At 41.5% G+C, this 214,801-nt stretch overlaps 4 protein-coding genes across 4 annotated transcripts in view; 3 read left to right on the top strand and 1 right to left on the bottom strand.

Moving 5' to 3' along the window:
- The window catches only part of sgpl1 (sphingosine-1-phosphate lyase 1), an 82,298-nt gene extending 64,135 nt beyond the window's left edge, over positions 1–18,163 (top strand). The window contains exons 9-14 of the mRNA XM_034184655.1: positions 1,930–2,028; positions 2,117–2,263; positions 7,008–7,246; positions 7,540–7,686; positions 7,774–7,894; positions 15,739–18,163. Of these exons, the coding sequence (XP_034040546.1) occupies positions 1,930–2,028; positions 2,117–2,263; positions 7,008–7,246; positions 7,540–7,686; positions 7,774–7,894; positions 15,739–15,882 (897 nt within the window). The 3' untranslated portion in view covers positions 15,883–18,163. The remainder of the gene's footprint in view (positions 1–1,929; positions 2,029–2,116; positions 2,264–7,007; positions 7,247–7,539; positions 7,687–7,773; positions 7,895–15,738) is intronic.
- Positions 18,164–21,066: 2,903 nt separating this feature from the next.
- pcbd1 (pterin-4 alpha-carbinolamine dehydratase/dimerization cofactor of hepatocyte nuclear factor 1 alpha) lies at positions 21,067–27,774 on the bottom strand. The gene is made up of 4 exons (XM_034184656.1): positions 27,619–27,774; positions 26,219–26,350; positions 26,055–26,135; positions 21,067–21,192 (listed from the first exon to the last, which is right to left on the bottom strand). Exons 1-4 carry the CDS (start codon positions 27,619–27,621, stop codon positions 21,100–21,102), a joined length of 309 nt encoding a protein of 102 aa, XP_034040547.1. The 5' UTR covers positions 27,622–27,774; the 3' UTR covers positions 21,067–21,099.
- Positions 27,775–50,183: 22,409 nt separating this feature from the next.
- si:dkey-192p21.6 (uncharacterized protein LOC565246 homolog) lies at positions 50,184–148,119 on the top strand. The gene is made up of 18 exons (XM_034185532.1): positions 50,184–50,333; positions 57,479–57,600; positions 63,099–63,205; positions 65,551–65,620; positions 65,694–65,760; positions 70,920–70,926; positions 76,725–76,800; positions 85,221–85,297; positions 100,111–100,141; positions 100,233–100,393; positions 116,834–116,946; positions 124,624–124,745; positions 131,902–132,025; positions 132,131–132,217; positions 133,019–133,096; positions 145,475–145,545; positions 146,555–146,667; positions 147,917–148,119. Exons 1-18 carry the CDS (start codon positions 50,253–50,255, stop codon positions 148,096–148,098), a joined length of 1,689 nt encoding a protein of 562 aa, XP_034041423.1. The 5' UTR covers positions 50,184–50,252; the 3' UTR covers positions 148,099–148,119.
- Positions 148,120–150,317: 2,198 nt separating this feature from the next.
- LOC117523432 (heparan-alpha-glucosaminide N-acetyltransferase-like) lies at positions 150,318–173,952 on the top strand. Its single transcript, XM_034184965.1, is given in 7 exon segments — positions 150,318–150,558; positions 157,692–157,815; positions 157,923–158,024; positions 158,811–158,888; positions 171,251–171,321; positions 172,334–172,446; positions 173,705–173,952. Coding segments are annotated over 7 exon segments (843 nt in total). The 5' UTR covers positions 150,318–150,385; the 3' UTR covers positions 173,887–173,952.
- Positions 173,953–214,801: the final 40,849 nt, after the last annotated feature.

Below are 214,801 nucleotides of genomic sequence, written 5' to 3'. Positions count from 1 at the left end.
TATATGTGTATATATATACGAGGTCTATTAGAAAAGTATCCGACCTTATTATTTTTTTCAAAAAACCATATGGATTTGAATCACGTGTGATTACATCAGACATGCTTGAACCCTTGTGGGCATGCAAGAGTTTTTTCACGCCTGTCGGTTACGTCATTCGCCTGTGGGCAGTCTTTGAGTGAGGAGTCGTCCACCCGCTCGTCGATTTTTTTCATTGTTTAGGAATGGCTCAGAGACTGTTGCTTTGTTTGATAAAATTTTTTTCAAAACTGTAAAGCACAACTGAGTGGACACCATTCAATAAATTCAGCTGGTTTTCGGTAAAAATTTTAACGGCTGATGAGAGATTTTGGTCTGGTAGTGTCGCTTTAAGGACGGTCCACGGCGCCTGACGGCGATCTGCGCTTCGAGGCGGCAGCGTCTCGCCGTTTCAAGTTGAAAACTTCCACATTTCAGGCTCTGTTGACGCAGTAAGTCGTCAGAGAACAGAGAACTTTCAGAAGAAGTCGGCATGAGGAGTTTATTCGGACATTCCATTGTTAACGGTCATTTTGTAATGAAAGAACGTGCGGGCAGAGTCGCATGTCGGGCTGGACCCGACCGCGGGGGGTCGCGGCAGGAAAAACACCTCCGTTGGAAATCTTAACGGGCAAGTTGGAACATGCCCAAGCTGTTAAACAATTTCTCAGTTACTCACTTGTTGAAAGCCATTAAAAGCCGCCTGAATTCTACAAATGGTTTTCAACACGGAGGTGTTTTTCCTATCGCGGCGCACACAGATTTGCCGAGTCGTCACGGAAACGACTCGGCGAATTTGCGCGTACGTCTTTCATTAAAAAAATGTCCTTAAACAGTGGAATGTCCAGCATAAATTCCTCATGCCGGCCTCTTCTGAATCTTCTCTGTTCTCTCACGATGTCCTGGGTGAATTAAGCCTTAAATTAGGATGTTTTCAGCTCGAAACAGGCCGACGACAGCGCCTGGAAGCGCTGCAGGACGTCCCGCTCCGTGGGAAGTCCTTACACCGACAGAAACACCCCATAATCTCTCATCAGCCGTTAAACTTTTCACAGAAAACCAGCTTAATTTCTCGAATAGTGTCCACTCGGATATTCCTCACAGGTCCAGAAAAAATTTTGATAAAGCAACGCGCGCCGTCTCGAGCAGCGTGTGAAACAAAGGAATTCAGCCGAGAGGGCGGGACCACATCTCACTCAAGGCCTGCCCACAGGGAAATGACGTCACCGACACGCGTGAAAAAACTCACGCATGCGCACGAGGGTTCAAGCATGATTGGTGTAATCGCATGTCATTCAAATCCATATAGTTAAAAAAAAAATAAAAGGGTCAGTTTATTATCTAAGAGACCTCGTATATATGTATATGTGTATGTATATGTGTATGTATATGTGTATGTGTATGTGTATGTATATGTATATATGTGTATATATATATATATATATATGTATATATATGTTTTGCACTCACATTATGTTTTTTTTTCCCCAGGTGATTTAAAATAGCCTTATTTCATGAAAGTGGAATGGAAACACTTTTGTTTGCTTTTATAGGCCACATTATGTACATAAAGCATCACAACATTCTAAAATGCAATTCAATGATGTTATGGGAATACTGGATTAAAAAACAAAGCAAACCCAAAATAGAGAAATAACCAAAATGGCGATGTTTCGCAAGACTATTGGGATTAAAGTTCTCTCGAGAGCCTTGCTTGAATGACGGTTATTGTGAGACAACAAAGCCCAGCAGTCCATTTCCAACAGTTAACGGAAACACTGTCTTTTCTTTATTGTGCTTTGTTGACATTTAGAAAATATCGCTCAACTTTTCCACAAATCTGTAATGGAAACCCGGCTAATGTCAGTGGTGTCCCTGTCTGCTTACAGTTTGTTCTTTCATTTTACCAAGGCTATGAGGAGAGCCATTGGCAGGAGCACAGCCATGCTTGTGTGCTCAGCACCTCAGTTTCCTCATGGCATCATAGATCCCATTGAAGAAGTGGCCAAGGTCAGAAGTCAATCGTCTCCATCAATTCTGAAATCAGTACAAACATTAGTCTTATACTTCACAATTGATTTATTTATCCCTCCTCCAGTTGGCTGTACGTTACAACCTCCCACTGCATGTTGATGCCTGTCTTGGAGGATTTCTAATCGTCTTCATGGCAAAGGCTGGTTACCCACTTGCTCCATTCGACTTCAGGGTAAAAGGTGTTACCAGCATTTCTGCAGACACCCATAAGGTAAGGAGTGACTGTTTATTCACTTGAAGCCTTTGCCTATTTTGGGCTGGTATCAACCTGCTCTACAGATTAGTATGGATAAGAAGATCTGGGGTTGATTCCCACTCATGCTACCTGTCTGAGTATTTGGACAAGACATCCTACACTCTCTCAGCTGAAAATAGGTACCGGCCTTTGGTGGGGAAGTAATCTTTGTCAGATTGACATTTTGTCTAGGGGGAATCCTAGACTGCCATCTGATTAACATGATAGAGCCAATGGGCATCAGGGCCTCGACTTATTTCAAACTAATATGGAAATTTATAAAATCTTGTTTGAAACCTCTCCAATTTTAGCCTCGTCTCCACACTAATTGGCCATTTTTCACAACCAAAATTGCCATTTTTCAAAGGCCCCAGCAGCTTCTCTGTGTGTTGACACAGAAGACAGGTTTTGCACAGTGTTGTGGTGGCATTAGCAAGAATTTTGCTCTATAAACAAAAAATCGTGAAAGTGCAGAGCAATGACTATGGCCATTTATTTTATTTTTTAGCTCTGTTAGCTTTTCGTCTACTTTGATAATTTGTTTGGAGTTAAATACAGGCAGCAGTCTTATTCGGTACTTTAACATTTTCCATAATCTCCCTTCCGGTGCTTCAAAGCCATGTAAACAATGGCTAGCGACGATGTGGATGGCGCAGATTCAGCGAGTTCACAAGAGGTTTTAAGATGACACGTTCTCTCAAGTTGAGAGGGTTATCTTAGGAGGTGTAGGTGTTGTTGTCCATACTTCACGAGATATGTTTACATTCTGCCCTAAACCGGACCTCTGTTGAAACTGACCTCTCTCATGAGTCATGGACCGTGAGACAGCATGAGATTCACAACTGCAAAACAGCGAATTGAAAATACAACACCAGCAGATGTCAGTGAGATAAATGGTCATGTTCAGAATCACATTATAAACAAAATCTAAACTATTGAACAGTTCTGTGGGTGAAGTAGTTATTTATTATGAATGTAATTCCCCGTGCTGTACCCGTCTTCACATTGATCGTCAGCTAAGAAGTACACAGAGCAACCATGCGGAAAAACACACCACAAACGTCCTGGCCAAATATGAGATGAAATACACAATATAATGGGAAAGTAAAATTGGAATTAAAGACTGGATGTAACATGTGGGTGGGGATGATACCAAAACATTTTGTCAGCACTACATAATGAAAACTTTCAACAATATTTGAAAACATTTTGAAACCTTTTACAAAGCCTGTGTTCTTGAACATTGTTCTGGAGTCTGTATCAAACAGAAGACATCACTTGGCGTGCTAAATGTGGCCTAATTGTGTCACCAAGTCTTCGAAACAAATCTATTGATATGTTCCAGTTTATTTCCACCCTCTGGTGTTGAAACATAATAAAACAAGTGAATGTACTGGGGTCGCAATGATGCCTTGTGCTGGATACTTACTTTATTTGTTATATTTCTTCTCGTTCTTCTCATTTGCAATTATTATAAAATTCAGCTGTCCATCAGTTCATGAGGACCAGAAAGAGAGCTTGCATTGCATCCATATTAAACTGTCTGCATTGAGTTCCTGTTAGTTGGGAATTGATTTTAAGAATTATTATTTTTAATTGGTTTATAATATCCCTGTGACAGACCGGCATCCTGTCCAGGGTGTACACTGTCTCATGCCCTATGACTGCTGGGATAGGCTCCAACCCCCCCAAACCCTTAAATGGAGTAACCGGGTATAGAAAATGGTTGGAGGGTTTATAATACTCTTAAAGAGCTTTTTCCTATCTGCTTGTTGGTTTCCTCCAAACATGACGCCTGGCATTCTTACCAAAGAGTTCAGTCTTTGTCTCATCATACCAGAGAAGTGGTCTGAGAGTCCTTCAGGTGCCTTCTGGCAAACTCCAGGCGGGCTTCCACATGCCAGAGTGGCTTCAGTCTGGCCACTCCACCATAAAGGCATGATTGGTGGATTTCCGCAGAGATGCTTGTCCTTGTGGAAGGTTCTCCTTTCTCCACAGAGGAATGCTGGCGCTCTAACAGAGTGACCATCGGGTTCTTGGTCACGTCCCTGATTGCTTAGTTTAGATGGGCGGCCAGCTCTAGGAAGAGTCCTGGTGAATTGGAACGTCTTCCATTTATGGATGATTTATGGAGGCCACTGTGCTCATTGGGACCTTCAAAGCAGCAGAAATGTTTCTGTACCTTTTCCCAGATTTGTGCCTTGAGACAATCCTGTCTCGGAGGTCTACAGACAATTCTTTTGACTTTGGCTAGGGGAGGTGATGGTAATCCCCTTGTTGCTCCCGGTGTGTAGTGGGCACCTTGTATGGCAGCACCCTCACATCGGGGTGAATGTGAGGCATTATTTGTAAAGCGCTTAGAGCGTCTGATGCAGATGGAAAAATGCTATATAAATGCAGTTCATTTACCATTTCACTTTATGCTTGGTTTGTGCTCTGACATGCTCTGTCAACTGTGGGACCTTATATGTAGACAGGTGTGTGTCTTTCCAAATCATGTCCAATCAACGGAATTCACCCCAGGTGGACTCCAGTTAAGCTGTAGAAACATCTCAAGGATGATCAGTTGAAACAGGATGCACCTGAGCTCAATTTTTGGCTTCATGGCAAAAGCTGTGAATACAAATGTACATGTGATTTCTTAGTTTATTTTTTATTTTTAATAAATTTGCAAAAATCTAAAAATAAAAAAATAAAATTTTTTCACATTTTCATTGTGGGCTATTGAGTCTAGAAGTTTGAGGGGAAAAAGAATTTCATCTAATTTGAAATAAGGCTGCAACATAACAAAATGTATAAAAAGTGAAGTGCTGTGAATACTTTTCGGGATGCACTGTATGTCTGTAAAGCTCTTCAGTCTAAAACGTTTCAGTGTTTTTTAGCTTGATGCTATGTATTGAATTTCAAAATGTTTAAATATGCGCTCAAACGCCGTTAAGGGTTACTAACAAATATGAGCCTGAGAATACCTGGAGGGACTCTGAGTAGAGCTGCTCCTTCTTCACATGGGCAGGAAGCAGCTGATGTGGTTCAAGAGTGTGGTGATGATGTCCCCTGATCATCTCCCTGGAGATATGTTCAGGCACATCCATTTGGGAGGAGACCTTAAGGAAAACCCAGGATGCACCGGAGGGATTATGTCTCCCAGCTGGCTTGGAAACGCCTTGGGATCCCCCAGGAAGAGTTAGAGGACTTGGCCGAGGATGGGGACATGTAGGATGAGCTGCTTTGTTTGCTGCCGCTGTGATCCGAACCTGGATAAGTGGCAGAAAATGAATCAATACAACAAACAGGGATAAATAGAAACGTGAACTCAAAGGTTTGTTGCAAAAATTAGAATTTGCAAAAATTGAGTAAGTAGAAGCAACATTTTTCAGATACTCTTAATCCATGTGACAACTCATAATGTACCATTTATAATTTATATTATTCTAACTTTAATGCATTAAATACCTATGTCACTCAGCCAACACTGAGCTTTTCTGAGGTTATGGTGACATCAACTTGTACAGCAGTTATGCACGTGACATCGTCAAACCCCGAAGCCAGCAGTATACTGGCATGCTGGATGGTAAACTAAGCAACATCAGCTGTGTTCGCTCTGTGCGTGGTCAGGTCTCATAAGGTGGACAATGGAACAGTCCACTTTGTCAGATCATGAACATTTTTAGACTCGAACAGAAAAAACATCATTAATCAAACAGCTTTAGACTCAAACAGAAAAAAAAAGTCATGAATCAAACAGTTTTAGACTGTTTTTAGCCTGTTGGAGCTTCGTGACGCTGTTTAATTAACAATCACTAAAGCAAAATCAATATTTTGTGAATGAACGCTGGTATCGCCGACCTAACAGTCCCTCCCCCCCCCCCAAAAAAGTGAGTCTGCCCTGCCTTCATTCCGTATGCGTGAAAGTACACATGGGGTCAAGAACTTCCTGGACTTGCTCTGTCTTATGGACATGGTTAATAAAGCACACATGTTTTATTAACCATTAGGGGAGGTGATGGTCTAGTGTTTAAAGCGTTGGGCTTGAGACCAGAGGATCCTCTGTTCAAATCCCAGCCTGACTGGAAAATCACTAAGGGCCCTTGGGCAAGGTTCTTAATCCCCTAGTTGCTCCCGGTGTGTAGTGAGTGCCTTGTATGGCAGGACCCTCACCTCAGGGTGAATGTGAGGCATTATTTACATATACACAAACACACTTCAGCAGTTATCCAGCTTCATCATGAAATTGTATGGAGAAAGATTTTCTTAAGAATAATTGAAAGTTCAGCTACAGGTTGCCAGAAGGCCTAGATTTGATCTTTTGTTGTATGAAAATCCTTCTCTGCTCAACTCCACTGTGAAGATTTTGTGAGTGATGAAGTAAAATGCAAAACTTGCACTGTGTACCACTTTTGCAGGCACAGAAGCCTATAACATCTTCAGGCTTGTCTTGTCATTTTGGTGGCTTTACGCTTTACTTGTCGCCTTCTTGCACTCAGTTTTGGGGAATTGCCACAGATTTACAGGACCATACAGTTTGTATTACTTAATAACTGAGGTAAATGAAGTCTAAGAGTGTCATTGTCTTGGAAATATTCATGTATCCATCCCCTGACTTGTCAGAAGAAGACTGGATGCAAAAGTGATGGTTTACATGTTGTTCTCAGAGACTGCATCAGAGATGTTTTGATCCTTTATTCTAATTTTGCTTTTCTTATGTCACATTCCTTCACAGTATGGCTATGCCCCCAAAGGTTCCTCAGTGATCCTGTACAGTGATAAGAAGTACCGTCACTACCAATACTTTGTTGCTCCAGATTGGCAGGGGGGAATTTATGCCTCTCCGTCCATCGCGGGCTCCAGGCCGGGTGGTATCATCGCTGCCTGCTGGGCTACAATGATGCACATGGGAGAAAATGGATACATCGATGCCACCAGGAAGGTCATCAGTACAGCACGCAAAATCAAAGAGGAGTAAGAAAATCAACTTCTTGTGGCCATAAATGATAATGCAGTATTTTTAGTGCACAGGTGCTTTGAAATAAAAGCCACAGGACCAGCCAAACAAGATTTTTTTTTTTTCCTATTCTTTTAAGAGGGGAAAAACATTAATTGCGGTCCAGAAAATGTGGTAGCTGCTGTGCTAATTGCTAAGCTTACATCAGCATTGTCCAGTGCTCTTGAACTTTGAGTTCACTAGTCTATATTATCTTATCGTCATGAACAGTTGAAATATTTCTTTCTCTCTCTCACTCTGTTCTGAGCAGAATCAGCAAGATAAAAGGTGTGTTTGTTTTTGGGGAACCAGAAGTGTCAGTGGTGGCCATAGGTTCAGATGTCTTTGACATTTTCCGTCTGTCTAATGCACTGACATCAAAGGGCTGGAATCTCAACACACTTCAGTTCCCTTCCAGGTAGGTTTAAAAAAAAAAAAGAGCCAAATTTAAATTTCTATCATGTATTTTCCTTGTGTAACAGCTACAGGTTTTTCTTTTTCACAGCATCCATATTTGTTGCACAGTTTTGCACACTCAGCCTGGAGTTGCTGATCAGTTTGTTCATGATGTTAGAGAGCAGGTTGCCTTCATTATGAAGAACCCCAAAGAGAAAACGACAGGAATGGTGAGAAAGCTTTCCTAATATACAGAACTGTTACACTAACTTGTCTATAGATTGATGTCACAACTTTATTCACCTTCAGTCCTGAAAATCTAAGTCAAATAATCTCAAACACAAACATTATTTGAAACCACATTCTACACAGTTGGTGCAGGTGGGTGGTGCTACACCACATACATGTTTGCTTACTTTAGCAGTACTACTTCCAACAAGATGTTGCTACGGTCAAACTCCTTGTAATGAGGATATTAGGCCCTGTTTAAAAAACAAAAAACAACAACAAAAAAGACATTAGTTTATCATCCTTGACATCAGATAAAAGTTATGAGGGCAGAATTTTTATTGTTATTTTTGTTTTGTCTGATACAACAAGGGAAAAGAATTTTCTTCAAAAGAAAATGTGACCTTTCAGCTACAGTTTGCCAGAAGACACACGGAATAGAATGTGTCAGCACAGAGCTCCAACTCACTGAGGAAAAACTCACCTGTTGTACTTAGCATCCAAGCTACCTCCATTGGGCAAAATATCACATGCATACTGGCTGTAAATATCGGGTCATGGTCGCCTCAGGGGGAATGCTCACCCCGTACCATGACTTCAGCTTCTTGGCTTTATTGGCAGTTGTTCTCGTGTGTGAGGTTGCCAACAATTGGCAAATTCCGGGCCCAACTCTGTAATCTTCATCCATCTTCGGCTAAAGCATATTTGCCACCTAGCAGACGTGCCGGTTCTTGCACCAGCTGTATCGCAGTCAATGAAATTCACCAAATTAAACAACAAATAAAAGGCGTGGATGATAAACCTTTTTATTTATTTTTTTTAATGAGGCCTTAGCGGGTTGTTTTGAACAGACTGACACATTTGATGGAAATGACTACAGCTCTGAAATACTGGATTTGTGCATTGCCAGTAATTAATTGTAAAAGCTATAGGGCCTTTCAAATTTCACAAAACTGAGAAAATGTAGTTTCTAGTAAAATCCAAGCATTATAATGTAGGTTTATTCTTGTAACATATTGCAAAATTACAGCTCATTTTAATGAAGTGGACATATTTATCTGTGGGAAATTCCATAGTGAATATTGTCTTTTCCTTCATCGTCATTATGCAGACTATCTACAGGTAGAAGTGCGTGCATGCATGAGGTTTTGAGATTACTGGTGACCCATCTTATTTTAACATCTATAAAATTTCTTGAATATCACTTCCAAGTCTATCAAATGTTGGTCATAGCGTCTGATTCCTTGAATTTCTCTCTCATGGGTTGAAATTCTAAATTATTTGCAGATAGTATGAATTTTGATCATATTAGCAATATCATATTATTAATCCCTTATCTAAATGCTAAGGAATAAAATTATAGTGGTGCCAAAGAAAATTCTTTTATGACTTAAATCTTAAAATATAATACAATGCTAAAACACCCTCGGTCATATGAGCATTGTGTTCTTTATCATTTGCTGCTGTTTCATTAATTATCATATTGATCATATTGGCTTACGTACAATTTGTACATCTTCAATAAAGCCCCTCTATCAATCAGTTAATCAAAAATACTTATGTTTTAAGAGTGGAAGATTTACAAATCAGTGAATATTTGCAGATCACCCTCTGTGCATTTGCAGGTATTGAGACAAATTTAACTCTATACGTTAGTTAGTAGACGTTAGCATGCACGCTAACATCAGCAAAATGTCTTGTAAATGACTTGAGGTGTTATCAGGTTACACAAACAGTGTTTTCAGTTTTAGATGTGTTTATTTCTTGCAAGCTTTTATGACAAAGATGTTATATTTACAAACAAATGAAACCGTTTTGTAGCTAGCTACCAGCCTGTGATGTCACCATGCTAAATTCAGCTAAATGTCTTGTAAATAAGTTCAAAGGTGTTATTAGGTTCCAAAAACAGCATTTTCAGTTTTATAAGTGTTTATTTCTCCCTAGCTTTTACATAATATATGAGAAGCATTTATATAAACACACAAAACGAAGTGATTTTGGAAAGACCAGCCACTGACGTCATGGTGCGTCTTTACTCTGATTGGCTGTCATACCCGCCACTCTGGCAGTAATAGGACTGGACTTATGCAGAGCACGGACAGACGGACGGATGGATGCAAAGCTTTGGCAATACCCAATGGCCATATTTGATGGCCTCGGGTAAAAACCCAGTGGCATTATACCCTTTGACTTTCATTTTATGCTGAGGTAATTTTTCTATCTTGATAAAATGGATGAAAATCATTTTTCCCCTCAAACATCTACACATAATACCCCATAATGACAATGTGTTAAAAAGTGTTTTTTTTTTGTTGTTGTTTTTTTTTTTTTTTTTGCAAATTAAAAAAAAATTGCATGCACATAAGTATTTACAGTCTTTGCCATGAAGCTTAAAATTGAGCTCAGGTACATCCTGTTTCCACTGATCATCCTTGCAATTTTTCCACAGCTTAATTAGTCTACCTGGGGTAAATTTATCTGATTGGACATAATTTGGAAGGGCACACACTAGGCATGTGAATCTCATTACTGACAACAATTTGATACTCATCTCGATACAATGCATATAACGATACTGATGATGTGATGCGATACGATTCACCCCTGTTCCCGATTTGATGCGATTTGATATTTATTTGATGCCGAATCAATTCCTCACAATGTGATTTGGTGCGATACGATGCGATTCAACATGATGCAAAGAAATTATACCAAAAATTTAAATGGAAAATAAGAAGCTGCAATTCAGTATGGTACTATAGTGTTCGAGGCAGAGAATTTATTTTACTACTTATAAGCAGCAAATTTACCACATTCAACATTAAAGAACAGGAATCAGTTTCCTCATATTTGGAAACTGTTTGATCACACTGTCAGGACTTAAACAGTACAGTAAACAGGAAGACGACATCACTCAATGAGTGACTTAAAGTGAGTCACTCATTGACGGAGCCTTGGCAAAAGTAATTTGAGATACTTTTCTCTCTAGTTTTTGCTGAGTTAGGGGGTGCAGCGGCAGCCATGGCATTCTTTCCAAATGACCTGCATCTTGTCAAGTTTTTTTTTTTTTTTTTAATGCAAAATAATTCCAAATGCCTGTTTAAATGTTTTAAGTGCATCAAAAATCTCCTAAAACTGCTTGTGCCATTGTCGCAGGCCTCCATTTTGAAATAGATTTGTTGGGGTAGAAATATGCTTTGCTTTCAGGCTTCCGTCCGTGGTGCATTCAATGTGCATCGGAAAAAAATTGATGCAAGCACGCAGCGACCGATCACCGCGATTTCATCATTCAATTGAATCAGTGCACTGAATGAATCGATACACTCGCATCGCGCATGTTTGTATCTAGATACTGATTTGTATCAATTAATCTCCACATCCCTAGCAAAGACCTGTCATCTGTAAATGGAAGAAGTTCAGATCCACTAGGACTCTTCCTAGAGCTGGCTGCCCATCTAAACTGAGCAATCGTGGAAGAAGGGCCTTAATCAGGGAGGTGATCAAGAACCCAATGGTCACTCTGTCAGAGCTCCAGCATTCTTCTGTGGAGAGAGGAGAACTTTCCAGTCAACCATCTATGCAGCAATCCACCAATCTGTCCTGTATTTGTTGCTTTAATGTTTCCCATAATCCCTCTGCGCTTCCCAGAATACACTGCAGTGCCAGCACAGTTCCAGCATTTCAAAGCCGTGTAAACAGTGGCTAGCGAGGGTGCGGATGGTGTCATTCAGCAAGTTGACAAGCAATTATGATGATAAGTTGAGAGGATTCTCTAGAAGAGCACCGGTGATGAACGTTTGCTGTGCCCTGATGTTGTCTTGTTGTCCATACTTAACAAAGAGTGTTTACATTGTACCCTAAACCGGAAACAGTAAATGGTTGGCGCAGCACTGAACATTTCAATCTGTGTATTTTTTGTTGCTGTGCTTTTTAAATTTAGGCTACAACAGATAGAAGGCTTGTGTGGCAGCTGACCTGTAGTACAACCCCTGGCAAAAATTATGGAATCACCGGCCTCGGAGGATGTTCATTCAGTTGTTTAATTTTGTAGAAAAAAAGCAGATCACAGACATGACACAAAACTAAAGTCATTTCAAATGGCAACTTTCTGGCTTTAAGAAACACTATAAGAAATCAAGAAAAAAAGATTGTGGCAGTCAGTAACGGTTACTTTTTTAGACCAAGCAGAGGAAAAAATATGGAATCACTCAGTTCTGAGGAAAAAATTATGGAATCACCCTGTAAATTTTCATCCCCAAAACTAACACCTGCATCATATCAGATCTGCTCGTTAGTCTGCATCTAAAAAGGAGTGATCACACCTTGGAGAGCTGTTGCACCAAGTGGACTGACATGAATCATGGCTCCAACACAAGAGATGTCAATTGAAACAAAGGAGAGGATTATCAAACTCTTAAAAGAGGGTAAATCATCACGCAATGTTGCAAAAGATGTTGGTTGTTCACAGTCAGCTGTGTCTAAACTCTGGACCAAATACAAACAACATGGGAAGGTTGTTAAAGGCAAACATACGGGTAGACCAAGGAAGACATCAAAGCGTCAAGACAGAAAACTTAAAACAATATGTCTCAAAAATCGAAAAATGCACAACAAAACAAATGAGGAACGAATGGGAGGAAACTGGAGTCAACGTCTGTGACCGAACTGTAAGAAACCGCCTAAAGGAAATGGGATTTACATACAGAAAAGCGAAACAAAAGCCATCATTAACACCTAAACAGAAAAAAAAACAAGGTTACAATGGGCTAAGGAAAAGCAATCGTGGACTGTGGATGACTGGATGAAAGTCATATTCAGAGATGAATCTCGAATCTGCATTGGGCAAGGTGATGATGCTGGAACTTTTGTTTGGTGCCGTTCCAATGAGATTTATAAAGATGACTGCCTGAAGAGAACATGGAAATTTCCACAGTCATTGATGATATGGGGCTGCATGTCAGGTAAAGGCACTGGGGAGATGGCTGTCATTACATCATCAATAAATGCACAAGTTTACGTTGATATTTTGGACAATTGAAAGGATGTTTTCGGGATGATTAAATCATTTTTCAAGATGATAATGCATCTTGCCATAGAGCAAAAACTGTGAAAACATTCCTTGCAAAAAGACACATAGGGTCAATGTCAATGAGCAGATCTGATTTGATGCAGGTGTTAGTTTGGGGGATGAAAATTTACAGGGTGATTTCATAATTTATTCCTCAGAATTGAGTGATTCCATATTTTTTTCCTCTGCTTGGTCTAAAAAAGTAACCGTTACTGACTGTCACAATCTTTTTTTCTTCATTTCTTATAGTGTTTCTTAAAGCCAGAAAGTTGCCATTTGAAATTACTTTAGTTTTGTGTCATGTCTGTGATCTGCTTTTTTTCTACAAAATTAAACAACTGAATGAACATCATCGGAGGCCAGTGATTCCATAATTTTTGCCAGGGGTTGTACATGTTTTTGTTTTAGAGTGTGGTTCAGCTCCAGGGGTAAAGGGCCACTGACACTTACACGACTTTGATGCACGCACTTGCACGCCCTGTGTTGTACAGGAGAGTAAACTCATCTTTAACGGGTGCAGACTGAACGTGAAAGGGGCGTCGGCACATGCAATTGCGCAAACAGAATTTTGAAATGTTCAGAAAATCTTTCACACGTAAATGTCGTGCAGCGTGGCATGATCAGCTCATCAACACTACGTGCAGTTCGTCAAGTTGAGTAAAGAAGTGAACAGAGTGAGTGGTTGCATCAGCGCACCGCATCAGAACGCAGCTCGTCTGAACGATTATAATGAGATGTTAAATCTATCGTAAACATACTTTTACAGCTGCACACAAGAAGGAAAGAACATGCAACTGTTTTGCCAAGCTATGACGATATAAACATAACAAATAATTACCTTTTTAGACGGCTCCAAAGGCTTTTTCCAGCTCGTTCGCCGCACGGATGGCTCCGGCTGGAGCGGTCCTCTGTGATTCAGGAAGCGATTAGAGTCACTTTCAGCAGCCAAGTTGCAGAGAAAATGAGTAATCCTCTATGAAGTAATTATTTTATATACGCAGTGTCCAGTGCTCAGCACATGGCAGTAGGTCGAACAAAGCACGGCATCTAGCTGGGGACACAGCAGGTGGGATCGTCACCATGACGTGCATGCATCAAGTGTCAGTGCACCTTAATACTCTGTACTTCATCTCATTCCTGGTTTTGTGAATGGTAGAGCTGTCGCACTGCCAATCTGATGATTTATTTCCCCCCAATAAGCCTTGTCTGCCTGTGCCACATAGCGAGGAGAGAGCTGGTTTTAATGCAGTTTTGCTTTAAGTTCTCTAACAGTTCATAGCTTATGTGCTGCTGTAGTTTAAAATGGTTTTTAAAATATAGCATTTTTCCCTGTCATTTTAAAAATGGTCTGTGTGAGTGAGATGCCACGGAACACAGAGCAGGTTGATGAGTTCACAGCTTTAACAGTGACCGTGATCTATCAAGTCATAAAAGTGCTAAATGAGGTGCAGATTGTTACTGCATAATATGTAGAGATCTTCAGGAAGCTGCAAAGTCTGAGATCTTTGCATATGTTTAAAATAAATACCTTTTTGAATACAAAATACATCGCAGAAGTATTTGTATCAGCCTCTGGATCTGCAAATACTTTATTGGACGACTCTCATTGGACTTGTGCCAGAGAAAAATATACATGATCAGGAGATTCACAGTGATTAATACAGAAGATATATTCTTAATAATAATAATATATATATAATAATATATAATAATAATAATATATTCTTAATAATATTCTTCAATGATTTCAAGTTACTGTTTGTTGTGTTTATTAGCAGAAATGGAATGTAGCATAAACAACTGTGTTCATTAGCGTATAATTCCCTACAACAATGAACTGTTGATCTTTGTAAAGTTTGATTGATCCATTCTTATTTGCATGAGAGGGTTCAGGTCTTCCTAATGGAGTCCACCATATTGCAGCACTATATTAATACAGTAGCCCAAAAGGGACTTAATGTCTCAGCCTTTCACATTTTGGAGTGTGGCTGACGACTGAAGGACAAAGCTTGGCAGCATCTCGTGTCTCTGCTTCTCCTACGGAGATTGATGGGTGACACAGTAATTCATGGGGACCACAGAGGTCTGACTCGCTGTGCCAGAATGTTGTAGCCACAATTTTCATTGTTAAACACAAATTATTAAACTGATGTTAAATGGTGAATGTTAGCTGTACAATCTGTTGGAGGATCTGTTAAAAAAAAAAGTATTCCTCTGAATGCTTCTCAGAACTCAGTTTAAGTAAATACAGTTTGTTAATGTCAATCAGTGACCCTCCTCTCGTTGTACAAGGTGGCATGATTTTGGAAGTAGTTTGGTGTCTGGCATACTACACACATGGAATAGGGAGGGGGAGAGCAGTCTTCAGTTAGTTGCAGTCTGCAACCTTACCACTAGATGGTGCTAGATCTTAGACTGTAGCTTGAAATGCTGAAATGTATTTTTTTAAAACATTTATATTATACTTTTCATATGGTTTCATACATAGTATAGAGCTAAAATTCTTAAATGTGTCAGTGTTTGTATTGGTTTAAAATGTGTTGTTCGGGCAGGCTACCCTGCTTGTTTTGCATCTTTATATTTCCTCCACGATGGCTGCTGTGTGATCATACAACAGACTGATAACCATGTAGAGTCTGCCTGAATTAAGTAAATGTGTCTGAACTCACTTGTGGTTGTTCCCGACTGACAGAATGTTGTCTTCTGAACTCAGTTTAAAATATCAGTCCTTCATCGCTTTCTGCGTTTATAGTCACACGTTTCCTCTTCTTTGTTCAGGGAGCGATCTACGGCATGGCACAGTCTATCCCGGACAGGTCCATGGTGACTGAGGTCTCCCAGGGATTCTTGGACTGTCTCTACAGCACTGAGGTGTCCAAGTCGAACACTAATCACATGAACGGTAACGGAAAAGCCCACTGAAAGTGGAGTAGGCTGGCCCGGCCTGCTTACACCTTCCCAGCAGGGAGTCCCGCTCGCCTCCTCCCAGAACCGTGTTAATTACTCAGTGGTTGCCTTATCTTGCTTATTTAGTCTATCACAAAAACATCTGCAAAGATCTCTGAAGCACAAGCCTCCATTTTAACTGGAGGGGAAGCCGGTGGGGTGGGAGTGGGCAGAATTTCATAAATTTGTTTAAAGGTGTCCAAGAATTGACTGCTTTAGTTTCTACATGTGTTTTTAATGTAAGTGTGGCTTTATTTGTAGACTTCATTTCAATTTCAGCTCTGGTCTAAAGCTTTTTATTTTTTGTCAGAATTACTGCTTATTGCATAGCAAAAACCACACTTTAATCATTATTTTAATTCTTGCCATGAGCATTTCAGTGTGCCACAGTCAGTGTTTCACTGTGAGAGAATTTGACACACAGACCACTGATAGCTTGTTAGATTTGCTGTACTGCCCACTAGCTGCAAAGCTGAGGTACTGTCCAGGATTGTTGGACGTATGCTTAACTCAGGGCTCTCCAACCCCTTCCAGGGCCATCATTTATCAAACTGCATAATAAAGGTTTGAAATGCTGCTGTATGAACAAAACTTAGTATGGCTGTAAGTGCAAAAAATAAACATCTGTATTTATCAAACGGGTGCATACCGGTCGTATGCACATCGAGTATCAACTGTTGATAAATCCCACATGTAAACCAGTGTAGTCATGCGTGTTCGTAACCATTTGTATTAAGAAACACTTTCAATGAAGAACAGTTTGTTGCTTGTGTTCCTCACCGAAATAACAGCTAAGCATGAATGAAATCAACTTTTAATGGAGATTGAGATTCTTGTATGTGGACACAAAATATATAAATAAATGCACCACTAGTTGGCGATCGTGTGTCCACCAGTATAGTTTCCATGTTTCTTAATTTTGACAGCAAAGTCACTTATAGACATAATTTTAACAAGATTCAAGAAGTTCTAACAAGCGCACCACAACAACTAGCATAACACCTTCCACATTACAGAATATGTAGACAAGTATTTATCGTTACACTTGTCCTGTGACATCATTGTGCAGGTGTCTTAAGATATTGTCTCTCCTAATGAAATCTGAACAGTTAAAATAACATGGGGCACATTATTAATATAAAATTGCGGGAGGGAAACTGTTTGATTCATGCCTTGTAGTAACAGGTGGCGTAGAGGTGCTTCTTGATGATAAAGGTCTTTGATTATTTTTTTATATAAATGATGGTGTCAAAAGCTGTTAACGCAAGTGTCTTTTTGTATTTTTTGACATCCGTGAGGCTACACATCTGTTTCTAGCTCAAAATAACTGTTAACTCTGCACTTATTAATTCTAGGAATTAAAGAACAGATGTGGGCGAGTGATGGTAGAAATGCTTTCTGGCTGCAGTTATCCTGTTCTAGCACTAGATGCGGTGCATAGGTATGGTTTGAGCTGCATATATTTACACACATTTCAAAATACAAGTTGATCAATTCAGTGCTTTACATAAATGTTCATACATGCGGTTTGTGCATGCGAGCAGTTGATAAATGAGGGCCCTGGAGAGCACCTGCTCTGCATGTTTTTATGTGTACTTGCTCTACTCATAGGTTTATTTGTTTTTAAACTGGTGTCTCAGCTCTTGATTGGGTGAACACACCTGACTGAGTTCATTAGTTATGTGTGGAGCAGGGAAAGTTGGAAAACGAGCAGAGCAGGTGCTCCCTGGCTTATCTTAATCATGCAGCACTTCTCTGAGCAATAGCATCTTCATGCAAAAGCACTCTGGTGTTGTCAGCAACTGATCAGGTTAATCTGTAAACCACTTGAAACTAAATCATGTTGTAAAAGTCTTTGGTAAGCACTCTGAAATGGCCCATCTCAACAGTGTGGAATTGACTTGGATCTGATAGGAATCACATTTTTACAATTGTGCTCAAATTGCACGTTCTATATGGAATGAGCTGCGGAAAGAATATATTTTTAAGTGTCTGCTAGAAAACAAACTGCATGTTTATATTCATATGAAAAAGGACTGTCAAACTGTAGTTAGCCATTTGTCTTGTGGCTGGCAGGCAGAAACTGAATATTTCGTGTCCTCTTGTTTTCCTAACTTTTCTCCTAATTCAGACTACCTCAGTGTTTTGTGCAATGCAGTTGACCTTCATTCAACCACTGTAAATGATTGACACCCCAGTTCATCTGTTTTTTAATTATTACTTTAACAAAAATAAAGCTGAGGTGATTAAACTCTAATCAGTTGTTGTGAAATGGAGCAGAACAGTTTCACTGTGACTGAGGTTTTTCCACACACTGACAGATTTGATGGTTTTCTGATCAATCAATCAATCAATCAACTTTTTTTTTTATATAGCGCCAAATCACAACAAACAGTTGCCCCAAGGCGCTTTATATTGTAAGGCAAGGCCATACAATAATTATGAAAAACCCCAACGGTCAAAACGACCCCCTGTGAGCAAGCACTTGGCTACAGTGGGAAGGAAAAACTCCCTTTTAACAGGAAGAAACCTCCAGCAGAACCAGGCTCAGGGAGGGGCAGTCTTCTGCTGAGACTGGTTGGGGCTGAGGGAAAGAACCAGGAAAAAGACATGCTGTGGAAGGGGGCAGAGATCGATCACTAATGATTAAATGCGGAGTGATGCATACAGAGCAAAAAGAGAAAGAAACAGTGCATCATGGGAACCCCCCCACAGTCTACGTCTAAAGCAGCATAACCAAGGGATAGTCCAGGGTCACCTGATCCAGCCCTAACTATAAGCCTTAGCGAAAAGGAAAGTTTTAAGCCTAATCTTAAAAGTAGAGAGGGTATCTGTCTCCCTGATCTGAATTGGGAGCTGGTTCCACAGGAGAGGAGCCTGAAAGCTGAAGGCTCTGCCTCCCATTCTACTCTTACAAACCCTAGGAACTACAAGTAAGCCTGCAGTCTGAGAGCGAAGCGCTCTAATGGGGTAATATGGTACTACGAGGTCCCTAAGATAAGATGGGACCTGATTATTCAAAACCTTATAAGTAAGAAGAAGAATTTTAAATTCTATTCTAGAATTAACAGGAAGCCAATGAAGAGAGGCCAACACGGGTGAGATATGCTCTCTCCTGCTAGTCCCCGTCAGTACTCTAGCTGCAGCATTTTGAATTAACTGAAGGCTTTTTAGGGAACTTTTAGGACAACCTGATAATGAATTACAATAGTCCAGCCTAGAGGAAATAAATGCATGAATTAGTTTTTCAGCATCACTCTGAGACAAGACCTTTCTGATTTTAGAGATATTGCGTAAATGCAAAAAGGCAGTCCATATTTGTTTAATATGCGCTTTGAATGACATATCCTGATCAAAAATGACTCCAAGATTTCTCACAGTATTACTAGAGGTCAGGGAAATGCCATCCAGAGTAAAGATCTGGTTAGAGACCATGCTTCTAAGATTTGTGGGGCCAAGTACAATAACTTCAGTTTTATCTGAGTTTAAAAGCAGGAAATTAGAGGTCATCCATGTCTTTATGTCTGTAAGACAATCCTGCAGTTTAGCTAATTGGTGTGTGTCCTCTGGTTTCATGGATAGATAAAGCTGGGTATCATCTGCGTAACAATGAAAATTTAAGCAATACCGTCTAATAATACTGCCTAAGGGAAGCATGTATAAAGTGAATAAAACTGGTCCTAGCACAGAACCTTGTGGAACTCCATAATTAACTACCAACACGGAGGTGGTTTTGTGCCGCGCCATGAACGGCACGGTGGCGCATCCGTCCACTTTTCTTTCCATGAAAAAAACTCCTGTAACAGTGGAATGTGCCGAAAAAGTACTGATGTCCACGTCTCCTGCCATTTTTGTGTAAGTCAGACGACGTCCCGGATCAACAAAGCCTTCACGTTGGAAATGATCTGGTTGTTTCAGCGGGGTTTGAGCCCGTCGATCGGCGCTCAGAGTGCGGCGTGCTCTCAGCAGCTGTGGGTGGTCTTTAAACCGGCTGGAGCACTCCTTAATCTGTGTAATCCACATAAAATTGTCCCTGAAACCATTTGAATTTTCCGAACGGTGTCCACCTGGAGGTCTCTCACAGTTTCTGGAAAAAATTGATGCAGCAAAGCTCCAAATCGTTCAGACATTTATTCGCAATAAAAATCCTACGAGAGGGGTGGACCAGTGCTCACACAAAGCCTGCTCACAGGTGAATGACGCAACCGTCATGCGTGAAAAAACTCACGCATGCGCACAAAGGTTCAAGCTTGGCTGATGCAATCACACGTGATTCAAATCCATATGTTTTTTGAAAAAAATAAAAAGGTCCAATACTTTTCTAACAGACCTCGTATAAGTGACTTTTTATTCTAAGGTATGCTATTAATATTTTACCATGATTTTCTAAATATTCTCCAAGCTTTAGCTGTGGTTTTTGAAATGCTGTAACAGTCTTTTCAGTCTTCATAAATTTCATGTAGTTTAATTGTTCTGAGTTAATGCATAATTTGGTTTACAATTAAAAGGAAAATCATTCCAGGTCCTACTTCCACGTCATTCTGTTATTTCAACATTATCATTGACAGGTCAAATAAAAGGTTGAATGTAGGATCATTTAAATATCCACTCATTTTGAGATTTGTTCTTCCAGGAGATGCTGAAAAAGTATCATTAGATAAAAATTTAATTCTGTGGCCCCACAGGGCCCTAGACCCCGGCTCCTGGGGAGCTGTGCCCCCCCCCCAGACCCCCTGCAAATTTTCCTTAGATTTCACAATTTTCATTTCACAGCCCTGGGTTTGAGCCAAACAAATAATCACAAAATACATACCTAGGCTTTGCACACATGGTTAGAACAACAGACACACAAGTGAACATTTCCCAGGCAAGATACACAGCACACGTGACAACAGATGTGACGTACATTACGCAACATTTTGATCATTATTACTGCAGCGGTTAATGAGGAATTATTGGCGGGCTCCACAAATGTAAACAGTATTTTACCATTTTCTTTGTATACTGAGTTCACATATTCTCCAAGTGTACACTGAAACCAGCACATTGAATCACACATTCACCAAAAAGAATCCCCCCCCCCCCCCCCCCCCGACGCCCCCATCCTCAGATTAGTCGTTGGAATAAATGTTGACCAGCGGAGGCTTCCAGCACTTTGGGTTTTGCTGTTTTAAATAAAGGATAATGCACCGCTCACATCAGCGACGCCTGGTCGATGAATGTGGCCAGAGTGATGTCACGCTGCGACAGCCCTCCACACTCATGCGTGCTGAGAGTGATCTGGACCTGGATTAAGACAAGAAAGCGAAGCAACCAGCGAAGAGACACAAAAACTAAAAAGGCAGTACTGTATGTATAAAGTTTTTTACATTTTATGTTGTGCACGTGATTAAATGTAATAATTTAAATAAAGTTATGGTAATTACATCATAGTTAAACTTTAACCTGATTAGATTATTTAAAATCTAAAGGTGTGTGGTCAGCTGTGTTTCTTTGGGATTTGTGAGGTTTACCTTCTGGACCCTCTGTCATATTTTGGACATAACTCTCAAAGTTCTGGATGGTTTTGATCCCCCCCTCCTCTGGGTAAGTGATTTTATTTCGGGATGGGCCTGAGCCAGCGGTGCTATGGCTTTGATCAAGGACAGATTTTAGTTAAATTTGTTGGGTTTGTCTACCTTTGACCAAGGCAGGGCTGACTCTGTTTTGAGCCACATGTGGATTCAGTAGTGTGCTTGCCACTTAACAAGAAGGTCCTTGGTTCAAGGCCACCTGTGCCACATTCTGCTTCTACAGCTGAGTATGCATCAGGAAAGGCAGCACAACACTTGGGCTGAATCAACATGTGGATCCATCATTCCACAACCAAGTAAAAATGTGAGAAGACAAAAGCAAACCACTGACTTATTTGTGAAACAGCACCCCATATAAGGAAGGAAGACACAGCAGAATTGTGCGCTCTGACTGTCCTCTACACTGGGAGACCATCAGTCATCGTAATCTACAAACATCTGTCTGCTTTTAGTGAAAGCTGTCCTGATAAACATTTATGCACCAGACAGGCCGTCCTAAATCAGCCAGGTCTGGAGCAGCGGATTACTACATCAGATTCTAGAACAGGTGTGTCATTTGGAAAACAGAAAATAAGTGAATCTTGAGAGGACTAAGCAAAGTGACTGAGGTGAGAAAAACTTCTTAATTTTTCTATCTTGAAATTGCAACATCTGGTGCATTTACATACACAAAATTCATTGAAATGTAAACTTGGAATACGGTCAATTTTTGCCATATTAACAAATGAATCCCAACATATGACCAAGACAAACTAAACTTAAAATTGCCTTTTAGGTTCTACAAAATTCTTTCTTTTCCAACACGTCCTGCTTATGTGTTGCGAAATGCTGGTGAAACTCCATTGAACCTTTGAGAGAAGCGAGTCACAGTTTTGACATTGAAATGGGAGATGTTGTAATCTCATCATATTGAACACGGTGACTTTTTCACCCCTTTGACCAACTTTCACTTTTATTAGTAACAATGTTGCATCGTGGCTAGATGTCCTATGAAGAACTCATGACTCCGTTGGATGAGCGAATTCACACTTCAAATACTGAGCGGATGTCAGCCTGCAAGACCTGCTCAAGTTTGATGTACAGTAGTGTTCAGAATAATAGTAGTGCTATGTGACTAAAAAGATTAATCCAGGTTTGGAGTATACTGTATTTCTTATTGTTACATGGGAAACGAGGTACCGGTAGATTCAGTGGATTCTCACAAATCCAACAAGACCAAGCATTCATGATATGCACACTCTTAAGGCTATGAAATTGGGCTGTTAGTTAAAAAAAAAAAAAAAAAAAAAAAGTAGAAAAGGGGGTGTTCACAATAATATTAGTGTGGCATTCAGTCAGTGAGTTTGTCAATTTTGTGAAACAAACAGGTGTGAATCAGGTGTCCCCTATTTAAGGATGAAGCCAGCACCTGTTGAACATGCTTTTCTCTTTGAAAGCCTGAGGAAAATAGGACGTTCAAGACTGTTCAGAAGAACAGCGTAGTTTGATTAAAAAGTTGATTGGAGAGGGGAAAACTTATACGCAGGTGCACAAAAATTATAGGCTGTTCATCTACAGTGATCTCCAATGCTTTAAAATGGACCAAAAAAAAACAGAGATACATGGAAGAAAAGGGAAAATAACCATCAGAATGGCAAAGGCTCACCCATTGATCAGCTCCAGGATGATCAAAGACAGTCTGGAGTTACCTATAAGTGCTGTGACAGTTAGAAGACGCCTGTGTGAAACTAATTTATTTGCAAGAAACCCCCGCAAAGTCCCTCTGTTAAATAAAAGACATGTGCAGAAGAGGTTACAATTTCCCAAAGAACACATCAACTGGCCTAAAGAGAAATGGAGGAATATTTTGTGGACTGATGAGAGTAAAACTGTTCTTTTTGGGGTCCAAGGGCCGCAGACAGTTTGTGAGACGACCCCAAACTCTGAATTCAAGCCACAGTTCACAGTGAAGACAGTGAAGCATGGTGGTGCAAGCATGATATGGGCATGTTTCTCCTACTGTGGTGTTGGGCCTATATATCGCATATCAGGTATCATGGATCAGTTTGGATATGTCAGAATATTTGAAGAGGTCATGTTGCCTTATGCTGAAGAGGACATGCCCTTGACATGGGTGTTTCAACAAGACAATGACCCTAAGCACACTAGTAAACGAGCAAAATCTTGGTTCCAAACCAACAAAATTAATGCCTCGCAGATGTGAAGAAATCATGAAAAACTGTGGTTATACAACTAAATACTAGTTTAGTGATTCACAGGATTGCTAAAAAAGCAGTTTGAACATAATAGTTTTGAGTTTGTAGCGTTAACAGCAGATGCTACTATTATTGTGAACACCCCCTTTTCTACTTTTTTTTTTTTTTTTTACTAATAGTCCAATTTCATAGCCTTAGGAGTGTGCATATCATGAATGCTTGGTCTTGTTGGATTTGTGAGAATCTACTGAATCTACTGGTACCTTGTTTCCCATGTAACAATAGGAAATATACTCAAAACCTGGATTAATCTTTTTAGTCACATAGCACTACTTTTATTCTGAACAATACTGTACAACTCCAGATTGGATATTTATTTAAAGCACAAATATTATAATTTGATTACAGGACACAGAATGGTCAAGATGCTATTACAAGCTTTTGTTGTGTTACATTAGCTTACACAGCTAACTGAATAACACATCAACATGAACTGCATCTCAATCATCTCCAGACAGATGTGGATCACAATGCTTCTTTTGATTTGGTTTGAAATGCATGATGGCACATTTGCAAATCGATTACTGCTCCTCATCCGCTTGACTGTTTTTGTGCCAACCATCAATGCTGTACTCAAGAAGTACTATAATTCCTACACTTAACCAGGCATGTTATTAGATAGTAGGTACACCTGGTCAACTGCTGGTTAACACAAATAACTAATCACCCAATCACATGGCAGCAACTCAATGCATTTAGGCATCGGGACATGGTGAAGACGACTTGCTGAAGTTCAAGATGAGCATCAGGATGTGGAACAAAGGGGATTTAAGTGTCTTTGAACGTGGCATGGTTATTTGTGTCAGATGAGCTGGTCTGAGTATTTCAGAAACTGCTAATCAACTGGGATTTTCACACACAACCATATCTAGAGTTAACAGAGAATGGTCCAAAAAAGAGAAGATATCCAGTGAGTGGCAGTTGTGTGGACATAAATGCCTTGTTGATGTCAGAGGAGAATGGACAGACTGGTTGAGGCGACTGTGTGATGGTGTCACGTCAAAATGGACCAACATTTATGAGGAATGTTTCCAGCACTTTGTTGAATCTATGCCACAAAGAATTAAGGTAGTTCTGAAGGCAAAAGAGGGTCCAACCCGGTACTAGCAAGGTGTACCTAATAAAGTGGCAGGTGAGTGTATATAGGTCCTGAGGCCCAATGGTGCTGGTGCTTATCTCCAGATTCCGTATTGTCAAGCAGATGAGTGTACGACTCTCCCAGGACAGGAGGCCAGTCACTTTCCCAGCTAAGGCCAGTACCCAGTTACAGCTGGGTGGACTGAAAATGTAGATTAAGTCCAGGGACCCAGACAGGTAGTGTGAACAGGATTCAAATCCAGGTCTACATAGTGGCAGGTCAGTTCCTTATCCACTCATCCACCTGCTCTGTGCCCAAGGGCTGATGCTTAGGTCAAAGGAACTGAGCCATTTACGTAATTCATTTTTTATACTATCTCAGCAGTCATTGTGCATGAGGCGGGCTGCATCGCAGGCCTGAGACGTAGACAAATGCATCCACACCTACAGTTAATTTAAAATTTCCAGTTCACCTAACCCTTGTGTGTTTGGAAGTGGGAGGAAACTGGAGCACCCTGAGAGAGAACAAACAAACGCCACATAGATGGAACCAGATCAGAACTGAACCCTGGACGTTCTCCCTGTGAGGGAACAATTTACTAAGCCAATCTGCTGCCCTCTTTTAAATCATTTTGTTCCATATTTCTGAGGATTCAACCAATTTTGAGCGTCACGAAAGCAGTTAAAAGTAGTTCGATAATGGACTCATGTTACTATGGGTGGTGTGTTTGAATCCCTTACAGGGCTAAAATTAGCCATACACATTCTGAACAAAGCATTTGTATGTTTGTATGATATCGTCTGTGGTCACCATGAAGTCTGACAAATGTCATTTTCATTTCAAGTTTAGCTTCTCAGGCATTGGTGGTACATGATCACCACCATTTTGAAGGTAAGACACTGACGTTTTGTCAACTAAATTAAGATTAGCCTTTTTTGTACCAGGCTAAAAACTTTAGTTGGCTAATGCAAAACGTTAGCTGACTGTGCTTTGTGCAACGACTAATGTCAAAAGATTAGTCGACTAAGTGAGTTTAGTTGACTAAACAAGATTTGACCGGTTTATGTAACCGGGCCCTGGAGTCTAAAGGACATGAATGTGCTCCGATGGCATAAACATCAGCAGCACTGCCCGCACGCTGTCATGCCCCACCAGCATAAATAGTGTGAGCATCCCATGTTGATAGTATAAATATCATGGTGTTTTGAGCCGCGAGCTCTCTGTGGTGTGCTGCATTCGTACCTTGTTATAGACATTAAACCACTCAGGGTGATGGTCCATCTTCTCTGCTTGCAGAGCCACTCTGGACATAAACCCAAACGCCTGGGAGGCAATGAGATAAGTCGTTAGCATCGGTGCAAACTATGCCTGTGTATGATGTCATTATAAATGTGATGATCAGCAACCTGATTGAAGTCTTTAAAAACAAACTCTTTGTAAATGGCGTCTCTTCCCACAGCTTCCATCCACTGAGCGTTGCGTAGCAGGGGGAGCAGGTGATTCCGCTCATCCTCGCTCAGAGTCTGGATCTTAGAGGCCTGCAAGGGCGGTGGGGGGCAAGCATCAAAAACACACACTGTGATTGATTTCCCATGTGGAAATAATGAGAGGCAGAATTCCTGTTTTAAACTGGCTGGCTGGTTCAACGGCATGTGGAGTAGGGAGGGCTCCCCCTCCTCCACATACTCAGTTATTTTACAAAACATGTCACAAACAAATAGAAATTCTGATTAGTCATATTGCCCCCCTGCCCCAATACACGCACGCACACAATCAACAATGTAATACAAAACTACACACTTTTACAAATGGCCAAAATAAATGTATAAAGTCTCAAAAGAAATTTGCAAATTCCCTAAACAAATTTACACACAGCCAAAAGAAATTTGCAAGTTCCCTAAATAAATTTACACACAGCCGAAATAAATTTACAGTGTCTCGAAACAAATTTGCAAACAGCCAAAACAAATTTACAAAGTCCCGAAACAAATTTACACACAGCTGAAACTAATTTGCAATGTCCCGAAACTAATTTACAAACAGCCCAAACAAATTTACAAATGACAGATTCTGATGGGGAAGCACGGTGGTTTGGTGGTTAGCACTGCTGCCTCACAATGAGAAAGTCATGGGTTTCATTCCCACCTGTGGCCTTTCTGTGTGGAGTTTGCGTGTTCTCCCCATGTTTGTGTGGGTTTCCTCTGGGTTCTCCAGCTTCCTCTCACATCCAAAGACATGCAGGTTAGGTGGATTGGAAACTTTAAATTGTCTGTAGGTGTGTGGATGTGTTAGTTTGTCTATATGTGGCCCTGTGACAGACTGGCGTCCTGTCCAGTGTGCACCCCACCTCATTCCCTATGACTGCTGGGATAGGCTCCAGCTCCCCGTGACCCTTAATTTTACTAAGCGGTTGAAGATGAGTGAGTGAGATTCTGACGGAAGGGGAATGCATTTGGTACATTCCCTTTCCGTCAGAAAATGACATTTGTAAATTTGATTTGGCTGTTTGTAACAGTGTTTGTGCACTTCTCAGCCACCGAACAAAACAGCCAAAAAAAAAAAAAGAGATATCACTGCCACAGCCTGAAGCAGCAGTGAGATCAACAGGTGTCATAGCAACGCTGTCGTCTGTCCTATCAGTGTCGCTTGAGCACATGGACAATAAGCAAAGAGAAACAACAGTCACATCCTGTTCAATGTTTCATTCTGATCCAAACAAGCATACAGATTCAGTATGCGTGATAGTGTGCGGCAGCTATGCGTGATAGTGTGCGGCAGCAGCTGCTGTGTGTGTGTGTGGACTCACCATGCTTACACTGCAGAGAGGAAGTCTAGTTTTGAATGTACAGTCCTCTGATCCTCTCAGTCCACTCAGCACATGAGCAGCAGCAGGTCCTGTTGAGCTGTCTGTGCAGAAGCCTGAACAGAAATCCTCAGCCGTGAGCAGCTGTTGCACAACCGACTGCTGGCAGGGATTTGGTCACTGCAGGATTGTTGCTTCTGTCTTTGTATTTTCTGTTCAGCCATTAAATACATCACATTACAGCTTTGATCTGGGACAAGAAAATACACTTTGACCTTCGCCTTCAAAAATGTCAAATTTGTATTTTTTGGCCGTACCTGGAGGTTTTGTTTATGCCGCTGTTTGTTTTTGTTTGTGAACAGCCTGTAACCCACAATTTTTCATATATTGATTTGACATTTTTACAGAGCATTCATATCCTGATCAGCAAGAATTGATAAAAAATTTTCAAGCTCAAAGGTCAAAGTCAGGAAAAATCCCTAGCTTTAAGGCCCCTTCACACACAGTGCAAAGTTTGGTTGAATACGCCGAAACAGATCGAATTAGCGCACCATAGAAACTTTACCACTGCACCACAGTCACTGTCTCATAACAGGAGTGTGAAATGGTTCAAATCAACAAGCAGATAAACGTTAAAAAAAAAAAAAAGAAAGAAAAAAAATAAATAAATAGAATATAAAATAAAGAGCTGTGATAACTGACCAAATGGCATTTGTTACGGCATATTTCTGCTAATACGTGACTGAAAGTGGCGTATTTGTCGTACTGTTGGCCTGTCATATGGTCCTGCGGTGCACCGCTCACTGTTCTGTCAAGACAGACATGACGTTCAGATCACCTGCTGCTTGTCCACATGAACTGGCAGTACGGTCCAACTGGAACAGCCTGTTGCCGAAGCAATATATGTTTTTATGTTTTTCGATGTGAGGACAGCAAGCACACACACGCACGTGTCCGTCAAAACACGGTACATGTTCTGTAGCTCTGATATCCAGGACCCCAGTTGTCAACAGCTGCCATGCCCCCGTCCATTCAGTGCACAGACCAAAATGCCACTCTGTGATCAGATGAGCAGCACCTCGCCTGCGGGGGCAGGCGAACAACACATATGCATGTGTTGGGGGGAGCTGGGGGTAGCGCGCGACACACGTACACATGTTGTGGGGGGAGCCAACACTCTGGCACATCACGTGCACTCAGCAACTCCACAGTCATGGGGCACTTAGATATATTTCACATCCAGCTTGACAGTGATCATCTGCTGACTGTTGTCATGTTAATAGTGTGAATGGCCACGCATTTTCTTAGTGCCAAGTGAGCGGTGTTAGATGTTCGTATGTGTCACCTGGAATTTGGCCGACACCTGGCCCGAGAGGGTTCGATGGGCTCGCACAGCGCACACTCTCTTTCAGCCGCTGGTGTGCACAAATAGTTGTAGCACCAAGGTGTACAAGCCATTGGAGGCAGCTACGAAATTACACGTTTTGCACACGATTCCTGCTTCATGCGCACTATGTGTGAATGGGCCCTTAACATTGAATGAATTTTCAAAAATTCATAAGTGTCAAAAAAACCAAATTTCTGTTTTATTTGAGAGCCTTATGGTATCTTTTATCGAGTGACAAAGTTCTGATCTGGATCTGATCCAGATTACTGCTTTGTAACCATATAAATTTAACATTGCAAACCCCATTTAATGTATATTTTACATTATAGCTTAATCGGACGTGTCCCAGTCACTCTCATATTTAAAAGTGAGGTGCAGACTGGCACTCACTATCACCTGACAAAGTTTGAGCCGGTGTCGCAGACCGAAAAATTGGTCCTTCACTGCACGTGTCATTTTGGAGTGTCGCAATTCACCAATTATCACCTCGTTTTTTCTTAAAACTGCACTCCAGTCATCATCTAGCTCAGCGACAGATATCTAAAGCTGTAGTACAACAATCATTTCCACATAAATTCAGCATTATTTCATCATAAAAGACGGGGGAGCAATCACAGCGCCACAACAGCACGTCTGAGTCTGACTCTCTCTGTCTGACTGTCTTCACCCAAAGCGATCAAATGGATTAATGTGATTATTAACCATCAGATGACAAAGTAAAACCTCTTAAATCATTGTAAAGTCAGTTTTAAGCAGAAATGAGGCAGTAATTGGTGAGTCGCTACTGACGCTCCAAAATGACATAGGAGCAGCACTTGCGGCACTCTGATCGCTTCCTCCGTCTTTTATTATGAAATAATGCTGAATTTATGTGGGAATTATTGCTGTAGAAAAGCTTCAGATCTCTGTCGATGGGATAGGTGATTGGTTTTAACAACCAATGTTCTGTGAAAATTATCTGAAAGAGAATTCAGATTTATGTGTCGGCGTCACTGACCTGCTTCCAGAGTATGAGATGTCCTCGACAGGGTGGAAATAGAGAGCACAGACAGTAGAGACTTAAGCCCCGTTTACACACGGACGGTAAGAGCTCCCAGAAGCGTCTCGGAAGAGTTTTTGGCCGTCTTAAGGATCACACGCCGTTGTTAATGCCGGCACTAGGGGGCGTGGCTTCCGGCTTTACCGGGAATCATCAAAAAAAAGTATTCAACATGTCGAATAATTCCGGGAGCGCTCCCGGAGACCTCCCGTGACGACCTGTGATGGCAATCAAAGTGGACATTCTTCATCATTTTTCTCACCAGTTGTAGGAAGTAATAATGAAAAATAAGAAAATCAATAAATTAAACGTGTGTGTGTGTGTGTGTGTGTGTGTGTGTGTGTGTGTGTGTGTGTGTGTGTGTGTGTGTGTGTGTGTGTGTGTGTGTGTGTGTGTGTGTGTGTGTGTGTGTGTGTGTGTGTGTGAGTGAGTGAGTGAGAGAGACAATCTGCTTTGGCCATATGAACACAAACAAAATATAAAATAAAAAAGAGCAATAAGATATTACCAACCATTTGAGTTGTATCCAGCTTTAAATTGATTTAAAACTAGCTAACATAATCTATAATTGAATTTAATTTAATCTAATTTAGTCTAATTTGGTTAGTACACTTAACTGTCAGTTTAGAATATTTTAGAGGCACACAATCACTTTGTACAGTATGTATTTTCTCCAGCTATTAGTTCATTTTGGAGTTTCCTGATGAAACCATCCCGAATTACAGCCTTGCTGTCTCTTATTAACCTATTTTACATACTTTCTTGGTCCCGTGTGCTTTAAACACAATCCATGTGTGTCTGTGTAAGAAACCAGACGTATGACGGTGCACATACACAAACCAAACACATCAGAAGCTCTATAAGAAAACATTAAAGTCTGGCTGGAGAAGGCCAAGGGGACGTGGACGGCCCCTTGGCCTTCTCCAGCTACTGGGGTCCTCGACATTCAAGTATCTGTGTGCTGGATCATGTCGAGAGAAATGTGCCACTTGGCAAAAATGTCAGAGCTGACGCTCCCTCACAATGCAGCTGAAACTCATCCTAGTCTCTCTCAGTAACCACTCGTTTGATACAAAGTCATTCCAGCGGTACCCAAGAATCCCCCAAAGATACTTAGTACAGAAGACATCCAGTCGTCACTTTAGGTCGCTGGTTAGCATCCAGGTCTCACAACCACATAACAAGATGGGTAGCACCAGGACCTTGAAGACTTGGGCCCTCATTTACCTGCAAAAATTATCTTTGAAAGTTAAGATCAAGTGTTAAGAAAAGAAAGAAGACATCAGATTCCAAGACGGATGAAACTAACGTCACACTTGGAAAAATAATGTTGGTGCGAACTGAAGACTGACCCGATGGAAGCATGATCACATCATCAAATCTGAGCATTTATTTGATTAATTATTTGTGGTTTTGAACGAGGTCATGAATACGGATTAAGATGTGCTCTGATTAAGTGTAATGTTTATAGGCTTAACTGAGCAGGTACAAATGTTTATCCAGTTGATTACATGGTGAATGAATTGAACCACCTCAAAAATGATATTGCTCCTGAAACAGCTCTTCCAGTGCACCCACAGCCATAAATGTGTTGCTTTGTAATTTTATACGTTTATTCACTAATGCATCTGACATGTTTTCAGTTGTACATAAACATAGAATATACTGCAGTTCATTTCTCTTTCTTTTTATTGTTTATCAAATCAAATTGTAGGTCATGAATCACAACTATATATTTCAATTTGATCAACTTTCCTTACCCTCTTCCACTCCAAGTTTACATTACTCACATATCACCACCAGGTGGCAGGCACGTTGTGTTTTCATGACATAGGTAGATTAAGTTTATTTATCACATATTACAACAAAAATCTGCCTTATACTCATAAACCAGCCCTCATGAGATACAAGAAAAAAAATAGTGCTGATAAATACACTTTTCCTATCAGTTTTACTGCCCTGGAAACTGCGGTAATAAAATAAGGGCGATAAAAAAAAGACATTGAAAATACCAGGCTTTATCGCCTGCTTTTCATCCAGTCAGGAGCCCCAATTTCTCGGCCCCACCAATGACACCCCCCATTTTGTGTTACCCTGGTGACAAGTGCAGGATCCTGATACAGGATCCAGATCATTTCATTCAACCAAGATGTCTGATTAAGATGAGAGTTTTAGCTTCCCTAGCAGGAAGAATTCTACAACTTGAGTCTCACACTGAAGTTGTGCGACACAAGAAGATAGTAAAGAGGGCACTCATGACTTAATAGAGAGACATAAGAACATTCCAAAGTTGATATATTTACATGATTTACCTGCGTTATATGTTCTACATGATTCATGTGTATGATTATTGTTCTTTATTTTTGTTGTAATATGTGATAAATATCTTATTACATGTCTGTTTATGTATCATGCCCCTCGTATCTGTATGAACCCGAGTCCGACGGACGAGGCATGTGATAAGGTATACGTATATACTGGTGTACAGGACTAATGACATGGTTTCAGAATGAAATCTTAGCAGATATCGATATATTTCCAGGAGAAAATACTGAATTTCACACATAATTAATATACGTATATAAGTGATTGGGTTGCTGGAACAAATGGATTAAACCAGGTCATGCTTGGAAAGGGTTAAAAGCAATTAAAACCAATTTATGTCCAACAATACAGAAAAGGAGCACATTTTTTTTTTAGAAGATTCCTCATTGTTTTCTTGATAAATTAACAAGTTGTCATGTTTCTCTACGTAGTTGTTTGATGGATGTTTGATGGTTACGCTGTCCCGTTGTGGTGGTTTTGAATTACTGTAGTTTTTTTTTTTTTTGTTTGTTTGTTTTTTTACTAAGCCCTTTCAGTGTGCATGGAAAAGCCTCAATAATACACTACACAGTTGGTTGTCTGAGTCTTAGAGCAGAACCAACAGTAAGTATGAATAAACGTGGTTATTCTAGTTGTATGCCACTGTGATCCTCAATGTAGTGTTTGAGATGTGTATTTTAAGTTAGACAAATCATGCTAACTATGCTAATGCCAATTGCAAAGCTAACCATGAGCATGAGGCTAGTTAAGCTGCTGGTTATGCTGCATTTACACATAGGCAGGACGTGTTACGAATGTCATATTTGCATCATTCTTGGCACATTCCTGACATTCTTAAGGTGACTTAACACATCTGGTTTCTTAATAGTGCGTGTTGGTGCATGATATTTTTGATTTTTGTGGAGCATGTTTCTGGCTGTCAAAAAATCTTACATGAATGTCACGCACCACCCTCATTTTGCCTCATGTCATGGAGGTCGCAACTGAGCGTGTTGATCCGTCTTGATTAGTGATCCTTAATAAAGTGAGACAGCGTTCTTCTCTGATGTGTGCATAATTAAACCCTGCTGCACTGCATTCAGTTTTATTGCTGCAGTATGCTGAAGAAGGCCAGTGATGCCAAGTCAGCTAAAAGTCTTGTTCCAATGCTCATCAGCATGCTGCTGCAGGTGTTCCACCTGCTGCTGCTGCTATGCCCAATGTTTGGGAAAATGAGCGAGACGAGAGCCGCATGAAGCCACACATCTGGCTCTCTCAGTCTCCTCCTCATAGCACAGAGCCCAACTAAGCATGCAGTCACAAAATTCTTCTGCTGTGGATTTTGAGGAGCAAACTGGAGCGATCTGAATTGTTCAGCAACTGACAGGATGAATATAGGTGTGTGTATGGATGCAATTCACCTCATTCACAACTTGACAGAATGCAACGATGCGCTGTTATGTACGATAGCGCGGAAAAACGCGGAGCATTATTCTTGACTGTGCGTAATGGTTCCTGATAATTCTCCAGCAACACGTGCCATTAACTGTAAAGCATGGTAACAGGTTCCAGCAGTTCTTGAGGAAACCTGATGGCTCTGCCCCGGATCATCACATTCATGATCAGCGGCCAAGAATGTATACTTTGTGGCATTTGTGACTTGTCGTCGTTATGTGTAAATGCAGGATAAAGCTGATAAGGCTCATTTAGTTCATTGCTGACCTTTTTTTGTGTTCTATACTTCTTAAGAGCATTCATAATGGTGTGATAATGGTGTGTTTACTGGAATGAATGAGTGTTTAACGTAGTTCATGCATCTCTAAAGATATAATATAGATATCTACAAAGATATTTGAGAAGATTCAATAAAGCGACCAGTCAAATCTACTGGGTCTCTCATTTTGTTGAGAATAGTAAAATGTTGCCCACTCAGCGGGAAAAGGCAACTGAACGACTGTGAACAACACGCAGTTACGTTGCAATATGAGAAACAATGACAAGAAGAACGTCAGTCTCAACCAGAGATGAGGTCACGCGTCTCAACTTCTCACTGGTCCTCCCGAACCTCATCCTGGACATCAGTCAGCGCCACTGCCACAAGGGCAAGAGCTAAAGCTGAAGCAGCAAAAATCATTGCAGAAAAGGAAGCCACCATGATGAAAGAAAAGGCTTCAATAGAGGCAAGTCTTCACGTGTTAAAACAAGAAAAAAAAGCTACTGCAGCATCAAAAGAGGCAGCAATATTTGAAGAAGCTGTGGCAACGCTGAAACATATGGAAAGAGATTCCCTTGTGGAGTTACAGGATTTAGCTCTTGATGATCCAATAAAATGTACCAAAAACTACATAGAAACTCAGCAATTTGACACACATGCTCAACAAGAGCTTCAAGACTCTGTGCCTCCACCACCAATGGTGCATCAGGAAATTCGACCCCTCAGGAAGGCACAAGATTCTCTGCGTGAGTCCATCAAGAAGCAAAATCAAGGCAGAACTATTAATAGTGAATGCTATGAGCCTTCCCCTGCCCCAAAAGCATTTTTGCCACAGCAGAAATATTCACCTGACTCTCAAAAGAAATACACAGCAGCTACTCCTCTAGTCTCTCATCCAGCCCAGTATAAAAAAACCTCACCTTCAACACCTCAAACCCGTGACTTAGCACAGTATCAGATGAGAAGAGAGATGGTGAGCTCTGGGCTCCTTGCCTTTGATGACTGCCCTGAAAATTACTGGGTGTGGAAAGCGTCTTTCCTAGCAGCTACAAGAGAGTTAAACCTATCTTATCAGGAAGAGCTCAACCTCCTGGACAAATGGCTTGGACCTGAATCTTCAGCTCAAGCCAAGCAGATAAGATCAGTGCATATAAATAATCCCAGTGCAGGTGTGCTTATGGTGTGGGAGCGCTTGGAGGAAACATATGGAAGCCCAGAGGTGATCGAAAATGCTGTAATGAAAAAATTAGATACTTTCCCAGCTATTTCTAACAAGGACACACACAATTCAGGGAGTTGGCTGACTTGTTAAGAGTTGGAAGCTGCAAAGGCTGAGGGATTCCTGCCGGGACTCATGTATTTAGATACGGCAAGAGGTGTGAATCCAATAGTCGAAGAACTTCCTTTTTCTCTGAGAGAACGCTGGATCACACAGGGATCCACATATAAAGAGAACTATCGTGTTCCCTTCCCGCCATTCAGGTTTTTTGTTGACTTTGTATGTACGCAGGCTAAGACCCGCAATGACTCCAGTTTTGCCTTTAATGTCTCCTTTTCCCCCAGTCAATGCAAAGTTGAAAAGGCACCAAAATACTTCACAAAATCAGCTGTGACAGTTAAGAAAACTGATGTCACTGCCACCGTTAGGCCTCGCTCTCACTGCCACTGAGTCTGCGGGCTCGGTAAGTGCCACAGCGGGCCACTCACACCGACCCCCTGTCTGCTGTGTGGAGCTGCGGCCAACTCCGGCACCGTCCCCCTGTCTGCTGTGCGGAGCAGACCTCACAACTCGCTGTACCCCTAGCACCTTGACCTTGGCTGGGTCATCGTTGGAGAGTTATGCTTAGGTGGTGCTCACAAGACAGAGGAAGTCAACGCCTACAAGACACATATCCTGTAAAATGGGTGCTCCTCTTTCCTTAAGCCATGCACCAACAAAAGCCAAAGGTTCATCCCCGCGCAATCTTCAAACACCATCTCACACTGAGGAAATCTTTCAGGAGTCATGTAAAGATGGTCTGGCTGAGTGTTTCAGAGAACACCTGAAGATGACAAACCAGCCATGTCAGTGGATGACAACAATTTTCTGAGAATAATGGAAAAGGAAATGTACAGTGAGGAAAATAAGTATTTGAACACTCTGCGATTTTGCAAGTTCTCCTACTTAGAAATCATGGAGGGGTCTGAAATTTTCATCTTAGGTGCATGTCCACTGTGAGAGACATAATCTAAAAAAAAAAAAAAAAAAAAAAAAAATCCGGAAATCACAATGTATGATTTTTTAAATAATTTATTTGTATGTTACTGCTGCAAATAAGTATTTGACCCCCTACCAACCAGCAAGAATTCTGGCTCACACAGACCTGTTAATCTTTCTTTAAGAAGCCCTCTTATTCTGCACTCTTTACCTGTATTAATTGCACCTGTTTGAACTTGTTACCTGTATAAAAGACACCTGTTCACACACTCAAGCAATCACACTCCAACCTATCCACCATAGCCAAGACCAAAAAGCTGTCTAAGGACACCAGGGACAAAACTGTAGGCCTGCACAAGGCTGGGATGGACTACAGGACAACAGGCAAGCTGCTTGGTAGAAGACAACTGTTATGATTATTTATTAGAAAGTGGAAGAAACACAAGATGACTGTCAAGCTCCCTCGGTCTGGGATTCCATGCAAGATCTCACTTTGTGGGGTAAGGATGATTCTGAGAAAGCTCAGAACTACACGGGAGGACCTGGTCAATGACCTGAAGGGAGCTGGGACCACAGTCACAAAGATTACATTAGTAACACATGATGCTGTCATGGATTAAAATCCTGCAGGGCAGCAAGGTCCCCCTGCTCAAGCCAGCACATGTCCAGGCCCGTTTGAAGTTCACCAGTGACCATCTGGATGATCCAGAGGAGGCATGGGAAAAGGTCATGTGGTCAGATGAAATCAGAATAGAGCTTTTTGGAATCAACTCCACTTACCATGTTTAGAGGATGAGAACAACCCCAATAAAACCATCCCAACCGTGAAGCATGGGGGTGGAAACATCATACTCTGGGGGTGCACGAAGGGTGGACCAGGGACATTATGACAATTTGATGAAGGAGCTTGAGCTGGAGGATACTGCAGCATTCAAGAACTTTATGAGAATTGAGCCTGCAATGTTCCACGAGATTCTGCAGAGGATCACACCTAGGATAGAGAAGCAAGACACCTTCTGGAGGAAAGCACTGGAACCTGGAGTCAAATTGGCTGGCACCATCCGCTTCCTGGCAACAGGCGACTCGTACAAGTCCTTGATGTATAACTTTTGAGTGCACACCTCCACCATCTGCAAATTCATCCAGTCAGTCTGTGAGGCCATCATAGCTGAGTATAGCAGTGAACTGGTGTCTTGTCCTAAAACTCCAGAGGCGTGGTTGCAGGTCGCTCAGGGGTTTGAATCCAAGTGGAATCTACCTCACTACATAGGAGCTATTGATCGAAAACACATTGCCATGAAGTGCCCTAAGAATGCCGGCTCCCTCTTCTACAACTTCAAGGGGTTCCACTCCATAGTCCCGATGGCACTGGTCGATGCTGACTACAAGTTCCCGCCCCTGGACGTTGGTGCTTCAGGATCCGGGTCAGATGGTGGTATCTTCGAGGGTACAGACCTGAAACGGTGCATGGAAAATGGATCCATTGGCCTTCCGCCTCCTTCTCTGCTGCCTGGTGGTGACAGACCTGTGGGTTACTACATTGTGGGTGATGAAGCATTTCCACTGAGGACATGGCTAATGAAGCCTGTGCCTAGCAGAAACCTCACCATTGAAGACAGGATCTACAACTACAGGATGTCCAGGGCCCGGCGGGTGGTCGAGAATGCCTTCGGCTTGCTGACTAGCCGGTAAGTTCACATATAGAGAAGCTAAATGCAATGTACACATGGTTGGGGCCAGAAGATAATTTGTAATTCTGTGTTTTCAGATTCCGATGTCTCCTAACCACACTGCCACAAGAGCCCGATAAGCTGGAGTCCATCGTGCTTGCCTGTTGTATTCTTCACAACTTCATGCGCACATGGTATCCTGCCCTGCAGAATGACATGCTGGACAGGGAGGATCCAGAGACCCACAATGTAGTCAGCGGGCCTTGGCGAGAATCCACAGCAGCACTGTTGTCCCTACAGTTTGGATGGGCAGTCACAACGCTTCACATTGGGCAAGACAACTTAGAGCGTACCTCGTACAGTACTACAACACTGTAGGCAGCGTCCCATGGCAACAGGACAAGATTTAAATATGTACAGGACTGCATATCTAAAGTATTGCTGATTAAATTCCAGCATGCCAGTAAGAATTGTATATATATGTCTGCATGCCAATGCAACTGTACGTTCTTCTAGTTGAATTTAATAAAGTTGTCCAGTCCAGATGTTGTAGTCGCAATACACATCTTTATAATTACATGTCCTTTTAAAGTAGGCGCACAACAAACGCAAATATTGCCCCAGCAAGTGTATCTTTTTTCTTGTGAATGTTGTTTAGTTATTGCAGTTTAGTTTACATGTTATCTGGTGATGTTAATAATGTCTAAATAAAGTATGTAAATACAGACAGTTCAATGTACTTTTCATACAGCTGTGTGTGTGTGCGTGTGTGCGTGAGAGAGAGTTGTGTGTGCGTGTGTGTGTGAGATGGGGATAACACTTTTCGCAGTATTTCACTGGGCATGACAACGTTTCAGAATGTTTTTCCTTCTACTTTTCCACTTGGGATGACACTTATTCCGCAAACAATTTTGTCACATTCTTTTACCTTTACCATGTCCTTTGAAAGTGGGCGCACAAGAAAAGCAAGTAATGCCCCAGCAAGTGTTTTTTTCCTTTACAATGTGATGTAATTTTTCCAGTTTAGTTTACACGTTATATGGTGATGTTAATAATGTTTAAATAAAGTATATAAATACAGTATGTTCAATGTACCTAACATACAGTTGTGTGTGTGTGTGTGTGTGTGTGTGTGTGTGTGTGTGTGTGTGTGTGTGTGTGTGTGTGTGTGTGTGTGTGTGAGTGTGAGTGTGTGAGAGAGATTGGGATGACACTTTTCGCAGTATTTCACTGGGCATGACACCATTTCAGAATGTTTTTCCCTCTACTTTTTCACTTGGGATGACACTTTTTCACCAACAATTTTTGTGACAATCTCTTACCATTGATTACTACATATACTTTAATAAGTTTTCAAAAGTATTTTAATAAACAATCAAGAAACAAGCAATTACAAATAACATTACAAATAGCCCATAACCCCCCCCCCCCCAAAAAAAAACAGCAATCACAATTTACAAAAAATAACAATGAATATTTGACAAAAGTGTAAAAATGTCACTGTGAAATGGAACTCAGATTCAGCCCCTTGCCAATATCCCCCAACATGTTTTCCACTCCGGAGGTGGAAAACTCGGGAATGTCTATGCTGTCATTCGCCGCGCTGGTGGATGGACCCGACTGGTTTGATGTGCCGGGCTGGGGCTGGGACGGTGTGGGCCAGTGCGTGGACGCCACATTGTGGAGGGTATGGTACTGGGAGTGGTGCTGCTGGCCGTGGATGGGTGGTGGTCCGGCGTTCCAATAGCCCTTGGAAGGGCTGGAGTACCTATATGTTGGGTCCCCTTGACTCGTGGGTACGGGTGTGGTGCAGTGAGTAGGGGGTGGGGTGCCATGGGTGACGTCGGTGGTGCTGGCTGTGGAAGCTGCTGCATCGCCTGCCACCTGCGGAACTTGTGCAGCTCAGCATTCACCACCGCCTCCAAAGTCAGGAACTGTATGTCGTCCATCGTTAACGACTGCTCGTACCAGGACTTGAAGACGGTCCACCTCATCCGCGACCTTTGGTCCACTGGGTTCTGCAGTCCAACTCTGTCATGGGCAGCCTCCAGGGACTCCATTCTGCCCATCATGTGGTCAGACAGCTGTAATAACACAAGGAGAAAGTAATATTAGTATAATATAGAGATTTGGATGTGTTTGTGAGAGACAGAGAGAGAGGGAGTGTTGGTGTTTGTTTTTGTGTGTGTGTGTGTGTGTGTGTGTGTGTGAGTGAGAGATGTGTGTGTGTCCACAAATGGAAAGTGGAAAATGCATTATCTAACTGAAAACGCAACAAGTGGAAACCCAGGTGGCAAGTGGAGGAAGGAAATGAAGGAATGTTTGATACTTACTTTGCCCAGTAGCTCCTCGGCGTCCAACACCATCTTCCTTGACTTGTGGGGCCCTCCCTTGCTGGTCCTCTTTGGGGTGGACGCATCCAACACCTCATCGTCTTGGAAGACCTGCAATGGTGCAGACTCGTCATCACTGGAGATGGGCGAAGGTGGGGCGGTGCCCTTCGTGGAGGTCGAGCCAGCAGCGGAGGGTAAATCCTGCAACAGAAGACCAATTGGCATGTAAAAGCTGCAACAACATAGTAATAACATGGCAGATGTACAAGGCAAATTTGTCACAAATATTTACCCCAACCTTCCTCCCTTGGCGCTTGATCTGCTTCCCACAGCAGCTGAAGTTCCTCACGATCCATCCTTCTCCGTGACAGCTTTCGGTTGTGCGCCGGAGGGAGGGGGCTTGGACAGCTTCCCAAATGCTGTCCTCATGGACTCAAGCCAGGTCTTCAGCTGCTGGGCCGTGCAGGTGGTGGCGAGGGTCCCGGCGAGGTCTCCCAGCACGCAACCTTTCTGCTGGGTGTCCCTGTTGAAATCAGAAAATGCATTATTGAAAAGTGAAAGTGCAGTGGAGAGACATGATAGTAACAATATATGAAAAATATGCTGAAATGTAATCAGACACTCACTTGTAGTCTTTGTGGGCTTTGTCCCAGAACACGGGATGGCTGTTGAAGAAGTCTGCAACCAACTGTTCGTCCTCCTTCATCAGCTGCAGTTTCTCCTTCTTGGCCCGGACGTGGACTTCCTCCCCAGCAGGCTGCTCGGTGGATTCACCTGGCTCTGGAGCAGGAGCAGCTGGAGCAGCAAGAATACAGGTCTCTGCAGGGGGAGGGAGATCATCCACAGCCTCTTTGTCCCTTTCCACCTCCTCAACACATTGCTCCACTGCTTCTGAAACAAACCTCTTGGTTCCCTTCTTCAACTCCTTGCCGCTGGAAACCTTCTTTGGAGCCATTGTAGAAAAAAATCAGTTGGGGCCTCGTTCGCTGCAAAATTATCTGCCAAAAAAAACTGGAGCGTCGTTTTTTTTTCTCTGCCGTAATATCTGTAGCGTCGAAAAACTGGGGCCTCATTCTTTCCTCTGAAAAAATATATCTGAGCGTTGTTTGTCGATGAAAAAATACCTGGAGCGTCGTTCTTCTTCCGTCTTCTTCAGGTCGAGAGGCCTGCAAGCAGTGCGCTTCCGTTTATATACTGACCGCCGCCTGGCGAACCAGGGGGTGGCGTTTATAACGGTGTAATGTCTGCTAGGCCGCCGTTTGGTCTGGTTGTGTCGCCGGCTAAAACTCAGTTGTGTACGCCGATGTGGGCTCAATCGCCGTTTTATACGCCATTGGTTAGGGATACACCGCCGGCCGCCGATAACGGTGGTTGAAACTGTGGCACTACAGGAAGGGGCGGGATGAATCTGCGATTAAAAAGTATCATACACTGTTGTTCGCGTTGACTTCGTCGTCAGGCCACTTCTCCGTGAGCGCTCCTGGAATTATTCGACATGTTGAATAATTTTTTCGACGAATCCCGATGAAGCTGGAACCAAACCACGCCCCCGTGCGCCGGCGTTAACTACGGCGTTTGATCCCTAAAACGGCCCGGAGGGGGCAAAATCTCTGCCGGGATGCTTCCGGGAGAGTTTACCATCTATGTGTAAACGGGGCTTAACAGAGAACAGGCCTCCCAAAGATTCGCCTCTCTCCAGTGCTCATTCAGGAAAAGACCTGAGATGAGACAGCACTTCTTCGTTGTCATGCAAAAGTTCATTGTCAAGCACCAGGCAGAGCAAGCTCCTCAACTAGAGCCAGACCAAGAGTGCTGGTATTTGCTGACCTTTGGGGCATACCACCCCTATAAACCTGGAAAAATACAAGTGGTTTTTGATTTCAATGCTGAATACAAAGGAAGGTTATTGTTTAGAGTTGGAAGTCAGATACACAGGGGAGATTTGGTAGACCAAGAGAAACATCCACTCATCCTACCAGCTAGCTACAGTATCATGTGACCACTCTCCTTGTACAACATTATCATAATAAAGTAGCTCACCAAGGTGGTCACTTCACAGAAGGTGCATTGCGCACTGCTGGTGTCTGGATACTAGGAGGGAGGAGGCTAATATTTCGCATCATATTCAAATGTGTACTCTGTAAGACGTTGAGAGGCAAAAGAGAAGTTCAAAAGATGTCTGATCTGCCGGGAGCAGGGACGTACATGGACCTTTAATGCTCCCCATTCCTCACACATGGGAGGAGATTGGGAGTGGCTCATAAGAGTAGCGAAATGCATCCTGGATGGACTGCTAGTGAAGGATGGTGCAACCAGACTGTCTCATGAATTCCTATCAACCTTGATGGCTGAGGTTATGGCCATCATGAATGCTCACCCACTGTTTCCAGTCTCGTATGATGCAGAGATACCTGAAATACTCTCACCTGCCACTCTACTCGCCCAGAAGGCGGCTGTTAGTCCTGCAACCCTGAGAGACTTCGAATTAGACCACCTATGCAAGGTATAATGGCACCAGGTCCAAAATATGGCAAACTCCATCTGGAAAAGGTGGAGGTTGGAGTACCTGGCAACACTTCAAACATGGAGGAAGTGGACTTTGGAGAAACCTGACGTCTAGGAAGCTGACATTGTTTTTATAAAGAACGTTCAAGTGAAACGTAATGGGTGGCCTCTTAGACGGATAGTTAAAGCTATTGTCAGCTCGTAAGGTCATCGTGAAGACTCTTAGCCAAGGTGTAATGAAGGAATATCTTAGACCTATTAATGATGTTGTCTATGTCACAGAAGAAGCCCTTTCAGTATGCATGGAAAAGCCACAATGATACACCACAGCGTTGGCTGTCTGAGTCTTAGGGTGGAACCAACAGTAAATACGAATAAACGTTGTTATTCTAGTGGTTTGCCACTGTGATCCTCAATATAGTGTTTGAGACGTGTATTTTAAGTTGGAAAAATTGTGCTAACTATGCTAATGCTAATAGCGAAGCTAACCGCTAGCATGAGGCTAGTTAAGCTGCTGGTTAAGCTATAAGGCTCATTTAGTTCATTGCTGACCTTTATTATACATCTGACTGAAATCCATTGTTCTGATTGGCTGATTCGCATGTATTAATTGCAATACTTTTCACAATAAATCATCCAAAGTTAACAATAGCCACATTACTGACTGATTCTGCACCATTTCTGGCAACATTATGAGTGATTACGGACCAATTTTGTCATAATGGGGCAACAATGTTTCGTGCATGTGCAGGGGTGATGCGTTGACATGGCGGAGAGCAGAAGGTTTGCATCCGTGGATACTGATGGGACAAACGCTCTTCTATCCAAGAAAGACAGTGAGAGTACCGTGAAAAGTATCAAGAAAAGTTCCACACTGTTCAAGGAGTTTTTAGCGAAGAACGACAGGAAAGATTTGCATGGTGTTTCACTCGACAAGTTCGAGAAGCTTCCCACTGCCACACTCGACCATGAACTGGGACAGTTCTACACATCAGTGGGCTCCAAGTCTGGCCAGAGGCTGAAACACAGTACCATGAACTCACTACGGTACGGGATGTCCAGGTACAATAACCAAAAATAAAAAGAATAAAAAATGACTTAGCACATTTTTAACACAATTGTAAAGATAAATTTATTAACTAACAAATAGTGACCGGTTTATCGGGCTTCGGTTGTGGGCAACAATGATCCCGAGGGGTGATATTCCATTATGCTGCCCTCCAAACCAGTCACTATTTATATACTATACTTCTTAAGTGCATTCATAATGGTGTGATAATGGTGTGTTTACTGGAATGAATGAGTGTTTAACATAGTTCATGCATCTGTAAAGTAACGTTGTATATTTCATTTGTGTTGCAGTTTTACAAAGATATTTGAGAAAATTCAGTAAAGCGACCAGTCAAATCTACTGGGTCTCTGATTTTGTTCATTGTCTGTCAGCCAGGACAGAATAACCATCATGTGTTGCTCTTTCATGCACGTATGAGGTCCACCTACATGTAACAGAAGACTCAACACAAGGCAAATATTTGCTGTGAAATGAAATGCTCCTTATTTTATTGTCTCTGATATATGCACCTTTATTTGATAGTCTTTGTTGCATTCACACAAGCTGCAAGCTTCACTAATAAAGTGTCTGCACAACAGGAAAGCAGCTCTGCTCTTCAGCTGCCTGGGTCAGGTCAAAGGTTAATGAGTGGCTCCTGCAGGATGACTTTGGTGAACTCGTGTCACAATGAGCATTCAAGGAAATGAAGTGGTTAATGAAATGAAAAGAGGTGATCAGCATCAAACAGCATGAGTAAATGAGAATGGCTCCTTCAGTGCTGAGAGGACAGAATGACACCGGAGAGGAAATGATGCCTGGAAATGCACCTCAGCAGTCAGTCAGTGGAAAATGCTCAACTTTATAATACGTTTGTTATTAGAATCTCTCAGTAACTGTTTTTAACATTAGTGATAATGATAACAGACATCTTTGGGTATGTATTATTTGTTTGTTTGATCTTACAACAGTTTAGATAATTATTCTGTCCAGAACTGATAACAAAACCAGAAACATTATTATCACAGGTTTATGTCTTCTGTGTTTAGTATAAAATAAAGATTAAAATTCACCTGCATGAAAAAAAAAATCATTATTTGTAATTAAATTAACAATAGTCAATCAATCATACAGGACATTTTGTTAAATGACACAATGTTACACTATATTTTATACATGCATTTTGTGACCAAAACTGCAAAGCGGGGTATTGTAATGAGTCCTGCACGTGTGTGTGTTTATGAACAACATAACTAAAGGAAAAAGAAAAAGTGGGAATATTACTTGGGTAGATGTATCAAGATGATTCACTTTTGGGTCAGGCAAAAGCCAACAAAAACATGGTGTGAAAACATACTTTCTGTTTTTTTTTTTATCTCTGCAACCTATAAGGCTGATAATGAGAGATGATCTAAAGTTTGTTTTCATCTACAAAATATTTATGCTTAGTTGGTATATGTGGTGTCATAATCTTGTCACATGATGTCATAAAAGCTCATGCATAAGCTCAACGTTATGATGTTCCATGTTGATAAGTAAGTCTGGTTTGAGAGTGAGAGAATAAGTATAGGAAGTTGTGTTACCTTTCGTCAAAGAGTAGGAGGATTCTAAGAAGCAAATTATCACCATTTATCATCAAAACATTGTACGTTGTCCTAGGATATCTTACCCCCCACCCTGGACACCCCCCCTCCAATATCTTGCCAAAACAAAGTTTTGCAAGATACGTTTGTCAGTATCTTTTTTTTTTTTTTTTTTTTTTTGTCTGTAATCATTGCATTTTTCACCTTTAACTCACTGTACGGCACACAGTTTACATCACAGACTCTTGCAACGTCACATATAGCAGGACTAGTAAGGTACCTTTCAGTACAAAAAAGGATCAAGGTCACAGGAAGGTTAAACACCAAATTCAACTAAACAACTTTCCTAGTCACATATAGGAGCCCTAGTAAAGTACCTTTCAGTACACAAAAGGATCAAGGTCAAAGGTCAAGGTCACAGGTAGGTCAAACACTAAATTCAAATAAACAACCTGTTCCAGAAAGAGCCATGAGGGTGCAGGTTTTCTTTGCAGCCACTGACTCCACCAGGTGATTTCACTGATTAACTGATTCCATCTGCTCAAAGTGATATTAATCAGTAAAATCACCTGGTGGAGTCAGTGGCTGCAAAGAAAACCTGCACCCTCATGGCTCTTTCTGGAACAGGTTGCCTACCCCTGGTATATAAAGTGACATCTTGATCCAGAATCTGGGTATGAATCACCTCCAAAATTTTATGACGTCTTCCATGGCCTAATACAGTAGTGTTCAGAATAATAGTAGTGCTATGTGACTAAAAAGATTAATCCAGGTTTTGAGTATATTTCTTATTGTTACATGGGAAACAAGGTACCAGTAGATTCAGTAGATTCTCACAAATCCAACAAGACCAAGCATTCATGATATGCACACTGTTAAAGCTATGAAGTTGGGCTATTAGTAAAAAAAAAAGTAGAAAAGGGGGTGTTCACAATAATATTAGTGTGGCATTCAGTCAGTGAGTTCATCGATTTTGTGAAACAAACAGGTGTGAATCAGGTGTCCCCTATGTAAGGATGAAGCCAGCACCTGTTGAACATGCTTTTCTCTTTGAAAGCCTGAGGAAAATGGTACGTTCAGAAGACACTGTTCAGAAGAACAGTGTAGTTTGATTAAACTGTTGATTGGAGAGGAGAAAACTTATGGCAGGTGCAAAAAATTATAGGCTGTTCATTTACAATGATCTGCAATGCTTTAAAATGGACAAAAAACCCAGACACATGGAAGAAAACAGAAAACAACCATCAAAATGGATAGAAGAATAACCAGAATGGCAAAGGCATTGATCAGCTCCAGGATGATCAAAGACAGTCTGGAGTTACCTGTAAGTGCTGTGACAGTTAGAAGATGCCTGTGTGAAGCTAATTTATTTGCAAGAATCCCCCGCAAAGTCCCTCTGTTCAATAAAAGACATGTGCAGAAGAGGTTACAATTTGCCAAAGAACACATCAGCTGGCCTAAAGAGAAATGGAGGAATATTTTGTGGACTGATGAGAGTAAAATTGTTCTTTTTGGGTCCAAGGGCTGCAGACAGTTTGTGAGATGACCCCCAAACTCTGAATTCAAGTCACAGTTCACAGTGAAGACAGTGAAGCATGGTGGTGCAAGCATCATGATATGGGCGTGTTTCTCCTACTATGGTGTTGGGCCTATATATCGCATACCAGGAATCATGGATCAGTATGTCAAAATACTTGAAGAGGTCATGTTACCTTATGCTGAAGAGGACATGCCCTTGAAATGGGTGTTTCAACAAGACAATGACCCCAAGCACACTAGTAAACAAGCAAAATCTTGGTTCCAAACCAACAAAATTAATGCCTCGCAGATGTGAAGAAATCATGAAAAACTGTGGTTATACAACTAAATACTAGTTTAGTGATTCACAGGATTGCTAAAAAAGCAGTTTGAACATAATAGTTTTGAGTTTGTAGCATCAACAGCAGATGCTACTATTATTGTGAACACCCCCTTTTCTTGTAGTTTTCTTGTAGCAGTTTTAATGTAATCCTGCTAAAGACAGACAGACAAATAAATAAATGGTGATGATTTTATTATGTCCTTGGTGTTGTGTGGGCCGCCAGAAGAGGAGGTACTGCTGGCCCACCACCAGAGGGCGCCCTGCCTGAAGTGCGGGCTTCAGGCACGAGAGGGCGCTGCCACCACGGACACAGCCGGGGGTGACAGCTGTCACCCATCTACACTTCATCATTCCACTCCATAAAAACCGGACGTCATGTCCACCTCGTTGCCGAGATATCATCTACCTGTGAAGGTAATATCCTCAGCCAGAATCAAATTGTGTCTTAGTCTGAATTCATTTTGCAGTTGTTTTCCTGTGGAGTGCCTTATCAGTGAGGTTGGCATAATCAGCGACGGCTTTGCTTCACACCCCAGCCAGATAATTGTTTAAGACAGGAGCTGCACGAGTGTGTGTGAGAGATGGAGGTGGATTCTCCACCTTTGTTGTTACTGGGTGTGCACGCACCCACATCTTATTGTTTTTGCTCCTCGCCAGCAGTACCAGATCCGACATTCGGAGACGGTGGCCACCTGGGGACTCGGGACTTGGCGGCTCCAGTATTCTCCAGGTTTGGTGGCGGAGGAAATCGTGTGGTTCCGGTTCTTCTCAGGACAGACGTCTTCTATCCTCGAGCCTGCCCACACGTCACCTTTGTGGATTGACTGTTTTCACAAATTCTGTAATCCTCTGTGTTTTTTGTTGTGCTCTTTCACAACAGTAAAGTGTTCATATTCGACTCTTTCATTGTCCGTTCATTTACGCCCCCTGTTGTGGGTCCGTGTCACTACACTTTCCCAACACTTAGTGGATGTAAAAACTGTAAAAGACTCAATTTTGTATGATTAGTAAATGATCTTTGGCACATTTGACCATTCTGGGCAATTTTGGAACCCACTAAGTTCCAGGTTTGGTGGATATTGGATTGACAATCATAATTTTGAGGTTTGGGGTCAAACATCATACGCAGCTTCTAGTACGATATTCAAAGTTATTTAATAACAACAAGAACAACAAATAAAAAATACAAAGATAAAATTTCTAAATGGCATGGTTTTGATGAAGTGACAGTAAATCATCACTTTTATTGCCAGTTTTCTAGAGATGATGTGTTGGACTTCATTATTCAATAATCTGTACATGCAAAAGTAGTTCATTTGCATTTATTTCGGAACACATTTTGCATTCTAAATTTAAAGTTCAGAGGTGCCAGCGATGCGGACTAATACTGCAATTAAATGACTGCACTGAACTTAAAAAAAGAGAAAATGATGTAAATGTAATGAACTTTTGGATACATTCATCATGAACAGCAACATTTCTAGTGATGACAAAATTAGCATGAAATGATGAGAACAGTTTGTGTGAAGTTCTAATTGATTAATTTATTAATTTGTATTACAAACCAGCAGGGAGGACTGAGCACCAGGCCTGCCTGCTGCCCTTTGACCACATTTTATGTAGTAGAGTTTGATAACGGTGAGCAGTGGAAGTGTTGCTGTTTTCACACTGTGACATGGAGCTGAGACGACTGCTGCAGACGAGTCTGGCTGTGCTGGTTCTTCTCACCAACTACTGCAGGGGACGCATCAGATCCAGTGAGTCGGGGCCGGTGATGGTGGATGTGGGTGAAGTCCAGACTGAACCAGGTGAGGACTTGGTCATGCTTCAGTCGGAGCAACATGGAGCATTTCAGCTCAAATGCACATTTTGTACCTTTTATAAAGTTTATAGTCAGGGTGGATCTAGCTACAGGTGGGGTGGTTGCGTGTGCTGAAGTCACTCCTCTTCTGGGTACGTCAGGGGGGCATCTCTTCCAGAAAATTTTAAAACTCTGCAGCCTTTTTCCTGCATCCTAAAGCCTGGTTCACACGGCAGGATAATTAGGCCGATATCGGACCCGATCTTCCCCTTCCGACAATCTTAAGGACGCCCCGACAATCGTGATGACGTCAAAGATAATCTTATCAGATATTCCTGCCGTGTGTGGTGTGTTCAGAGCGCTCTGATCTGCTCGGAAGGGCGTCAGGAGCGCTCCAATCGCAAATCGGGGATATTCAACATGTTGGATTTTTTTGGCCCGATATCGCAACGTGTATTGTGTCCTCCGACCACAAACGAGCTCACAGCCTGCTGAATGTGACATGCAGCCAATCAGAAAGCGAGGTGACGGACGTACGGAGTGGAAAATAAAATCAAAACAGCTGTTCTGACTTACCAGAAAGTCTGGTGGTCGCGCTGTCTCCACTCCTTTAAAGAACACCTTTTCTTTTTCTTTTTGTGTCGTTTTTCCCTCTGTCCACAAAGTACCTCCATTTGTTTACTCTGAAGTCACGTTTAATCTCAAGAGATTTTGTGAGATTTCCTGTCTGAACTGTAAATGTTCGTGTGTGAAATCTGTTCGTGTGTGGTGTTGTTGTCCTTACCGTGTGGCTGAACACCACACACTGTACAACCAAACCTGTTAGAGCTATGATTTTTTTTTATCTTCACGTGTGTGGTCTCTCAGGTTTTGGAAACCTAAAGATAATTTTAAAATCCTGTCGTGTGAACCAGGCTTAAGGCAACCGGGGAAACTTTCAAATTCTGCATGCAGCAGCATTCATCAATCAGCCCCATATTTGATCACACCTTTGGTCAGTGTGTGGGGGTGGGGAAACGGGGGTTGCAACCCCCTCAAACCCCCCTATAGATTCGTCACTGTTAATGTTGGTTTTCTCTGTTGATGAGTGGTGATGAGTCAGTGTTATGGTCTCCATAGTGATGAGATAGCTCTTATTTTATCTACCAGCTGTAAATCAGTGCTGTGCTGCACACATACAGGTCTGACACTGAAGATGGACGAGGCTTTGTTAACGTTCCACAACCAGCTGACACAATCACTGGAGGTTTTCTACACATCGGATTACTGCTACAAGGTCATTAACACCACATTCTCACTCTGCTGCTTTGTGATCTATATTTTCATGAATTCATTCATTTAAAGCTGCTCATAGTGAAAGTCTGAAATGTAACAGTCAGCAGCGACAAGTGGAGCAAATCTGTCTTCAGGGAACACATGGTAAACGACATCTTACACCCTCCCACCAACAGAGGGCAGTCACGCTTCTCACTTTCATCCCCATCACTTCTTTGTTACTTCATGAAGCTAAAGAAAGAGATTAATGCCCTGCCTGATGCAACTCCACGTTACATGGAGAACGTGCAGAGATTAATTTAATTTAACCTTTATTTAACCAGGTTAGTTCCTTTGAGATCTAGACCTCTTTTGCAAGGGAGATCTGATTGGGCTTTATCTATACAGTTTTCAATTCACCTCACCTGCATGTCTTTAAATGTAGAAGGAAACCGGAGCAAACACACAACATGCAAACTCCACACAGAAAGGCCACATGTGGGAAATGAACCCAGGACCTTCTTGCTGTGAGCCAACAGTGCTAACCATTAAGCCCCCGTGCTGACTTGAACCGGGAACCTTCTGCTCTATGTAGAAACAAACACCCTAACTTGGTAATTTCAATTTCAATTTAATTTCAATTATATAGCCCCAAATCACAACAGAGTTGCCTCAAGGTTCTTCTCACAAGTAAGGTCTAACCTTACTAACCCCCAGAGCAACAGTGGTAAGGAAAAACTCCCTCTGAGGGAGAAACCTCAAGCAGACCAGACTCAAAGGGGTGACCCTCTGCTTGGGCCATGCTACAGACATAAATTACAGAACAATTCACAGAAACAATTCACAAAACGAATATACAGGAAATGCTGTTGGTGCACAGGACAGGAGGGTCTCCAGCACAAATACAATTCCCATCTCTGGATGGAGGTGCATCTTAAATAGAGAGAAAAAAAACAATCAGGCATCAGAAAGACAAGAAATACAGTATAATTTGTCAGCATTAAACAACAAGAAATAAAAAACAAGAAATACTAAGGTGCTCGCCGGCCACTAGCCCTAAGCTTCACTAAAAGACCCAGAATTTAGGTAAAGTTGAGGCTGCGGCACACTCCGTTTCCTAATAAAATGAATTAAAAAAGTAAAAAGCATAAAACAAATCTATACCAGTATGCTAGCCATATGAAAGGGAAAATAAGTGCGTCTTAAGTCTGGACTTGAAAATCTCCACAGAATCTGACTGTTTTATTGACACAGGGAGATCATTCCACAGAACAGGGGCACGATAAGAGAAAGCTCTGTGACCCGCAGACTTCTTATTCACCCTAGGGACACAAAGTAGTCCTGCACCCTGACAACGCAAAGCCCGGGCCGGTACGTAGGGTTTAATTAGGTCAGCTAAGTAGGAGGGTGCCAGTCCATGAATAATTTTATAGACAAGTACCAGAACCTTAAAATCTGATCTCACTGGGACAGGAAGCCAGTGAAGAGATGCCAAAATGGGTGTAATGATGTCAAACTTTCTGCTTCGTGTCAAAAGTTGGCTGCAGCATTTTGAACCAATTGGAGACCCCTAATGCTGGACTGCGGTAAACCAGAAAATAGAACATTGCAGTAGTCCAATCTAGAAGAGATAAACACATGGATCAGGTTCTCACCATCAGCCATAGACAGGATGGGACGAATCTTCGCTGTATTTCGCAGGTGGAAAAAAGCAGTCTTTGTAAATTTCTAATGTGGAGGTCAAAGAACAACGAAGGATCAAAAATTACCCCAAGGTTCCTCACTTTGTCAGTGTGATGTATGACACACAAGCCAACGTTAAGCGTTAGCTGGTCAAATTGATGCCGATGTCTCACTGGACCAAGAACCATCATTTCAGTCTTATCAGAGTTTAAAAGTAGGAAGTTTCTACACATCCAACTTCTCACTGATGCAAGGCAATCTTCTAAGGATTTTATGTGAACGAGATTACCAGCAGTTATCGGCATGTGTAACTGAGTATCATCAGCATAGCAGTGAAAGGTAATCCCAAAATGCCGCAATATGTGCCCAAGGGGTGCTATATAAAGGGAGAAAAGCAGGGGGCCTAACACGGACCCCTGTGGAACCCCAAATTTCATGTCACTAAGGTTAGAGGTAGCGTTACTGTACAAAACACAGTGAGAACGACTGGTCAAGTATGACAGTCTGTGAACCAAGAATGAAATGGGGAACCAAGAAACATTCCACCTGCTGTCGGGAGGGATGCATGTTTGGACAGGCATGCACGATACACCGGTGACAGCGTGCACGAACTTAGCTGCTCACAGTGTGAGCAGCTAAGTTCCTCCACATCGCAGCGCTGGTGTGGAGGAAAAAAAAAACCACACACCATAAAAAACACTACAATTTATTGAATCCCTATATTGAGCTGACAATACAAGTATGAACCGTCTGTTCCTCTGTAGATGACTCATGGTCACAGACGTATAGTCATGAAATGACATGAATGAAGCAGTGCTCTCTCATTATGTCTTATGTCCAGCCGGGTATATAAATAATTACTGCAATCACTGGACACTGAGTAGATATTGATGTATAATTTGTGAAAATCACTGGGTTGATATAAATAATAAATAAAAGAACCCTGTGGTTAAATAACTCCGGTTAAATAAAAAATAAATGGCACTCGTGGGATTCAAACCTGCAATTTACAAAAGCTCTGATTAATAGATGGAAACTTTACCACTGCACTACAATTGCTGTCTTATAATGGGAGCATAAAAAGCCTAAAAGATGATGTATAGAAGAGGAGGTTTGGGTCGTCTTTAATTACGGTGAAAAAAAACACCATAATAATTGACCAAACGGCATTTGTTATGGCATTTTTTTGCTGATACGTGACTGAAAGTGACATATTTGTCGCATTATTGGCACACACACGTGTTGTGGGGGGAGCCGACACTCTGGCACATCACATGTGTACTTGGCAACGCCACATTCGTGGGAGCACTTAAACAAATTTCACAGCCAGCTTGAAAGTGATTGCCTGCTCACTATTTTCACGCTGACAGCGTGAATGGCCACACATTTCCTAAGTGCTCTGCGACTAGTATTAGATGTTCGTGTGTCACCTGGAATCTGACCCACACTCTCAGTCTTTCTGCCGCTTGTGTGCGTGAATAGCTGTAGCGACAGGTGTACGAGGTGTTGGAGGCAGCTCCGATTTTTCATGACTGGCATGCAATTCCTCCTTTGTGCACTAGGTGACTTTAGTAGTGTTATGTGTGAAGGGGTCCTAAAGTAACTAAAGTTACTTTTTCAAGGAGTAATCAGTAATCAGTAATTGGATTACGTTTTCAGAGTAACTGTGGCAACACTGAATATACGTATATATGATGTTATATAATGATATATAATGGTGTTTTTGGGCTATGTTTTTCTTGTTCTTGCCATTTGAACAAAGTACTACACTATTAAATTACCTCTAGATTAGATACAGTTGTATGTGCCCATGTTGTGTATACCTACACAACATGGGCACCGAATGTGAAAATAACAACTGTACCTGTACCAATGACGTGCTGTGTGGTGTGTAGAAGATCAAATCAAATCAAATCAATTTTATTTATATAGCGCCAAATCACAACAAACAGTTGCCCCAAGGCACCTTATATTGTAAGGCAAGGCCATACAATAATTACGGAAAAACCCCAACGGTCAAAACGACCCCCTGTGAGCAAGCACTTGGCAACAGTGGGAAGGAAAAACTCCCTTTTAACAGGAAGAAACCTCCAGCAGAACCAGGCTCAGGGAGGGGCAGTCTTCTGCTGGAACTGGTTGGGGCTGAGGGAGAGAACCAGGAAAAAGACATGCTGTGCAGGGGAGCAGAGATCAGTCACTAATGATTAAATGCAGAGTGGTGCATACAGAGCAAAAAGAGAAAGAAACACTCAGTGCATCATGGGAACCCCCCAGTAGTCTAAGTCTATAGCAGCATAACTAAGGGATGGTTCAGGGTCACCTGATCCAGCCCTAACTATAAGCTTTAGCAAAAAGGAATGTTTTAAGCCTAATCTTAAAAGTAGAGAGGGTGTCTGTCTCCCTGATCTGAATTGGGAGCTGGTTCCACAGGAGAGGAGCCTGAAAGCTGAAGGCTCTGCCTCCCATTCTACTCTTACAAACCCTAGGAACTACAAGTAAGCCTGCAGTCTGAGAGCGAAGCGCGCTATTGGGGTGATATGGTACTATGAGGTCCCTAAGATAAGATGGGACCTGATTATTCAAAATCTTATAAGTAAGAAGAAGAATTTTAAATTCTATTCTAGAATTAATGATTAAAGATTGAAGAATTAAAGATATGTCTTTGGGATGGTTATGAATAATTTTTTCTCTAATAGTTAAAATTTTATTAGCAAAGAAAGTCATGAAGTCATTACTAGTTAAAGTTAAAGGAATACTTGGCTCAGTAGAGCTCTGACTCTGTCAGCCTGGCTACAGTGCTGAAAAGAAACCTGGGGTTGTTCTTATTTTCTTCAATTAGTGATGAAGAAAATGATGTCCTAGCTTTATGGAGGGCTTTTTTTTATAGAGCAACAGACTCTTTTTCCAGGCTAAGTGAAGATCTTCTAAATTAGTGAGACGCCATTTCCTCTCCAACTTACGGGTTATCTGCTTTAAGCTGCGAGTTTGTGAGTTATACCACGGAGTCAGGCACTTCTGATTTAAAGCTCTCTTTTTCAGAGGAGCTACAGCATCCAAAGTTGTCTTCAATGAGGATGTAAACTACTGACGAGATACTCTATCTCACTTACAGAGTTTAGGTAGCTACTCTGCACTGTGTTGGTATATGGCATTAGAGAACATAAAGAAGGAATCATATCCTTAAACCTAGTTACAGCTCTTTCTGAAAGACTTCTAGTGTAATGAAACTTATTCCCCACTACTGGGTAGTCCATCAGAGTAAATGTAAATGTTATTAAGAAATGATCAGACAGAAGGGAGTTTTCAGGGAATACTGTTAAGTCTTCAATTTCCATACCATAAGTCAGAACAAGATCTAAGATATGATTAAAGTGGTGGGTGGACTCATTTACATTTTGAGCAAAGCCAATTGAGTCTAATAATAGATTAAATGCAGTGCTGAGGCTGTCATTCTCAGCATCTATGTGGATGTTAAAATCGCCCACTATAATTATCTTATCTGAGCTAAGCACTAAGTCAGACAAAAGGTCTGAAAATTCACAGAGAAACTCACAGTAACGATGAGGTGGACGATAGATAATAACAAATAAAACTGTTTTTTGGGACTTCCAATTTGGATGGACAAGACTAAGAGTCAAGCTTTCAAATGAATTAAAGCTCTGTCTGGGTTTTTGATTAATTAATAAGCTGGAATGGAAGATTGCTGCTAATCCTCCGCCTCGGCCCATGCTACGAGCATTCTGGCAGTTAGTGTGACTCGGGGGTGTTGACTCATTTAAACTAACATATTCATCCTGCTTTAACCAGGTTTCTGTAAGGCAGAATAAATCAATATGTTGATCAATTATTATATCATTTACTAACAGGGACTTAGAAGAGAGAGACCTAATGTTTAATAGACCACATTTAACTGTTTTAGTCTGTGGTGCAGTTGAAGGTGCTATATTATTTTTTCTTTTTGAATTTTTATGCTTAAATAGATTTTTGCTGGTTATTGGTGGTCTGGGAGCAGGCACCGTCTCTACGGGGATGGGGTAATGAGGGGATGGCAGGGGAAGAGAAGCTGCAGAGAGGTGTGTAACACTACAACTCTGCCTCCTGGTCCCAACCCTGGATAGTCACGGTTTGGAGGATTTAAGAAAATTGGCCAGATTTCTAGAAATGAGAGCTGCTCCATCCAAAGTGGGATGGATGCCGTCTCTCCTAACAAGACCAGGTTTTCCCCAGAAGCTTTGCCAATTATCTATGAAGCCCACCTCATTTTTTGGACACCACTCAGACAGCCAGCAATTCAAGGAGAACATGCGGCTAAACATGTCACTCCCGGTCCGATTGGGGAGGGGTCCAGAGAAAACTACAGAGTCCGACATTGTTTTTGCAAAGTTACACACCGATTCAATGTTAATTTTAGTTTAGTTTAATTTTAGAACCTCCAATTGGCGTAACTGGGTGTCATTACTGCCGACGTGAATTACAATCTTACCAAATTTACGCATAGCCTTAGCCAGCAGTTTCAAATTTCCTTCAATGTCGCCTGCTCTGGCCCCCGGAAGACAATTGACTATGGTTGCTGGTGTCGCTAACTTCACATTTCTCAAAACAGAGTCGCCAGTAACCAGAGTTTGATCCGTGGTGGGTGTGTCGCCGAGTGGGGAAAAATGGTTAGAAATGTGAACGGGTTGGCGGTGTACACGGGGCTTCTGTTTAGGGCTACGCTTCCTCCTCACAGTCACCCAGTCGGCCTGCTTTCCCGGCTGCTCGGGATCTGCTGGAAGGGAACTAACGGCGGCTAAGCTACCTTGGTCCGCACCGACTACAGGGGCCTGGCTAGCTGTAGAATTTTCTCCAATTTGCCCAGCCTGGCCTCCAAAGCTACGAATAAGCTACACTTATTACAAGTACCATTACTGCTAAAGGAGGCCCAGGAATAACTAAACATTTCACACCCAGAGCAGAAAAGTGCAGGAGAGACAGGAGAAGCCGCCATGCTAAATCGGGTAAGAGCTAGTAGCTGCGCTAAGCTAGCGGATTCCTAAAAACACACAAAGTGAATAATGTGTAAATAATTTAGAGGTGATTCAGCAGAGGGAGTGCTTTAGTTAAGGCACGTGAAGATTACACTGTGAAACAAATCGTTATCTAGTTAACTAGATCAATCTAACTGCGCAGATTAAACAGCTAACAGATACAGCAAAACACCGCTGTGCTCCGGAACAGGAAGTGATACAATACCGCAGTGAGAGCCAACCACCAGTAGAGGCAAGCCCTCTGGTAGAGGCCAAGATAGGGCCCTCTGTCTGTAAATTGTGACCATCTCCATAATGTGAGATTTTACCATAAAACATCTCAGATGTCTTGATGCAGTGTACACAAGAAAAGAAAAGAAAATAAATAAATGTAAGGAATAAGGAATCACTTTCCTTGACTAGAATTTTGAGGCTTTGGCTGTAAGGTGGAATAAAGTTTGTGTTTTTCCCTCCTCAGTGTGTGGAACAGCATCTGGTCAGTGTGAAAGCCAACAACCACAACGCAACTGTGGTCATATCCACTAAATTTACACTGACTCTGCGCGTGGACTCAGAAATGGGGAATGTAAGCCTCTGCAGGTAAACAATTTATTATCGAAACAGCTGTTTATTTCTCTTACAGGAAGGTGAAGCAGCTGCTTCGTATTTCTTAACTGTCTGACATGATGTGGAGGGGTGGCATCAGCAGTCAGCCCCGTTATTTACAGGCCGGGGGAGGGACCCTGACCTGCTTCCTGAGCAATGCCTTTTCTTAAACTTCCTTGCCGGGTATTGATCAGCGGCCTTTTTGGGGTTAATAAGACCTGACATGCTAATATTGATTAAAGAGGCCGATTAAAGGTTCGTCTCCTGCGGAAGCGTCACAAGTGATGTTGAGCAGAGGTGACAGTCAGTCAGAACGGACACAAAATTAGACAAGAGCTTTACGTTTAGGAGTCACCTGTAAACATGGGGACATGGGTTTGCTTCCAGCGTGCCTATAGGTTTTTTCTTGCCTCTTAAAATCAATGCTGAGGTCTCTAAGCAGGCCGTGCCCCTATTGATTTCCTCTTCTCCTTTGAAAAAAACCTTCTCTGACTGATAGCTACTACATAATCCCAGCAGTGGATCAATGCGAGGGCGTGATGCTCGTTTTTGGGCCTTTGTAAATGGAGACAATGAGGACGGCTCTGGGATGCACATCAGGGTTATGATCACCAGGTGGTGCTGCTGAGCTTCACAGGTGCAGGGGGTTGACCCTGCAGACTTGAACCTTTCTCAGTGGGGTCAGGAGGAAAATTGCAGCAGCAGCAGATTGCAAACAGTTATTTAGAAATATCACTTCAGAGATGAAAACAGCACCAGCGTAGGAGATGTTTTCACCTCTGCCTGTTGTTTTGTTGGCAGATTACTAAGAAAAGGTTTAGAGCAGAAAACACAAAACATAATCGGACTCAGAAAATTCAGCGTCTGTCACTGCGTTTTGCACTCTGCAGCAAAGACCAAACCCTCTGACCCTCTGAGGCTCAAATGAAGGGAAATAAAAGGAAAACAATCACAGTAGGACATCCAATTTCCAAGCAGCTTGGTGAAAAGATTGGAGCTGTCGCGGAATAGATTACCTTACATTCTGGAGAGCGTCTCGACAAACTGGAGGACACAAGACTTTTTAAAGGGGTTATATTGTCCAAAATCTGACTTTTTTTTTTTTTTTTTTTAGTCTGCCTTTTACAGTTAAATGTAGTTGGGGTTTCATTTTAAAGTGTCATGATCCTGCTCTTGATGGGCTTCCTGTCATGAGTTTTGCATTGATCCCTGCTTCTTGTTCTGTACATCTGTATTTGTATTCTCGCCATGTTCATGTTATCATTGGTTTTGTTTTCTGTTCATCATTCATTTATTGTGTAGTTTTGTCTTAGTTGCTGTTTTGCCATATTGTTTTAATTTATTGTTACCTTAGTCATTTCAGTCTTAGTTTGGTTCTGTTTATCTCATTTCTTGTGTTATGCTTTAGTCTGGCTTTTTCTGTGAAGTATAATTTTTGTCTCTGGTTTTGTTTTCAGTTCATCACTTATTTTTCTGTTCAGTCATTTTGGTATTATCTGTTATTCAGTAGTAGCAGCCTATAGGTTGTTTTGACATTTTGTTCTTGTTAGTTTTTATACTTTAGCCATGGTCAGTTCCGTTCTAGTTTAGTCTTAGTCTTTTATTTTCTGGCTGTCCGTTCACCTTAACATTTATTATTTTTTTCGGTATTTTCTTTCCATTAGCATGTTATGTTGTTCAGCTGGTTTTTCTCTCTCTGTTTTCTTTTGTCTTTGTCTCACTGCACTTGTCTGTGTATTTTGTCCTTTCTGTTTTTTTCTTCATCAGGATAATCTTTTGGTTTTTGCTGTTCAGTCTTTTTGCACTTAGTCACGCCCACCTGAACTTTCCTGTTTCTACTGTTTGCCACGCCCCCTTCCTGATTCTTCCAACACACCCGTTCTCACTTTCCTCATTTCCACCCTGGTTATTTAAGCCCTCTGTTTTCACTCGAGCCTCGCCAGTTCGTTGATTTTCACAGTCCTCATACCAGCCTTTTTTCATAGTTCTGCCTTGTCTTGCCGTGTACCAACCCACCTCTGTTTTGTGACCTTGTCTTGCTTCTGCCACTTACTTTGTCTGCCTGTGTAAAAGATCTAAGCCTGCCTTTGTCTGCCGACTACCTGTACCTCTGCATCATTCACTGTCTTACTGTGTACCGAATCCCAGTTTGTTTTGACCGATAAAGCCTTTCAATTTCAACTCTACTGTCTGTAAGGTTTTTGTATTTGGGTCCCACTACCTTCTGTGCCACGTCACCTCAAAACCATGTCATAAACATCCTCCTGGTTTCACAATTGCATGAGTGCATATAGAAATTAATTGGTCATGAATACAATTTTGGCCTAAAACAACTCGTTTTAGACTTTTGTGATGTATGTCACAAAAGCTCATATTTGGACAGCTGGATGTTTGAGACACACCTACTGAGTCAGAGTGCTTTTCTGAGATGCAAGAACATGATCTGTGGATGGGAGACTAATGAAGGACTCTGCACCTAAATATGCAAGATGAACGCAGGTAGCCAAAGATGTGTACAAGCATCACGCCCATTCCTCCTATGTAGAAGAGAAGTTCACAGTTTACAAGTCCAATCATATTAACCCGTAGTAACCAATCAAGCCTCTGAGTGCCCTCCTCAGTTTTCATAATTGCTTTGTTTAGAAGAGATCCCGTTAAAAAAATTGTTCAAGAAAGAATGAATGAAAGTCAACAAGTAATACTGGAAGTTACAAAAATCAAATTATGTGTGTTTTGTCAAAGTAGAAATGAAATAGCATCTACCATCTACTTTGTAATTATTGGAATGTTAGTGGTGCAGCACAGCCCAGTCTCACATTTTTTATTTCATGATACTGTCACAGAATGCATTACATTTTCGTGACGTGGTTACCCATTGCTGACAAATTTGAACCCTAACCATTACCATACCATTGTCAGTTAACACAGTTCGTCGCTACATCTACAAGTGCAAGTTAAAACCTTACCATGCAAAGCAAAAGCCATACATCAACATCCTGAAATGCCACTGCCTTCTCTGGGCCTGTGCTCATTTGTAATGTACAGATGCACAGTGGAAAAGTGTGCTGTGGTCTGATGAGTCCACATTTCAAACTGTTTTTGGAAATCATGGACATCGTGTCCTCCGGACAAAAAAGGAAGAAGACCATCCAGATTGTTACCAGCGTTAAGTTCAAAAGCCAGCATCTGTGATGGTATGGGGGTGTGTTAGTGCAACACATGCTGGAGCAACACACGATGCCATCCAAGCAACGTCTTTTTCAGGGACATCCCTGCTTATTTCAGCAAGACAATGCCAAGTCACATTCTGCACGTGTTACAACAGTGTGGCTTCGTAGCAAAAGAGTGTGGGTACTAGACTGGCCTGCCTGCAGTCCAGACCTGTCGCCCATTGAAAATGTGTGGCGCATTATGAAGCACAAAATACAACAACGGAGACCTCGGACTGTTGAACAACTGAAGTCGTACATCAAGTAAGAATGGGAAAGAATTACACCTACAAAGCTTCAACAATTAGTGTCCCCAGTTCCCAAATGCTTATTGAGTGTTGTTAGAAGGAACGGTGATGTAACACAGTGGTAAACATACCACTGTCCCAGCTTTTTTGAAACGTGTTGCAGGCATCCATTTCAAAATGAGCAAATATTTGCACAAAAACAATGTGCAAATGTATGGAGGTCAAGGGTCAATGAGCTTACCAAACCAATTTTGTGTTCCAGTAAATGGCGCTAAATGTATTAAAATCAATAAAATGACAAGGGTGCCCAAACTTTTGCATACAACTGTGTTTTCATGCGGATGAGTTATCCGCTTTATAAGCCAGCCTGGAGAGGAGGCATGCCTGTGTAAGCCGTTTCATCCCGTTTTCACACTTTTTCTGGATCGTGGGCGATCGTAATAGAATACCTGTGGAATAGTTCAGCTTGGTATGATATCATTTTTTAAATTATATATCAAACAATACTAATGCAATAACACGACAGATGACAGATATATGCCCGAGTTAGACGAGGGCGAATATCGGTCATTGCGGGTGACTGGCCATGAATGTTGGGCCTCTTAAAATGCATACCACACGACAACAGCATGTTATTTGCATTATTATCACTTTACTTAAATACACAACACGTAACGCGTACATAAAAAGTTCGCTCACTTTAACTTTTATCGTGTCGGCTGGCGCGCACTGCTCTCCGAATTCGGCAGTGCATCCTCATCAAGGTGGCTGCTTAATTGGCTGCTGTTCATTGTCGTACTATCCATGAGAAAATCATCCGGAATATCCATATTGGGACCAACACACACTTCTTGCCTTTTTATCTTTTCCTCTGCGGACAGTTCTTGGGCTGCGCTCGCTATGACGTCATTTGTTTACACACAGCGGGCGGGTATAGTCAAGTAGCGTCGAAGTAAATCTACGATACCAGCCTAGCAACGCCTCAGTAAAGTGATAATAATGTCCAATATTTGCTGCTTTTACCATAAAATGCAAAAGTGTTTCACATATCCGCTCCCTAGCCCGACAACCAGCCTGGCTATGAATTGGGCCAGATACTGGCCTCCATTTTGGAGTGAGATTTTCCACTCCTAAATGACCAATAGGAGAGCAGCGTTTGCGCCACATCATCGTGAGGCAGATGCATGGGCTGACATCAGCGTCTTGGCCGCCAACCAATCATAGGCTAGGAGAGAGAGGCCAGTATCTGGCCCAATTCAGGGCCGGCTGTCGAGCTAATCCACTGCCCTCAAATGGCCATCAGTGTCTGTATAGTACAATCCGATCTCAGGCCAGTTCCTGATGGCATCACAAAAAGTGAATTAATCTACTGGTTTGTGATATCCTCTTGAAATGCACTACATTTTCCTGACAGTGTCATGAATTAATTTTGTGACTGTTTCACGAAATGTGGGGTGACACTGGGGGGCGGGGGTGGATCATGTGGTGGTTATGGTTAGGGGAAGGGGTAGGGTTAGAAATCCAAAAAAAAAAACAACTAAAAAATACATGCATCACAAAAATGTGACTCATTTCTTGATGAGATCACAAAAAAGTGTGAGACTGGGCTGTATAGTGAGTGTTGAATTGTCTATTTGTAAAGTTGTCACGGCTATCACTCAGATGACCCCCAAACACAACATGACTGTAATGATGGTAAAAGGGAAGGCAAAATTTGAGGCTATAGAGTGAAAGCACATTTCCTCAGATGTCCTCAAGGTTACTTTCTGTGCTCACTTCAGTGTGAAATGCCGGACTGCGTTGGCAGTTTGGGATGAGAATACAAAGAACTATGGCCAGGAAATAAAAAAAAAAGTGAGATTGGGGATTTTACAAATTAACTGTTTAATTCGTAGTGTATTGCTACAAATGGGTGGAGACAGGAAATTGTACACCACTTAAAAAAATTGCAAAATAGCGTGTTTTTTTGCATTCTCTCCAGGTTTGTGCACATTTATTTCTCATGTTTTTAAAGGCCCTGTGTCTTTGGGTGCAGGTGGAGTCAGGCGTACGGTGAAAGTGGACACTACTCTGTTTGGATCTGGATGTTGGAGGCCCACTGCAGTCACACTGTGGACAAACATCCAAACAATGCACACCTGCGTAAGTGCACAGCTCTGATGTGTGCCGCTAAAATTCGGCAGTCATTACCGAATGAGAGTCAAAGTGACTGGTGCGGTGAGAGACGGTGATAGTAAAGAAACCCGTGTCCGCGCTCGGGCTGCACCTTTGATCCGCTCTCCGCTTAATCGAGTCAGCAAAGATGAGAACCACTGAGAAGTAATTCTTATGCATCTCCTGGGACATGATGCGTATTGATCAGATAAGACATGCTTTCGTGAAAAGGGATGAAACGAAAGCTTTTCTGTTTGTTTTGAAGGCCTGGCTCCATGAGTGGAGGATTGTGGGTAATACATTAGGGAGTGTGGAAGGATTAGGGTGTAATGGGATTTTGAAAGCGTCTCTCTCCATAATGTACACTCTACTTAACAATATTGCAGATTATATTGTAGATCAGACTTTTAAGGCCAAGTAGCCATTATGTGAGCAGATATACGGTCAGTGTGACTGCACCCCTCACACTATGATGAGCTTCCATTAGCTTTGCAGACCGGTGATTATACAAACTCCCCACAGGACTCGCTCAGCTGAAGTAATGGTCTGGTCAGCAGCTCAGCGCAGGTTGGAGCTGCCCTGCTGGGGAACTTCAAAGTTTACTTCAGCATCTCAGATTGATTGTCCGCAGCGCTTCATGAGGTCATTCTTGGAAGGATGCATCTACGTGCACAGCCAGGCTTTAATCATTTTAGTAGTGTATTCTGCATCGCACCACAAACCGCAAGTCACCTGCTGAGCTCTTAATTGTTTCACAGAAATCCACGGCATCGACTGTCATTAAGTGTCCGTTGGACTTCAGCAAACAAATTGATGGCTTGAACTTAATCTCATTGTTTTGAAAAGCTTCCATTCATTTTTGGTTTATTGTGATGGTAACTAATAGAGAGAGGGGCGGTTTCACTCCCTGCGCGGAGAACTTGATGGCGTTTTTTAGAACGCTGTGTGTCCACATGAGGCAAGTTCCTCAGATCTGAGGTTCCTGTAAAGGCTGCACACCTTTTGATGATGGGTTTTCTTTCCTCTGCAGTCAGAAAAAACCTCCTTTTGGATTGGTTATCATTGATATTGAGCTGAAGTCACAGCTTCCAATGTTGGTGCTTGCACAAAAACTGGGTGGGCTGAAACGAAAGGCGTTTGGCTCTACATTGTTCAATGCATCTTAATGTAACTACCAGGAATAGTGCAGCAGATAACTGAAACAATCCTTCACATGGAGATGCAAGCACCAAATTCATCACAAATACACCTTAGACTCTTGAACAAACTGACACCACTTGAATTTTCAACAGGTGGCCAGGTAGGGGTCAATTGAGGAATTACACAGGGGTCAAAATTAAAAGATGCGCCATTCATTTTGAAAACTTTACCACATTATTTGTCTCATCATAAAGATTCCAAAAGGTATAGTTTTGACTATCTATGACTAAATGTTATGTATTTATGGGTTAAAAACATAAAGAATGGTGATAAAGGTCAATTTTAGTTTATACAGAGGTCAAAAGTTAAAGTTGCTCCAATTTTAGTAAAAAATGGTGCAAATTGTTGGTTGAGCTACTCGGATTAATAAATAGAATAGTTTTGACTGTGCTGAATTCTTGGTCTCTAAAGTAAAGGTCATATAATGATGCCCATTGGGTTCTATGGCATGTGACATGCTACCCCGTAACATGATAACTAAGCATGACACATGGTGCAAGCTAGTCCTTTTTAAAACCCTATTAACCAATAATTTGCACCACTTTTCACTAAAATTGGAGCAACTTTAACTTTTGACCCCTGTAGAAACTGAAATTGACCTTTGTCACCATTCTTGCTGTTTTTACCCCATAACTCCACAGCATTCAGTCACAGATTGTCCAAACTATACCTTTTTGGACTCTTTATAATCAGGCAAATAATGTGGTATAGTTTTCAATAAGACTGGAGCATTTTTAAATTTTGACCCTTTTGTAATTCTTCAGTTGACCCCTACCTGGCTGCCTATTGAAAATTCAAGTGGCTAGTTGATTTTTTTCAAAAGAGGAATGTCTAAGGAGTATTTTTGCCAAATTCAGTGCTTGTATCACCATTGCAGGATTCCTCTGTAAATATTCTGTTTTCTGCTGTACTACAAATAAAAGATGAGACTCTGTCTTCTTATTGTCATCTTTCAATGTCTTTGTGTATTGCAGTAACACATGTGTTGGCCTCCTTGTTCCATTACTTTTGGTGAAGAGTGTAGATCCAAATTGATGGTTCACTCAGGCTCATTCCTCTGTTAGGCTTTTATGTTTCTTTCCTGCTACCGATGGTCTTCTATAAGCACGACCCTTTTCTCTGTTTTTATCCAGCTATTCTGGTTGCCTCTCTGGTCCTCACTGTAATTGCTCTGTTATCTGGTGTGACACCCTATATTTACAGGTAAGTGTGTTTTTACATATTCTTCACTCATTACTCTTCATGACCTGAGAGACCATACTTGTCCCTTGTGCAGGTGGCGTTGTACATCAAAATGTATTAATGCTGTTTGCTGCCAAGACTCAAAGTACTCTGTGGATAATGTAAGTATTATGCTCCTACTCTTGGGATGGAACAAACATGATTAATTACACTGAACAAAAATGTAAATGCAACACTTGTTTTTGCTCCCATTTTTCATGAGCTGAACTCAAAGATCTAAAACATTTCTATATACATAAAAGACCTATTTCTTTCAAATATTGTTCACAAACCAGTCTAAATCTGTGATAGTGAGCACTTCTCCTTTGCCGAGATAATCCATCCCACCTCATAGGTGTGGCATATCAAGATGCTAATTAGACAGCATGATTATTGCACAGGTGTGCCTTAGGCTGGCCACAATAAAAGGCCACTCTGATATGTGCAGTTTTATCACACAGCGCAATGCCACAGATGTCGCAAGTTTTGAGGGAGCGTGCAGTTGGCAGGCTGACAGCAGGAATGTCCACCAGAGCTGTTGCCTGTGAATTGAATGTTCATTTCTCTACCATAAGCCGTCTCCAAAGGCGTTTCAGAGAATTTGGCAGTACATCCAACTGGCCTCAAAACCGCAGACCACGTGTAACCACACCAGCCCAGGACCTCCACATCCAGCATGTTCACCTCCAAGATCGTCTGAGACCAGTCACCCGGACAGCTGCTGCAACAATCGGTTTGCAGAACCAAAGAATTTCTGCACATACTGTCAGAAACTGTCTCAGAGAAGCTGATGTGCATGCTCGTCGTCCTCATCGGGGTCTTGATCTAACTGCTCACATTCAATGGCGTCTGGTTGTTCCTGGATGAGGAAGGCACCACCGTGGTGATGTCTCATGGATCGGAATGTCTGCAGTCTCACTTGACAGCTGATTAAACAATGGGAATCAAACGTGATACACAGAAGATTAGTGCACACACTTTGGAGCTCAAAACATCAAAGACTAAGGTGCAAGGTTTCCCCTACTATTATTATAACCCCAGTGAATGTACTTCACAATAAAAGCAGTGGCAGCCACATGAAAGTCAAACCGTCACTGTGACATGGGAACATTTGGAAAATAATGGCACTTAGACAAACTTAACTAAACATATTCTCCAGACTTAATCAATATTTGAACAAATATATATATTTTGATTTGTTATTTGGAAAAGTCCATGTCTACAATAGATTACCTGTGACAAAGCATGATAAAGGAGATTGGTATAGGCTTTAGTCTACATTTCACAATCATCAAAGGTGCTTTAATCGATCAGTTACTTTGCATTATTTTCCTTGGCCAACTACGTAGCTTGAGATGGATTCCGAACTCGCTCTGACACTCCAGTCATTTGGGAGACACTAATAGAATGATTGATACAAATGTTAGCAGAGCCAATTGTACAGCAGACATACGTGGAAGCAGTAGAGCATCATATCTGTCCAATCATCATGCCTGATGACGAGATCTGTTGTGTATTTTTGGAGAGCATGAATAGCTCCTCTCATTCTTCTAAGCAAGATGTCTCTGTGTTCCATATGCTGTCTGCATGGCACGCAGATCCATCATAATGTATTAGTGCTGGTGTCTTCCTGTTCTGGCGCTTTAATCCAACTGGGAGGGCAGCAGGCCAGAGTCATCTGAATGCTGCCTTCACAAAAAGATGTAAAAAGAGGCACCATCCCTCAGTACAGAGGATGACCCGGGACACAAACATGCACGAGATCTTAAGGAGTTGTGACCCATATGACAAATAGGACATTTGGCTTTATCAGCATTTTCACATCGCAGAAATTTGAGGGTCGTGCAAAAACCTCATACAAATAAAAGAAAGTATTTCAAGATTATCAATTGCTGTTCTGTCAAAAATGATAGGGCTTAGTGCATGCACTGGTGGCAACACTTGAGGAGAAAGACATTTGCACTAAAGGTACTTAATCACAATTAATCATTGTTAATTAGGAGGGTCATTTGGTGCCTGTAATGTCTGTAAAAGAGGTCTTGTAATCATCTCTATGTGTTCAAAGCGAGAGACAGACAGAGATGGACATACAGAGGGACACATGGCCTGACAGACAGAGGGACAGATTACTCATCAGAAGGACAGAAGACAAGGCAGAGGGACAGAGAAACAGAGGGGTAGATATACTGTAAAAAACAATGTAGTTTTTAGAGTTAAAAAAAAGAAAACCCAACCTGGCAGTTGCTGTTGCCAGAATAATTCTATAAAGAAATACAGGAAAAATATGTAAATACCGTTAGACAACAACCTGTAAATTTTACAGTACAAAGCGGTTGTAAGTTACAAAAACCACTAAAGTTTTAAAGCAGTAAATGCAACAGCATTTTTCTCAATATCACGCTGTTTCTAACCTAATTATTTCAGTAGAATTTAAATGCAGTTATTAATTACTGCACACTGAGTCTCACTGAATGGGATTTTGTTGTGCAGCTCCCATTTTGTTCAGGACCACATGCTGATCTGGTTTTTCTAAACACAATTCCACCTCTATAGACCTCAGGCGGCCTCGAACCTGGGATATGCCGTTTTGAAGATAAGCACACTTACTATGTGCAGCACTATGCTGTTTCACAACATGGATTACTATGAAAATATAATCAATTGTATATTATATTGCCACATTTTTACTGTATTTGTACAATGTATGTTACGAGGGGTGATTGAAAAGTTTTGACCAAGAAGAAACCTCAACTGAATTGTCATGCTTTATTTTTCAACATAATACTTTTTCCAGTGTCGCTGCAGTGCCTTAATACCGTTCTCATGGAAGTTGTTATTATGGAGCTTAAGGAAGTCATCCACTGCAGATATGACATCAGTTTCGGGATTATAATGTGTTCCAGCAAGATGCCTTTTCATGTTTGGAAGCAGATGAAAGTCAGAAGGAGCCACGTCAGGGGAATAAGTTCAAATCCATATTCATGGCAGCCATCACAAAAGTGAAACATAACAAGCCCCATCAATGGTCTCTCACGTCTGGAGATAGTCCACCATTATGATGCCCTCAGCATCCTAGAGACAGAGGCCATGACCTGTCCAGCAGAGACAGTTTTGGGTTTTTTCGGCAGGGAGAACCCACGTCTTACCATCACTTCGACTGTTATTTGGACTCCGGTTCGAAGGGATGGACCACGGTCTTATCCATAGTCACGAATCATATGCTAAAGACTCTCTGTGGACAGCTTGTATCTTGTTCATTACTGACTGGCTGTGAGAAGCCTTGGGACCCATCGTGCTGAAAGTTTCATAATTCCCTGTTCTTCCAGCAGAAATGAATGAACTTTCTTCTGGTAAATACCTACAGTCCTGGCTATGTGACGCTCACTCTTCTGTCAACGAAGACCATATCATGGATCTTCTGGATCATATCGGTTGAGGTGGCAAGTCTGGGATCTTGCTTCATCTTCGATGCTTGGTCTGTCCCTCTTGAATTCAGCTGGCCAGCATTTAAGTGTACCATAAGACTGGGCATCCTCCCTTAATATCATTAACATGTCCTCATGGATCTGCTTTGGGTGCATTGCCTTTTTCGTGAGATACTGAATCGCAGCAGGCCCATCAGCTTTGTCCATGTTACCAATCTGACACACCCCAACTCACTTCACTGAAATATTGTGTCTGCAAAATTCTACCCAGTGAGACAAAATTTCACACATTCTCAAGAAAAATGTTGGTTTCTCAAAATGCTAAAGCTGGAAAACCACACCCTACCTTTTCTGGGTCGGGCTCAAGACTTTTCAATCATCCCTTGTAATATGAGATGTTCTGAAAAAAATCACGTCTGCTTAAAATTGAGTAGGCTGTATAGGCTGTATATCATAGGATAAAACACATTCTGTAGTTCATTAGTTTCTCAGACTGGGTGTCACAGTCCAACCCTTCATCCACGTCATGATACCTGGGTTATGAACCAAGAAGGGGATTGCCTGTTAGGGTGAAATACATCGGGGACCTTGTATGTCCCGTGGCCACTACGCTAACCATGAAGGCCCAACAGCAACCCTGAACATAAGATGGCTAACGGGGTTCTGGTGAAACAAGAAGTCCTCAATGGCAGATCAGGCAGGTGATGGCTTGTAACCCAATGGCTGTGAAGGCAGATGAAGGCTGCAGCGGGTCCTCAAACCCCGATCGCCTGGGATTCAGAATAGGTTCAGGATCTGTCGGTGTACAGCGACATTCCCACGGTAACAAACCCACACACAGACATCTCTAGGACGACCCTGGATGTAAATCTTTTCCGCACCCGCCACCGTATCAATCAAGAAACAATCTTCCTTGCCATCGAGGGATTGCTACAACATTGTCAGACTAATTTGCATAATTTAACAAAATGGTGGTGCAAGTCAATATGTTGTGAAGGTGTCGTAGCACGGACCCACAACAGGGGGCGCAAATGAACGGACAATGACTAAACCAAAAGGTAACAATTTAATGTTGTGACGCTACACAACGAAAAGACACAGAAAATATGCACCGTCAATTAGCACCAGGTGACGTGTGGCAGGCTCGAAGATAGGAGACCCCCCCGACGAGAGAGAAGCCGTACTCCACACGGCTTCCACCACCAACGGTCTGAAGAACACCGGAGCCGCCAAGTCCCGAGTCCCCAGGTGGCCTCTGTTCCCGGCTGTCGACCCTGGCACTGCTGGCAGAAAGCAAAAACAGGATGTGTGAGTGTGAGTCCACACACTCAGTAATACACAGTCCAACACTGATGGGAGGGAGCACCTCCACCTCCAATCATACACTCAAGCAGCTCCTGTCAGTCACTTATCTGGAGGGAGTGGGAGGCGAAGACGTCGCGGTTCCCACAACACACCACTCCGACAAAACTGTCCCACAGGAATAAACGGCTGCAAACAGAGATCAAAAAGTGGATTAATCCAAATACTGCAGAGAAGGATTACCTCAGGAATGGTAGTCGATTTCTCGGCGAGGAGGTGGAGTTGCAGTCCGGCTTTTATGGTGGTGATGATGATGAACGAGTGACAGCTGGGGCAGGGGATGAATGACAGCTGTCACTTCTTCTAGGTCTGGCGCCCTCTCGTGCTTGGAGCCCACACTCCAAGCAGGGTGCCCTCTGGTGGTGGTGGGCCAGCAGTACCTCCTCTTCAGCGGCCCACACAACAGGACCCCCCCCTCAACGGGCGCCTCCTGGCGTCCGACCAGGCTTGTCCGGATGTCTTGCGTAGAAATCGGCCAGGAGGGCCGGGTCCAGGATGAAGCTCCTCTTCACCCAGGAGCGTTCCTCAGGTCCATACCCCTCCCAGTCCACCAGATATTGGAAACCCCGGCCCTTACGACGGATGTCCAGGAGCCTGCGTACTGTCCAAGCAGGCTCCCCGTCGATGAGCCGGGCAGGAGGCGGCGGTGGTCCTGGAGTACAGAGGGGCGAGGTGTGGTGTGACTTGAGACGGGAAACATGAAAGACGGGGTGAATCCGCAGTGAAGCCGGGAGTCGAAGCTTCACTGCGGCCGGGTTGATGATCTTGAGGATCTTAAATGGTCCGATGAATCTGTCTTTCAATTTAGGGGAGGCGACAGACAGAGGGATGTCCTTGGTCGAAAGCCACATACCTGCCCAGGCTGGTATGTGGGGGCCGGGGAACGCCGGCGGTCCGCATGGGCCTTAGCCCTCGTCCGGCGGCACCTCCTGAGGTGGGCCTGGACCGAGGGCACACCGACCTCTCCCTCCACCAACGGGAACAATGGGGGCTGGTACCCCAAACATGCCTCAAAAGGGGAGAGGCCGGTAGCAGACGAAACTTGGCTGTTGTGGGCATACTCGATCCAGGCCAGATGGTGACTCCAGGCCGCCGGATGCGCGGAGGTGACACACCGGAGGGCTTGCTCTAACTCCTGATTAGCCCGCTCTGCCTGGCCGTTGGTCTGGGGGTGGTACCCGGACGAGAGACTTACAGTGGCCCCCAGCTCCTTACAGAAACTCTTCCACACCTGTGAAGAGAACTGGGGGCCCCGATCCGAGACGACGTCCGACGGTATCCCATGCAGCCGCATGACGTGGTGGACCAGGAGGTCTGCTGTCTCCTGGGCCGTCGGGAGCTTCGGGAGGGCCACGAAGTGGGCCGCCTTGGAGAACCGGTCCACTATCGTGAGAATCACGGTGTTGCCCTGGGACAGCGGGAGGCCCGTGACGAAGTCCAGGCTGATGTGAGACCAGGGGCGATGAGGCACTGGCAGGGGATGGAGGAGTCCCGTCGTCCTCCGGTGGTCCGCCTTACCCCTGTCGCAGATGGTACAGGCCTGGACGTAGTCCCGGACGTCGGTTTCCAGGGACGCCCACCAGAAGCGCTGCTGGACTACTGCCACGATCCTGCGTACTCCGGGATGACAGGACAGCTTGGACCCGTGACAGAAGTCCAAGACGGCAGCTCTTGCCTCTGGTGGGACGTATAGTCTGTTCTTGGGGCCGGTCCCCGGGTCCGGGCTTCTTGTCAGGGCCTCCCGGATGGTCTTCTCCACGTCCCAGGTGAGGGTGGCCACGACAGTGGACTCGGGGATGATGGTCTCAGTGGGGTTTGACAACTCCGCTTTGGCTTCTTCTTCATGCACCCGGGACAATGCATCTGGTTTTTGGTTCTTGGTCCCGGGGCGGTACTTGATCTGGAAGTCAAAGCGCCCGAAGAACAGAGACCAGCGGGCTTGCCTGGGGTTCAGCCGCTTGGCGGTCCGGATGTACTCCAGGTTCAGATGGTCCGTGAAAACCGTGAAGGGCAACGACGCCCCCTCCAGCAGGTGTCTCCACTCTTCAAGAGCCTCCTTCACCACGAGGAGTTCCCGATTGCTGACGTCATAGTTCCGTTCAGCTGGGGTCAACCTGCGGGAAAAAAAGGCACAAGGATGGAGAACCTTATCAGCCTCCACGCTCTGGGACAGCACGGCTCCTATCCCTGAGTCAGAGGCGTCCACTTCAACTACGTACTGGCGATCAGGATCAGGCTGCACCAGAACTGGTGCAGTCGAGAACCGGCGTTTCAACTCCTGGAACGCGGCTTTGCACCGATCCGACCAGGTGAAGGGGACTTTGGTGGAGGTCAGGGCAGTCAGGGGGCTAACTACCTGACTGTAACCTTTGATGAACCTCCTATAGAAATTTGCAAAGCCGAGGAACTGCTGTAGTTTCCTACGGCTTATCGGTTGGGGCCAATCTCTCACCGCCGCAACCTTGGCCGGATCAGGGGCGACGGAGTTGGAGGAGATTATGAACCCCAAGATGGACAAAGTAGTGCGGTGGATCTCGCACTTCTCGCCCTTCACAAACAGCCGATTCTCCAACAACCGCTGTAGGACCTGACGTACATGCTGGACATGGGTCTCAGGGTCCGGGGAGAAGATGAGTATATCGTCCAGATATACGAAGACGAACCAATGCAGGAAGTCCCGCAAGACGTTGTTTACCAAAGCTTGGAACGTCGCGGGGGCGTTGGTGAGGCTGAACGGCATGACCAGGTACTCAAAGTGACCTAACGGGGTGTTAAACGCCGTCTTCCATTCGTCTCCCTCCCGGATCCGAACCAGGTGGTACGCGTTTCTAAGATCCAATTTAGTGAAAATTTGGGCTCCATGCAGGGGCGGAAACACAGAATCCAACAGGGGCAACGGGTATCGGTTGCGAACCGTGATCTCGTTCAGCCCTCTGTAATCAATGCATGGACGGAGTCCGCCGTCTTTCTTGCCCACAAAAAAGAAACCAGCACCCATCGGGGAGGTGGAGTTTTGGATCAGCCCGGCAGCTAAGGAGTCCCGGATGTAGGTCTCCATTGATTCGCGTTCCGGACGTGAGAGGTTGTACAGCCTGCTGGACGGGTACTCAGCGCCCGGGACCAAATCGATGGCACAATCATACGGTCAGTGCTGGGGAAGAGTGAGTGCCAGATCTTTGCTGAAAACGTCAGCAAGATCATGGTACTCCTTTGGCACCGCCGATAGATTGGGGGGGACTTTGACCTCCTCATTAGCCGTAGTGCCGGGAGGAACTGAGGATCCTAGGCACTCCCGGTGGCAGGTTTCGCTCCACTGCGTCACAACCCCAGACGGCCAATCAATCCGGGGATTGTGCTTTACCATCCATGGAAAGCCCCAAATCACTCGGGAAGTAGATGGTGTGACGTGGAACACTATCTCCTCCCTGTGATTCCCAGACACAACCAAAGTCATTGGTTGAGTCTGATGTGTGATTAATGGAAGTAGGGTGCCGTCTAGTGCTCGCACCTGCAATGGTGCCGGCAGAGCCACCAGGGGGAGCCCTACTTCCTTTGCCCATCTGCTGTCCAGCAGATTCCCTTCCGACCCTGTGTCTAATAGTGCTGGGGCATGAAGGGTTAAATCCCCACTCAGGATTGTTACTGGGATTCGTGCAGATTTGCGGGGTTTTCCCGCGTGCGTATTATGGCCCACCCTTAGCCCAGTTTCTAAGGACGGGCGTTGTAGTTTGACCGTTTAGGGCAGTCCCTCTGCATGTGCTCACATGAGCCGCAGATAAAACACTCCCCGCAGGCCAGTCTCCTTTGTCTGATGTTTGTTTTTACTTTGGCCCTGCTCGTGTCCATAGCCTCCTCAGCAGGGGGAGCTGTAGCCACACGGAGCTCTCTGGCAGTGAAGCGTGGGGACGACGTCACTTTGTCGGAACCGGAAGGAGGAGGGACGGCTCGTGCCCGGTCACGCCCCCCGGCCTGCTCCCGACGATGCTCGTTTAAGCGGTTGTCTAAGCGTATAACTAAATCAATAAGCCTGTCAAAATCCCGTGGTTCCTCCTTAGCCAGTAGGTGCTCCTTGAGGACCGGTGACAGTCCATTTACAAAGGCGGCGTGGAGCGCAACGTTATTCCAGCCGGACCTCGCTGCCGCGATGCGGAAGTCGACTGCATACTGGGCTGCGCTATGGCGCCCCTGTCTCATCGACAGCAGCACGTTCGAAGAGGTCTCGCCTCTGTTGGGATGATCAAACACTTGTTTGAACTCCCGTACAAACCCAGTATAAGACGTTAGGAGCCGTGAATTCTGCTCCCAAAGCGCCGTAGCCCATGCGCGTGCCTCTCCTCGAAGCAAATTGATCACATAAGCCACCCGGCTAGCGTCTGATGCGTACATGACAGGGCGCTGTGAAAAGACAAGCGAACACTGCATGAGGAAGTCCGCGCACGTCTCGACACAGCCCCCGTACGGTTCCGGAGGGCTTATGTATGCTTCAGGGGACGGTGGGGGGGTTCATTGAACGACCAGTGGAACGTCTGATACAGGCCCAGGACCAGCCAGAGGAGCGGCTGCAGCAGCGCCCTGCTCGTGCGCTTCCACCCTGGCGGTGAGAGCCTCCACCCTCCGATTAAGGAGGACATTCTGCTCGGTCACTAAGTCTAACCGAGCCGTGAAGGCGGTTAAGATCTGCTGCAGCTCACTCAACACGCCTCCTGCTGACGCCTGCACTCCTGGTTCTTCCATTGGCCGTTCAAGCTCGGGTTGACGCCCCTCGGAGTCCATGACGATGGCCGAGAAATCCTGTTGTGAAGGTGTCGTAGCACGGACCCACAACAGGGGGCGCAAATGAACGGACAATGACTAAACCAAAAGGTAACAATTTAATGTTGTGACGCTACACAACGAAAAGACACAGAAAATATGCACCGTCAATTAGCACCAGGTGACGTGTGGCAGGCTCGAAGATAGGAGACCCCCCCGACGAGAGAGAAGCCGTACTCCACACGGCTTCCACCACCAACGGTCTGAAGAACACCGGAGCCGCCAAGTCCCGAGTCCCCAGGTGGCCTCTGTTCCCGGCTGTCGACCCTGGCACTGCTGGCAGAAAGCAAAAACAGGATGTGTGAGTGTGAGTCCGCACACTCAGTAATACACAGTCCAACACTGATGGGAGGGAGCACCTCCACCTCCAATCATACACTCAAGCAGCTCCTGTCAGTCACTTATCTGGAGGGAGTGGGAGGCGAAGACGTCGCGGTTCCCACAACACGCCACTCCGACAAAACTGTCCCACAGGAATAAACGGCTGCAAACAGAGATCAAAACGTGGATTAATCCAAATACTGCAGAGAAGGATTACCTTAGGAATGGTAGTCGATTTCTCGGCGAGGAGGTGGAGTTGCAGTCCGGCTTTTATGGTGGTGATGATGATGAACGAGTGACAGCTGGGGCAGGGGATGAATGACAGCTGTGACTTCTTCTAGGTCTGGCGCCCTCTCGTGCTTGGAGCCCGCACTCCAAGCAGGGCGCCCTCTGGTGGTGGTGGGCCAGCAGTACCTCCTCTTCAGCGGCCCACACAACACAATACTGCGCTTGGTTCCTCAACAGATTATCGCTGGTTCAAGGCTGGTCTTTACCCCATTCTCCTTTAATTTTGTTTGCAAATTACAAAAAATCCATACTGTAATATTTATAGTCTTTTCTGTAAAGGTAGTTACATATTTTTACTATATCTTTTACAGGATTATCCTGGCAACCACAGCTGCCAGTTTTCTCTGTAAAAACAACTTTTTTGGAATTTTTTTTAATAGTGTGGAGAGACAGAGAGGCATATGGCCAAATAGAGGGACAGAAAACCAAGCAGAGGGACAGATGGACAGACATGGGGCTAGATGGACACACTGAGAGACAGACAAAAAGTTATATGGTCAGATGGATAGACAGAATGACAGAAGACCAACCACAGTGAGAGATGAACAGACAGGAGACCAGATGACCAGACACTGGGGCTGATGGACAGACAGCAACACATGGACATGCAAAGAGACAGAGGAACAGATAAAGGGACAGATGACAAAGAGAGGGACACACAGCCAAGCAGAGGAACATATGGACAGACGATAAATGTGACTCTTCTTCAGATGTTTGAAAGTTGTTTTTAACCGATTACATTTGCAGAGACTACAGTTGAAATTCAGACCATAAACTGAGGTATTAATGTTTTAACCACTTTCCTAAATTGCTTGGACACTTGTGTTGTGTTTATGTTGTTTTGTCCATCTGTGTAACTGTGTCTTTGCAGGACGGTATCCATTGCGATGATGCTGAGGGTGACAACGCCAAACCTAAGCCAACACGTCTGCGCTCACTGGACAGTTTTCGAGGGTACGTTGTCTATCATCAGTCTGTTATCAACCCACTGAACATCTGCAGCCACAGGAGACTGAATACAGACAGGGTCGCAGTCTGGTCACATGTTCCCTGAAGCTTTCGTTGTCAAGCAGCGGAGCTTTGGGGCGTCACTGCTGATGTATGTACAAGTTTGGAACAGTGTGTTTCTGTTAGACAAGAGTGATTGAATCTGGGATTGTTGCTCCTTTTAATTGCAGCCTGAGGGTAGACACAAAGCACGCCTCTCCTGAAACAGGATGCTGGTGTGGCTTTGACCTCCCCCTTGCCAAATAATTGATGTCATAATACCATCAATATATCAGCACACATCCACACAGTCATAGATCGCCTGGCAAAATGGAGAGGAGAGGAAATCCAGCAGCACCGACATGGCATCAGGCGGAGACTGGCATCTGCTGCCTCTCTGGCTTCATTCTCGACCATCTGAAATCACAGTTAAAAGCACTGATCACATATTTACATACTAGCTGGGCAACCCAGTGCTGCCTGGGTTAACCTCTTTTAGACATAAGCCAAATGCCAATCATTTTAATCAAAACAATTGCCCAACATTTGTTTTTGTAATGCTGATGTCTTATAAATATTATAGTTAATGGGCTAAAGTTTGTCCAGCAGAACTATAAGAGGTGGACTCCCCAAACTACGAGGTCTGTCAATAAAGTAACGGTCCTTTTTATTTTTTCAAAAACTATATGGATTTCATTCATATGTTTTTACGTCAGACATGCTTGAACCCTCATGCACATGTGGGAGTTTTTCCATGCCTGTCGGTGACGTCATTCGCCTGTGAGCACGCCTTGGGAAGGAGTGGTCCCGCCCCCTCGTCAGATTTTCATTGTCTGGAAATGGTGGAATGAAAAGGACTTTTTTTCCATCAGAATTTTTTCAGAAGCTGTTAGAGACTGGCACCTGGAAACCATTCGAAAAATTTATCTGGCTTTCGGTGAAAATTTTACGGGCTTCACAGAGAATAAGGTCTGTTACTACAGCTTTAAGGACCCCTTTAAGGACGCTCGGCGCACCATGCTCCGAGCTGCGACGACGCGGCACAAGCCACTGGACCATTTCTAAATGGATGGCTCTGTGGATACGAGACCGTCGTGTGCTCTTTCTCTGGTTGTCACAAGAGCTGGACATCAGCCATTTTCCGGAAAAGCCGCTCGGAGGCTTCGCGCGTAAAGACCAATTCGCTTTGGAAGCGAGCCAAAGGAACACCTCTGTTTCGGCGTGTCAGAGGACAAGTTTGGACTGTAGTCCAAACTTGGAAAGCTGTAGTAACAGACCTTATTCTCTGTGAAGCCCGTAAAATTTTCACCGAAAGCCAGATAAATTTTTCGAATGGTTTCCAGGTGCCAGTCTCTAACAGCTTCTGAAAAAATTCTGATGGAAAAAAAGTCCTTTTCATTCCGCCATTTCCAGACAATGAAAATCCGACGAGGGGGGGGGGGACCACTCCTTCCCAAGGCGTGCTCACAGGCGAATGATGTCACCGACAGGTGTGGAAAAACTCATGCATGTGCACGAGGGTTCAAGCATGTCTGACGTAAAAACATATGAATGAAATCCATATACTTTTTGAAAAAAATAAAAAGGACCATTACTTTATTGACAGACCTCGTAAGTGGAAATACTTGGTTAAAAGACAAACACATTTGAAGTCCTTCATGCAGACTTTGTTTTGCAATCAAATTTCTAACAAAATTACACACAAAAGGTAGGTAACAGTAAATGTAAATATCAATGAATCAAAATTGAGGTAGTGGTGTATTTCACTGTTTTACATGGCAATTTTACATACATAAAATTAATGTGTTCAGACAGGAAGGCAAACTGGGTTGTATAGGACAGTCAGGTGCTTAACAGTTGAGAACATAAAGTAGCTGAAGGAAGGGATTAAATAAACAGAGATGGCCAACACATATACAAGGCTGGAAATTTGAATCTGCCTGGTCATACCCAGCATGTTGTTTTGCTGAGTGTGCTGTGGCTGTGCTGTGCTGAGTGTGCTGTGGAAAGGGATTAAATAAACAGAGATGGCCAACACATATACAGGGCTGGAAATTTGAATCTGCCTGGTCATACTCACAGCCGGCTATTTTGGGGGTAATTTTCAGTTCAACTTTTAAAAAAATGGTACTAATTTGTTCCCCATGTCATGAGGATTCAGAATATATATAGTTTTTAGGGCTACATCTTATAGTTTAGGAGTTTATCGCACATGGTACAACACTGTATGGTCTTACATAAATGGCTATTTTGGGGGTAGTTTTCAGTTAAACTTTTTTTTTGAAATGGTACCAATTTGTTCCCCATGTCATGAGGATTCAGAATATATATAGTTTTTAGGGCTACATCTTATAGTTTAGGAGTTTATCGCACATGGTACAACACTGTATGGTCTTACATAAATGGCTATTTTGGGGGTAGTTTTCAGTTAAACTTTTTTTTTGAAATGGTACCAGTTTGTTCCCCATGTCATGAGGATTCAGAATATATATAGTTTTTAAGGCTACATATTATGGTTTGGGAGTTTATCCCAGACATACAGACAGACAGATGTAGCTCTTTCTGTATATAGATATTCTGATTTTTTTTTTTTTTTTTTTTTTTTTGGCAAAAGTTCAAGGAAAGTAAATAGTGAATACAAGAATTTTTGAGTGTAATTTCGCTGAGCCGCAGTCCCACTGAATTACCCAAAGTGTCACTCAGGGTTCCAGAAAATCATGGCATATTTATGTGCATGTTGGTTATATTGCAAATTCTCATAGCTGACAACTCACTCAATCAAACCGTGACTCAGCATTCAAGACTAACGGCCGAATTGCTCGTAGGTCCTATGAGTTATGATCAGTGCGCCTGAGAACGGACACATTGATCAGCTCCCATAAATGCTGAAACATTTCTGAAGCTTTTCCTTCAGAGCTGAAAGGTTTTTGTGATAATCGCTCAAACTCCACAGACGTGATATACAGAGAACAGCAGGAGTACGGTAACACATTAATTTTTCTAAAAGGGTTTGGGTTTTAATCTTCGGCTGCTTGATGCCAGTTTTCTTTGGGTTGAAAACTGCACAGTCAGTTGTTATGCCATATAACAAAAAAGACAAGTGTTCCAGCAAAATAAAGGACTGCAAGCTGTAGCTGGACTGTTTGTTGCTGATGATATGGCTTCTTCACAGCAGCCTTTTGCCATATGTAACTGTCATCTTCAGTTTCCACTCAAGGACCAGTAATTTTTTTGCAGTATTCCCAGACTGGGAGTCCATGCACTTGAGACGTTACACTCTGTTGTGATCGATTTGAAGTATGTGGTGTCCTTATTTTATAATCTTATGGGTAATGCATGTTCAGTCATTCAAATCAAAGAATGTGTCTGAGTACATTCCAGGGACGCTGATTGATGGACATGAATTCAGCTTGAGAGAATTTTTCAGTTTGTACTTTCAATTTATTTCAATTTATTTCATTTATATAGCGCCAAATCACAACAAAGTTGCCTCAAGGTGCTTCACACAAATAAGGTCTAATCTTACCAACCCCCAGAGCAAGCACACAGGTGACAGTGGTAAGGAAAAACTCCCTCTGATGATTTCAGGAAGAAACCTCAAGCAGACCAGACTCAAAGGAGTGACCCTCTTCTTGGGCCATGCTACCGACACAATTTAAAAAACAATTTGCAAAAAATACAGGAAATTTTGCCGGTGCACAGGAGTGGAGAGTTGCAGAAGTAGACACCACACCCATCTCTGGATGGAGCCGCACCTCAAACAGAGAGAAAAAACAGTCTCCAAAATTCTAGAGGGTGGCTACATTGTACACTGATATGTTCTAAATACGTGTTATTCATTCACTCATTTTCTATACCTGCTTATCCAAACCAAGGATCACAGCAGGTAGGGGGTGCTGGAGCCTATCTCAGCAGTCATAGGGTGAGAGGCGCGGAACACCCTGGACAGGATTCCAGTTTGTCGCAGACAGATAAACACATTCACATCTACGGTCAGTTTAAAGTTTCCAGTTTACCTATCCTGCATGTCTTTGAAAAAGAAAGGATTCCAGAACACCCAGGGGGAACCCACACAGACACGGGGAGAACATACAAACTCCACACAGAAAGGACCAGGTGGAAAGTAATCCCAGGACCTTCTTACAGGGGGGCAACAGTGCTAACCACTAAGCCACTGTGCTGCCCCGCGTATGACTCAGTGACGCCATAACATAAAGTTCAGTGTGACCTTGACATTTCAGTTCTGTCCCAAATTGAAGCACTTTATCCTTGGTTGACACATAACCCATGTTTACACCATGTTGGCACAAATCTGTTTTAGTTGAACAGTTATGAGCTTTAGTTTGATCTTTCAAGGTTATCCAAGGTCAAAAGGTAACGTGACCAATAGAAACATGATATGTGACTTCATATTAGTGTTTAATAGAAAACATGGGTATACTTTTAAAGTGCTTTGAAACAGCTGTTCTAAATTATGGTAATTTTTCAAGGTCACCCATGGTCAAAGGTCATGCATCCAATAGAAGGGTGATACTTTAAAGCAGTTATTCTATATATCCCTTATATATTAATATTGGACTAAAGGTTTTACCTTGACCTGAGACATTTGGAGAGTTTTCTTAAAATAAAATCACTTTGTCCTTGAAAAGTTTAGTGTAAATCAATCAAAAGTCTATCATTAACATGTGGCTGGATGACTCACTGGACACAACACAGTGCCCCTGTGCACTACCATGGCAAATGGACATAATAACAACAATGGTTATAATAACAAGAGCGATCCAAGATTTCTGACATCTGCCAAGGGTTGATGAGGACTCAGAATAAAAGCTGTGGTTCACATCGCGACCTGGACTTTACCTGGATCCGGATTCCACAACACAATGCAATAGTTGCATACTGATCCAGAATGGTCCGACTGATCAAGATGTTGCAATCTGATATTTAATTCACAAGCTGAAACAAAACAATCTCTTCCTGATCTTGGTTTTACATCGTGATGTCGTATCCGTGACGGAGTTTTGACGTAATCCTTAAAAGTCTACAAAGTGAAATCGATCCAGAATCCGGATCCTGATCCAGATCACCTCCAAAATTGAATGGAGTCTTCCCAGGCCTAACACCAATGTGTGGTGAAAATTTGGTGCAAATCCTTTAAGTAGTTTTAACGTAATCCTCAAAAGCTGACAAAGTGGCTGACAAAACTGAAATCCTGATCCAGGATCCGGATCACTTCTAAAAAATATAGTGCAGTCTGTTGTGCAAATTTGGTGAGAATCTGTGAAGTAGGTTTTTATTTTATTTTATTTTTTTTTACATAATCCTTAAAAGCCTATGTAAAGTGAAATCTTCATCTAGAATCCAGATCCAGATCATCTCCAAAATTTAACAGTCTTCCATGGCCTAATATCTATCTGTGGTGAAAATTGCATCAAAATCCATGCAGTAGTTTTGACATAATCCTGCTAAGATTCAGACAGACAGACAAATAAATAAACACCGATGATTTTATTACATCCTTGGCAGATGTAATAATACAAGCGTCTATGGTACAGGGAGTCCCAAACAGGAAGTGCCAACTTTTGAGTTTACAGTGAAACGGGAAATGCCAAATATCAAACACTTCCGCACTTCATGACAGATGAGATCCCATGGAATCTCGCGAGAATTTAGTGGCATGTTCACACTGAAACAGGAAGTGCCCAATTTTGAGCCCACAGTGAAACAGGAAATGTCAAATGTTGGCATGCTTCCTGGCATGGGTGGAGCTCGAGTGGAGGCCAGGGTTGCACTGGACTCCCCTGAAATCTGATTGGACTGGATCTGATGTAAAGATCACGGCATTCAGACTTAAAATCTTAAATCCAAACATCATGATTCTCTGTGTAGCGTTTGGTCGACCAGACAAGAAAATAAGGTAATGATGTACGTGCACATGGTAATTAAGCACTTGTAGTTTCCGTTTCACACGAATTAGCCGCCTCTGAGGAAATGTGTGTGGGCATTGATAAGCAATCTGCCTAAAACGGAGCTCTCATTTGCAATCAGGCTCCCAAAGTATTTTAATTAAAAAGATGGCCAATAAGCTGTGATATTGCTGTAATTTTCAGCCGGCCTCTGTAACCTTTGTCTTTGTCACTATGGCTACTAATGGCTAAAATGTAAATTATAGCATGTGTTCATGTGTGTGCCTCAGAGGGACAGACAGAGTTCATGGACACAGGCACCAGGGTTTAATAGCTCTTTTGAGATGATAGTGACCGATTAAAATCTTGTATCAGCAGGTCGGGCTAAAAGAGCAGTAATGGCTCGGTGCACGTCTTAATCGAATCTGGTCAGAAAAACAAGAGGAGTCAGAGCGAGATACGCCGCACCTTATCACACAGACATGTTCTTGGAGGTTGTGCTTAATCTCGTTATTCTCCTAAAAAACCCTTTATGACCCCCTCCCCACCAAAACACACACTGTGGTTAAATGAAAACATGAATCAAAATAATCAGTGCAGGTTTTAAACACGGTGAAAGACCCGATTGTGCCTCGGAGCGCTCCTGCTGCTCCTTTTAACAATCCGCTGCTAGTTTGTGTTGTGCAACGACAAGCATCCTTTTTGGTGGCGTGCAACACAAACCCCTTTCGGTGGAGCGTGTGATTCAGTGAAACACTCCATCACGCGAGCGGCGCTTCGGCGGCCTCGGCCGCTGCTCAAGTATAAAGAGTATCATATATTAAACACAAAGTCTTTAGTCAGCATTTTTGCGTGAGGAGATCCAGAGGACAAGTGTTCATTTCCTGAGTGATTCATAATGCTTAGATTGCATTACTTTGCATTTGTATGTGACAGAATAAAAGCCCCTCCTCTGGCTCCGTAAGCAATAACTCAGAAGATAAAACCTGTATCAGAATCAAAGTATGGACTGTTAGAAGGTGAGAAACACTGTGCTGGGGTGCTTTATTTGGTTCTTTCTGGTGTCTTAAATGTTTTACCTTCTGCCAAAGTAATAAATAAATAAATAAATAAATAAACCTTATTGCAACTAAAGTGTGTGCGTGTGTGTGTGTGTGTGTGTGTGTGTGTGTGTGTGTGGGCGGGGGGGGGGGGGGGTTCTATTTATTTATGCAGATCCAGACCACAGTTTAAAGGAGCGTGGATGTGGTTAGCACTGTTGCCTCACAGCAAGAAGGTCATGGGTTCGATTACCACCTGTGGCCTTTCTGTGTGGAGTTTGCATGTTCTCCTCTTGTTTGCGTGGGTTTCCTCCAGGCGCTCCGGTGTAACAGTATATCTTGCTCTCATGGATATTGCCCCCCGGATATCTTCACAAAGATATCCTATTTACATCACTTTCTACCAAAATTGGAGCAACTTTAACTTTTGACCCCTGCACAAACTGACCTTTGTCACTATTTTGGCTGTTTTTACCTCATAACTCCATGGCATTCAGTCATAGATAGTCCAAACTATACCTTTTTGGAATAATTACAATCAGACAAAAAAAATGTAGTATACTTTTCCATATGATTTTGCAGCATTTTTAAATTTGACCTCTGTATAATTTTTCATTGACCCCTACTTGGCTATACTGTAGCTACAACCCTGGGATGGCCATCATACTTTTTTTTTTTTTGTAGGCCATGGTACACTGAGGCTGGATTGTAAGTTTTGTTTAGTCCCCTTAAGTGGTACTGGTTTGGTCAAAATTGACTACTGGCTCATGGAATGTAGCACTTAACTGCCCCGTGCTGTTTTTTTTTTTTCTTTTTTATGTGCTGCAGGCCTGAAATGCAGAAATGGATGTACAATATGATCCGATACATTACGATATACTTCATTATCCCAAAAAGGGAAATTATCTTGGACTCATACTGCATACAATGCATCGTAAAAACAATGAAAAGAAAAAAATGCAATAAAAACAATAAAATCCATAAAAACAATAAAAACCCATCATGTATATTAAGAAATGTAATGAAACATAATTTGAATGAAACAGACGTTAAGGTAAATGTAAACTCAGTGCGGGGTTTATTTGTATTTTCCATACTCACTCACTCACTCACTCACTCACTCACTCACTCACTCACTCACTCACTCACTCACTCACTCACTCACTCACTCACTCACTCACTCACTCATCTTGCAGTGCATTTCCCATACTGCCTGCCTGCCTGCCTTTTTTTTTTTTTTTTTTAATTTGGCATTGTATATTTTATTCATCACTGCTTATGATTTATTTCATGCCACACTGTACAGGAGTATCTTTGTTGAATCTACTGAATTTGCAGAATAATATCTTGAATATTCCATTATTTAGTCAATATACAGTAAATGCAAAACATATGCAGGTGAAAATGTGACTTGTGCTCATGTGGATTTCTGTCTCTGCAGATTTGCCTTGACCGTGATGGTGTTTGTGAACTACGATGGAGGAGGATACTGGTTCCTTCAACATGCACCATGGAATGGTTAAGTACATCACCAGACTTTCATGGAATTCATAAAATAATTCCAAGACTAGAATTTGGCTATAGGGTGCAAGTAAACCCTATATACCAAAACTAGTGTTCTAAACCAGCTCTAATTAAGCTGTTTGTCTGAAATTAGGCTTCATAGAAGCTGATGTTCAATTATGAGGAGTGACTGAAAAGTTTTCACTGGAACAGGCTTCCTGTCCCAGTGAGATCAGATTGGAAGGTTCCGCTAATTGTCTATAAAATTATTCATGGACTGGCACCTCCCTACCTAGCTGACCTAATTAAACCTTATGTACCGGCCTGGGCTTTGCGTTCTCAGGGTGCAGGACTACTTTGTGTCCCTCGGGTGAATAAGAAGTCTGCAGGTCACAGAGCTTTCTCTTATCGTGCCCCTGTTCTGTGGAATGATCTCCCTGCATCAATAAAACAGTCAGATTCTGTGGAGACTTTCAATCCAGACTTAAGACGCACTTATTTTCCCTTTCATATGGCTAGCATACTGGCATAGTATAGTTCTGTGCTTTTCACTCTTTTAAATAATTTTATTAGGAAACGGAGCGAGCCGCGGCCTCAACTTTACCTAAATTCTGGGTCTTTTAGTGAAGCTTAGGGCTAGTGGCCGGCGATCACCTTAGTATTTCCTGTTTTTCTTGTTTAATGCTGACAAATTATACTGTAGTTCTTGTCTTTCTGATGCTTGATTCTGTTTTTTCTCTCTGTTTAAGGTGCAGCTCCATCCAGAGATGGGTGTGGAAATTGTGCTGGAGACCCTCCTGTCCTGTGCACTAACAGCATTTCCTGTATATTCATTTTGAGAATTGTTCTGTAATTTATGTCTGCAGAATGGCCCAAGCAGAGAATCACCCCTTTGAGTCTGGTTTGCTTGAGGTTTCTTCCTCAGAGGGAGTTTTTTCCTTACCACTGTTGCTCTGGGGGTTAGTAAGGTTAGACCTTACTTGTGTGAAGCACCTTGAGGCAACTCTGTTGTGATTTGTTGTGATTCTGTTAGACCTCAGTGCTGCTTTTGATACTGTTGACCATAAAATTTTATTACAGTGATCAGAGCATGCCATAGGTATTAAAGGCACTGCACTGCGGTGGTTTGAATCATATTTATCTAATAGATTACAATTTGTTCATGTAAATGGGGAGTCTTCTTCACAGACTAAGGTTAATTATGGAGTTCCACAAGGTTCTGTGCTAGGACCAATTTTATTCACTTTATACATGCTTCCCTTAGGCAGTATTATTAAAAAGCATTGCTTAAATTTTCATTGTTACGCAGATGATACCCAGCTTTATCTATCCATGAAGCCAGAGGACACACACCAATTAGTTAAACTGCAGGAATGTCTTTCAGACATAAAGACATGGATGAACTCTAATTTCCTGCTTTTAAATTCAGATAAAACTGAAGTTATTGTACTTGGCCCCACAAATCTTAGAAACATGGTGTCTAACCAGATCCTTACTCTGGATGGCATTACCCTGACCTCTAGATAAGGATATGTCCTTCAATGCGCATATTAAGCAAATATGTAGGACTGTTTTTTTGCATTTGCGCAATATCTCTAAAATTAGAAAGGTATTGTCTCAGAGTGATGCTGAAAAACTAATTCATGCATTTATTTCCTCTAGGCTGGACTATTGTAATTCATTATTATCAGGTTGTCCTAAAAGTTCCCTGAAAAGCCTTTAGTTAATTCAAATGCTGCAGCTAGAGTACTGACAGGGACTAGAAGGAGAGAGCATATCTCACTCATATTGGCCTTTCTTCATTGGCTTCCTGTTAATTCTAGAATAGAATTTAAATTCTTCTTCTTACTTATAAGGTTTTGAATAATCAAGTCCCATCTTATCTTAGGGACCTCATAGTACCATATCACCCCAATAGAGCGCTTCACTCTCAGACTGCAGGCTTACTTGTAGTTCCTAGGGTTTGTAAGAGTAGAATGGGAGGCAGAGCCTTCAGCTTTCAGGCTCCTCTCCTGTGGAACCAGCTCCCAATTCAGATCAGGGAGACAGACACCCTCTCTACTTTTAAGATTAGGCTTAAAACTTTCCTTTTTGCTAAAGCTTATAGTTAGGGCTGGATCAGGTGACCCTGAACCATCCCTTAGTTATGCTGCTATAGACTTAGACTGCTGGGGGTTTCCCATGATGCACTGAGTGTTTCTTTCTCTTTTTGCTCTGTATGCACCACTCTGCATTTAATCATTAGTGATTGATCTCTGCTCCCCTCCACAGCATGTCTTTTTCCTGATTCTCTCCCCTCAGCTCCAACCAGTCCCAGCAGAAGACTGCCCCTCCCTGAGCCTGGTTCTGCTGGAGGTTTTGCCTGGGGTCGTTTTGACCGTTGGGGTTTTTCTGTAATTATTGTATGGCCTTGCCTTACAATATAAAGCGCCTTGGGACAACTGTTTGTTGTGATTTGGCGCTATATAAATAAAATTGATTTGATTTGATTTGACTTGATTTGATTTGGTGCTATATAAATGAAAATAAATTGAAAATTGAAACGTTTTGAGCCCAATCAAGAAAAAAACCACAGCTGAATTAATCTAATGCTTTATTTTTCAAAAATAATCCCCATGTAAGTCTGCACACTTTTTTCCAGTGTTGCTGCAGTACCTTAATAACGTTCCCATAGAAGGTATCATCCTGAAGCTCAAAGAAGTCATCCACTGCAGATATATGACATCATTACTTTTTTATTTTTTTTATTTTTTTATTTTTATTTTATTTTAGCACCGTTGTCGTGCGTTCGCTGTTGTCGTGCGTTGCCTGTGCTGCTTCATGGCCTGTTTGGTGCCTTGATTGGGGCACTCCTTCTGCTGAATCACCTCTGGATTATTTGCACATTATTCAGTTTGTGTGTTTCTGGGAATCCGCTAGCTTAGCGCAGCTACTAGCTCTTAGCCGATTTAGCATGGCGGCTTCTCCTGTCTCTCCCGCACTTTTCTGCTCTGGGTGTGAAATGTTTAGTTATTCCTCGACCTCCTTTAGCAGTAACGGTACATGTAATAAGTGCAGCTTATTCGTAGCTTTGGAGGCCAGGCTGGGCGAATTGGAGGCTCGGCTCCGCACCGTGGAAAATTCTACAGCTAGCCAGGCCCCTGTAGTCGGTGCGGACCAAGGTAGCTTAGCCGCCGTTAGTTCCCCCCTGGCAGATCCCATGCAGTCGGGAAGGCAGGCTGACTGGGTGACTGTGAGGAGGAAGCGTAGCCCTAAACAGAAGCCCCGTGTACACCGTCAACCCGTTCACATCTCTAACCGTTTTTCCCCACTCGACGATACACTCGCCGAGGATCAAACTCTGGTTATTGGCGACTCTGTTTTGAGAAATGTGAAGTTAGTGACACCAGCAACCATTGTCAATTGTCTTCCGGGGGCCAGAGCAGGCGACATCGAAGGACATTTGAAATTTCTGGCTAAGGCTAAGCGTAAATTTGGTAAGATTGTAATTCACGTCGGCAGTAATGACACTCGGTTACGCCAATCGGAGGTCACTAAAATTAACATTAAATCGGTGTGTAACTTTGCAAAAACAATGTCAGACTCTGTTGTTTTCTCTGGGCCCCTCCCCAATCAGACCGGGAGTGACATGTTTAGCCGCATGTTCTCCTTGAATTGCTGGCTGTCTGAGTGGTGTCCAAAAAATGAGGTGGGCTTCATTGATAATTGGCAAAGCTTCTGGGGAAAACCTGGTCTTGTTAGGAGAGACGGCATCCATCCCACTTTAGAGGGAGCAGCTCTCATTTCTAGAAATCTGGCCAATTTTTTTGGATCCTCCAAACTGTGACTGTCTAGCGTTGGGACCAGGAGGCAGAGCTGTGGTCTTATACACCTCTCTGCAGCTTCTCTCCCCCTGCCATCCCCTCATTACCCCATCCCCGTAGAGACGGTGCCTGCTCCCAGACCACCAATAACCAGCAAAAATCTATTTAAGCATAAAAATTCAAAAAGAAAAAATAATATAGCACCTTCAATTGCACCACAGACTAAAACAGTTAAATGTGGTCTATTAAACATTAGGTCTCTCTCTTCTAAGTCCCTGTTGGTAAATGATATAATAATTGATCAACGTATTGATTTATTCTGCCTAACAGAAACTTGGTTACAGCAGGATGAATATGTTAGTTTAAATGAGTCAACACCCCCGAGTCACACTAACTGTCAGAATGCTCGTAGCACGGGCCGGGGCGGAGGATTAGCAGCAATCTTCCATTCCAGCTTATTAATTAATCAAAAACCTAGACAGAGCTTTAATTCATTTGAAAGCTTGTCTCTTAGTCTTGTCCATCCAAATTGGAAGTCCCAAAAACCAGTTTTATTTGTTATTATCTATCGTCCACCTGGTCGTTACTGTGAGTTTCTCTGTGAATTTTCAGACCTTTTGTCTGACTTAGTGCTTAGCTCAGATAAGATAATTATAGTGGGCGATTTTAACATCCACACATATGCTGAGAATGACAGCCTCAACACTGCATTTAATCTATTATTAGACTCTATCGGCTTTGCTCAAAAAGTAAATGAGTCCACCCACCACTTTAATCATATCTTAGATCTTGTTCTGACTTATGGTATGGAAATAGAAGACTTAACAGTATTCCCTGAAAACTCCCTTCTGTCTGATCATTTTTTAATAACATTTACATTTACCCTGATGGACTACCCTGCAGTGGGGAATAAGTTTCATTACACTAGAAGTCTTTCAGAAAGCGCTGTAACTAGGTTTAAGGATATGATTCCTTCTTTATGTTCTCTAATGTCATATACCAACACAGAGCAGAGTAGCTACCTAAACTCTGTAAGGGAGTTAGAGTATCTCGTCAATAGTTTTACATCCTCATTGAAGACAACTTTGGATGCTGTAGCTCCTCTGAAAAAGAGAGCTTTAAATCAGAAGTGTCTGACTCCGTGGTATAACTCACAAACTCGTATCTTAAAGCAGATAACCCGTAAGTTGGAGAGGAAATGGCGTCTCACTAATTTAGAAGATCTTCACTTAGCCTGGAAAAAGAGTTTGTTGCTCTATAAAAAAGCCCTCCGTAAAGCTAGGACATCTTTCTACTCATCACTAATTGAAGAAAATAAGAACAACCCCAGGTTTCTTTTCAGCACTGTAGCCAGGCTGACAAAGAGTCAGAGCTCTATTGAGCTGAGTATTCCATTAACTTTAACTAGTAATGACTTCATGAATTTCTTTGCTAACAAAATTTTGACTATTAGAGAAAAAATTACTCATAACCATCCCAAAGACGTATCGTTATCTTTGGCTGCTTTCAGTGATGCCGGTATTTGGTTAGACTCTTTCTCTCCGATTGTTCTGTCTGAGTTATTTTCATTAGTTACTTCATCCAAACCATCAACATGTTTATTAGACCCCATTCCTGCCAGGCTGCTCAAGGAAGTCCTACCATTATTTAATGCTTCAATCTTAAATATGATCAATCTATCTTTGTTAGTTGGTTATGTACCACAGGCCTTTAAGGTGGCAGTAATTAAACCATTACTTAAAAAGCCATCACTTGACCCAGCTATCTTAGCTAATTATAGGCCAATCTCCAACCTTCCTTTTCTCTCAAAGATTCTTGAGAGGGTAGTTGTAAAACAGCTAACTGATCACCTGCAGAGGAATGGTCTATTTGAAGAGTTTCAGTCAGGTTTTAGAATTCATCATAGTACAGAAACAGCATTAGTGAAGGTTACAAATGATCTTCTTATGGCTTCGGACAGTGGACTTATCTCTGTGCTTGTTCTGTTGGACCTCAGTGCTGCTTTTGATACTGTTGACCATAAAATTTTATTACAGAGATTAGAGCATGTCATAGGTATTAAAGGCACTGCGCTGCGGTGGTTTGAATCATATTTGTCTAATAGATTACAGTTTGTTCATGTAAATGGGGAATCTTCTTCACAGACTAAAGTTAATTATGGAGTTCCACAAGTTTCTGTGCTAGGACCAATTTTATTCACTTTATACATGCTTCCCTTGGGCAGTATTATTAGACGGTATTGCTTAAATTTTCATTGTTACGCAGATGATACCCAGCTTTATCTATCCATGAAGCCAGAGGATACACACCAATTAGCTAAACTGCAGGATTGTCTTACAGACATAAAGACATGGATGACCTCTAATTTCCTGCTTTTAAACTCAGATAAAACTGAAGTTATTGTACTTGGCCCCACAAATCTTAGAAGCATGGTGTCTAACCAGATCGTTACTATGGATGGCATTTCCCTGATCTCTAGTAATACTGTGAGAAATCTTGGAGTTATTTTTGATCAGGATATGTCATTCAAAGCGCATATTAAACAAATATGTAGGACTGCCTTTTTGCATTTACGCAATCTCTCTAAAATCAGAAAGGTCTTGTCTCAGAGTGATGCTGAAAAACTAATTCATGCATTTATTTCCTCTAGGCTGGACTATTGTAATTCATTATTATCAGGTTGTCCTAAAAGTTCCCTAAAAAGCCTTCAGTTGGTTCAGAATGCTGCAGCTAGAGTACTGACGGGGACTAGCAGGAGAGAGCATATCTCACCTGTGTTGACCTCTCTTCATTGGCTTCCTGTTAATTCTAGAATAGAATTTAAAATTCTTCTTCTTACTTATAAGGTTTTGAATAATCAGGTCCCATCTTATCTTAGGGACCTCGTAGTACCATATTACCCCATTAGAGTGCTTCGCTCTCAGACTGCGGGCTTACTTGTAGTTCCTAGGGTTTGTAAGAGTAGAATGGGAGGCAGAGCCTTCAGCTTTCAGGCTCCTCTCCTGTGGAACCAGCTCCCAATTCAGATCAGGGAGACAGATACCCTCTCTACTTTTAAGATTAGGCTTAAACTTTCCTTTTCGCTAAGGCTTATAGTTAGGGCTGGATCAGGTGACCCTGGACCATCCCTTGGTTATGTTGCTTTAGACGTAGACTGTGGGGGGGTTCCCATGATGCACTGTTTCTTTCTCTTTTTGCTCCGTATGCATCACTCTGCATTTAATCATTAGTGATCGATCTCTGCCCCCCTTCTCGGCATGTCTTTGTCCTGGTTCTCTCCCTCAGCCCCAACCAGTCTCAGCAGAAGACTGCCCCTCCCTGAGCCTGGTTCTGCTGGAGGTTTCTTCCTGTTAAAAGGGAGTTTTTCCTTCCCACTGTGGCCAAGTGCTTGCTCATAGGGGGTCGTTTTGACCGTTGGGGTTTTTCATAATTATTGTATGACCTTGCCTTGCAATATGGAGCGCCTTGGGGCAACTGTTTGTTGTGATTTGGCGCTATATAAGAAAAAAGTTGATTGATTGATTATCAATACTGTAATGAGTTTCAGCAAGATGCCTTTTCATGTTTGTAAACATGGAAGTCCGAAGGAGGCATATCGGGGGAATAAGGTGGGTGTACAAGAACTTTGATGCCACATTCATGAACGGCAGCCATTGCGATGACTCATGTGTGGATTGGACCATCGTCCTGGTAAAACAGAACACCTTATTGGTGCATTCCACACTGCTTCTGTTTAATTTTCTCCCACAGATTTTGATCACAAAGTGAGGTATAATAGGCACCATCAGTGGTATGTCCCTTTTGGAGATAGTCTACCATTATGATGCCCTCAGTATCCCAGGAGACAGAGGCCATGACCTTTGCAGCAGATAAGACAACTCAGGCTTTCCTCATCGGGGGAGAACCTATATTTCCATTGCTTCAACTGTTGTCTGGACTCCGGTACAAAGTATGGACCCAGGTGCCATCCATGGTCACGAATCGTCACATGAACATTTCCAGATCTACCTCAAAAAGCAGAAGATTCTCTCTAGACATCTGGAACCTTGTGCGTTTCTGTCAACAAGGACTACATGGCGGATCTTCTGCATCATATCGGTTGACATGGCAGTTCTGGGTCTTCCTGATCTTGCTCCATCTTCAACGCTTGTTCTATCCCTGTTGAATATGGCAGACCATCGTTTAACTGCAGCATAAGACGGGGCATCCTTCCCTAAAGTCATTACCATGTTCTTATGGATCTCCTTTGGAGACGTATCCTTTTTCATGAAATACTGAGTCACAGCACCACCCACCAGCTTTGTCCATTTTGACACACCCCTACTCACTTCATAAAATATTGTGTCTGCAACACTGCACCGCTCAAAACCTTTCAATCACCCTTCACACACACACACACACACACACACACACACACACACACACACACACACACACACACACACACACACACACACACACACACACACACACACACACACACACACACACACACACTGTAACTGAAAAACTGCTTTTAGAAGACTGTCACTAAATCCAACCTTTGACATAACCATGATTTGAAAAATTCTGTCATTATTTATTTCAGCTCTTTTTGGCAGGGTTTTTTTTTTCTGAACTCTGGATGGAAATTTGAGAAAATTTTCCAGAGCTAATCATTTTCTGCTTATGGCACTCTAGCTTAACTTATTAGCCAGGAATAGTTCATAAGAGCAAACTTACCAAAAAAGGTCACATTAAAAGCTTGGTAGATTTAGAAGCATGATCTGCTGCCACATCTACCATAGAACTCGCCTCCATCAAAGCAGATCTGACAGCCTTTATCATCTTGATTAAATCCATGGAGTCCTCAGTAATAATGCACTTGTGTGTTGGATCATGCTGAGGAAACTGTGCCATGTGATCATAGTGTCACAGCTAATGCAAATGGTATGCCCACCAAGGATTCTTCAGTAAGACCCAGTATCAAACATATCTCATCATCTCCTTAGGTCATTGGTCCTATCAAAGGTTTCACAATGATACAGAAACAATGGACACACCTTATTCACTGATAGCTATTTCTAAGAAGTTGTTGAAAGTCTTGATCTTGGTCTTGATACAGGACACTTACAGACCAAGATGCTCTGACAACTGCTGAGGCATCCAAATCAGGATATCTTTTGATTACAAAAAGACTGAAGAGTCATGGAACCTTTCACCACCAAGAAAGGGATCCAGGCATCTGGGAAGAAGTCAGAGACCAGGCACTTACCGTATCTGTGTGTCGGCCAGGTCAGGGCAGAGAACATGCAATGGTGATGCAGGTTGCCTCATTACGCCTGCCAAGGATGCAATAGCATTTATTTATTTGTCTGTCTGCCGGTGAGCAGGATTATATCAAAACTACTGTAAGGATTTTGCCGAAATTTTCACTATAGATAGATATTAGGCCATGGAAGACTCCACTGAATTTTGGAGGTGATCCAGATCCAGATTGGTGGATGTCAGAAATCTTGAATTGCTCTTGTTCACCATGCTATGGAACTGTCCTGAGCCCAGGGTGGAAACCACTAGAGGACAGGCTGACGATTGGTAAATCCTCACCTCCCGAAAGTACCTATCTGTTTACTGTAGCCACGTGATATATGTACTGTGCCTTCCAAAAGTATTGGAACACTTGGTATTTCACACATTTTAATTTGTTTGTGCCATTTCAAATACAAAAAAAAAAAAAAAAAAAAAAAAATAGAAATCAATAAATAAAATAAGTAAAAAATAAAAAATTCTAAAATGATCTTCCTTAAACTCAAACTAAAAGCAAATCTAGATAACTTGATATAATTTAATTAAAAATATGAAAGCCAAGATGATGGGTTGCATAAGTAATGGAATATCTTTGGTAAAATACCTGCAAATAATCAGTTTTATTGCCAGTTATCTTCAGACAAGTCAGGGGATGGATACATGAACATTTCCAAGTCACTGAATATGTCTTGGACTTTATTTACATCAACTATGAAGAAAAACAAACAGTATGACACTCTATGGTAAATCTGTGTGTAGTAGACAGTTCTCAAAAACTGACTGACTGTGCAAGAAGAAGAGTGAGGAAAGCCACCAAGACACCCAGACAACCCAGAAGAAGTTATAGGCTTCTCTGGCTGTGATTGGAGAAATTATGCACAGTGCATGTTTTGCATTTTATATCCCCAGTTACACAGCTTCATGATGAAGTGGTACAGAGGAGGAGTTTCTTAAAAAGAAGACCTGAAAGTTCACCTAAATGGTAAATGGACTGCATTTATATAGCGCTTTTCCATCTGCATCAGACGCTCAAAGTGCTTTACAATAATGCCTCACATTCACCCCGATGTGAATGTGCTGCCATACAAGGCGCTCACTACACACCAGGAGCAATAGGAGATTAAAGACCTTGCCCAATGGCCCTTAGTGATTTTCCAGTCAGCCGGGGATTTGAACCGAGGATCTTCTGGTCTCAAGCCCAACAGCCTAACCACTAGAGCATCACCTCCCCTACGGCAGCTACAATTTTCCAGAAGGACCATCCAAGATGCAAGCCTAGATTTGATGTTTTGATGAAAGAAAATCCTCCTGTATACACACACACACACACACACACACACACACACACACACACACACACACACACACACACACACACACACACACACACACACACACACACACACACACAGCTAAACAATTACAGTCTGCTCTCTGGAGAATTTCTCCCTCTGCAGGTCATAAACGTTAGTCTGTCCATGTTTTACGGCTTGTTTTTCTTCTTTATTTTGTTTATTGATCTCCAGGTGCATCTTTTATTCTGGCCAACAACAGATGAAGTGATCAATGAGTGTTCACAAGTGTCAGTCAGTTTGATGTGTACTTCCGTCACACTGTCTTCTACACTGTGTCCAATATGTGATAAATGAATGAAGCTCATCGTGTCATTAATTGTAATTAATGTCATTAAAGATGTGTGATGACTTCTCTTAATCACAGACACGCCCCACAGATGCTGAATGTTATCAATAACAAAGGAGGAGGCGAGCAGCGGTGCTTTTAAACAAAGCATTTAGAGCAGATGTTTCTAACATGGAGTTGTGTAATTAATATTCCATCTTTTACATCAGATGTGGGGGATTACGTCTGCCTGCCTGTTGCGGTTGATGTTGTGGGAGGGGTTTTTGTCATGTCTCTCTCGGGAGTGGTTGAGAAGCTGGAAGATTTAAAATGTTATTGTTTTAGAATGATCAGGTTATATTCATCTGCTGTTTGTGTTTTAATGTGAAACATTTAGGGGCTTGTGTGTTGCACCCGACACAAAGCAGTGCACAATGTAACAAAACTATCGTTGCTTCTTCCCAGTTGACATACTTGTGACTTTCATGCCCACCGCCCACGTTGTTTACAAAGCAAATGTATTTGTGCTCATTGTCGAAAAATGAGGTGTGGTCATGTGTAGTGTTGATACATTGATATCTTGAGGCAGCAGAAAGCAACTGCATTACAAACCACCAAAATCATGATCTGAATTCCAGCAGGTTTTCTGCTATCGTATATGGTGCAACATTCACATACAGCGGGAAAAATAAGTACCAAATACATTACCATTTTTCTCAGTAAATGTATTTCTAAATGTGCTATTGACATGAGATTTTTACCAGATGTCAGTAACAACCCAAGTAATTCACACATACAAAGAAATTGAACCTTAGATGTACCTAAATTAAGTTATGTGTAATAATGTGAAATGAAAAAAAATATTGAACAGCTGAAGAAACTGAGGTTCAAAAAAGCATAAAAAGCCAAGACACTGGCTGAAATCTATCAGTAATTACAAAGCAATCCTGCTCCTTGTCAGTGCAAATTAATATCAAAAGGTGTCTCATTACCAAGGAGTCACATGAGAAATATCTCTCGATAGGTAAATGCGAAGAACTCTCTCACGGTCTTTGCAACCTTATTGCTGCAAAGCATGCTGATGGCATTGGTTACAGAAGGATTTCTAAACTTCTGAATGTTCCAGTGAGCACTGCTGGGGGCATAATCTGAAAGTAGAAAGAACATTTCACCATAAACTGGCCATGACCAGATGCTCCTCACAAAATTTCTGACAGATGAGTGAAAAGAATTATCAGAAGAGTTGTCCAAGAGCCAGGCACCACTTGCAGAGAGCTTCAGAAAGACCTGGAATTAACAGGTACAATTGTTTCAAACAATAAGTAATGCACTCAATCTCCATGGCCTGTAGGCACGCTCACCACACAAGACTCAATTGCTAAAGAAAAAGCATGTTGAAGCTCTAAGGTTTGCTGCAGAACATTGAAACAAACCTGTGATACTGGAAGAATATTGTCTGGTCAGATGACACCACAATTGAACTCTTTGAATGCCATAATATACACCATGTTTGGAGGTCAAATGACACTGAACATCAACCCAAAAACATCATACCAACAGTGAAGTTTGGAGGTGGGAACATCATGGTGTGGGGCTGTTTCTCAGCATACGGCATTGGCAAACTTCATATCATTGAAGAAAGGTTGAATGAAAAAATGTACCGAGACATTCTTGAATAAAAATCTACCAGGATGATGAAGATGAAACAAGGGTGGACATTTCAGCAAGACAATGATCCCAAACACGCAGCCAAGGAAACTCTCAGTTACTTTCAGAGAATGCAAATAAAGCTGCTACAATGACCCAGCCAATCACCTCACTCGAATCCAATAGAAGCTCAGTGGAAGGAAATAAAGATCACAGTTGTCTATGGAATCTTCAAGATTTTAAGACTTTTGGACCAAAATCACACCTCAGCAATGCATGTGACTAATTTCTCCATACAGGAGGAGTCTTGATGCTTCATTACCAACAAAGGCTTTTGCACAAAGTATTAAAAATTTTCAGTGAGGGTGTTCAATATTTTTCCCTGTGTCATTCCATTTTATTACGCATAACTTAGTTTCTGTACTTATCTGGGGTTTTTTTGGTGTTAGTTAGTTAGGTTTTTGCATCTGTGGATTGCTTTGGTTGTTACTGACATCTGGTGAAAATCTCATGTCAATGGCACCTTTAGAAATATATTTACTGAGAAAATGGTGACGTGTTCAATACTTATTTTACCCACTGCACCTCTTAACATTGTCGAGTTCACAACATGCGTACACTTTGCGTGTACACAGAAGGATGCCTCATCAAACTGAAGGGAAATTGATTTTAAAACAAAATTTAAAAATTAAATAAAAGTAACAGCTAATAGAAAAATATAAAACATTAATGACTGGTTGGTACCATATTTTTACACAGCCTTTCTTCTGCAATTTATTTATATAGCGCCAAAACACAACAAAAGCTGACCCAAGGTGTGTCACAAGGGTAAAGGCTAACCTTACCAAGAATATAGGCAACAGTGGAAAGGAAAACCTCCCTTGGGTGTCTTTTGCAAGGGAAACCTCAAGCAGACCAGATTCAGAGGGTTGACCAACTGCTTTGGCCATACTAACAATAACAACGGTCATTCATGTATTTATTATTTTTCATACCCACTTACTCCAATCAAGGGTTGGGGGGGGGGGGCCTATCCCAGCAGTCATAGGGTGTGAAGTAGAGGTGGGCGATACCAGGAATTTTGGTATTGATCCGATACCAAGTAAATACAGGCCCAGTATCGCTGATATCGATACCGATACTTTTTCATATTTAAGCTTCATAGATCCAAAGGATCCAAAAGACCTAGGATAGAATTTCGCCAAACATTGTACGTGACAACAAAATACTTTATTATCACAATCAACATTTTTGTTAAAAAAATATCACTCAGCACAACTTAAAACAAAATCTCCTGAGGTAGAGGGCTGACAAACCACAATACAAGGGTGCGCTGCTCCGTGTTGTGTGACACAGCACAGCACTGCTCTTACAGACAGAGTAGACTTTGATGAATCTACATGCGCATCAGTCAGTGCGTGCGGGACAGAAAAAAAGCTTGAGTATTGATCTTTTTACACGAGGATTGTTCAATATCAATACCAGCATTGGTATCGATATTATCGATATTAGGATCGATCCGCCCACCTCTAGTGTGAAGCGGAATACACCCTGGATGGGACTCCATTCTACTGCAGGGCATAACAAAGATCAAATAAACAAAATACAACAAATTCTCAAACATGCAAAACAGATGATATACGCGAAGAACATAATACAGCATCCAGTGGACATCATGGATTACAGATGATCAGGAATGGCAAAGCTCATCATGTCATGTAACTTTGGTCCAGACACCACATGGTCAGGCAAGGGCCTGTTAGATGGACACTCTGCTCACATGTGAATTAAAGTTGAAATTAAATGTAAAAATGTCAATGAAACATTTATAAAATGTCACCTTCACATCAATTACAGATGCACCTCATTTGAAATTTATAATAGGATCTTTGCCACATGAACAAAAGAGTATTGATTTCAGGAATGTTTTGATTAATCTTTTCTTTGCTGCGAGGCTGCTGCTGTCATAGGACTGTTAGTATTTATTCATCACACCTTTTCAAAATGAACATTATTGAAAAACCTGCGCTTTAATGCTCTTAATACACCTTGCAGGGCTATTGGTTTTCCAATATTAGATGCCTTTTCCAGCAATAGGACGTGAGGCAGGGTACACCCTAAACAGGATGCCAGTCTGTCGCAGAGTCACATATAGACAAACAAACACATTCACACCCATGCGCACACACCTACAAACAATTTCAAGGATCCAATCCACCTAACCTATATGTCTTTGGATGTGGGGAGGAAGCCGGAGCACCCGGAGGGAACCCACACAAACACGGGGACAACATGCAAACTCCACACTGAAAGGCCACAGGTGGGAATAAATCCCATGACCTTCTCGCTGTGAGGCAACAGTGCTAACCACTAATCCACTGTGCTGCCTGACCTTTGATCATTGGAATGAAATTAACATATCAATGTGTCTCATTGATGTTAAGCAGAATTTATGTCTTAAATCTGTTACAGGTCTAACTGTGGCAGATTTGGTGATGCCGTGGTATGTGCATGATAATAGTAGTTCCCATGTACAGACATTTTTAACCTGTACTGAACATTGTTTAATTATTGTGATATTTTGTTATTTCAAGGTTTGTGTTCATCATCGGATCGTCAGTCGTGTTAGCCTTCAGATCCATGCAGAGGCGAGGAGTCAGCTGTGTGCAGATGCTCCGTAAAATTACGTGGAGAACAGTTGTTCTCCTGATGCTCGGCTTCTGCTTCATCAACTACTCTCCGAGAGATGGACCACGTAGGTGAAAAATATATCAGCACTTTTTGTGACATCTTCCATGTTGATCTTTTTTGTATCTTTGCCACAATATGGTTCAAACACTATTTGCTTTACAGTGAAAAAGGATCATTAGTTAGATGAGAGAAAATGACCTTTATCAAGCTTTGCTGTTTGAAAGCAGGCTAGTTTTAGACAATTTTGGGAAACAAACAAAACTAAATCAAGAAATAAGTTAAAGAAAGGGGAAAAAATGCAAAGACAAAAATTAGTTTAGATTTGTATTTCTTTCAAATACGTAGGTTTGTAAGAGCCATAGTGATCCTTGCATATCTTTGTGTTTCTCGTGTATTTTTAATGAGCCTTATCAGCCCAGTGTGCTTCAAAATACACTCACTGGCCACTTTATTAGGGACACCTTGCAAGTACCGGGTTGGACCTCCTTATGCCTTCAGAGCTGCCTTCATTCTTCATGACATAGAGTCAACAAGGCGTTGGAAACATTCCTCAGAGGTGTCCATAAAGACCTGACAGCATCACGCAGTCGCTTATTCAACCAATTTGCCCATTCTCCTCTGACCTCTGACATCAGCAAGGCATCTTCATGCAAACAGCTGCCACTCACTGGATATGTAAACCCTAGAGATGGTTGTGCATGAAAATCCCAGTAGATCAGCAGTTTTTGAAATACTCAGACCAGCCTGTCTGACACCAACAACTATGCCACGTCCAAAGTCACTTAAATCCCCTTTCTTCCCCATTCTGATGCTCGGTTTGAACTTCAGCGAGTCGTCTTCACCACGTCTAGATGCCTAAATGTGTTGTATTGTTGCCCTGTGATTTCTCTACAAATAAACTAACCATAAGTGATAATTTAACAAAAGTTCTAAAATTATGCAATGCTCATTAAATGTGTAGTTTATCTTCCCAATGGGGTTTTATGTGAAGTCATTCAATTTATAACAATAAATTAGCTTTCCATGTTGCATGTTTGAGGTTCCTAATATTTTGACCAATGGGCAGTTTACTTGCCGTTACTTGCCGTCATTATGATGCCATGCTCGAAGTTAAATACATGATACACAACGGACATTAGTAGAAATTGCTTTTACATAAATAAGCACCGTAGCTAATGAAAATCAGTGAACTTACCAGTGATACCTCCAGTAATAATAATAGAGCTAATACTAGCCAAAATGCTATTGTAATTGTTATGGGGGGGTTATGGTTAAGGTTAGGGTTGGGGGTAGGAGTAGGGTTAGTAATACTAGTTAAAAAAAAAAAAAAAAAAACCTGTCACGAAAATTTGAATCATTTTGTGACGGGAGCACGAAAAAAAGTGAGACTGGGCTGTTAAGACTTACCATTTCTTACTGTAATGGTAAGTGTTTGGTGTTTTGTTTTATGTGACTCCATTGTGGGGCATTATTATGGTAACTGATGTTGAAATTTTACCTTTTGATGGGTGAGATGTGCTTGTCTACATCCATGATTGAGTCTGTTGTTGTTGGTTTAATAATCTAGGCTAGGCATTAATGTGACAAGAACTCTCTGGGTAGGGTTGTGTTGCAAATTGGTTATAGCCTTACAAAAGTAACACAGTGGTTGTCTTCCTTATACTTTGTTATTTCTGGTAGTTGTAACCAGTTGCTCTTGTACTAATAGATATGCAACATTTTCTTGCTTTGAAATGGAGCGTTTGGGAAATTGGGCGCTGTGTCTTCCATACTCAGCCCTTGTTACACCAGACCCCTGATAAAGATAGGATTTTGGTTGTAGCAGTGTTGCGAATAAGTGTGAATAAAAGGTATTTTTGTGCATATGTGCTGTTACCAAGCAAGATTCCATCATGATCACCTTTTTAAAACTCAGCAAAAAGGTGTTGAGGAAAAATGTGCAGAAAGATTTGAGAACTACAATGGTAGAGTACTGACATCTTGAACACCAATGTTCATCCAAGATCAGTAGAAGGACATTTGATGTAAAATGACATCCATCTATCACTACTGGAAAATTCCCATGTTCATACAGTAGAATTACACTTTGTACCTACCCCTGATAGCACCACAAAATTCACAAAAAGTACCTGTGTGAATAATTCTGGATACTGTTGGTTTACTAATGTCACATATACAGTAGTAATGGTACTTGTAATAAGTGTAGCTTATTCGTAGTTTTGGAGGCCAGGCTGGTCGAATTGGAGACTCGGCTCCGCACCTTGGAAAATCCTACAGCTAGCCAGGCCCCTGTAGTCGGTGTGGACCAAGGTAGCATAGCTACCGTTAGTTCCCCTCCAGCAGATCCCGAGCAGCCAGGAAAGCAGGCCGACTGGGTGACTGTGAGGAGGAAGCATAGTCCTAAACAGAAGCCCTGTGTACACTGCCAACCCGTTCACATCTCTAACCGTTTTTCACCACTCGGCGACACACCCGCCGAGGAACAAACTCTGGTTATTGGCGACTCTGTTTTGAGAAATGTGAAGTTAGCGACACCAGCAACCATAGTCAAATGTGTTTCGGGGGCCAGAGCAGGCGACATTGAAGGAAATTTGAAACTGCTGGCTAAGGCTAAGGGGAAAGTTGGTAAGATTTTAATTCACGTCAGCAGTAATGACACCCGGTTACGCCAATCGGAGGTCACTAAAATTAATATTGAATCGGTGTGTAACTTTGCAAAAACAATGTCGGACTCTGTAGTTTTCTCTGGGCCCCTCCCCAATCAGACCGGGAGTGACATGTTTAGCCGCATGTTCTCCCTGAATTGCTGGCTGTCTGAGTGGTGTCCAAAAAATGAGGTGGGCTTCATAGATAATTGGCAAAGCTTCTGGGGAAAACCTGGTCTTGTTAGGAGAGACGGCCTCCATCCCACTTTGGATGGAGCAGCTCTCATTTCTAGAAATCTGGCCAATTTTCTTAAATCCTCCAAACCGTGACTATCCAGGGTTGGGACCAGGAAGCAGAGTTGTAGTCTTACACACCTCTCTGCAGCTTCTCTCCCCTGCCATCCCCTCATTACCCCATCCCCGTAGAGACGGTGCCTGCTCCCAGACCACCAATAACCAGCAAAAATCTATTTAAGCATAAAAATTCAAAAAGAAAAAATAATATAGCACCTTCAACTGCACCACAGACTAAAACAGTCAAATGTGGTCTATTAAACATTAGATCTCTCTCTTCTAAGTCCCTGTTAGTAAATGATATAATAATTGATCAACATATTGATTTATTCTGCCTTACAGAAACCTGTAAGGCTTATTAACTCCAGCTTATTAATTAATCAAAAACCCAGACAGAACTTTAATTCATTTGAAAGCTTGACTCTTAGTCTTGTCCATCCAAATTGGAAGTCCCAAAAACCAGTTTTATTTGTTATCTATCGTCCACCTGGTCATTACTATGAGTTTCTCTGTGAATTTTCAGACCTTTTGTCTGACTTAGTACTTAGCTCAGATAAGATAATTATAGTGGGTGATTTTAACATCCACACAGATGCTGAGAATGACAGCCTCAACACTGCATTTAATCTATTGTTAGACTCGATTGGCTTTGCTCAAAATGTAAATGAGTCCACCCACCACTTTAATCATACCTTAGATCTTGTTCTGACTTATGGTATGGAAATTGAAGACTTAACAGTATTCCCTGAAAACCCCCTTCTGTGTGATCATTTCTTAATAACATTTACATTTACTCTGATGGACTACCCAGCAGTGGGGAATAAGTTTCATCACAGTAGAAGTCTTTCAGAAAGCGCTGTAACTAGGTTTAAGGATATGATTCCTTCTTTATGTTCTCCGATGCCATATACCAACACAGGGCAGAGTAGCTAACTAAACTCTGTGAGTGAGATAATCTCATCAATAGTTTTATATCCTCATTGAGGACAACTTTGGATGCTGTAGCTCCTCTGAAAAAGAGAGCCTTAAATCAGAAGTGCCTGACTCCGTGGTATAACTCACAAACTCGCAGCTTAAAGCAGATAACCCGTAAGTTGGAGAGGAAATGGCGTCTCACTAATTTAGAAGATCTTCACTTAGCCTGGAAAAAGAGTCTGTTGCTCTATAAAAAAAAGCCCTCCGTAAAGCTAGGACATCTTACTACTCATCACTAATTGAAGAAAATAAGAACAACTCCAGGTTTCTTTTCAGCACTGTAGCCAGGCTGACAAAGAGTCAGAGCTCTATTGAGCCGAGTATTCCTTTAACTTTAACTAGTAATGACTTCATGACTTTCTTTGCTAATAAAATTTTAACTATTAGAGAAAAAATTACTGATAACCATCCCAAAGACGTATCGTTATCTTTGGCTGCTTTCAGTGATGCCGGTATTTGGTTAGACTCTTTCTCTCCGATTGTTCTGTCTGAGTTATTTTCATTAGTTACTTCCTCCAAACCATCAACATGTCTATTAGACCCCATTCCTACCAGGCTGCTCAAGGAAACCCTACCATTAATTAATGCTTCGATCTTAAGTATGATCAATCTATCTTTATTAGTTGGCTATGTACCACAGGCTTTTAAGGTGGCAGTAATTAAACCATTACTTAAAAAGCCATCACTTGACCCAGCTATCTTAGCTAATTATAGGCCAATCTCCAACCTTCCTTTTCTCTCAAAACGTCTTGAAAGGGTAGTTGTAAAACAGCTAACTGATCATCTGCAGAGGAATGGTCTATTTGAAGAGTTTCAGTCAGGGTTTAGAATTCATCATAGTACAGAAACAGCATTAGTGAAGGTTACAAATGATCTTCTTATGGCCTCAGACAGTGGACTCATCTCTGTGCTTGTTCTGTTAGACCTCAGTGCTGCTTTTGATACTGTTGACCATAAAATTTTATTACAGAGATTAGAGCATGCCATAGGTATTAAAGGCACTGCGCTGTGGTGGTTTGAATCATATTTATCTAATAGATTACAATTTGTTCATGTAAATGGGGAATCTTCTTCACAGACTAAAGTTAATTATGGAGTTCCACAAAGTTCTGTGCTAGGACCAATTTTATTCACTTTATACATGCTTCCCTTAGGCAGTATTATTAGACAGCATTGCTTAAATTTTCATTGTTACGCAGATGATACCCAGCTTTATCTATCCAGGAAGCCAGAGGACACACACCAATTAGCTAAACTGCAGGATTGTCTTACAGACATAAAGACATGGATGACCTCTAATTTCCTGCTTTTAAACTCAGATAAAACTGAAGTTATTGTACTTGGTCCCACAAATCTTAGAAACATGGTGTCTAACCAGATCCTTACTCTGGATGGCATTACCATGACCTCTAGTAATACTATGAGAAATCTTGGAGTCATTTTTGATCAGGATATGTCATTCAATGCGCATATTAAACAAATATGTAGGACTGCTTTTTTGCATTTGCGCAATATCTCTAAAATTAGAAAGGTCTTGTCTCAGAGTGATGCTGAAAAACTAATTCATGCATTTATTTCCTCTAGGCTGGACTATTGTAATTCATTATTATCACGTTGTCCTAAAAGGGACTAGAAGGAGAGAGCATATTTCACCCATATTGGCCTCTCTTCATTGGCTTCCTGTTAATTCTAGAATAGAATTTAAAATTCTTCTTCTTACTTATAAGGTTTTGAATAATCAGGTCCCATCTTATCTTAGGGACCTCATAGTACCATATCACCCCAATAGAGTGCTTCGCTCTCAGACTGCAGGCTTACTTGTAGTTCCTAGGGTTTGTAAGAGTAGAATGGGAGGCAGAGCCTTCAGCTTTCAGGCTCCTCTCCTGTGGAACCAGCTCCCAATTCGGATCAGGGAGACAGACACCCTCTCTACTTTTAAGATTAGGCTTAAAACTTTCCTTTTTGCGAAAGCTTATAGTTAGGGCTGGATCAGGTGACCCTGAACCATCCCTTAGTTATGCTGCTATAGACTTAGACTGCTGGGGGGTTCCCATGATGCACTGAGTGTTTCTTTCTCTTTTTGCTCTGTATGCACCACTCTGCATTTAATCATTAGTGACTGATCTCTGCTCCCCTCCACAGCATGTCTTTTTCCTGGTTCTCTCCCTCAGCCCCAACCAGTCCCAGCAGGAGACTGCCCCTCCCTGAGCCTGGTTCTGCTGGAGGTTTCTTCCTGTTAAAAGGGAGTTTTTCCTTCCCACTGTCGCCAAGTGCTTGCTCACAGGGGGTCGTTTTGTCCGTTGGGGTTTTTCCGTAATTATTGTATGGCTTTGCCTTACAATATAAAGCGCCTTGGGGCAACTGTTTGTTGTGATTTGGCGCTATATAAATAAAACTGATTAATTGATTGGTAGTGTTCAGAATAATAGTAGTGCTATGTTACTAAAAAGATTAATCCAGGTTTTGAGTATATTCCTTATTGTTACATGGGAAACAAGGTACCAGTAGATTCAGTAGATTCTCACAAATCCAACAAGACCAAGCATTCATGATATGCACACTCTTAAGTCTATGAAATTGGGCTATTAGTAAAAAAAAAAAAGTAGAAAAGGGGGTGTTCACAATAATAGTTGCATCTGCTGTTGATGCTACAAACTCAAAACTATTATGTTCAAACTGCTTTTTTAGCAATCCTGTGAATCACTAAACTAGTATTTAGTTGTATAACCACAGTTTTTCATGATTTCTTCACATCTGCGAGGCATTAATTTTGTTGGTTTGGAACCAAGATTTTGCTCGTTTACTAGTGTGCTTGGGGTCATTGTCTTGTTGAAACATCCATTTCAAGGGCATGTCCTCTTCAGCATAAGGCAACATGACCTCTTCAAGTATTTTGACATATCCAAACTGATCCATGATACCTGGTATGCGATATATAAGTTGATAAGTTGTGTTCTTTGGCAAATTGTAACCTCTTCTGCACATCTTTTATTTAACAGAGGGACTTTGCGGGGGATTCTTGCAAATAAATGAGCTTCACACAGGCGTCTTCTAACTGTCACAGCACTTACAGGTAACTCCAGACTGTCTTTGATCATCCTGGAGCTGATCAATGGGTGAGCCTTTGCCATTCTGGTTATTCTTCTATCCATTTTGATGGTTGTTTTCCGTTTTCTTCCACACGTCTCTGTTTTTTTTTGTTTTTTTTTTGTCCATTTTAAAGCATTGGAGATCATTGTAGATGAACAGCCTATATTTTTTGCACCTGCGTATACGTTTTCCCCTCTCCAATCAACTTTTTAATCAAACTACGCTGTTCTTCTGAACAATATCTTGAACGTCCCATTTTTCTCAGGCTTTCAAAGAGAAAAGCATTTCAACAGGTGCTGGCTTCATCCTTAAATAGGGGCCACCTGATTCACACCTGTTTGTTCCACAAATTGAACTGGATGGATATGAATTTAATTGTGTAAACAGAAAGAATAAGAGTGGAGGAGGAGTGGCTGTGTATGTGGATAAGAACATGGATTATAAAATAGTAGACAATATGACAACTGTGATTGATAACTTATTAGAATGTATAACTATTGAAATATGTGAAGAAAAAAGCAAAAATGTATTAGTCAGCTGTATATATAGAGCACCAGGATCTAGTATTGAAACATTCACTGACTGTATGGGAAAAATGTTCTCAAAAACTAATCAAAAAACTGTGTTCATTTGTGGTGACTTAAATATTGATCTGCTCAATCCAAATAAGCATAAAATAACAGATGAATTTATCAGTATAATGTACAGTATGAGTTTATATCCAAAAATCACCAGGCCAAGCAGAATTACATCCCATAGTGCCACCTTAATTGATAATATATTCAGCAATGATATTGAGAATAACACTGTGAGTGGATTATTAATCAATGACATTAGTGATCATCTACCAGTTTTCATCGTTTATAATAGAAACCATCGGCGGAATCAGCCAGAGGAGAAAATAAAATACAGGCGAGTGCGGACAGAGGAAAACATGAACACACTAAAGAAGGATTTACAGGAGCAAAACTGGGAAAAGGTATACAGTGAAAGTGATGTTGATAGTGCATATGAAACTTTTTTACAAATATTTACATCATTATATGATAAAAATTGTCCAATTAAACAAGACTACAGAAAACAAAAAATCCAAGCTCGACCATGGATGACGAAAGGGTTACGAAATGCATGTAATAAGAAAAATACACTGTATAGAGAATTCATAAAACTAAAGACTAAAGAGGCAGAAAATAGATATAAGAAATACAAAAATAGATTAACTAATATTATACGGGTATGTAGGAAGGAATATTATAGTAACATATTATATAATAACAAAAACAATATTAAAGGAATATGGGATATATTAAATAGCATTATCAAAAATGGTAATAAAAAACAGAGTTACCCTCAGTATTTCATTGATAATAATGTCAAGAAGGAAAATAAGGATGAGGTAGTCAACGGTTTTAATAATTTTTTTGTAAATATTGGACCAAGCTTGGCAGAAAAAATTCCCGATTCCCAACCTGAGGATTGGGATAATAATCTCATAGAAAGAAATCCCTGTTCAATGTTCCTCACAGCAGTGGATGGAAATGAAATTATAGACATTGTGAATAATTGTAAATATAAAACATCTACCGATTTAAATGAAATTGATATGGTGGTGGTAAAACAGGTCATTGAATGGATTGTAGAACCATTAACATACATCTGTAACTTATCATTTCAAACCGGTAAATTTCCCAATCAAATGAAAATAGCTAAGGTTGTGCCGCTGTATAAGACTGGGGATAGACACCACTTCACAAATTATAGACCTGTTTCTTTGCTTCCACAATTTTCCAAATTATTAGAAAAGTTATTCAATAATAGATTAGACAAATTCATAAATAAACATAAATTACTTACTGATAGTTAATATGGATTCAGAGCACATAGTTCAACATCACTTGCATTAATAGAATCAGTTGAGGAGATTACAAACGCCATAGACCACAAATTACATTCAGTTGGAATATTTATAGATCTTAAAAAGGCTTTTGATACAATTAATCATGACATATTAATCAATAAACTTGAACAGTATGGGATTAGGGGGTTGGTGTTGCACTGGGTGAGAAGCTACTTAAGTAACAGAAAACAGTTTGTGAAGTTGGGGGAATATACATCATCATGCTTGGACAATGCTTGTGGCGTCCCACAGGGGTCAGTATTGGGTCCAAAACTGTTTCTAATTTATATAAATGATATTGTCAATGTTTCCAAAATATTAAAATTAGTATTATTTGCAGATGACACAAGCATTTTTTGTTCAGGGGGGGATTTGCAGGAGTTACTGAGGAGGATCAGTATGGAAATGGGAAAATTGAAAATATGGTTTGACAGAAATAAATTATCATTAAACTTAAGTAAAACAAAATACATGTTATTTGGCTATTGTAATACAGATATACAGGTTCAGTTACAAGTCGAGGGGGTAGATATTGAAAGGGTACATGAAAATAAGTTTCTGGGGGTGATAATAGATGATAAGATAAACTGGAAGACTCATATAAAACATATACAAAGTAAACTGTCAAGAAGCATTTCAGTTCTAAACAAAGCGAAACATATTCTGGACCACAACTCACTCCGCATTCTTTACTGCTCACTGGTTTTACCATATTTACAGTACTGTGCAGAGGTATGGGGTAATACTTATAAAGGTACAACACAATCACTGTCAGTAATGCAGAAAAGAGCTATAAGAATTATTCATAATACTGGCTATAGAGATCATACAAATCCACTATTTTTACAATCCAAATTCTTAAAATTCACAGACTTGGTTCATTTTCAAACAGTACAAATTGTGTATAAAGCAATAAACAATTTACTTCCAGCAAATATTAAAAATATGTTTTTTAACAGATCAGGGGATTACAGTCTGAGGGGGAAATTTAATTTAAAGCATCAGTGGGCACGAACAACATTAAAAGGTTTCTGTATTTCTGTCTGTGGGGTGAGGATGTGGAACAGATTGGGAGTGGGGCTCAAGCAATGTCCAAGCATGAACCAGTTCAAACAGCGGTACAAAAATATGGTTTTTTCTGGGTATAGGGAGGAGGAAGGGTAATGAGGGTTAGGGTGTTTTTGTTGTTTGCTTCGGCTTGTAAATATATAGTATTTTGTATGTAAGTAGGTATGTGTAGGTGTATATTTATGTTTGTGTATATATATGTGTATATATGTATATGTGTATATATGTGTATGTTGATGTGTATATGTATGTGTGTGTATATATATGTATATATATATATATTGATATCGGTTTAGGTGTGTAGGAATTTATGTGTATATGTGGCAAAGGGTATTACTGGTTGTGGGGAAGAAGGGGTAGGGATAAATAAGCTGATGCTTCACCCTACCCCTTTTCGGACATGTTGGGTACACAGTAGGAACTTTTTTGTTGTTGTCTTTACTGATCTATCTTGTAATTGTTGTTGTATCAAATGTTCGAAATAAACAGTTTTCATTCATTCATTCATTCATTCATTCATTCATTCATTCATTCATTCATTCATTCATTGTGAACACCCCCTTTTCTACTTTCTTTTTTTTTACTAATAGCCCAATTTCATAGCCTTAAGAGTGTGCATATCATGAATGCTTGGTCTTGTTGGATTTGTGAGAATCTACTGAATCTACTGGTACCTTGTTTCCCATGTAATAATAAGAAATATACTCAAAACCTGGATTAATCTTTTTAGTCACATAGCACTACTATTATTCTGAACACTACTGTATACAGCAAATCACCAGTTGTCACAATGAAATGGAACCACATGCACAAGTCTCAATGTACTCAAAACGTCTAGATAAGATGAGGAGATTCCTGAAATGAAAACTGGGTACATTTCCAGTATAAAAGAAAAAGCTACCTGGTTGTATTCCATTTAAAAAAAAAAAAAAAAAAGGTAAGCGGATAAAACACCCCACATTTCAGCCTCCACCCGGGGGTTCACGGGCCGCCCTTCACACATTAGCTGCCCCAGCTGCTAATGGACTTTGCTGGGTTGATGCCTGTGTAACAGGGTTAACAAAATATTGTTATTGTGTGCACAGTCTCAAAATCCAGCACCAGGGGACATTTAAAAGAAGCAGATTGAACAAAAACAACAGTGGTGATAATGGATGCTTCCAAACAGATAATGTTACAGCCCTCAGCCTGCAGCTGCTGCTGGCCGCCCGAGCTGCTCATTGCGTGACTTTTACCATAAACTGCACATTTGCTTTCTGTCTCCGTCCTCACTACTCTCATCCCAGCGTTTGATAGAGTGAGAGAATAATGTCATGTCAGCTCAACATGTTAAAACACACAGCTCATGTCTGAAATCCACAGCAAGTCATTTCACATACATGATTCAATGCTTTAAGGGTTCCAGCTACCCGCCAAAAACTTACGTATAATACAAGAAATAAACACTGAATTGGACGAAAAATGGAGTTGATATGATTGAAATTATCCGTCCATACAGCAGAGTAATTTTATTTGACAAGAAATCGTAAGTGAATTTTCACTTTTTCCATTGGTAGCTTTTTTTTTTTTTAAAGTTGTTACAACTTGAATTTTGGAAGTGTTACAGCTTTCAACAATAACAAATCAGCTTAAAAATCTTTTGGTGAGTCAAAAAAAAAAAAATTGTTTTGGCTCAGAAATGATTCCAAACAACATGTTTCCAAGATATTTTCACTTAACAAGATCCTTTTAAGATGTGTTTTCCTGAAAACATTGAATGATATCTTACTGAAATTTGCCTAAAGTGATTTTGTCTTATATTAAATGTAATTAGATGTCTGGATAAGTGTGTGTGCACTTAAGCCAACTTGGCTGCCAATGCAATAAATAAAATTTACTTGATAAGGCATCTTGAAATAAGTTAGGCTGTCCGACTCAATATAGCACATGAAAATTAGAAATAAGTTCAAAAATAGACTATCTTAAAGTCAGGCTTTGAAGGACTTTAATCAGATGTTACACAGATTGGTCACTTTTATCTTGTTGAAAACAACTCTGTTTCTTTTGGCAAGGCAAGTGATATTTTCTTGAGTTAAGTCAAAGGGTCTGCCTTAGGGAAGCATCTCAATGGGCTGCAGCAGCTTGTGAAAGTCATTGGGGAGGGATTTTGTGAAATACTGAGTGATGTTTGTGGGTGTTCACCATCCCCTGGCGTGAGTCACAGGTGTCACTTGCATGTTGCTTGACTTTTTGAACTGTTCAAAAATTTGCATGACAAAGTTCCTTGCCAAATAGTCACATGGACATCACAAACCTTTCTGAATGTAGTCTCCACGAGTCAGAACGTGCAAGAAATGTGAGACAACTGTTTGAGGGGCTGATAATGGATTAAACTACATTGTGAGTGACTAAAGACAAAAATGATAATCTGACATTTCTCGTGGGAGACGATCTTCCCTTGGAGCTTGACAAAATAGCGGAGATGATCGGAGTGGGACAGCGCATCTGGAAGTGGCTGAGTGAGTCCAGCAGCAAGCTGCAGGAGTCTCGTCATTTTTTATTTTTATTGAGTAACACAACAGAATTTTTATACTGCTGGCCTGTCTCCGACTTCCCATGCACGCAGAGGCAGCGTGTATTATAAAGTAGAGGTGGGCGGATCGACTCTAATATCAAAAAAGATTGATACTCAAGAGAAGTGCACTGAAGGGAAGAAATTCCTTATTTTTTGTATTATTTTATTGTATTGTTCGACTTGAAAACAGAATAAGTTTGAAACTGTTTACAGTATTTGTTGTGGTGTGTTAATTTTGTTGTATTGTAGTTTGTCAGCCCTCTACCTCAGGAGATTTTGTTTTAAGTTGTGTTGAGTGATATTTTTTTTAAACAAAAATGTTGATTATGATAATAAAGTATTTTGTTGTCATGTACAATGTTTGGCAAAAATCTGTCCTAGGTCTTTTGGATCCTTTGGATCTATGAAGCTTAAATATGAAAAAGTATCGCTATCGATATCTGCGATAGTGGGCCTGTATTTACTTGGTATCGATCAAGACCAAAATTCCTGGTATCGCCCACCTCTATTATAAAGTATTAAATTTATTCCCTTTGTGCAACACGTGTTATACTAAAAGAAAGTACCTTAAAAGAGGAATTTCTTAAGGTATGGCAAAATTGTGGAAGTGCCTTTGGAGCGCCAAGGATTAAGGTTATAGTCTGGGTTATGGTCAGTGTTTTTCTGCTTGTCACACAGTGAAGCATCAGGTGTACCTGACTCATCAGTGTGCATAGTGCAACTTTTGTGTTTTGCATTACAGTTCACAGCTTCATGGAGTGGAACAAAGAAGGATTTTCATCCAAGAAAACAGGTTCAAGTGTCCACCTACTTAATGTAAGCATGAACAGTGACAGTCTGAGCAGCCTGCTCTGATTTCCAGTGTTTAACTTGTGTGATGTGGTTGTGTTACTGACTATTTTCAGGGATAAACAGTGAGTTTTTGGGCATCATCGATGGCCTACACACAGGAACCGTAAGTGTTGGGCAGAATAGAGCCGAGTATCTGACCTCTTCCCAGTGAACTCTGGGGCTCACTGTGGATCTCTTCTGACTCCTTTTCTAACTGAGTTGTCAGTAATCTTGTGGAGTCTGACGAACTTGGATGCTTTTATTGGTGACGAAATGCTGATTGAAAGAATTTTCAAATATAGTTTAACTGGTGGCCAAGTTCATTTGTTTTCACTGTGAAAGTCCCTGTTTTAAGGCCACCCGTACCCCTTCTTCATGTAATATAAAGTTATGTCATTGCCTTATGTAAGAATCAGATGTCCTGTGGTGATACAGTGAAAAGCCAAAACAGCTTTTTATTATAATTTAATTTCCTATAGCATTTTATTTTGTGTATTATATGGTGAGCAAGGCTGAAAAAACTGAACTGAACTTTGCCACAAGATGACTCATTAAGGTGTGCAGCCAATTAAGTATTGACACCTGAATGAACCAAACTAAATATCACAAGATTTTAGTCAACTGATATTTAGATAAATAAAATGTTCTCATATTTAGTCAAATAAAACTAGACAAAACTAAAAACAATTCAGATGACTAAATTCTAACCAACTGGCATTTTAGTAAACTATAACTAAAACTAATCCAAAGTACGCTGTCAAAATTAACACATGTCCATGTAACATGTGGCTGCAGCAGCTCAATACCTACATGTCAGGAGATCAGGATCTGCAGACCTGTCTGGGACTCTGGTCAAGAACCATAGTACTATCGTAATATTTTGGTCACATCAGTGTGCAGTACCATCTGGCCTGATGCTGTGCTGTTATTGGCACAGCTGTCTTAAAGGATATTCAGTTTTCTGAGATGACAATGATTGCTTACTAAATTAGTTGATTTACTGCATATTCCAGTTTCATGACCTGGTTCTACTTTTATTCAGATCTACCACAAAATTTCATGGTATCTAAGGCTCAGGCCAACCTTTTCAGGAATATTGCTTCTATTAACATGCCGTATCTTTTGATTCAAACAAAACATACAAAAATTTAATTTTGTAAACAAAATTTAATTTTGTTTTCAATAGACCTGTTAACCAACAACGTTTGACAGATGAAAACCTTTTCTGAAGTGCTGTGCTTTTAGGATAAATGTAAAGGTTTTGGTGTTTTTCATTTGAGGCTCATCTCTTTGTTCCAGTTTGTGATTTTGTTCACCTTTTTTGTGGAATCAGTTTTATTCTGTCTATCTGAGTGGGGAGGCACGGTGGCTTAGTGGATAGTAGGGATGGGACGACTAGTTGAAATAGTCAACTATGATTAGCTAACATCTGACTAGTTGACTAGATTTTATTAGTCGACTAGTCGAAAGCCATTTATTAAGTTCATTTAACCCTTAAAAGAACAGACCTGCTGGAGCTGCCACCACTCCGTCCACTCAGTGAAGAGTGTTTGAACCTTGGCAGGTGAATTAGTCAGCTCAAACGACTCGTCTATGTCTAGTGAATGAATGCAGGTATTGTCTTCATGCTAATGCTTTTTTGGTATTTGTAATTTTGTACATATATTTGTTAAAATAAATGTCACATTTGAGTTTCACCATGAAGATTCAAAATTGGATTAATTCATTCAATGTCAAATTTAGTCTCCGACTCGTCGATGACTAATGGTACCGGACTAGTTGACTAATGATTTGCATTAGTCATCCCAACCCTAGTGGTTAGGGCTGTTCCTCACAGCAAGAAGGTTGTGGGATCGCTTCTTGCCTTGACCATTCTGTGTGCAGTCTGCGTGTTTGTCCTGGTTTTCCTGGTGCTCCAGCTTCCTCCCAGTCTCAAGGACCTGCAACTTAGGTGAATTGGAAACTTTAAATTGACTGTGAATGTGTTTGTGCGTCTATACGTGGCCCTGTGGTAGCTTGGTCTCCTGTCCAAGGTGAACCCTGTCTCTCACCCAGTAGCTGCTGGGATAGCCTCCAGCTCCCCTGTGACCCATAATTAGAGCAGGTGGGTATCGAAAGTCAGTGTGATTGCAAAACCACACCCTTTAAATAATTAATTTACAAAAAAGGTCTGCTTTAAAACAAAAATCACACAAATCAGTCTGATTGTAAAACAAAAATTGCTGCCATTTTGACCACAACCTGGGAGTTGGTGGATGTTTATGGGTGTTTAACTTACATTGTTTTAGCAGCACTTTGTGTGGCAAAGAGGTTTTCAATTAACTAATGTGAAGATTACCATCAATCTCTCCTCCAAAGGCCAGTCCAGTCCCATCCACCCCACTGAGTCCAGGGCAAGAGATAACAGTCAATCTATGATTAGCTTTTCACATTCTTGACGGGTCCATCCGGAAGGCATGACACCATTTCCAAGTGCCACATGCTTCTCTTCCCGGAGACAGTGATGATTAAGAAGATGTTTACAGATCCAACATGATCCATTTCCTGATATATGAATTAGCAGGAATGCTATTTCCCCAGTCGGTATTAGTTGAATCACACACACACAGCCACTTGCACGCTACCAAATCAGGAGCAGCCAAGACAAAGCATAACATATTTGTGTGCATGAGGTAAATATTTGAATAAATGTGACCACACACTGGAAAAGGTGAAGTGCTTCAAAGGTCTATTACGTGCTCAAAAAAGGTACTTTTGTGTTTGTTATTATCCATATAAACACACAGTAGTAACACCTATTATGCAGGGTGTTGTTTTATATCTCAAGTCTGTGTGCCTGCTTGACTGTTTGGTACAGTGCAGACACTTATGCATGGGAGTTAATCAAATGTGAGAAATAATTACACCTGTTGAGCAAACAGCAGCATTTTGAGTGTTGAATCAAACCTGGCTTTAATATCTCTCGTAATGGAGAAGAACCTGCACAGCTCGTTCCTTCGCTGTGTGGATCGAGGCACACTTTGTGATGTGTACACTGTGTTTTGTGGTTCTTCTGAGGCACAATCAGTGGGCACCTTCAGTATATTCATAGTGTATTGAGATGTACAGTGATGTGAGACGTCCCACTGTGTGTTGTTGATTGTGTTTCAGTGTCCTGGTCCTGGCTGAGGATTCCCGGAGTGCTGCAGCGTCTGGGCTTCACTTACTTTGTTCTGTCTCTGCTGCAGACTTTCTGGGGCCAGAAAGAAATTCCAGTGAGAGTGGTGAGCAGCTCCGTCAACTTTACTTTTGTCATTCACTTAACAGCAGGAAGCAACCATAAAGAACCTGAAACAACAAATTCAGTTTTTCTTCTCTAGAATATACGTAGCTGTAAATATAGGCCTTAAATTTCTGATGTTTTTTTTCTTTTAATCGAATGATCTGGTGTTAATTTACGATGGATTTTTAGGGCCACATTGAATTTCTTTTTTTTTTTTTTGGACTTCGAGAATAAAGTCATAATATTACGAGAAAAAAGTCGTAATATTACGAGAAAAAAGTCATAATATAATATTTTGACTTTTTTCTCGTAATATTACGTCTTTTTTCTTGTAAAATTATGACTTTATTCTCATAATATTACGACTTTATTCTCGTAAAATTACAAATTTATTCTCGTAATACTATGACTTTTTCTCGTAAAATTATGAGTTTATTCTCGTAATATTACGACTTTATTCTCGAAGTCTTAAAATTACGACTTTATTCTCATAATATTACGACTTTATTCTCGTAATATTACGACTTTATTCTCAAAGTCTTAAAATTGCGACTTTATTCTCATAATATTACGACTTTATTTTCGTAATATTACGGCTTTATTCTCAAAGTAAAAAAAAAAAAATCAATGTGGCCCTAAAATGCCGTTGTATTAATTCATTTACCTGATTATCAAATATCACATAATCAAAGTGTAAAAAACAATGACACTCAACTCAGAACAGCACAATTGAATATATCTTGGACTGTATTAAGAAATGCAAATCTGTCTGGAGGAGGGAGTTTTCAAACACAGAGTGACCGTGCAAGAAGAAGACGAGTGAGGGAAGCCACCAAGCCACCCAGACAATCGTGAAAAAGTTATAGACTTCTGTGGCTGCGACTGGAGAAACTGCATAGTGCAAAATTGCATTTTGCATCACCAGTTATACAGCTTCATGACGGAGTGCTATAGAAGAGGATTTTATTCAAAAGAAGACTTGACAGTTCAGATCTACTTTACCAGAAAGCACATGAGAAGATGCAAGGCTAGATCTGATCTGTTTCCTTGTATGAAAATCCATCTCTGCTCCACATATCACCAGAAATAAGTAGTGGTCCAACACAGAGCTAACCTAAATAACCACTAATCCCCTAACTGAAACTTTAACTCTGAACTAACACTAAACCAGCGGTTCTCAAAATGGGGGGGGCACACCTGGGGGGATTTTTAGCATGTGGAGCGTGTGGCAGTGCAGTTAAATTTGGTTTGTTGCAAACAATGAGATTGTTGCTGTCAGATTTATTTATGTTTTGGCCGCATTACTTTTTATGATACATTACGCAACTAGAAGAGTTAAAATATTTATATTTTGTTAAAATAGTAAAGGTAAAATAGTTATATATTACATAATTAATATATATGTCGCAGACATGAATGAGCAAAGCTCTTCAGCATCTCACCATGTCATATGGGTCCTTCAGGCTCTTTTAGGAGCAAATGCTTCTCTTAACCCCCAGCCACTTTAAGCATTTGTTTTAATGTAGATGTAAATTAATACTTTTCAGTTGACAGTAGGGTTGTACAATATGGCCAAATGATCATATCTCAATATTATCATATCAGTATGATATAAGATATGACTATGATTTCATACAAAGTGCAACAACAGTGAAAATGAAACATTCTTAAACAAAACAGTAATAATACCACACTCATTTTGCACTCATCATAAGGTGAGGATACTGTGCCCTCCAAAACTATTGGAACACTTTGTATTTCACACATTTTAATTTGTTTATGCCATTTCAAATACAAGAAATACAATAAATATAAAGGATAAAAAATTCTAAAATTATCTTCCACAAACTCTGAAAGCAAATCTCTAAAACTTGATAATACTTGCAAATAAAAATAAGTTTTATTGCCAGTTTTCTTCAGACAAGTCAGGGGTTGGAAACATGAACATTTCCAAATCACTGAATATGTCTTGGACTTTATTTACATCAATTATGAAGAAATACAAAAGTTTCTTTCACCAAAACATCAAATCTAGGCTTTCATCTCAGATGTACTTTCTGGCAAATTGTAGCCGAACTATCGGGTCGTCTTTATAAGAAGATCCTCCTCTACACCACTTCATCAGGAAGCTTGATTTTATATTTTAATTCATTTATATCAAGTTGCAGAGATTTGCTTTCAGTTTGGGTTTAAGAAAGATAACTTTGGATTTATTTATCTGAAGTTGTGTCACTGGTGTGTCACTCAGACAGCAAAATTAAAAAATTAAGACTTTACACACGTTTCATACAGAACAGAAGAGGAGTAAATTACCTGTATTTCTTTCAGTCTCAGTGTCTTCACATTATGGCTCATGAATCAACAGCTGCCTGCCCACATAATATCACCAGAGAAACACATATATATAAGGCAACCCAAATTAAAGGAGAAATGCTGCTTTTAACATCTTTCAAACATTTTTCTTCTTCTAAGGTCGATTAGAATTTTTTGTGGTATACGAGGTCTGTCCATAATGTATCGTACCTTTTTATTTTTTTCAAAAACTATATGGATTTCATTCATATGTTTTTACGTCAGACATGCTTGAACCCTTGTGCGCATGTGCGAGTTTTTCCATGCCTGTCAGTGACATCATTCGCCTGTGAGCACGCCTTGTGGAAGGAGTGGTCCCGCCCCCTCGTCGGATTTTCATTGTCTGGAAATGGCGGAATGAAAAGGACTTTTTTTCCATCAGAATTTTTTCAGAAGCTGTTAGAGACTGGCACCTGGAAACCATTCGAAAAATTTGTCTGGCTTTCAATGAAAATTTTACGGGCTTCACAGAGAATAAGGACTTTAACTACAGGTTTAAGGACCCCTTTAAAGACGGTCGGTGTGCCGCGCTGCGAGCTGCGACATCGCGGCACAAACCACTGGATCATTTCTAAGCTGATGGCTCTGTGGATATGAGACCGTCGTGTGCTTTTTCTCTGTGAAGCCCGTAAAATTTTCACTGAAAGCCAGATAAATTTTTCGAATGGTTTCCAGGTGCCAGTCTCTAACAGCTTCTGAAAAAATTCTGATGGAAAAAAACCCCAAATCATTCCGCCATTTCCAGACAATGAAAATCCAACGACGGGGCGGGACCACTCCTTCCACAAGGCATGCTCACAGGCGAATGACGTCACTGACAGGCGTGGAAAAACTCACGCATGCGCACGAGGGTTCAAGCATGTCTGACGTAAAAACATATGAATGAAATCCATATAGTTTTTGAAAAAAATAAAAAGGTACGATACTTTATGGACAGACCTCGTACAGCACAAACTCCTGCCCAGAATGGGCTTAGCAGTTTTGTTTTTTTTTGCGTGTTGTGACATGTCAATCATCTGTGTCCAATCAGAATCCTCTGCTCTAGCTCCATCCATGCCAGGAAGTGTTCAACATTTGACATTTCCTGTTTCAAATCAAATCAAATCAATTTTATTTATATAGCGCCAAATCACAACAAACTGTTGCCCAAAGACGCTTTATATTGTAAGGCAAAGCCATACAATAATTACAAAAAAACCCCAACGGTCAAAACGACCCCCTATGAGCAAGCACTTGGCGACAGTGGGAAGGAAAAACTCCCTTTTAACAGGAAGAAACCTCCAGCAGAACCAGGCTCAGGGAGGGGCAGTCTTCTGCTGGGACTGGTTGGGGCTGAGGGGAGAGAATCAGGAAAAAGACATGCTGTGGAGGGGAGCAGAGATCAATCACTAATGATTAAAAGCAGAGTGGTGCATACAGAGCAAAAAGAGGTGAATAAAAAGAAACACTGGGTGCATCATGGGAAACCCCCCAGCAGTCTAAGTCTATAGCAGCATAACTAAGGGATGGTTCAGGGTCTCCTGATCCAGCCCTAACTATAAGCTTTTTCAAAAAGGAAAGTTTTAAGCTTAATCTTAAAAGTAGAGAGGGTGTCTGTCTCCCTAATCCAAATTGGGAGCCGGTTCCACAGGAGAGGAGCCTGAAAGCTGAAGGCTCTGCCTCCCATTCTACTCTTACAAACCCTAGGAACTACAAGTAAGCCTGCAGTCTGAGAGCGAAGCGCTCTATTGGGGTGATATGGTACTAAGAGGTCCCTAAGATAAGATGGGACCTGATTATTCAAAACCTTATAAGTAAGAAGAAGAATTTTGAATTCTGTTCTGGAATTAACAGGAAGCCAATGAAGAGAGGCCAATATGGGTGAAATATGCTCTCTCCTTCTAGTCCCTGTCAGTACTCTAGCTGCAGCATTTTGAATTAACTGAAGGCTTTTCAGGGACCTTTTAGGACAACCTGATAATAATGAATTACAGTAGTCCAGCCTAGAAGAAATAAATGCATGAATTAGCTTTTCAGCATCACTCTGAGACAAGACCTTTCTAATTTTAGAGATATTGCGCAAATGCAAAAAAGCAGTCCTACATATTTGCTTAATATGCGCATTGAAGGACATATCCTGATCAAAAATGACTCCAAGATTTCTCACAGTATTACTGGAGGTCAGGGTAATGCCATCCAGAATAAGGATCTGGTTAGACACCATGTTTCTAAGATTTGTGGGGCCAAGTACAATAACTTCAGTTTTATCTGAATTTAAAAGCAGGAAATTAGAGGTCCATGTCTAACAGGACAAGCACAGAGATGAGTCCACTGTCTGAGGCCATAAGAAGATCATTTGTAACCTTCACTAATGCTGTTTCTGTACTATGATGAATTCTGAAACCTGACTGAAACTCTTCAAATAGACCATTCCTCTGCAGATGATCAGTTAGCTGTTTTACAACTACCCTTTCAAGAATTTTTGAGAGAAAAGGAAGGATGGAGATTGGCCTATAATTAGCTAAGATAGCTGGGTCAAGTGATGGCTTTTTAAGTAATGGTTTAAATACTGCCACCTTAAAGGTCTGTGGTACATAGCCAACTAATAAAGATAGATTGATCATATTTAAGATCAAAGCATTAACTAATGGTAGGGCTTCCTTGAGCAGCCTGGTAGGAATGGGGTCTAATAGACATGTTGATGGTTTGGAGGATGTAACTAATGAAAATAACTCAGACAGAACAATCGGAGAGAAAGAGTCTAGCCAAATACCAGCATTACTGAAGGCAGCCGAACATAAAGATATGTCTTTGGGATGGTTATAAATAATTTTTTCTCTAATAGTTAAAATTTTATTAGCCAAGAAAGTCATGACGTCATTACTAGTTAAAGTTAAAGGAATACTCAGCTCAATAGAGCTCTGACTCTTTGTCAGCCTGGCTACAGTGCTGAAAAGAAACCTGGGGTTGTTCTTATTTTCTTCAATTAGTGATGAATAGTAAGATGTCCTAGCTTTACGGAGGGCTTTTTTATAGAGCAACAGACTCTTTTTCCAGGCTAAATGAAGATCTTCTAAATTAGTGACACGCCATTTCCTCTCCAGGTTATGGGTTATCTGCTTTAAGCTGCGAGTTTGTGAGTTATACCACAGAGTCAAGCATTTCTGATTTAAGGTTCTCTTTTTCAGAGGAGCTACAGCATCCAAAGTTGTGCTCAATGAGGATGTAAAGCTATTGACGAGATAATCTATCTCACTCACAGAGTTTAGGTAGCTACTCTGCACTGTGTTGGTATATGGCATTGAAGAACATAACAAAGATGGAATCATATCCTTAAACCTAGTTACAGCGCTTTCAGAAAGACTGTACTACTACTACTCTACTGTAATGAAACTTATTCCCCACTGCTGGGTAGTCCATTAAAGTAAATGTAAATGTTATTAAGAAATGATCAGACAACAGGGGGTTTTCAGGAAATACTGTTAAGTGTTCCATTTCTATGCCATATGTCAGAACAAGATCTAAAGTGCGGTTAAAATGGTGGGTGGGCTCATTTACACTTTGAGCGAAGCCAATTGAATCTAATAATAGATTAAATGCAGTGTTGAGGCTGTCATTCTCAGCATCTATGTGGATGTTAAAATCACCCACTATAATTATCTTATCTGAGCTAAGCACTAAGTCAGACAAATGGTCTGAAAATTCACAGAGAAACTCACAGTAACGACCAGGTAGACGATAGATAATAACAAATAAACTGGTTTTTGAGACTTCCAATTTGGATGGACAAGACTAAGAGTCAAGCTTTCAAATGAATTAAAGCTCTGTCTGGGTCTTTGATTAATTAATAAGCTGGAGTGGAAGATTGCTGCTAATCCTCCTCCTCGGCCCGTGCTTCGAGCATTCTGACAGTTAGTGTGGCTCGGGGGTGTTGACTCATTTAAACTAACATATTCATCCTGCTGTAACCAGGTTTCTGTAAGGCAGAATAAATCAATATGTTGATCAATTATTATATCATTTACTAACAGGGACTTAGAAGAGAGAGACCTAATGTTTAATAAACCACATTTAACTGTTTTAGTCTGTGGTGCAGTTGAAGGTGCTATATTATTTTTTCTTTTGAATTTTTATGCTTAAATAGATTTTTACTGGTTATTGGTGGTCTGGGAGCAGGCACCGTCTCTACGGGGATGGGGTATTGGGGGGATGGCAGGGGGAGAGAAGCTGCAGAGAGGTGTGTAAGACTACAACTCTGCTTCCTGCTCCCAACCCTGGATAGTCACGATTTGGAGGGTTTAATAAAATTGGCCAGATTTCTAGAGATGAGAGCTGCTCCATCCAAAGTGGGATGGATGCCGTCTCTCCTAACAAGACCAGGTTTTCCCCAGAAACTTTTCCAATTACCTATGAAGCCCACCTCATTTTTTGGACACCACTCAGACAGCCAGCAATTCAAGGAGAACACTCCCGGTCCGATTGGGGAGGGGCCCAGAGAAAACTACAGAGTCCGACATTGTTTCACTGTGGACTAAAAATTTGGCACTTCAAGTTTGGGACTCCCTGTACCATGAGTGAGCTTTGCACCACTACGCGTCGCTTCGCTCGTAACATTTTTATAGTTATATGGATTTGTGTGCATTTTGGTGGTTTTTGAGCAGCTTTTCAGCTGGACGTTATCAGCTGTATCTGGCAACACTGATGATGCTTCTTCCTGAGTACTGCCAGCAGAACATGGACAGGTTCATCAAAAATCAATTAAAGAATATTAAGACACATGATGCATGTCACCTTTAATAACTGCACTGTGAAGGAGATTTGTCACTTTGTTTTGTTCAATAAGCAGGTGTAGTTTCGGACATGTTACAGTATTTGAAATAAATTCCAGTGGAGTTGGAAAGCAAAATCTGCCAAAATTAGATTACAATCATGATGTTCATTAATTTTCTGTACCCGCTTCTCCAACTCACGACAGAGCTGGAGCCGATCCCAGTGGTTACTGGGTAAAAGGTGGGGTGCACCGTGGACAGGCCACCAGTCCGCATATAGACAGACAAACCCATTCACACCTACAGCCAATTTAGAGTCACCAGTTTCCCGAACCTGCATGTCTTTGGAAGTGGGAGGTAATTAAAGCACCTGGGACGAATCTATGGAAACAGGGAGAACATGCAAACTCAATATGGAAAGGACCATGTGGGAGGTGATCGCAGGACCTTCTCAGTGTGAGACAACAATGCCAACCACTAATCCATAGTGAGGCCATCACGATGTACACAAGTAATTAAATGAACAAATGAAATTAACAGTATTAATTTACATTCAACATACAGTTTATGTGTTCCAGAATCACTGGTGGAACCCCATCCAGGATGTGATTGTTTATTGGCCTCAGTGGCTGGTTGTCCTCCTGCTGGAGATGTTGTGGTTGTGCATCACCTTCCTCATGCCCATACCCAATTGCCCCACGTAAGTCAAACAAGGTCATGCAATGTCATGAACTGTATCTGAAATTTAACATCATGTGCCAGTCAGCATCAGAGGCACAGGCAGGGTTTTCTCAACGGGGTGCTGGCTGAGATTTATCTACAAACTAATTATTGTTACCTACACAAAAGAAGTTATATTTTAATCACATTCATCTGTTCATTTCTTTGTTGTCAGCAGAATATCATAAAGATCTAAATATATTTATCATGAAAGGCAACCAATTTAAAAGTAAAAGTCACTGAATGACTCAAGGTAACAATAGAAGTAATAAGATTAACTGTAAGTCAGTTACTGTAAGTCATTATTAATTGCAGGTAACCGAATACAAGTATCTGGGTAATTTGAGAATAACTAAAACTGAGTTGTATAAAGTAACCCAGGCAGTTAAAGTAACAGTACCTGTGTAGTTGTCATATTGAATGCCAGACTCACTGATTGTAACTAAGTCCCTCTAACCAAGGGTTAGAATTTTCCCCAGACATTTCCCCCTCAATGCAAAACATAACCTCCTTGGCAATTAAGGTTTAAAGATCCTTGGTTATGCCCATTTGATGTGACAAAATACAAGAAGCTTTTGTTACATCACACATTGTTGAATTGTCAACAACTCTTCCAGGTATTTACAATGCATCAATTTTCCACATTTTGTTATGTTACAACCTTATTCCAAAATGGATTAAATATTTTTTTTTCCTCAAAATTCTACACACAACACCCCATAATGGCAATGTAAAAAAAAGTTATTTTTTTTTATTTTTTGCAGACTTATTCAAAATAAACTAAGAAATAACATGTACATAATGGATGACATTCATTTTCTTCCCTCAAAGTTCTACACACAATACCCCATAACAACAATGTGAGATTTTTGCCAATTTATTAAAAATAAAAATCACGTCTACGTAAATATTCACACCCTTTGACATGAAGCTCAAAACTGAGCTCAGGTGCATCCTGTTTCCACTGATAATCCTTGAGATGTTTCTACAGCTTAATTGAAGTCCACCTGGACTCTTCCTAGAGCTGGCTGCCAGTCTAAACTAAGTGATCGGGAGAGAAGGACCTTAGTCAGGGAGGTGACCCGATGAAGAACCTTATGGTCACTCTGTCAGAGCGCCAGCATTCCTCTATGGAGAGAAGACAATCTTTCAGAAGGACAACAATCTGCAGCAATCCACCAATCAGCCCTCTATGGTAGAGTGGCCAGATGGAAGCCACTCCTCAGTAAAAGGCACATGGCAGCCTGCCTGGAGTTTGCCAAAATGCACCTGAAGGACTCTCAAACCATGAGAAACAAAATTCTCTGTTCTGATGAGACAAAGATTGAACTCTTTCGTGTGCATGTCAGGCGTCATGTTTGGAGGAACCCAGTCACCATCCCTACAGTGAAGCATGGTGGTGGCAGCATCATGCTGTGGGGATGTTTTTCAGTGACAGGAACTGGGAGACTGGTCATGATTGAGGGAAAGATGGATGCAGCAATGTACAGAGACATCCTGGATGAGAACCTGCTCCAGAGCGCTCTTGACCTCAGACTGGGATGACTGTTCATCTTTCAGCAGGACAATGACCCTAAGCACACAGCCAAGATATCAAAAGAGTGACTTCAGATTGGTTGAGGCAGTTCTAAAGGACGCCTCACATCCTCTTTTGATCAGTTTGAACTGCTCCCTTCAGGACGGAGGTATAAAGTTCCTTTTTGTAGAACTAAGCGCTATAAGAGCACTTTTATTCCTGCTGCTATTAGTGTACTTAACAGACGATCTTGATTGTATATTTAATTAATTTATCCGCTTTTTTGCTTTGAGATGGCACACGCTCTGTGACTTTTGTTCTGGCGCCATGCTATTGGCCTGTACTGCACTGCTTTATTGGTATTGTATTCTTATATTTTTTATATTATATTTTTATATTTTTATTGTATTTTTATATTTTTAATTATATTTAGGGTATTTTTATCGGTTTTTATGTGTTATGTGATTGTTATGAATGGTGTGACTCACTGCCAAAACAATTTACCTTTTGGTACAAATAAAGTAACCTTGAACCTTGAACCTTCAGGACAACTCTGTGATTGTCCTTGAGTGGCCCAGCCAGAGCCCAGACCAGAATCTGATTGAACATCTCTGGAGAGATCTGAAAATGGCTGTGCACCGACGCTCCCCATCCAACCTGATCCAACCTGGATCTTGAGAGGTGCTGCAAGGAGGAATGTGCAAACCTGCCTAAAGATAGGTGCACCAAGCTTGTGGCATCATATTCAAGAAGACTTGAGGCTGTAATTGCTCCCAAAGGTGCATCAACAAAGTATTGAGTAAAGGCTGTGAATACTTATGTACATGTGATTTCAAAAAACTTTTTCATGTTGTCATTTGGGGTGTTATGCGTAGAATTTTGAGGGAAAAAATGAATTGACTCCATTTTGGAATAAGGCTGTAACACAACAAAATGTGGAAAAAGTGAAACGCCGTGAATACTTTCCGGATGCACTGTATACCTTGAAGAGCTAACACAATTTATCTGGCCAACTGACCAGGTGATCTGTCTGTTGCACAAGTGCTTGCAGTCCACTTCCTGTGCATCGAGACCCAATCAAGGGCTTGAGTGGCAGGGGGCTTTTCCAGACAAGCTTGCTTTTGTCCTCCCATAGGCATGGTTATTTCACATAATGTGGGACATCTAGTCAAATAATACACACTGTGTCTATTTGAACACCCATAGTGCCAGATGTCAAGTTAAAATCAACATTGGCAGAGGACAGGTCATGTTTAAAAATAAAATCTTGCATGAACTTAATATCAAGCTCATACAAATGTCATCTAGTATATGTATTGTATTGGGGAGTAATAGTGTCAAAAACAGATTTATTGTCACAGTGACTTGTTTTAAAAATCATCATAATGACCCTTGTCATTATGATTGCTTTTACTGCTACATTAGAACATGCACCTGTCCAATATTAAAAAAATCTTACCACAGCATTTTTTTTATTTAAAAATGCATTCACTGACTTTTGAATGAGAAGCCTTTGTCTCCTTGCAGTTTGGAGACGAGGGACTGTATGAAATCTGCTCAGATACCTTCTCCTATCTGATTCCTATTATATTTGTAATCTGCAGCACTCGGCCAATAACAATGACCAAAGAAGTTGCAGGAAGAAGATGCTCCCATTGTGCACACAGCTTCTCTGTGGTGAATGGTACAGATGCACGGACATGGAGTTTGACGCGGAACCATGAGTCCGCTGGCTATTTAAAAGGGTTCAGACAACATTACTCAGAGCTTAGAAAACATTAATGAGGTTTGAATGTTAGATCAAAGTAATACAGTAATCTAATAGGACTTCAGTCCTTTTTTTTATTATATAATGGCTGTACAGATACTGTATAACAAAAGTGTAGATTTCATCAATGTCTCTCTGCTCCAGTTTTGATTTGTTGTAAGGCAGCAGTTTTGTGTACCATGTGCTGCTGCTGCTGTTATGAGCTGCCGTGATTTATGTGCCTGTGGCGGATGCCTCAGAGGGCATAATTAGCCGATCTCAGTGTGTCATGTGCAGTAAGAGAAATGGAGGCAGGAGATCCATCTTCCTTGGTCTCGTGCCCAGTGTTGCTTCTTTTGAGTGTCTTTTTTCTCCCTGCATGACTTCGCATGCCATAGGTTTTAGAATATTGTGTTGAGGTCAAACGATAGCACTTTTTTCACTTTTTGTGAAAAAAGTGCCGTCGTCAGATCTAAGAATGGGATAATTGATTGGCAAAGGCTATACGCCCAACCGTTGGGCAAATAAATATAATATCTTATCTTATTCGCCCAACTGTGATCTTGTATTTGACATGTTTTGTGCATCTAAACTACATTTTTTACACCACTTTTTAAGGCTCTATTGTGGCGTATGTTTGACACATTTAATGGCGCCGTCTTTAATTACTGCGAAAACACCGCAATGGATGAAAACAGACAAACTTCATAAGCATTTTGAACGGAAGCCTGTTAACAACAATGAAACAGTTTTTGAACAAAATGCTGCTTGTTGGCTGTAAGATGGTGTTAGTTTGACACTGTTCCCTGGGTCTGATGAGCCAAACAGAACTGCATTAGATCACAGCTCCTCGGCGGGCTGTGAACCCTCCCACAGCCGGCGAGAAAAAATCCACCTTTTTCCGTCCCGCGTTGAAACCGGAAGTGAGCTTACAAGCACACTCATTGGTCGGTTGTGGTTGGGCGTATATGCTCGCGAATTTACTTTATTGACCCAACGGTTGGGCGTATAGCCACTCTCTAATTGATTTTGTGTGTGGTATTATTCAAGTAAAATGTGTTTCACGCAAAGTTTTTGAAAAAGAGATTTTGTTTTGATGGTGGCAAGTTGATTGCAGTTGGATCAATGGGTTGTAACAGCTGGACAGGCTTCTGATGGTTTTTTTGCCTGCACACATACATGTGTTAATATCACTGAAGAGTCAGAGCCATTTAACAATGTTTGTTGTCTGCAGTCTGTTACCTTTTAATCAAACACCTGTACATGGTGAATAATATTTATACTATTTATTATTGCTCACATCTGTGCTTATTGATACTCCTGTGGAATTTCCTTGATGATGTCAGCATAAAATATAGACGGGCGACCCAAGGAGCACTCGGAATTCAGTCATACGATGCAGAGAGAGATTTATTTTGGTCGAAGCAGAAAACAGGTGCACCTGGAGAAGCTCCCACAGGTACCGCATGCAAACATTACCCATAGAGCCTTCTGACTTTACACACTCAGAGAGCCGTCTTATGGGCCCCTGCCATAGTAAAACAAATCCATAATACAAACATGGCCTTTGGCTAGTTTGGGCCATGATCAGATGTTTGGTCGTGAACTTGAAGAAACACGTCTTCTATCAACAAAGACAAGCAGGCCCAACACACTCTGAGAGGCCAGATTTTTTAAATTATTATTAAAATTTTATTTGACCAGATCGATCCCATTGAGACACAAAGATTGCTTTTCCAAGGGAAGCCTGGCCAAGAAAGCAGCTTAAAAACATTAAGTTTCAGGATGAGAACACAGAATCAGACAATAAAACAGACAAATACAATCTGGTTACATCATAGAGTTAATATGGGGCTTTCATAAGCAGAAACAAGAACGATATGAGGCAGATACTAAGTCAATCAATCAATCAATCAATTTTTTTATATAGCGCCAAATCACAACAAACAGTTGCCCCAAGGCGCTTTATATTGTAAGGCAAGCCCATACAATAATTATGTAAAACCCCAACGGTCAAAACGACCCCCTGTGAGCAAGCACTTGGCTACAGTGGGAAGGAAAAACTCCCTTTTAACAGGAAGAAACCTCCAGCAGAACCAGGCTCAGGGAGGGGCAGTCTTCTGCTGGGACTGGTTGGGGCTGATAGTCCCTCATAATGTTTTTAAATGTTCCAAGAGAAGTTAGTTCCCTCAAGTTCAAAGTTCTCTGTAGTGAGTTCCAGGCAGCAGGTGCGAAGTACATGAAGGATTGCTTACCTAACTCAGTGTGAATTTTGGGGACATTGAGCAAATAGCAATCATTGGACCGCAAGGAGTAGATATTGGGGGAGTAGACCTAAGATCGCTTTGTAAATAAAAATGTGCCAGTGTGAGAGACGACGTGCAGCCAACGAGGGCCACTCAACTCTGCTATATAAGTTGCAGTGGTGAGTGAGGGTTTTACAACATGTAAAAAAAAAACCTCAGGGTACCGTGATACACGGAGTCCAGAGATTGGAGACAATTTGCAGGGGCATGCATATAAAGAAGGTCGCCGTAATCCAATAAAGGAAGAAAGGTGGCGGCTACTAAATTTTTCCTAGTGGCAAAGGTAAAACATGTCCTGTTACGATAAAAGAACCCCAGTTTTAGCTTTAGTTTTTTGATCAGGTTCTCTATATGAGACTTAAAGAAAACTTGTCATCAATCAGAACACCCAGATACTTGTGGCAAGGCACTAGCTCAATCATATTTCCTTGCAGGGAGAACACATTGGGAGGGGGCTCTAGAGTCTTCCTGCCATTTGGAAAAAATCATAAATTTGGTTTTGGAAACGTTAAGAATGAGTTTCAGATTTAGAAGCTGACGAAAAAAATCATAAATTTGGTTTTGGAAATGCTAAGAACAAGTTTCAAATTTAGTTGCTGACGTTCCATAAGGTTAAAGGCAGTCTGTAAAAAGCCAATGGCCTTGGCAAGGGTGGAGCCACAACAGTAAATGACAGTATCATCAGCGTAAAATAGAATTTAGCATCAGGGACATTTCTGCCAAGTACATCCACAAAAATGCTAAACAAAATTGGACCTAAAACAGAGCCCTGGGCACACCAGAGGAGACTTTTAACATTGTAGAGAAACTACCACCGAAGTGTGTACATTGCATTCTGTCAGACAGGTAGTTCGCAAACCAACCCACTGCTTGCTTTGACAGACCAATATTCAGCAATCCTGGTTTCAAGATGGAATGATCCACAGTATCAAATGCCTTTTCCCCATGCCTGCAGACATGGGGAAAACTGCAATTTTTCACCCACAGATACTTTGATTGTTTAATGAATGAATGAATTATTGCACTATAGTTGGTGTCTCTGTTGGATCCTTGGGTGCCTCTGGAATGACATTTTGTCAAATGAACAGTTGCTAAGGGAGACTCATATGAAGTTTACTTTACATTGTGAGGGAACATCAGCTACGGCATTATGACCATGTGGGGCATTTCTCTGTACATGGTCCACTGCACAGTTGTTTCAGTGCTGAGGGCTCAGCAAGTGAAAAATGCTCATGGGACATTCAAGTATCACCTAGCTGTGAGCGATAGATAGGTACCTGTGAGATGTGGTTGTCCACTAGTTATCTGGTTTGAATGTTGCCAGCCAGGAGGCAGGTAGATTCCATAGTGTGGGGAATGTAGTGATGCACCCCCTCAACAGATAATGAGGGGGTGTTGGAGGGGTCTGTGAAGGTGACGTGAAGTAACCATTGTATGACGGGGCATTGATGGAGATCCTGGTTCCTCCAAAATTTTTGGAGTGACAAGGCCAATTATTTTGTGTCCTCTATAAAGAGTGCCCGTTTAATTCTCTGTTTATAATCATTCTGTTCTTATTTGCTTCCAGGGGTTATTTGGGAGCTGGCGGCATTGGCGATGATGGTCTTTACCCAAACTGCACTGGAGGTGCAGCAGGATACATTGATAGATGGATGTTTGGTGATAACATGTACAGATATCCTACATGCAAAGTAAGATCAGTTTCACACCCCATTCATCACTGCGTCTGTCACAATCCATGCAGACAAAATAAAACCAGATGATCTTTCTGGTGGTTTTCATCTCTCGTTTTGCAGGAGATGTATCACACCACGCAGCCCTTTGACCCAGAGGGGGTTCTGGGTACAATCAACTCCATTGTCATGGGATTTATGGGCATGCAAGTAAGATAAATGATATGTCTGTCATATAATTTGAGAACTGCTGTGAGAGTACTATGTATACTATATTCATATTCATAGTCATATTTTTATCTAGTTTTTGTTTTCTTTAAATGACCTCCAATTTTGAAAGCTTATTTTAGTCAAATTAGGCCAGCCCTGGTGTAATATATTTACATTTCTATGTGAATATGTTATTGCAGTTTATATAACTGGCGGATTAGTGATGTAGTTTGATGATCGCATTAATCTAAAGACCTCAGTGGAATGAAATACATTTTCCCACCATGCTCACAGCTGCTGATTATTGACAAAAGGCTATCAGAAAGTGACGGAAGACGTTTTGGTCTTTTGAGTCTGAGTCAACTTACAGTCCGCGATGGCGGCATCTGCATCACTACCATGTAAGTGGTGGGAAGTCGCCATGTGAAAACAGCCACATTGCTTAATTCCCGGTGGGCGGTTTGCACTCAACCCTTCAGTCAATGCGTCTTAGAGGACACACCAGGTGTCCGCTGCCCTCGTTTGTGTTTGTCAATGCTAATGTCGTCAGCTGAAACACATTCATCATCACCAAATTAATCAGGCGGCGCAGATGACGTGCACACCACATCTGGGTGTGCAAGATGGCAGAAATTTGACTGCCATGTCAGGGACACATCACTGACACCAGCATCCTGTGACTATTTAGTTACCCAAAGGTAAATAAATGGGACGGGCAGATTTTTTGTGCTTTTATGGTATTTCTCATTAAATATATAGTTGAGTGTTGGTCTCTGAACTTCTTTCTTTACTTCCATACAGGCAGGCAAAATTATCATCTGCTACAAGGGGATGAACAGTCACATCATGTGTCGATTCCTCACATGGGCTGTTATTCTGGTATGTATGAGAATGGGAAGGTCTATACTACATATCTGCACTTTCAAATGAGGTTCAAATCACAACTTGCAATGCAAACTTTAACTTCACTGCTACAAACTTGAACTTACAATGTGTTTTTCAGCCATTGGTAATTGGTCTCAGCTGCCAAGCTGTTCATTATCAGAAATAGTAGAGGACATGCGTGTGATCTCAGGTGCAATTAAACATCATCCATGCATGCCTTTGTTTCCGGGCAGATGTGGGTATCCAGAGCCTCATGGGACGGATACTCTCACACATGCATATTGCTTCTTGTACTATTTTCAGTACTCAGACAATCTGCTGAAGACTATGATAAACACGTACACCTGACAAAGGCAATACTTTGAAGTCCTGGAGGACTCACAGAGCTTTGGTCAAGTTGTAGTTCTTCTGTTTGTATGTAATTGTGTACAGATTTCCTTTAGGAATGTTCTACTCCATCATCACAAAATATGTATAATGTTCTCAATAAAACAGTTAGTCACACCATTCCCTCCAAGTTGTGTTAAAATTAGGGATGTCCTGATCCGATCACGTGATCGAAAATTGGGTCCGATCACGTGGTTTCAGACGTAATCGAAATAGGACGTTGCATCCAGATCAGAAATCCGATATAGATTTTATCCTCATTATTTTGATCAGCACTATTTCAAGCTCATCATTGCAGATTAATGGGCCTTTCACGCGTTGGAAGCATCAGAGGCATCAAAAATCGGTCTAAAAAGCATTATTTTCAATGAGACACGTTGCTTTTTAGAGGCATCAGAAGCATCGCGTCAAAAACCGAGCTAAAACGACGCTTCTGACGGGAGCGTGCATTGCCGCTTGTCGGCAGGCTGACGCGGTCAAAGTTCAACCCAATCTTCTTTTTTTTTTATTGAACAAAGGAAAAAACATAACAAGAGGTACAGGCAGACAAACCATATGACTAGCAGACAGGCATCATTCCAAACAGTTAACAAGACATATTATACAACACAGACCCAAGGGGTACAGGAGGCTTTATTGTAAACTGAATTCTTACCAAGTTTATTGTCTTTATTACTTTTTTTGTTTGGTATGTTATTAAAGTTTTGAGGTAGGTGTTGATTCAATTATCCATCTTTTGGCGCTCTGAGCTGTGACGTAGCTTCGCGCTGTGTCGGGCCAAAACACAGAAGACTAGTGGCAGAAACCACTGATCTGTACAAAACAGATCGGTGCAGAAACCACTGATCTCTACAAAACAGAAACATGTCACAGGACTGCTCCTTTATAGAGCAGTTTTCTGAAGAAAAATCCTTGTAAATATTTTTTGTTGTTGTTTGTTACCTCAAAATTTCTGATTACTGTTTAAAAAAAGTTTAGAACACTTGTAATTAAAATAGCTAAATCAATAAATGGTTCTTTAGAAACCTTTCATCTGTAAATTAAAACCACCTGTTATTTCAGATTAGATAATTTCTTGTTTAACATAAGGAACCTTGGACATTTATTTTTAGACAAATAAAATAACATGGAAATTTGTACATTTTTAAGTCTGGTAGATTATTACTTGATTGTTCAAGCTAACTCAAGGAGAAGTGCACTATTTAAGTGATAAATAATAAAATAAGGTGATCAAAATGAAAATATTATATGTTTAGCATTTGTTCATTGTTCATTCAGTTTTTTAAAGTATCGGATCGGAACTCTGTATCGGCAGATAGTCAAAATCAGATGACTCGGAATCGGATCAGGGCCAAAAAACCTGATCGGGACATCCCTAGTTAAAATAGTTAAAAAGAAAGAAACACTACAACGGGCACCTATGGAATATAACACTTACACATTACATGTTTGACACAGATTCATACAAATTATTTCTTTGTAATTGGTTGATACCAGTGATTCTGCTTGGTGTTGACATTTAACAACATCTAACACACAACCTTTCCACCATGTTTAATTCATATTTGCTCCCAAGTGTTTGAGTTAAACAGTTATGACTTTGAGTTTGACTTTTTAATGTCACCAAGAGCAAAGGTCATGTGGTCAAAAGAAGTTGATCTTTGACTTCATTAGATGAACAGTAAACCATAGGTGAAGTTGCAGGGGTGCACATAACTGGTACTCATTGTGCTCGTGTGTGCTAAAAAATCATTGATGTACAGCAGAGGGAAACACTTTTTTGTTCTCGACAGGGGTCAGACAGAAGTCAGATTACCAGAGCAAGAATTTTAGCTGAGGAAGCTTCTGCGTTTTGAAGCAAACCGTCCTCGCGTCAAGCAACCCAGTCCAGTCGAAGAGTCAAGCTTCTCTACTATGGAAACCACCTGGACAACTGAGAGCCTACACAGAAACGTTCCAAAAACTGTCATTGCTTTCTTTAATAAAGTGCTTCCCTTGTGTTTTCTGCTGCACATCATTTATTTATAGCACACACAAGCACAATGAGTACCAGTTATGTGCATGCCTAGTTGTGACCATGCCGTCAAAATAGCCATTCCAAGAGTTTAAACTTTCAAGTACACCAGAGGTCAAATGCCATGATCAAGGGCGCAATCTAGAACTAGAAATTGGGGGGGGGGGGCCAAAGTGCGAGGCCCGCAGGGCCGAAGCCCATAGGCCGGGGGTCTGGGGGCCGCTTTAGCCCCCAGAAGCCAACGGTTTCTGAGCATCCAGAACAGTAATTTTAATGTTTTGAGAAGACCATAAAGTGGACACCATTTGACTTATGCAATTTGAAACTGCGGATATAAGTATTTTATTCTGAGAATAGCAGCATTGATTTTATTAACATCCTGGTGTAAATAAGGTATCACCACATGTGTATAACTCAAAAAGAATGATAGGTTGAGTTTTCATTAAAAAAACAAAACAAATGCAATGTGGTAAAATGTTTTCATAAATATGAAAGAACAGGCTCTTAATAATTATTAACTATCGCATACTGTATTTTTTTTCTCAAGATTTGTTTTTGCATAAGTTTGAAAAAAACAACAGATCATAAGTTTAGGATAAATGACTTATCATGAATTTAATTTTTGAAGTGGCCCTAATGACAACACTCATACTGAACATAATTTCACTTGCATAGACAGATTTTGGAGATCAAGCAATAATTGCAGATGGGCTTTCTGAGGTCCCAGATAGCTTTTCTGATTTCCTTTTCTAACTTTCAGAATTTAGTAAATTAGCATATGGTCCATTGCTACTTATGTGTAGACACTAGTCCCTAGAGGCAACTATTTTTGGTTTCCAGAAAATTCCGAATGTGACAAACAAGAATCAGGTGTTGTAAACAAGTCAATGCCGCTAAAAATACAAACTTGGATAAACAAAGATACTATTCTGACATGGTTTTGCACATAAGACTGACATAGCATGTGTCAAGTACACACATATATGTCAGAAGGTGGGGGGGGACATACCATATTCTGTCCACCCTGGTTGAAAAGGTGGGGGGGGACATGTCCCCCCTATCCCCCACCAAATTGCACCCATGGCCATGTTACTAATGGAAAGGAAATATGTGACTTAATATTAGTGTTACCTGTAACAATTCCATTAGAATAACCATTCTAAAAGTTTGGCCTTTCAAGGTCATGTAGAGGTTCTACAGTGTGGTAGGTGCTGTAATTTTCAAAACAAACATGTGTTCCCAAACCTGATATGAAAGTATTTTACAGGGTATGACCTCAGCTTTTCCCACTGCTTAGGAAAAACAAGCTTTTGTTGTGATTGCTGCTTGAAGAATCTGATTTTTGTGATGTTACAACTTAATTTCTTCAAATATTTTCATGCAAGTAATTAGGCAGCACAGTGGTTAAGTGGTTAGCACTGTTGCCTCACAGCAAGATGATTGTGTAATTGCTTCCCACCTGGTTCTTTCTGTGTGGAGTTTGCATGTTCTCCATGTGTTTGTGTTGGTTCCAGGTGCTCTGGCTTCCTGCCACTTCCGATCGGACTGGTTAGGTGAACTGGAAATTTAAATTTGCCCATAGGTGTGAATGTGTTTCTGCCTGTATGTGGCCGTGTCCAGGGTGTCCTCCGCCTCTCACCCAATGACTGATAGGATAGTATCCACCCCCCCTCCCCATAACCCTTAAATGGAATAAGTGGGCATAGAAAATGAATGAGTGGATGTTCTAAATTGACTTGTACATCTTTCTTGTATTCATCAGGTTTGTCTTTGCAGCTGAACGAATTGGAAAAGTTTAAATGTTTAATTTTTTGGCAGTATGTGTTGCCACGTAGCATTTTACAGTATAAAAACGACACAGCAACAGTCAAACTCTGGTAGGAACACTTCTTTCCTTTTCCACGTTCTTCATTAATTATGCTTCAAAATCAATGGTTAATTTCGATAGTTTTTATGAATTAATTACACTGTCAATTTACCTATGTTGTGTTTTTATGTAGCGTTAAATATGCTCAATCTACTGGAAAAGCATGGAGGTTATACTTGTTTTGGAGCTCTGGTCATTTGGGTGGTCCTTTGATGCAAAAAGAAGGGAGAGGGCTTCTGTTTCATTTTGAGCAAGAATGCATCCCGTAGGGAACAGTGGAGTGTGATATGAGACGGTCCATTTTGCATTTGTAACCTGTGGCAGCAGGCTACTCTAATGAGACTGACAGATATCTGTGTAGAAAAGCCAAACTTTGCAGAAATCAGCCAGGATATGGTTTTCGATTTTAGACCCAATAGAAATGTAGCTCATTTACAAAAAGTCTGTCTCTGGGTCCTCGGAATACGAGCATACATGTCTGAGAGGCAGACATCCTGAACTTAAAGCTCTGTGACCTGGAGTGATGATGGAGAGGACCTGGCTGGCTGCATGGCTCTGCCTTTGAAATCAAACTGTGCAGAACAGAATAAGGAGGAGGGAAAAACGCCAAGTCCGATAGTTTAAGTAATAATATCTCAGTCGCAATGCAATATTGGTTTGCCCATTCTGCAATTTTTGTACGTGTTCTTTTAATTAATTAGTACACACAACTGTATGGAGTTACTTGTTTGACTGATAGAATTGAACTCTGGTGAACTTTATAGGAAACTGTCAACACCACAACTGTAATATTATACAAATAATGAATGGTTTATGAGTTCAATGGTACGAATATTTCATGAGGTGAAAGCTGGAACGTACCATTCAACGAGGCTCATTGAATGGTACGTTCCAGCTTTCACCGAATTAGATATTCGTTCCACTGAAAGAATGTAAAAACATTCATTATTTGTTTTATATAACGGCTAAAACAGATCCTTGTCATTTGATTTGTTATTAATTTATAAACAACAGAAAATATTTACATTTACATTTTGGTGTTTCATTGGTGCTTAACAGTCCAACACAAACTTCAAACGGGAGTCCAAAATTGCAACAATGTCATCCGTGATGCCGTGCACAGACTTTGTGTAGTTCCTCAGTCCGGCGAAAAATCACGTCAGACGTTTGTCCAGCTTTTCATCCTAACAGCTCTTCATGCCACCAGACGGCTTACAGCAGAGTGGATTTATTTTTTTGTAGGTGTGTTACAAGAATTAGCAGCCTCAATTAGCTCCTTCAAATCGTCATGTGCTAGCAAAACAAACTCTGCCATGTTTAGCTAAACACTGCCCCCGGCAGTGTGAGTGAGCACGGTGGTCGAGGCGTGCAATAGCAAATTTCATATAGCACCAAAATTGCATGCTAAAAAAAGGGCTATTGCACGGTTAACGAAACATAACGGCAAATAGCATGAATAATCCATGTCACGTGACATACAACCCACTAATCAAATGACAAGGATCCACTCAGCCGTTATATAATTTGTATTATTATATAGTACATGCAATGTCTCATTGGGCTTCAAAAATCCAGAAGCTTGTTGACAGATTATATATCGTACTCTTTTCTAAATTTTCCACACATTTGTTTTTAATCAGTCAAGACTGCAGGCAGCCCAGTCCAGTACCTGTATCCTCCTCTTCTGTCACCATGTCTTTGTAATGTGTGCAGAATGTGGTTTTGCATTGTCTAGCTGAAGAATGCATGGACGTCCCTGGAAAATATGTCATTTTGAATGCAGCATATCTTGCTGCAAAATCTAAGTGTACTTTTCTCCATTAATGCTGCCATCACAGAATTGTAAATTACCTTTGCCAAGGGCACTGACACGACCCCATACCATGACCGAGACGGGCTTTTGGACTTGTTGCTGTTAAGACTGGATGGTCATTTTTTGTCTTGGATATCAAACGAATGACATCTATTTCTTCTTTTTTCTTTCTTTCTTGCTTTCTTTCGAAATAGCACTGCTCCATAATCAACCTCATGTGTCGCCTCCTGCATTTTACTTAGCGTTCAGACTGCATAGTGGATTTGGACAAGTCCCAGATGGACTTGTACAAACATTTACAGACTGCACTCTGTAGGGTCTTTTATGCTGTTTTTGTTTCGTCTCACATCCCGTCTGTGTGTACAGTTCTGGTCAGTTACTGACACTCCTGATTTTTAAGTGCATAATTCAGAAATAAGGGCAAAGCAACCCATTTGTGACTTTTGTGTTTTTATATCAGGACAAATCCACGTTATATATTGAAAAATCAATTGAAATTCTAGTGTGAGGATTTAATGCCGTTAACCTCATTTCTTAAGTGAAACACCTCCTCATTACGTCTCCTTGTGCTGAATCATATTGACTGTTATTGTTGCTTGTGATGCCAGAGGGAGGAGAAATAAATTACACCCATTTGGCTTTCCTAGAGGCACAGAGTGATAAAGTAACACACAATGAAAAACATTATGCTTTTTTTTTTCCTATCAGTTGATGTTTTTCCACGTACTTCATAGATCACCAGGTACAACACCACACCAATGATTGTGGTGGTACAGTTGTCCACTTGGTAAAGATCCTGGAGCAGTATAGTGATGATCAGTGTGTGGACTTAAAATCCTGGTTATCCGGAATGGAAAATAAAATCTTTTTGCAGTAGAATGTTGAACAGATTACTGATTCTGGGAACAGATGTCTGAAATGAGTAAAACACAAATGGAGTATTCATTTGTCCCCCATATTCTGCTTAAGTGTATTAGCTTTGTATTGGTTCCTTTTTGTAGTCCTAAAGTGTTTTGACCAGCAAATATATATATATATATATATATATATATATATATATACTATATTATATATATATAATATATTATATATATATATATATATAATTTTTTTTTTACTGATTGGCTTGCTCTTGCTCTTGATATTGACTTTTCTAATATAATTTGGGCTTGTTGGGGAAACAGGAGTCTGAACTGCCCTGCTTCTTGTTTTAGACATATGCTCTTAACATTATCGGCGCTCCTCTGTGGAGGGGGGCTCACATCTGCAGGCGCCCAGCCTCAGGGTTGGGTTAATGCACATCACAGAAGTCACTTTTTATAGGACGCTGTAGTGTTAATTCTGCAGTGGGTTGTTGTTAGGGCAGCCGTGCCTCTTCCTCCTAATAAACAATACGCCGTTAATTACAGTCCAACGATCAGCCCACAGGAATGAGACATTGAAATTGAGCGAGTGCCCCACATACCAGCCCCATCCCACATCCTGCGAGCCGGATAGCCTGAAGAACTGATCCAGCCCCGGCCAGGCTATTTCCACTCCATCGATTCTGTCATCAACACACTGATGGATATCCACCTAACAAGCTATGTTTGGCTCCCCTCTCTCTCTCTCTTGAGTATAAAATGTGTATCCAGATCATGTATACTCGAATATCATGAAAGATAATTTTGCTCAACTCGTAACCACGGGTAAGCGCGGGCACCTGCTAATTTTGGGTAAGCCCAGATGTCTGATTAGTGAGAAAGAAGCAGGTGCAACTGTAAACAAAAGGACACATAAAAAAATGTAAAATGCCAGCAGCTTTAATGATGGCAGAAAAGACAAATAATTTCTGTGTGTGTGTGTGTGGTGTGTAGTGTGTGTGTGTGTGTGTGTGTTGGTGTGTGTGTGTGTGTGTGTGTGTGTGTGTGTGTGTAGACACATAAAAAGGCTGGACAGAATTTCCTTCATACTTGGTGGGAATATTACTTGGATAGATATCCAGAGGTTATTAGATTTTGGAATAGATTGGTTAAAGGTCAAGGTCAAAGATAACAAGGTCAGAAAATGCCATTTTTTTCTATAGCTTGACATCCAAGAAGCACAGATACACCAAACTTGGTATGGATATTCGATAGATATCTAGAGGTGATTAGATTTTGAGTAATTTGGTGAAAGGTCAAGGAAGAAGTCATCTAAAAAAAAGCCTAGATGGATCAAATGTAGTTGGAATACTGGATCAATAGCTAGAGGTGATTAGATTTAGATTTTTTTTTTTTTTTCTTCTGGAGTCCAGGAAATGACAACCAAGAAGCCTAGATGGATGATCTACAGCATATAATTAAGTTTTGGAGTGGTTTAATCAAAGGTCAAAGCAAACATGTCCTGAAAACCTTTTTTGTATATGTCACCACCAAGAACTCTAGATGGATCATTAGATTTTGGAGTCACTTGGTTCAAAGGTCAAATGTTAAGGAAAACATTGTCTGAAAACACTTTTTTTGATCATGAAGTGCAGGTTTTCCTGCAACCAATCACCTTAGCAGGTGGATTACTGATGAGTTTCTGTCCTCAACCTTAAACACCTGATAAAAACCAAATAAAAACATGCACTGTCTTGGCCCTTCATGACACACTGTCACTCACCCAAATCTGAAAACATATATTGATCAGCAAAATATTTGTGATTGATTGGTATGAAAGACTTCATAATGAAGCCCACAGAAGTCATATGATGAACCATTACAGACGTGTATATTTACTTGTCCATTTATATTGTGGTGTGTGCAGAGCGTTGCAGGATTGCATCAGCTCTGAAATTCCTACATTTTTTTCATATTGAAAAAGACTTATTTGTTTATTTTGACACAAAATTGATTCCATAGCATGGACCCTGTATTTGATGCTAATAACATACACCAACTTCCCATGATACGTTCTGACAACAGTTAAAAAATCGTGATGACACGAGTGTTTCAATCCACACACCCAACTGCGTCCAAAGTATTGACCTACATTACTAATTGCATTGTCAATTGCTGGGGTCCTCAACATAAAGAAACCTGTGTCCTGTGTTATTAAATCAAATTTGCAGAGACGGCTATGTTCCAAAATGCCATCAAACATTCATAAATTAGCAGTTTATTTAGTGATAAGTACTTTTTCCTCCTTAGGTACTCTCCAACTCTCCATTCTCCCAGCAGTCATTCGGGCACAGTGTGCGTTCATGTTTTGGAGGCATGGCCTTGAAAGGAGGTCTTGGGGGTGGGGAGATTGAAGGTGGGGGAGGAGGTCCATTTTTATCCAGTCTATGTTTTTAACTACACTCAACAAAAATATAAACACAACACTTTTGGTTTTGCTCCCATTTTGTATGAGATTAACTCAAAGATCTAAAACTTTTTCCACATACACAATATCACCATTTCCCTCAAATATTGTTCACAAACCAGTCTAAATCTGTGATAGTGAGCACTTCTCCTTTGCTGAGATAATCCATCCCACCTCACAGGTGTGCCATATCAAGATGCTGATTAGACACCATGATTAGTGCACAGGTGTGCCTTAGACTGCCCACAATAAAAGGCCACTCTGAAAGGTGCAGTTTTGTTTATTGGGGGGGATACCAGTCAGTATCTGGTGTGACCACCATTTGCCTCATGCAGTGCAACACATCTCCTTCGCATAGAGTTGATCAGGTTGTCAATTGTGGCCTGTGGAATGTTGGTCCACTCCTCTTCAATGGCTGTGCGAAGTTGCTGGATATTGGCAGGAACTGGTACACGCTGTCGTATACGCCGGTCCAGAGCATCCCAAAACATGCTCAATGGGTGACATGTCCGGTGAGTATGCCGGGCCATGCAAGAACTGAGACATTTTCAGCTTCCAAGAATTGTGTACAGATCCTTGCAACATGGGGCCGTGCATTATCCTGCTGCAACATGAGGTGATGTTCTTGGATGTATGGCACAACAATGGGCCTCAGGATCTCGTCACGGTATCTCTGTGCATTCAAAATGCCATCAATAAAATGCACCTGTGTTCTTCGTCCATAACAGACGCCTGCCCAATACCATAACCCCACCGCCACCATGGGCCACTCGATCCACAACATTGACATCAGAAACACCGCTCACCCACACGATGCCACACACGCTGTCTGCCATCTGCCCTGGACAGTGTGAACCGGGATTCATCGTGAAGAGAAACACCTCTCCAACGTGCCAAACTCCAGCGAATGTGAGCATTTGCCCACTCACGTCGGTTACGCCGACAAACTGGAGTCAGGTTGAGACCCCGATGAGGACGACGAACATGCAGATGAGCTTCCCTGAGATGGTTTCTGACAGTTTTGTGCGAATTCTTTGGTTATTGCAAACCGATTGTTTCAGCAGCTGTCCGGAGTGGCTGGTCTCAGGACGATTTTGGACGTGAACATGCTGGATGTGGAGGTCCTGGGCTGGTGTGGTTACACGTGGTCTGCGGTTGTGAGGCTGGTTGGATGTACTGCCAAATTCTCTGAAACGCCTTTCGAGACGGCTTATGGTAGAGAAATGAACATTCAATACACGAGCAACAGCTCTGGTTGACATTCCTGCTGTCAGCATGCCAATTGCACGCTCCCTCAAATCTTGCGACATCTGTGGCATTGTGCTGTGATAAAACTGCACCTTTCAGAGTGGCCTTTTATTGTGGGCAGTCTAAGGCACACCTGTGCACTAATCATGGTGTCTAATCAGCATATTGATATGGCACACCTGTGAGGTGGGATGGATTATCTCAGCAAAGGAGAAGTGCTCACTATCACGGCTTTAGACTAGTTTGTGAACAATTTTTGAGGGAAATGGTGATATTGTGTACGTGGAAAAAGTTTTAGATCTTTGAGTTCATCTCATACAAAATGGGAGCAAAACCAAAAGTGTTGCGTTTATATTTTTGTTGAGTGTATTTAAATTTTAGCTTACATATATTACATATATATGTAATACACACACACACACACACACACACACACACACGCACAGATCACTAAATAATATGCATTTCCATGTGGTCAGTTATGAGTATTATTTATTACATTTACAGGAGGTTTACTATACTGTGATATATACTGTTATTGGGATATGAAATTACATGTATTATGATTTGACGTTTTTGTTATATTGCCCGAACTGATATACAAATAATGAATGTTTATGAGTTCAATGGTACGACTATTTCATGAGGTGAAAGCTGGAACTTACTATTCAACGAGACAAAACCGAGTTGAATGGTACATTCCAGCTTTCACCAAATTAAATATTCGTTTCATTGAAAAGATGTAAAAACATTCGTTATTTGTTTTTTATAATGGCTTAAATAGATGTTTCTATTTTTCGATATTTTGTTAATTTTATAGACAACAGAAAAGGGACTTACATTTTGATGCATCAATGCTGGTAACAAGTCCAACACGAACTTATGAGTCCAAAATTGTTCTCAGTCAAATTGGAAAGCAGTAGTCTTCCGATACTTCCAAAACCAGAACAAAAAACAGGACTGTGTACTTCCTCAGTGAAGCGAAAAAAAATCACATCAGAAATTAGTCCAACCTTTTCATCCTAACCAGCTCTTCATGCCGCAGCGGCTTACATCGTAGTGGATTGTTTGTGTGTTTAGAATTAGACCATCAATTTGCTTCTTCAAATGTCACCATCAACAAAACAAACTCCACATGTTTAGCTCAAACACCGGCACCCACTAGTCTATAGCAAGCCAACGGTGCCACAAATACGCACGTTCAAACACGTATCACCAAAAACTGCAGTTTTAATACACTAGTGGATGGGCGTTCGCAGTGTGCAATGGTATAAACATATGGAACCAAATTTGCATGCTAAAGGAACCAAAATGCATGCTAAATGTAACGCAACACAAATGGATGAATAATCCATGTCACGCACCAATCAAATGTCAAACAGTCAAAATGACATTATACAGTGCACGGTCAAAGTGCCTGTTCCGCCTTGGTTGAGGCATTTGTTCTATTGAGTGCCCTTCTAGTAAATACAACAGACAACTCAACACATCTGAATTTGATTTTTTTTGGTGCTGTTGAAGAGCTCATCAGAGTAGTATATTTGGTGTCGAACCGTGTGTAAGAATTGAGCAAGGACGAGGGACACATTTACAGGTCCTGGTTCAACTCGCTGTCAGTTGATCTGCTAATCTGTTGGGACTCAGTAATTCTGTATCCTCACATTTTAGCCTCCCAATCCAGCTCGTTTTACTCGGCCTCCATCGATTTGAAATCTGTTTCATTTCCATCCTCAGGGAGTCTCTGCAGCCATCCCTTCTAAGTGCACGCGAGACGAAGGATTTATACCTGTCAATAAGAACCTGTGGTAAGTGCTTCCGGATCCTCTAAATCCAGCCACTTTCCTCACAAAAGAAAGATGGGTTTTCAACTGGTGCAAATCAAGGCTGCTAAAACACACGTGCTCCCCTCCCTCTAACTACAGCTACACCTGTAAATAATCACTGCGGCTGTCAGGAGTGTGAGATGAGGCGGCGTACATCCTCCAACGTGATCATGCTTCCTAACAGTCAGAAAAGAAAAGGACGGTTTACTCTCTGTGCGCCAGCAGCCTTCTTGGCAGAAGCATGCGCACATTTTACCGCGCTTTTGTGTGGTGGAATGTGATCAGGCTCCGGGAAACTCATCTGTACTGTCTGACTGTTCCCAATCTCCCGTCCACATTCTTGGCAAAAGAGAGCTTCCATCTTGATAAACGTTTGCGATGATTTAGCATGAAATACAATCGTTAAATGAAACGTGCAAGTGGCTTCACAGCCCGCGCGTTTGCGTCTCTCCCACTCTCCGCTTAATATGATGTGAATCATTTTAACGTTGCAACAGGAAGAATGCCATTTCATCTGTGATGTGTAAGCAAATTCTTCGTGATGTTCCACAGGGGCCCCTGATGCAGCCATGCTCATCCCTCTCCATTACTTTGCCTGGCTTTTATAGGCAGTTCATCATGCACAGTTATTGAGCTCTTGAGCACGAGTCCTGCCGAGATGTCCAGAAGTAATTAACTCCCGGGCAAGAGTTTTTTAGCCCCACTTCAGCTGTGATTAAAAAAAAGCCTGCTGCAAGGTGGCTCCGTCGTCCATTAGATATTACATCAAGCATTCTTACACTTAGGATTAGACAGGCACATGGTTAGCTGGCACGGCTCCACGGAGGCGCATGCCAAAGTTGTCCTGCTGATGCCAAACCTGCAAACTGTCCTGCAGCTTCAGATCTCTGGGTGTTATTTATCTGCAGGAGACTGTTTTTACACACTTGCATTGATGCACAAATGTGTTGCCGCTGTAAATAGTCGCTAATGGTCCATTTCTGTTCCCCAGGTCCCTGTCCTACGTGATGTCTATGGGCTGCTTTTCATTCATGCTGTTAGGAATCATGTACTTTGTCATCGATATCAAGAGGTGGTGGGGAGGGCAGCCATTCACATACCCAGGTACTGCATATCATGGAAACTGGCTAATGCTTGATAGTAGAGCTGAAACAACTAATCGAGTTAATCGATTAAAATCGATTATTAAAATAGTTGTCAACTAATTTAGTTATCGATTAGTTGCTAAAAAACTTTGTTTTACTGCAAATGTTTTGTTTCTTCCATATAATCAACCAAGCTTTGCTTTGAATCTTGAACCAATGAAGGAGTGCTTCAAGCTGCTGCTTCGTTGGTTTCATTTGTTTTATTTTGCTTTATCCTAATTTTTCCCCACTAAAACCCTAAAAAGCATATGTCTGTGAGGAATATTTACCTTTTTAAACTGACCTGTTATGGTCTTCTGAAACAGTTGATAGATGTATTTTATGCTAACGCCAATGCTAATGCGTTAGCATGTCTATGGCGTTTTCAATGTTAAAGTTAGCATTAAGCTGCTGACATTTCAGCATGTTTGTGCATTTGTTTTCTGTATAATAATTAATGGCTCAGCGTTTATTGTCGTAAAAGAGTCAAATGTATTACAAATTATAATGTTTTTAATTATTTTTATTATATTAATAATAATGGCAACAATAATAATAGTAATAATAACTAATAATGCTACATACAATTTTAGAGAAAGAGACACGAGTCACATGTGTCATTGTGAAATGACCACATAGTTTACAAGCTATACAGAGAATGTTGCTCATATAATGAGTCGGGCTACAGTTTTTGATTTAGGTTTTATGGTTAACTGGTTATGCTAACTGCTCATTTGCAGCACACAAAATATCTCTTTTCACCTATATTTTATAACATTTATATGTTTCAATGTTGTTTTATGGCAACTTTGATAAAGCAGTGTCATTTGAAATTATTTTTGTTCTTTATTATAAACTGTTTTATTCCTTATTATTTATATTTCAACAGCCAAGGGACATTTGACGATTTGTTGATTTTCAAGTATTTTAAGTTTTCAAATAATGTTCTGTTATTAAATAAAGAGATGGAAGGAGAGAAAAATTGTTTCCCTGGCACATTTAAAAAAAATTCCCTGCTAATCCGATTAATCGTGTCGAAACCCCTTCAGATTCATCGATGATCCAAATAATCGTTTGTTGCAGCCCTACTTGATAGTGTTGTCTATTTTTTGGTGGTGGTGGGGGGTGCTGGAATTAAAAGCTGCAAGGCTCAAGAGACACACACGTGCACACCCTTGTAGTAAACGGAACACTGACTGTCCTGTGTGATGTGTGCCTCCTCTCATCAGGGATGAACTCCATCCTGGTGTATGTTGGCCACTCTCTCCTGGGATTCTACTTCCCGTTCAGCTGGGAGATGCGCTTCCAGGAGAGTCACTGGGAGTGGCTCTTCCAAAGCCTGTGGGGAACAGCATTGTGGGTGCTCATCGCCTATCTGCTCTACAGAAAGAAGTTCTTCCTGAAAATATAAAGCATCACCTGCTCCTTCTCAGTCTGTGGATGCTGTTATTTCCAAATAAAAAAAACAAATATTCCAAGTACTGTAAACTTTTACAAATTACATTACTGAGTGTTGGGGATGTGCTGGTTAGAGTTGCACATACAGTTGTGTTCAAAATAATAGCACTGTTAGGTTGTGCAGTGTCAAAATGAATCCAAATATGCAGGCAGGAATCTAAACAGGAGGTAAGTAAAAAATGAGGTGATTTAATGTCACAGGTGAGAAATGTCCAAATACAAAAGTGAGTTTCCAAGGGTTAAGAGGAGTCGCAAATAAACGCAAAATATAATTCACAAATGGCAACAACACAAACGGAAGTAGCAAGGTTATTAACCCAACTAATAAACAGGGCGTGGCAATGCACAGGTGGCGACAAAGGTAACCTAAGAACTAGAGGTACATAAATGGGAGGAGACAAAGATGAACAGTATACTCACAAACCACACATTGGCAGAAAAAAGTAAGAAAACAGCAACAACAAAGCAGGGCAGGCTTAATACGCAGAAGAAGCAAATGAGCAAATGAGTGGCAGGTGCAGAGTGTGACAGTGTAGGGGAAGTCGGAACAAAAGACACATCACAACACACAGAAAACTAACATACAAAAGGGGACTCAAAACTCAACCAAAGCCTGAGGGTTAGTGGAATTGACAACAAGATAATACACAACCTAAACAAAACAATCAAATACCAAACAAGAAAACAAAGGCAGAAAACTAACATGGAATTCAAAAGGTGAACTAAGTACAAACAGGGAAACCTAACATGAAAAACAGAAGAACACAGGACTGACACATAATGACAGGCACAGAAACACAGGCAGAGGACAGATCACCAAGACAATGAACAGACAGACCAGGGACACGGACAGGGGAGAGACCATCGGGATGTTAACAAGGAATGACAGACACAGACAGGGAGCCGAACACAAAGAATACCCACACAAGGCATAGATGGAACATAATGACAATTAACACGAGGACACAGAAAAAAGACTGACCACAGATATGCACAGGGGACAGGACATCGAGAACACTACAAAGGGACAAAGAAATTATAGCTTTTATTTTAATACATGTAAATGCATTGGGTCCACTGCACATTCTATTCCAAATCAACATGTATTATGACTTTACAGAAAGTAAAGGGAAAAAAAAAGGAAAGGGAAAAAAGGCAGGGGGAGAGAAGCTGCAGAGAGGTGTGTAAGACTACAACTCTGCTTCCTGCTCCCAACCCTGGATAGTCACGATTTGGAGGGTTTAATAAAATTGGCCAGATTTCTAGAGATGAGAGCTGCTCCATCCAAAGTGGGATGGATGCCGTCTCTCCTAACAAGACCAGGTTTTCCCCAGAAACTTTTCCAATTACCTATGAAGCCCACCTCATTTTTTGGACACCACTCAGACAGCCAGCAATTCAAGGAGAACACTCCCGGTCCGATTGGGGAGGGGCCCAGAGAAAACTACAGAGTCCGACATTGTTTCACTGTGGACTAAAAATTTGGCACTTCAAGTTTGGGACTCCCTGTACCATGAGTGAGCTTTGCACCACTACGCGTCGCTTCGCTCGTAACATTTTTATAGTTATATGGATTTGTGTGCATTTTGGTGGTTTTTGAGCAGCTTTTCAGCTGGACGTTATCAGCTGTATCTGGCAACACTGATGATGCTTCTTCCTGAGTACTGCCAGCAGAACATGGACAGGTTTCATCAAAAATCAATTAAAGAATATTAAGACACATGATGCATGTCACCTTTAATAACTGCACTGTGAAGGAGATTTGTCACTTTGTTTTGTTCAATAAGCAGGTGTAGTTTCGGACATGTTACAGTATTTGAAATAAATTCCAGTGGAGTTGGAAAGCAAAATCTGCCAAAATTAGATTACAATCATGATGTTCATTAATTTTCTGTACCCGCTTCTCCAACTCACGACAGAGCTGGAGCCGATCCCAGTGGTTACTGGGTAAAAGGTGGGGTGCACCGTGGACAGGCCACCAGTCCGCATATAGACAGACAAACCCATTCACACCTACAGCCAATTTAGAGTCACCAGTTTCCCGAACCTGCATGTCTTTGGAAGTGGGAGGTAATTAAAGCACCTGGGACGAATCTATGGAAACAGGGAGAACATGCAAACTCAATATGGAAAGGACCATGTGGGAGGTGATCGCAGGACCTTCTCAGTGTGAGACAACAATGCCAACCACTAATCCATAGTGAGGCCATCACGATGTACACAAGTAATTAAATGAACAAATGAAATTAACAGTATTAATTTACATTCAACATACAGTTTATGTGTTCCAGAATCACTGGTGGAACCCCATCCAGGATGTGATTGTTTATTGGCCTCAGTGGCTGGTTGTCCTCCTGCTGGAGATGTTGTGGTTGTGCATCACCTTCCTCATGCCCATACCCAATTGCCCCACGTAAGTCAAACAAGGTCATGCAATGTCATGAACTGTATCTGAAATTTAACATCATGTGCCAGTCAGCATCAGAGGCACAGGCAGGGTTTTCTCAACGGGGTGCTGGCTGAGATTTATCTACAAACTAATTATTGTTACCTACACAAAAGAAGTTAATTTTAATCACATTCATCTGTTCATTTCTTTGTTGTCAGCAGAATATCATAAAGATCTAAATATTTATCATGAAAGGCAACCAATTTAAAAGTAAAAGTCACTGAATGACTCAAGGTAACAATAGAAGTAATAAGATTAACTGTAAGTCAGTTACTGTAAGTCATTATTAATTGCAGGTAACCGAATACAAGTATCTGGGTAATTTGAGAATAACTAAAACTGAGTTGTATAAAGTAACCCAGGCAGTTAAAGTAACAGTACCTGTGTAGTTGTCATATTGAATGCCAGACTCACTGATTGTAACTAAGTCCCTCTAACCAAGGGTTAGAATTTTCCCCAGACATTTCCCCCTCAATGCAAAACATAACCTCCTTGGCAATTAAGGTTTAAAGATCCTTGGTTATGCCCATTTGATGTGACAAAATACAAGAAGCTTTTGTTACATCACACATTGTTGAATTGTCAACAACTCTTCCAGGTATTTACAATGCATCAATTTTCCACATTTTGTTATGTTACAACCTTATTCCAAAATGGATTAAATATTTTTTTTTCCTCAAAATTCTACACAAACCCCATAATGGCAATGTAAAAAAAAGTTATTTTTTTTATTTTTTGCAGACTTATTCAAAATAAACTAAGAAATAACATGTACATAATGGATGACATTCATTTTCTTCCCTCAAAGTTCTACACACAATACCCCATAACAACAATGTGAGATTTTTGCCAATTTATTAAAAATAAAAATCACGTCTACGTAAATATTCACACCCTTTGACATGAAGCTCAAAACTGAGCTCAGGTGCATCCTGTTTCCACTGATAATCCTTGAGATGTTTCTACAGCTTAATTGAAGTCCACCTGGACTCTTCCTAGAGCTGGCTGCCAGTCTAAACTAAGTGATCGGAGAGAAGGACCTTAGTCAGGGAGGTGACCCGATGAAGAACCTTATGGTCACTCTGTCAGAGCGCCAGCATTCCTCTATGGAGAGAAGACAATCTTTCAGAAGGACAACAATCTGCAGCAATCCACCAATCAGCCCTCTATGGTAGAGTGGCCAGATGGAAGCCACTCCTCAGTAAAAGGCACATGGCAGCCTGCCTGGAGTTTGCCAAAATGCACCTGAAGGACTCTCAAACCATGAGAAACAAAATTCTCTGTTCTGATGAGACAAAGATTGAACTCTTTCGTGTGCATGTCAGGCGTCATGTTTGGAGGAACCCAGTCACCATCCCTACAGTGAAGCATGGTGGGGCAGCATCATGCTGTGGGGATGTTTTTCAGTGACAGGAACTGGGAGACTGGTCATGATTGAGGGAAAGATGGATGCAGCAATGTACAGAGACATCCTGGATGAGAACCTGCTCCAGAGCGCTCTTGACCTCAGACTGGGATGACTGTTCATCTTTCAGCAGGACAATGACCCTAAGCACACAGCCAAGATATCAAAAGAGTGACTTCAGATTGGTTGAGGCAGTTCTAAAGGACGCCTCACATCCTCTTTTTGATCAGTTTGAACTGCTCCCTTCAGGACGGAGGTATAAAGTTCCTTTTTGTAGAACTAAGCGCTATAAGAGCACTTTTATTCCTGCTGCTATTAGTGTACTTAACAGACGATCTTGATTGTATATTTAATTAATTTATCCGCTTTTTTGCTTTGAGATGGCACACGCTCTGTGACTTTTGTTCTGGCGCCATGCTATTGGCCTGTACTTGCACTGCTTTATTGGTATTGTATTCTTATATTTTTTATATTATATTTTTATATTTTTATTGTATTTTTATATTTTTAATTATATTTAGGGTATTTTTATCGGTTTTTATGTGTTATGTGATTGTTATGAATGGTGTGACTCACTGCCAAAACAAATTTACCTTTTGGTACAAATAAAGTAACCTTGAACCTTGAACCTTCAGGACAACTCTGTGATTGTCCTTGAGTGGCCCAGCCAGAGCCCAGACCAGAATCTGATTGAACATCTCTGGAGAGATCTGAAAATGGCTGTGCACCGACGCTCCCCATCCAACCTGATCCAACCTGGATCTTGAGAGGTGCTGCAAGGAGGAATGTGCAAACCTGCCTAAAGATAGGTGCACCAAGCTTGTGGCATCATATTCAAGAAGACTTGAGGCTGTAATTGCTCCCAAAGGTGCATCAACAAAGTATTGAGTAAAGGCTGTGAATACTTATGTACATGTGATTTCAAAAAACTTTTTCATGTTGTCATTTGGGGTGTTATGCGTAGAATTTTGAGGGAAAAAATGAATTGACTCCATTTTGGAATAAGGCTGTAACAACAAAATGTGGAAAAAGTGAAACGCCGTGAATACTTTCCGGATGCACTGTATACCTTGAAGAGCTAACACAATTTATCTGGCCAACTGACCAGGTGATCTGTCTGTTGCACAAGTGCTTGCAGTCCACTTCCTGTGCATCGAGACCCAATCAAGGGCTTGAGTGGCAGGGGGCTTTTCCAGACAAGCTTGCTTTTGTCCTCCCATAGGCATGGTTATTTCACATAATGTGGGACATCTAGTCAAATAATACACACTGTGTCTATTTGAACACCCATAGTGCCAGATGTCAAGTTAAAATCAACATTGGCAGAGGACAGGTCATGTTTAAAAAAAATCTTGCATGAACTTAATATCAAGCTCATACAAATGTCATCAGTATATGTATTGTATTGGGGAGTAATAGTGTCAAAAACAGATTTATTGTCACAGTGACTTTTTTAAAAATCATCATAATGACCCTTGTCATTATGATTGCTTTTACTGCTACATTAGAACATGCACCTGTCCAATATTAAAAAATCTTACCACAGCATTTTTTTTATTTAAAAATGCATTCACTGACTTTTGAATGAGAAGCCTTTGTCTCCTTGCAGTTTGGAGACGAGGGACTGTATGAAATCTGCTCAGATACCTTCTCCTATCTGATTCCTATTATATTTGTAATCTGCAGCACTCGGCCAATAACAATGACCAAAGAAGTTGCAGGAAGAAGATGCTCCCATTGTGCACACAGCTTCTCTGTGGTGAATGGTACAGATGCACGGACATGGAGTTTGACGCGGAACCATGAGTCCGCTGGCTATTTAAAAGGGTTCAGACAACATTACTCAGAGCTTAGAAAACATTAATGAGGTTTGAATGTTAGATCAAAGTAATACAGTAATCTAATAGGACTTCAGTCCTTTTTTTTATTATATAATGGCTGTACAGATACTGTATAACAAAAGTGTAGATTTCATCAATGTCTCTCTGCTCCAGTTTTGATTTGTTGTAAGGCAGCAGTTTTGTGTACCATGTGCTGCTGCTGCTGTTATGAGCTGCCGTGATTTATGTGCCTGTGGCGGATGCCTCAGGGCATAATTAGCCGATCTCAGTGTGTCATGTGCAGTAAGAGAAATGGAGGCAGGAGATCCATCCTTGGTCTCGTGCCCAGTGTTGCTTCTTTTGAGTGTCTTTTTTCTCCCTGCATGACTTCGCATGCCATAGGTTTTAGAATATTGTGTTGAGGTCAAACGATAGCACTTTTTTCACTTTTTGTGAAAAAAGTGCCGTCGTCAGATCTAAGAATGGGATAATTGATTGGCAAAGGCTATACGCCCAACCGTTGGGCAAATAAATATAATATCTTATCTTATTCGCCCAACTGTGATCTTGTATTTGACATGTTTTGTGCATCTAAACTACATTTTTTACACCACTTTTTAAGGCTCTATTGTGGCGTATGTTTGACACATTTAATGGCGCCGTCTTTAATTACTGCGAAAACACCGCAATGGATGAAAACAGACAAACTTCATAAGCATTTTGAACGGAAGCCTGTTAACAACAATGAAACAGTTTTTGAACAAAATGCTGCTTGTTGGCTGTAAGATGGTGTTAGTTTGACACTGTTCCCTGGGTCTGATGAGCCAAACAGAACTGCATTAGATCACAGCTCCTCGGGGGCTGTGAACCCTCCCACAGCCGGCGAGAAAAAATCCACCTTTTTCCGTCCCGCGTTGAAACCGGAAGTGAGCTTACAAGCACACTCATTGGTCGGTTGTGGTTGGGCGTATATGCTCGCGAATTTACTTTATTGACCCAACGGTTGGGCGTATAGCCACTCTCTAATTGATTTTGTGTGTGGTATTATTCAAGTAAAATGTGTTTCACGCAAAGTTTTTGAAAAGAGATTTTGTTTGATGGTGGCAAGTTGATTGCAGTTGGATCAATGGGTTGTAACAGCTGGACAGGCTTCTGATGGTTTTTTTGCCTGCACACATACATGTGTTAATATCACTGAAGAGTCAGAGCCATTTAACAATGTGTTGTTGTCTGCAGTCTGTTACCTTTTAATCAAACACCTGTACATGGTGAATAATATTTATACTATTTATTATTGCTCACATCTGTGCTTATTGATACTCCTGTGGAATTTCCTTGATGATGTCAGCATAAAATATAGACGGGCGACCCAAGGAGCACTCGGAATTCAGTCATACGATGCAGAGAGAGATTTATTTTGGTCGAAGCAGAAAACAGGTGCACCTGGAGAAGCTCCCACAGGTACCGCATGCAAACATTACCCATAGAGCCTTCTGACTTTACACACTCAGAGAGCCGTCTTATGGGCCCCTGCCATAGTAAAACAAATCCATAATACAAACATGGCCTTTGGCTAGTTTGGGCCATGATCAGATGTTTGGTCGTGAACTTGAAGAAACACGTCTTCTATCAACAAAGACAAGCAGGCCCAACACACTCTGAGAGGCCAGATTTTTTAAATTATTATTAAAATTTTATTTGACCAGATCGATCCCATTGAGACACAAAGATTGCTTTTCCAAGGGAAGCCTGGCCAAGAAAGCAGCTTAAAAACATTAAGTTTCAGGATGAGAACACAGAATCAGACAATAAAACAGACAAATACAATCTGGTTACATCATAGAGTTAATATGGGGCTTTCATAAGCAGAAACAAGAACGATATGAGGCAGATACTAAGTCAATCAATCAATCAATCAATTTTTTTATATAGCGCCAAATCACAACAAACAGTTGCCCCAAGGCGCTTTATATTGTAAGGCAAGCCCATACAATAATTATGTAAAACCCCAACGGTCAAAACGACCCCCTGTGAGCAAGCACTTGGCTACAGTGGGAAGGAAAAACTCCCTTTTAACAGGAAGAAACCTCCAGCAGAACCAGGCTCAGGGAGGGGCAGTCTTCTGCTGGGACTGGTTGGGGCTGATAGTCCCTCATAATGTTTTTAAATGTTCCAAGAGAAGTTAGTTCCCTCAAGTTCAAAGTTCTCTGTAGTGAGTTCCAGGCAGCAGGTGCGAAGTACATGAAGGATTGCTTACCTAACTCAGTGTGAATTTTGGGGACATTGAGCAAATAGCAATCATTGGACCGCAAGGAGTAGATATTGGGGGAGTAGACCTAAGATCGCTTTGTAAATAAAAATGTGCCAGTGTGAGAGACGACGTGCAGCCAACGAGGGCCACTCAACTCTGCTATATAAGTTGCAGTGGTGAGTGAGGGTTTTACAACATGTAAAAAAAAAACCTCAGGGTACCGTGATACACGGAGTCCAGAGATTGGAGACAATTTGCAGGGGCATGCATATAAAGAAGGTCGCCGTAATCCAATAAAGGAAGAAAGGTGGCGGCTACTAAATTTTTCCTAGTGGCAAAGGTAAAACATGTCCTGTTACGATAAAAGAACCCCAGTTTTAGCTTTAGTTTTTTGATCAGGTTCTCTATATGAGACTTAAAGAAAACTTGTCATCAATCAGAACACCCAGATACTTGTGGCAAGGCACTAGCTCAATCATATTTCCTTGCAGGGAGAACACATTGGGAGGGGGCTCTAGAGTCTTCCTGCCATTTGGAAAAAATCATAAATTTGGTTTTGAAAACGTTAAGAATGAGTTTCAGATTTAGAAGCTGACGAAAAAAATCATAAATTTGGTTTTGGAAATGCTAAGAACAAGTTTCAAATTTAGTTGCTGACGTTCCATAAGGTTAAAGGCAGTCTGTAAAAAGCCAATGGCCTTGGCAAGGGTGGAGCCACAACAGTAAATGACAGTATCATCAGCGTAAAAATAGAATTTAGCATCAGGGACATTTCTGCCAAGTACATCCACAAAAATGCTAAACAAAATTGGACCTAAAACAGAGCCCTGGGCACACCAGAGGAGACTTTTAACATTGTAGAGAAACTACCACCGAAGTGTGTACATTGCATTCTGTCAGACAGGTAGTTCGCAAACCAACCCACTGCTTGCTTTGACAGACCAATATTCAGCAATCCTGGTTTCAAGATGGAATGATCCACAGTATCAAATGCCTTTTCCCCATGCCTGCAGACATGGGGAAAACTGCAATTTTTCACCCACAGATACTTTGATTGTTTAATGAATGAATGAATTATTGCACTATAGTTGGTGTCTCTGTTGGATCCTTGGGTGCCTCTGGAATGACATTTTGTCAAATGAACAGTTGCTAAGGGAGACTCATATGAAGTTTACTTTACATTGTGAGGGAACATCAGCTACGGCATTATGACCATGTGGGGCATTTCTCTGTACATGGTCCACTGCACAGTTGTTTCAGTGCTGAGGGCTCAGCAAGTGAAAAATGCTCATGGGACATTCAAGTATCACCTAGCTGTGAGCGATAGATAGGTACCTGTGAGATGTGGTTGTCCACTAGTTATCTGGTTTGAATGTTGCCAGCCAGGAGGCAGGTAGATTCCATAGTGTGGGGAATGTAGTGATGCACCCCCTCAACAGATAATGAGGGGGTGTTGGAGGGGTCTGTGAAGGTGACGTGAAGTAACCATTGTATGACGGGGCATTGATGGAGATCCTGGTTCCCAAAATTTTTGGAGTGACAAGGCCAATTATTTTGTGTCCTATAAAGAGTGCCCGTTTAATTCTCTGTTTATAATCATTCTGTTCTTATTTGCTTCCAGGGGTTATTTGGGAGCTGGCGGCATTGGCGATGATGGTCTTTACCCAAACTGCACTGGAGGTGCAGCAGGATACATTGATAGATGGATGTTTGGTGATAACATGTACAGATATCCTACATGCAAAGTAAGATCAGTTTCACACCCCATTCATCACTGCGTCTGTCACAAATCCATGCAGACAAAAATAAAACCAGATGATCTTTCTGGTGGTTTTCATCTCTCGTTTTGCAGGAGATGTATCACACCACGCAGCCCTTTGACCCAGAGGGGGTTCTGGGTACAATCAACTCCATTGTCATGGGATTTATGGGCATGCAGTAAGATAAATGATATGTCTGTCATATAATTTGAGAACTGCTGTGAGAGTACTATGTATACTATATTCATATTCATAGTCATATTTTTATCTAGTTTTTGTTTTCTTTAAATGACCTCCAATTTTGAAAGCTTATTTTAGTCAAATTAGGCCAGCCCTGGTGTAATATATTTACATTTCTATGTGAATATGTTATTGCAGTTTATATAACTGGCGGATTAGTGATGTAGTTTGATGATCGCATTAATCTAAAGACCTCAGTGGAATGAAATACATTTTCCCACCATGCTCACAGCTGCTGATTATTGACAAAAGGCTATCAGAAAGTGACGGAAGACGTTTTGGTCTTTTGAGTCTGAGTCAACTTACAGTCCGCTGATGGCGGCATCTGCATCACTACCATGTAAGTGTGCTGGGAAGTCGCCATGTGAAAACAGCCACATTGCTTAATTCCCGGTGGGCTGTTTGCACTCAACCCTTCAGTCAATGCGTCTTAGAGGACACACCAGGTGTCCGCTGCCCTCGTTTGTGTTTGTCAATGCTAATGTCGTCAGCTGAAACACATTCTCATCACCAAATTAATCAGGCGGCGCAGATGACGTGCACACCACATCTGGGTGTGCAAGATGGCAGAAATTTGGACTGCCATGTCAGGGACACATCACTGCACCAGCATCCTGTGACTATTTAGTTACCCAAAGGTAAATAAATGGGTACGGGCAGAATTTTTGTGCTTTTATGGTATTTCTCATAATATATAGTTGAGTGTTGGTCTCTGAACTTCTTTCTTTACTTCCATACAGGCAGGCAAAATTATCATCTGCTACAAGGGGATGAACAGTCACATCATGTGTCGATTCCTCACATGGGCTGTTATTCTGGTATGTATGAGAATGGGAAGGTCTATACTACATATCTGCACTTTCAAATGAGGTTCAAATCACAACTTGCAATGCAAACTTTAACTTCACTGCTACAACTTGAACTTACAATGTGTTTTTCAGCCATTTGGTAATTGGTCTCAGCTGCCAAAGCTGTTCATTATCAGAAATAGTAGAGGACATGCGTGTGATCTCAGTGCAATTAAACATCATCCATGCATGCCTTTGTTTCCGGGCAGATGTGGGTATCCAGAGCCTCATGGGACGGATACTCTCACACATGCATATTGCTTCTGTACTATTTTCAGTACTCAGACAATCTGCTGAAGACTATGATAAACACGTACACCTGACAAAGGCAATACTTTGAAGTCCTGGAGGACTCACAGAGCTTTGGTCAAGTTGTAGTTCTTCTGTTTGTATGTAATTGTGTACAGATTTCCTTTAGGAATGTTCTACTCCATCATCACAAAATATGTATAATGTTCTCAATAAAACAGTTAGTCACACCATTCCCTCCAAGTTGTGTTAAAATTAGGGATGTCCTGATCCGATCACGTGATCGAAAATTGGGTCCGATCACGTGGTTTCAGACGTAATCGAAATAGGACGTTGCATCCAGATCAGAAATCCGATATAGATTTTATCCTCATTATTTTGATCAGCACTATTTCAAGCTCATCATTGCAGATTAATGGGCCTTTCACGCGTTGGAAGCATCAGAGGCATCAAAAATCGGTCTAAAAAGCATTATTTTCAATGAGACACGTTGCTTTTAGAGGCATCAGAAGCATCGCGTCAAAAAACCGAGCTAAAACGACGCTTCTGACGGGAGCGTGCATTGCCGCTTGTCGGCAGGCTGACGCGGTCAAAGTTCAACCCAATCTTCTTTTTTTTTATTGAACAAAGGAAAAACATAACAAGAGGTACAGGCAGACAAAACCATATGACTAGCAGACAGGCATCATTCCAAACAGTTAACAAGACATATTATACAACACAGACCCAAGGGGTACAGGAGGCTTTATTGTAAACTGAAATTCTTTACCAAGTTTATTGTCTTTATTACTTTTTTTGTTTGGTATGTTATTTAAAGTTTTGAGGTAGGTGTTGATTTCAATTATCCATCTTTTGGCGCTCTGAGCTGTGACGTAGCTTCGCGCTGTGTCGGGCCAAAACACAGAAGACTAGTGGCAGAAACCACTGATCTGTACAAAACAGATCGGTGCAGAAACCACTGATCTCTACAAAACAGAAACATGTCACAGGACTGCTCCTTTATAGAGCAGTTTTCTGAAGAAAAATCCTTGTAAATATTTTTTGTTGTTGTTTGTTACCTCAAAATTTCTGATTACTGTTTAAAAAAAGTTTAGAACACTTGTAATTAAAATAGCTAAATCAATAAATGGTTCTTTAGAAACCTTTCATCTGTAAATTAAAACCACCTGTTATTTCAGATTAGATAATTTCTTGTTTAACATAAGGAACCTTGGACATTTATTTTTAGACAAATAAAATAACATGGAAATTTGTACATTTTTAAGTCTGGTAGATTATTACTTGATTGTTCAAGCTAACTCAAGGAGAAGTGCACTATTAAGTGATAAATAATAAAATAAGGTGATCAAAATGAAAATATTATATGTTTAGCATTTGTTCATTGTTCATTCAGTTTTTTAAAGTATCGGATCGGAACTCTGTATCGGCAGATAGTCAAAATCAGATGACTCGGAATCGGATCAGGGCCAAAAAACCTGATCGGGACATCCCTAGTTAAAATAGTTAAAAAGAAAGAAACACTACAACGGGCACCTATGGAATATAACACTTACACATTACATGTTTGACACAGATTCATACAATTATTTCTTTGTAATTGGTTGATACCAGTGATTCTGCTTGGTGTTGACATTTAACAACATCTAACACACAACCTTTCCACCATGTTTAATTCATATTTGCTCCCAAGTGTTTGAGTTAAACAGTTATGACTTTGAGTTTGACTTTTTAATGTCACCAAGAGCAAAGGTCATGTGGTCAAAAGAAGTTGATCTTTGACTTCATTAGATGAACAGTAACCATAGGTGAAGTTGCAGGGGTGCACATAACTGGTACTCATTGTGCTCGTGTGTGCTAAAAAATCATTGATGTACAGCAGAGGGAAACACTTTTTTGTTCTCGACAGGGGTCAGACAGAAGTCAGATTACCAGAGCAAGAATTTTAGCTGAGGAAGCTTCTGCGTTTTGAAGCAAACCGTCCTCGCGTCAAGCAACCCAGTCCAGTCGAAGAGTCAAGCTTCTCTACTATGGAAACCACCTGGACAACTGAGAGCCTACACAGAAACGTTCCAAAAACTGTCATTGCTTTCTTTAATAAAGTGCTTCCCTTGTGTTTTCTGCTGCACATCATTTATTTATAGCACACACAAGCACAATGAGTACCAGTTATGTGCATGCCTAGTTGTGACCATGCCGTCAAAATAGCCATTCCAAGAGTTTAAACTTTCAAGTACACCAGAGGTTCAAATGCCATGATCAAGGGCGCCAATCTAGAACTAGAAATTGGGGGGGGGGGCCAAAGTGCGAGGCCCGCAGGGCCGAAAGCCCATAGGCCGGGGGTCTGGGGGCCGCTTTAGCCCCAGAAGCAACGGTTTCTGAGCATCCAGAACAGGTAATTTTAATGTTTTGAGAAGACCATAAAGTGGACACCATTTGACTTATGCAATTTGAAACTGCGGATTATAAGTATTTTATCTGAGAATAGCAGCATTGATTTTATTAACATCCTGGTGTAAATAAGGTACTCACACATGTGTATAACTCAAAAGAATGATAGGTTGAGTTTTCATTAAAAAACAAAACAAATGCAATGTGGTAAATGTTTTCATAATATGAAAGAACAGGCTCTTAATAATTATTAACTATCGCATACTGTATTTTTTTCTCAAGATTTGTTTTTTGCATAAGTTTGAAAAAAACAACAGATCATAAGTTTAGGATAAATGACTTATCATGAATTTAATTTTGAAAGTGGCCCTAATGACAACACTCATACTGAACATAATTTCACTTGCATAGACAGATTTTGGAGATCAAGCAATAATTGCAGATGGGCTTTCTGAGGTCCCAGATAGCTTTTCTGATTTCCTTTTCTAACTTTCAGAATTTAGTAAATTAAGCATATGGTCCATTGCTACTTATGTGTAGACACTAGTCCCTAGAGGCAACTATTTTTGGTTTCCAGAAAATTCCGAATGTGACAAACAAGAATCAGGTGTTGTAAACAAGTCAATGCCGCTAAAAAATACAAACTTGGATAAACAAAGATACTATTCTGACATGGTTTTGCACATAAGACTGACATAGCATGTGTCAAGTACACACATATATGTCAGAAGGTGGGGGGGGACATACCATATTCTGTCCACCCTGGTTGAAAAGGTGGGGGGGACATGTCCCCCCTATCCCCCACCAATTGCACCCATGGCCATGTTACTAATGGAAAGGAAATATGTGACTTAATATTAGTGTTACCTGTAACAATTCCATTAGAATAACCATTCTAAAAGTTTGGCCTTTCAGGTTCATGTAGAGGTTCTACAGTGTGGTAGGTGCTGTAATTTTCAAACAAACATGTGTTCCCAAACTGATATGAAAGTATTTTACAGGGTATGACCTCAGCTTTTCCCACTGCTTAGGAAAAACAAGCTTTTGTTGTGATTGCTGCTTGAAGAATCTGATTTTTGTGATGTTACAACTTAATTTCTTCAAATATTTTCATGCAAGTAATTAGGCAGCACAGTGGTTAAGTGGTTAGCACTGTTGCCTCACAGCAAGATGATTGTGTAATTGCTTCCACCTGGTTCTTTCTGTGTGGAGTTTGCATGTTCTCCATGTGTTTGTGTTGGTTCCAGGTGCTCTGGCTTCCTGCCACTTCCGATCGGACTGGTTAGGTGAACTGGAAATTTAAATTTGCCCATAGGTGTGAATGTGTTTCTGCCTGTATGTGGCCGTGTCCAGGGTGTCCTCCGCCTCTCACCCAATGACTGATAGGATAGTATCCACCCCCCCTCCCCATAACCCTTAAATGGAATAAGTGGCATAGAAAATGAATGAGTGGATGTTCTAAATGACTTGTACATCTTTCTTGTATTCATCAGGTTTGTCTTTGCAGCTGAACGAATTGGAAAAGTTTAAATGTTTAATTTTTTTGGCAGGTATGTGTTGCCACGTAGCATTTTACAGTATAAAAACGACACAGCAACAGTCAAACTCTGGTAGGAACACTTCTTTCCTTTTCCACGTTCTTCATTAATTATGCTTCAAAATCAATGGTTAATTTCGATAGTTTTTATGAATTTAATTACACTGTCAATTTACCTATGTTGTGTTTTTATGTAGCGTTAAATATGCTCAATCTACTGGAAAAGCATGGAGGTTATACTTGTTTTGGAGCTCTGGTCATTTGGGTGGTCCTTTGATGCAAAAGAAGGGAGAGGGCTTCTGTTTCATTTTGAGCAAGAATGCATCCGTAGGGAACAGTGGAGTGTGATATGAGACGGTCCATTTTGCATTTGTAACCTGTGGCAGCAGGCTACTCTAATGAGACTGACAGATATCTGTGTAGAAAAGCCAAACTTTGCAGAAATCAGCCAGGATATGGTTTTTCGATTTTTAGACCCAATAGAAATGTAGCTCATTTACAAAAAGTCTGTCTCTGGGTCCTCGGAATACGAGCATACATGTCTGAGAGGCAGACATCCTGAACTTAAAGCTCTGTGACCTGGAGTGATGATGGAGAGGACCTGGCTGGCTGCATGGCTCTGCCTTTGAAATCAAACTGTGCAGAACAGAATAAAGGAGGAGGGAAAAAACGCCAAGTCGATAGTTTAAGTAATAATATCTCAGTCGCAATGCAATATTGGTTTTGCCCATTCTGCAATTTTTGTACGTGTTCTTTTAATTAATTAGTACCACACAACTGTATGGAGTTACTGTTTGACTGATAGAATTGAACTCTGTGAACTTTATAGGAAACTGTCAACACCACAACTGTAATATTATACAAATAATGAATGGTTATGAGTTCAATGGTACGAATATTTCATGAGGTGAAAGCTGGAACGTACCATTCAACGAGGCTCATTGAATGGTACGTTCCAGCTTTCACCGAATTAGATATTCGTTCCACTGAAAGAATGTAAAAACATTCATTATTTGTTTTATTATAACGGCTTAAAACAGATCCTTGTCATTTGATTTGTTATTAATTTATAAACAACAGAAATATTTACATTTACATTTTGGTGTTTCATTGGTGCTTAACAGTCCAACACAAACTTCAAACGGGAGTCCCAAAATTGCAACAATGTCATCCGTGATGCCGTGCACAGACTTGTGTAGTTCCTCAGTCCGGCGAAAAATCACGTCAGACGTTTGTCCAGCTTTTCATCCAACAGCTCTTCATGCCACCAGACGGCTTACAGCAGAGTGGATTTATTTTTTTGTAGGTGTGTTACAAGAATTAGCCGCCTCATTAGCTCCTTCAAATCGTCATGTGCTAGCAAAACAAACTCTGCCATGTTTAGCTAAACACTGCCCCCGGCAGTGTGAAGTGAGCACGGTGGTCGAGGCGTGCAATAGCAATTTCATATAGCACCAAAATTGCATGCTAAAAAAAGGGCTATTGCACGGTTAACGAAACATAACGGCAAATAGCATGAATAATCCATGTCACGTGACATACAACCCACTAATCAATGACAAGGATCCACTCAGCCGTTATATAATTTGTATTATTATATAGTACATGCAAGTCTCATTGGGCTTCAAAAATCCAGAAGCTTGTTGACAGATATATATCGTACTCTTTTCTAAATTTTCCACACATTTGTTTTTAATCAGTCAAGACTGCAGGCAGCCCAGTCCAGTACCTGTATCCTCCTCTTCTGTCACCATGTCTTTGTAATGTGTGCAGAATGTGGTTTTGCATTGTCTAGCTGAAGAATGCATGGACGTCCCTGGAAAATATGTCATTTTGAATGCAGCATATCTTGCTGCAAAATCTAAGTGTACTTTTCTCCATTAATGCTGCCATCACAGAATTGTAAATTACCTTTGCCAAGGGCACTGACACGACCCCATACCATGACCGAGACGGGCTTTTGGACTTGTTGCTGTTAAGACTGGATGGTCATTTTTGTCTTGGATATCAAACGAATGACATCTATTTCTTCTTTTTTCTTTCTTTCTTGCTTTCTTTCGAAATAGCACTGCTCCATAATCAACCTCATGTGTCGCCTCCTGCATTTTACTTAGCGTTCAGACTGCATAGTGGATTTGGACAAGTCCCAGATGGACTTGTACAAACATTTACAGACTGCACTCTGTAGGGTCTTTTATGCTGTTTTTGTTTCGTCTCACATCCCGTCTGTGTGTACAGTTCTGGTCAGTTACTGACACTCCTGATTTTTAAGTGCATAATTCAGAAATAAGGGCAAAGCAACCCATTTGTGACTTTTGTGTTTTTATATCAGGACAAATCCACGTTATATATTGAAAAATCAATTGAAATTCTAGTGTGAGGATTTAATGCCGTTAACCTCATTTCTTAAGTGACAAACCTCCTCATTACGTCTCCTTGTGCTGAATCATATTGACTGTTATTGTTGCTTGTGATGCCAGAGGGAGGAGAAATAAATTACACCCATTTGGCTTTCCTAGAGGCACAGAGTGATAAAGTAACACACAATGAAATAAACATTATGCTTTTTTTTTCCTATCAGTTGATGTTTTTCCATCGTACTTCATAGATCACCAGGTACAACACCACACCAATGATTGTGGTGGTACAGTTGTCCACTTGGTAAAGATCCTGGAGCAGTATAGTGATGATTCAGTGTGTGGACTTAAAATCCTGGTTATCCGGAATGGAAAATAAAATACTTTTTGCAGTAGAATGTTGAACAGATTACTGATTCTGGGAACAGATGTCTGAAATGAGTAAAACACAAATGGAGTATTCATTTGTCCCCCATATTCTGCTTAAGTGTATTAGCTTTGTATTGGTTCCTTTTTGTAGTCCTAAAGTGTTTTGACCAGCAAATATATATATATATATATATATATATATATATATATATATATATATATATATATATATATATATATATATATAATTTTTTTTTTACTGATTGGCTTGCTCTTGCTCTTGATATTGACTTTTCTAATATAATTTGGGCTTGTTGGGGAAACAGGAGTCTGAACTGCCCTGCTTCTTGTTTTAGACATATGCTCTTAACATTATCGGCGCTCCTCTGTGGAGGGGGGCTCACATCTGCAGGCGCCCAGCCTCAGGGTTGGGTTAATGCACATCACAGAAGTCACTTTTATAGGACGCTGTAGTGTTAATTCTGCAGTGGGTTGTTGTTAGGGCAGCCGTGCCTCTTCCTCCTAATAAACAATACGCCGTTAATTACAGTCCAACGATCAGCCCACAGGAATGAGACATTGAAATTGAGCGAGTGCCCCACATACCAGCCCCATCCCACATCCTGCGAGCCGGATAGCCTGAAGAACTGATCCAGCCCCGGCCAGGCTATTTCCACTCCATCGATTCTGTCATCAACACACATGATGGATATCCACCTAACAAGCATGTTTGGCTCCCCTCTCTCTCTCTCTTGAGTATAAAATGTGTATCCAGATCATGTATACTCGAATATCATGAAAGATAATTTTGCTCAACTCGTAACCACGGGTAAGCGCGGGCACCTGCTAATTTTGGGTAAGCCCAGATGTCTGATTAGTGAGAAAGAAGCAGGTGCAACTGTAAACAAAAGGACACATAAAAAAATGTAAAATGCCAGCAGCTTTAATGATGGCAGAAAAGACAAATAATTTCTGTGTGTGTGTGTGTGTGTGTGTGTGTGTGTGTGTGTGTGTGTGTGTGTGTGTGTGTGTGTGTGTGTGTGTGTGTGTGTAGACAACATAAAAAAGGCTGGACAGAATTTCCTTCATACTTGGTGGGAATATTACTTGGATAGATATCCAGAGGTTATTAGATTTTGGAATAGATTGGTTAAAGGTCAAGGTCAAAGATAACAAGGTCAGAAAATGCCATTTTTTTCTATAGCTTGACATCCAAGAAGCACAGATACACCAAACTTGGTATGGATATTCGATAGATATCTAGAGGTGATTAGATTTTGAGTAATTTGGTGAAAGGTCAAGGAAGAAGTCATCTAAAAAAAAGCCTAGATGGATCAAATGTAGTTGGAATACTGGATCAATAGCTAGAGGTGATTAGATTTAGATTTTTTTTTTTTTTCTTCTGGAGTCCAGGAAATGACAACCAAGAAGCCTAGATGGATGATCTACAGCATATAATTAAGTTTTGGAGTGGTTTAATCAAAGGTCAAAGCAAACATGTCCTGAAAAACCTTTTTTGTATATGTCACCACCAAGAACTCTAGATGGATCATTAGATTTTGGAGTCACTTGGTCAAAGGTCAAATGTTAAGGAAAACATTGTCTGAAAAACACTTTTTTTGATCATGAAGTGCAGGTTTTCCTTGCAACCAATCACCTTAGCAGGTGGATTTACTGATGAGTTTCTGTCCTCAACTTAAACACCTGATAAAAACCAAATAAAAACATGCACTGTCTTGGCCCTTCATGACACACTGTCACTCACCCAAATCTGAAACATATATTGATCAGCAAAATATTTGTGATTGATTGGTATGAAAGACTTCATAATGAAGCCCCACAGAAGTCATATGATGAACCATTACAGACGTGTATATTTACTTGTCCATTTATATTGTGGTGTGTGCAGAGCGTGCAGGATTGCATCAGCTCTGAAATTCCTACATTTTTTTCATATTGAAAAAGACTTATTTGTTTATTTTGACACAAAATTGATTCCATAGAATGGACCCTGTATTTGATGCTAATAACATACACCAACTTCCCATGATACGTTCTGACAACAGTTAAAAAATCGTGATGACACGAGTGTTTCAATCCACACACCCAACTGCGTCCAAAGTATTGACCTACATTACTAATTGCATTGTCAATTGCTGGGGTCCTCAACATAAAGAAACCTGTGTCCTGTGTTATTAAATCAAATTTGCAGAGACGGCTATGTTCCAAAATGCCATCAAACATTCATAAATTAGCAGTTTAATTTAGTGATAAGTCCTTTTTCCTCCTTAGGTACTCTCCAACTCTCCATTCTCCCAGCAGTCATTCGGGCACAGTGTGCGTTCATGTTTTGGAGGCATGGCCTTGAAAGGAGGTCTTGGGGGTGGGGAGATTGAAGGTGGGGGAGGAGGTCCATTTTTATCCAGTCTATGTTTTTAACTACACTCAACAAAAATATAAACACAACACTTTTGGTTTTGCTCCCATTTTGTATGAGATTAACTCAAAGATCTAAAACTTTTTCCACATACACAATATCACCATTTCCCTCAAATATTGTTCACAAACCAGTCTAAATCTGTGATAGTGAGCACTTCTCCTTTGCTGAGATAATCCATCCCACCTCACAGGTGTGCCATATCAAGATGCTGATTAGACACCATGATTAGTGCACAGGTGTGCCTTAGACTGCCCACAATAAAAGGCCACTCTGAAAGGTGCAGTTTTGTTTTATTGGGGGGGATACCAGTCAGTATCTGGTGTGACCACCATTTGCCTCATGCAGTGCAACACATCTCCTTCGCATAGAGTTGATCAGGTTGTCAATTGTGGCCTGTGGAATGTTGGTCCACTCCTCTTCAATGGCTGTGTGAAGTTGCTGGATATTGGCAGGAAACTGGTACACGCTGTCGTATACGCCGGTCCAGAGCATCCCAAACATGCTCAATGGGTGACATGTCCGGTGAGTATGCCGGCCATGCAAGAACTGAGACATTTTCAGCTTCCAAGAATTGTGTACAGATCCTTGCAACATGGGGCCGTGCATTATCCTGCTGCAACATGAGGTGATGTTCTTGGATGTATGGCACAACAATGGGCCTCAGGATCTCGTCACGGTATCTCTGTGCATTCAAAATGCCATCAATAAAATGCACCTGTGTTCTTCGTCCATAACAGACGCCTGCCCATACCATAACCCCACCGCCACCATGGGCCACTCGATCCACAACATTGACATCAGAAAACCGCTCACCCCACACGATGCCACACACGCTGTCTGCCATCTGCCCTGGACAGTGTGAACCGGGATTCATCCGTGAAGAGAACACCTCTCCAACGTGCCAAACTCCAGCGAATGTGAGCATTTGCCCACTCAAGTCGGTTACGCCGACAAACTGGAGTCAGGTTGAGACCCCGATGAGGACGACGAACATGCAGATGAGCTTCCCTGAGATGGTTTCTGACAGTTTGTGCAGAAATTCTTTGGTTATGCAAACCGATTGTTTCAGCAGCTGTCCGAGTGGCTGGTCTCAGACGATTTTGGACGTGAACATGCTGGATGTGGAGGTCCTGGGCTGGTGTGGTTACACGTGGTCTGCGGTTGTGAGGCTGGTTGGATGTACTGCCAAATTCTCTGAAACGCCTTTCGAGACGGCTTATGGTAGAGAAATGAACATTCAATACACGAGCAACAGCTCTGGTTGACATTCCTGCTGTCAGCATGCCAATTGCACGCTCCCTCAAATCTTGCGACATCTGTGGCATTGTGCTGTGATAAAACTGCACCTTTCAGAGTGGCCTTTTATTGTGGGCAGTCTAAGGCACACCTGTGCACTAATCATGGTGTCTAATCAGCATATTGATATGGCACACCTGTGAGGTGGGATGGATTATCTCAGCAAAGGAGAAGTGCTCACTATCACGGCTTTAGACTAGTTTGTGAACAATTTTTGAGGGAAATGGTGATATTGTGTACGTGGAAAAAGTTTTAGATCTTTGAGTTCATCTCATACAAAATGGGAGCAAAACCAAAAGTGTTGCGTTTATATTTTTGTTGAGTGTATTTAAATTTTAGCTTACATATATTACATATATATGTAATACACACACACACACACACACACACACACACACACGCACAGATCACTAAATAATATGCATTTCCATGTGGTCAGTTATGAGTATTATTTATTACATTTACAGGAGGTTTACTATACTGTGATATATACTGTTATTGGGATATGAAATTACATGTATTATGATTTGACGTTTTTGTTATATTGCCCGAACTGATATACAAATAATGAATGTTTATGAGTTCAATGGTACGACTATTTCATGAGGTGAAAGCTGGAACTTACTATTCAACGAGACAAAACCGAGTTGAATGGTACATTCCAGCTTTCACCAAATTAAATATTCGTTTCATTGAAAAGATGTAAAAACATTCGTTATTTGTTTTTTATAATGGCTTAAATAGATGTTTCTATTTTCGATATTTTGTTAATTTATAGACAACAGAAAAGGGACTTACATTTTGATGCATCACTGCTGGTAACAGTCCAACACGAACTTAGGAGTCCAAAATTGTTCTCAGTCAAATTGGAAAAGCAGTAGTCTTCCGATACTTCCAAAAACAGAACAAAAAACAGACTGTGTACTTCCTCAGTGAAGCGAAAAAAATCACATCAGAAATTAGTCCAACTTTTCATCCTAACAGCTCTTCATGCCTGCAGCGGCTTACATCGTAGTGGATTTGTTTTTGTGTGTTTTAGAATTAGCACCATCAATTTGCTTCTTCAAATTGTCATCCATCAACAAAACAAACTCCACATGTTTAGCTAAACACCGGCACCACTAGTATAGCAAGCCAACGGTGCCACAAATACGCACTTTCAAACACGTATCACCAAAAACTGCAGTTTTCATACACTAGTGGATGGGGTTCGCAGTGTGCAATGGTATAAAACATATGGAACCAAATTTGCATGCTAAATGGAACCAAAATGCATGCTAAATGTAACGCAACACAAATTGGATGAATAATCCATGTCACGCACCAATCAAATGTCAAACAGTCAAAATGACATTATACAGTGCACGGTCAAAGTGCCTGTTCCGCCTTGGTGGAGGCATTTGTTCTATTGAGTGCCCTTCTAGTAAATACAACAGACAACTCAACACATCTGAATTTGATTTTTTTGGTTGCTGTCTGAAGAGCTCATCAGAGTAGTATATTTGTGTGTCGAACAGTGTGTAAGAATCTGAGCAAGGACGAGGGACACATTTACAGGTCCTGGTTCAACTCGCTGTCAGTTGATCTGCTAATCTGTTGGACTCAGTTAATTCTGTATCCTCACATTTTAGCCTCCCAATCCAGCTCGTTTTATCGGCCTCCATCGATTTGAAATCTGTTTCATTTCCATCCTCAGGGAGTCTCTGCAGCCATCCTTTCTAAGTGCACGCGAGACGAAGGATTTATACCTGTCAATAAGAACCTGTGGTAAGTGCTTCCGGATCCTCTAAATCCAGCCACTTTCCTCACAAAAGAAAGGATGGGTTTTCAACTGGTGCAAATCAAGGCTGCTAAAACACACGTGCTCCCCTCCCTCTAACTACAGCTACACCTGTAAATAATCACTGCGGCTGTCAGGAGTGTGAGATGAGGCGGCGTACATCCTCCAACGTGATCATGCTTCCTAACAGTCAGAAAAGAAAAGGACGGTTTACTCTCTGTGCGCCAGCAGCCTTCTTGGCAGAAGCATGCGCACATTTTACCGCGCTTTTGTGTGGTGGAATGTGATCAGGCTCCGGGAAACTCATCTGTACTGTCTGACTGTTCCCAATCTCCCGTCCACATTTTTGGCAAAAGAGAGCTTCCATCTTGATAAACGTTTGCGATGATTTAGCATGAAATACAATCGTTAAATGAAACGTGCAAGTGGCTTCACAGCCCGCGCGTTTGCGTCTCTCCCACTCTCCGCTTAATATGATGTGAATCATTTTAACGTTGCAACAGGAAGAATGCCATTTCATCTGTGATGTGTAAGCAAATTCTTCGTGATGTTCCACAGGGGCCCCTGATGCAGCCATGCTCATCCCTCTCCATTACTTTGCCTGGCTTTTATAGGCAGTTCATCATGCACAGTTATTGAGCTCTTGAGCACGAGTCCCTGCCGAGATGTCCAGAAGTAATTAACTCCCGGGCAAGAGTCTTTTTTAGCCCCACTTCAGCTGTGATTAAAAAAAAGCCTGCTGCAAGGTGGCTCCGTCGTCCATTAGATATTACATCAAGCATTCTTACACTTAGGATTAGACAGGCACATGGTTAGCTGGCACGGCTCCACGGAGGCGCATGCCAAAGTTGTCCTGCTGATGCCAAACCTGCAAACTGTCCTGCAGCTTCAGATCTCTGGGTGTTATTTATCTGCAGGAGACTGTTTTACACACTTGCATTGATGCACAAATGTGTTGCCGCTGTAAATAGTCGCTAATGGTCCATTTCTGTTCCCCAGGTCCCTGTCCTACGTGATGTCTATGGGCTGCTTTTCATTCATGCTGTTAGGAATCATGTACTTTGTCATCGATATCAAGAGGTGGTGGGGAGGGCAGCCATTCACATACCCAGGTACTGCATATTCATGGAAACTGGCTAATGCTTGATAGTAGAGCTGAAACAACTAATCGAGTTAATCGATTAAAATCGATTATTAAAATAGTTGTCAACTAATTTAGTTATCGATTAGTTGCTAAAAAACTTTGTTTTACTGCAAATGTTTTGTTTCTTCCATATAATCAACCAAGCTTTGCTTTGAATCTTGAACCAATGAAGGAGTGCTTCAAGCTGCTGCTTCGTTGGTTTCATTTGTTTTATTTTGCTTTATCCTAATTTTTCCCCACTAAAACCCTAAAAAGCATATGTCTGTGAGGAATATTTACCTTTTTAAACTGACCTGTTATGGTCTTCTGAAACAGTTGATAGATGTATTTTATGCTAACGCCAATGCTAATGCGTTAGCATGTCTATGGCGTTTTCAGTGTTAAAGTTAGCCTTAAGCTGCTGACATTTCAGCATGTTTGTGCATTTGTTTTCTGTATAATAATTAATGGCTCAGCGTTTATTGTCGTAAAAGAGTCAAATGTATTACAAATTATAATGTTTTTAATTATTTTTATTTATATATTAATAATAATGGCAACAATAATAATAGTAATAATAACTAATAATGCTACAATACAATTTTAGAGAAAGAGACACGAGTCACATGTGTCATTGTGAAATGACCACATAGTTTACAAGCTATACAGAGAATGTTGCTCATATAATGAGTCGGGCTACAGTTTTTGATTTAGGTTTTATGGTTAACTGGTTATGCTAACTGCTCATTTGCAGCAACAAAAATATCTCTTTTCACCATATATTTTATAACATTTATATGTTTCAATGTTGTTTTATGGCAACTTTGATAAAGCAGTGTCATTTGAAATTATTTTTGTTCTTTATTATAAACTGTTTTATTCCTTATTATTTTATATTTCAACAGCCAAGGGACATTTGACGATTTGTTGATTTTCAAGTATTTTAAGTTTTCAAATAATGTTCTGTTATTAAATAAAGAGATGGAAGGAGAGAAAAATTGTTTCCCTGGCACATTTAAAAAAAAATTCCCTGCTAATCCGATTAATCGTGTCGAAACCCCTTCAGATTCATCGATGATCCAAATAATCGTTTGTTGCAGCCCTACTTGATAGTGTTGTCTATTTTTTTGGTGGTGGTGGGGGGTGCTGGAATTAAAAGCTGCAAGGCTCAAGAGACACACACGTGCACACCCTTGTAGTAAACGGAACACTGACTGTCCTGTGTGATGTGTGCCTCCTCTCATCAGGGATGAACTCCATCCTGGTGTATGTTGGCCACTCTCTCCTGGGATTCTACTTCCCGTTCAGCTGGGAGATGCGCTTCCAGGAGAGTCACTGGGAGTGGCTCTTCCAAAGCCTGTGGGGAACAGCATTGTGGGTGCTCATCGCCTATCTGCTCTACAGAAAGAAGTTCTTCCTGAAAATATAAAGCATCACCTGCTCCTTCTCAGTCTGTGGATGCTGTTATTTTCCAAATAAAAACAAACAAATATTCCAAGTTACTGTAAACATTTTACAAATTACATTACTGAGTGTTGGGGATGTGCTGGTTAGAGTTGCACATACAGTTGTGTTCAAAATAATAGCACTGTTAGGTTGTGCAGTGTCAAAATGAATCCAAATATGCAGGCAGGAATCTAAACAGGAGGTAAGTAAAAAATGAGGTGATTTAATGTCACAGGTGAGAAATGTCCAAATACAAAAGTGAGTTTCCAAGGGTTAAGAGGAGTCGCAAATAAACGCAAAATATAATTCACAAATGGCAACAACACAAACGGAAGTAGCAAGGTTATTAACCCAACTAATAAACAGGGCGTGGCAATGCACAGGTGGCGACAAAGGTAACCTAAGAACTAGAGGTACATAAATGGGAGGAGACAAAGATGAACAGTATACTCACAAACCAACACATTGGCAGAAAAAAGTAAGAAAACAGCAACAACAAAGCAGGGCAGGCTTAATACGCAGAAGAAGCAAATGAGCAAATGAGTGGCAGGTGCAGAGTGTGACAGTGTAGGGGAAGTCGGAACAAAAGACACACATCAACATACACACAGAAACTAACATACAAAAGGGGACTCAAAACTCAACCAAAGCCTGAGGGTTAGTGGAATTGACAACAAGATAATACACAACCTAAACAAAACAATCAAATACCAAACAAGAAAACAAAGGCAGAAAACTAACATGGAATTCAAAAGGTGAACTAAGTACAAACAGGGAAACCTAACATGAAAAACAGAAGAACACAGGACTGACACATAATGACAGGCACAGAAACACAGGCAGAGGACAGATCACCAAGACAATGAACAGACAGACCAGGGACACGGACAGGGGAGAGACCATCGGGATGTTAACAAGGAATGACAGACCAGACAGGGAGCCGAACACAAAGAATACCACACAAGGCATAGATGGAACATAATGACAATTAACACGAGGACACAGAAAAAAGACTGACCACAGATATGCACAGGGGACAGGACATCGAGAACACTACAAAGGGACAAAGAAATTATAGCTTTTATTTTAATACATGTAAATGCATTGGGTCCACTGCACATTCTATTCCAAATCAACATGTATTATGACTTTACAGAAAGTAAAGGGAAAAAAAAGGAATATTAGGCTATTTAAAAAATAGCCGTGACTACATTTTTCTTTCTGTGAAAAAAAAAAAACAGGTGTTAAACAGGTGACCCTTATTTAAAGACAAAGGCAGCACATGTTGTACATGCTGGTTGTAGTACATTTCTCTCTGAAAATCTGAGTAAAAAGAGTTGTTCCAGATATTGTTAAGAAGAATGTACTTTGATTTAAAGCTTGATTGGAGAGGAGAAAACATATAAAATGCTGAAAATAATAGGCTGCTCAGCTAAAACTGTCTCAAATACATTAAAATTGCAACCAAAACCAGAAACACATGGAAGAAAATGGAAAACTGCCATTCAAATGGAGCAAAGAATAGCCAGAATGGCAAAGACTCAGCCAATGATCAGCTCCAGGGTGATCAAAGAAGGTCTAAAGTTACCTGTGAGTACTTTAAAGGCTGATTTATGCTTCTCCATCTCCGCAGCTCCATAGCGACGCAGAGCCCTCTGTGTCAGTGTGAACCCTCTTTGAGACCCTCTCCATAGCTTGACATGCACCTCTCAAAAAACCCACAAATTTAAACTACACATTGAAACAGCAGAGACCGCAAAAGCTGTGATTGGTCACTTTTCTGATTTCACTCCTTCCTCTCCTGTCATATTTAAAGGTTTTTGCAGTGCGCATGGTGATCGCATTTCGATCATTGATCAAATAGAGGAAGGTTTGGCAGTAGAAGTCTGCAAATATGACTAACTTTACAACACAGAGTGGAAAAACTACAAAGACACTCAAATGACCTACAGTCCATGGAGGGAAAGTGCATGTAATGTTAGTTTGGAAGTTGACGATCTATAAAGAAAGGGAGCTCAATGAGGGACAAAATGGTCTCAAAAAAGAGTGGAAAACAACCCCAACCAGCAGCAGTGGTAGTACAGGTGGAAAGAACGTCTCTGCCTTGTCCTTCACACCGCACCCCTACTATTTAGGCAGTAAATTGCATTACAACACCCACCAATATGACAGAGAACTTTGAAAGGGTCACACGTCAATGTCATTGCGTGGAGTTACAGAGTTGTGGAAGCATAAATCAGGCTTAAGAATTAGAAGACGCCTATGTGAAGCCAAACTATGGGCAAGAATCTCCTGCAAAATCTCATTGTTGGAAAAAAGAACAAAACAAAACGTGAAGACAATGAAGCATGGTGGAGCAAGCATCATAATATGGGGATGTTTCTCATACTATGGTATTGGGCCTATTTATTGCCGGGAGTCCTAAACAGGGACTCAAAATAGCAACCTTGTGCATCCAGAAAGTATTCACAGTGCTTCACTTTTTCCATATTTTATGTTACAGCCTTATTTCAAAATGGAGTAAATTCATTTTTCCCCTCAAAATTCTACTCACAACACCCCATAATGACAACATGAAAAAAAGTTTTAATTTTTTTTTTTTGGCAAATGTATTAAAGGAAAAAAAGAAAGAAATCTAGAAATCACATTTACATAAGTATTCACACCCTTTGCTCAATACTTTGTTGATGCACCTTTGGCAGAAATTACAGCCTCAAGTCTTATTGAATATGATGCCACAAGCTTGGTCCACCTAACTTTGGGCAGTTTTGCCCATTCCTCGTTGCAGCACCTGTCAAGCTCCATCAGGTTGGGTGGGGAGCGTCGGTGCACAGCCATTTTTGAGTCTTTCCGGAGCTGTTAAATCGGATTCAGGTATGGGTTCTGGCTGGTCCACTGAGGGACATTCACAGGACTACCTCTAGTGCTTGGTTTGTGCTCTGACATACACTGTCTACTGTGGGATCTTATATGTAGACAGGTGTGTGCCTTTCCAAATCATGTCCAATCAACTGAATTCACCCTAGCTGGACCATTTAGGATAATGGGGTGGAAACAGGATACACCTAAACTGTTGGGAAAGTGTAGTGACACGGACCCACAACAGGGGGCGCAAATGAACGGTCAATAGATGAGCCAAAAAGTCACAATTTAATGTTGTGAAATGTGCACAACGAATATACAGACAATCTCAGAATATGATTACAGTCAAATTACAAAGGTGACGTGTGGGCAGGCTCGAGGATAGAAGACGTCTGTCCTGAGAAGGGCCGGAACCACACGATTTCTGCCACCACCGAACCTGGTGAATACTGGAGCCGCCAAGTCCCAAATTCCCAGGTGATCTGTTGGGAAAGTGTAGTGACACGGACCCACAACAGGGGGCGCAAATGAACGGTCAATAGATGAGCCAAAAAGTAACAATTTAATGTTGTGAATGTGCACAACGAACATACAGACAATCACAGAATATCATAACAGTCAATACACAGAGGTGACGTGTGGGCAGGCTCGAGGATAGAAGACGTCTGTCCTGAGAAGAGCCGGAACCACACGATTTCCGCCGCCCCAGAACCTGCTGAATACTGGAGCCGCCAAGTCCCGAATTCCCAGGTGATCACCGTCCCCGACTGTCGGATCTGGTACTGCTGGCGAAGAACAAAGACAGTCAAGTGTGGGTGTGTGTACACCCAGTAACAACAACGGTGGGAATGCCACCTCCACCTCTCATTCAATATGTTGCAGCGGTCTCAGCTGAAAAGGAGCGCCGTCTTGCACAGCCTCCTCACAAACGACCGGTTCTCCTGCAAATCTCACAATAACAGAGTTACAAATCTCACAAAAGGCTGAGAGTATTACCTCCTATGAAGTATGATATCTCGGCAACGAGGTGGAGATGACGTCTGGTCTTTATGGAGTGAGATGATGTTGAGTAGATGGGTGACAGCTGTCAAGAGGTAATGAGCGACAGCTGTCACCCCCGGCTGTGTCCATGGCGGCAGCGCCCTCTCGTGCCTGAAGCCCGCACTTCAGGCAGGGCGCCCTCTGGTGGTGGGCCAGCAGTACCTCCTCTTCTGGCGACCCACACAACATGATCACCGTCTCCGACTGTCGGATCTGGTACTGCTGGCGAGAACAAAGACAGTCAAGTGTGGGTGTGTGTACACCCAGTAACAACAACGGTGGGAATGCCACCTCCACCTCTCACTCAATATGTGATGAGTACCGCAGTGATTCCTCAGGGGAAAGAGTGCCGTCCTGCACTCACTCAGCTTCCACAGATAGAGGAACCGGTACTCCTGCAAACACTCACAATATACAGATATATTGTAACACAAAACGGCTGAGGATATTACCTTCAATGAAGTACGATATCTCGGCGATGAGGTGGAGATGACGTCTGGGTTTTATGGAGTGAGGTGATGAAGAATGAGTGACAGCTGTCAGGAAGTAATGAGTAACAGCTGTCACTCCCGGCTGTGTCCGTGGCGGCAGCGCCCTCTCGTGCCTGAAGCCCGCACTTCAGGCAGGGCGCCCTCTGGTGGTGGGCCAGCAGTACTTCCTCTTCTGGCGGCCCACACAACATAAACTCAATTTTGAGCTTCATGGCAAAGGCTACTTATGTACATGTGATTTCTTTGTTGTTGTTATATATATATATATATATATATATATATATATATATATATATATATATACAACAAAAATATAAATGCAACACTTTTGGTTTTGCTCCCATTTTGTATGAGATGAACTCAAAGATCTAAAACTTTTTCCACATACACAATATCACCATTTCCCTCAAATATTGTTCACAAACCAGTCTAAATCCGTGATAGTGAGCACTTCTCCTTTGCTGAGATAATCCATCCCACCTCACAGGTGTGCCATATCAAGATGCTGATTAGACACCATGATTAGTGCACAGGTGTGCCTTAGACTGCCCACAATAAAAGGCCACTCTGAAAGGTGCAGTTTTATCACACAGCACAATGCCACAGATGTCGCAAGATTTGAGGGAGAGTGCAATTGGCATGCTGACAGCAGGAATGTCAACCAGAGCTGTTGCTCGTATATTGAATGTTCATTTCTCTACCATAAGCCGTCTCCAAAGGCTTTCAGAGAATTTGGCAGTACATCCAACCAGCCTCACAACCGCAGACCACGTGAGACCACCAGCCCAGGACCTCCATATCCAGCATGTTCACCTCCAAGATCGTCTGAGACCAGCCACTCGGACAGCTGCTGAAACAATCGGTTTGCATAACCAAAGAATTTCTGCACAAACTGTCAGAAACCATCTCAGGGAAGCTCATCTGCTTGCTCATCGTCCTCATCGGGGTCTCGACCTGAATTCAGTTCGTCGTCGTAACCGACTTGAGTGGGCAAATGCTCACATTCGCTGGCGTTTGGCACGTTGGAGAGGTGTTCTCTTCACAATTCAATCCCGGTTCACACTGCTCAGGGCAGATGGCAGACAGCGTGTGTGGCGTCGTGTTGGTGAGCGGTTTTCTGATGTCAATGTTGTGGATCGAGTGGCCCATGGTGGCGGTGGGGTTATGGTATGGGCAGGCGTCTGTTATGGACGAAGAACACAGGTGCATTTTATTGATGGCATTTTGAATGCACAGAGATACCGTGACGAGATCCTGAGGCCCATTGTTGTGCCATCCAAGAACATCACCTCATGTTGCAGCAGGATAATGCACGACCCCATGTTGCAAGGATCTGTACACAATTCTTGGAAGCTGAAAATGTCCCAGTTCTTGCATGGCCGGCATACTCACCGGACATGTCACCCACTGAGCATGTTTGGGATGCTCTGGACCGGCGTATACGACAGCGTGTACCAATTCCTGCCAATATCCAGCAACTTCGCACAGCCATTGAAGAGGAGTGGACCAACATTCCACAGGCCACAATTGACAACCTGATCAACTCTATGCGAAGGAGATGTGTTGCACTGCATGAGGCAAATGGTGGTCACACCAGATACTGACTGGTATCCCCCCCCAATAAAACAAAACTGCACCTTTCAGAGTGGCCTTTTATTGTGGGCAGTCTAAGGCACACCTGTGCACTAATCATGGTGTCTAATCAGCATCTTGATATGGCACACCTGTGAGGTGGGATGGATTATCTCAGCAAAGGAGAAGTGCTCACTATCACAGATTTAGACTGGTTTGTGAACAATATTTGAGGGAAATGGTGATATTGTGTATGTGGAAAAAGTTTTAGATCTTTGAGTTCATCTCATACAAAATGGGAGCAAAACCAAAAGTGTTGCGTTTATATTTTTGTTGAGTGTATATATATATATATATATATATATATATATATATATATATATTATATTTTTCACATTGTCATTATGGGGTACTGTCTGGAATTTTGAGGAAAAAATTAATTTCATCCATTTTGGAAGAAGGCTGCAACATAAATTGCAGAAAAAAGTGAAGCACTGTAAATAATTTATGGATGCACTGTATTTGGACTTTGACAGTTTGTTTTCCCAACTGTTTAAGTTGTTTATCATATAATTCTGCGTACATATCTAAATATGGGCTTGTCATGCAGATTGTCAGAGTGAATTTTTTGGCTAATTGTGGAAAATAGTGCAGGAAATACAGCGTTTTGTGTGTGTGATGTCATGTCACACACAAAACATGTATATATGTGTGCCAAAACACAAGGCACACATATGTACAGTCAGGTCCACAAGTTATTGGACAGTAACATTTTTTTAATGTTACTGTATTTTTTTTTCTCTACTTGTCACAATGGAGATAGTCTATTAAGATGTACACGCAGGGAAAACTTTCAGCTGTAATCCAAAGGGTTAATATGCTACATGTTACACTCATTATTTAGGAATTGTGGCCAACACATTTGCACTTCATGGCACATGTTGCACACTCACCGCTTGCCATGTACTGTCGCTATAAGTTCATCCTCTGGAATATGCAGCTCCTGAAAATCAAATAGTTCCATAATGAATTTGGGTGAGGTGGAGACAAATCCACTGTTGAGACTTCAAACTGGTTGAGCTTAAAGAAAAGAGAAAAATTATCACACCATCTGGAAGGAGAGATGTCTTTGTTTCTCATCCAGTTTATGAATTACCGTGTCCAGGAGAGCCAAAATTGTAAAGCGCCAGAAAATGTATATGGCTTCAAGAAACATTTGAAAGCCGTTATTGAACAAGCTTCTATAACCTGGTCATTTTACTAAATATTCTGATTATACAACAATGAGTTCATTTGTGTTTAGTTGAAAGGTGTTGTGGTAACAACACCTTTCAAGACGAGGTCACATTTTTACAACCTTAAATATATTAAGACACTGTTATTCATCAAGGCCATGAGTGCTGCACTCACCAGAGGAAATCGTCTCATATGAGAAAATCTTGTTTTTCAAAAACTGCTGAAATAATTAGGGATTGTTTAAAAAGACCTTTGTGTGACATTTGTGACAGTTCCAAAAAACATTGTCCCTCCCGTTGAGTTATGTTAGCTACACTGGGACCTGTGTGTTCAAATAAACAGCTCTGTGAGATTGCAAAGACCTTTCACAAATACGTGTTGATTAAAATAGATAATGTCAGTTTGCACATCCCATGAAACAGTTTACCACTTCGACAAACGGGTATCTGATGCACCGTTGGTTTGGACAGCTGGGATTTTTTTTTTAATTTCATGTCACTTGTTTTGTGACCTGAATATACTAATTAAATTAAATATACTGGGGTGGTACTTAACAAATTAGGCTGAGTGATTCCACTACACACAGGACAGCCATTATGATTCTGTTGCCATAGCCACTGCTCCTCTTTCTGTGTGTGTGTGTGTGTGTGTGTGTGTGTGTGTGTGTGTGTATGGGTACCATCTGCTGTCCAAGTAACAGTATTTTAACAGGGGTTAAGATGCACAGCTCACAAAGGAGTGTTGTTAATGGGGCTGACACCTCTTACTCTCATTATACCAGAAAATCAGCCAGCGTTCCTAAATTCAATTCATCAGCAGACAAAGACAAGGTGACATTATGTGACGAATGGAGCTTAAGCCCTTTTTACATGAAAAATGTTTCATATTTATTGCACAACACTTTACATTTAAATGTTATCTCTATTTATGTATTTATAGACAACTTAAGATTGTCATGTTTAAATATTGTTGATACTGTCTCATATGATTAGTATAGATGAATATGTGTACCATGACCACACTGTGATTGGTGCACATTTAATGAATTAGATGTTATTTATTATTAAAAGCAAATAATTTCATTTGGCTGCTCGGTTTTTGCTTTGTGCCACCATAGCAGATGCAATATTGAACACCATAATGATATGATACAAGTTTTATTCTGGGTATCCATCCTGATATCTACATGGTCTTGAACCATGGACCTTCTCTTTTGGAATCCGCCAATGTGCTGCACCAATAATCCATCCATCTGTTTTATACCCACTTGCTCCAATTTTGGGTCACGTGGGGCTGAAGCCTATCCCAGTAGTTGTAGCGTGTGAGGTGGGGTACACCCTGGACAGGACGCCAGTTTGTCACAGGGCCACATACAGACAGACAAACACATTCACATCCACACACACAGCTACGAACAATTTAAAGTTTCTAATTCACCTAACATGCTTGTCTTTGGATGTAGGAGGAAGCCGGAGCACCCGGAGGGAACCCACGCAAACACAGGGAGAACATGCAAACTCCACACAGAAAGGCCACAGGTGGGAAGTGATCCCATGACTTTCTTGCTGTGAGGCAACAGTGCTAACCACTAAGCCACCATGTTGCCTGCCCAAATAATAATAAAGGATTATTAACTGAGCATGAGGTCTCTACAGGTAAATATCAGACTGAGGTGTAAGTACGGACCGAGTGTTAGCGAGATCTGATAATCCCGTAGACCGAGGAAGCAAGGTTAATAATTTATTACTTGGCTACTATATATAAATACGCAAACTTATGGTATCGCACAAATATGAAAGCTGCTGATGGCTCGTAGGCAGACCTGTTCACTTCACCTCTATGAAGAACTTGCTAACAGATGGTCCGGTCATTAGTTGGTAAGCTTTCAATGTGTGTGTTTTTCCAATGCTGTTTAGATATTTATGCAGTAGGTTTATGTCCAACTTGGTTTTTCTAATAGCATTTTTAGGTTTCTGGTTTGTAACGAATGTGATATGCGATCCGGACTAAATGTCATGCAATCGGTCTAATATGGGAAAATATCAGACTGTAAATCAGCCAATCAGAGCGTACATAGCATCACAGCCATATAATAATAATATCAGTGAATGATGTCAAGATGTTGGACACAAAAACTAGAAAGGTGATGTCAATGGAGAGAATGCACCATCCCAAAGCAATAAAAACCACCACAATTATCTGAGGGTGTGGCCTCATCTGACTCCAATCCACCAACCGGATGATGTACCAGATGATGTTCTCATTTAAGAATAAGGGACCACTTTCTGTGGTAAAGGAAGGGAGCAAAATCTGCAGGCACCTTGAAAAGCACTGGGGCTGTCCCTAAATGGAGAGCCTCCCACATATACATCATACATGTAAAGATGGCAGCCAAAACCAACCTTCTACAGTAGTTATCAATTAAGCATGGTTAAAGACTCATGATCCTGTTATTGAATAGTCAGCTGGAAAGATTATTAATTGATCAAGATGTTGTAAATCTGTCTGTCTGTACTAATGCTGTGACTTCCAGTTGCTATGAGGGGTGATTGATAAGTTTTGATCCTGACCCAGAAATAGTAGGACATGGTTCCCCATCTTTTGCATTCCACGTTTCTCAACATTGCCCTCTGTGAGTCAAAACTTTACACATTCTAGAGAACTGCTGGTTTCTCAGAATGAAAAGGATGGAGAGCAACACCCTACTTTTTCTGGGTCAGGCTCAAAACTTCTTAATCTCCCTTCAAAATGTCTGGGAGACTCTTCCACTGACCTATCCAGGGTTCCCTCAGAGTATTTGTACCTAAATCAAGATTTCAGCAAGCGCCAATCTACAGCTTTTCCATCACACCTTGCCTATGATTGGGCCATTAAGCCTTTGCCTGGATCATCATTTCCCAAACGTCAGCGATACTTGTCAAGTCCCAAGCTCCAAGCCATGAACAAATACAACCAAGCGAGACTTGCCACTGGCATTGTACATCCCTCATCATCACCTGCTCCAAGTTCTTTTTATTGGGAAGTAGGACAAAACACTTTGTCCTTGCATTGACTCCAGAAGTTTGAATGACATCACTGTTAGAAACATTTTTCCATTACAGTTATTATCCTTGGCCTTTGAACTGATTCAGTCTGCATCAGTTTTCACCAGTATGGATTTATGTAATACTTACCGCCTTGTCACAATAAATGAAGATGATAAATGGAATGAATATTTGATTACGCCTTTGGTCTCTCATATACCCCAGCAATCTTCCCAAATCTGGTCAATGACGTATTTAGAGCACATCTGCTATGCTAAGAAGGTGCTGCAGATGTTACTTGAGAATCAGTAATTTGTAAAGGCTGAAAAATGTAAGACATATTATTCCTCTGTTTCTTTCTTAGGTTTTTCTGTGTTGCCTAGTTACATTGGGATGGATCTGGCTAAGGTTCTGTGTTGTCATGGAGTGGCCATTTCCTGAAAGCAGTAAGCAACTTCAAAGTTTCCTCAGTTTTGTCCATTTTTATTGCCAATTGATCTGTAATTATAGTACAAAAGCAATTCTGTTCAGTTCAATTCAATTAGGTTTACTTATATCGTGCCAAATCAAAACATAAGGTGATTTGCAAGGATAAGGGCAAACCTCACCAACCCCCCTGATACAACCGTGGTAAGGAAAAACTACCTCTGGGTTTTTTGAGGAAGAAACCTCAAGCAGACCAGACTCAGAGAGGTGACGAACTGCTTAACCCATACTAACCATAACAAAGATCAAATAAACAAAGTACAACAAATAATTTTCAAACATGCAAAACAAAACAGAAAAAGAGTTTGACAATGCCATAGTCCATCGGCAGTTGTTGTGCAGAAAATGTCTCAGGTGGTGAAGATCTTTCCCGTGCAAGTTCAGTCAAGTCAAATGCTCAGTCTGAGGACTGTTAGAAGGGTGCTCCTTTCCACAGCAACTATCCATGAAAGAGACCATCTACCGCACCTCAGACAATGAAAGAGAGAACAGAATCAATCAGGTGGAACTCACACCTCACAGAACACTATTTCTCAGTGGTAAAATAACAGACAGGATACTAATTCAATTCAATTTCAATTCAATTAATTTTATTTATATAGCGCCAAATCACAACAAACAGTTGCCCCAAGGCGCTTTATATTGTAAGGCAAGGCCATACAATAATTATGTAAAAACCCCAACGGTCAAAACGACCCCCTGTGAGCAAGCACTTGGCGACAGTGGGAAGGAAAAACTCCCTTTTAACAGGAAGAAACCTCCAGCAGAACCAGGCTCAGGGAGGGGCAGTCTTCTGCTGGGACTGGTTGGAGCTGAGGGAGAGAACCAGGAAAAAGACATGCTGTGGAGGGGAGCAGAGATCAATCACTAATGATTAAATGCAGAGTGGTGCATACAGAGCAAAAAGAGAAAGAAACACTCAGTGCATCATGGGAACCCCCCAGCAGTCTAAGTCTACCTTTGTTTCAGCCAGAGTCCCAGAATTTAGATATGATGATGAGTGAATCCTGTTCCATTATCAGTAACAAAATTAAGATGGAAGGGAAAAAATACTTTAGTAAAGACTAATATCTTAGGCATATGAAAGAGAAAACAGATGAGTCTTGAATCTGCATTTCAGTGTCTCCACCAAATCAGACTTTCAGTCAGTGACTGTGTGTGACAGACAGTGATATGGGGAGGTGATGGTCTCATGGGCTTCAGTTTTGGATCAAGCCTCAAGAGACTAGCCAAAGAACAGACTGGGATCAAAATATGGACTCAAGTGTTGCCGCTTGATTTCTACTGGCATATTCTTACACAGAACGGGTGCATGGTAAGAGGAAGCTCTGTGCCCTTCTGACTTCTTTTTAACCATTGGAGCACACAATTCGCCCTATTGATGTTTCAAATTCCACAAAATCTCACAAAATTTCAAATTCGCCGCTCTGCCAGATGTCAATAACATTGAGAGATGCACTGAGATGCTCTGATCAGGCTGCAATTTAACACACGGACAACAACACTAATATCACAAGGTAAAACTCTTTGTATATTGTGCCTAAAACTCTCGTGAATATATTATCTGGGTTTATAGACATTGTTATTGTGTTTGTTTTATGTAAACATGTGAGAACCTCAGGTTGTTTCTTTGTTATATTCAATGGGAATTGCTTTGAGCCGCAATCGCTTCCTGTTCATGTCGTTCTGGGGGAAAGTGAAGTTTGCACTTTAACATCCTGATTATTTTTCTTTACAACACTGTTTGTGCTGTTTGTTCCAGAGTAATATATATATATATATATATATATATATATATATATATATATATATATATATATATATATATATATATAAAATGTCTGAAATTTGATTTGCGTTTATTAAATTCCACGCAGATTGAAGGTAGTAGACACGGAATATTTGTTTAAGCAAGTTTTCAGGGTCTCATGCATGCAGTCTCTTATAAATGTTATTGTTGTGTGTTGGGGGGTTTGGCTGGACTTTTGGGTGTTCTTTTCTTTTCTTTGCTCTCGAGGTGGTATGCAAGCTGACTTATTGTCTGTGGAGAAGGTGCTGGCAGAAGAGTCCTTCACCCTCATCAACGTGATATGCAGCACCTGTGGATGATGCTCACGTGCAACCTTAAAGACTTTCAGCTGAAGCAGATAATGAGATGGCGTTCTGCATTTAAGCCATGTGTGATTCAAGCAGAATTGCCGGGAACTCGACCTTGTGATGTTCGTTTGTGAGATGCTGAGGACCGCGCCTGGGTTTGACACATCGTGCCTGTGAAGGAGGACGGGTGAGGGACACATGCTGTCAGCACACATCAGAGGTGATTTGATTGTCTGAATAATTGTTAACAGTAATTTGGTATTTTGTTATGCAGTATATGTGAATATTGATGAGAATTGTGCGGCTCGCTTCTCACGGCCGTGGCGTGCGGACTGATGATCCTCCACCTGTTGTGAGAAGCTGCTCATTTCCATAAAGCTTAAATTCAGACCTGAATGTGTTGCTGATAGTGTGTGCCTTTGAAGGATATTAGTTGTAGCTGCTGACTTACCTCACCTTTTCTATCCTTCGCAGAGTCGGTTTGTCGTGTCCACCTGGGGGGTGTTTGGCGGTGAACGTGGGTCCAGAGGCGCCGGGCTTCGATCCTTTTGGGCGCTGGAGAGCGCGCCATCCTTCACTCCGCCAGACAGATGCATTTTATGTTTGTACACTGAGTATTGAACAAAAGGGGGAAAATAAATTGTTTTGTTATTGGAACCGCTTTCTGGTTGTTTTGGCGCTGGGTTCCGTCAGACGCAGGTCCGCTCCTCAACCCGTGTCGACACATAACAGTTATGAAAGGCATAAAAATTTACATTTTGGAAGTATAAAGTTCATTTGTCGTGATGGGGTTTCTCTATGTTGTTTTGATTGCAGTGCCTCTTTGGCGGGATATCTCAATAGAGCAAATAATCCTGCCACCTGATGACATGGGCTGGTACATAGGGTTTGATTAGATCAGCCAGATAGGGAGGTGCTAGTCCATGCAGGATTTTTTTTTTTGTATGTTAATGACAAAACCTTAAAATCTGACCTTGCATGGGCAGGAAGCCAGTGAGGGGAGGCCAAAGCTGGGGTGATATGGGGTAATAGTCTCTTTACATTGTCTAACCGCACATCGTACTAAATTTCTATGGAACAATGATACTAATGTGACCTTACAGAAAAACCCCAACTGTCAAAACGACCCCGATTACACCAATCATGCTTGAACCCTCGTGCGCATGCGTGAGTTTTTTCATGCGTGTCGGTGACTCCATTTCCCTGTGGGCAGGCCTTGAGTGAGATGTGGTCCCGCCCTCTCGGCTGAATTCCTTTGTTTCACACGCTGCTCGAGACGGCGCGCGTTGCTTTATCAAAATTTGTTCTGGACCTGTGAGGAATATCCGAGTGGACACTATTCGAGAAATTAAGATGGTTTTCGGTGAAAAGTTTAACGGCTGATGAGAGATTATGGGGTGTTTCTGTCAGTGTAAGGACTTCCCACGCAGCGGGACGTCGTGCAGCGCTTCCAGGCACCGTCGTCGGCCTGTTTCGACCTGAAAACATCCTAATTTAAGGCTTAATTCACCCAGGACGTCGTGAGAGAACAGAGAAGATTCACAAGAGGCCGGCATGAGGACTTTATGCCGACATTCCACTGTTTAAGGACATTTTGTAATGAAAGACGTGCACGCAAATTCGCTGAGTCGTTTCCATGACGACTCGGCAAATCTGTATGCGCCGCGACAGGAAAAACACATCCGTGTTGAAAACCATTTGTAAAATTCAGGCGGCTTTTAATGGCTTTCAACAAGTGAGTAACTGAGAAATTGTTTAACAGCTTGGGCATGTTCCAACTTGCCCGTTAAGGTTTCCAACGGAGGTGTTTTTCCTGTCGCGACCCCCCGCGGTCGGGTCCAGCCCGACATGCGACTCTGCTCGCACGTTCTTTCATTACAAAATGCCTGTTAACAATGGAATGTCCGAATAAACTCCTCATGCCGACTTCTTCTGAAAGTTCTCTGTTCTCTGACGACTTCCTGGGTCAACAGAGCCTGAAATGTGGAAGTTTTCAACTTAAAATGGCGAGACGCTGCCGCCTCGAAGCGCAGATCGCCGTCAGGCGCCGTGGGCCGTCCTTACGGCGACACTACCAGACCAAAATCTCTCATCAGCCATTAAAATTTTTACCGAAAACCAGCTGAATTTATCGAATGGTGTCCACTCAGTTGTGCCTTACAGTTTTGAAAAAAATTTGATCAAACAAAGCAGCAGTCTCTGAGCCATTCCTAAACAATGAAAAAATCGACGAGAGGGTGGGCCACTCCTCACTCAAAGACTGCCCACAGGCGAATGACGTAACCAACAGGCGTGAAAAAACTCTCGCATGCCCACGAGGGTTCAAGCATGTCTGATGTAATCACATGTGATTCAAATCCATATGGTTTTTGAAAAAAATAATAAGGTCAGATACTTTTCTAATAGACTTCGTATATTCAAATAGTTTATTGTTGAAGCAGATGCTTGTAACATTGAGATGGGTTTTCCATTGATGACAAATAAAGGTGCACCTATGTGTTTTTTTTTTTTTCAAGCAGCTGTTTTCAGAAGAACACAGCTATGACATGATAAATCAGGAGCTCTTTGTTGTCAAATTGGCTTTATGTAAATGGAGCCTTTAGGAAGAAGGAGGTAGCCAAGTGTTTCTCATTTAGACTGACCAAAAAAACCTGGAATACTTGCGATTTACATGTTGTCTGAACTCCCATCAAGGCAGGTGGGATCACATTTTCTCTCATTTCAATTTCATTGTTTCATATCGGGGCAGAATGGTGAATTAGTGGTTAGGACTGTTGCCTCACTGCGAGAAGGTCATGGGTTCAATTCCCACCCGTGGCCATTCTGTGTGGAGTTTGCATGTTCTCCCCGTGTTTGCGTGGGTTTCCTCCAGGTGCTCTGGTTTCTTCCCACATCCAAAGACATGCAGGTTAGGTGGATTGGAATCTTTAAATTGTCCGTAGGTGTGCGAGTGGGTGTGAATGTGAATGTGTTTGTTTGTCTGTTTGTGGACCTGTGACAGACTGGTGTCCTGTCCTAGGTGTACCCCGCCTCGCGCTCTATGACTGCTGGGATAGGCTCCAGCCCCCCGCGACCCTTCATTGGACTAAGTGGTTGAAGATGAGTGAGTGAGTGAGTGTTTCATATCACCCTGCCACCAAAAATGGCTGACCTGATGCTCTTTCCGACAATTCCTGTGGTATCTCCATGATTTTACTTTCAACCTGTATGTTGGGTTCTGTGTCTTGGGAGACTGAGCAACATGTGAGGATGAAGTCTTGGTCCCAAATAATTGCTCACCTCACAGATTGTTTGTGCACAATACACTCTACCCTCAAGTCCTGCAGTGGGGCCATTGGTCTGTCAGCCAGGAGTTACAAGAACATTAGACTTTCTATGACAGAGGGTTTGAAAGCCCACTATAGCCAAAGATATGCATTTTATTGGTCCTTTCCCAATTTCCAAAGCCCTCATTCCATCTGCTGTACGTTTGTGACAACCATGCTCACACCATGTCCACTTTTCACATGTCACTTGTGAAACCTGTCAAATCCAGTCATCTGTGTCCTGTTTCTGCCCCCTTCAGGCCCAGATTGTGACTGGTACACCGTCCTTTACTGTAATGAGTCTCCTGCCTGTGTGCTGTTGAGGCAGGGAGCATCAGTTTCTAGTTGACTGGGAGATTTATGGCCCTGATGAATGTTCATGGGAGCTGCTACTCACATTTTGGACAAGTCTGTCTTACGTGATTTCTTTCAGGACCATTTTGACATTCATGGGATGTGGGGTAACATCTCGGGTGTGGGGGTGGGCACTCACATGGTTCAAGCTTATGGTGTTTAGTATGTGCTCTCTGGATTTTGTATCTCTAGTGTCATTTCTTGTGTACTCTATTCTACTGTTACATTTTCATCGTCTGGCATTCTCGCTCGTATTAGTTATTTCTTGCACCTTTCTAGTGAAGTTTTCTCTGTATTTGTTATTCCTTGTGCTCATATTTTGACATTTACTCTCTGTGTTTTCAGTGGTTTTACTTCCTGTTCATGGGGCTCCAGGTTCACGTGTGTTCTGATTGCCTTGGTAATTGTTTTAATACAATTTATCCATCAATCTTCCTTCAGTCCAGTGCCAGATTGTCTTGCTTGCTCTCTTGCATTTGTTTCTTGTGTTACATCTTCAGTTGCCGAAACATGCTGCCACTATTTCTTCCACAAGTTTAGCCTCCGATCTTCCTCTTTTGCTGTTTGGTATGACTGTTTACTGTGTTATGACCCTCTGCCTGATTTACTGGTTAACCAGTTTGCCAACTCCCTCACAGTCATTGTCACATAATAGACTGATTTCCTTTGGACCCATCGCCTTTCTTTACAGTTAATCCATCTGTTTGTTCCTGACCTTAAGCCCCCGTCACACATAGCAAGAATATGCCGGAGCCATGCCCAACACAGCAAATATTGCCATAATCCGACACAGTCGGGAGGAAAAGAGGCATGGTCAGCAGTGACAGAATGCAGACAGACTGCCTCGTCCACACCTGTTAGCTTGCATCCAGAGCATATAGACGACACAGATTGGTGTCAAATGGCCATAAAAGGTGCTGCAGACTGTTGTGTGGGCCGCCAGAAGAGGAGGTACTGCTGGCCCACCACCAGAGGGCGCCCTGCCTGAAGTGCAGGCTTCAGGCACGAGAGGGCGCTGCCGCCCCACAAGAGCGGCCGGGGTGACAGCTGTCACTCATCGACTATGACAGCTGTCACCAATCATCTACTCCTCACCCCTGATAAAAGCAGGACGACACCTCCACCACGTCACCGAGATATCGTCCTACCAAGGAGGTAATATTCTCAGCCGTTTTTGACTGTGCCGTTCACACAAGTTCTCTCTTTTCTGAGTGTTGTAGGAGTTCCTGTCTACTACTGCCAGCTGGGAGCTGGGTTTGTGGTTAATGGAGGAGTGACGTCTTCACCCCTCACTCCAAACTGGCTAAGTAGTACTTTTCAGGCTCTTCACGAACTGTGTTTTCTGGTGTTAAGGTGGAGGTGTTTTTCCCACCTGACTAGTAGAAGACAAACTTGCTGACTGTTTTTTGCTCTTCGCCAGCAGTACCAGAGCCGACACGTGGAGACGGTGGCCACCTGGGGTACTCGGGACTTGGCGGCTCCAGTATTCTCCTGGTTCAATGGCGGAGGAAATCGTGTGGTTCCGGTTCTTCTCCAGACGGACGTCTCCTATCGTCGAGCCTGCCCACACGACACCTTGATTGATTGACTTTGTATTCATTCTAAAAATCTGCTGTGTGTAGTTGTGGCATTCACAACAGTAAAGTGTTCATATTTGACTTCTTCTATTGTCCGTTCATTTGCGCCCCCTGTTGTGGGTCCATGTCACTACACTTTCACAACAGCAGACTACCTGATCTCCAAATGTCTGGATGGCAAACACAGACCAGAGTGCTATGTTCCTCCCTTTGCACAGGACCTGTACAGGAGATCAAAGAAGAACCAATGTATGGACCGGACTCACGCCATATGTGTCCATCCCTGTGGTCACTCACTCCCATTCAATCACTCCTTCACTCGTCCCCTTTTTCCCACAGGCTCACTGACCTCATATGTGTGTGTGTGTGTTTTCATAATAAGCCGCTACGTGTGTGCGTGCACATTATAAGTAGATAAGTGGCATGTGCAGGTCATGCTGGCAGGCTTTGCCATGCCTGATTCAGATCAAGGTTCCCTCATATGTGATCAAATAATTTCGGATCCTGTTTATGCTGCCTTCAGAATATGTAAAATGTGCTCAGATGGCGCTCAGACCGCCATCAGATAAGCGTCCCATCTCAACGGCAGGTTCTGAACATGTGCAACACAACTGGGGCCACCGGCCGGTTTTGACCAGCTGTGTTGACTTCCACAGACGGCTGTCAGAGCATTTTGGAACTGAAATCCGACACTTTCGGATGTGCACCAGTTCATAATTCTGACGGCATTCTGTGTGATTCTGGCTATGTGTGACTGGGTATTAGGTATTTGCTCTACGCACTCATTCTTTCCTTCATCCAGAGCTCTGGAACAGCTAAGATTAAAATTTGTTCATCTTTTAGATCTGTGTTGTTCTCTACTATGAGGTTTACAACTTTGTTCTCAGTGTTACAATAAAGACTTTTAAATTGAAGTCAGATGCATATAATGCCTGAAGATTGAGATCATATTGGTGGTAGAAAGGGATGGACACGTGATGTGACGACATGTGATGCCAGAATAAGTGGGTTCAAAAAACAGATTGGGCCTGGGAGTACATAGGTTGCAACAGAAAATGAAAAGAGATAATAATAATAATAATAATAATAATAATAATAATGATTTGTAATAAATAGCATGGCAGCATTATGTGATTAAAACCGTGATGGACTTTGCCCATTTTGCAGTAACATTGTGTAATATGGTGAAGTGTTTTCAGTAATTGCCTCCTGAACAAAAGCTGTTGTTGAGCCCTGGTGGGTGTATGCTGCCTTCTTGTACAAGGCTCAAGCCCATAATTGCTTCCCAAACTACTGTGCCAGCACTGGAAATGCATTGAAGCTTCTTCGTAAAATGAGAATGAAATCAATATGGACTCAACACACAGGCCTAAAGATATCTGCAGTATGTCTGTATTATGATCAAGCTTTCTATTTAAATGTTGGGATTTAGCTAACTCATTCATGGTGTCTTCCACAAACACCACCAACAGTTAGTCAAATTGAATATACTGTACAAGAATCTGTATTTACATAAAATCAGTGTTCAAACAGACAAATATTCTTCTTTTATATTTTCCACACATATCACGATTAATGTCTTAGCAGCATTTTCAGAAAAAAGCCCACAAGAAAGCATTGTGGTTGAAGATGCCATGACTATATCATATTTCCGTGTCCTTATTGATTTCAGTATATGTCTCAGGATACCTATAGTCTGTCATATAGTAACTTTATACCAGATACGGTGTTGTAATGAAGACCGTTCAGCTTCTAATATCACATAATGATCTCCACTCTCTCCCTTGGTACAACAAACTGCATCATGTATTGTCCTTAAAATTAACTCATATGAGGGTGTAAATGTAAGCCTACAAATCATTATTATCTGCTTAACACATTATTTTGTCTAACATTATATACATCCACTTTGCATATAAAGAGAACTCAATATCTGCACATGCAGTAAAATTGACAGTACAAGACACTTAGTGGTAATTTTACAAGAATTTCACAAAATTAATATTCAGGATTGTGTGTGTCATGATCTGGACTTTGTGTATCGTGTTTGTTCTGTTTAAGTCTGCTTAGTTTAGTTTGATTTGGCTTGTCTGTGTGTGATTTCTCTTGTCGGGTTTTTCCTGCTTGGGCTTTGTCTTTCCCTATCTCTCTTGTCTGTCTCTCTTGGTGCTTGGTGGTGGGTGGTGCACACTGTCTGGGTCACACCCTGTTCTGGAGCTTTCCACACACCTGTTCATAATCTGTAGCTCATCACCAGGGTGTATATAAGCTTCACTAGTTGCACTAGTTCTCCACCAGGTCCTTGTGCTCTATGTCTTTGCTTTCAGTTCTGTTCATGTGGTTTTCTAGTCCTACTTGCCACATTGTGTTTTTTGACCACCTGCCCCATTTTATGACCATGCCTTATCGCCAGAGGTGTCAAGTAACGAAGTACAAATACTTCATTACTGTACTTAAGTACACTTTTTAGGTATCTGTACTTTACTCCTTTACTTATTTTTCTGCCTACTTCTGACTTCTACTCATTACATTTTCACACAAGTATCTGTACTTTCTATTCCTTACATTTTTAAAACAAACAGCCTCGTTACTCTTGGCTTCAGTTTAATGTTTATATATATATATATATATATATATATATATATATATATATATATATATATATATATATATATATATATATTTCACGTCATGTGCGCCTGTAATCAACTTTTCTGCAGCACGGCTTTGCTTTGAACCGTGAACCAATTGAAGCAGTGGTTCGCAGATTGAATGCTTCGACCTATTGCTTCGTTTATTCTTTCTTTCTTTCGCTTAATTTTCCCCCGCTAAAATCCTAAAGAGCATACTTCTGTGAGTATTATTTACCTTTTCTACGTTAAACTGACCTGTTTATGGTCTTCTGAAACAGCTGATAGATGTATTTTATAACTTAAAAACGGGAGCGACGCTAACGCGTTAGCATGTCTATGGCGTTTTCAATGTTAAAAGTTAGCATTAAGCAGCTCTCGTCAGGTTCGGGTGCATTTGTTTTCAAATTGTAATATTTCTTAAATTTATTTTTGTTTATATATCAATAATCTAATGATTATTATATATAATGTTAGAGAAAGAGGGAAAAAGAACCTGAATAGAAACACAACAGAAAATATAAAAGCAACTAACAATGAACATACATAAATAAATACATACATAAATAAGTGTTTCCTGTGAACACCTAGTGACTCTTACACCTCCACTTCATCCCTGTCTTATTTAATGATGGTCAAACCATATTTTCAATGTGTTAATTTCTTCAGTGATTTCCTCCAGAACTTTCTGCCAAACTAGAAAACTGCTGCATCCTTGTAAGAGCAGAATACTACTGGAATGAATTTGAATAAGGAAAAGTTGTGTTGTTTTTTTGTTGTTGTTGTTTTTTTCCTTCACTAAATGGATGCTGCACTCACTCCAGTTTATTGTCTGGAATAGTCCCAGATTGCATTTCAGAGCTTCTAGAATTGAAACATTTTCGTGCAGGTGGTGTTGGGGGGTAATTTTGGGTTTTGGGTCTTGGGCCACATGTAGAACGAATCAGATTTTAAATTAAGCTTTCAATTCATATAGTGGCATCTACCTTTTTTTTTTTTTTTTTTTAAAGGTTACTTTATACTTTTATACTTTAAGTAGGTTTTGGAGCACATACTTTTTCACTTTTACTTGAGTAAAGAGGTCAAGTTGATACTTCAACTTTTACCAGAGTGTTTTTAAACTGCAGTATCTATACTTCTACTTAAGTAACAAATGTGTGTACTTTTGACACCACTGCTTATCGCCTTATTTGTTTGCTGTTCTTGGACTGGATTTTGTGTAACACACTCTGCTTTACCAACCAGTAAATGATCTAAAAATTTAGAGCTGTGAGTTTGAGTCCTGTATTTGTGTCCAGATGTCTCTGCCCACCCTACCTGATAGTGTGTGTGTGTATGCATATATATATATATATATATATATATATGTATATGTATATATGTGTGTGTGTGTGTGTACAAAGAGAGAGAGAGCTTACCCATATTTTCAAAATAATCCTTTTTTCATTCTTTCTTTATATTTTTGACAGTTTCTCAAGTATATCAATAATGCATAACTCGCAGATGGTTGAGTGTGGATCCACCATCATCGCTGGACTGGATAGAGGTTGTCAAGAAGTTTCACATAATGGAGAGATTGACTTTTTCAATGAGACTTGACATTCACAAATGTGAGAAATATTGGAAAAATGGGACATTTATTTGAATCAGAGAACATTGTGAATTCAGAACCAACTGTATGATCAGTGTAGTTATTTTTTTATCTGATGGTTTTGCATTGGCTTGTACATTTCCCTTGAACTGAACATGCCGACGCTCATCCTAGTTGCTCTGAATGTTTGTTAGAAGTGGTCTGTATGTTCTGTACTTTTCTTTTTTCTCTGTTCTTTTTCAAAAAAATCTAGAAAACTACTAAAAATTAAAAAAAATATAATGAGGACTCAGAGACATGGTTTTGACTTATACAGTATAATAGAGCAAATAAAACAAGACATGGACAAAGGATTTAAGCCTATCATGATCCGACCCTTTAGGGCCGTTTGCCATAAGTATGGATTTGCATCCATTTCTGGGTGATTCTTAGACTACGGGCACTTATTATGTCCTTTGATCACATTGTATGAAAAACAGAAAAAAGGGGAAATTTCACACTTTTATAGTTATCTTTACAATGAAAGTGTGTTAAGAAATTTGTTCTAGTAGTCTGTGATGACTTTTTCACCTTTTTTCAGCATCATTATATGCAAATATTGCCATTTTGTGCTTGTCCCACACCCAGACTTTTGATCTTCAATGATAAAAATGAATGGTAAAGAAATGTTTTTTCTAATCTTTTAAAATATCTCTGAATAAAATATCAGTAAAATAATCAAAACATAATTGGGGTATTCAATGTCATACAACTGTTGTGATTTTTTTTAAAACAAAATGTAGTTGTCCCACACTATTGCCGTAATTTCCACCACAACACTGTAATGTCCCTTTAAAAAGTTTGCATGAAAGATTGTTTGGGTAGTTTCTATGGAGATAAACAGTGACATCAGAGCACATGTATATAGCACCAAATCAAGGCGCTTTGTATTGTAAGGCAATGGTGTGGTGGAAATTACATTTACAAGGCCAATAGTGCCCATAGTTAAAGAATCACCCTTCTGTGTTCTGAGCCTCTGTGTGGTTATTCATGTCTTGTTATCATGGTCATGCATCCCTTATGAACGGTTTTCTTTCATTTATCTTCTGTATATTATTTGCTGCTCATGCACATAGTTTTGCTTTATTATTTATTGTTTGCTTTTACTCTTGGTCCCTTATGTTGCTTTAGTCTTAGTTTTATTCTGTTTATCACATTAATTGTATTATGCCTTAGTCACGGGTTTTGGTTATTATTTATCTTCCAGTGTTTCTGATTATGTTCCGTTTGTCACTTATTGCTCATTAGTTCTTTTTATTTATTGCACTATTCTGTAGTCACCAGTTTTGTTTATCTGCTGTTCTCATTTCTGTTGTTTTCCGTTGTACTTTTATCAAATCAAATCAATTTTATTTATATAGTGCCAAATCACAACAACAGTTGCCCCAAGGCGCTTTATATTGCAACGCAAAAGCCATACAATAATCACAGAAAAACCCCAATGGTCAAAACGACCCCCTGTGAGCAAGCACTTGGCGACAGTGGGAAGGAAAAACTCCCTTTTAACAGGAAGAAACCTCCAGCAGAACCAGGCTTGGGGAGGGGCAGTCCTCTGCTGGGACTGGTTGGGGCTGAGGGAGAGAACCAGGAAAAAGACATGCTGTGGAGGGGAGCAGAGATCAATCACTAATGATTAAATGCAGAGTGGTGCATACAGAGCAAAAAGAGAAAGAAACACTGGGTGCATCATAGGAACCCCCCAGCAGTCTAAGTCTATAGCAGCATAACTAAGGGATGGTTCAGGGTCACCTGATCCACCCCTAACTATAAGCTTTAGCAAAAAGGAAAGTTTTAAGCCTAATCTTAAAAGTAGAGAGGGTGTCTGTCTCCCTGATCCGAATTGGGAGCTGGTTCCAGAGGAGAGGAGCCTGAAAGCTGAAGGCTCTGCCTCCCATTCTACTCTTACAAACCCTAGGAACTACAAGTAAGCCTGCAGTCTGAGAGCGAAGCGCTCTATTGGGGTGATATGGTACTAAGAGGTCCCTAAGATAAGATGGGACCTGATTATTCAAAACCTTATAAGTAAGAAGAAGAATTTTAAATTCTATTCTAGAATTAACAGGAAGCCAATGAAGAGAGGCCAATATGGGTGAAATATGCTCTCTCCTTCTAGTCAACATCAGTACTCTAGCTGCAGCATTTTGAATTAACTGAAGGCTTTTCAGGGAACTTTTAGGACAACCTGATAATAATGAATTACAATAGTCCAGCCTAGAGGAAATAAATGCATGAATTAGTTTTTCAGCATCACTCTGAGACAAGACCTTTCTAATTTTAGAGATATTGCGCAAATGCAAAAAAGCAGTCCTACATATTTGTTTAATATGCGCATTGAATGACATATCCTGATCAAAAATGACTCCAAGATTTCTCACAGTATTACTGTGTGTATTTATATCGGGTTTTGCTTTCTGTTAATTAGTCAGTTCCTGTTTAGGTTTGCTTCAGTATTGATTTTCTGATCAGTTCTCATGTAGTTTTTCTTTTGTACTTATTATATCTTGGTTTGCTTTTAGTTCCCATGATTCTTGCTGTGTTCTGGTCCTCTAGTATCATATTCTGTTTTTGCTCTGTTCTCCCTTTGTCCTCATTTGTTTGTGTTCACTCCACTTCCCGTACCCCCCTCGTGTCTTTGTTTCCCACACTTTGAATCTGTGTTTTGAATTTTCATTCACTCCCGCTCTTGCATCTGCTCACGCATCTTTCTATCTGACATCACTCCACATTGTGCACTCCCTTCCCCATTATCTTGCCCATGCATAATTTTTGTTCACTAGTCACGCCCCCTTCCAGAACTTTCACTGACACCTGCTTCTTGTTCCACTAATTACATCACCAGTTATTTAAGCCCTCACAGTCTCACAGCTCACTGCCTGATTGTTGAATGTATTTCACTTTTCAGCCATTTCTCGTCTTGTTTAGCCTTTGTATCAGCCTGCCAGTATTTGACCTTGTTTTGCCCTTACTTCGTACTTGTCTTTGCTTCTAAGTACCACCACGCTGTGTTGTTTTTTTTACCTCACCCTGTTTTTGGAACAAGCCTCAGCCACACATCTATCTGTACCTTTGCCTTCGCTCAGTGGCGGCACCAAGGGGGGGGCTTTAGCCCCCTCAATAATGAGCCAAGCCCCCCCTCAGCCCCCCAATAATTCTGCCAATAATGTGAATAGCAACTGACATATTTGTGGATCTCAACTGCAGTTTTGCGCTGAGAATGTCTCAATATTGCGTAACTGAGCAAAATGATGAATGTATGTGTTCGGTGAATCACCCTTCACAAACAGAATTTTCAGTTTTGCAAATAAACATTTATTTGTAAAAACCCACACACAAGTTACAAATCAAAAATTTGTGTTTGTGGATCACAAAGCACGTGTACAAATCAAAGGATATTTGTAAATCACCCTCTGTGCATTTGCAAATATTAATGAGACAAATTTAACTCTATACTCCAAATATTTAGGTTTCCTAAATATTTATTACGGCCACTCTTTTAAAACTTCACTTATCTTTATAATTTTATTACTGGTAAATTCTAAGTGATGTGTGTGTGCGCATTGATACCACATTTTAGAGGAGCACGGGTGACTAAAACATATATACCTTGGTATTTATAAAGCAATTTACTATATATTGTTCATTTCAACAACATTTTGTGGAACCCCTCGAACTTTTACTTCAGCCCCCCCAACAAAGATTTCCTGGTGCCGCCACTGCCTTTGCTGCTCGACCACCTGTGTACCGAATCCCTGCCTGTTTTACGATTAAACTTAATTCTAACAGTACCAGCACTGAGAGTTTGCATTTGTGTCCTGCTCTGTTTGTGCCACACCTGACAGAGCCCAGATCCACGTGTGGTGGGAGAGGGAACTATTGACCTTGGCAAAGGTATGTGTTTTGTAGTTCATTCAATTCATCATCAATTCTATACCCACTTATTCCAGTTAAGGGTCACAGGAGAGCAGGAGCCTATCCCAACAGTCATGGGGCGAGAGGCAGCCAGTCTATCGCGGGGCCACATATAGACAGACAGACACACCTACGGTCAAGTTAAAGGTTCCGATTCATCTAACCTGCATGTCTGTGGAAGTGGGAGGAAGCGGGAGCACCCGGACAGAACCCACGCAATCACAGGGAGAATATGAAGAGTTCATATGCAAAATCCAGTATCTCCAAAACCATAAATCTTTAGTTGAGGCTGTACTTGGCTGTCAAGGGGACCGTCAGTGTGCAAAATATGAAAGAATTTGAACAAACTTTTCATTTTATTGATGAAAGTTTGTGCATTTCCAAATATGGTTTCCTTTAAATCTTCATTTTCAAATGCATTTTTCTCCATTTAAAAAAAAAAAATACTTACTGGGTTTTGCATCTGAACTCTTCATATGGAAACTTCACACAGAAAGGAGCAGATGGGAAGTGACCCCAGGACCTTCTTGCTGTAATCCAACAGTGCTACCCACTAAACCACTGTGCTGCCCTGTTTTGTAGTTTTTCATTTGTAAAAACATTAAGTTCTACTATTGCACAATGTTGCTCGTGTGTCTCCTTTTTTTTTTTTTTTTTTTTTTTTTTTTTTTTGGGACAGTTTTCTTGTAAATGTAATTCAGTGTGACTTAAACAAATTAGAATAATTAAAAATAAAGGAGAGGTGCGAGTATAAGGCTGTTATGGGAGCCTGGCTGCAGCCCAGTGAGCTCCAGAGTACTGAACACAGAGACATTGATTGGAGAGCGGAGAGAGTGGCTGGTGTCCGGCCCTGAGGCTGCTGCAATGCATCACTCCACACGTTCCAGGTCCACAGACCCCACACTTTAACACAGCCTTCAGCCCAGGATCCACTGTCACCCTGAGACCACAAACACCCCACAGACTCTGGTTACAGACACTGACAGCAGAGCTGCTGGAGCAGCGCCTGCTTTTGTCCTGATACTAAAGTATAATACATGAGCAGACAGACACCCTGCACATGCCTCCTCGTCAGTTGGGAAGTGTTATTGAACCATATGTTTTTTTTTTTTGCAGCTCAGCAGTGAGATGGCTCATCACTGAGCCAAAAACCTACTCTTGGCTGGGGTTCAGCACACTGGGTGCTGTCTCAAATGTTACAAAGCTCTTTAAATCCACTCAATCAATAAATTCAATGCTATGGATGCTGACCAGAAAGGAAAAACTCATGCAGTCCATTCTGACTGCCCCACCACCACCTTTTTATGAACAGTATAAGAAAAGAAAAACATTAACAAACAAACAAACAAAGCCGGTACGTAGGGTTTAATTAGGTCAGCTCAGTAGGGAGGTGCCAGTCTGTGAATAATTTTATAGGTTAATAGCAGAACCTTAAAATCTGATCTCACAGGGACAGAAAGCCATTGAAGAGATGCCACAATGGGTGGAATGTGGTGGAATTTTCTGCTTCCTGTCAAAAGTCTGGCAGCAGCATTTTGAACCAATTGGAGACCCCTAAATGCAAATGAACCAGTTTTATACAATCAGAATATTTATTTAATTGTCCAAAGTTACTACAACAACAACAACAGTAAATATAAATATTGTTGCATAATGAAATTAAAAAAAAGCAAAACAAAACACAGATCTAAACTGTACATGAGACATATATTGGCACACTTTTTATGAATTTACTGGGTGCCGGGTAGGGGTGGGGAGAACAATGTCTCACATACAATCAGCTGCTCTTGTACTTGGCTGATTGACTTGGCACAGCTTGGATGATTTTCCCCCCGTGCAGTTCTGGCCTCACTGCTTTTGGTGCAGAGTCGTCCCAAGCAGCAGTACCACTCAGCAAAACTCCACAAACTTATTTGTGTATTTCTGGAGCTTGATGGACTTCCAGGCACCTCAACCACACCTGTGGTTGGTTCAGACAAGCCGCAACTTGATGCAACTCTGGATAAACTTGATGTACACTGTGTTTTCAACACTTGGTATATTGGGAAAACCCTTTCCATTATTGCTATAAAAATGGGCACCAAGGTGCGCTGAACCTGTACCAGGCCTCAAGCCAAGCACAAGGCTTCTGGGAGTCCAGGTGAGCTCCCAAAATTGTGAACATGTTAGAAAACAGGCATGAGTTTAGCCAGCTGTTGCTGTCTTGTCCTGATCTTTACTTTGTAGCCTGCTGAGGTGTTCAAATCTTGTGCTAAGACCCTACTCTGACAGACTTTGTGCTGAACGGGCCAGGTGTAAGAGCTGCTTCAGTTGGTGAGGAAAGGTTTACAGACTGTGATATCAGTGCATGCTGACTGGGGCACTTGAGAAACTGAATGAGGATTTGAAGTGTCCCAATCTCGGATTGAGCTTGTCCTGGATCAATACTAAGAGACAGGCTTATGACTTCCTATGCCAAAATTGTAGAGCAATTCAGTTATCTCTGCAGTGATGTTCATGCTTCTGGGTTTTTGGCCTTAGAGCTTGAGAGAAGACGAGGTGTTTGGTGATGATACTTTTGCAGGAGATTGAAGATCCAAGTGTTTTGGGTTCTGGTGCTTCCTTTGTAGTTGAGAGACTTGAATGTTCGCAGTGACCTAGGTATTGACAAAATGTCCGTGGAACTAGGTCGCTTTGGAAGGTCTTTTTGTACCACTGGAAGGACTTTGTGTCTGACTCTTGACTCCAACAGGTGATTTCACTGATTGACATCACTTTGAGAAGATGGGATGAGTTCATCAGTCAGTGGTTGCAATGAAAACCTGCACCCTCTCTGCCCTTTCTGGAATACTTTGGACACCACTGAGCTACAACATTTTGGTTATGTGGTACATTCCTCTGGGCATGAGCCAGTGCACAGGTGCCTCAGTGTGGTCTACTCCAGCCAGATTTACCCAACCTGGTCTCACGGCAAGTCATGATTCAGCACGAAATATACATTAATCTATTGGTTTGTGACAATGTGATGAAAGGTGCCTCATTTTGGTCACAGCAGCATGAATTCATTCTAATTCACTCTGTGATGGCTGCACGAAATTAAAAGTGAAGCGGAGGGTTGGGGTGGTTATGGTTAGGGGTAGGGGCAGGAGTAGGGTTAGTAATAGTGAGTTAAACCCCGTCATGAAAATTTGACTCATTTTGTGATGGGAGCACTAAAAAAAAATGAGACTGGGCTGGATTTACCATATGTAGAGTACCATGCTGTTTGTCTTTCTTAATGATTGATGTAAATGAAGTCCAAGATATATCCAGTGACTGAGCAATGTTCATGTATCTATCCCCTGACCTGTTGAAAGAAGGATGAGGGCAGATCTGAGATCATATGCAAGTCCTGTGCATCACCACACTACAGAACCGTTGTGCATTCTAGATGGCAATCACCAAGAAAGTGGAAACTGGTTCATCCCCGCCCATTGAATGTAACCAACCTATCTGCTGCAGCCAGGTGTTAGGTTGACATCCTGTTGGCCTTCTTCAGTCATTGGGCTCATAAAACACTGAGCACTGATGTATATGCATCATGCGTAGAGAAACGCTCCACATGCCCATAATTTCACCACTGATGTTCCCTCACAATCATCTCTTCCCAGGTGTCACTGGACATCAAAGGCCAAGGATCCAGAGACAAGAACATCAGCATAGCAATAAGTGAATATTTCTACAAGTTCAACACTTTCACTGCAGACAGATAAACTTTAGATGGCCAAGTCCAGGAAGTCATTGAAAGCCTGGGTCTTTGTCCTGATCCAGGAAAATTGCAAACAGATACTTCTACATTTCACTCAGTGTCAAAGTGTTGCAATCAGGCCACCCACAGTTGCTGACAAGATCACAACATCATCTGCAAAGTCAAGCTTAGTAAACCTTTCCTCACAAACAAAGGCACCTAAGCCACTGTTTTCCAAAATTATACCCAACACCCAGTCCATGTAGGTATCAAACAGTGTAAATCCCAGAACACATCCTTGACAAAGACCAGCATTCAATGGGAAGAAGTAAGAGATTCTGCCTCTGCACTGCATAGCCTTCAACATACCTGTGTATGGGTCAGTTATGAAATCCAGCAACTTGCTGGGGAGCCTGTGAATTTTCAGGATTTCAGGATTTACAGTTTTGTTTGGAGAAAAACTTGCTGCATTAAAGCTAAAATTCTGCACAACAAGCATATTTTGTTGTTTCATGTTAATACCACTGTGATGGTGAATGAAGGAAAATTACAAAAAAAAATGTTACTGTAATACTAATTAAGGACTAAACCTTGATGGTAAATGGACTGCATTCATATAGTGCTTTCAAGGCCAAAACTCTGCAATGCCTCATATTCAAACTGATGTAATCGTGCTGCTACACAAAGGGACCAAATGCACACCAGGAACAACTTGGGCTCTAAGGACCCATGTACCATTTGGTGATTTACTGATCTGACAGCCACACCTCCTGCCCGGGCCGATATGCGGGGGCCGGGGATTGTCGACGGTCTGCATGGGTCTTTGCCCTCGTCCGAGCCCTCAACAAGGCCGAACGGGCGGTGCGCCACACCCGACGGCATCTCTGCAGGTGGGCCTGGACCGAGGGCACACTGACCTCTCCCTCCACCTCAGGAAACAAAGGGGGCTGATACCCCAGACACACCTCGAACGGGGAGAGGCCGGTGGCAGAAGACACCTGGCTGTTATGCGCATACTTGATCCAGGCCAGGTGTTCACTCCAAGCCATCGGGTGTGCGGATGTGGTACATCGCAGGGCCTGTTCCAGCTCTTGGTTAGCTCGTTCAGCCTGTCCGTTGGTCTGGGGGTGATACCCAGACGAGAGGCTCACGGTGGCCCCCAGCTCCCGGCAGAAACTTCTCCAAACCTGCGAGGAAAACTGGGGACCACGATCTGAGACGATGTCTGTTGGTATCCCATGCAGACGTACGACATGGTGGACCAGGAGATCCGCTGTCTCCTGGGCCAACGGGAGCTTCGGGAGGGCCACGAAGTGGGCCGCCTTGGAGAACCAGTCCACTATCGTGAGGATGGTGGTGTGCCCCCGGGACGGCGGGAGGCCCGTGACGAAATCCAGACCGATGTGGGACCAGGGGCGACGAGGCACAGGAAGTGGTTGAAGGAGTCCCTGTGCCTTTTGGTGGTCCGCCTTGCCCCTGGCGCAGGTGGTGCAGGCCTGGATGTAAGCCCGGACGTCAGCATCCAGGGACGCCCACCAGAAGCGCTGCCGGACCACTGCCACGGTCCTACGCACCCCTGGGTGGCAGGAAAGCTTGGACCCGTGACAGAAGTCCAGGACGGCAGCCCTGGCCTCTGGTGGGACGTAAAGTCTGTTCTTTGGCCCTGTTCCGGGATCCGGGCTTCGTGCCAGGGCCTCCCGGACGGTCTTCTCCACGTCCCAGGTAAGGGTGGCCACGATAGTGGACTCCGGTACGATGGGTTCCGGTGGATCCAACAGCTCGGTTTTGAGTTCATGTTCATGCACCCGGGACAAGGCATCCGACCTCTGGTTCTTGGTCCCGGGGCGGTAGGTGATTCGGAAGTCAAAACGACCAAAGAACAGTGACCAGCGGGCTTGCCTGGGGTTCAGCCGCCTGGCGGTCCTGATATACTCCAGGTTCCGGTGGTCAGTAAAAACCGTGAATGGCACTGACACTCCCTCCAACAGATGTCTCCACTCCTCAAGAGCCTCTTTCACCGCTAGGAGTTCTCGATTGCCCACGTCATAGTTCCGTTCTGCAGGGGTCAACCTGCGGGAAAAATAGGCACACGGGTGAAGAACCTTATCGGTCTCTCCGCTCTGGGATAGCACGGCTCCTATCCCTGAGTCAGAGGCGTCCACTTCAACCACAAACTGGCGGCTGGGATCGGGCTGCACCAAGACGGGTGCAGTCGAGAAGCGCTGTTTCAACTCCTTGAACGCGGCATCGCACCGATCCGACCAGGTGAAGGGGACTTTTGGAGAGGTCAGGGCTGTCAGGGGGCTAACTACCTGACTGTACCCCTTAATGAACCTCCTGTAAAAATTTGCGAAGCCGAGGAACTGTTGCAGCTTCCTACAGCTTGTAGGTTGGGGCCAGTCTCTCACCACCGTGACCTTGGCCGGATCCGGGGCGACGGAGTTGGAGGAGATTATGAACCCCAGGAAGGACAAAGAGGTGCGGTGGAACTCGCACTTCTCGCCCTTCACAAACAGCCGGTTCTCCAACAACCGCTGCAGGACCTGACGTACATGAGTCTCAGGGTCCGGAGAAAAAATGAGTATATCGTCCAGATATACGAAGACGAATCGGGGCAGGAAGTCCCGCAAGACGTCATTTACCAAAGCTTGGAACGTCGCGGGGGCGTTAGTGAGGCCGAACGGCATGACCAGGTACTCAAAATGACCCAACGGGGTGTTGAATGCCGTCTTCCCCTCGTCTCCCTTCCGGACCCGAACTAGGTGATATGCGTTCCTAAGATCCAGTTTCGTGAATATTTTGGCTCCATGCAGGGGGGTGAACACCGAATCCAACAAAGGCAACGGGTATCGGTTGCAAACCGTGATCTCGTTCAGCCCCCGATAATCAATGCATGGACGAAGACCGCCATCTTTCTTGCCCACAAAAAAGAAACCTGCTCCCGTCGGGGAGGTGGAGTTTCGGATCAGCCCGGCAGCCAAGGAGTCCCGGATGTAGGTCTCCATCGATTTGCGCTCAGGTCGTGAGAGGTTGTACAGCCTGCTGGACGGGAACTCCACGCCTGGAATCAATTCGATGGCGCAATCGTACGGACGGTGCGGGGGAAGGGTGAGTGCCCGATCCTTGCTGAAAACGTCAGCAAGATCGTGGTACTCAACCGGCACCGCCGACAGATTGGGAGGGACTTTGACCTGCTCCTTAGCCTGGGAACCGGGAGGGACCGAGGATCCTAAACACGCCCGATGGCAGGTCTCGCTCCACTGAACCACCACCCCAGACGGCCAATCAATCCGGGGATTGTGTTTCAACATCCACGGGAAGCCCAAAATCACGCAGGAGGTAGAAGGAGTCACAAAAAACTCGATCTCTTCCCGGTGATTCCCAGACACCACCAGAGTTACAGGTTGTGTCTTGTGCGTGATTAAAGGGAGAAGGGTGCCATCTAGTGCCCGCACCTGCAATGGCGAAGGAAGCGCCACCAGAGGGAGCCCTACCTCCCTTGCCCATCTGCTGTCTAGCAGATTCCCTTCGGACCCCGTGTCCACCAGTGCTGGGGCTTGAAGGGTTAAATCCCCGCTCAGGATTGTAACTGGGAGTCGTGTGGCGATATGTGTGTGTCCCACGTGAATGTTATGACCCCCCCCTTAGCCAGTCTCTAAGGGCGGGTGTTGTTGTTTTGGCCGTTTGGGGCAGTTTTTCTGTGTGTGCTCTTTTGAGCTGCAGAGAAAACACTCCCCGCGGACCAGCCTCCTTATTCTGTCAGCTGTTCTCATTTTGGCCCTGTGCGTTTCCCTAGCAATGTCAGTGGGGGAGCTGTTGCTCCACGGAGCGCTGCAGCTGTGGAGCGTGGGGAGGGCGGAACCTTTTTGAACCCGGAAGGGAGAGGGACGGCGCGTGCCTGGCCACATCCTTCGTCTCGCTCCCGACGGCGTTCCTCCAACCAATTGTCTAACCGTATAACGAGAGCGATAAGCCCATCTAATTCCCGCGGTTCTTCCTTAGCTACCAGGTGCTCCTTCAGGGCCGACGACAGTCCATTTATGAAGGCGGCGCGGAGCGCAACGCCATTCCAGCCGGACCTCGCAGCCGCGATGCGGAAGTCGACTGCATAAGCGGCTGCGCTCCAGCGCCCCTGTCGCATTGACAGCAGCACTGTTGAAGCGGTCTCTCCTCTGTTAGGGTGATCAAACACTGTTCTGAACTCCCTCACAAACCCAGTATAAGAGGTAAGGAGCCGTGAGTTTTGCTCCCAAAGTGCTGTAGCCCAAGCGCGTGCCTCACCACGAAGCAAGTTAATAACATAAGCCACCTTGCTGGCGTCAGACGCGTACATCACGGGTCGTTGTGCAAAGACGAGTGAACACTGCATCAGAAAGTCCGCGCACAACCTCCGTACGGCTCTGGGGGGCTTATGTATGCTTCAGGGGATGGTGGGAGGGGTTGTTGAACGACCACTGGAACATTCATATCTTGCACAGGGTCGGCAGGAGGAGGAGCTGCAGCAGCGCCCTGAGCGCTCGCTGCCACCTGTGCGGAGAGAGCCTCCACCCTGCGGTTCAGGAGGATGTTTTTCTCGGTCATCTGATCCAACCGAGCCGTAAAGGCGGTGAGGATGTGCTGCAACTCACCAATCACGCCTCCTGCAGACGCCGTGCACCCTGCTCTCCCATTGGCCGTTCAATCGCTGGGTGACGCCCCTCGGAGTCCATGACGCTGGCCGAGATATCCTGTTGTGAAAGTGTAGTGACACGGACCCACAACAGGGGGCGCAAATGAACGGACAATAGAAGGAGTCAAATTTGAACACTTTACTGTTGTGAATGCCACAACCATACACAGCAGATTATAGAATGATACAAAGTCAATGGATAAAGGTGTCGTGTGGGCAGGCTCGACGATAGGAGACGTCCGTCTAGAGAAGAACCGGAACCACACGATTTCCTCCGCCACCGAACCCGAAGGATACTGGAGCCGCCAGGTCCCGAGTCCCTCAGGTGGCCACCGTCTCCGCGTGTTGGATCTGGTACTGCTGGCGAAGAGCAAAGACAGTCAAGTGTGGGTGTGTGTACACCCAGTAACAACAATGGTGGGAATTCCACCTCCACCTCAAATCACACACTCGTGCAGCTTCTGTTTAACCACTTATCTGGTTGGGGTGTGAAGCGAAGCCGTCGCTGATCACACCAAACGCCAATCTCACAGATAAGGAACACCACAGGAAAGCGGCTGCAAAAAGAGTTCAGACTAAGACACAGTTTAGTTTATGGCTGAGAATATTACCTCCTTAGAAGAACGATATCTCGGCGACGTGGTGGAGGTGTCATCCTGCTTTTATCCGGGATGAAGTGCAGATGATCGGTGACAGCTGTCACAGTTGATGAGTGACAGCTGTCACCTCGGCTGTTCCTGTGAGGCGGCAGCGCCCTCTAGTGCCTGAAGCCCGCACTGCAGGCAGGACGCCCTCTGGTGGTGGGCCAGCAGTACCTCCTCTTCTGGCGGCCCACACAACACAAATAATGCATGAGATTTCTGTGAAATAATGGAGTTTCTTGCAAAATTAATTCTTAGATATACTGAAAGTGTCATAGGCGGCAGGGTAGGTTAGTAGTTAGCACCATTGCCTCATAGCAAGAAGATCCTGGGATTGCTTCCCACCCAGCCCTTTCTGTGTGGAGCTCCCCATGATGTTCTACATATAGGTGACTTGCAGAGTTCTCAGTACGTATGCACCAAACAATGTAACAATGGTCTATTGATATATGTCTAGGAAGAAAGCAGAAACTTTTGATTTTTTGAGGCCATAGTTACTGGAATTATTGGTTTGTAGATTTTGTGGGATTTGAGGGTCAGGGTTGGTCAAAAAACAAACAAAAAAAACACGGTTTGAAGGGTTGATAGGTAAAATAAATAAATTAATTAATAATATTCTAAATTTAAATAATAACAATTGTTGTTTTCAGGATTTGACTTTTTAATGAAAAATTATGGGCCAAGTACAAAGTTTTATACTTTCATTGTAAACTCAATTCAATTCAAAAATTTAATTAAACTGAATTGAAGTTTTATTTTAAACAATCTCATGAACAAACAAATTTGCTGCAGAGCTGCTGCATTTCTTTCAAACACTGTGAATTTTTGCCAAACTTAAAACCAAGTCACCGTGACACAAGATCACAATTATGTAATCTTTGCCATTAATCTGCAGTTCACACTATGGAAATACAACCCCTGGCAAAAATTATGGAATCACTGGCCTCGGAGGATGTTCATTCATTTGTTTCCTTTTGTAGAAAAAAAGCAGATCACAGACATGACACAAAACTAAAGTCATTTCAAATGGCAACTTTCTGGCTTTAAGAAACACTATAAGAAATCAGGAAAAAAAATTGTGGCAGTCAGTAACGGTTACTTTTTTTAGACCAAGCAGAGGGAAAAAAATATGGACTCACTCAGTTCTGAGGAAAAAATTATGGAATCATGAAAAACAAAAGAACGCTCCAACACATCACTAGTATTTTGTTGCACCACCTCTGGCTTTTATAACAGCTTGCAGTCTCTGAGGCATGGACTTAATGAGTGACAAACAGTACTCTTCATCAGTCTGGCTCCAACTTTCTCTGATTGCTGTTGCCAGATCAGCTTTGCAGGTTGGAGCCTTGTCATGGACCATTTTCTTCAACTTCCACCAAAGATTTTCAATTGGATTAAGATCCGGACTATTTGCAGGCCATGACATTGACCCTATGTGTCTTTTTGCAAGGAATGTTTTCACAGTTTTTGCTCTATGGCAAGATGCATTATCATCTTGAAAAATGATTTCATCATCCCCAAACATCCTTTCAATTGATGGGATAAGAAAAGTGTCCAAAATATCAATGTAAACTTGTGAATTTATTGATGATGTACTGACCGCCATCTCCCCAGTGCCTTTACCTGACATGCAGCCCCATATCATCAATGACTGTGGAAATTTACATGTTCTCTTCAGGCAGTCATCTTTATAAATCTCATTGGAACGGCACCAAACAAAAGTTCCAGCATCATCACCTTGCCCAATGCAGATTCGAGATTCATCACTGAATATGACTTTCATCCAGTCATCCACAGTCCACGGTTGCTTTTCCTTAGCCCATTGTAACCTTGTTTTTTTCTGTTTAGGTGTTAATGATGGCTTTCATTTAGCTTTTCTGTATGTAAATCCCATTTCCTTTAGGCGGTTTCTTACAGTTCGGTCACAGACGTTGACTCCAGTTTCCTCCAGTTTCCTCCCATTCGTTCCTCATTTGTTTTGTGGTGCATTTTCGATTTTTGAGACATATTGCTTTAAGTTTTCTGTCTTGACGCTTTGATGTCTTCCTTGGTCTACCAGTATGTTTGCCTTTAACAACCTTCCCATGTTGTTTGTATTTGGTCCAGAGTTTAGACACAGCTGACTATGAACAACCAACATCTTTTGCAACATTGCATGAGTTTGATAATCCTCTCCTTTGTTTCAATTGACATCTCTCGTGTTGGAGCCATGATTCATGTCAGTCCACTTGGTGCAACAGCTCTCCAAGGTGTGATTACTCCTTTTTAGATGCAGATGAATGAGCAGATCTGATTTGATGCAGGTGTTAGTTTTGGGGATGAAAATTTACAGGGTGATTCCATAATTTATTCCTCAGAATTGAGTGAGTCCATATTTTTTTCCCTCTGCTTGGTCTAAAAAAGTAACCGTTACTGACTGCCACAATTTTTTTTCTTGATTTCTTATAGTGTTTCTTAAAGCCAGAAAGTTGCCATTTGAAATGACTTTAGTTTTGTGTCATGTCTGTGATCTGCATTTTTTCTACAAAATTAAACAACTGAATGAACATCCTCCGAGGCCGGTGATTCCATAATTTTTGCAAGGGGTTGTATGTCAAGGACTGATAGAAACCTCAACATGTCAGTGCGGCTTTTGGACACATTAGAGGTCAAAACAATTCTTTATTTATGCAGGCCACGCTGGCTGATGAAGACCGCAAAGGCAGTAATTTGTGGTGAAGCAATCCACACGATAGATGCCAAAATCTAATTTTTTTTTTTTTTTTTTTTTTTTTTTTTTTTGGAAATGATCAAATAAAGCGGAAATCCATGCTTCCACAGAAAAACATCTCTCAACTTCCACTGGTGTCCTCAAAGACAATGAAAATAAAAATAATACATCTGGATCACCTCCACATTCTCCACACAGGTGAAGCCCACTGTCACTGCGTGCACGGGGGCTGCTGCAGGTCCCGGCAGTATTAGATTTATTTCTACAGCCGTCCTCAGAAAAATAAATAATAAAAAAAACAAACTTTTTTCACCGAGTTAGTGATTTTTTTTTTTAATTTTTTTTTTTTAGAGCACTCGGCAGATCCATAAACCAATAACCAAAAACTTTTGGTTGTTCTTTTTCACAACTGTAAGTTGTGTTTGTCAGGAGAAATCACATCGTTCTGTAAATCCTTCTAGTAACACTGGGAGGTCAAAGCTCTGCATGCCCCCCCCCCCCCCCCCCCAAAAAATTAAGCATTTCTGACATTTATAAATGGCTTTTTTTTTTTTTTTACTAAATTTTGCATTTCAGATAGGAAATATATCAAATGCCCTGAAATGCTCACATCATCTGCTAGAAGGTGAGAAAAGCTCTCGAATGTTTATTCATTTGGGATGTTAACTTTGGTGAAATAAGATGGGCTGACAGCCAAAAATGAAGTTGCAGGTGTGTCCCTTGTCCTTATGGACAACTTACTTGTAGTACAAATTATATATTTTTTTTTCCTTGTTACTGTGTGCTGAGTGTCGTGCACATCTTTGAATGCAGGAGAGAAAGTTACCAATGGAAAGCAATTAAAGTAAAGTGTACTGTGATCTCCCTTTTTCAACTAGAGGAGGTAAATATTGTGCCGTGTCCTGCGCTTTCTTTTGGCCGCTTCCATTAGGGGTTGACACAGCAGATCGTCTCACACTGTTCTTGCAACCCCATATTCAACCATGCTCCCTCTAATTTACATGTGTGCAAATATTGTGCTATATAGCTTTTAAAAAGTTGGTCTTAGACATCAACTTTACACTATTATGCAAAGATAAATAATGTTGGAAATCATTAGCGAGCACCAGTTAGGTTAAACAGTTTGCCCAGTATAGCCTAGCTTGCTGTGTGGTGTTAGCGATAGACCAGCGATACACTCTTAACCCGAATTAGTTGAGTTTACTAGAAAATTGTGTGGAAACCCGTTGCCTTAAACTGCTTTAGTTTTTCCATAAGCTAAAACTAATCAGGTTAAGTTGTATTAACACATCACAGTAGTAGTTGTTACTCAAAATCATTAGTTGACATAAATGATTTCTCATTGGTGCATAAAATAAGTATTTTAAGTTAAACATACATAAACATATATAACAAATAACATAATAAACATTATTAATCTATATACATAAAGGGCTACGTCTGTCTGTCTGTCCGTCTGTCCGGGATAAACTCCCAAACTATAATATGTAGCCCTAAAAACTATATATATTCTGAATCCTCATGACATGGGGAACAAACTCGTACCATTTTTTTAAAGGTTGAACTGAAAATTACCTCCAAAATAGCCATTTATGTATAGACCATACAGTGTTGTACCATGTGCTTTTCATGCTGCCACTTCTGTCTGTCTTTCTGTCTATCCGGGATAAACTCCCAAATTATAATATGTAGCCCTAAAAACTATATATATTCTGAATCCTCATGACATGGGGAACAAACTAGTGCCATTTTTTAAAAGTTGAACTGAAAAATACCCCCAAAATAGCCAGCTGTGGGTATGACCAGGCAGATTCAAATTTCCAGCCCTGTATATGTGTTGGCCATCTCTGTTTATTTAATCCCTTTTCTACAGCACACTCAGCACAGCACAGCCATAGCACATTCAGCAAAACAACAACATGCTTAGGCTGAGGCTGTAGGTATGACCAGGCAGATTTAAATTTCCAGCTCTGTATATGTGTTGGCCATCTCTGTTTATTTAATCCCTTCCTTCACCTACTTTATGTTCTCAACTGTTAAGCACCTGACTGTTCTATACAACCCAGTTTGCCTTCCTGTCTGAATACATTCATTTTATGTTTGTAAAATTGAAATGTAAAAACAGTGAAATACACCACTACCTCAGTTTTGATTAATTGATATTTACATTTACTGTTACCTACCTTTTGTGTGTAATTTTGGTATAAATTTGACTGCAAAACAAAATCTGCATGAAGGACTTCAAATGTGTTTGTCTTTTAACCAAGTATTTCCACTTAGTTTGGGGAGTCCACCTCTTATACCGTAGTTCTGTTGGACAAACTTTAGCCCATTAACTATTATATTTATAAGACATCAGTATTACAAAAACAAATGTTGGGCAATTGTTTTGATTAAAATGATTGGCATGTCTAAAACAGGTTAACCCGGACAGCGCTGGGTACCCCAGCTAGTCACTACTTAAGAGAATTTAATATAAGCAGCATCTTTTCTTGTATTTAATTAATTATGCCAACTTGATTTTGAGATTATAATATGTTGCTTCAACAAAAGTGTATGGAAGGGAAGGAATTAACAAATACTGTGACAAGCGGTGTAGAAGAACGAGACACTGAGCTTTTCTGCACTCTGCTGCAAGGAGGTGCTGTTTTTTGTTCAACCCCAACAACACAGGAAGTGGTGGAAAGCATCAAACACAATGCACTTTTCACTTATGGTGGCAACTCTTAACTAAACTTGACTAACCTAACTGAACTATTCAACACAATAAATCAATAACACTAACCACACTATTAAACTAACATGAAACTCCGTACTCCCATGATGCACTGCGGAATAACAGTTTACAGTCTTGGTGACCGGCAGTGTTGAGAAAGTAACTTTGAAAAGTTACTTCATTAGTTACTTTATACAGTTATATTTTATAGTTACTTCATTAGCAGCTGCGGACAACTTGTCG

The sequence above is a fragment of the Thalassophryne amazonica genome, chromosome 13 (genome assembly GCF_902500255.1).
Source record: "Thalassophryne amazonica chromosome 13, fThaAma1.1, whole genome shotgun sequence".
NCBI classification, from domain to species: domain Eukaryota; kingdom Metazoa; phylum Chordata; class Actinopteri; order Batrachoidiformes; family Batrachoididae; genus Thalassophryne; species Thalassophryne amazonica.
The sequence above is the reverse complement of the archived record's forward strand: the minus strand, read 5'-3'. Positions and strand labels throughout refer to the sequence as shown.

Coding starts and splice junctions, on each gene's coding strand:
- pcbd1 (XM_034184656.1), bottom strand. Junction 26,136..26,218: donor TTTTTAAAGACTTCAATCAG/GTTGCTGATCAT, acceptor ATTGCCTCCCAG/GCGTTTGGGTTTATGTCCAG. Junction 21,193..26,054: donor GGTTTAATGTCTATAACAAG/GTACGAATGCAG, acceptor GTCTTAATCCAG/GTCCAGATCACTCTCAGCAC.
- si:dkey-192p21.6 (XM_034185532.1), top strand. CDS start 50,253: ATGGACGAGGCTTTGTTAACGTTCCACAACCAGCTGACACAATCACTG. Junction 85,298..100,110: donor TCAACATGCACCATGGAATG/GTTAAGTACATC, acceptor AATCTGTTACAG/GTCTAACTGTGGCAGATTTG. Junction 132,218..133,018: donor TGGGATTTATGGGCATGCAA/GTAAGATAAATG, acceptor ACTTCCATACAG/GCAGGCAAAATTATCATCTG.